Raw genomic sequence first — 267906 nt, forward strand, 5'->3', positions numbered from 1 at the left:
TCCTCTTGGCAAATTGGCTCCAGCCATTTGGTTTTTGCCTACCTTGTAGCAATCGTCAGAACTTTGCGAAGTTAGGCATTGGGTAAGCCTTTGTTTGGATGGAGGGGAGGTTGTAGCCTCCGCCTGCCGCTCCTCATTAAGGATATCCTGTTAAAGGGATCCGGGTGTGTGGCTTCTGTCTGATGCCTGGGTGTGGGCTAGGGCCATGCCACGACCCCAATGGGGACCCCTTGGGGTGCCCCTGTTTGATGTAAGTCTTAGGGCTCCCCCTATTGGTGGTTTACCCTTAGGTGGACTCCCTGCAAATGGGCGGGAATTGAGATATAGCTTGGCTTCACCCAATGCCTAAGCCAAACCGCTCACATCTGTAACCAATAAAGTTGTGGCCTATTTGAACCCATAAACCTAAATACTTGTGTCTGTGTGTTTATTATCCACTAGGGAATTGCGGGTCATGGGGTCTTGACACGCAAGAGTTGGCCTCCTTAGGTGATTGTCTTGGATCTAGAAGTCAGTGCAACTCTCACAGCTGATGATGGAATGACAGCTGAGTCCTGCAATGGTTTGTGTTCAAAAGTAAGTTCCACTTTATTCAATGGGGTTTACTCTAAGGTAAGTGTGTTTAGGACTGCAGGCTTAATCTAGTCACATTTTTCTCACTCTCTCACTAACTTTGCTTGTCAACATCCACTCTCCGATTCTGAGCAATTTCTATTTTTGCAATAGCGTATGACTTTAACAGAAAGATCCTTTCTCATTAGTATTCATATCAGCAGGCGTACATCTACATTATGGTTGCAGGGGTGGGGAAACCATACAAGCTGGATGAATCAATATTATGCTTCTGAACTTGCCGGATTCCGGTTACAGACACTTCAGGTTACAGACTCTGCTAACCCAGAAATAGCACCTCGGGTTAAGAACTTTGCTTCAGGATGAGAACAGAAATCGAGCGGCAGCGGCACGGTGGCAGCGGGAGGCCCATTAGCTAAAGTGGTGCTTCAGGTTAAGAACAGTTTCAGGTTAAGAATGGACCTCCAGAACGAATTAAGTTCTTAACCCGAGGTACCACTGTACTTGAATTCAATTTCATTTAGACCACTGGAAGTAAAGGATTTCTAGGCCCAGGACATGAAGGTATATTTGTGCTTGGGGGAGAGATGAATAGAACCCATTCCTCCTGTCCTCTTTGACCATGTGTACATAGATATTGAGAAGAGAAGACTCCCTGGAAAAGACCCTGATGTTGGGAAAGATTGAGGGCCCAAGGAGAAAGGGGACGACAGAGGACGAGATGGTTGGACAGTGTTCTCGAAGCTATGAACATGAGTTTGACCAAACTGCGGGAGGCAGTGGAAGACAGGAGTGCCTGGCATGCTCTGGTCCATGGGGTCATGAAGAGTCAGACACAACTAAATGACACAACAACAACAACAACAACAACAACAACAACAACAACAACATACCTCCCCTATACTGCATACTTTAATTATAGATGTTCATATTTTAATAGAGTTGTTTTATTGTGCATTGTCATTACAGACATATATTTAAATTTTTTTTGGGGGGGGGACACTGGATTTTCATCTACCTGCCCATTCCTTTCCTACGGATTGAGCCTAAAAATTAATCTTGATGGCTCCTTTTATGTATGTGTGGATCATGGCTTAAGTCATTTGTGGACTGCACTGCTATGTCGTTATTGTATCCTATCACAAGTCTCAAATGACCTTTACCTATTTTCATTCTTTGATTGTTGTGTTTTCCTGTTTCTGGCTATTTTAAGCACAACACTATGAATACAAAACAATACAAAACTTTCATCCCCCACCTGCATTGAACCAGAATGCTACATTCCTTGCAATGATTTTCTATATTAACACAATGAATGAAGAACAAAAGAGCTGACGAATGAAAGAAATTCATTGCACTCACTATTTTCTTTTTTAAGATAATGATATTTTGACGTTAAAAATCACCCCAACAATGACTCTGATTCTTGAGTAGTCTCTCTGAAGGAATATTTCGACTCTACAGACATTTCTTATCTTGAGGCTGATCATTTTAAAATGGCTGGATTTTGGATCAGAAATATTAGACTCTTAGATAACAAAGCATTTGATACAATGCTTTACACCAGTGGTTTACTGATACTGCCTTCTTTAAGTTTCACTTCTCCATTATGTTTCTTTGTTTTACAGTTACCTATATTGATAGTTCTTTCGTGACAACATTCTCCTTTTTAGATTTTTCACAATAAGAAGATTCTGTGATTTAGAGTTTGGATAAAATATAAGCTATCCATACATCAAAGATTAAGCTACATTATACAACTTTTTCCTTGTTATTGGAACTGCTTGTATAGAGGTCTTATTCTGCACTCCTTTTTCTCCTAAATTTTCATACTTCTAAGATTAAGAAAACGTTTGTCTCGTGTGTAAATGTAGTTTTCAGCTTTTTAGACTTTCAACATTCTGCCTAGACTTGGGAAGTTATTTCTTTACCCAAAATATACCCATGCTAGAGACTAAACATTGTTAGTCATTAAAGCATACAGCTTTGTAAAATTCCTTTGTGCTAACCCAAATTTCAGTATGAGATTTTTGAACACATAATTTCTTACATTCCCCCTTTTAGGGCACTCAAGCACAGCACTTGAGTATGATTTTACATTTCAAATCCAATGGCACGACAGGAAGAAAATTAACTAGACAGAAGCAGGAGCAGATCTGTGTCTCTTGTTTTCCATGTCAGCCATACAAAAATCTGTGTATCTACTTTGAAAAAAAGTGGTTTGTAGCTTGAAGCAACATGACCCACAAGCTATACAAAGCATGTTTGAGGGATAAAGGGGCTGCTGGCATAGACACTGCTCCTCAAAGCAATGCAGCAAAGCACAGAAAGCTCCAAAAATCTTATTACTGGAACAAACTACAGTAACTAGTACCCAACAACCATGACATCAGTGGCATTGCAGTCCCCTAAATGGGAAGGAGGCCAGAGGGGTACAGCTTCCTGTCAGAGGCCCAGCACCTCTTTCCCAAAGCCTGGGAAGCTTCTGCCTGGCTTAGGGAGAGAAGCGCCATGTTCACGCATGTAACATTAGGATGCCGCATTACGCACATGACGTCAGTCATGCCCCCCCCCCCCATTCTCAAAAGCTGGAGCCTCTGACCCAGTTTCCCTATGAAAAATATTCACCGCACGTCACAGCATTACATGCTAGCCTTATGACCATAAAACCCTTCAGAAGGCAAGGGAGTTATAAGTCAGGAGCCTAGAAATCGAAGCGCCTTTTCAAAAACATTAGAGCATACATTAGGACCATTGCCCTGAAAATGTTTGTGTGATGGTGAACCACATAGAACCAATCACATTTGTAAACAACTTGCCTCACCCTTGAGGTTGACTATGTGAAGCATCCCTGAGATGACGCTACACTTCTCCCAGTGGCCATGAAATGTGGTCACCTTCTACAGTCATACCTCTTGTTACGTTTGCTTCAGGTTAAATCTTTTCAGGTTGCGTCCTGCGGCGACCCGGAAGTACCGGAAAGGGTTACTTCCAGGTTTTGCTGCTTGCGCATGCGCATATGCTCAAAATGACATCACACGCATGCGCAGAAGCGGCGAATCACGAGCCACGCATGTGCAGACACGGGTTGCGTTCTGCTCATGTTGCGAACAGGGCTCTGGAACGGATCCTGTTCACAGTCAGAGGTACCACTGTATTATCAAATCTTGCTTACAACTTCCATTTGGAGCAATGTCACAAGTGAGCATTTTTCAGCAATGTAAGAGGCACAATGTTTTCACTAGCCCAAAGGAAGTCCCCAGTTGCCACGCTTTTAAAACGTGGAGATGCACATTAAAAGAACTTCAGTAGCCACATGCAAGATGGTGGTGGAGCAGCTGGTTTAAATTCTGTGCATTCAAATTTGGCACAAATAGTTGTCAGTGTGCGGACATTACATGTACTTTTATTTTAGCAAACCAAACTTTTTCTCAGGACTTACACCGACAGGTGCTATTGCTATACACTGTCAGCTTTTTTTTTTTTTAAGCAGCTATGTGGTTTGTAAGCATCCATCGGCACTTAAGATTTGGCAATTGTTCCTACTCTCTCAAGTTTCAAAGGCGTTAAAAGAAATGTTGTCATCAACACACCTTAGGAATACTACTTCCTCCTGAGCAAGCAATGGAAGATTTTACAATCATTTTCATTGAGTGGTTTCCGGAAGATGTTGAAAAGCGTGGGAGAGAAGCCGCAATTTCCTTCTTCTCCTTCTTCTATTTAAAACATTTCTATACTGCCCATCCTTGCACCAGATTTCGGAGATGTATACACAGGTGCAATGAACAATTAGGGATGGGAGGATTCAGATCAGTTTACAGGAAAAGGCAAACTCACCTATAGTACTTTGCACCTTCTGAAACAATATGCAAACCTAAACACAGCCATCCTTTGAAATTTACGTTCTCTGAATCTTGTAAGACAGTTCTACAGCTAAATAACGTGTGCAAAAATATCAGAGTGTATGCACGTATTAGTAAAATGCACATATCAGTGTAAATAACATTAAAATGCATTACATTAAGGGAAATTGCTTTGTAATAATATGCATGCTGGGCAAAATTATATACAAACATATACAGATTAGAAGAAATTCACTGATGAATTTTCATGAGGTTTTTTTTAAAAAAAAAGAATCACAAACTGATGTGGAGAACCGAACATAAGTTTGCAAACATGAGAAACTGAGAGAAATCAAAACTGACAGATTCATCAGTAATAATTAACAATACAATAAAGTGGTAACATATGATTATGTTGCACATCAAGTTAGGTCATCTACCTCAGTGCCCTAACAGAACTACAATTCCCAGAGTTCCCTGGGGAGAGGGATTGATTGTAAAACCACACAGGAAATTGTTAGCTCTGTGAGTCTCCTAACAACCCTCAGGGCACTTAACCAACTACAGTTCCCAGGATTCTTGGGAGGAATCCATGACTGTATAAAGTGATATGATGTTGCTTTAAATGTATAATACAGACAGGGCCTGAGATAGGTCCAATAATTTCAATAGGTCTACTCTGAGTGACACTTAGTAGAACACCATATTTTCAATGAAAGTGCAGTTTATAAATATTTAAATAATATAATATAATTTAAATAATATAATAATAAAGCAGAAGCATACTTGCCTAGTGTAAAGTAGGCATCAGGTGCATCTTCGCAGAAAGTGTTGTAGTGGCATCCCTCAGAAAGCCCTTTCCTTGGTGGTTTCTGTAAGGAAAACACTGGGGCCTAATTTGAACAGTATAATGTCTGGCATCTGGTGGGTGAGGCTTTTGCGTTAGTCTCTGGAATCAGCCCCTCCTTTTAGGTGTTCAGCTACCGTATTTTTCCCTCTATAACACGTAGATTTTTTCTCCTAAAAAGGAAGGGGAAATGTCTGTGCGTGTTATAGAGCGAATGTGTGGTCCCTGGAGCCGAAAAATCAGGCAAAAATCAAATCGCGGGGAAAACTGAAAAGAGGAAGCGGCTGCTTTCCTGCATTCTGCCTCAGGGTCTTACTGCCCACCTTTCTCTGTTTCGTTGGTGTGTTTGCTGAAACGGAACAAAGAGCAGGGAAAGCCCCTCCCCTCCAGGGAAGCAGAGGGGAATTCCTCCAGGCAAGCAGAGGGGAGAGAGAGGGGGGAAGGGAGAGAGAGGGGGGGAGGGAGAGAGGGAGGGAGAGAGAGAGAGAGAGAGAGAGAGAGATAGCTGGCTTGGGTGGGGGGAAACTTTTGCCTTTCTTTCCTCCCTCCCGTTAAATTCCTCTCCTGCATTCTTAGCCAGCTGCTTCTCTGCACACCCCTCTCATGTCCCTTATTTGTTTTTCCTTCGCTCCCCACTTAAAATGTGGTTACAAAGCATAGATCCACATGGATCCTCAGGATCTTTGCATTGGGTCACCCCAAATTCACCATCAGATCACATGGCATGTCCATGGCTACAGCCTGCCCCCCCAAAATCACGCACCCACTGTTGCCTGGGGCTGCAATGGTGCAAAAACGTGGTTAAAAAGCATGGATCCACATGGATCCTCAGGATTTTTGCATTGGGTCACCCCAAATTCAGCATCAGATCACATAGCATGTCCATGGCTACAGCCTGCACCAAAAAAAATAACGCACCCACTGTTGCCTGGGGCTGCAATGGTGCAAAAATGTGGTTACAAAGCATGGATCCACAGGGATTCTCAGGATCTTTGCATTGGGTCACCCCAAATTCACCATCAAATCACATAGCATGTCCATGGCTACAGCCTGCACCAAAAAAATCACGCACCCACTGTTGCCTGGGGCTGCAATGGTGCAAAAACGTGGTTACAAAGCATGGATCCACAGGGATTCTCAGGATCTTTGCATTGGGTCACCCCAAATTCACCATCAAATCACATAGCATGTCCATGGCTACAGCCTGCACCAAAAAAATCACGCACCCACTGTTGCCTGGGGCTGCAATGGTGCAAAAACATGGTTACAAAGCATGGATCCACAGGAATTCTCAGGATTTTTGCATTGGGTCACCCCAAATTCAGCATCAGATCACATGTCTGTGGCCACAGCATGAAGCCCAAAAATGATACATCCACTGTTTCATTCAGAATGTTTTTTCCCTTGTTTTCCTCCTCTAAAAACGATGTGCGTGTTATGGTCAGGTGCGTGTTATAGAGCGAAAAATACGGTAAGTTCCACTAGAGAGGCCAACTATCATTCTTGCCTTGTGATGTGGTTTTAGTTTCTCTCAGATAGTACATTATTGTGTTACAGTTGTCTTTATTATTATTATTAAAGCTTCGTTTGACAGTTACATGAGCCACTCACTTTGCTAAATGAAAAGAAACTATGCTGAAGAATGGTGGAATATGCTAAACTGGGTGAGGGGATATTCCCAGTCTGACAGGAGGAATGATTTTTTTTTTTAATCACCTTCATCCTCCACAACAGTTTCATAATCTACGTGCAATAAGGGAAACACTTGGAGCAAGGCCTCAGTTGAAGATCATAAAACAGTGGTAGGCTGGTAGGGTTTGTGGGATGTGCTGGTGAGCTGATGAGAGAGCTATAGGTGGGTGAGCTGCATTTTGTTGAAAGGAGACCAAAGGCTGGTTGAGGGCAGCTGGCAGCCATGGCTATAGGACTAGGACCAAGGAGGTCACAGAGATCCTCATGGGATGCATAGAGGAGAGACCAGTCCCAGTGGCTCCAAATGTTTTTAGTGGGGGAAATCAAATGTCACAATGCCAAAACACTTGTGCTTCATTACTTAAGCTTCATCATTGCTATGTTGTTGTCGTCGTCATTTCCTGCCTGAATTAATTACCACAACTGGTATTGGCAGTATTTCCAGAGACTCATCAGAAAGATGTGGGCTTTGATGTAACCAGAAGTGAAAGCACTGCAGCCAGTAACAAATGGTCACAGTGCTGGACCAAGAGATTATGGCAGTTTTGTATGAGAGGCTTTACATCTGTCCATTATAGGGTTGCCATAAACCCTCTTTTTCATGGGTATGTAAAATGAGAGTCGTTGTAGCGATCCATAGTTAAAAGTCGGCAAATGTGTCCTCCTTTTTACTCTTCAGAATATGGCAACCCTAATTTACAGCTTCATTACCAAATAAGAAACCTGACCCGGTGGCACTCAATGAATCAATTTCAGAATCAAAGCAAAGGAATGGCAAAAGAATTCTCAATAAAACTTAAATGTGTTTTCATGGCAGTCAGCCAACAATAACTCTTTGTTTGTTTTACCTGTTCTCTTTGTTCAGGGGCTGTTTATAGGTTTCTCTTCTTTGTAGAAAAATAATTATTACGTAGGTGGAAACGCTACTCTAAAAGAGCAGGCTTTTCGGCAAATGTCAAAGCAGAAGTTACCAAAGTGTGACTTACAAATTCTGTGTGAATGACAAAGTACAGGAGAGAGTAGCTAATTAAGAAGTGAGGATAACACAAATCAATTTTCTCCCATTTATTTGGTGGCCTTATAGCCCTTTGTCATATTTCCTGGCGCTGCATTGATACGATTTTGCTTTAAACAAAAAAATAATCAGCTGCTTGAGTCTATTTCCCTACGCTCATTAACTATATAATATATACTCACTGGATCATGGACAGGAAGCCTGTGCCCCACCCCCAACGTTATTCCCCATCAGTCCCAGCCAGCATGGCCCAATGGTCAGGGATGAAGGAAGTTGAAATCTAGCAACTTCTAGAGGGTCACAAGTTCCTCTCCCTGCACTAGATTTAATAATATGCATGATGATCCATATGTGTGTACAGTGGTACCTCAGTCATCAGCTTGTGAGGGCAATTGGGTGAGGGTCTGACGTCGCACACGTGAGCATCCCACCTACCACCCTAAGCTGGGCAGAAGCTTCCTGGGCTTTGGGAAGGAGGTGCCAGGCCTCTGCCAGAATGCTGGAGCCCTGCCGCCTCCTTCCCAAAGCCAGGCGGGCATTGGAAAGGTGGCAGGAGGGCTCTTGGACCCTTTAGGGAACTAGCCTACTCCTTCTAGTCCACTGAGGGCAGGAAATCACAAAGGCAAAAGGGCTACTTAGAGATGCCATTCAGGCCTATATCAACTCCTCCACACGTTCATTAAATGTTAGAAGGTAAGAGTGGGGCGATGCCTGCCGGCCCGTCTCAGTATTAATATGCTCGTTGGCTCCACCCCTCTGACCTGTGTGTGTTAACTAGGACTTCCGTAATGGGAATCTGGAATCATGTTGAATTTGCAATCGCATGGAGGAGACTATATGCATACAGCTGTATGGAGGCTTCTAATGTCTACAAATCAAACTGCTTAAAATAATAGGGCAAACTTTTATTATAAAAGCAGATAAAGGTCCTGGCTGTATTAAAAAAAAATTACTTCACAGATTGCTTCCAGATTAAATTAGTTTCACTCAGACTCCCACCAAAATCAATGGAACAAGTTCATCACAACTCAAGCGCCATTGATTTGGGTTAGTCAGTGAAGACTGTGCAATCGGCTATTAGGAGACCTTCCGGTTAATACTGAAATAAGTCCACCTGGATATGTTTCAAGCAGTTCTCTATTCAGAAATGTGCAATCTATCATCTTCCCCATCTGCACACCTGGGAATCTTTTCCCAGCTGCTACCTTACCTGATTTTGTTTTGTGTCTTTCATAGCTGGTCTTGGAGACCTGATCTCAGTGTTATCTCAAGACGTTCCAAGCATGCTGCCTGGGTGACTTTTGGACCTCCCATCTATGCATCACATCATCTCCTCCTTTCATACAGATCACAAGGAAGGTTAGGTATTCAATATCAACATCTCACTCATCAACCATTTCCTCTAATTTCTTCTTTCTCTCTCTCAGTTTAGTTTACCAGCTTCCCCTAATTTCCAAATATGGTGAAGTATCTCTGTGCAGTTTTTCTTGGCTGAAGGTTGTCCCCTCTGTCTATCTGTCTCTCTCTCCCCCCCCCCCCTTTTCTCTCCACTGCTAATGGAAAGTCCTATCCCTGAGAAACTGTTGGGAGAAATTCTCATTCCTCTAGAGAAAGTTGGTGAACTGCTCTTCCCAATTTCTCTGCAACCCAATAGGGTGGAAGATTTTAAGACACCGTTGCCACACAGCTCTAAAACCAACTGAGGCTTACACATAAAAGATGCATATACAGTGGTACCTCGGGTTAAGTACTTAATTCGTTCTGGAGGTCCATTCTTAACCTGAAATTTTTCTTAACCTGAAGCACCAATTTAGCTAATGGGGCTTCCTGCTGCCGCTGCACCGCCGGAGCACGATTTCTGTTCTCACCCTGAAGCAAAGTTCTTAACCTGAGGTACTATTTCTGGGTTAGCGGAGTCTGTAACCTGAAGCGTCTGTAACCTGAAGCTTATGTAACCCGAGGTACCACTGTACTTGTGCTTTAGCAAATTTTCAAGCACTTTGCCAGCTAGTCTCACCTAAAGCCAATGGAACTTCTGCTCTGAGTTTGTGTAAAAAGTGCTGCTCTAGCCAACTTTAATATTTTGGAGATGTGAGCCAAGTTATTGGGGTTATAACATCATCAGTCATATCATCTGTTGCTTCAGTTCTGTTTATTAAAGAAACTGCACAATGCCAACTGAAGGGTAGCAAAGGAAAGCGGCAAAATAGTACACCAAAAGTCACTGACAGTCTATGTGGGGTGGAGAAGGAGCTGCATTTTAGCATACTTTGTTTCTGGCAAAGGTTAACACTTCTCTCAGTTTTACAAAGTGCTGAGCTGCTGAATAGATCCAGCCATTGTCTCAAAGAATACTGAACTGAATATTAAATGCAAGATCTAAGACTGAGCATCAAAAGACAGAAGCGTAACCAAACATTTCAAACTAGGACACGGGAGTCTCTAGAGTTCAATGCGACTGTTTGATTTCACAACAACATGAACCTGAGCCTTTGAACATTTGCTACAGAAAAAATATATATTAATGGGTCCCTTTGAAAGTGTGACTATAATTTGCTCCTAATTGTCTTTTTAATTGAATTACTATAGGTCAGCCAAATAGAATTGTATTTTAATACCATATCAACAGAATTGCTATTTGGAAACAGGCACTGATTGGAAGCAGTTGGCAAGGTCCAGAGGTTAATCCTGGTGGCCTCCAAATTTTTGTGTGGTTGAACTGACAACCAGACTGCCCTATGCTATATATGCATATATGCCTATTTATTTAGGGGGAGACTGTATGCTGTGTTCCTTTGCTCAAGTCCATTTTGAGAGTTATACATTATGTGAAGACACTAGAGAGGACTTTGCCCCCTTGTTATGGAATACCCTCCCATCAGAGGTTCAGCAGGTGAAAAACTGGATGCTTACGATGGCGTTTGGGTCACATTTAATCTGTCCAGTAATTGTGTAGAACCTGTCTAGTAATTGATTACGGTTACAGTGGTACCTTGGGTTAAGTACTTAATTCGTTCCGGAGGTCCATACTTAACCTGAAACTGTACTTAACCTGAAGCACCACTTTAGCTAATGGGGCCTCCTGCTGCTGCCGCACCGCCAGAGCACGATTTCTGTTCTCATCCTGAAGCAAAGTTCTTAACTTGAAGCACTATTTCTGGGTTAGCGGAGTCTGTAACCCGAAGCGTATGTAACCTGAAGCGTATGTAACCCGAGGTACCACTGTATATGTTTTGTTGTACTGTATTCACTCACTGGCCCTGATATCACTTGATATAGAAATGGAAATATTTCATTAAGTAAATTAATGCACCTTGAAAGAGCAAGAGAGCAGGCGCCATTCAGCCCAAGTGAAGCACTTTCAAGCACCAGTGAATTCAATGGGAAAGAATTATGTGTGTAACATTGCTATTTAAATGCATGGGACTTAAAAAGTGTTACATTTTCTCTGAATTGTACCTGAGGCCTTCTTTCTTATACTTACTCCACAATGCAGATTCATAAGGCTCCTTGTCAAGAGATGGATCAGAGTCGTCCCCTCTCCTCCCAGTTGTTGGATTCGATTCTAAAAGGATTTGGGAGGGAGGGAGGGAAGTCAGACCCCTGTATCTGCTTTCTCCTCTCACTTAGCATGCAGACTGTGTTGCACATTGTTATGAAGCGTTAAGTAGAGGGTGCTATACTTTCTATGTGCAAAGAAGCAACATTGCATCGTACATCTGCCGGTTTGTAGCTACCGAGGACTTTTAATGATTGATGAGAACTTTGCCCTAGTTTCTGTTTGGAGAGGCTATCTTTGAACCAGGGGGAGAAGCACAAAGAGAAGAGACTTGCATAGTAGGCCAGTCTCCCCTAATCCCCTTCCCCAAGACTCCTCAAGGAAGCAAAACAAGGAGTCGCTTGTAAACCTTCCAATGACAAGCCTGTTGTTTAATGTATTCAGTTACTTATTAGTAGACCAATATAAATCTAGCCGAACTGTGTGCAAAGTCAGCAGGGGGCCTTGAATCCTGATGTTATTTTTTCCCCTACGACTGAATAAATGATTCCTACCACAAGCTTCAGAAACTCATCCTCATTAGTATGTATGAAATGAGCGGAATAAGAACCAGGAGATTGATATTGTTCTATATTCAATTTAATTAATAAGGAGACGGTGCTGATTTCTGGGGGTGAAAGAGCCAGTGTCCATGGATTCCTTTACACCTTTCATTGTAATTAGTGATATAAATCTAACACAGCATGGAGACTTTAAAAGGTGCCCTTATCATTCACATTGTCCCAATATTCATTAGCTGGGCATTTTCAACCACCTCCTTCTTATTATGTGACACCATCACTCGGTGAAGTAGAGTTTTCATTACGAACCCCTTGCTTCTAGGAGTTTAAAACTCTCCGCAGGAACATTTTAGGACACAAGCAGACTACCAAGAAGTATTTTTTAATGGGATACATTCTTTGAAGAATCATTGCCTCGCCTTTTCTAAATTCCAGAGAAATAACAAGGAAAAGGGCAAAAGAAGAAAGAGAAAGAAGCCATTCCTATGAGTGGCTTTACAGTTGTTCTGTTTTATAATTCATAGATGAAGAAATCAACTGGTCTGAGCGCTGCTGGTGCTTTTCACATTACTCAGAGCCACCAGCTTAAACACACGGTGGTTCATAGCTGGGCTCATGGTGTTTATTTGCTCTTTGTTAAGCTCAAAACAGCTACATCATTGACCCTGAGCAGTTGCCCCACATCCTTCACAAGACACAATCCAAAGTCAACGGGATGTTTTATCTCTGTTTATCAAGGTGCACAGTTATACTCCAGCACTGCAAAACCTGCCCAGAAAAGCTCCCTATTTAGCAAGGGTGTAATGGACTGGGGTTCAATCTGTTATGGGAGGGTAGGAGAAAGAGGAAAGAAGGAGATAGCACTGATATAGGGTGGGGTCCACAACAAAGCACTTTGCTGGGGAGCCCCCAAGCCTGAAGTGACAGTGCCCTTCAAAGTGAGCCATGACTAAGGTGGTTTTGCATCCTACTTTACAGAGGGAAGTCTTTTATTTGAAGTCAGTCTCTTAAGGGGCTGACCCGTCTAAATTTAAAGATAAAAACCGTAACAAGGGGAAATCAGAGGCCTTGAAGCTGCCAATCAACAATGAGCCCCTGAACAGCAGACCTGAACAGGCACCCAGCTCATTGCCTGCTCGCAGTTTCCCCCACTGTGGTTTCTATTTCATTTCTATTTAAAACACAGTATTCTTTTTTCACAGTTATGTATATATGCATAGTAGTGCCCTCTTTTGTACTATTTTAATAGGTTTTATAAAATTGTAACAAACAATATGAGGGGGGAAATATATAGCGAAAAGAAACAAACTGAGTAGCAGGGCAGGAAGCAGACCATTAACTTAATAAGAAATAGCTGATACATAGGAAGATAGCCAAATTTCACAAGAAGGCCTGGGCAGTTTTGCATATCTGAGTTCAAGGTGTATAAAATGAAGTCCCACAAGATGGTGTAGAAATGTTCTGGGTTCTCCATATCCCTAGCAACAGACAGTTTATATGTTGTTTTTTTCAGAGATAGCCACATATTTTTATACCACAGGGAAAGCTGTAGATCTTGTAGTGTTTTCTGTGCTATAGAGATCCCAGCTGTGGCCAACATCCAGGTTTAAAGTTCCTTAGATCAAACAGTTTTCATTTGGTCATCCCAATGGCTCAACAGAGAGAATAGTAGACAGGCTTGGATAGGATGTTTCAACATACTTTGTAGGTAAAAGACCCCTGGACAGTTAAGTCCAGTCAATGGCGACTATGGGGTTGCGGCCCTCATCTTGCTTTCAGGCTGAGGGGGCTGGTATTTGTCTACAGACAGCTTTCTGGGTCATGTGGCCAGCATGACTAAACCACTTCTGCTGCAACGGAACACCATGAAGGAAACCAGAGCGCATGGAAACACTGTTTACCATCCTGCCACAGTGGTACCTATTTATTTACTTCCACTGGCGTGCTTTCAAACTGCTAGGTTGTCAGAAGCCAGGACAGAGCAACGGGAGCTCACCCCGTCATGGGGATTCGAACTGCCAACCTTCCAACCGGCAAGCCCAAGAGGCTCAGTGGTTTAGACGACAGCGCCACCCACGTCCCTAACATACTATATATTTCCTGATAAAACCACAGTCTCTTTAGCCCTTTCTTATGGAGATGTGCAAGTGGTCACCCTAGCCAGGAGACAGAGTACTGGTCATGCCACATCTTCTATGTGTTATATGAGCAACGAATTAAGCATGCAGAAAACATTCGTCCATTTTACAGGTGGGGAATGGTAAAGGTAAAGGTAAAGGGACCCCTGACCATTAGGTCCAGTCATGACCAACTCTGGGGTTGCGGTGCTCATCTCGCTTTACTGGCCGAGGGAGCCGGCGTACAGCTTCTGGGTCATGTGGCCAGCATGACTAAGCCGCTTCTGGTGACCCAGAGCAGCGCACGAAAACGCCGTTCACCTTCCCACTGGTGTGGTACCTATTTATCTACTTGCACTTTGACGTGCTTTCGAACTGCTAGGTTGGCAGGAGCAGGGACCGAGCAACGGGAGCTCACCCCGTCGTGGGGATTCGAACCGCTGACCTTCTGATCAACCAAGGCTCTGTGGTTTAACCCACAGTGCCACCCGCATCCCTAGTGGGGAATGGAGCATGACATAAAAGCCTTAGAGAGGATCACTGCAGCCTTCTCTGTTTCTCTCCAACACCAAAACAGACTTATACAACCACACAAGACACACAGCTATTTTCTTTCATTCTCTGAATACTAGATGCTGAGGCCAATCAAAAGGGAAGGGCTTGCCCTGGGCCCACTTGAAATCTTTCCATGGGTGTTTGGCTGGACTGTATCGCAAGCAGAGTGCTGCACCAGAGGAGTCAAGTAACTTGTCCATGGCCACAAATTCGGTCCAAAGTCAGACGCCTGAATTCCAGAACACCAAACACTTCCTTGACTCCTGCAGCACAGCACAGCATCTCCTTCATGGAATGGACACAAATGAAGCTGAGACATGAGATCAGTAGCATGTCCAGGAAGCTGAGTGTACAAGGCAGAGCTGTGATCAAAACCCTGGGCCAATCTTTTGATTCCCACCCCTTCTAAAGGAACTTTGGGGATACTTTAGGGCTTTGAGGTTTTAATAGCTTTCTGCCGCAAATAATAATTTTTATTAATAATGATGATAATAATTTTATTATTTATACCCCGCCCATCTGGCTGGGTTGCCCCAGCTACTCTGGGAGGCTTCCAACACATACAGAAACATAATAAAGTGCCAAACATTAAAAACTTTCTGATACTGGCCTGCCTTCAGATGTCTTCTAAAAGTTGTCTAGTTCTTTGACATCTGATGGGAGGGCATTCCACAGAGACAGCGCTACTGCCGAGAAACCCCTCTGCTTTGTTCCCTGTAACTTCACTTCTTGCAGTGATGGAACAGCCTGAAGGCCCTCAAAGCTGGACCACAATAGGGATGGAGACATTCCTTCATGTATACAGGGCCGAGGCCATTTAAACCTTTAAAGGTTGCCACCAACACTCACTGGGAGCCAGTGTAGATCCTTAGGGACCAGTGTTATATGGCCCCAGCAGCCACTCCCAGTCACCAGTCTAGCTGCCGCTGGTCAGTTTCCTCCTGTTCCACATTTCCACAAGCCGTATGCAAGAACAGAACAACATCCAAGGAAGGTCACAGAAGGAGGAGAAAGCCACTCTTTCCATATATAATTCATATGTCTAAAGGCCAATCACCAATCATATAAGTGATGCCGTTCCAAACAATGCATTTTCAGAATTAATAAAACATGTCACTCACTCTGCAGTACAGCTATGGATAAGAAGCAATCAAAAATACATCTCCAATACCACAGCGAAAGACGGTTCTATATTCAGTGAAGAGTGCATAGAGAGCATCTAAGAGCCCAATAGTTAGTTCTGTTGCTAGATCACAGCAGTAGCCAGAAGGCAGCACCAGTCACTGAACTTCAAGGTGGTATACAAAAAGATAAAATGCAAAAGACTACAGACTCAGTAAACTAAAAGCAAGGAGGAATCCATTTCTAAAATTGTTTTAGGAATGTGTGTTCAGATCTGCTTTTGCATCACCAATATGCACAGAAACCTCTTTTGCCACACAGGAGCAAAAGAGCATAAGCCATTTGAGGCTTCAACTAACTATGAGTAAGACTCAACTGGAACTGTGGCATTCACTCATTGGATTTTGGGCAATCTCAAGTCACTATCATTGCTTTAAGAAGTAGCATCGGTAGAACAGGGCTGCAGGTACGTAGCTTTAGCCCCACGAGCAAGGTCCTACAAATGTTATGGGCCCCTCACATGGTCAAAGTTAGCATCCATGGATAAACAAGGCTTCCCACTGCAGAGGTTATCTGCAACTGTGAATGCAGGAAGATCAGGTTTCTCAATTATGGGAGGAGCTTCCATGGAAACATAAGCTTTGCTTTAATCATGGCAGGAGTTGGGAGGAGTCACATGGCCCCATATGCAGCACTAAACATAACCCCCATACACATACACACACCCTGCTCTACCAATGTTGTCTTTTAAGGGTGATAACACCAAACGAAGGCTTGAGATTTATGATGACCTCATTAATTTGATTATCATTTCATGTTTTAAAATGTGCTGCTTATCAACTCACATTCTACTGAAGGTTGTGGAAGGTTAACCCAAGTCACGATTATTGCTCAGTGAAAACATTTAGTGTAGTCTTCAGAAATGTGGTACGCTCCCTGACAGTACATGAAGGTCCTCTGTAAAGCAATCTGCCTAGGAAAAGAAATGCATAAGATGCTACTGTACTTATTTAAATGTTGCTGAGAAACAGGAGTGTTGTGACTGTGAAATACTTATATTCATATTATGTGCAGCATATGTGCTTTCTCCATATGCCGTTTGAGTCTTTGGTTTTATGCTTAACACCGAAAGTGATTCGTTAACTGGAAACTTGTTGCATTCTCTCCAAACTCTTTTGTCATATCTTCCAACACGTACCCAGTTACGCCTTTATTTCGCAGCAGGTCATAAAGTGTGCTTGACATTTAATTTCTTCTGCAAAAGCATTCAGGGTGGATTGCACTTCATGGAAAAACTCCATCACTTTCCCCGTTTTTATACCATTAAGATCTACTGAGAGATCTCCACTCAAATGGATGGCAGAGCACTGGGCCTCTCAAAAACCAAATGACATTTGTAAGGAATATACAGGGGTCATTGTTGTTTTTATTTGATACTTCTGCAAAGTGTTTCAATGCTGTATTTTCTTCCTTTGTTAGTTTCCTTTGTGCCTCTGCTATCTCTGTTCCATGCGAGTTGAGTGTTGCTGTGCTTTCTTGCTATTTCCTGAGTTCTAATCTCAGCCGCCTCCCCTCAATTGAAGAGACTCTTTCTTGAATTATCTCTCTTATTCCTCTTTCCTTCTTATTCTCCCCTGCCCCAATTTCTTTCTCTTATTTCCATCAAGAAGGTGATGAAAAATAACATCACAGCGTGAGTTTCAGGGTCATGAACTAAAGGTACTGAAGATGGAAGGAAACCTTATCCACTTTCTTTCAACTACCGTACTGAATTATTATTACTATTATTATCATCATCATCACCAACACCACCACTACTACACCCCACATTTCTCTTCTCTTATATTGTTTATGAAGCCACATAAACAATGTGTGCACCACTTTCCCAAGCTGTGAAAAATTCAAGGGGCATATTTGAGTCATCTAGGTTTGGAAGGTGGTATCACCAGAGACTTAAGATATTTTGTCATATTTGAATTTATTTACAAATATACAGATTGAGCATAGGCAGAGGCGGAACTTAAACACTGCAATAGACAGCCCAATTTACTACCCCACACCAGCCCTCCAGAGAGATCTTACAGAGTCCCAGCTTGACTTCTCTGCATCCCTCTCAAAAACTATTGCCTGTGTCCTTCATCCCCTTTCAGAGAAACATACCTGTCAGGTGCTGTTGCAGTTGCTCGAGAGTAACCAGGCAGGACTCCGACCTGTCTTTTACAGGCTTTATTTTGGTGCAAACTATTTACAGTGAAGAGCGTCATAAGTTCATGTCTGGCTCAATTGCTAGCAGAATCCGGGAGTGGTCTGTTTTTGTACCTCCTCCAACATAAAAGTTTCATCATCCCCAGGCTTTTCCACCCCTCCCTGCACCCCAAACTACTGCGCATGGTGGGCGATGGCAGGGGTGTGCTTCCCTCCTCTCCGGCTTGCTCAGGCGCGGTATTAAGGCTCTAACTAGCATCCTCTGGTCCTTGCACCTCTTCTCCACTGGAGGTGGGGCTTTCCTCCTCGCCAGAAGAGGAACTGCTTTGCAAGATTTTTGGAGGTTCCCTGTAACACAACTGCCCTTCTATCTCTCGCCTCTGAGCCGATGGCAGTTCCCTGACAATACCCACAGCCTTAGATTGCATCATCCTAAATCAGATTGGTGGCAGAAAGGCACGCTCTCATTCAGGATCTTCTAAGTAATTCCTAGCCATTCAAAAAGCTCCCACAGGCCATTTATCCAGCAATATCTCTCAGAATAACCTAGACAGCATCTTAAAAAGCAGAGACATCACCTTGCCAACAAAGGTCCGTATAGTTAAAGCCATGGCTTTCCCAGTAGTGATGTACAGAAGTGAGAGCTGGACCATAATGAAAGCTGATCGCTGAAGAATTGATGCTTTTGAATTATGGTGCTGGAGGAGACTCTTGAGAGTCCCATGGACTGCAAGAAGATCAAACCTATCCATTCCTGAATGCTCACTGGAAGGACAAATCCTGAAGCTGAGACTCCAATACTTTGGCCACCTCATGAGAAGAGAAGACTTCCTAGAAAAGACCCTGATGTTGGGAAAAATGGAGGGCACAAGGAGAAGGGGACAACAGAGGACGAGATGGTTGGATAGTGTTCTCGAAGCTACCAGCATGAGTTTGACCAAACTGCGGGAGGCAGTGAAAGACAGAAGTGCCTGGCGTGCTCTATTCCATGGGGTCACAAAGAGTTGGACACGACTAAACGACTAAACAACAACAACAAATCTCTCAGAATAGACGTGCCTGGCAACTGAAGATTGCCACTGATGAACATTTGCAGTGATTCTGGTCTTCTTAATCCTCTTCTGCCCACCCCCCCACCCCATGCTGATTTCTTTGCAAGATTTACCGTATATCCCTCCCCTTTGTCATTTCATTTCACTTTTCATTTCCACTTTTCATTTGTATACTGCTTGTCTACATTACTATACACGAGGCTGTTTACAGCAACAAAATATATAACAAAGAACACACACCTTATAATAATCTGATCCAATGCAAAAAGACATAATAAAATAAAACATAACTTAGTATTCAATATTTGATTGGAATATAATAGAACACAATAAAATCCATTCTCAAAACATCAGCAAATAATAATTCAACAGAAATTCACTCTCAACAATTACAATAAATAATGACTAAACTATGATCAATAAAAATAACTGCAAGTCATAAGGCATAAAATACCACAATACATACAAAACCATGTAAAAGGGTCAAATTGAGAAACAAAGGGAAACTAACAATGGAGAATTGTAGCTTCCCATACTTGAAAGCTCCTGAGATGGCCACAGGACAGGTAACAATGAACCAAAAACATAAAACAACTTATAGGGTTCAATCTAAAACTTATATTAAACAATACAACAACAACAACCAGGCAAATGTTTCATAACTCAAGAGGCCTAGAGGAAAAGGAAGTTTTCAGCTGACACCGAAAGATGGGAAAGCCAACCTTGGGTTGAGGATCATGAATTGGTCTCAGTGGCAAACAACAAATCAGGGCAGGTCTTTAAGGGCTGGTGTTATATGGTCCTTTACAGATAGCCCGATTACTTCTAGAAAGAGCAATTAAATATGCATATAAATCAACCATATTTCACAATAAAAGTACACTCAGCAATGTGTAACAATTCTAAACATTAGAAACTGCTTAGAACTCTCTCTCTTTTCAGTTTCTCAAACAGTAAGAGCAGTTTTTACTTAATCTGGCTAAATTTGGTTCCATGGTTTTAAATAGGACCTGCTCTCATTTTGATTCTGTAATGGCATTTACAGCCATCTTATTATCATGCAGACCTCTTGCAATCCTCTCTATTCAATTATAATAATTCCACATACTCTTGGCTCCCCACAGCTGGATTTAAAATGCTGGTTGCTATTTTGAGATGCGAAATCAGTAATGGTCTCCTTGGATCATGTTAGAGATGCTATTATCATAAACACATTTCTCTGCCACCTTCTTTCCTCGGATGAAATCTTTATTGATTCCTTGATTTGACAAAGTCCCACACAGACAGCTTTGTTCGAAGGCACAACCAAGGAACCTACACAGCTCACGGTATAGGCACATTCTTACAAAGCGTTTCCTTCCTAAAACTCTGCTCATATTTGGTCCACGTTATGGTAAGCTGTGGTTTTCAGCGCCAGCCCATCCGTGAGGCAAGGTGAAGTGACCACCTCACAGAGGCACAAAGTTGAAGAAAATATTGAAGAAACAATGTCAGAGGTTTTTGCCAAACGCTAGCTTCCTTGCTGTCTAGAAATGCTTTTCCAAGTTCCTTTACAGGGCCTGTTGGGAAGTGAAGTCCAAACATGGAAAAGAAAGAAAGGCAGCAATGCCCATCAACTTGGGGAGGGCTCAAATATTTTATTGGGGAGCAAAGGGACCTGTGCCCCTAGGAGTTGGTGCCTAAGCCACCTCAAACGGCCACCTCAAGCAGGCTCCACACGGACAGCAGATCCTGATGTTGATCTTTATTCCCCCTTTGTTCTTAATGTAGATCTGCACTCACTCCTTCTTCCTTCCCTGGTGGGGAGGGAGGTGCCATTTTGTAGTTCATCTTGGGTGTCAAATTGTCTTGGGCCAGCCCAGGTGATTTTGTATATAAAAAAACACCCCTAACAATTTACACAACATACCGTATTGGCCCAAATATAAGCCACACCCAAATATAAGCTGCACCTTTAAAATTGGAGGGGGGGGGAGAAAAAAAGAAAAAATACCTGAATATAAGCAGCTCCCTTCCTCGCTGCTCCTGGCTGCATACTGGGGGGGGGTAGGGAGCCACGTTGCGTTGCCAGCAGCCTTTCCCCTTCCTCGCTCTCTCCCTTCCCAACCTTGGTGGAGAGGATGGGGAACTACACATGGGGCAGGTGCCATTTTGCTGCACTCCTGGTGCTGTTTGCCCTACGCTCCTGGCTGCATACCATAAGGTTGCGAATATAAGCCGCACTTTAACTTTTCACAGTCGGAATTTGGGGGGAAGTGAGGCTTATATTCAGGCCAATATGGTAATTTAGTTTTCTCATTCTAAAAGGCTGTAGAATTGAACATAAAAATGCTGAATGAAGAGAGTACAAATATAATGACAATAACATACCACTTACTCAAGTACATCCCATGAGAGATGGGGAAGCCAGTTACATTGGTACAGTGGTACCTCAGGTTACAGGCACTTCAGGTTACAGACTCCGCTAACCCAGAAATAGTACTTTGGGTTAAGAACTTTCCTTCAGGATGAGAACAGAAATTGTGCTCCGGCGGCCCGGTGGCAGCAGGAGGCACCATTAGCTAAAGTGGTGCTTCAGGTTAAGAACAATTTCAGGTTAAGTACAGACCTCCGGAACGAATTAAGTACTTAACCCGAGGTACCACTGTATTATTTTTCAAAACTCCCACTAATTTCTTACTCCAGATTCTAATTTGCTCCAATAGCAATTTTCCGACAACATTTTAGATGGGCAGGCCGGAATGCCTCATTAGAAGTGCCTGATGGGATCTTATGAACATACACAAGGGAATTTATAGCCTACATTCCAGTATTTCCAATTCCAAGACCTAGAATTCATATACCGTATTTTTCCGTGTATTAGACGAGGTTTTTTGACTCAAAAATCATGTCAAAAAACTGGGGTTGTCCTATACATGGATAGTGGGGGGGGGGGGAGCTGTGTGCCACCAGCCAGCTGGTTGGCAGCCCACGCTCTAGGGAGCTCCCCACCCTCAGTGGCATGGGGGGAGCAGCTGCCCACTTTGCCAACCCCCAGCAAAGGCCCTGCTGGGGTGATGGCGCGTGTGCAATTCCCCCTTTAAAAAGCTGGACAACTTTGGGCCCTCTCCCCTCATTTTTTTTAAATTTAGTCCCCCAAAATAGGGGGCGTCTTATACATGGGGGCGTCTTATACACAGAAAAATACGGTACCTCAGGAAGTTAAATGTCATTTTTAAAAATCCAATTTAACTGTGAAAAAGAGTATCTTACAAGTATACTTTCAGATCTATTGTAAAAGTGAGTTCATTCACCTTGGTGAACTGTTGTCACAAGAGCTGATAAGATTTGAAGAACATTTCTAGCCTAAAATGGAAAAATGAATGTGGCTAGTCGTCCTCAAATGCAGAACTCATCTCCCTCTCTTTTTCCTACATGAATGCATAATGCTGCAAAATGCCTTGGCACAAATACTTGAATGTGTATTTACACAAGTCTAGGAGTGGGAAAAGTTTGTTGCATTTCCAGGGCAAGCGTTGGAGCTCATCTATTCCATGCTAGAAGCTGCTTATTTCCAGATCTGGGGAAGATCCTGTGGTATAACTGGTTCTGATGTAAGTAAATTCCTGCTCCATGCAATTCCAGGAACACAGCCTTGTAGAGGAAGTAGTGTCTGATTTTGCTCATCCCCAGATACGTTGCCAGTTCCCAGCAACAAATTTGTGTGAACACAGCAACACATTTTCCAGCCAATTTACGCAAATCGCTCCACCAGGGAGTGGCAGCTGTATCTGGTTATGCTCCAGGTCAGATGTTACTTCCTTTCCATGGCTGCAGCTCCAGGAATGAAAGGGCCAATCCATGTGGAAGAAATTCACTCTCACATCTGAAATGGCCATAAACCAACTTTGGTGGAACTCCTACAGATTATGTACTTCTTTGAATTGCACCCTGCCCTTCCTCTGAGCAGCCTCACAGCAACCCTGAGAAGCAGATGAGGCTGAGAGGCAGTGACTCTGAGAGCCCCAGTGAGATTTGCAGCGGACTGGGGCTTTTAACTTGGGTTTGCTACATTCCAGCCCTGCACTCTATCCAAAACACCATATTAGCTCTAAGTGGTTTGGGAATTATGCCCTGAGATACTGATAATATTTCTTTTCAGTTGGACGGAATGCAACATTAATATTATTGATGGTAACATTCTTCCCATACGTACTGGGATTTTCAGAATTGCTTTGCATTTTCTCCCTAGTGGTAATAATCTTAATTTTCTTCAGGTGTTAATGCCTGAACAGCCAATTCCACAAACAGGAGGTATTTAGGCGCACAGCCCTGCCCGCAATGTTCTCTGGCGCTCTTCAAAGCACACTCGAGTGAATGTGCTGAGAATCCTCCACACCGCAGGACCAGGATAGCATGTGAATATTCATAGACTGTATGTCTAACAAACCATGCTTTGAGTAAGTAGAGGACAGTATACTGGCTGCAACAAAATCATAGCTGAAACCAGTTAGAATCAACAAGACAAGCAGAAGTGAATCTTGGCATATTAAGGAGTAAATATGCTTGGGTCAGACACCAGACCATTAGTGAAAGAATGGATGAAGATCGGGTTTTAGCATCAAATATGCTTAGGTCAGGCCATTAGATAAAGAGTCGCTCACAAATGTCAAGATTAATACAAAATCTAGAGATGGCACAATGTGTTGTGTTGTGGAAAATGTAGCAACAGCAGGACAAGAAGCAAGTCCTGTGACCCCAAAATTTTGGAACTCCGCCAAACGGATGCCAACGTTTTGTGCTCGTTTTATGCCATTTTTGCCGCAAACCCCACATTTTGTGCCACCCCCCAAACTGAGTAATTAACACTCAAACCAGGGTCACAAGTTAATGCTGAAAAACTCAACCTTGTCCGATTGACTCTGAAGCTGTCAAAAAGTTATCATCAAGGGAGGTTGAAGGAAACAGTCAGAAAAGAGACTTCCAAAAGTGAATGAGGAAAGCCAATTTGGATGAAATAATAATAATAATATTAATAATTTATTATTTATACCCCTCCCATCTGGCTGGGTTTCTGGATGAAAGGCTGTTGTCTAATGGACCTAAGAGAGGGATGAAAGAGGAGGAACCAGACAAACACCACCTGGAAAAGGACACTTGACGTACGTGTGGGTTTTTGTGTCAGCGTCGTTTGTGCAGGTTCTCTGGGCCCCCCCACCTCTTCTCCCCTTTTGTCTTCCTAATGTAACCCTAATGTCTCAACAAATGAAACTGACCTATGGGAAATGTAACTTGAAAAAAGAGACATTGAGCATACCTTTGTAAACCAAGAAAACTTTAATAAAATATTATTGAAAAAGAAAAAGAAAAGGACACTTGAGGGAGTCAGATGCCACCCCTACTTGCAAGCTAAGATATCATTACACATAAGAACAAATATCTTCATATATGGCCCTTATTATTTTTTGCATTGTAGATGTACATTAATAAAGCTTTAAAATGGTTTGAATTTGCGCTTATCTGTCTCTAACTGATTCAGCTGGTTGGTGGACACCTGTGGATTCAGAAATGCATGCCTTCAAACAGGGTGATAAGATCCCTATGAAAAGGGGCTGGGGTCAAATTTTAAATGATTTCACTGCAAAATCCTGCAACGTGAACAGGAAACGTACACTGTTAGTTCCCCCCAACACAGTCACACTTAGAAACCCCCTTCAGACCTCCTGGTTCAGTGCAGGATGGTTGAAGTTGGGGTTTGCATGTGCAGTCCTGCTTCTCCCATCACGAGTTCAGGCAATGATGCCTGAGTAGGACTTCAATGTAAGGGAGAAAAATCACTAACTTTTTTCCCTCCCGCTCAGAAATTAAAATTTAAAGTGCTAAATATCTCTTAGGCGAACCTTCAAGCCAAAAGAATTTAGGCATGAGAATTCAGTTTTATTAATAAGATAGATATTTTCTGAAGTGTTTTTTTAAAAAAACCCCACTCTCCTTTATAATTGTATTGGTGGAAGAGTCTCTTAGATAGGTCAAAATGTCTTGAAGAAAACATGCCATTGGGAAATAGCTAGCTGCTGTAAATTGATGTTATCTACACTTATATCAACAGAGCTCTGTGATTTGTTCCAGATGAGGATCTGAGCCCGGATATATGTAGGATTACTTCTAACAATTTCTCATCTACATGAAACTACTAGGTGAGTTCATCTGGGGATTTGAATGATACTTGGCCCCATTTCTCCTTTGTTTCTCATCCCGCTGAGGCAGTGGATACCTTGAAAAAGGTGCCTGCGGTCAGTAGAGAGATAAACTGAAACTTGGTCCAGATAAGACTTCTGTCAGTTGGACGCTTGCAACCCATTCCTAGAAAACTGTGAACATTCCTTTTTTGAGAGAAAAGTGTCCCCTGTCCTGTTCGGACTTCAAACGGGGGCGTCTTTTTTATTTTATTTTTTAAAAGTATTTGAGCTCATCCTCATCCTCCTCAAAACTGCATGGGTAGATGGTGGGTCCAGTAGGAGGAGAGCCAAGAGTGAGAGTGAGAATTATCACAGGGTAAAGCCAGAGATTGAGGTGGAGTTGGAAGGAGGAATTTGAGAGAGTTTTGTGCCGGTGGATTGCAGAAAGCGAGAGAAGGGGGTTGGAGTGTACAGGCCTGCTACACTGGTCTCAGGTTTTGCGCAGGCAGGGGGTGGCAGGGGGGTTGGAGAGTGAGGTGGGTTGCACGACCATGGTGGAGAGTAGGAAGAAAGGGAGTTTTTGAGCAGGCAGAGGTGGATGGGTCAGAGATGGAGACTCATAATCAGAGAGCAAGAGAGGGGGGGGTCTGTTCTTAACCTGAAACTGTTCTTAACCTGAGGTACCACTTTAGCTAATGGGGCCTGCTGCTGCTGCCGCGTCGCCGCCACTTGATTTCTGTTCTCATCCTGAAGCAAAGTTCTTAACCCGAGGTACTATTTCTGGGTTAGGAGAGTCTGTAACCTGAAGCATCTGTAACCTGAAGCGTCTGTAACCTGAAGCGTTATGTAACCCGAGGTACCACTGTAAACCCAATGTGCCATTGTAATGGATTGCTTTGAAGTTATTTCTGCACCAGGTAAAGTAATTTTTAGCCCCACAATACCAATCCCATATTTCAGCCAATCTGTCCTTTATTTTGCTTGACCAAAGGTGTCAATCCTAGCTGGTTGGTGGCACAGCTGGGGCCTTAGTGATAGGACATGGCCTCAGCCTTTCCCACTGTGCTAAAGCCCTAATCATGTCTCCAAGCTGCTATTACCATGGAGGGCAAAACATACAGACATAATACACAGGGCTGTACGCTTTCCCCTTCTTCAGTTAATAGCGTCTTTTGTTGGGCGGGGGTGTGGCATCAGGAGTGTGTCACAGACCCTTCTCTGCCTGCAACACAAGCCCAGTCCAAATCTCCCCCTCAAACAAACACACCTCCTTTGAGAAGCTATAAATAATGTTGGCCAATCTAATCATAGATCTCCCATGTAGCTCTTAGTATATGCTGGCTTCGGTATCTGTTGCTTTAGTATTTATTGCATTTTGCATGAATTATTATTGATTGTTTTATTACTATTTACAGTGGTACCTCGGGTTAAGAACTTAATTCGTTCTTGAGGTCCGTTCTTAACCTGAAACTGTTCTCAACCTGAGGTACCACTTTAGCTAATTAGGCCTCCCGCCACCACTGTGCAATTTCTGTTCTCATCCTGAAGCAAAGTTCTTAACCCAATGTACTATTTCTGGGTTAGCGGAGTCTGTAACCTGAAGCGTCTGTAACCTGAAGCATCTGTAACCCGAGGTACCACTGTAATTCTTACTTTGTAATCCCCCTTGGGGACCTTGTACACAATGACAGGGCAGAAATTAGACAGACAGATACAGTGTTACCTCGGGTTACATATGCTTCAGGTTACATAAGCTTCAGGTTACAGACTCTGCTAACCCAGAAATAGTGCTTCAGGTTAAGAACTTTGCTTCAGGATGAGAACAGAAATTTTGCTCCGGCGGTGCGGCAGCAGCAGGAGGCTCCATTAGCTAAAGTGGTGCTTCAGGTTAAGAACAGTTTCAGGTTAAGTACGGACCTCCGGAACGAATAAAGTACTTAACCTGAGGTACCACTGTAACAAGGATCGTAGTGATGATCATGTAACACAAATGTCCTTAAATCACAGTCTCTCTCTCTCTCTCTCTCTCTCTCTCTCTCTCTCTCTCACCTGTTGCTTAACTAGGACTTAGAACTTCCACAAGATGTCAGATGATGGGATCATAGCAGTATGTGATGGTCATTAAAACAATGTTTTGACCTCTAGAGACACCTATTAGCTTCAACTCTTTGTGCTTGAAATGTTTCCATGTGGATCTGCTCCATTTAATTGCACTTCAAAAATTAGATGTTGATTTCTATCATGTGCTCCAGGCCTTCTTATAAGCGTATCTGACAAGCTTGTGTGCTAGTAAACACTCGTGAACATCTGTTAATTTAAATCTGGCAAACATGCCCCTTGGTAGGCAGCGATGCACTCTGCATGAAGTGTTCTCCTTTGGCCCTTCTCCCTTTCCATTACTTCTTTCAGCCAAAGTAAACAGAGCTGGCACAGCAAAGCCATGCTGGGGAAGCAGTCTGCACTGGCATGAATTCTGAATGTTGTCCTACCTTTTCTGTATAGCCCTTCCGAACCCTCATCCACAAACCAGCCTGCCCCGTCTAAAACAAAGGGAACAAACGACGATCACGAAATGGTCTTAATATAAATATTTGTTCCCTGGTTTGAAGTTTATAATAAGTAAAGCTCATCAAATAGAAAATACAATTTTCCCTCAAGAAAGTCATTTTTGAAGGTCTGGAAAATAATTACTCTCTTACAAAGATAAGAAGCTTCTGGAGGAAATTTTTTTCCCTTCTTTTAGAATGCATTAGGAGACAGCAGCTCACTATTCGATCAGCTGATAATGAATCCTGATAATTACCATTTCTAGCAGAAATAACTGGGCAAACATTTAACATCGCGAGTCAATACCAAAATCGTTGCTTGACTAAGGAGGCTGTGAGAGCTGTGACAGAATAAAAATGTCTACGGAAATATCATTCTTTTGGAAAGATTTGCTTCTAGGAAGATTGTCCCGTGCTTGGATTTTTACAGGCCCTGAACTGTTTCTATCTGACCTACAAACATGGCCCCACTGCTGATCTTCCACATGGCAAAATCAGATTTTCTAACATCCCAAAGCAGCCCTGTTTAGGGAAGTTTTTAATGTTTGATGTTTTATTGTGTTTTTAATATTCTGTTAGGAGCCGCCCAGGAATCAGGACCATAGTGAGAGGCAAAAGGTTTAAGCGCACCCCGCTCCCATGCTTGGGTCCCATTCCAGATCGGGGCAGGATCTATACTCTTAAGGGCACAGATATAGAGCTAACACATTGTCTGGTTTGGTCCTTCGGTCCAAATGCTGACTTTAATGATGATGGAAAGATATTGGGCAAGATAATGACAGTGTCGGTTCTTGTCCTCTAATAGTTATAGTAACACTAAAGGGTTGCTGTGAGGCTCCATGAGATAAAGAACTCCAGCTACAAGAGCATTATTATACTTTCCCAAAATGTGTACTTTATACAAGACAAATACATACTTCCTGGTGGTTGCTCTGCTGGTGCACCAGAAACAGCATGCGCCAACAGAGCAACCACCTGGAAGTGTATATTTGTCTTGTATAAAGTATACAGTATATGTTTGCTGATCCATTTTTTTTTTTTATCTGACGGCTGGTAGAACTATCAGAATTGGGGGGGGGGGAATGGTGATCAGCGTTAAGGCTCAATATGTCTAGGATGCAGTGGTAATAAGTGTAGTTGTGACTTAGGAAATGTACATTGCCTTAGATTTATAACAATTGTGGAAATGCTTTATATGTGCTTTTATTGCTAAATTGCTGTAAGGTGTTTCATAGGCTGTGATTCATGAATGGAATGTAAATAAATAAATAAATAAATAAATAAATAAATAAATAAATGCCTCTGCCTAGTTGGACACTGGCTTCTGCTAATCACAAAAAAAGATGAGTTCACAATATTCAGTGGTTGGCATTCAACTGACTTAGTTGAATACCAACCCATACCCTCCAAGTGTCCCGGAATTATAGTCGCGGAATAACGAAAGCCATCCTAGATTCTGATTTGGTCCCAGAATGCCCTCATTTCTCCAGCGCCAGCACCACTGATCTCAGGAAGGAGGACGAGCCGTCACATGTTCTGGGAAGCAGCGGCTGTGAGGGAACACCCCATGGCCTCACCATGGCCGCTGCTGCCAGCCTCCTCCCTTGGGCAGCTTGTAGTGGCTGCTGGAGAGCGGATCATGAGGAGAAGAGCGCCACCACCGAGGCACATGATGCGCTGGCTCTGAGGGGCAGGCAGAGGGCAGGGCTGCCCTGGGCAGGAATAAAGGGGGAGTGGATTGGAGTGCAATGAGTCTTGAGATATATATATATATATATATATATATATATATATATATATAAGCTTTGTGAGTCTGCATCTAATTCTGCCTCTTTCTAAAAGTGGGTAGTGGTGGCAATGCTTGACCTTCCTCTGATAGGAAATGCTCTGTGTGGGGTGGGGGGATGCTGACAAAAAGTGGGGGACCGAGGAGGGTCAGTTGGGGAGGGAGTGAAAAAACGTCTCTATTTTCATCTGCGGAATATTGGGGGATATGCTCAACATCACCCTAAGTCAGTGGTGTCCAAACTTTTTTCAAAGAGGGTCAGATTTGAAGGGCCGTGAGGGCCAACCAAAAGGCTGCCAAAGTTGCTAACCTTTTTTTTAGGACTGAAGTTGTTGAGGGTTTTTTTGGGGGGGGTTCCCCAGAAAATAAACTGCGACAGGGGCCAGATTACACCGACCAGCGGGCCGGATTAGGCCCCCGAATCGGACTTTGGACATGCCTGCCCTAATTGCTATCCATGCTGAAGCTCAAGGTCTGCCAAAAGGACATTTCTGGACCACCTCTGTTTTGGGGTGGAATTGATTAAATAACAGGTTCAATCCCTGTATGGGGCAGCTACATATTCCCTCATTGCAACGGGTTGAACTAGATGATCCTCAGGGTCCCTCTCAACTCTATAATTCTATGATGATTCTATGAAATTCAGGTTGCTCCACAGAGGCGCTTCTCCAAAAGCATGGGCGTCTTGCGATAAGCAAAGCACCCTGGAAAGTGTGGGATAATACATGCTTTGACACAACCTCCTCCAACCTCCCAACAAACAAAAAAGAATAAATGCTCATTCAACATCCAGTGTTTTCTTTTTTCCCCCTTCAATTTTTTTTATTAAGTTTCACAAAATTAAACACAAACAAAACACACAAACAAACAAACAAACAAAAATTATATCCTTATTAAAATTACTTTTGTTGACATTATTAAGTGACTTCCTTGCTTCCCCTTGGTTGAATTTCCATGCATATCCTTATAACAGCTTTCCAAATCATAATTCTTATAAACTTAACTTAGTCCATTAACATCCTTATATCTTTTCAATTCGAAATTGTACATGTTAAACATCACTTAACTTATATAAATTCCTAAGCCAATCTGTTGCCTGCCAGCTATTTCCAATTAGTTTAACTTTACAAATTTAGCTACGTAATCGTTAAATTTTGTCCATTCTTCCTGATACTCCTCCTCCTTCTGCTCGCAGACTCTTCCGGTTAGGTCAGCTAGCTTCTGAGAGCAAGTATCTCTAGGTGGGGACCCTCAGGCAGGTGGTAACAATTAGGGCCCCAAATGTGCTGGGGCTGGCTGGTTGCAAACATCCTCCAGCCCCTATAAATCTTCAAGTTAATGTTCAAGTTTATTAGACTTATTGTTTGACGTCCTGTAACTTATGCCAAGGAAGAAGCCAATAATGCTCAATGCCTGTGTGTAATTGGTTAGTAGCCTGAAGGGAGGGATCGGGGTGACAACCCTCTCCATGACAAGCCCCACCCTGCATAATCAATCACAAGATACAGCACATACACCCCATTTGAATGGCAATGCCCATCAACTGTCAGGGAACGGCAGCCCCCTCAAATATTTTATTGGGGGGCAAAAGGGACATTGGCCCCTAGGAGTTGGCTCCTCTGCTTCCCCGTCAGCAAGCACAGGATTGCAGCCTCAGAAAGACAACAAGAGAGCTGAAATGTAAGAGAAAAGATACAAAAAAAAATAAGGTCGCGTATTGGTTCTCAGACGCTGAAAATGTGATGGCATTGTGATTGGTGAACAAAAAAAGGTGAGTAAAGTTTAGTCTCAATTGTGGGTTGGAGCAGAATGGAACATTTTAATGGGAAAGTTGGAGAGGAAAAATGACTCAGTACAAGTTTGGAGAGCCAGAGATAAAAGAAAGGGATAGAAAATGGATGAGGAGCGGATTATAAAAGTGCCTTAACAATATAACCTCTCCAGGAATAATATTTTTCGGGAAATAAGGAAATGGTTCTTTCAGTTGGGGTTTCTTTTTCGGTGTGGGGTTTTTTTGGTGCTTTCTTCTGAAATACTCCTAAAAGCTGGTCTATATTGAAGAGGACTGTCTGTTAAAAAAAAATCCTACCGAACCTGATTTTACCAGGGCAAAGAGAGCAAAGGGCAAGTCAACCTTCCAACATTTCAAAAACATGTTTGTAAAAGGTATGCAAAGGGTCAATATTTAAATACCTGTGCACTGGTGCCCTGTGTTCATTTTGGTGCCTTGGAAGAATTTAAAGTTCATGGTAAGACAAACAACACCATATTCATCAGTTTCCTCCAGTTTCTCACCCAGCCATCGCCTCTAGTTTCATTCTCTTAGAAATGGCTTTAAGCATCGGAGAAATAACTACCCAAGATAAAGAACCGACCACCAAACTCTGGGTTTCCCTTCCTTCTGTGAAATTAATGAGGGCTACGTGAGTGTCATAAAGTGGCCATTGGAGGTTCCCCAACTCTGCTCTGTTTGAATAGCAGCAATGCATGTGGCAAGTAAACGTTATGGTTGGAATATTTATTTGTTTAAGTAATGTTTACAGTACTCCACTTTTGGTAGGGGTCATTGGGGGGCAGTTTTTGGAATTCATGGAAAAGGTGTCAAGAGCAGAGTATTTAAAGGAGTATTGATAGGTCTGACAGAGGCACAAAAGCATCAACACTGGCCAAAAGGCAAGAGCTGGGAACTGTAGATAAACTGGGTCCTCCCTTAAAGAGGGCATGTATTGCAGTGAGACCTGGAAACCGACATCCTGTGTTGTGGGTGGGTATGATTGGTCAGCCACAACACCCGATTGGTAGGTCCCTCGAAGCTGGGTGCAATCTGGCCAATGGGACGCAGTCCAAATGGTTTGAGGGACCAGCAACCTGGCATCAAGAGTTAAAAAAGCAGAAATCTGCCCGAAAACTTGTTCTGACCATAATCCAGTAAAGATGGAAATGAGATTGACAACAGCTGGAACCTTTAGATGGAGGATGAATGACACCCTATTTGGAGATGAAGAAGTTTACAAAAAGGCCCAAAAAACACTTAAAGATTACTTCGAGGTAAATCTAAGATCAGACGTAGAAAAAAGAGTAATTTGGGACGCAAGTAAAGCCGTGATGCGTGGTTTCCTGATACAACAGAACTCTATAAAGAAGAAAAAGCAGAATGAGAAAAAAGAAAAAATTTGGAACTTAATAAAAGAAGGGGAAAAGAAACTTAGATCCAAACCTAAGTCCCACGAGATATTAAGAGAAATAAAGTTTTACCAAACACAATATATGGAATTGGTGAACCAAGAAATAGAATGGAAAATAAAACAGATGAAGCAAAAGACTTTTGAATCAGCAGATAAATGTGGGAAGCTACTCGCATGGCAACTGAAAAAAAGACAAAAGTTGAATACAGTGATATCGCTCGAAGTTGATGGGAAGATTATAAACAAACCAAATGAGATAAGTAATTGTTTCCAAGGTTTTTTCAAGAAACTGTATAAACAAGGGCCAAAAAATGAACAAGAGATAGAAGAATTTATTGGAAAATATGGCCTACCAAAAATATCGGAAGAAAATAAAAGGATCCTGAATGAGAAAATTACGAATCAAGAAATAGAGGGTGCCATCCAGAACATGCAACTAGGAAAATCACCAGGGCCAGACGGCTTGACTGCGAAGTACTATAAAGCATTGAAGGAATGGTTAATACAACCATTGAAAGAAGTCTGCAACCAAATTTTGGAGGGGAAAAGGGCTCCAGAATCGTGGAAAGAGGCATTTATCTCACTTATACCGAAGTCAGAACTTGAAAAACAACAAGTTAGAAACTACCGCCCTATATCACTTTTGAATGTGGATTACAAAATTTTTGCAGACATTTTAGCAAAAAGATTCAAAAAAGTGTTGCTGGAGAAGATTCATAAAGACCAAACAGGCTTTCTCCCAGGGAGACATATGTCAGATAATGTGAGGAACATTATAGATATCTTAGAACTATTGGAAACTGACATAAATAGAAAAGCTGTGTTGATATTTGTCGACGCAGAGAAAGCCTTTGACAACATCTGTTGGAGTTTTATGAAGAAGAATCTTCAAGGGATGGGGGTAGGCCAAAATTTTGAAAACGGTATAGGTGCAATATACTCTGAACAAAAAGCCAAGTTAATTGTGAATGGTGTAGTTATGGACGAAATTCCTATTGAGAAAGGGACACGACAGGGATGCCCAATTTCCCCTCTATTATTTATATCAGTACTGGAGGTTTTGTTGAATATGATTAGAGGGGACCAGCTGGTTAAAGGACTACAGGTCGGATCTAAACATTATAAGCTAAGAGCTTTTGCGGATGACCTAGTTTTGACATTGCAACAACCAGAAGCCAGTGTAAAAAGAGTTTTAGAATTAATTGAAATATTTGGTCAGGTGGCAGGTTTTAAACTGAATAAACATAAGACAAAGGTGTTGGGAAAAAACTTAACGATAGAGGAAAAAAATAGCTTCCAAAGGGAAACTGGTTTAGAAATTGTAAGTAAGGTGAAATATCTGGGGGTAAATTTAACATCTAAAAACATTAATTTATTCAAAGATAACTATGAGAAATGCTGGCTTGAAGTGAAGAAAGATTTCGATATGTGGTCTAGACTGAGACTTTCCCTGTTAGGCCGAATTGCTGTTATCAAGATGAATGTGTTGCCTAGATTGTTGTTTTTATTCCAGACATTGCAAATTTTAGACAAGATGGATTGTTTCAAGAAGTGGCAAAAAGATATATCTAGGTTTGTCTGGCAGGGCAAAAAGCCCAGAATTAAGTTTAAGATTTTGACTGATGCAAAAGACAGAGGGGGTTTTGCCCTGCCGGACTTAAGACTTTACTATGAAGCAGCAGCTTTCTGCTGGTTGAAACAATGGCTACTTCTGAAAGATACAGATATTTTAGATCTGGAAGGGTACGATAATAGTTTTGGATGGCATGCATATTTATGGTATGACAAGGTAAAAGTTCATAGAAATTTTAAAAATCATATTGTCAGGAAAGCATTGTACAATGTATGGATTAGATATAAAGATTTGTTGGAAAGTAAAACCCCCAGGTGGTTGTCACCAATGGAAGCCAAGGCGGTTAAAAAGCTTAATATGGAGTCAGATTGGCCAAAATATTGTGAAATTATAGAGTATGATGGTGAAAAGTTGAAACTACAGAGTTTTGAGAAACTAAAGCCTAAAGTCCGTGACTGGTTACATTATTACCAGATCAATGAAACTTTCAAGCAGGACAAGAAACTAGGTTTCCAGAAGGAGAGGTCAAAATTAGAAACAGAATTGCTAGAGCCCAATACTAAGAACTTGTCTAGAATGTATAATTTGCTGCTAAAATGGAATACACAGGATGAAACGGTTAAATCAGCAATGATTAAGTGGGCACAGGACATTGGACATGATATTATGTTTGCTGATTGGGAGCAGTTATGGACCACAGGCATTAAGTTTACGGCATGTACGGCCCTAAAAGAGAATATAATGAAAATGATCTATAGGTGGTACATGACCCCAGTCAAGCTTGCAAAGATATATCATTTGCCCAATAACAAGTGTTGGAAATGTAATGAATGTGAAGGAACTTTTTATCATCTTTGGTGGACCTGCCCTAAGATTAAGGCTTACTGGGAAATGATCTATAATGAAATTAAGAAAATCCTTAAATGGACTTTTGTAAAGAAACCGGAGGCCTTTCTCTTGGGCATGGTTGGCCAAACAATTCCAAAGAAAGATAGAACCTTTTTTATGTATGCAACTACAGCAGCAAGAATCCTCCTGGCAAAGTATTGGAAGACGCAAGAACTACCTACTCTGGAAGAATGGCAGACCAAGGTGACTGAATTTATGGGGTTGGCGGAGATGACCGGCAGAATTCGAGACCAGAGGAGAAAGTCGGTGGAAGAGGACTGGGAAAAATTTAAAATTTATCTTAAGGACGTTTGTAATATTATGGAATGCTAAGATGTCAAGGGATTAGACACAAGGAATTACAGTTGTAAAATTTGAATTTGATAAACTTTAATAAGAAAGAAATTTAAGAATTGGATGAAAGAATGCTAAAAAAATTGATAAAATAAGGATGCAGCGAAGGGGAGGTTTGGGGAAGTCAGTTTATATGTTTTTGTTTGTACTTTTGTTTGTCGAAAATTAATAAAAATTATTTTAAAAAAAAAAAACAAATGGTTTGAGGGACCTATTTATACCCATGCACATGACCCAGAGCTTCCTCTTTCATCGCATGCATTCAGAACACCTGCCCACCTCTCCCTGCTTTTAGGGCTTTGCACTTGACCTTGCTATGCCGTCGTGTGTCGCCTATCATTGGGACAGGGGCACAGCAGGAATTTTCCCCACATGGCTGATTGGCTGTTGCCATTTGGGTTTCGCCTGCTGCGTAGCAAATCGTCACAACTTGTAAGGTTGCGGATAGGCTCTGGTTCAGGTGATAGGGATGGGAGAACGCTCTCGCCATCCCTATGTGAAGGGTATTCCATTAAAGGAATCCAGGGACTCAATGGTTTGGTCAACCCCTGAGAGGGGGTTGTGCCCATGACTGAGTCCAGGGGGACATTTGGGTGGTGGAGATAGCCTGTTCCCGGCTTTCTGCTTATCCAGGTGTTCACCCTTGGCTGACCTATGCTGGTGCCCTGAGTCAGTGCTACCTGCATGGCAGGGAGTTGGTCAAACCAGAGCCTATGCAACCAGTCACTTTCTGTAATCAATAAAGTTGTGGCCGAAATTCTGCCAAAAACCGAAACCAAAATTTGAGTCAAGTGTGAATTTATTTAGGGGGGAGGTTTCTGGGTCTGAACACGCAAATGACAAGGAATTAGAGGACAAAACAAGGGTCAGAAGGAATATCCCCAAGCTAACTACAGATCCATACAAGATTTTATAGGCTGAGCACATTCTAGCTGTAGGGATGAATAATAGAATCATAGACTCACAGAATTGTGGAGTTGGAAGGGACCCAAGGGTGATCTAGTCGAACCCCCTGCAAAGCAAGAATCTCAGCTCAAGCATCCATGACAGATGGCCATCCAACCTCTGCTTAAAAACCTTCAAGGAAGGAGAGTTCACAACTTCTTGTGGGAGTCTGTTCCACTGTCGAACAGCTCTTGCTGTCAGAAAGTTTTTCCTGGTGTTTAGTTGAAATCTCTTTTCTTGTAACTTGAAGCTATTGGTTTGAGTCCTGCCCTCCAGAGCAGAATAAAACAAGCTTGCTGCATCTTCCAAGTGCCAGCCCTTGAGATATTTGAATTTGAATAGTAGACCCATCACTGTTTAAGTAGCTAAAGAGGAAAAATATATGATGAAATTAGCGCATGCTAAATTTTTGCACCGGAGCCCCCCCCAGAAAAGGGGAATGTGAAAAGCTTTTCAAACTAAAATTGTCTCTGTGCATTCCAACCCACTCACCACATCTAAGTGCTCTTGCTAACAAAATGCATCCGTCCTCAACAACAATTATCCTTTTTTTTGTAACTTCTGTTTAAAATTTCCAATCAAAAGTAATATAAACAGTATATGCGTTCTCAGCTCCTTTGGTTGGCAAATTACATTGCGTACATATTGAGTTTAAAGTGTCTCGAGGAGAAAACATTTGCTTGATCCAAGAAGAAAGCTTTTCCTTGTAATCTAACATACTAGGAAGTGAATGAATTTGTGTGTAGTTTAGATTGGGAAATCAAAGCAACTCCAAATTCCAGCAGCCCTTTCATTATCTAAAAGTAAAAGGCAGACAAACAGCACCATGTAATTATTTTAATGTTAATGCCATGCTTCGTGTAGCCACACAGTAAATCTCCCGAATGTACTCAATCTTTTCACTTATCTGGATCCGAAAATATAAATCATCTGAAGGCAATTGTACTTGTGAATGTATCCACTGGAAAATAGGTACCTTCCAAGCTGAAATGAATTGGTGGCTTGGAACACAGGTCAGCCAAGAATGGCAAGATGAGAAATGCTACTCAAAACACGGGGAGAGCCTTTGCCCATATTACACATCTGAAGGCACCAGGAAAATGAGGAAAGTCACAAAACTAAAGGGCTTTTCCTTCCTTCCTTCTTTCTTTCTTTCTTTCTTTCTTTCTTTCTTTCTTTCTTTCTTTCCTAAAAAAAGGTACTCTGATTTATATCATCTCCTTCCATCCCAGTATCATTTTCAATTTTCCCCAATGAAAATTTCATATCAAAAGTGAATAGTGCCAAAAGGAATAAGGCGAAGGATTTAACGAAGTACAGTAGAATGATTGTTGAATACAAAGGACAACAGAGCGCTGAGGAGCTATTCATGGGACAGTGATACAGTGAGCCCCCTGTTTGGAAACACTTGCACATTAGTGCAAGCAAAACAGGAGGGAGATGGTCCTCTTTTGTCCCATATGAATTCAGGTTATAGTTGAGCTCCTTCCCAGGACTTTAGAGGTTATGTTTTCTATCCCAATTTAAAATCATTGAGAAGTCTCCATGTGTTGCTCTGAATTGAGTTTCTTTCACTGTCGTTTGAATTGCTCCATCCTTGTCAGTGATGCTTTGTCAGCTAACAAATGGGTTCCAACGCAGTCCTGCTCTAGAGTTTCTGCTCCCCATAATCTCTACAGTTTAACTAGCTAAGAGGCATGGGTCCCAAGCACATGCATGTTTACTGAGAGGTAACTCCCACTTTGTTCAGTGGGCTTACTAGTACCAAGTAAGTGTGTGTAAGTTTTGGGTCCAAGGATTAATCAAAAATTAAAGAAGGAATGGGAATGCGTAGGTGAATACATGGTAAAACGATGTCCCAAAAGTAATTCATTGATATGTTTAGACTGAAATCCACAAGGTTAAGAGCAGACAAATGGGTACAAGACTTGATGGTTAACACTAAAAATTATACTGCTCAAACACGATTTAAAGGATACCGTATTAAAGTGAATGATGCCAATCATGGGTGGAGGGAAGTCACAGGGAACTAAGGGGGGGGGGGAGGAATGAATAATGATATTTGGATAGATGTATATAGAATGTAATGTTACGGTTTTCTTTTGACTGTATCACTATAGCTATGTAAGAATGAAATGAAATAAATAAAATAAAAAATAAAAAACATTTGGGTCTAAGGACTGTAGTACAAAACACATGGAAGTGGCAATTCTACAAATTATCATCATCATCATCATCATCATCATAGATTTGTTAATCGCCTTCTAAACCACCAACTCAGGGTGATTTACGCATAAAATCATTAAAAAGTTAAAAACACAGCAGGAACAATAAATGCATTTAAAATAAACCAAAACCCTGACAAGTAGACACTCATGGTAAATAACCATTTATCCATCTCAGAATGCTTGTCGAAACAAAAGTGTGCTTGTATACATCTCGAAACAATGGATAAAACAAACACCATTAGATGTACTGCTGGATAAGTGTTTTATGGTTATTGCATTTGTTTTTTTAAAAAAAACATTTAAAATTTTGTTACGAAAACCAAAAGTGTACTCAATTGTTTCTGAAAAATGCAGATAGTGTGCCCTCTCATATCTCCACAGGAATGCTGTTCCACACTGCTAGTCCTGGTCTAAGTTACATACCCAGCGATAACTCTATTAAACTCAGCAGAGCCGACTTCCAAGTAAATATGTATTGCGTTGTTACTAGGCAGAAAGTCACACAGAGCTTAGCAAGGCTTACTTGTGAGCGAACATGCTTAGCATTGCACTGCACAGCTGCAATCCTATCACACTTTTTTGACCCACTGTGCAGAGTGAGAATTACTTCCAAGTAAACATGCATCAAGGTTGGCGGCTACCGTAGTAACTACTGAAAACCGGGATACCTAAATGGTTGGCCCATATCCCTTCCGTTGCTTCACTGTGTTCTGAAGAAGAGGCTGTTCTATCAGGAAGTCCATCTGAGGGACTTGACATCTTTCCGCAGGGCCTGCAAGACGGAGCTGTTCCGCCTGGCCTTAGGTTTGGACTCAGTCTGACCCTTATGTTTCCCTCCCCTTATGGTTTTGATCTATGGGCTACTATTAAAATGAGGCTGTATTTTAAATTGTATTTTAACCCGTATTTTAAATTGGTTTCCCCACCACCACCCCATTATGTTTTTATTGTAATTTTACTGGTGGTAGCCACCCTGAGCCCGGCTTTGGCCAGGGAGGGCGGGGTATAAATAAACATATTATTACTACTATTATTATTATTATTATTATTATTATTATTATTATCTTACACAAATGTTGAAATGGAGACTTTAATGAGGTGGCACCTACCCTTTGTACCTCTCCTCCCATTATATATTAGACAGGTGCCATCTCTAGTTCCTTTTCTGGCACTTGCTAAAGAAGTTCCTCTTTCAAGACCTTTATCCCAGTTGGTATCTGGATTTGAACTGATTTTATGCATGTGCTGCTGTTGTTTATATTTTATTTTTTTAAACTGTGTGTGTGTGGCTGTTTTATATTCATTATTATACTGTATTGTGAATTGTCTCAGGGTGCCTTATGGCAAGTAGTTCACAAATGAAATAAATAATATACATTTGGATAAAGTTCACACACACATATATATACGGGTTGCCATATTTCGAAAAGTGAAAATCCAGACACAAAAGTTGTTGAGCTTATTATTAAGGAAATTTGCCAAAATCTACACTTCCGACATAGGTCTGGATTTTCCCGGACATTACAGCAATCTCCGCCCGGACCTTGTTTCCTTGTTTCCTGGCTATGTCCAGAAAGGTCCAGACGTATGATGACCCTAATATATTATCACATAATTGCAAAGTTAGAAGGGAACACACAGAAATGGATGACCTGTGTGGTCCCTTCCAACTTTGCAATTATATGATTCTATATATATACTTGTATATTAGCCGAATGTATATATGGATACAATATAATAAAGCAGAATGGGAAAATATATCAAACTCCCTACTACAAATACAGCATTTGGTATAATTTCCCACGACATGAAAACATAATCTGCAATGTTGCTTTTGCAGTGTTTTGTGCCACAAAATCATGTTGTGATGTTTGTCTTTTTTTCTGCATTGTATTTGTGTCACCAGCACTACATCTCATGCTAACAGTAATGCTGGTGTTGTTGAAGCAAATTGTATGAGTGCGCTATAATACATGTAGATTCACCGAGGTTTGAAAAGGGCAAGTTAAACCCGTGCTTTGAATCAGCGGATAGATTTATTCGCCTCGGAAATCAGAGAAGCAGATCCAAATCAGAAAAAGAGGTGAAATATAACTCTTCATTCATTACTTTGGCAGCTACCACAATTGCCCAGTAAAGAGCCCTTAGATCCAAGACAGTTGGTTTCCTCATAGCCTGTAATGCAATTTCATGTAATTACAGAGACCCCAAACCAAATGGTTTTAAAAGATACCTGAATGTGTAGTGCAGCTGCATTTGGGAAAGCCTAAGCAAGCTACCTAACAAGAATGGGTACATAAGAGGGGAGGAGGGACTTGTGTTTTGAAATAATATGCATGTATGTGGCTCCCAGTACATTTCCAAGCACAATTCAAAGTGTTGGTGCTGACCTTTAAAGCCCTAAAAGGCCTCGGTCCAGTATACCTGAAGGAGCGTCTCCACCTCCATCGTTCTGCCCGGACACTGAGGTCCAGCGCCGAGGGCCTTCTGGCGGTTCCCTTGCAACGAGAAGCCAAGTTACAGGGAACCAGGCAGAGGGCCTTCTCGGTAGTGGCACCCACCCTGTGGAACACCCTCCCATCAGATGTCAAAGAGAAAAATAACTACCAAACTTTTAGAAGACATCTGAAGGCAGCCCTGTTTAGAGAAGCTTTTAATGTTTAACAGGTTATTGTATTTTAGTGTTCTGTTGGAAGCCGCCCAGAGTGGCTGGGGAAACCCAGCCAGATGGGCAGGGTATAAATAATAAATTATTATTATTATATTATTATTATATACCAACACAAAATGTTGCAGTATCGAGTGTTCTTTTTTAGAATGCCAGCCAGCCATTCCTTTTCCCAGGATATGCGATTCCATCCCACATCCCCCCTAGTTTTCCATTGCTCCACACCCAACAGTTTATCAGCATTCTGTGCCCACTGAGCATGCTAACAGTGTTTCCATCGTGACAGGATTTGGAGAGGGCAGAAGTTTAGGGTCCCACTGTGCAGGAAGCATAGGTGCCAACTCTCTGGGTACCTGAGCATCCATAAAATTCCCCATGAAGGGGCTGGGCACCCACAAATTTTGGTGCCAGGGCCATGCACGCTCCATGGCACCCATGGCCCAGGGCACCCATGGTTGCGGGGCCTAGTTGGCACTCCTAGCAGGAAGGTACCAAATACAGCAGGACTGACTGACCACTGAAGAAATTGAAATGATGTCTATTACTATCTAGAGAGAGAGTGATACTACTATTAAGCCCATAATCTAAAATTTCCAAATTCCATCACTGCATGCTCACTTCTCATTGGGTAATTTTTTGGGGGGGAGGATCCCCTCACCCTCAACATTTTGTATTTCTGCAAACCTTGGGATTTCTCAGACCTGCTGCTATCTCCCTCTTGTGCATGGCTAGCGCTGTTTCAGTGACACGATCCACCCTCAAATGAGTTTGCCAATACAGTGGTACCTTGGGTTAAGTACTTAATTCGTTCCGGAGGTCCATTCTTAACGTGAAACTGTTCTTAACCTGAAGCACCACTTCAGCTAACGGGGCCTCCTGCTGCCGTTGTGCCGCTGCTGCACAATTTCTGTTCTCATCCTAAAGCAAAGTTCTTAACCCGAGGTACTATTTCTGGGTTAGCGGAGTCTGTAACCTAAAGCGTATGTAACCCAAGGTACCACTGTAATTGAGTCTCTTAAAAACAGAACACAATCGCCAGCTCCTCCCTCTTTCCCGTTATAGAGCTCAGTGTGTGATGGAGTCCAGTCACTGACTGATTAATCTAATGCTCATTTCTCAGTTCACGTTTATTACATGGCCCAGCTGCCGAGGGGGCGGGCTGACGAATTGTACTTTTACAGAAGACCTTTTGGGGTGTTCTTAATGCCACGGGGAGCCATGGGGATGAGCATGTTAGCTCCACCCCTATAGCTGAGCCAGTCACTCTGCCATCTGTGAAGGGTCTGAAGCTGTACTTGTAGAGAGAAGAATAGAAGCTCCCTGCTTCAGCCAGTTGACCTCCAAAAGTTTGAAGGCAGGTGGAGTAGCCACGGGAGTGTGAGAATAATGCACTCATCCCTGTTGGCCCATGACCATATGTTTACTGCACATTTAAGAAGAGGGCGATCGCCTTGTACTTCGTTGAGAACCAAAATAGCATCCCCACAACTCTTTTTTGTTTCGCTTTCAGTGGCACGCACAAATTGAGGCTGGAGAGGCAGGGAAACAGCATGCCTCTGGGAATCTGACGCTCATTAAAGCAACCGCTTCATGCCGAAGCTTGCAAATGTGGGTTGACTTGCAGTCCAGGTTTACGAGCAATCATATGAAGATGTTAGCAAGAAGCCAATGTAATTTTGGGCTGGGCTAGTCTCTCCCTCCCTCCCACTTGAAGCTGAGGCTCCAATACTCTGGCCACCTCATGAGAAGAGAAGACTCCCTGGAAAAGACCCTGATGTTGGGAAAGATGGAAGGCACAAGGAAAAGGGGACGACAGAGGACGAGATGGTTGGACAGTGTTCTCGAAGCTACCAGCATGAGTCTGACCAAACTGCGGGAGGCAGCGGAAGACAGGAGTGCCTGGCGTGCTCTGGTCCATGGGGTCAGGAAGAGTCGGACATGACTAAACGACTAAACAACAACAGTCTCTCCCTCCCACTTGAATAAAATAGGGGGGGCATTTGCCTCACAAAATGTGGTGCTGACACACCATTTGAATGATAATGCCCATAAACTTGGGGGGGGGCTCAAAAAAAATTGGGGTAGTGAAAGGACCTCAGCCCCTAGGAGTTGGCTGCTATGCTAACAGCAACAACCATTTTAGTATTTATACCCCACCTCTCTGGTTGGGTTTCCCCAGCCACTCTGGGCGGCTTATAGAGTTGTCATGAGGGTAAGGGTGGTCGAATCCTGCATGTCACCTTGAGTTCCTTGAAGTGAAGGGGGAATACATATGTAGAAAATAATTTGCTGATCCAGTCCCACTGTGGCTGCATGAATGGATCCTTATTCATAGAAGGGACAGTGAAGGTCATATGGTCCAACTTGCTTCTCACAGTGCATCTGTAATGCAGGATGCAACCAAACCCTAACAGATGGCCTTAACAGAAGATGCTTAGAGACCTTCAGATGACTTCCTAGCCAGAATATCAAGGCTTGGCCAATAAAATCTATATACCACCAGTGCACGAACGTTTCATTGTTTTTCTTTCTTTCTTTCTTCAATTTAAAAAGTGTTTGCAAATGCTTGCCCTCTCTCTTCAACTCCACGGTTCTGGGAAACAGTGAGAGGGAAAGTTTTGTTCATACTAAAAGAAGAATAAGGGAAGAGCGGGGGGGGGGGGGGGGACGACACCTCCCCTAACTTTCCTAAAAGTCAGTGTGTCTAACATTCAAATATAGCCACCGAGCAAACAAGACAGCTTAATTGTTTGCTTCTCTAAGGGAAGGAGCTAAACCCGGAATTAATTTGGCTCAGCTTGTGAAGCAATCCGTTTGCTCTGCTTAATTCTGGCAATTAAAGAAGTTTTCTCAGACACAATTAACATGTAAATCAGCCGCGGAGTGAGGGGTGAGCGGGGGGGATGCGGGGGGCAGGCTGGGGGAAACAAGGAGTATGCAAAGGCGATTGGCCGCGGGGGGGGGGGGTCGAGACTCCTTCCTCTCGCACTGCGCCGCCTTGGCCGCTGGGGGCGCTGATGGCTCTCTCCTAGTTATCTAAGTAGCAGCATTAGGATTAGCGGCAGCCAGTCGCTTTCCCAGGCGGGAGGGGCCTGGGAAGCAGGAGGATTAATTTATTAGCGCTGCTACTGCTCTTCCCTGGGCTGATTGGCTCCGAGACAGGGACGGATTAACCCAGCCAGTAGCTCTCGGGCTGGGATTTGGGGGAAAGGGAGGGCGGGAGAGGAAGAAAGGCGAGCGGATGGGAAGGACCGCCAGCCGGTGCCAAAGATCTCCCCCGAGGAGCATCGCAACGCGCTGCCCAGCCCGGGAGATGTCCGATTAGCATTCTCCGCGCACGCAGCTCCAGCAATTTATGTGTTTTCGCCCGGAGCCCTGGAAACTCGAGCAGAGCGGGCCGGGCGCGCAGGTTGCATGCGAGAGCATGCGCGCATCCAGACGAGGACCGGGCTCGTCTCCGCACCCGCTGCAAGGCGCCTAGCTTGCGGGAGCGGTTGGTCAGAGTTGTAGCCGGCGCCCTGTTACCTTAACGGGCCCGATCCTGTTACCAAAAAAACAAGGAGACATAAGAGCTTGCAACGCCTTGGAGTGGGATCGCGGTGGGCGACCAAACTTTTCGCAAGTTTAATCAGCCCTTGCTCCGCTGTGACTTTCTTCTTTAGAAAAGGGGGGAAAGGGAAAAACTTTACTGGTGAAGCGTCCCCTTCTGGCCAAAGAGACGAACAGCAAGAAGCGAATCCCCAGCTGTTACACGACTCCTCTCCCTTGGCTATAGACCCCTCGCCTTTACGCAAAAGGAACATGCTGTAAAACTCAGAGCCATTCGGGAGGCGTGCAGGCTTAAGGATCGCCGGCCCCGACTGGCATTTCGGCTGCTGCGGTGCCGTCTCCCGGTAACGCTCCCTTGTCTTTCGTACACAGCCACACATGGGCGCGCTTTATTAATTCCTTCCTCACTTTTTCTTTTCTCCAGCGCTACAAAAAGAATCCATATTATGCAGCCCTTCTTCGTTCCATGCCCCCCCGCGACCAGCAAACTATGTTGGTCTCCTCTTTCGCCGTCATTACGGGCAGAATCCGTGGAAGTTTGATCCGAATCATAAAAACTAAATAAACTCCAGATCGATTAGACATGGGCAGTTTGACTGTCAAGTCAACCTAAATGGCTTGGTCTCACAAGGTATCACAAGACGCTTGCTAATTTTGCTGCTAGATAAAGGACACTAAGGTTGGGGAAGAAAGAGAAACGAGGTGTTTTTTTTTCTAACTTTGGGCATGGTTCCCATATCTATCCACCTATATATTTTAACACAGGCAATGTTTTTTTTTCTTTGCCAAGATAAAGTTCGAGGAAGAAGGAATATGGGTACAACGTTGAGGTAGATCCCCAAGTGTTTGTTTTTAAACACACGCATACGCTTTCCATATTGGAAAATCTAAAACCTCCTTATTGTGGTTAAGTCCAAAATGGTCAGATAAAAATACAGACAAGAGGTTGCTTTGGTCTGAAGTCCTGCCCCCATTATTGATTAGAGTGCAGCTGTTGTCAATGAGGACATTAGCGCGTTTGTGTGGGTGAAAGATTCTGGAAGTAGGTTGAAATCCTCTTTTTTAAAAAAAAAAAAAAAAAAAAAACTTATTCTAGGCTCGTTCCAAAAGATTATTCTTAAATTGTGAGCAGAGTTCCTTTTGCGCACGCCTTCCGCTGGCAACGCTTTGTTGCAGTGGGAAAATCATCCCCGGTATCGCCGTTTGAATAAGGAGGACTTAACACATCCCTTTAAAGTTTAAACTTTTCAATTTTAAAAAAATCGATGAACAAATCCTTTCTCGCAGCTCGTCTCTGGTAGTGTTTCTTCGCAGGCTTTCTTCCTCTTCTTCCTTTTCAAACAAATCTCTTTTTTTATTTAATTAGGCAGAAGAAACTTTCTCCATGTTCCCGGGTTTCCCATCAGAATCCCCATCAGTTACATCGAATGTATGCACAGAAGAGAGCGCGGAATAAAGGGAGGGCTCCCGATTTCTCTTTTTCTGTGGGTGTGTTGGCACTTTGCCCGCACCCACCCACCTACCCACCCTTCCCCCATGTCCTCCTCACCCCCCCAATCCCCCCCCCCATTCATGGGCTGGCTGTTTGAGAAGTGGGCGAAGGTGGATGTCATGCTCGGGGCAGTCCGTTTCCGCGGAATCCAGCCCGGGATTTGACTCCACCTCCAGCCAAGCTGCTTCCCAGTGACAGAAGAGTTGGGACGGAGACTCGCAGTGGGAAGAGAGGCAGGGCGCGGGGAGATCGGGAGAGAAAGAGAGCGCGAGAGAGGCTGCTGCGAAGTCCTCCCCAAACACACACTTCAATGACCAGGCGAGCTGGGGCGAAGCGCGCTCTCCTGCCGGGGCACAAGCAGCTCTGCCTGCCGACGAGGAGTTCCCCCCAAGGCGCCTCGCCCGCCGGGAGCACTTTTTCGGAGGGGCAGCGCAAGACCCTGAAAGGACTTCTCCTCTCCCACGACCCGTCGGAAGGGGACTTACTGGAGTGGCAGCGCGAGTGGCCTCGGGAAGAGGAGTAACCGGAGCTCTTTGATTTCCCCCTCCCCACACCCAACCCTTTCCCCCTTTCCCCCCACCCTCCGTGGAGATGGACACATCGCAGCCCCCAAAGTCGAAATACTGAATCTTTCCCCCCCACCACCACCCAAAACCTCCACACGCCGCCGCCCCACGCGCGCACACATACACACACGCCCCGCTCCCCCTAGGACGCACGCCGGTAATAATGACAAAGGATTGCAAAGGCGAGAGTGGATCGAGTTTCGCGGAGCGATCCCCTTAAATGGATTACTAAATGGGACACTCCATCAGCTAGTCCTGTCCTCGTAAGCCTCCCAGATACATGCACCGACGAGGTACGTGAACTCCTTTTTCCTCTCTCTTCTCTCCCCCCCCCCCCCATCGCCATGCACTGCGCTGCTGCTTCTCTGCGCTCCGGGATATGCACGAGGGCATTGTTCCGGGTTGCGTTTGCAAGCGCGGCGAGCTTGCAGCGCCAGGTCCTGCAGGACAGCAGAAGGATGGTGAAGCGGCGGCGGCGGCGGCTGCAGAGCCAGGAGGAGGCGAGGACTGCTCGGGCACGCTCCATGCCGGAGCCACTTTCTCGCCCCTGACCCGGGTCCGTGTTAGTGTGTGTGTGCACGCGCGCCGTGCAGTTTCCCGGGGAGGGGAGAACGCCTGGTTTCTCTTGCCCTGCTCTTAATCTTGCACGGACTGGGCGCGTTTGTTTTGTTGCAAAAGCGCGCCGCCGGCGCCCTCCCTCCGCCCCGCGCCCTCGCTTTCGCGGCTCGGGGACACTTTGCCCGGGAGCTGCCCGCTTGCTTGGCCGCCGCGGGGAGGGGCGGCTGCCAGGCTGTGAAGCCGCGCCACACACACACACACACACACACACCCGCACCCGCACGCACCCCGCCTCGGTGGCAGGCAGGGCAGCCGCGCCGCTCCGAGCCCGGCTTTCCCCCGTCGCTCCGCACGAGGCTTCCTTGGGGGGCGAGCAGGATGGGCGTGGAGTCTTTGTTTCGGAGACAATGTGACGGCGGAGGAGAAGCGGCGGGGGGCAGGTGGGCTGGCGAAGCCGTCGGGAAACTTGGGGCTGAGGGAGAGGCGGACCCCCTGTCGTCCCCCGCCACCCCCGAGCTCGCCTTCCCCTGCCGGGGCCAACGCCTCTCCTCCTCCGCCCTCGGCGCAGTGACCGGTGCCCACCCTGGTCCCTTGGGGGGGGGGAGCAGCGTGTGTGACGGCGCCGCCCGTCTCCGGCTTTGTTTGCGAGATTGGGGCCGGGGCTTGGCGCGGGCGGGCGGGCGGGCGGAGGGCTGCTGCTGCTGCTCCTCTCTCTTCCCCCTGTTGCACCCCGCGCTTGAGGGGAGGGGCAGCTGTCGAGTCGGTTTCTCTCTGGAGAACTGACGGGAGAAAGCGAAGTCGGAGAGGCGTTTGGTGTCTATGGGGAGAGCGGAGCCTCTTCGGAGCCGCGCAGGGCAAGGTTCCTGTCGCCGCTGCTCCCTTTTTTCTGAGGGGGGAAAAGAGGAGCAGGGGTGGCGCGCTCGCGGGTCACTCTCTCTCCCCTCAAGTCCCTCCTGCAGCCTCCGAGGAAGGGAGGAGTTGATAATGGGGCTCCTTCCCTTTCTCTTGCCGCTTGGGTGTGTGCAGGCAACTCCTGGGGGGCCGAGGTACCTTTGCTCCCTCCCCCAAATAAAATATCTGAGGTGGCCGCCGCCTCCCCAAGTTGATGGGCATCGCCATGCAAACATGTCTTGTGATCAATTATGCGGGGGCGAGGCTAAACTGCTACCCCCCCCCCATATTTTATTTAAGTTGGCACCCGTGTGGTTTTCTGTGTGCGCACCTCCTTCACCCCCTTATGGGTGTCCCTTGACCACCGAAAGCATGGGAGATGTCTCTGGACCTAGAAGTGGAGAGGACAATGGGGTTTACACGACACCTTCGACGAGAACTTAGGAAGGTTTAGCTGAAGGTTGCTGGCCCTTTGCTCCGGGCAAAAGAGGGGAGAGGACGCTCCCGTGTGATCCTGCACAGGTAATAATGCACATCGCCTGAGGGGGAATGCTAGGGAAAGAGAAAGGGAAGCGCTAGAGAAAGGGCCAGGCAACGTGGCCCCTTGGGAAACAGAACTCCTTGTGCTGTTAAGTCCTTTGTATATTATCATATTGGGAGACCGACCTGTCCCTGAGGCACTGGGGTGACATGTTAAAAAGTTGTTGTGATACATATTGTGAAGCCATGGGCATTTGTGTGCATACCCCCCTCTGCCTCGCCAGCAGCGATTCATTTGAGCCAGGGCTCACCAGGAATTAGCCGACGAACCCTTTTTCAATGCATTACTTTCTGTAATAGTGAAGGGGTGTGCCTTTGAGCATGTGCAGAGTGCCTTTCCCTCGCCACTTTAATAACCACAGCCAGCTCTCCTATTTGGGGTTAAGGGAATAGGACTTTGGGGGCAGACAGTAGTACAGTTTCTATGCAGCCCCCCCCCCCCGACCAAGTACCTCTTATTTTATAAACTATCGCTGCCCCCCAAACCTCACATTTCAGTTGTTCTCCCCTAACTTCCCTTTGACACTAGGGAATGGTGTGAACGTGGAAAGTCCTTTGGCAGAAATTTTTGTTCCCTCAAAACTGCTGACTGGATGAAGATAGTGTCCAAAGACTGGAAAAGGAAGGAGTTAATGGGAGTTCTCACTCACTGGGGAAGGAGGTGCAGCTCATGGGAAGCTGCTAGGCCCCCTCCCAGCACTGCCCAGACTCCTTTGGAATAAAAATAATAAAGAGGTCAGTGGGAGATTCTCTCTGCCTTACCACCAACCACCTTAAGCCAGCCCAGCAGCTGAAGGGAGAGCAGAGGCTGTTGGCTGGTGCTGGTGGTGTGTTAGCTGTTAAGGTGTGCTGGCTACATGAGCCTGGAAAGCTCTGGGCTGAGAGTAATGTGTATTAAGTGCTCTGGCTGTGAATTTGCATGAGTGAAAGTGGGAAGCCTACAAATCCCCATGTGTTGTTTTCCCTGCCTGCTGGTCTGTTGGAGAAGTGGAGCAGAACTGAGGCAGCTCAGGGGAGTTGCGGGGGGGGGGGGGGGGGGGAGAGGCGGCTGGGAACTGCTGGCTGCTGGCTTGGTTTCCCTGGAGCATCATTCGGCAGAACAGCTCACAGCAATCTAGGCAAAGGGTTCTGGATCCAGACCTGGGGAAATCCAGTTTGGGTATTGTCAGGTTCCAGGAACTGTTGCTGGAACAAGTTTCAAGGTTTTCTTAGAGAAGGGGGGCGGGGACTTGTAGAGATGATGGCTGGTTCACACAGTGTTTTGTTTTGCAGAAGTTTCATGGAAAGAGAAGTGAAAATCCACTTGGTTGTGGTGACTGAAAAGCCGAGTTCAAGGCTGAATGTAAAAATAAATAAATCACAATCTCTCTTGAGTTTTCATTCAGTTTTAGCAAAGTGAAAAATGGAGTGCTGTGGTTTATGGATATAGTTATCTGGGACCAGTGAATTTCTGTAACGGGCTTCATTGTGCAATGATTATTGTATCTTAGCATTTGTGTTCCTAAACCCTGTATGCATATTTTTGTATATCTGCTCCCATTTTTGTGAAGGAAACTATTCTTTCCCCAGCAGTGGGTTCTTATAAATATAATTGAAAACCTGTAGATTTAAGATTGTTCAAATAGGAAACAATCAGTTTGGTTTGTTTGTGATGGGAATATTTTGTCATCCACAACACAATGGAAGTTAAATCATCATGAATGCATCAAGCAATTTCTATTAAACCAAAGTTACCAACACACATCATAATTCAGAACCAAGGTTAATTATTAACCTAACATTAAATAAAAGTGGCAGAATTCTGTCTCCAACTATTGTTCTTTTATATTCTACTATTTTTGTGAAAGACAATGTTGTTTTTGTATTGTGACTTTTGTTTTAAAAAGCAGACAAACCAGTTGGGACTCTTGGAATGTCACTTTTTTGGTCTTGATTCTGCCATCCTTGTTTCCTGGACTTACTGCTTTTCTAGGAATATATTTCCGTAGGGTAGAGGGAGGTGCTTTAAGAAAGCTTGCAGGATGGCTCTGTTGATACCTAGAAATATTACTTTCCAAAACCCCAGAGAGTTTGTAGTTTTTTCTGCTTTAATTAACTGCTCCACAGAGCATATCCTATCCTATCCATGTGTACTCTGAAGAAAGATCTACTGAGTTCAGTGGGACTCCCAGACTGCAATTCTAAAAACACTTACCATGGAAGCAAGTCCCATGGAAATCAATAAGGTTTACTTATGAGTAGATATGCATAGGATTGCATTGTGTCTCTTCACATTGTTTAGTGAAAAAGTGGAGACAAGGGAAGAACTAGGCTCTTTAGACCTTTATTTTTAAGTACCAACTGCATATATTGTTCAGTGCATGAGATGACTGGGACTTTTCTTTAAGTGAAAGTACACTGCCAATATATTTCTCTACGTGATATAATTTCTCATGGTATTGGCACGATCCCATTTAAACACTGATAGTTTATAAAACTTAATCTGGATCTTCCGGACAACTATATATAGGCCTTCGTCCTTTCTTACTTGGGAAAATCTACTGACTTTAATAAGAGCTTAACATAAGGAGGAACTGAAAACTGGTACATGCTGTCTGCAAATGCTGAAACACTGTATAGAGGGGAGAGGAGTGGCTGCAGGGAATAGAATAGATAGGAGATAGTTGGTTTGTTCATTTGCTTTGTACAAAAAGTCAAAGATGATCTGAACCATGAGTAAAAAGAATCCAATTTTCACATATGTTCCCCATACTTTCCATTAGTTAACATCATAGTGCTTATTTTTCTGATAATTAAAGAGACCTACTTCATGTGCTAAACCAAGCTTCCTTAAAGGGAAAGTAACTGGGCACTCAAATGGATAAAGGACACTTCTACTTAACATCCCCAGCTATTTCATGGTAACAAAAGTAGATGCTAGAGCCATAGCCCTTTTCCACAGGTTGTAATTTGAGGAGTGAAGCTAGTGCAGCTGGAGTCTGGAAAAAAGGGCAGCAGGGGTTAAGGGCAAGGAACTGCTTTCATTGATAAAAAAGAGAGCAAATTAATGATCTGTGATAAATCCAAAATAGAACTGTGCTCGTTAAAAGGAAGTCGGCAGTTGTAAACTTGTTTGTGTGCTTGTTTGGTAAAGGAAAAGGAGAGATTTGTCACCTCCACAAGAGCAAGAAGAACTAAACATAAATGCATATGAAAGGCGCTCACATGGCTTAAGGCAATAAAGGCATAAAAGGATTAAATTGACCTCACCTAACAAATGCGTTGCATCTTTGCCTATTTGCAGGAATACATTGCTGTGCTATCTAGAGGAATGTCCGGTGTGTTCTGTAGAAATCTATCACTCATTAACCTGACAGGTTACAGACCAAGAGCAGTTAGACACTGGGATTTCAAGTGCACTCGCCAACATTTTAAATTCTTGAGGCGGATTATATGCTGTTAGAGGGAGGAGAACATGGCATAGGAACAAAAGTGGTGCCTTTATTACCTCTTTTTCTATATGACATAATTCAATATCTCAAAGACCAAAACAGATGGGATTATTCAACAAAGTTAATTTGGTTGAAATAACACAAAATCTGCACAATTTAGGGCTTCAATAAATGCATTCATATACAGTCTTACCTTGGATCTCAAACGCCTTGACTCCCAAACAATCGAGACCCGGAAATGAGTATTCTGTTTTTTTAACGTTCTTTTGGAAGCCAAACGTCTGACGGGGTTTCTGTGGCTTCTGATTGGCTACAGGAGCGTCCTGCGGCCAATAATAAGCTGTGCTTTGGTTTTCAAACGTTTTGGAAGTCGAATTAAATTCCAGAACAGATTCCATTCTACTTCCAAGGTAGAAACAATGGGGAACCTGTTGCCTTTCAGATAACTTGCATCATCCTTGACTGTAGGCAGGTCCAGCAACACCAGGAGGACCATAGGTTCCTCATCCCTGACATATGTTGAGTCAGAGAATGCTGATATTTAATGGATCATATCATGGAGGAAAAACTGACAACTCGTTGTACATTCTGAGTATTCCAACCCCAATGCAATCCTGGTAAAAGTAACCACATAGTTAATTAAAACCAACCAGGCATGAGTAAAACATGTTAAGTAACCTATTGGATATGATCTCAGCCAAAGAAGGACTTCTAATATAAATGCCCTTCTCTGTGGAGTGGACGACTTCACAATTATTTGCAGCTCGGGACATAGTTTCCGCCTCATCACCTGGCTAGGGAAACGTAACTTTTGCTGTTCGTGGCACTAATGTAATTCAGGAAATTGGTAGCCTTTTCAGAACATAGAACGTAACTTTTTCTGTAGCTGAAAAACACCTTAAGAAGAGGGAATGACAAAGGCTCAATTTGTGGGTGTCTACATACTCATGTAATTATTTAGTCAAGTCTACACTGACAAGACTTGTCATTGTCATTGGTGAGATTGATGCTCAACCCAGAGCATTGATTACAGAAGATCTCGCCCAACTCTTAATTTGACTCTTTTCTCCAGACTTTACATCTGCATCTTCTTCCAAGTGGTTTCCAGTGTTTCCTCCATCCCAGAGAAGCAAGCCAGAAGCTAGTATTTCTTCTGTAATGTCTTAATTGGTGGTCGTGAAGTGCCTCTGGTAATTAACTAAGTACATTTCAAAGCATCACAGTTAGATGGGTAAGAGATATACAGCGATCAGGTCACCTGACAGAGAGGATGCTGCTGTCTGTGGGTTGGCAGCTGCTGTTTTCACTCCACGGTCGCAATAGGACAGTAGCAACAGGAATCCGGTTTGTAAGCCTAGAACTTGTAGCTGCCTGGATTCTGTCTTTAATATGTTTTTATTCCAATGTGTTTTCAACGCCTTGCTTTCAACACTTTTACCAGTTCTCAGCTGGTACCATTTTCCATATCCATCCTGAAACCTCAACTTGGCAGGTTCTAAAATAGTGACCCATGTGCCTTGCCTTTTTGTGTGTGCAGTTAAATGCCACAAAGCAAATGTGGTGTTGATTGTGTCAATGAGCCCTTTCCCAAAGCAATTTGCAACTAAACTTGCAATCCCAAGCACAATTATGAGAGAGCAAGTTTTAATTACCTTATCTCCTGTGAAGTTGTGCTTGTGCAGAACATCCCTGCTATCTTCTCTCCCCATATGCCCCCCAACTGCTGCTGGGATTCACCCAAGCCTCTGCAGCAAATTCTGGGGGGTGGTAGGAGAATAATCCATTCTTGGAGAATAATCCATTCTTAAGGAAATCAGCCCTGAGTGCTCACTGGAAGGACAGATCCTGAAGCTGAGGATCCAGTACTTTGGCCACCTCATGAGAAGACTCGACTCCCTGGAAAAGACCCTGATGTTGGGAAAGATGGAGGGCACAAGGAGAAGGGGACGACAGAGGATGAGATGGTTGGACAGTGTTCTCGAAGCTGCTAACAACATGAGTTTGACCAAACTCTGGGAGGCGTGCTCTGGTCCATTAGGTCACGAAGAGTCAGACACGACTAAACAACAACAGCAACAAAGGAGAAGAAGAGTAGGATAGTGCCATTGTGTGAACTTAAGTTATTCTGAGAGCACAATGACTTTGTTGGATGCAAACCCATGAGACTTCTGAGCAATTGTACTTAAGATAGCACTTGACTGGTCACTGCCCATAATCATAAACATTTGGTTTGAATATTGCACCTAAATATGCTATTAGCCTGTCTCCCCTAGCCTCAGACTAAGGTTTTGAACTGAGGAGTTGCATGGCCAGTGGCTTACATCATGACTACTGCAGACTCGCCCATTTGGTACTGACTAAGCTCAGCAGTGTGTGGCATTTGTGGATTTCTAATGGCTTCCATTGCCTGGTAAGCAATGGACTATTGCATCTTTGTGGACAAGCATGGGATAAAAAAAAACAACGGCATTGTCGGTAGCTAAGAAAGTTCATGTGTTGTGAACTCACCTTGGGGCACTAGAGAAGATTCTAATCACATTGGTAGTGCTCAGAGTTGGCTTTATGCAAACTTTTCACAGGCTGGCTATTTGATGTCAATTCGGTTAGCATAACTAAATTTGCTCAGCTGATAGGTCAACTTAATGCTTCATAAAATAAGCTAAAATAACTGGCTTTAAGAAGAGTTAGTACAGTCAATTTCAGAGGGACTAACTTGGCTTAAATCCAAGAACTTTGGCAGCTTGTGCTGAAAGATAGGTCATGAGTACTTAATTACTTGATCAGGAATTTGTCCTGAACCATGAATTAACACCTCTACTTTTATTATGGTTAGGCCAGTCTTGAGGTGAGAAAATGAGACAAATTTATGGAATCTTGAATTAGAATTTCCAGTAGTTTTGTTTTGGTTTTTAATCTATTTGCATAGAGTTACATGTAGTTATCCAGTGGAATCCTGCCCAACTTTTGTGAGTTACTAAATTTAACTCCTTAACTACAATGATACCCTCTTCTGAATTACCTATAGTGCACAGTGGTACCTTGGTTTACAACCATAATCTGTTCCAGAGGTCTGGTTGTAAACCAAAACAGGTTGTAACCCAAGACGTGCTTTCGCCAATGGGGCCTCAAAAAAAAAAAAGGGTTGTAATCCAAAAAAAGGGACATGCACTTCCAGGTTTGACGTGGTTGTAATCCAGAACGGTTGCAAACCAAGGTACCACTGTACTAGATGAATCCTAGTATGCTGCTATTTTATTTATATCCCCCCTTGAAGCCAAAGTTGACACCCAAAGCAAACATTTGTTACAGTCACAGAGCTATAGTATGAACCCGATAGATTGGCGCCTGCACTGCATGGGACATAGCCTCATGATTTGAGTACTTACCAATTTTTTGAATGCCAATGAGAATAGTAACATAGCAGTCAAGGAAAAGCATTTTCCCTTCCATCTAGTTTTCTGCAGGGTTTTTGTTTTGTAGGAAGAAGCAAGCATTCAGGAACTCCCACCATTGAAGTAGTAACAGACCAGAGTTAGATTTTCCACCTCAATTAAACCAAGCTATTAAACAGTGGTTCTAAGGTTCCGAAACCTGCTGTGGGAAACTAAAAATTACATTGGTGGAATTAAACATTTTAAATATTTAGGCTGCCAGAGAATAGCTTATTTTAAATAAATATATATAGAAACTGTTTACTATTCATGACAGTTAAGAAGCATAAGGGACGCAGGTGGCGCTGTGGGTAAAAGCCTCAATGCCTAGGGCTTGCCGATCGAAAGGTCGGCGGTTCGAATCCCTGCGGCGGAGTGCGCTCCCCTCGTTCGGTCCCAGCGCCTGCCAACCTAGCAGTTCGAAAGCACCCCCGGGTGCAAGTAGATAAATAGGGACCGCTTACTAGCGGGAAGGTAAACGGCGTTTCCGTGTGCGGCTCTGGCTCGCCAGAGCAGCGATGTCACGCTGGCCACGTGACCCGGAAGTGTCTCCGGACAGCGCTGGCCCCCGGCCTCTTGAGTGAGATGGGTGCACCAACCCCAGTCGGTGGACAAATGCCGGCTCCCTCGGCCTATAGAGCGAGATGAGCGTGCAACCCCAGAGTCGGTCATGACTGGACCTAATGGTCAGGATTCCCTTTACCCTTAAAGTTTAATCAACTCTTATGTTAAGCATATTGGGATGCTGCCATATGGAATCATGGTATGTTATTTTGTTTCTAAATGTTACCAACTCCACATAAGTATTTGTTCAGTGTATAAAAAGACTGCAAGTTCCTTTTTGTCTGAATGGGCTTTTCGAAATAAAATCCCAAAGTGTATCTGTAGAGACTGAAGCATGGATGGAAAATGATAAGCCAGCTATTAACAGAACTGTCAGTTGCTGCATCTCAAGAGGGAAGACATATGGTAACTCACTACGTTCAGTACTGACCTTTCCCTTTAAAAGTATTTTTTTTAATAATAGCAATTACTATATACAGTGTTTTAGTGCAGATACTTGGAATTCACTGTGAATATATTGGTCCTCACAATTCTATTCTGTAGCTACCAAGCAAAACATGTCCAGAAAGGAATCAGGCATACTGTGTTGAAATCTGTGGTATTTTTATTTTTGCCTACATGCTAGACTGCAGGATGAAACTGTTGGCAAAAGTTGTTGGGGGGGGGGCGGGGAAATACTCCATTACGCCTATGGATTCTATATCCAGCTGCCTTCAATGGAAACCAAATACTCATGGCAGCAGTCGCAAATGGATGATTTTATGACATGGAATTCAGCCATAGTCTGGGCGCAGCGTATAAAAGCTAGACATTTTCCTGGAGTGGGATTGTGATTGCCATATTGATTATGCACTTTCCCCTCCCAGTATTTATACCATGTGCTTTTCGTCAATATTGCTTAGCCACAAAAACCTCACAAGAATCTTTCAGTAATTAAAAGGAGAGCATCCTTATGCAGCTAGTGAAAGTGAAGGTCTTGTTTCTGACTCTAGCAAAATCTACATCTTAACTCCAGGAAACTTGACTACATGGTGTTTCTGGACTCAAAAGTTTCTGGTAAAATAGCAGATAATCTCTTTTAAGTAGCCAACTGTGTTTCATTATAGAGGATTTCTCTCTCTCTCTCTCTCTCTCTTTCTCTCTCTCTCCACTTGCATGGGATACATATTTTCAGGAAAACAGGAAGCAGATAATTTGCTGCATTTTATGAGTTTTTTAATAAAACGAAAACCATTGATACCTGTCAACATCTTCTGTTTAGTGCCAGTGTGACATGGTTCTGTGCTAATTCCTTTCCCATTCTTGAGTTATGGCCTAGCTTGACACTGTCCTTGGCCTCTTCATCTATTAATCATGGAAGCTGCTTTCTTATTCGGTTGCCATAGTTTCAGTGCCTCAGATAGTGTTGGGGTGCCTTGGGAAAGGCTTGAGATATACTAGGACTTGCAAGCCTTGCAGTTATTCTGGCACTTGCATAGCTCTGAAAGAACAGAAAACAGCTCCAACATAATTTCAACATAAGAGGAAACTTCTGGGTGTGTCTCTCTGGACCTTGTTATGTGCACACCCAGCTGATATTTTCTCCAGGATTTTCTTCTTCCCGGGGAAAAAAAAACACCCAAGAACTTGCAGTTCAGAGACTAATGGCTGCTTTTATCTACTGCAAGGAAAGGAAAGGGTTTTCTGTTGATAAATGGTTGAGAAAATTAGGGCATTTGGCAATACAGGTAATTTTTTTGGTTCTTAGCTGCACATGGCATGATGTTATGTTTTTGATAAAGCCATTTTTTGTACTTGCCATTCTCAAGCTGGTATTAACTTTTATTTAATTGTGATTGCAAGCTGATGAACTTTTGTGTCTGAAAACTAGCTATTTCATGTGTTGAGCTTGAAATAAAGGAAAACTGAAGTTTGGTTATCCAAAGAACCATAGCCATTTCATGTTGATTAGAAACATTGCCTCTTCATCCATCCATCCACCCTTTTCAGTGTTTTTGCTCTCAAGTTTTACACTTATATGTTTCTAAATGCAGAGTTATGTCTTCCTTGGATAATATATACATGCGAGAACAACGACTAGCTTCTCAGAAAAATGCTAATCAACATGAGGGACTAAAACACAAGGCAGTCATCCCTGAACTTAGAGCAAGAAGCAGATTTTCTTGACACAAATTTCAGTAGAAGTCAAATCACACTGGACAGTAGCAATTCCATGAGTTTCTACACATAGCCGACCCAGTCATGTAGAAAGCAAGGTGGCGAGATCCAATTCTGGCAGCAAAAGGGATGCTGTCCCTCTTCTCCTTCCATACATAGCTTGCCTCTCTGCAGAGCCTCCCTTTGAACACATTGCTCCTCAGCAAGGTCCCAGTATCAGAAGTGAACTTGGCAGGATTAAAAGTGCTGGTGGAGTGAGGAGTTGTGTGGAGGTAAGTAGCAGGTCCAGGGAGGGTATATTGTCATGCTCATTTTATTGTTAAAATTGGACCCCCACACAACTCCATAGGCTTGTCTTACTTCACCTTGATTACACCATAATCATAGAATTGTAGAGTTGGAAGGGACCCCAAGGGTCATTGAGTGCAGCCCCCTGCAATACAGGACTCTTTTGCCCAACATGGGGCTTCAACTCACAACCCTGAGATTTAGAGTCTCTTCCTCTACTGCAGACATAGGCAAACTATGGCCCTCCAGATGTTTGGGACTACAATTCCCTCCATCCCTAGCTAACAGGACCAGTGGTCAGGGATGATGGGAATTGTAGTCCCAAACATCTGGAGGGCCATAGTTTGCCTATGCCTGCTCTACCGACTAAGCTAATAAAACATTCACAGTGCAGTCCTATGAGCGCCTTCTCTGAAGGAAGCTCCATTGAGTTCAATGAAACTTGCTTCCAAGCAAGCGTCCATAAGATTGTGGGTTAAATTTTAATATCGTGAAGGGTGGTGCTTGTACTGCATCCTTTTACATATGATTTTTCAAAAATATTGTAGAGCTGGAGAAGTTGTGGTGGACCTGCTCTTCTCTTTGGAGTGTTAGCATAAGCAGGTTCCGGTTTAGGGTAGTCACCCAGATGCAAAAGAGGACAGGGCACCTGTAGAGAGACAGTGGTTTAGTGGTTAGAGTGTCAGATTGGGCCGTGAAGCTCTCTGGGTGACCTTGAGCCAGTCATTACCTCCCAGCCTAGCCTACCTCACATGGTTGTTGTGCGGATTAAATGAGAAGCGGGAGAAGCATGTGCACTTACCTTGAGCTCCTTGGGAAAAAAGATGGGATATCAATGCAATGCAATGTAATAAAAAGAGTTGAATAGAAGAGGCGATTTCGACATGTATAGCTTCAGCAGGCTACATCTGAAATTTTCACACAACGGTGTAGAAAGTGGAAGAGTCCTGTCTTCTTTTTCACCTGCCCCTCCAGTTCACTGTGGCATTGTAATTGACTTCCCCCCAGAGACAAATCCATTCATTTATTTTTAAAAACCATTTGTTGGCCACCTTTCCCAGCATTCAGAGTGCCATACTATAACAAAACAAATTCAACAAATGAGCAAGCAAACCGAAATCAGCAGTACAGTGGTACCTCAGGTTACATACGCTTCAGGTTACAGACTCCACTAACCCAGAAATAATGCCTCAGGTTAGGAACTTTGCTTCAGGATGAGAACAGAAATTGTGCTCCGGCAGTGCGGCAGCAGCGGGAGGCCCCATTAGCTAAAGTGGTGCTTCAGGTTAAGAACAGTTTCAGGTTAAGAAGGGACCTCCAGAACAAATTAAATACTTAACCCGAGGTACCACTGTATTAATAAAGACAAGCCAACTGAATCAGAGGTCAAATGGAATAAATGCTTTTTTTGCACCACCACCAAGACCAATAGAGAAGGGGGATTTGGGCTCTTGGGGCAGGGGGTCCAGAGGTGCTTGATGTATGAGCTGCTTCTCATCAGGACCGTTCTCACATTCCATGGAGTTGAGCTTTGAAGCACCGTCTGAGAGGATGTTCTAAGCTAGTACAGGAGGAATATAAGGAAAGATTCCCTCTCTGAAACATGTGGGACCCAGCTATGAACTTTTCCAGCAGCTTCAATAAGATTAATTTGATAAATTTTAAGAAGCATTTAATGTTCAAGAAAATAACATCGAAAAAAACAGTTAAGCAAACCATTTTAGTTAAAGCTATGCCAGAGGATCATGTGCTGCTTGTAAGTTTGTCAGATGTGGAACCTGTCTGAAGACATAGTGACATTTGAAATTATAAATAAGCTACTTTTCATTCAGGGATGAATATCAGAACTTCAAGCATGTCATTTCAGCAGCAGCCTGAATAACACGCTTTTGCAGACGTATCAGCTATTGCCTCCTCTGAAGTAGTTTCTGATTGAGGTTTCATAACATGAAATAGATAAGTGTTTATATGATGCTAGATGCGTCAAGTTTCTGGGGATCAGGAGCTCTAGTTGTAAACCTTTGCTCTTGTGATGGCACAGGGGTTTGGAAATGAAATATAGTGTTGCACGCCACCCAATCTCCAAGCGGTTCCAGGCACTTTTCTGGGGTTTGTGTGTCTTTAGGATATGTGCTTTATTTATGCAGGTATACAACCTGAGCCCATGATGGAGGGGTTCACAGCATTAACACCTAAAAAGGGCCTTGTTTCTCCCATAGCCACAGCCTTGGATTCATACAGAAGTCAAATATTGCTCTCAGACGTTGCTCTGACTCCAGCTTGCTACTTTCCTTCTAACTCACATCGCTGCAACTCTAAGGCTTTGACCTTCTAACCATATCTCAGTTGAGGGAGGGGTTACACCCATTTATTGTTTCAAACCCTTTTCTTTGTTCTATTCATGGCCCATCACCCAGGCAATCACCTCAACACCAAACGCTAACCTGGCTTATATTTTAACACCTGTTAGATCCAGGGATTAGAAAAATCTTGCATGCAGCCTACTTCCCCCTGCTCCAACTCATAACAACCACATATTTTTTCCTAAGCGCATCACAATGAGATTCTGGAATCATTTCTCACTAAGTAAAGAGCATGTCAGTTAATCTATATAATCTTGCGATGGCTCAGTTGTTTGACAGTGACAGTAGATGTCCTGAGCACAGTACAATACTCATTTGGGTGGAAGCTGGTTTGTTTCAAAGGAAAAGTGATACTAGGGAAGGCATATCATAGATCCAAGGGATGCAGGTGGCGCTGTGGGTTAAACCACAGAGCCTAGGACTTGCCGATCAGAAGGTCGGTGGTTCGAATCCCCACGACGGGGTGAGCTCCTGTTGCTCGGTCCCTGCTCCTGCCGACCTAGCAGTTCGAAAGCATGTCAAAGTGCAAGTAGATAAATAGGTATCACTCCGGCGGGAAGGTAAACGGCGTTTCCGTGCGCTGCTCTGGTTTGCCAGAAGCAGCTTAGTCATGCTGGCCACATGACCCGGAAGCTGTACACCGGCTCCCTCGGCCAATAAAGCGAGATGAGCGCCGCAACCCCAGAGTTGGTCACAACTGGACCTAATGGTCAGGGGTCCCATTACCTTTTATCATAGATCCAAGGCTGAAAAGTTATCTTAAACAAATTCATTTGTGTTCACAGAAGTTGTTCTGGATTAGTCAAGTTAGATAGGGACACAACCAAGCTCTTTTAAGAAAGTTCACATCTCTTGTATAAAAGGTAGTGCATGATGTTGGGTATTAACATTTATGTTTCACCTGGTGTTTCCCAGTTATGATTTATCTGCAAAAGACTGCTCCAAGTAGATGAAGGACTTGATTATATTACTACCAAAAAATGGAGATCCAAGACTATTTTATTTTTTAAAAAATTCAGTTTAAAATCTTTTAAAAATGACGCTTTTAGGCACATCCATTGGGCATTCTGTGGTATGGTTGCTCTAGAGTGTAGCGCAAAGTAAGCACAGGCGGCAACCATTTTGCATGGGGGTTCTGTTCCTGGCCCCCATGTGCATTGTTGGAGTGTGCATAAGCCTGCTCCATTCTGCCCTCTTCTGGCTCCCAAACGACCCGTGTATCAATTGGATGCATGGCAAATGGTCTCTGTCTGTATTGCATAGCAATCGTATGTATGATATTAGCAAATCATGTATTTTTTGTTAGTATTATTTGGTGACTTTGGCTCATACTACAACATGTAATCTAGATTTTGGGCTGGGGGGTGGAACTGTGATGCCTTGGACACATAGCTGTCAACTTACAGATTTGAAAATAAGGGATCAGCAGCCAAAATAAGGGATTTTCCGGGCACAGGTATGTTTGACTTCTGAGCCCCTCCGAGCCAAAGGCAGAAAGCCCAGCCAGCAGCCAAACGAAGCCTCAAGCGGTGGTTCCCACAGCACAACAAAGGGGATGCAGCAAGGAAAACCACCCTCACCTCTCCACTGGGAAGCACTAAGCAAAGGCGAGTCCCCAGGCAATGCAGCCGGGCACAAGGCATGCAAGCTCCACCCCCCCGTTGTTCTTAGACTCCTTATTGGGTGAGCAGCCAAGCAACAAAGTTGGAGCCTCCCTCCTCTCTGGCCAGCAGGGAGGGAGGGAGAGGAGCTGCTTCCTTTGAAACCCGAGAAATTTAAGGGACATCATCAATAAGGGACAGCAGCAGGACACGGCGCTGGGATAAGGGAGTTTCCTGCCAAATAAGGGACGGTTGACAGCTATGCTTGGACAGCATAAAGTTTCTGAACCCTTTCTAGTTCTTTAAGATGCTGTTGAACTTAGGCCTCCAGGTCTGCAAGGCAAGCAAGGTCTGTCAAGTCCTTGGCTCAACCTCACAATCTTCTTTCTGGCCACAACATATTTGCATATGTAAATTTATTTAAATATTTACACACTGTTAGATTTTCCACCATCTAGCATTTAGGCTGGCCTGAGATTAAACTGTTGTGTAAGCTCGATCCCGGTTGAATCATTGTAAAATCAGTCATTTGGGACATATAGCATATGTTGTACGTTGTACATTATGATGGGATGAGATTATGGCCAGGATCAACAAGACAAAGCCAGAAGAAAGTGTCACAGTTAATTGTTTCATGTGCAGACGTAGTTGGAACCTGTCAAAAGAAGATTCTACTTTGGCTAACTTCCAGTATAGAACTATTCTACAGGTTGAATTAAAGACTTCAGACATGTCCACATGCATCCCTATGGTACACAGAGTTAAGGATTTTAAGTGTATTCCTTTTCAGGAATGAATTTGTTTTTTATTTGCCTATTTTGAGTATATATAGATACGATCTCAGGTGAGGACTGTACCATTTCACCTATGTTTAAATTGGCCCTGTACCTCTCTTGTAAGTGTGCACAAAATTTAATGAACTTTTCAGAGGTATTTTATTTTGCAGAGCAACCTTATCATGTATATTTATTCAGAAATATACTTCCTGGAAAATAATATTGCAGTTTGGGGATGTTATTATCTAACTGTCTCAGTATTTGATTCACTCCGCTTTCCATTTGTTCTTCAAAACATTACTTACTTGAAATGCATTTCATATCACTTGAAGAACAGATTTCTTAATAAATGTGCAATGTATCATATTAAAACCATTTTTACATTAGGATTTTTAAAGATGATGATCATGTATCTTAAATAAAGCTCTGGTTGTATTCAGCTCACTGGTGGTGTAGTAGAATAATTTGTACTTATTAATTATAAATGGTGAGCTTTTGCAGTTCAGACTTATTGATCTTTAACCATCTTAATGAGAAATTACCTAAATTAAATTGATTTAATATTCGCGGTAATGTGTTCTAGGAAAGTGATAATGTAACATAACTCCAGAACTGTATCCCATCGAGCAAAAATGGCCTTTCATGCAAATAAATTCTTACTGTATTTTTTCAGGCAGGGATTCGAATAAAGCGAGAAAATAAATCTAGTTCTTAGAACAGCAATAAAAAGATACAATATTTTTGGTGTATCTCTTTGGGTCTAGGTCTGAGCTAGAGAAATGGGAAATCTACAAATTACTGTGGGTTGGATCTATTCTAGACTAACAGAGCAATCCAAACCACCCCATTTTCTACCTGACCCAAGAGTATGTTTGGATTAGATGGATCATAGAATCATAGAATCATAGAGTTGGAAGAGACCACAAGGGCCATCGAGTCCAACCCCCTGCCAAGCAGGAAACACCATCAGAGCACTCCTGACATATGGTTGTCAAGCCTCTGCTTAAAGACCTCCAAAGAAGGAGACTCCACCATACTCCTTGGCAGCAAATTCCACTGTCGAACAGCTCTTACTGTCAGGAAGTTCTTCCTAATGTTTAGGTGGAATCTTCTTTCTTGTAGTTTGGAACCATTGCTCCGTGTCCGCTTCTCTGGAGCAGCAGAAAACAACCTTTCTCCCTCCTCTATGTGACATCCTTTTATATATTTGAACATGGCTATCATATCACCCCTTAACCTCCTCTTCTCCAGGCTAAACATGCCCAGCTCCCTTAGCCGTTCCTCATAAGGCATCGTTTCCAGGCCTTTGACCATTTTGGTTGCCCTCCTCTGGAAAGAGGATGCGCTCCTCTTTCCAGCTCATCCACTTTCCCACCAGCCATGACTGAGCTCCCTCTTCCATGCACACCAAATGTGTGGGCAGGAACCATTGGAAAGCCCCAAAAATGATGTGTTCTGAGGGTGGGGAGCAAGTAGGGCTGAGATGGTCCAACTCCTTTCACATAATGACACCAGGCACAATTTTGGGCCTGTTGCTATGCCTTTGGAGCGAACTGTCCTGCCCACTTTCTGCAGCAGACGACATGAGCACAGTAGGGCTATGGATGTGGCGGTGGCTTTGCCGCTCTGCCAAACCATGCTAGCAGGAGGGGGTAGTTTGGGTTGTTGAAGTGAGAATGGCAAAAACACACCTAAGAAGCTTAGATCATATACAGTGGTGCCCCGCAAGACGGAAAACCCGCTAGACAAAAGGGTTTTCCGTTTTGGAGGTGCTTCGCAAAACAAATTTCCTATGGGCTTGCTTCGCAAGACGAAAATGTCTTGCGAGTTCCTGCGGGGGTTTTTTCCCTTCCCCCCCCTTTTGCTAAGCCGCTTATCTGCTTATCCGATAAGCCGCTAATTGCGCTAATAACGCTAATCCGCTAAGCCGTCAATGGGCTTGCTTCGCAAGACGAAAAAACCGCTAGACGAAGAGACTCGCGGAACGGATTCTTTTCGTCTTGCGAGGCACCACTGTATATAACAAACACCCTTCTTTGGAAATTAAACCTATGTCCAGACTTTTAACATTCAAAAACTTTACTTGCAGAAACATAATATTTATAGTCACACACTTCTCCAAGCATGGTAGTACAATCTCTTCTAGCTTCCAAACAACTGTATTTTCTTTTCTTTCCAGAGCTCAGCACTCCGTAATCTCTATCTCAGTTAGGCCATGCCTTTCAGCTCCTGTAACATATTTCCACTTTTGCCTTCTCCTGAAGCTTTGTTCTTTCTTTCAGAATGCAGTAGAAGCATTCAACTTAGCAGTGTTCACTGTGGATTCTAAAACACAGTCATCTTGCACCACATAAAATGCAGTCCCTCCTTAACTAGATACCTCACACGAGACCAACGTTAGCCGATCGCCTGAGAACTACTAGAGAACTCTCTAGAATTCAGTTACCAACCAATCCAATTTAAATACATAGTAATGCATACAAGCATTTACAAGTTCAGTGAATAAAATTACCATACTTAACGGTTGTGGCTTTCCTTAGTTAATCATAAGTCTAATCGGTTTCAGTGGGAACTAAGTTCAACTAACTTAGCCTGGATTCACCCCTGTGTTCCCAAACTGTTTGCCAAGGTAAGATGAGTGTGGGGTGTGGAGGGGATAGTTATAGGCAATAATTGGTGGGCAAGAGAAGGAATTCTTTATATTTTTGGCACCTGCTGATTTGCACCCTTAAACTGTCTCCATGGGCTAATTTTGAGCCCAGATGGGGGGAAATATTAAAAATTGTAAGGGTGAAATAGCATGCTGGGGAAAAGGCTATGCATCTCTTCCTGATTTCAGTCTCCTCTGCAGATATCTCTCTCCTGTCACTATATTTGTGTTACCAGGTAAGTTCATGATTTGACGCTACATGTTTGTCTCAGAATATGCAGTTCTGTCCAAGACTAGCATTAAAATTCCATCAGGTTTTTTCTTCCCCAAAGCAAGGACTGTTGCACAAGTTGTTTTAAAAGCTGTTCTGGCAGTGGGAAAAGCTGTTGCATAAGCCATTGCAGTCATTTTATTATCTTCAAGGTGTTTCCTTTTTGTTTTGATGAAGGGGAAGTTGAGCATGTTTGGCTGCGTAACTTTTACATCCTTAGAGGAAACATGTGATACAAGGTGTTGTCTTCTTCACCTTTCACCTTGCTCTCAACATAAAGCCCAGACATATTGCCAGAACATTTCCTTTCCCATGATCACGTTGTTCTTTGGTAAAAAGGGGAGTTCCAAAATCCATCATTAAACAACCTGAAGGTTTTCTGAAGATCGAATGGGATAATTCGCAGATAACTTGGATAACTCTCTTGGATCTGGCAACTTTGTGAAGGGAACAGGAAGTTCAAATCCTTTCAGCTTCCTCTTTCTCCCATGCAGAACTTTACTCCCACGTGAAACCTTCTACTTCTCAGATAGAACTTTAACAGCTCCCCTGCCTGGGAAACACAAAATACTTTCAATGTCACAGCAACCCGAACAAGTTTGGAAAATACAGAAAGGCAGATGACCAGGAAGCCACATAATCACATCTAAGACTTAGGCTGTACACAAACATAGTTTTATTTTAGAATCGAGAGAGACTGAGTACTTGCTCTTTCTACCTAATCCACACACAATCTAGACCTACTGCGTATTTTTTTGCCCCTGAAAAATACATATTGAGATACTGCATTACCGCACAGTGTGTCCATTTGAAAACAGATGGAAGTTATCCCAGCAGTTGTGGGGGTGTACTCACACCTGCTCACTGATGTTGTGGGTGGGCATATTCCAAGATCACAATCTCCATTTCCCCCTTCATTACATGTGGAGGGCAGAAAAGCCACAGATAACCGAATCAGGGGGAGGGTTTTCAAACAGCAGGATCTAGAACCTATCTAGACTGAAAGCAAAACTTTCATTTTTTTGCCCTGCAAATGAATTAGTGTGTGCACAGCCTTTGTTGTTGCACTTGTTCTTCTGATCTTGCACCTATGTTTTTGACAGACAAAAAGTCAGAGTTTGTTCATCACTTTTATCTTCTTGCCAGGAAAAGCTTCATTTCTACTTTCCTATGTGCCCAGCAGCTGTTTAGGGAAGTTTTTAATGTTTGATGTTTTACTGTGCATTACATTTGAATGTGTTGGAAGCAGCCCAGAGTGGCTGGGGCAACCCAGTCAGATGGGCAACATATAAATTTATTATTATTATTATTATTATTATTATTATTATTATTATTATTGAAGAAGAGAGTCCTGTTGAAGTTGCAAGTCCATGATATGTTTAGTCTAGAAAAGCAAATGGATTTGTTTAGTTTAAAGCTTCAACCATATAGCTGAGACAAGTTTTGCGCATAAAAGGTATTTAGCCCTTTAATAATAAGACTGCATTCTCAGACTCGGAGAGTATTACTTCATCTTTAGCAAGCGCTTCAAATTTGTTACTGCCATATATTTTTGCAATAGATATTTTTATCCATTCTCGTATGAGTGAAGTGCTGAAGGTGACATCACTTGCGAAAATATAAATAGCACCTCGCCCAAGTGTTGTTTGTGCTAGAGAAATTGCAATACTTCAAGCTGGCTCCTTATTGTGTGTGACATGGCACTGAAAATTGATGCGGGTTTTATACTGAGACAGTGATGGACAGTGTGGCATTTATAAGGAGCCTTGATATCAGCTACACAGATAAAATGCATGCTGTAATGTAATTGCTATGGCAGCTATTTGCTGGAGCTCCTCCTGCCCTATCAGCCTGCCCAGACACTACAGTCAGCAGCATAGAGTGGGGGTGCCATTGTGCCACCAGCAAACATAGCTCATGTGGTGACATGGGGCAGGGCCTTTTTTGTTGTGGCGCCTTAGCTGTGGAACTTCACTAGCCACCCAGACGTGTGGATAATGAAATCTTTATTGGCCAAGTAGAAACCTATCTGTACATCTGGCCCTTTTAAATGTGTTGTGGGAGGGGGGTTATTGGTTTGTTGTTGTTCTTATTTTTACTATGTATTTTGCAGGTTTTATATTGTAACTTTTTTTGTGAACTGCCCTGAGATCTGTGGATGAAGGGTGGTACGCACATTGAAGAAATAAAAATAATAGTGAAAAAATAAATTCGGGGGAAATTACCAGAGAGAGGATCTTAGCCTTTCCTTATTTTACGCTTCTCTGTTTTACTATGGTTGTGTTTAAATTGTTGTCCGTGCTGTGAGATGCATTTATATTATGTTGGAAACCGTTCAGTGATAGGCTGCATGATGAAGGGAAGCGAATAGAATTTCTAAAAAGATAAATATTATTAAGGGGCCTGTGACACGCAGAACGGCGAGATGCTGTGAGTTGCTGTGCTGGTTTAGCAGGACTTGAGACTGGTCACAAGGGTCGTGGTCTTGCTGGAAGTTGTAGCTCTGTGAAGGCTAAACTGCAGTTACCAGAATTCGGGGTGTGTGCTTTAAATGTATAGAAGTTGTGCCCCCATGTGTAATTTCAAGTGCTAGCAAAAGTGACTCATTTTGGTATGTGTGAACTTGAGTAGATACTTCTGTAAAGGTAAAGATAAAGAGACCCCTGACCATTAGGTCCAGTTGTGGCCGACTCTGGGGTTGCGGCGCTCATCTCGCTTTATTGGCCGAGGGAGCCGGCGTACAGCTTCCAGGTCATGTGGCCAGCATGACTAAGCCGCTTCTGGTGAACCAGAGCAGCACACGGAAACGCCATTTACCTTCCCGCTGGAGCGGTACCTATTTATCTACTTGCACTTTGATGTGATTTTGAACTGCTAGGTTGGCAGGAGCTGGGACCGAGCAACGGGAGCTCACCCCGCTGCAGGAATTCAAACTGCCGACCTTCTGATCGGCAAGTTCTAGGCTCTGTGGTTTAACACACAGTGCCACTGTAGCTTTAATAATTACATGGGGAGAGGGATGAGTTCTCTGCTCTTATTAGTATCCCCCCCCCAAGTTGGTTGAGGCAATCACAATCTACAATACAAATTGTACAATTCAATACAATATTGTATTGTATTGTACAATACAATAAGATACAAAGATTTCTGCTTTACATTGCAATCCTGTATCCACTTAGCTGGGAGTAAGCCCCATTTAATTCAGTGGGTTTTGCTTCTGAGTAAACATGTATAGAATGGCATGCTTGAGATTTAAAAATATATTTTTATAGTGGGCTTCTGGAATTTTGTTCAGGGAGCATTGTTCCATAAAAGGACATGCAAATAAGCATCTTAATGTATCTGCATAAATGCCTCAGATTCTATAGCATCATGTCCAGTTTTTTCATAAAACTTCCTTTATATCTTACGTTCCCCCCCCCCCCATTTTTCCTTTCTTTCTCTAGTCTGCCCTCTCGTGATAATTGGTCTCATTGCAACTACTCTTACCAGCCAGCTGTTTAGTGAAGCAGCTGAAATAAGGAAACTGCTAAAAAGTGGGGCTTTTGCAATATGTAATTATGATGTTTATAATATTGAAAACACTTTACAGTTTTTTGAGCAAAATGTTAGGCTATGCATGTGTTCACATGCACAAAATAGAAGCTTTTATTACCTATTATAACTTTCACGGGATTCTCTCACAATAACACTACTGTAATAGTAATACTGCACAGAATATTTTAAAATACTATTTCTTCTGTAATTCTAACGAAAGACAGAAGATTAAATTCAGTCAAATTCAAAATAGTTTCCCATCAAAGAATGATAGCAAGAGAAAGCTTGCACAGCCTTCAAATAACAATGCTTTTGCTGGATTTAATGGTGAAAGTATCTTCTCTAGCATCCTGAACAGTTTATGGGGGGCAGAGGGAACCCAATTTTCCCTCTTACTCAAATGTGCTGTAGCTTTCAAGGCCGGAAGAAATAAAAAAATCACTTGTAACCAGCATTCAAAATTTGCCAGGCACATTTTGCACCTGGCTATCAACAACTTGCAACCAAGTGAAGATGCCAGGATAGCACTTGATGTCTCCATCACCTAGAAATGCATGCCTGGGGATCTTTGGATCCTGAATGTTTTCACACACTAGAAACACTTCCTGTAGAATTCTATCCATTATATTTAATCTGCGCAATCAGAATGAATTTCAGGAACCAATACGACTTTCAAGCCGTCTGGCCCCAAAATGGCAGCTAGGTATTCCATTCTGGCGACTGTAACTCTGGTTTAAGGAGCTGTTTGGTGCCTAGCTTAAATACCCAAGTTTCTAACATTACATGTAACTGTTATCAGGTGAAAATGGAGCACCATGCATGTGTGAAATTGCTGACTTCCTTGTAGTCTCCAGTGCAATCCCAAGATCGTTATTTATTTCATGAAATTTATACGCCACTTGATTGTAACACCCACCCCCCAAAAAAGGGGGGGCAGCAAAGCAGTTTCTGTCAGTTGACGACTGCTGGCCAATCAACAACCACATTAATTTGCATTAAAATTTCTTGGACTTCATCCAGTTTACTGCTGCATTAAGGCAGTGGTCCAAGGTTTGCACAGCCCCTCCTGATTCAGATGCTGAGGAGGAAGAGAGCTGCGTGTCATCAGCGTACAGAAGGAACTGTGCTCCAAAACGCCTAATGACTGCTTTCAGTGGCTTCATGTTAAATAGCGTTGGGAGCAGAATACTGCCCTGTGCAACTCCATAGCACAGGTGCTGGGAGGACAAAGAGCATTCCACCCACATGTTCTTAGGTCTCAGCTGCACAGCTAGGACCAGAACGTTTGTAGTATAGTGCCTCCAATACCACACAGTCAGTTCAGGAAGATATCATGGTTAATGGTGTCAAACGCCACTGAGAGATCAGGTAAGAGTAACAGGATTGTGTTCTCATCCCTCTTTCAGCAAAGGCCCTCCATCCATCATGTTGGCCAAGGTTGATTCAGTTCCAAAACCACCCAGTGGATTAAAGAGATAATCTGTGTCATCCAGGAACACTTGTTCCTGGAATTGTTTTTGATTGTATGCTATATGGAACTGTTTTTACACTTTTCTCATTTTATGGTTGTAGTTGCTAAATTTGTTTTCTAATAGCATATTTTATTGTTTCAACCCACTCTGGGACCTTATGGTAAAGGTCAGATAAGAAATGTAATAAAGAAATAAATAATGCTGGTGGATAATTGAAATCATCATTTGACAACTGCTAATTAGGAAAAGCTACTCTTGTGCAGGTCAGTGGAAAGAACTGTATTTGGAACTCAACAAGAGAGAGACAAGTTAAAATCTCTGTTTGGCTCAGTGACCGTGGACTGATCTTCTTTTCAACCTAGCCAGCCTCATAGGGTTAGTTATGAAAACAAACAAGAGGAAAATTATAAAACATTTTGTGAAAATTACCTATGGAAAATAATCTTGAAGCATTTTCTGGTTATGCTTACTGGGGGTTTTTTGTGAGAAACTCTACTGATATTGGAAGATTATTTGCAGATGTTTCTTTAAACTGTTGTGTGCTTGGGGCAGCTTTGCAATAAAGGATGGTATCACAGTTATGCCAACCCTACGAGCGCTTTTATTGTGCCCCAGAGCAAATACATATATTTGGATCTGTTTCTGAAAATCGGGCTAGTTTCTTCACTCTGTCCTTCTACCTGCCTGGAAACCAGACTTTCCAGTCAAGCAGTTCATTTGTTTACATCTGAAAGATGTGTTAATTAATAATCTCGGCACATAAGAAAGCTTAAGAACAGTAATTATACAGTCTGCAACATGTCCCAGTGCCAACAAAAGCCTTTCTAACCCTCTACTCTGTAGCCCTAGGCAACCCTAGTGTGTCCTGTTGAACCACTTGGTAACATCACTAGCCTAGGAAGTGAGAGGCATCAGATAAAGATGTAAGTTGACGACAGACTGGGTACAAGAAATACATGAAGTCCAAATATCACCAATATCAGCCACTATCTCCCTTATCATACACCAAGCCTGTCTTTCAGACCTTGCAATTGCTCAGAGCTGCTGTAACAAATAGGGAAGAATCATAGATCAGTTAAAGAACCTACACGGAAGGTCTCAAGTTCAACTGATGGCCTCTCCAATGAAAAGAATCAGCAGGTGATGGGAAAGATGTGGGATTGGAGAGCTGCCACCAATCAAAATAGACTGAGCTATATGAGCAAATAGTCTTGGCACCTTCCTATGTTCCAGAATGGCTATATAGATTATATATTTTATTTAAATACAATTAAGAGCCTGGGGCCTTCAGATCTTCAAAGGCACCTTGGCATCAAGCAGTGTTCATCTTCTTTGGCCATCACTCGTAGCTGAATAAGATTGTCTTCCATGAACACGGTCTTAACTGAGTCCGTAAGTGATTGTGGAGGCCAATTCTGGATCCATAAGTCCTTCCACAGTGGGGACGTAGGTTTCCAGGTGGGAGTTGATCATGGTGAGGGTTTGCCAAACGTGCCTTCCTCTTGGTACGTTTTCCCCTTTCGCCCTGAGTTCAAGCGTCTTCAAAGTCCATGACACCTTTGGTAAAGGCTGTTTCCAATTGCAGCCCTTGCAGGCCAGTGTTTCCGATGTGTCCGTGATAAGACTACATTTTTAAAGACTCTTGAGAGTCTTTAAACCTCTTTTATCGACCAGCAACATTACACTTTCTATTTTTAAGTTTGAAATAGAGTAGTTGCTTTGGAAGACGATAATCAGGCATCTGAACATGACCAGTCCAACGAAGTTGATGTTGAAGAATCATTGCTTCGACACTGGTGATCTTTGCTTCTTCCACTACACTGGCATTAGTTCACCTGTCTTCCCAAGTGATGTATTAAAAATTTCAGAGACACCGTTGATGGAATCTTTCAAGGAGATGGCATTGATAAGTGCTCCATGTTTCACAAGCATACAGTAAGGTTGGTAGTACAATAGCTTTGTAAACAAGCATTTTGGTTTCCCTGCGAATGTCCCGGTCCTCAAACACTCTGCAGTTCAATTGGGAGAAGGCTGCACTTGCAGAGCTTAGGCGATGCTGGATTTCGGCATCAGTGTCTGCCCTTGTGGAAATAAAACTTCCCAGGTAGGAAAAGTGATTGACACTTTCCAACATTACACCATTGAGTTGGATTTGTGGCGCTGCAGTGGGGTTGTTTTGTGCTCGTTGGTGCAGCATTTTGGTTTCTTCCCAGGGACACCAATGAAGATCATCAAAGGCACCTTGACACCAAGCAGTGTAGAAGCGCTAGTGTGTTCAGGAGCTGAACTGAGAGCCAGTATGTGGTGTATTGGCTTCTGTATCAGACCAGGATTCAAATTTTCACTTAGCCATGGGGAGATCCATGTTCAAATCCCCATTTAACCATGAAGCTGACTGGGTGACTGTGGACCATCTCTCTGTCTAACCAGTAACTAATGGAGTAGAGTCTTAAACCACTGATAGCACACACTTTCCAAAGGATGTTTAGAATTCTACGGTGCAGTCTAGATGTTAATCATTGGCCTGCATGTCTATGGTTCTAGTGAGAGGCAGGAGGTGACACAGCAAGGTTGTATTTAGAGTTTCCTTCAACCTTCTCCATTTCAGTGGCTGCAGCTTGGAGAAGACAGGTCCAGGAATTAGTACAATTGACGCATCTTATCACACATAAGCATTTAACAGTTGTTCTTGGGAAGATGCCGGTGGGATACTTGGGTTGAAGATGTTAGTTGGCAGATGACTTGCATGCCCATGTCATCTAGTTTGAATTTAGGATTTGAACTTAAAGTTCAAAGAATCCTAACCATTATTTTAGCCATCTTCTTTTGGCTTTGCCCTCTTATTAATCACCTAATGGCTTTATATGCTGAGAGTTACTGGAGGCTGATGGAAAGATGTATTTCCACAGAAGAGTTATATTTTTAATAATAGAAATTCGGTACTGTACTAAAGAGTCAAACTGGATTGAATCCAAGTCTTTAACTGGTCTGTAGGAAGCAGATGTACATTTCATAATAATTTCTTTCCAGGAATAGTAAAAGCAAGAAATAGATTTTGATTTATTTATTTTTTTACTCTCTTGTTCACTGCAGTGAATATATTGCTGTTGCCCGTCTAGACAAGTTAGCATTTTTATGCTGACTTGGTTGTTTCTGTTCTCAGATGTACAGAGAACTATAAATCTGGCATTTTTCTTAATTTTTTTTTTTAGCCTACTGTTGTAACAACATTGTAACCACAGTTTCCAAAGCAAAACTACAATTGAATTATGACCATAAATATTTAGCTTCTTGTACTGAACATAGAAGTATAAATCCAGCATTTTGGGGATAGATTGTTATTTTTTGCAAAGTAACTGTTGCCTTTACTGTAGCAACACTGTGACCACGGTTTCCACTGCAAAACTACAATGGAATTATGACCTTACATATTTAGGTTCTGTATTGACTTCTCCAGAAAAAAAAGATTAAACTCTGCTTTGATATTAAGAACAAAATGTTAATGTTACTCTTATGACTGTAATTTGTTGATAACAAGTTGCAGATTCCCCACCCACCTTTTTCTAAAAATGAGGGGCAGTTTTTCAGCATCCTGAACTAATACAAACTGGGCTTTAAAATGCTGAATGTCTTGGACTGTGTCCCAAGATGGAACTTGCTTCTCCTTTGATAGGCTTCAGTTAACTGCCTTTTGCATCAAACAAACTCTCTTTTCATTTCCTGGGGTTCTTTGTAAATGTTTTTTAGGATCGGTCAGCTATGTCTGTCGAGAGCAAGTGCTAAAACCTGGCTTGGTTTATGATGTGTGTACCGTGTGCCAGATTCTGATCCGATTGCAGGCTGTTTGTGCCTGCAAATCACAAAGCCATATATAATCTATATGCTTGCGCAAGAGTCCATACATATTTTATAAAGGGGGTGTGGGGTGTTTGTGACCCATGCCTGAATTGGTGTATTCATGCAGCAGTGCTCTGTGGAACGTGACAGCATTCAGAATGTAAGGACCTTGTCTTTCCCCAGTCTGGGCCAGTCTCCCCATCTCTCCCCCTATCCTGTGGAAAGCTGCCCCGATTAAAAGAGCCAGAACATTCTCAATTGCTAGCATTGTATGCTATTAAACCCATTGTTTTGTCCTTCCACTAAGAAGCCAGATCTAGTTTTATAGGACAATGTGTGGCTGAATTTTCACTTCATTAGAACAGGAGATTTCCCTGCTGCCCTGTTTATTGCTGCTGCTGTGCAATTTGCATCTTTTAAGACTTTGATCTTAATATTTAGCAGAGGCTAGAGACATCGTGTTTATGTGCTAGTGCGTTGTCGTAACAAAAAAGTGCGGTCCCACAACCAACCCTGCATGTTTCAAGTTTTACTGAAATGGACTGTGTTTAAACAGAAGCTGGAATGCAACTGATGCTTGGAACACCTTTCTTTCCCATTCTGATTGTGACTTTTTGGTCTTGTGTGGAGTACCAGGGTGGTCTAGGTGGAAGGCTGCTGACGAGTATTTGTTGCATGTGTGTGGCATCAGGGAGGGGACTGACTACTAATTTGTTAGCACCACAATTGGCTTCATTGTAAGCCCCATTATAAATGCAGCAGCTCATTAAGACCTCTGCTGAGATCCAGCCCAAACAATATTTTTGGGATGAAATCGTATGCGGTCAGCAGCTTGCTGTAATTTTTTAACTACACCACAAACCTTGTAAAGATGTCTGTGTGATAAATAGGGGTTATTAGGCACCTGTGCCCAACTCACCTGCACTTTGCCCACTAATCCATCTCCCTGGGATTTCTTATAATGTTCTAACCCTCTCAGAGATGCAAATGTCACCCGTTAAAACAAAAACAAAAAGAAATTGCACGACCTGAGAAATGATTCCTCCTTCGTCATGAAGATGCAGGGATATTTTCCCTCAAATTCGCTGGACCCAAATTTCATGATGAAATTTTAATCCTGTTACACCAAGCTTAACATCTGCCATTTTGGGACTTGAAAGACAGTGCCTGGTTTAAAACAATTTTCTCTCCATTTCCTTAAATAGTTACACACAGACGTGGTTGATGGAAGTCCTAGGCTTATAGCCAAAATGTTGTATAAGATGAGAAGAGATGTTATGTTTTGTTTGGAAAATATATATTAAAAAACACTAATAAAAATATATTTTTAAAAAAAATAGTTACACACACACACACACACACACACACACACACACCCTGGTCAGTATTAAATTTTGCTGGTGCTCTACTTAATGGAGTGGGGGTAATGTCACCATGCTAGCCGACAAATCAAGCTATCATCACCTCTTCCTTTTCTGCTGCCTACAACAAAGAGAACAAGGGCTTCTTGGCCATATGAGTCACTGTCTCCCTGGACTATTGCAAGGATGAAGCCAAATACACAAACGGCTAGCTGAGAATGCTCCTACCTTTCCTTTCTTCCATCTCCTTTCCTTTCATCAGGCCCAGACAAGGGCAAAGAGCTATTGCAGGATGCAGTGTAGAGGCACATGGAGAGGCTTGGCAACTGGAATCTGTGTGCAGGTCAGGCAGCGAGCCAGGCATGGCCTGGGGAACGTCAGTTTGAAGCTTTCACCGACAGGTAACTACTAGTATGGTGCAAGTACAGATCTTGCTCTTTCCACAGGCAATAACGGAAATGGCACACTTTCCCGTGGAAGTAAAAGGGTCAGTTTGAACATTGCAGCAACTGTATGTGTTTGCAGCAACTAAGTGACCTCCCTGGAGTGCAAACCTGGGCAGTGTGTATGGAGGTCCTGAGCTGCCCAGACAACAAGACCCCCCTCTTGGCCTCGCTGATGTGGTCCAAAGGAAACGAACGCAATACATTTGGCACCAGCTTGGCTACAGGACTTTCTGGAAGGAGGCATACAAGAGGCCATCCAAACCACCTTAGTGACTCCACTCTGGATTTGTGTATGGTTTACTCTTTAGGTTTTTCTTCTCCCAGAGATGTCTCACAAGGCAACGGGGGTATGGATTGTTCCTCAGGGTTTACCCCCGAAGCCTTTCTCACGCATGTGTATATCCTCAAGGCAGGGGACAGAGTTTAGCTTCTAGGTGGGTTACCTTCCGAGGTTGACGAGATCCATCTGCCCATAGCGTAGCCCCCTATGGAGGTCACCAAAAGCAATTCATGGTGTAGGCATACAGTGTAATGGATGTTGCTTTACAACATTGTTGGCCCAAGTGCACACCATATGGATGCAGTGTTCCATATGCTGCATACCAGTGTTCCATGTGGTGTCTGCGCTAGTATACATCCTGCACATGTATGGGCCAGAGAATGAGCTAGGAGTCTTTTAAATATTATATACACAGTGTGAAACAACAATACAGTACTGGTAAGTGACGTAAAGTGGTTTTCATGCCTTTCAGGAACTGCCACACTTATTTAGATCGTAAGACTTCACGGAGTTAAAACAGAAAACCATGGTTTGGCAATACAAGCACAAGAAATCTCAGGCTTGCTGCTTCTTCATTTGTCTCCTTCGTCTGTGCATGAGGGGAAGATTCTTGTTTGCTGCTTTATCAGAACCTGGGAATTTGTCTGCAGTAAATCTTAGTTTGCTGCTGAATAGGAACCTGGGAAAATGTAGCTTGTCCACAAACTGTCACCAAAAGCATTTCATGGTGTAAATAATAATAATAATAATAATAATACTGAATCATAGCTTGTCTGCAAACAGGGATCTCAAACTGGGTTTTGATCCCGGTTCTGTGTAAATGATGGTTTGTTCAAATCATAGTTCTCCAAGTTTGGATAAAACAGAAGCTGTTCTTTGTTGCAAACTGCTATCAGAAGCTTCCATCTCCTACCTTTGTGAGTGAAGTCATGAGAAAGGAGACACAAGTCTAAGGCTTGTGTCTGATCGTGCTTCTAATGGGAAACCATGGCCTGCCACTCTTAGTCTCATTGATTGTAATGGAACTTCGGACTATGTATTCATATAATCACAGCTTTACCAGTGTAATCTTGCTATTTCAAAGTGAATGTGATGATTTCCATTGAAAACAGTGGTAGTTGGAATGTATTCTTGTTTTCATTAGATAGGTCCACTCATGATGTCCTGTTCTAATTCTATAGCAAAACAGATGCATTTTTTAAAAATGAAAAATAAACACCTGGCAAACTGATTGAATGGAAAAACACAGTAATGCTACCTTAGGTTCTTTTTAGGTTGGCAGATCTGACAGGGAGAAGATTGAGAGAACTCAGGAGCCACATTGGTAACAAAATCCTGCCAGTCTTGCTTTCCTCTGTGCAGCAAAATATTATTAGCGAAGGCAATTTTTGACCTGGTGCTTATTTTAGATCCCAGTACTGGAACAATAAAGCTCTAATAGTATCAAGTAACATTTCAAATGAAAATTATTTCTGTGACCTTTTTGCAATCCATCTGAAGATTGCTGACATTGTAAAAATTTATAGCCAACCTTCCTATCTCATTGTAGTTCATTGCTGTTTCACTTGCCGTGTGATGGTGGTGACAACAATATATGGAATTGGCATTAGGAATCTACCGCTAGAAGCGGATATGAAAATACATCCAGAAAAGGTGTTAAAACGAAAGATGGATGTGTGTTATCCTGTAGCATCTGATTACTTTCCAGCATCTCATTAACATTCAGTGTGTGTCAAAACTGATACAGACCTTGTAAAGCAAAATGGAAATGTGGGTAGATAATCTCTCTTTGTATGGATTAGATAGAAGTATGTGGCTTAATTATATGTAAGCAATTTATATGCAGCATGTCATGCAGGAAAGAGATGGACTTGTAAAAACCTAGTGGAGTTATATCATTTGCATGAAATCCCACCTCTAGAATGCGGTTGTGTATCCTTCTGAGGTCTCCCACTGCTTGGTGTCTTCTCAGCAGCCTATTTGATCAGAGAAGCAACTTACCACAGGTAGGCTTATACCTTTTTTAAGAAGGCTAAGGCTGAACCTTATACATGTGTACTCATAAGTAAGCCCTATTGGACTTCAAGGAGTATACTCTCTGTTAAGTGTGTATAGGGTTGCAAGTAGTTGTTTAAAATGTTGTAAGCTTTCTGACTGCCTGTTCATTACTGGCCACATGGATATTCGCTGTTCAAAGCGATACCAAAAAAAAAAGAAACAAAACACCCCAGTAGCAGTCTTCAAAGTAAAATTGAATAGAATATTGAAAGAGACCATCAAATCCAATTAAAGCAGTGGCTTTTAATGGCGAACCTCTGAATGGGCGTGCCATCTATACTTTCAGATACTACTGTGAAACAGATTTAGAAAATGAAATGTGCAGAACTGAGGCCACGAATTGAAATGTCATGATTTGAAATATACGGTAGGTGAAGGCATAGCTACATACCTTTACAGAAAACAAAATGCCTTGGAATGCAATGAATATTTATTGATACTTGAAACCATTTCCCCTTTGGAATGCCTGAGTAGGCCTTTTCAGAATATTTCCATGCATACAGCAACGAGGATGATAGCCACCTTCAAATATCTAAAGGGCTGTCACATGGAGGTTGGAGTAAGCTTGTTTTCTCCTACTCCGGAGGCTAGGATCCAAACCAATGAATTCAAGTTACAAGAAAGGAGATTCCGACTAAATATGTTTGACAGTGGAACAAACTCCCACAAGAGGTGGTGGACTCTCCTTCCTTGGAGGTTTCTAAGCAGAGACTGGATGGCCATCTGCCAAGTATGATTTAGTTGAGATTCCTGCGTTGCAGGGGGTTGGACTAGATGACCCCCGGGGTTCCTTCCAACTCTACAATTGTATGATTCACATTCAGGGATTCCTCTTTCATTCTCTTCTTTCTATGTATAGCACCTCCATTCTGGAAACCGTCTCCCAGAAGATACATTTGTACAAGTACTAATTAGTTATTAAGTCCTTCCACTGAACCTACCTAGTGTTGATCTTATTCAGATTCTCATTTTTTAACCTAATAGTAACAACATAATATACTATGATGATTAATGTATTCCTTTGTTCTCCCTCCGGTTCCTTTATCTGTTTATTATACTGAAAACCCTTTGGATCAGGAAGAATCCCAGCTATTGCATTCATATATGCCGTTCCAACACCTCAGTACAAAAGACAACAATATCCCTGTTCCAAAGAGATGATCATGAGTTGCAATACCAGTAGAACCTCAGATCATATCACAGCTTCACTTGACTCCACTTAAATCCATGCTCATGTGTCAGCAGTATTCAAATGCTACTTAACTGTGTCAGTAGAGCAACTTCGGTTAGGGTGTCAGGTAAAAAAATAAAAACCAGGGAAGTGTTGAAATTATGTCAAAACTAAGTTGCATGCCTGTAGGTTCTTGCATTTTCTGGCCATGACTCCCTTTTGCAAAGGTCCTCTGAAACTTATCTAGAAAAAATATTTATTTAGTTCACCTGCCAATAAGCATCTCTTGAGCAATAAATGTTTGCCAGGAGATTACACCTTTGTTTCATCACTCATTGATTGTCGGATACCAGACTGTTGCGGAGATCTGAGGCTCTAGTGAGCCAAACCCTTTGTGAAACTTAAGTGTTTTAACACAGGCATAGTTTGATAACATAGACCATATCTTCCACCCCCCTTCAAATTATTGTTTGTGAGTCAGCCGCTGGAAGTGCAGTAGAGAAAATGTTCTGTTTGCCTTTTAGAAAGCCATTTCATTAAACAGGTGCAAACCCAACATACCAAGCAAAAATAAAATAAGTGGAATAAATAGCTTTCATTTCACTTTCCATTGGGAATTACATTATGATGGGTTGGATCTGGCGTAATAGTACAATACATCATATACTCAAAAGTCAGTGTGGTTTACTTCAGTGAAATATTGAATCAGTGCAGCTGGCTTCTGAATAAACTTCTATAGGATTTAATTCAGAAAGTCCAAGTGGACAGTGCTGAGCTCTATCAGGATTCCTAATCATGGAACCTGCCTCATGCTGTCATGTTCAGTGGTCCATGAATGGCTTGCTTTGATATACTAATGGAAGGACTTGTGTCCATGCACCATCACTCTCCCCAGCTGAAACCTAAATAGAGGTATTTCTGCATTTAGTTAAAATTGAAATCACATTCATTTCATTGGCACTACAGCCATCTTACTCTGGATCTAACCTAGTCACTACTGCTGCAGTTACCGCCATAACTAGCTCTACATTTCTATATAGTATGCTACACATTGTACATAAAATATTGGCGGATTTTATTTCTAGAGGGCTCGTGCATATTTACTAGGGGATAATATACATGCTTACTTAGGAATAAGTTCTACTAAATCCATTGGGGTTTAATCTCAATCCCCATCCCCAATACAGGGACAGGGAACCTATGGCTCTCTAGATGTTTTTGGACATTCTGAGTATTGGCCATGTTGGTTGGACCTGATAGGAGTTGGTTATTAACAGTTTGGAGGGCTACAAGTTAGCCATTCCTTCTGTAATCCCTAAAAATGCTTTTTCATTGAAGACTTACTTCTGAGGACACACACACAGGATTGTTCTCTTAAGTGTGTTCAAAGGCTGCCCACTTGGTAAGTTAAGAGGTCACCCACAGAGGGTGACAGTAAGGTTGGCAACTTGCTTTCTATAACAGCTCAACAATGGGCAGGACTGAAGCTGTTGGCATGGAAGCTGCAGTATTTTCAAAGGTTTTGCCTGCTGAAGTGATGGCATTATGCAGGTGGTATTGGCGCAGGAACAAAAAAAAATTTGGCAATTGCATGCAAGGTCAGGGTTGATGTAGCAAGAAAGGAGTAATGGCTAGTCGGAATTTTCAGATAAGCTATGACTGTATAGCTCATGAGAAGCACTTCAGAAGAAGCGGGGTTTGTGTTGTGGTTTGAAGGAAAGGATTCTGGCTGCAGTCCTGTGTACACTTTGAATATGGTGAAAACTATTTCCACATAATCGTAAAAAGGATCAGATAGCATGGTGGCATAATGTTTTATTTTAGATTGGAACCCACTCTGCGACCTTAGGGTAAAGGGCAGATAATTTCTTCTCTTTTCTCTTTTCTCTTTTCTCTTTTCTCTTTTCTCTTTTCTTTTCTTTTCTTTTCTTTCTATTAAATAGAAAGATGAGGCTCTTCCAAAAATGTGGAGGAACATATAGTATAAAATGTAAAACTGGGATTTTAAACAAAGCTTAGTAAACCGCCGTATGGATCTCTTTGTGTACCTATGTTACCAAACTTATTTTTTGAGTCAGGTGGGATTGGATTCTTGGTAGACCCCACACAATTGTCTCTCATGAGCCAGGGTGCAAAATGCAGCTACTTCACAAGCAGGTAACATAGGAAAGTGTGGGATCGTGCCGTCAGTGCGTATACCCAATCCTGGCTCTGTCATCATGAGATATATCAGCAGTTCTGTGTGACCCGACTGGTGACTGCATGAGACCCACAAGTTTATTGGACTGTAAATTTACTGGGGACTGTGCTTCACTGAACTTAGTGACACTTATTTTTGAGTAAATACCTATTTGAGTGGGCTGTACTTGATACGTGTGTTTTTTCCCGTATGCATGGTGCTCCTCTGCTACTCACATGATACACAAAGAATATGTATCTGCTGATACTTGGTATGCCAACTAAAAAGAAGCTTTCGTGTAACATGCTGTCACATCTACTTTTAAGCATGTTAAGCCAAAATCACAGTCGCCAGAGTTAACTCAGTTCACTATATGTATGAAGACATTGCAGTTGCAGCCATATTAAATTTATATGCATAACTGCCTCTAGTTACTATTGTAGTTTATCCTACTGCTTTACAGGCTACAAAATGCAGTTTTCATACATGACAAAAATAGGAGACCCTAGTTTAGTAAGGTAATACTTTTTATTGGACCAGTCTGACTTGGTAAAAGAATATAAGATTTGGTGTTACTGTGTGTATCCTATTCCACCGCAGTGAGAAACGTAGAGATCTAATGCAAGTGATCCCTTGGAGAATAGTCAACAGATTATATTATGTGAACGATATTGTGCCCGGTAGTATTGCACTTTATTTCACAAGCACCAAATGGAATGTTTGACCTTGTACAGTTAGTAAAGCTTTCACTGCCATAGTCAATGAAAGCAGTTGGAGTCACCCTCCAGGTTTTCAGAATCCAAGTCTGATGGAGCATCTTTTGTTATTACTACCATTTTAATGAAGTAATAATAAATATAAAAATGTGCACCCCACCATCAAGACCATTCCATTGTAATTATCCAATCTCCCAAAATTTCAACACCTCTTTCCATTTTAACAGTACAAATTCTACAAATGCCTTCCATATCTCCTCAAAATCGTTTCTCCTGCATATTCCCTGTCTTACCTTAATAGCACATGTTAATTTATCATTAATAGCTGTATCCCACACCTCTTTATACCATTCTTCCATTTCATACACACCTTGTCCCTTCTACTTCCTAGCTATCATAACTTGTGCAGCTGTCAATAAATTTGCGAGCAAGTCCTTCTTAGCCTGTGAACCCTATGGAGCCTCTTTTATGGCACTCGGCTTATTAGAACACGTTTTTAAAAATGAAATTGAGGTAGGATTCAAGACGTTATTGGGCACCAGCATGTATGAGATCATAACCAGGGATAAAGAAGCCTTGAGAACAGTGGTGGACCAGGCTGAAGCTTAGTACAGGGAGAAGAAAAGATGCCATCAATGGTAGCAGGCAGATGGTTTGATTGATTTGGCAGTTGATTTTTCTCCTGCTCTCGATGAGGTTCCACTTCTCCTGAAATCGCCAGAGTATCGCTTGGGGGTTGTTAGGAAGGCTTAGAGGATGCATAAATTAGTGAACTACACAATAACTTGATCATTTCTCTTAAAGAACAAAACAGACACAGGAGATTCCTGACTCTAGCCTGATAAAAACAACAGGGAATTTTGGGAGTTCAACTTTGTTGCAACGTTTAGGAAAATTAATTTTCAATATGCATTTATTTATTTCATCAACAGGTGTGGGGTTTTTTTGTGTGTGTGTGTGACTGCAGTATTGGCAACAGTGCACAGTTTTATGATCTTTTGTTGTTTAAGATTATGCCTGCTTGTGTGTTTTTTTGGATGATTTATTTTAATTTGTTTTATTGATTGCCATTTTTATTATGCTGTAAGCCACTCTGAAGGCATACAGCAGGGTAAAAATCCTAAAACAAATAAGCTGGAAACAGTTTCCATATATTTGGAAATATATATGTATTGGGGGGGGGGGAGAAGAGCAAAAAATACTATCATTTGTACTAATACTCACCTATGGCTGCTCCAGAGTAGAAACCTAGTGGTGATTTATATTGGCGGTTGAAGCTTCCAGAGCTACACATGGTTCTTGCACTGTTTCCCACTTGGAAAGAAATAATTCCCTTAATAATTCACTTAAAATACGCTTTTCTTCTTCCTACACACAAGCCAGTCAACTGATTTATGGGAATATTTAGAAGGAAAGCCCCCAAAGGCATGATGATAGTTGAATGGAATTTTTGCAGCATCTCAAAAGAATGATCACTGATTCAAGAAAAAGAATGTAAAGAGATGAGGGTGACTCAGTAGCTATACCATACTTCGGCAGCAGGGTGAGGGAGGGAGAGTAACGGTTTTAAAATTATCTGACACCTGCTCTTTTCTGAAAAGGCAGCAGAAGATGGAGCAAAGATGCAAGGATAAAAAAATGTTTCCGTGTTTAGTTTACTTAGTAAGCAAGTTCAAAAAAAGCTGAAACTTCACAGTCAGAAGTTTATGAAGAAGGCACAGCAGGATGGTAACAGAATCTAGTCCCCATACCCCTTTCCAAGCAGCTCATCTGTGACATTTCGTATTTGCTTTAGTTGTTGCTGTATATTTAGTGACCCCACCCCCCACCCCCCGCTGCATGGAGCTGGAGACACATTTAGCAAATATTCACATTAAAACAGTTATTAAGGATAGTTGCCCTGAGCCGACTTCCACTCGAAATATCACCAGTAACTTGAGAGGGGCAAAAACGCCAAGCAAATTAACACTAATATGCACAGACTGTCTTAAACTCCTAAATTACCTAAATAACTTACCTAGTAGCACCCAGGGGAGCTCTCATTCAACCAAGCTAAGGCAGAGTGAATAGTCCTCCCAGCCATGTTTCTGCTTTAACCAATTCTGGATGCTTGCATGACAAAGCAAGCAAATGCAGAACGCTCTGAAACCAAACATTTAAAGTACCAGACATGGCTTGGATTCGAAGGTTTGTTCGGCAAGCCAATTCCCCCTGTCCATTGTAGTCCCTGCATCCTGTCTCATCTTGTTCAGAGGGTCCCCAAACCTCAGATTTGAGGCTGTGAACACACCATACATTTAAAGTTCACACACACACCTCAAATTCTGGAGATGGTAGTGTAAATCTCACAGAGTTATGACTCCCAGCACACCCTGACAAACGACAGTTCCCAGCATTTGGCAGATGGGTGTGTGTGCACGCATTAAATGTTTGGTGCAGATACAACTCTAGATTGGCTTCAGATTGAAACCTGGTGAAAGACACAAGCTTCTTAATTCTCCTGAACGTCTTAGTGGCTTTTGATACCATCAACCATGGTATCTTACTGGACCAATTCTGTGGGACAGGAGCTGGGGGAATATTTTAATAAAATGCGACCCCAACTACTTGCTCTATGGCAGGGGTGGCCAAACTTTTTACAAAGAGGGCCGGATTTGATGAAGTGAACATGCGTGAGGGCCGACCAAAGTTGTTGAAATTTTTTTAGGATTGAAGAGTTTATGATCTTTTTATGTGATTTTTTGGATTAATCAGCACAAAATTGCTCACCTTTTCTTGGGAAAAGTAAATAAAAGTCACAGAATACTTTTGAACTGCCTTTTGGGTCAGATCACAGGCAGCAGGTAGCCAGTGTGGTGTAGTGGTTAAGAGCAGTGGACTCGTAATCTGGGGAATGGGGTTCGATTCCCTGCTCCTCCACATGCAGCTGCTGGGTGACCTTGGGCCAGTCACACTTCTCTGAAGTCTCTCAGCCCCACTCACCTCACAGAGTGTTTGTTGTGGGGGAAGAAGGGAAAGGAGAATGTTAGCCGCTTTGAGACTCCTTCGGGTAGTGATAAAGCGGGATATCAAATCCAAACTCATCTTCTTAAGGAAAAAAAAAAAGATTACAGGCAGCACAGAGCAAGATGAGCAGCTGGCAGGAGTCACAGATGACTGACAGGAGGCAGCGCAAGCCAAATGGCGGGTTAAAAGCCGGCTGCCAGTGCGATACAGCCGACAGCCGGGATACAAAGGATGCATGCAAGAGCCAACGGGAGGGCAGGACCTAGAGCCACACGTAGGGCTTCTGCGCGAGCCAGTCAGCTGCCAGGATAAAGAGGCAGGCGCATGCGTGAGATGGCAGGTGGACGGGTCCAGGAGCCACATGGCGAGCGGCTGCAGCGCCTGTGGGGCCAGATTAAAGCAACCAGTAGGCCGGATTTGGCCTACGGGCCGGACTTTGGACATGCCTGCTCTATGGCAATTAGGATGCGGTGTTCTCAGGCTCCTGTTCTGTTGAACATCTATAGGGTTGCCATGTTTCAAACAGTGATATGAAGCTGCTGTGAGAAGTCATCCGTATGCTGACTCCTCCCAGCTCTATCTCCCTGTTCAAGCGTTGGGCCGATGCCTGGGTGCTGTAATGGGATGGATGAGGGTCTGTAAACCAAAAGTGAATCTTGATAAAGATGGAGGCTCTGGGGGTTGTTGGTTCCCAGGTTAAGGGTTTAGGTAGGCATCCTGCCCTAGACATGGGTTGTGTACTGCCTTTAGGACCAAGTGCACAGTCCTGGGGTTCTCCTAGATTCAGACTGGCCGCTAAAGACTCCACTGCGATGGCATGGAGTGGTTCTGGTCGCTAACCTGCTGTTACTTGTCCTGGACAGAGTTGGCCACAATAGTCCATGTTGGTAACAATGCTGGCCAGACTACTGAAGGGTGCTCTATGTGGAACTTCCCTTAAGATTTTGTGTATATTATGTTGCCTACAGCTTCTACAACATCTTAAGGGAAGTTCCATGTTGGGAACATAATATAGGAATCATATAACATGGTCCTAAAAGAACTGCACTGGCTGTCGGTACATTTTCATTCCAGTGCCAATGTGTTAATGATGACATTTAAATCTCTGAATGATTTTGGACGTCACTCCTTGAAAATACCGTATGCCCTTGCTCAGGTGTTAAGATTTGCTCTCCTTTGTTGTCCCTCCTGTGGGAGCCATGTGTTATGTGGAAGCACAGCAGAGGGCTAGGGCTTTCTCTGCTATTGTGCTCCCCTTTGGAGGCCCGCTTGATGTCAGTGACGTTCTCTTTCCAGTACCAAGTTAAGGCACGGTCATTTACTTGGTGCATGTCATTGCTGCTTCATCTCTGATCTGCCTGTGTTTGTTTTGCTGCTGATTGTCTTGGTTTTATGCTGGTTATTATCATTGTTACATGCAGAATTGTAGTTTTATCAATTGACCCTTGGGTGGGCATGTCACACTCAGGTGTCGTCAAGTCAGTGGTTTTATGGGAAACATGAAACTTTCTCCCTGGGATCATTTGCAATTTTGCAGGATGCTTTTAAAACTGTTTGTTGTGTTATGCTGCTTTTTACCAACTCTATTTTTATTCTTTAATTTGTTTTTAAATGTTCCAATTTTTTGCTGGTTTTTGTAAGGACACATCTGGGACAGACATGGAAGAAAGATGGTTTAAAAATAGAACGCTTAAAAATAAATGAAATATGAAGAAAAATGGAATATGTAGTCCAAACTACACCAGTCTTCTTTTATCAACTATCTTTTCACTAGAAAACCCATTGGTGTTTAACTCATTAGTTGGCGTGCTTCGGATATTTACTGCTATCACCAATTGGCTAGGAACATGACTGAGTTAAAATTCAAACTTGACATGCCTTGGAAAACATTGCCAGCACAATAGGGAGCAGAATGTATAGATGATATGACTGGAGCCATAGTCCTATGAAGATAAACAGAGATTGTAGACTCTGCTGACTGCATGCGATAGGAGAAAATACCCTAGATTAAGCAGCTGTTTGGATTAATTTTTCCTTATCACAGGGTACGACAGCAGGTACTCTGGAAAAGGATCTTGACTTTGTTTATCAGCAAGTGCTTTTGTGCCATGTCGAAAACACGCTCAGAATGAAAGGAACAAGGGGAACAAAACAGCTTTCAGGTGTCTGCGTGTCATTTTGTTGGCTGATAGTAAAATAAAATAAAAAAGTGCTTTAAATCACCACAAGTGGGAGGAAAGGTGAACAGGAAAGCCAGGTACAAGAGGCTAGTTACTTACCTGCTGTCTAAGCCAACTTATCATGCAGAGTGGTTTTTGCAAGGGAGATTGTTCTCTTTGATGGAACGCATCTAGCTTTTGTCAGTATTTTTCTACACTGTTGTCTTCTGAAAAAGCAGTCAATTAAATAAGCATTTGCCAGCAATGATTTAGGAAGTTGGTGTGCATGTTTCCTCTCCTGAGCTGTCAGTGGCGTGACAGGGGGAAAGGGGGAGATTCTCAACGGCAGCCTCTTAATAGGAATGCATTTATATAGTGATTTCAAGTGTTCAAAGCGCTCCATGTGCATTATCTAGTCACCGTCTTTACAGGAAAGGAAAACTAGTGGGTTGGATTAAGACAAGGAAGTTTTTGAATCATAGAATTGTAGAGTCGGAAGGGATCCTGAGGATCATCTAGTCCAACCCCCTGCTGGGCATGAATATGCAGCTGTCCCATACGGGGATCAAACCAGCAACCTTGGCGTTATCAGTACCACGCTCTAACCAATGTTGAGGTTTTACTGTGTTTTTAATATTTTGTTGAGAGCTGCCCAAAGTGGTTCGGGCAACCCAGTCAGATGGGTGGTATAGAAATAATAAAAATATTATTATTATTATGAGCAGAATTTGGGTGTCACAAAAGGCCTCTGCTGGCTTCTTGGTGGGGCCTCTGGAACAGTGTAGGGTGGGTCAAAGGGGCCCACAGCAAGATGGGTAAATGTTAACAATTTGGCAGGCCTTCCTCGCACAAGTAGAATTGCTTTTCTGCTTGCACAAGGCATCTTTGGATCCAAGCTAATGTTATCACCCCTTTTGCAGATGGGGAAACGGAGACTGAGAGTGAGCACCTTGTGAGTTTATGCCACAGGTGAGATTTGAACTGAGGAATTCCTGATTCGTATCCCAGTCTCTTAGCCACTTTGCTACATTCCAGCTCTTATGCTGTTAAGATTCTTGTCTGCTGTCTGTCTCTAGCAGTTTGAGGATGATATCGACAGTGAAAGGTGTCCAGAGTAGGGCAACAAAGATGGGGAGGCCTGTGGAGACTAAAAGCTGTTAGGAAAGTCAGAAATAGGGAATATTTGAACTGAAGAAGAGACAATTTAAGAGGCAGTACGATTTGAAGTGTTGTTCCATAGATGGTGCAGCAACTATGTTCTCTCTTGCACCAGTGAGTAGGACTAAAACCAGTGGGTTAAAATCATCATAATAATTTTATTATTTGTACTTCACCCATCTGACTGGGTTGTAAAGCTACAAGAAAAGGGATGTGCTCTCAACTTCCTGTTTGTCAGTGGAACAGGTGGCCTAGAAGGCAATGAGATCTTCTTTCTTAGAGTTTAAAACAGAGGTTGGGTGACCACCAGAGATGCTGGCAAGAGTTGTACTAGATGACCTTTGTGGTCCCTTCTGACTCTGATTCTTTCTAGTGCAAATTTCAAATGCCAGTTGATTGTGTCCTGCTAAGCTCTGCCCATTCTGTGTGGATGGCCTGTACCAGTGATACTGTGAACTTTCTCTGGGTTGAGATTGTTGCTCTCTCCCTGGCATTGAAGACCGCACTGGAAACTGATTGCAAGAGGCCTGCCATAGAACACAGCTAAGCAAAGATCAAACCTATCCATTCTTAAGGAAATCAGCCCTGAGTGCTCACTGGAAGGACAGATCCTGAAGCTGAGGCTCCAATACTTTGGCCACCTCATGAGAAGAGAAGACTCTCTGGAAAAGACCCTGATGTTGGAAAAGATTGAAGGCAAAAGGAGAAGGGGACGACAGAGGACGAGATGGGTGGACAGTGTTCTTGAAGCTACAAACATGAGTCTGACCAAACTGTGGGAAGACAGGAGTGCCTGGCGTGCTCTGGTGCATGGGGTCACAAAGAGTCGGACACAGATCACAGATTTCCTACCTAACTTGTTTGGTCTCCCTGTGTTTGGATCTTTACTTAAAAGAAACCGCTAAGAACCCTTCCAAACTGAATCAAAGCAGAAGTTCTGGGGATAGGGTGAGGCTGACCCCATGCCATGCCTTTGTTCTAAGATTGCAGACTTATCTGAGAGTAAGCCTCATTGAACATAATGGGGCCTACTTCTAAGTAAACATGTAAGGGAATACACTGTAAAGCTGCTATTGACTTCTTGGGGAAGGAGCAGAGACAGGTGTTGTTGTTTTTTAGTCTAATTGCAATTAGCAAGCTGGCATGGGGAAAAGAGATACCTTCCTCTCCTAGTATGATGCTCTGATCCAATTTGAAGCTCTCCCCTAGTATCTTTTTCTAAAGAAAAATCAAAACAGCAGGACATCTGGCCACAGACTTTCCACCTAGCCTATAGCTGAGATAAGGCATGTGTGGTGATTCATAGTATGCATACAGATGCCTTGGGAGTGAGAATATTGCAAGCCAGTTAGAGGAAAATTCGAGATTATTTGGTGGCTAAGATACTAAGACTTTGTAGATTAGATTTCCTTTCTAGCAGCGACCACCTGTGTAAACTAGGGTGGATCACCTTGGCTTCAGTCCAGCAGAGGCTTATGCAGTTGTTAGCAGAGTACTTTATTTTACTCCCCTCTATTCTTCTATTACAGCAGTAAAGTTAAATACGTTTTTGTTAATACGTAAACATCAGGTTGTTAAGTCCATTGTTCAAGTTGTAAAAAAGAGATATGCACTACTTAGAAGCTGGCGGGTGAATGTATGATTGCAAAAGTAATTAAGTGTCCTTAATGAACAATAGCCATATAAGAAGAACACAGAGGTGCATATATAAAGTAGCGCACAAGTTTTTACATTTATGTGATGGTGCAGTATATATAATTGCAGGTGGGTGGTCTGGAAGCATCTTATGTTGATCAGTCTTTATGGGGGAAAGACGAGAGAGCAATGGGAGTACCTTAGAAACTACTGTCTGCTTTCTGAAGAAGGATACAAGTATTGATCAGATTCCATTCTTGCAGTGGTATTGGGTAGAGCAGTTCTTTTATAATAGTAATTTGCCCTGCATAAGTGGAAAACAAAACTGCAACTATTTCACTCACGATCCACATGCAGCATGCTACATGATTGGGATTAAATGCAAGGCTGTTATCAAAATTCATGTATTCAGAACCTTAACAGAGCAAATATTAACCATGGTTCTCTGCAGCAAGGGAGGATGCTTTTTATATAGTAAATATAGTCTTAGATATGAACTTGCCCAGGTTCTGACACCAAATTAACATTTTAGTTCACTCTTCTCTACTTACCTCCACATCCCAGCCATATTCTCCCCAGAGGCATTTCTTTTTCCCATGGTTAGCTATCTTCCTCATGCCTTCCTTACCCATACTGAATGCCATTAGAATTAATGTTCTTCATAGAATTGTAGAGAATCCTGCCCACAGATGTCCCTGAGTGGGCTTGAACCACCAACCTTCTGTTTAACAGCTAGATGCACTGACCCATTGTGCCACCACCAATCTCCTTCCTTCTTTCCTATTCCTGGGCTCCCCGTTGGCCTTCCAAGCTGGCAGGACTACCGACCCCTTATTTGCACTCCAAATCTTAGAGAAAGAGGGAGATCAAACAGTATTAATAGATGAGCGAAGAAATTCCTCGGCTTGTATTTCTAACACGATCTTGCTGAATTTATGGAAGCTATTGTCTGAAAATGCTGTTGTCTGCTGTTCTCAAGGAATTAGGGACTCTGGCCATTGGAAGTGACTATAATGGAAGACTGTTCTTACACAAAATGACAGGACTTCTCACAGCATTTCCAAATACCACCAAACACAGAAGCCCCATCTCCTCCCCAAAAGAAAAATCATGATTGTACCTTTGGTCACCGGCACTGCAGATAATCTTATTTATTTACAGTGGTGCCTCGCAAGACGAAATTAATTCGTTCCGCAAGTTTTTTCTTCTTGCGAGTTTTTCGTCTTGCGAAGCACGGTTTCCCATAGGAATGCATTGAAAATCAATTAATGCGTTCCTATGGAGACCGCTTGCCAGGCTGGCGGTGCGGAGAAGGGCTTTTCTCCCGACCGCAAGCCTTCAGGACAGGTACGGGAACAGAGGGGAAGGCGCGCAGCGCTTCTCCTCTGTTCCCGGGGCTTGCGGTGGGAGGAGGGTTTTTCCTCCCCACGCCAACATTCAGAACAGCATTCTGAAAGTTGGCGGTGGGAAGGAAAACCCTCCTCCCACCGCAAGTCTTCAGGACAGCCATCCGAAGGCTGGCGGCGGGAGGAGGTCTCTCTGCCCCACCGCCAGCCTTCGGAGCAGCCATCCGAAGGCTGGCAGCGGGAGGAGGGCTCTCCGCCCCACCGCCAGCCTTCGGAGGAGGTCCGAGGACAGTGGGGAAGACGCGTTGCGCTTCCCCGCTGTCCCGGAGATTTCCCTATGGGCTGTCGTCTTGCGAAGGAAGCCCATAGGGAAATTCGTTTTGCGAAGCGCCTCCAAAACGGAAAACCCTTTCGTCTAGTGGGTTTTCCGTCTTGCGAGGCGTTCATCTTGCGGGGCACCACTGTACTTATTTCATGGAATTTATGCACTGTTTGATTGTAAACAAAAAACAAAAAACAACTCAAAGCAGTTTACAAAATCGAGAAAAATCCACAACCCCACTTTAAAAAAATTAAATACTGTACTAAAACAGATTAAAATTACCTCAACTTTCTGAGCATCTGGCTAGTCTTGTCTAATCTTGCACTATCAGTTAATAGATCTATCTGTTGTTAATTTTAATTTGCTTTTCCACCCCATTTTTCGATTATCTAAATCCTGCCTGATACATAGCAGTTTTAGCTTTGCCTGATCTCTTAAGAAGGCGAAGAAAAATCCATGGCACCTCTGACTGAGATGGTACTATGAAATATTGTTTTTATCTGCTCTGCCTCTCTCTGTTTTGCTCATCCTATTCCTGCCAACATAGTAGCAATAAATCATGTCATATAATCGGACAGTTGAAACTTTCTGACCCGAGAGGAATTATTACTCTGACATGACTAAAGTGTTTGGCAAAACTCCCGTTGCCGTGAATGGAGCCATCTTTTCTCTTCCAAACAAGGCTTTTTAAAAAAAGAGATTTATTTAAAACTATTGCTTTATCAAGAGGATCGTCTTCTGGATAGCATGAGTTGCTACACAACTTCCAGTCTTTTATCTAAGCATTGACGTAAGAAAGAACACAGCTGGAAGTGGCATATTGATTTTCGTTGAAACCAAAGATAGCATCAGAATGAAATGCTAGATGTAATTTCATGATTGAAAATAATCCTATAAAAATGAGGAGAGAGGACTATGCAGCAACGCTTCTTTCCCCTTCTTTTGCTGAACAAATTTCATGGGAGTTTCATTAAACATGGCTAAAGGAAGGAAAGCCTTTCAGTATGTTAACAAGGTATGCACCTACAAAACAGCTCTGAAGGAGAAAAGAGGTTTTACTCCATAAAGGTGCTCCAGTTACAGCAGACACTTAGTCAAACCTGTCATCACTTCCATTGCCTTTGAAAGGGAACAATTTATAGCCCATTTGCTAAAAGATGGAGATGTATGCCTCTCTTTTGTTTTGTCTATGGAACTTTTCTTGAAATGCTGTCTACCTGAAACTTATCTCCTTTCACTATCTTAATATACGAGAGCTCACTTTTACTAGCTTGCTCTAACATGCCTGTCATTAATTACAAGCTGAGAGAAGAAGCATGTAAACAGAAATGAGCCGAAGTTATAATATTTGTGGTTTCCATAAACCTTTAATCTTGGAAGGTTAAAAGATTAAAAACACAGGACTAAGCTGAATACTTCTTCAGGGTGGGTTTTTTTCGGGGGGGGGGGAGGAGAGAATATGTCCACATTTTGACTGTGCAGCTCTGAGCGAAACTATTTAAACTGTGTGGGTGATAACCAATTAGAGTTCTTGGTGCTTTAGCACTAGGCATCCACACACAGAAGATGAAAGAGTCGGGGTTTTTGTTGATTCTCCCTCTTGTAGCACCCTCCAAATCTGTTCTTTCCCCCAACCCTCCAGAACACTTCTTTTTTTTTAAAGGAACGTTGGGGCTGCCAGGGAAGGGAGAATTGTTAAAAATGGTCTTCCCTCTTCTATGATCAGATGCCTCCCATTGCATCAAAAGACCCTCCAAGGACAACAGTTGGTTATTACTGGTGGCACGGGTGGCACTGTGGTTTAAACCACTGAGCCTGTTGGGCTTGCCGATCGGAAGGTCGGCGGTTAGAATCCCTGCGACGGAGTGAGCTCCCGTTGCTCTGTCCCAGCTCCTGCCAACCTAGCAGTTCAAAAGCACGCCAGTGCAAGTAGATAAGTAGGTACCGCTATGGCAGGAAGGTAAAACTGCATTTCCGTGCACTCTGGTTTCCATCACGGTGTCCTGTTGTGCCAGAAGCGATTTAGTCATACTGGCCACATGACCCGGAAAGCTGTCTGTGGACAAATGCCGGCTCCCTCGGCCTGAAAGCAAGATGAGCCCATAGTCACCTTTGACTGGACTTAACTGTCCAGGGGTCCTTTACCTTTACCTTACCTTTCATCATTGTTTGTAGGATTTTGTTTTTGTTCATTTTTGTTCCTCAGAAAAAAGAAGACAGTTGAGGCAAGAAGCAGGAATGTTAAGATAGGGGAAATGAATGTGGATTATTTTTAGGAGAAATAAAAATAATGCAAGCAGGAACTAATTAGGTGTTGCTGCAGTTCTGTTCTTTCCTTCTTAGTAGGAATGTCAGATTAACGTTTTGAAAACAGTGGCATGACAGGGTTGGGGTGTTAGTTTGGCAGTGCCTTCCTGGGGATGAAGAATCCACTTGGATTCTGTGAAGCATTAATGATCTTGCATAAGTGTTAGTTCTTAACATAGGGGAATTTAAAAAATAAGGTGCACATAACAATCTATACTAAAGTAAGTGGAGTAACTACAGAAAGACACTGAGTGGGGAATTCAGGACCAAACCACGGATGTCATTCAACTATGGGATTACTTAGAGTAGACCCATTGAAATTAATGAACATTACTAAGTTACGTCTTTAATTTCAGTGGGTCTACTTGGAGGAAAATTGAGTTGAATACCTGCCATGTGTTTTATTGGGACCCTGTGAGGAAAACTTTTACACTTTCTAAAGACTCAACTTGTGGTGGTGTAAAATTCTGACCCTAAATGTTTTTAGCTCCTCTTTGCCTATTTTCACCAGTTACGAAATGATTTGTGAGGAGAACTAGACCGGTGGTTTATTCTGTTTGCTCCTTCTCGTCTTTCCTTACGGATTCACATATTGTGGAGAAAGGGGAGAGCAATGGGTGCCAGTGGTGAGGTGAGGAAGGTAACCAAAATGCCTGAGGATTTAGGCTAGACTATATCTGAAGGGTTTTTATGGGTTAATGTTTTGGAAGCAGAACCCAAATCATATATTTTTCCACATCAGTGTACAAAATGAAAACAGGATAAGCATTTGTAGAACAGAAGTTTGCTTTCATTGTTTCTGAAGTTTGCTAAACATTCCTTGGGCATTTACTTTGAACCTCAACGTTTGGAGTAACTCATCTTAATAGACATTTTAATAGACTGCACCAGCATTTCTCAACTGTTTTCCCAACCGTGGGCCCCTTCCGACCCTGTTTCCTTCCTGTGCCCTCCCCATCCTACCAGTAGAAAGGTAGCTATTTAAATGTTTTGTTTGTAAATAGAACATGTTTTATTTATAATTTTTATATTCTGTACAAAAAACAATTACATAAAAATTTATACTTTTAAGTATTTCTTGATCAGTGTGACCTTTGTGCTTGATGACCAGAAACAAGCATTTTATATACAGTTCTTTTGCTTTGAGAGGGACGCAGGTGGCGCTGTGGGTTAAACCACAGAGCCTAGGACTTGCTGATCAGAAGGTCGGTGGTTCGAATCCCCACGACGGGGTGAGCTCCTGTTGCTCGGTCCCTGCTCCTGCCGACCTAGCAGTTCGAAAGCATGTCAAAGTGCAAGTAGATAAATAGGTATCACTCCGGCGGGAAGGTAAACGGCGTTTCCGTGCGCTGCTCTGGTTTGCCAGAAGCAGCTTAGTCATGCTGGCCACATGACCCGGAAGCTGTACGCCGGCTCCCTCAGCCAATAAAGCGAGATGAGCGCCGCAACCCCAGAGTTGGCCACGACTGGACCTAATGGTCAGGGGTCCCTTTACCTTTACCCTTTTTTGCTTTGAGGGATAACCAAAGATCACCTCTGCCCATTATGTTAAGGCGATTCCACGTTAGGCTGAGTAACCATTGCATGCAGCAACACATGTCCTTTTGCAGTAATTCTTGCACAAAGAAACAGCACCCCACACACTAACACTGCTGCAGCCACACACCTTGCCTGTGACAAACGACATGCAGACAGCTTGGCCACAGAGTGCCATGTGGTGCTCCATCCACTGAGAATCACGGGAACTTCTCTGTTAACTCTAATTCTCTGTTTTCTATTTTCTTCCCTTTTCTGTTTTCTTTTCTCGGTCACTTCTCTGTTTTCTTCACTTCTCACTTCCCTCTGTGACCCCCTAATCTCATGCTGTCCCCTGTCCCCCTCTTTATGTGATTTTCACCTGTGGCTCCCTTGGAATATCCTGGTTGGGAAACACTGGGACTATATTGTCGTGATTTAGAGAAAAAATATTAGACTGATTTTGAGAAGAAAATTGATCAGATCAGTACATCAATTTACAGTGGTACCTCAGGTTAAGTACTTAATTCGTTCCGGAGGTCCATTCTTAACCTGAAACTGTTCTTAACCTGAAGCACCACTTTAGCTAATGGGGCCTCCCGCTGTTGCATGATTTCTGTTCTTATCCTGAAGCAAAGTTCTTAACCTGAAGCACTATTTCTGGGTTAGCGGAGTCTGTAACCTGAAGCGTATGTAACCTGAAGCGTATGTAATCCGAGGAACCACTGTACTGTGAACCGTGCAAGTGACGCAACTGTTGCTTGTTCTGAAATTATGATTGCAGCATCCTACGTGTAGCAAATCATGCAAGACCACCCTGCTTTTGTGCCTGCCCGATATATATGGCTTAAATTTATTTCCTCAGAATAATATGTGCAAACACAATGGAGTGCAAACACATTTTTCTAGTTGTAGAACTGGTATGTCATACTCAGCAAGGTATTAATTCCTCCAGTAAGGCTAGTCGGTAAGGCTCGGATGTAGTTCAAGGGTTTGTGAGGTTTCCTGTTTTGAATCAACATTCTTAAGGGTATTCATATGGACCAAGCCCCTTCTTTAGTTGACCAAATTGGAAAGTTCCTTCTTATAGCTAGTTATCTAATCTAAGATTCATTAGAGGATAGATAAGGTAGTGTACTTACAAGTTACTGTCAGAGTGAAATGTTTAATCTCTCATAGCTATAGTAAACATTCTGATATTGACTCCACTTTAGTATTGGAAATTGTGTTTGCAAAGGGCTTCTGCCCTGGATTTAGAGACAAAATGGGTAAATAGTAGCCTTCGGCCTGCAAGAGACTGAACATACACAAAAAATTAGGATACTGCTTTATTATTACTATTATTTCTTAAATTGCACTTTTCTTAAGTGACTTATAAAAAGGCTGCAATTGTGGCATCTTTTTAAGTGAGTGGGATGTGTTGAACCTGCCTTTTATATGTGTATATGTGTTTTTAGGATACAGATTGATAGATACTGCTTTTAATCTTTGTATTATTTGTAAGTCATTTTGAATTTTTGAAATAAAAAAGCAAGTAATAAGTGCAATAAACAACAACAACATGCTACATTTTCATATGTTTAAACACCGAGGGAACCCTACAGTGACCAGGAAAATAAAAATGGGAAGTTGATAGCTGACCTGGAAGACAGGGTCTGTTTTGACACTATCTCTTTCTAGAAGACAGTCAACTGACGCAAGTTGAGCAAACTCCAATGTCATCTTTCTCCTAGACCAGGCATGGCCAAACTTGGCCCTCCAGCTGTTTTCAGACTACAACTCCCATCATCCCTAGCTAACAGGACCAGTGGTCAGGGATGATGGGAACTGTAGTCCCAGAACAGATGATGGGCCAAGTTTGGCCATGCCTGTCTAGACCTTACATACATGGTTCAGAAGCAGAGACAGCAGTGTAAAGTGGGATCATTAAAACCCAAAGAAGAATCATAGAATTGTAGAGTTGGAAGGTACCCTGAGGATCATCTAGTCCAGGCCCTTGCAATGAAGGAATTCCAGGTAAACCACCCATGGCAGATGGCCATCCAACCTCTGCTTAAAAACTGAGGGAGTCCATTCCAATGGCAAACAGCTCTTACCGTCAGAAAGTTCTTTCTGATGTCTAGTCTGAATCTCCTTTCTTCTAATTTGAATCCATTGGTTCAGGTCCTACTGTCCAGAGCAGGAGAAAACAATCTTGCTCCATCTTCCATGTCACAGCCCTTTGTTGTTGTTTAGTTGTTTAGTCATGGCCGACTCTTCGTGACCCCATGGACCAGAGTACGCCAGGCACTCCTGTCTTCCACTGCCTCCCACAGTTTGGTCAGACTCATGTTTGTAGCTTCGAGAACACCGCCCAACCATCTCGTCCTCTGTCGTCCCCTTCTCCTTGTGCCCTCAATCTTTCCCAACATCAGGGTCTTTTCCAGGGAGTTTTCTCTTCTCATGAGGTGGCCAAAGTATTGGAGCCTCAGCTTCACGATCTGTCCTTCCAGTGAGCACTCAGGGCTGATTTCCTTCAGAATGGACACGTTTGATCTTCTTGCAGTCCATGGGACTCTCAAGAGTCTCCTCCAGCACCATAATTCAAAAGCATCAATTCTTTGGTGATCAGCCTTCTTTATGGTCCAGCTTTCACTTCCATACATCACTACTGGGAAAACCATAGCTTTAACTATATGGACCTTTGTTGGCAAGGTGAGGTCTCTGCTTTTTAAGATGCTGTCTAGGTTTGCCATTGCCTTTCTCCCAGGAAGCAGGCGTCTTTTAATTTCGTGACTGCTGTCACCATCTGCAATTTAGATATTTGAATATCTATCACAGCCCTTTAGGTATTTGAATATGGCTATCGTATCTTCTCTCTGTCTCCTCTTATCCAGGCTAAACATACCCAACTCCCTCAGCCATTCCTCTTAAAGCTTTATTTCTAGACCCTTGATCACCCTTTTCTGCACACATTCCAGCTTGTCAATATCCTTCTTAAATTGTGGCATCAAGAACTGGACACAGTACTTCATGTGTGGTCTGACCAAGGCAGAATAGAATGATATTATTACTTCCCTTGTTCTGAACACCCTACTTCGGTTGATGCAGAATTAGCCTTTTTTACTGCTGCACCTCACACTGTTAAGCTTGTGGTCTACTAAGACCCCCTAGATCCTTTTCACATGTACTTCCTGCAAGGCATGCATACCCCGTCTTATATTTGTGCAGCTGATTATTTGTGTCTAAGTGCAGAACCTTACATTTCACCCTATTGATATTGATTCTGTTAGTTTGGGCCCAGTTCTCAAATTGGTTTAGGTCATCCCGAATCCTTTTTTTTTTTTTTCCCAAATAATATTTATTCAAATTTTAAAGGTTACAAAAGGAAACAAAAGAGAAAACAAACCAGTACATAAAAGCGAGTCGCATCCAAAAAATAATAATGAAAAAGTAAAAACAGATAAAAAAGAGAAAAAAAAATAAGAAAATCAAAAATACATACAATCAAAAAGAAAAAAAGAACAAGTCAAACCTTTACATATTTTTCTTTCTTTAACTTATTTCCTTGTCCTCCTCACACCTCCCCTCTTTGTATTCTATTTCAGATAGGTGTTTCAGCAAATCCTTCATCTTTGTTTTTATCCTAATAATTTATCTTAATATACTGTAATTTTACTTTCTCTCTTTCACCAATTATCAATTATCCATCCATTTTTACTTTATTTAATCTTATTTCTCATTAAAACTGATATATTTGAACTTATTTTCTTAAGACGTTTCCCCTAGGGTCATAAAAATTTCATTCCACGATTTTTCCATCTCTCCTTAAAAATTTCTTAAACTTTTAAAGTCTCAATATATACACTTTAAATTCCCAATTTTCTTCCACCATCTCCCCTCCCCGGTCTCAGCCCAAGGTCATCCCGAATCCTAATTCTGTCTTATGCACCATTACATTACTGGCAGAGTTTTAGTTCCAGCATATATCAGCAAAGTCTCCCATGAGCTTAGAAAAACAACAGAAGGATTGTGGACATGAGCAAAGAATGGAAGCGAAGAGGTACAAAATAATAGTTGTCTTCCACTGACGCATCATCATCAATATACCATGCAGGGGGTCTATAGTGGGTAGTTAAATATATAGGTAAATATCTGCTATTTCCATACTGGAGCCAGTCATATGGTTATGTGGCACGAACCTAGCATCACTACCAGCTTGGCACAAAAAGCTGAGGCTGACTCATATGCTTGCTTCTGATGTGGTAATGCCCACACCAACTGATTTAGTAATTAATTCTCATGTGTGGGAGCCATTTATATGAAACGGAATATAGATGTTTGAAATATTTTGCTGCTATTACTTAAGTACTACGGCTAATTATTGTTGTTGTTGTTCCAATTAATAATTATGCTGCTGCTAAGCAGCCCCCATGTGGAAAACAGAAAAGCTAATGTGACAGGGTGTGCTGGTTCATGCAAATGGTTCCCTGGTGAAAATAATCATGCCTCAGCTTTTACCATTTTGGAAATAAATTACCCATTACCCCATCCTGTTTATTGAGATCAGTTGGTATCTAAAGCAGGGGAGTGAGCACTGGAGGTAACCAGTTGCAAAATGAGTGTCATCTGTAAAAATGGGGGCATTGCTTTCCTTGGCTAGTCAAGGCCTTCCTTGGGCAATGTGGGGTGCAGCTGATTCTTTTTTCAGCTGCTGCACCCAAAAAAAACCCCACAACCCTGATGTTTGATATGGCTGCTCCAGTAAGGCACCAAATTGTTTGAAAGTACAGTGGTACCTCAGGTTAAGTACTTAATTCGTTCTGGAGGTCTGTTCTTGACCTGAAACTGTTCTTAACCTGAGGTACCACTTTAGCTAATGGGGCCTCCCGCTGCCACCACACAATTTCTGTTCTCATCCTGAAGCAAAGTTCTTAACCCGAGGTACTATTTCTGGGTTAGCAGAGTCTGTAACCTAAAGCGTCTGTAACCTGAAGCGTCTGTAATCCAAGGTACCACTGTACATTTTTGATTGCCGTACAGGCTGTTGAACAGATCCAGGCACATGTGGACAGTGCTGGTTTTCTGTGTTCCTGATATGCTGGTTCTGGCATCATGCCTGCCTCGTAGCTTTGGCAGAAGATCCCAGCCTGAAGAGTCATGGTGTACATTATACCTTGCTTATCCTGCTGGTCCTTTCGGCTGCCTTTGATAGTGCTGATTGCGAAGTGTTGGCTTTGTAACTGTATGATTTGACAGACATTCCCAGGAGCACTCTCAAGTGGTTTTACTTGTTCTCAGCTGCAGGAGTAAGAATTATAGGAAACTGCACATCATTTCCTAAAGAGGTACTCTGTGCAATTCTGATGGCTTCCATTGAATCCTCTCCTGTGCAGTGCAATCCTATTCATGTTTACTCAGAAGTCCAACTGTTCTTCTACCCAGTGCTATTTTTCTAGAAAAAGACCTGCCAGAATTCACCTTGAACACCCCCCTTGTTCTATTATAATGGCAATGGTGCCCACCTGAGAGGTGCTGGAACTGAGTTCCAGCTGAAAAAAAGAGCTCTGCTTCTTCTACCTAGTACACAGGATTGCAGCTTTAGGATTCAGCAGTGGCTAGCCTTTTTTAGTGTCAGAATTTAGCCCACGCACATTGGAAATGAATAGCCTCTCTACAGAGTAAATAACTACTTCCATGTTAGAAATTAGGAGAAAGTTCTTCCTGTCTACAAGGAACAACTTCTAAGTGGCGTAGACCAGTGAAATCTCCTGGTTTTAGAAAGTAAGCAGTGAAGCCAATTCCCATATCTAAGCTCAGTCCGGAGAAGTCTGAAGTAATAATGGTCAGTAGACTCTGAAACTTTTGACTGGCAATGAACGTCTGCCACTGCTAGAGATTAGACTCCACTGTTTCATCACACTGACAACTCTGGTGTGCTCTTTTTAGACCCATCAAACTTCAATGAACAATAGTGACAGAGCTTTTATCACTTTCACCTGGAGAGAAATTTGGACCTGGTCTGTGACCCTAATTCATGCCTTCATAATCAGGAGGCTGGGCTAGGTTTGATTTGTTCTTGTTAATTGCAGTGAGTCTTGAATTAAGTGGCTCACTTCCTAATTACAGCAGTGTTTCACAGATGGAAATTACTTGTACAGTAGATGCTTTCTGGACACTTCAAGGAATGTGAGTTTTTTCCTCTCTGGCTGTAAAGTACATTTCAGCCTTTGACATTTACCAGGAACACACTCTTGATGGTTCCATCTGTGTTCCTCAGTTGAATAAAGAGTATAAATAGAAGACTTTTGGCTGTGTCACAGCTATAGAACTTCATTTCCCACGAAGGTCCACCATAGCCCAACCTGAGAATGTTTTGGAAACAGTGCAAGAAGTTTAAACAGGTAACGGAATTAGATTGACACATTCCCTGTGTCACTTGTTTGGGGCTGTAAGAATCTTAACGCACAATCAGGAACCTGCACATTTTGCTAAGCCATGGTTTTCGTCACTTTTCAAATTGCCACAATAAGCAATGGCCAGGCCACGATCCCACCCCCCACTCTGCCTAGCTTTTCTGTCAGGGCAAAAATTATTCCAACCTCCCGCTAATTTTGTGCTGTACGGTTGTAATATGACTTTTCCAGTGCCCCACCATGACTATTATATATTATTTGAGGGAGAGTGATGGAGGGGGGAAAGTTTCGCATTTACCTCCGGGGTTGCGCGAAGGCAAGAAGAAGAAGAAGAAAGCCTTTGCTTTTTACCTCTTCTGGAAAATACTTCCCCTTTCCTTCAGCATGTTTGGCGCGGAGAGGTATTGTTACATACTGTCAATCTCTATTTGCTGAAATACCTCCATTACAATTGACATAAAAGCTGCTCCTGGCGTTGAGCCAAGGATGTAGCATGGCTCCAAACCCACATTTGGCTTCCAGAACATCACATATTCCTTTCTTGTCATGTATGCTAATGGGCTGCTCTTCTTCTTCCCTCTAATAATAGCCCCTGGGATTTGAACTTGGAGTCAGCAAAGAACAGGCTTTGTGAGGCACAAAAGAACACCAGGTTTTTCTCACACCATGCCCGTATGTATGTATATAGAAAGCTCTCCAGCCATTCAGAAGCTGCCTGCATTGTGCAGTTACTGTTTCACTGCCGGGAGCATCTTGCTGTTGACAATGTAATACCTTGAAGGATACAGAGCCACACAGAGCTTTTTAAGAGGAGATGTCTTTGGGACCTTGCCAGAGGTGGTCTCTCTGTGTGTGTGTTTCTTCTATCTCTCTTTTCTTTTTTTTTAAAAAAAACACATTTTAAATAACCAGCAAATGCTTTAGTTCGCCTGTCAACATTTGTTCCTGGCATTGTTTAAAATAAATGTCCTCACAACGTATTTGGCAGTCAGGGGTATGTGTGAAATAAACGGGGTGTGTGTGTTTCAAGGCGACCTTATTGTAACTTGGAGTGAGTGCACATTCATCGTCTTGCATATTTCAATAAATGGAGCTGACTTGCATGAAAGGTGGAATCTTAGGACAAATGTTCCCTTTTCCTTCACTAGTCAAATCACACATGCCCCTCTTTCTGCTGACAGTCAATAGGTTCTGATTTAGAAACTGCAGCACAGGAAACACAGAGGTCCTGGGGAAGAACTCTGTTTCCCCAGGGATTAACAAGGGATCCAGCTATTAAATTATAAATAAGATTTTTTTTGGGGGGGGGATTGCAGGATTTGATCCACAAGTCACTCAGTATTAAATTTTGTTATTGTCGGTAAAATTGCATTTTCTGTGGCAGGCTGAGCTTTTCATGCACATATAGCCACATTTTGAATAGCAGCATCAAGTTTTTAACATTCAATGTTTTATTATGTTTTTATATCTGTTGGAAGCTGCCCAGAGTGGCTGGGACAATCCAGTCAGATGGGCGGGGCATGGATAATAAAATTATTATTATTACTACTACTCTGAAACTTGATGTTTTTGTTGCAAGACCGAAGGAGTGGTTTTTAAATGTTCTGTGACTTTACCATATAATGAGCACAGAGTTATTGTGTAAGATACTTCACATGGGATACCCTCTCAGAAGCATCTTTGCTAATATTGTGTTGTGGTGAATTCTTCAGAATACGTTTTTATGAAGCAGGCTGAATTTTTAGCACTGTACACTTCAGTTCCTACTGGAATGCAACCCGTAACATGCAAACACAGCATGTTAATACTTGTAAAGGTAAAAGCCACCCCAGTGATGCAAAATGGTGTTCTATTGAAACTTGGTTAAAAATTAATTGATGTCGGGAGGTGAACAATAATGTGAGAAATAATAAAATCCTGTGGGCAATAAGTAATCACTTTCAAAAGCTATGTATCAATTTCACTTTTTTTCCTGTCAGAAAACCCCCAAAGCATTTCGCATGTGGTGCTGATTACAACTCTCATCCAAAAAGCAAGGATAAGTTTTAAAATTCCTGTAATAAAAGTCGGGCTAGATTTGAAACAAGGCACAATATGTTTCATTTCTGAAATATAAATTATTATTTCTAAGGGCAGAAAACTGTTTACAAAAGGACTTAAAACTTTGCAGTGCAGTTGGCCCTGGGTTATTTATTTTAAAAAATCAAAATCAAAACCTTAACAGATTTTGTTAATTTTTTGGAAGAGAGTTGCGTTTGCAGGCTGCCAAAGTTTTTCAGTCCAGTGCACTTTGGAACAGCTGAGATACGATGTTAAAACTTCCTGAAAACCATTGGTTTATGATGGAAGCATGGAGAACATTAATCTCTGCAGCTGTGTAAAAAATGAAAGTACATTGAGGTTTGATGATTCTTTTCTTTAAAGTTCCCACAGCACATGGAACGTGTCTGCTTTTATACTTTTGTGTGTTTTGCTTCTGTTGCCATTGTAACGTTCAAGAGCAAAACATCTCCCTAATGCATACACTTTCTATTTAAGAATGTTTTCAAATAAAATGATCCACAGCATCCTCTTCAGACTGTTGCATTGATTGAAAAGGACTGTTCCTCTAGAGTTGCTGTGTCACAGGCAGTGCTGTAGAAAGATAGAATTGATCATTTTGGTATGCATTGTGAGGAACAGTGTCTTTCAAAAATGAGGCCACAATTTGTGGCTACAAAATGCAGGTGCTTGCTCTGAAATTTCATCTGAAGCAGGTTGTCAAGGGAGTAAACTCCACAGACTCAGTTTGTGTGGTTGGACTTTGGAGCCTTAAATCTTGACTGCAATCTTATCATTAACCTTTCCCAAGTCAGAATGGATGTGCACTGTGCATATAGTGAAACTGAAAGTGAGTTGTTAAAAAGTGTTTAAAAAGAAAGAAAGAAGCCACTACTGAGAACTTCTGTTCTATGCAATATTCTTCTTCTGAAATAAACAGCTCCTCCTTTAAATAAGGGGCATCTGCAACCCACATCTGATTCACAGCCCAGTCCTCAGTTGAAGCAAATGGAGTTGGAAAGCTCTGATACTCGGGATGGAACAGACCGCTTCTACAACTCTTCTTCAAATTTAACTCTCAGTAAAGTCAATAGGGATTACATATGGCCAACAGCTGCCATACTGAGTTATTTTAGGTGGTATAATCTTCCTTAGAGCTGGGTCTCTATTGCTTTCTTCCAATACGTATACAATGTCAAGCACACAGCTGACACACCATAAATAATAAAGACACCAAATTTATAACCAATAGTAACTTGTACGTCACAGTAGGGCTAGATATCCTTTAGTGTAATCCTTTGGTGCAGAGTTTCCCCAGCTTGGGTCTCTAGCTGTTTTTGGACTACAACTCCCATCATTCTTAGCTAGCAAGATCAGTGGTCAGGGATGATGCAAATTCAAAACCCAGCTTTAATGCATGTGGCGTTATGTTTTCTGAAATAATTTTCAAATAAATGGCTCAGCCATATATGTAAGGAACACTTACTTTAGTGTAAGCTACTATGTGATGAAGCTGTCCAGGCACCAGCATTAGGCAGAGACTGAACCATCAATTCTTAGGGTAGATATGATCACAGGATCATAGAGAAGGCTCTCATAATGCATTGGTGTTATCATCTGAAAAACTGAGGACACAAAGGCAAGTCTCCATTGTGTGTCAAGGCCTCGGCTGCAAACTAGCCACAGGCTCCCTTTTAAAAAACGTAACGTCAATTTTGTTTTAGACTGTTAACAGTTGCTGTATCGACTTGGTTGCTTGCCTATCTTTTGATTATGGCTAGAGGATTAGAAGGTATGGGGCCAATAAAGTGAAAGCACGGCAGTGCAAGTAGATAAAAAGGTACCACTGTGGTGGGAAGGTAAACAGCGTTTCCGTGCGTTCTGGTTTCCGTCATAGTGTCCTGTTGTGCCAGAAGCAGTTTAGTCATGCTCACCTGTCTGTGGACAAACACCAACTCCATTGGCCTAGAAGCAAGATGAGCACCGCAACCCCAAAGTCGCCTTTGACTTGGACATTCAGGGTTCTTTACCTTTACCTTTAGTTTAACCAGTTAGGAGTTGGACATAATGCTAATCTTAACTTCATTTATATCAGCCATCCCTGACCATTATCCATGCTGACGGGCTGGTGGCAGTTGTAGTCGGACAATGAGGGCACCTCATTGGTTACTATTTTACCTATAACAGGAGTGACCAATGGATTTCTTTAACACACTGTCTCACAAGCTCTCGTGGGACTTTCAAGTAGCCAAAATTAGAATTGCATAGCATGTTGATTCACTAACCACGTGGCAAACAGGTGGTCAAGATGAATGAGAAAGGACCGTTACCCCATAATCCAGGATGATCATATGGACACATACCCCTGTTCACCAATCAAATGTCATTTTGTCATATGCTTAACAGGTGGCTAAGAAACATCCAGGGCACAAAATCATAGTAAGCTATTCGGGCCAATTTTGGAAATGCAATTCTTCTACAAAGCATATTACTTGGAGATATATACCAGTGGTGTTTGACTAAGACATGCTTCAGTATATGCATATAATCACGAACCCTCATCCTTCTCAATTGCTGAAGATTTTAAAGAAAAATGACTGACATGGCCATGGCATACTTTTAACGCTTTCTCTGGTGTTCCAAGACAATGTGTGTTTTTTAGCAAAAGGATTAGAATAGTTTGCTAAAGTAAATGTTCTGGTGTCAAGGGGTTTTTCAGAGACAGCAGCAAAGTTTTGTATATATACTCACACAACAATATGATCCTAGGAGATTTACTGCTGGAATAAACACACACACACACACACACACACACCATACCAGAAAAGATTTTACTCTTACTGTAACAAAGAACAAGTTTTTCCACTTTCCTCTACTGGCAAAAAGCAAAATAATGAAAACATCAATTACGTTAATTATGTACCCATACCGCTGTGTGCTAGCTCCTGGTGTCTCCTGAATATGTAGCAACATTTTTGATTATTTTCTTTTCTGACAACTTTTTTCCCTGTTTACCTGGCAGAAGACTATGCTGGAAACTGAATTTCACAACTGTGCCAGCATGTACCAGTTTCTAATAATCTTTTGAAGGCGAGATACTGTTTCTCTGCCTGACTGTTCACGTCCAAATAAGCACATCTGATTTTCTAACCTTAAAGAAACAAATATTTTGGCACTGATATTTCACAAATACTTGGGGCATGCAGACCATGAAGCAGATCCCACAGATACTGCTTACTAACCTATTTTGTTCACCTCTGCTAGTATGGAACTCCTCATTTACCTACTGTAAAAATGATTGCCCCAACTTTTGTCCATCAAATGTTGTTGTCTGGAAGCGGAATAGTTGTGGGGGAGGAGGGAAATTCTTTACAACAATTTATATCTAGCCTCTTATTGGTTGGGCTTAGGAAAATCCGCTTCTCATTTAGATTCTAATTTTTGATTCTTCACTTCTAAAAACCTTAACTCAGAAGTTCCATTCATTTTAATGCCAGTTACATCCAAGCAAAGTCACATTAAGCTCCCCAAATACGTAACCAGTAAATCTGACTGGTGGGCAGACCGCAGCATTCATCTCAAACTTTTGGGTCAGGGGACACTTCTAGGTCAAATCCCGGCGAAAGGTGCACTGCAACAGCAAATTACAAATACATGTTTTTAAATTAAGAAGTGGGTCCCCAAATGCATGTTTCGGCTGAAGGTGGAGCCCAGATTTGCAAAGTTTGAAGACTACTGCAAACTGTATGCACCATCAAATGGGAATAGACTGTTCTCCTTCCAGTGTCAGTTGTGCATATGTTCAAACATACATCTGTTCTGTGCAATCTTTGGTATTTTTTTTAATGCACAACACTAATCACATTTAAATTTTCTCTCTGAAATATGTGTATTGCTTGTTCTCCTAAAATATGCATTTATTTGTACATATGTAGCTTGCTGTCCAAAAGGAAAATGCATTCTCATTTGCATGTTAAGTCTGTGAAGTGCAAATTAGGTCAGTAAGCTTGGAAATACAGACCATGTGAAATTCTCTGGCATCCAGACTATCAAGGCAGCTTATCTGAATAAAGTACCTGAGCCAATTATCTGTAGTCCTTGCATGTTGCTGAAGTAACTGCCAAGAAGATCCTAGGCATCAACCGTTCGGGTGAAGTGATGCATCTGCTGGCATATTTAGGGTACCCAATTAAAGGGGCCTTGGTGGAAGTCTCTGTCCAGAAGCCAAATGTCCAGACGTGCCATAGAACTTCCCACGGTGGCCTGAGGATGACCACCTCAATGATCAATGTCTTGGAGAGGCCATAATCTTTGGCATGACCCTTAAAAAGTTTCAGCCCTCCATCAGGAGACTGGAAGAGATATACTCAGTGCCTGAACCAAAGTCCACCTACACCTGAATCAATAATGCTGTGGCCATTAACCCAGATTGCTGTCTGCTTGAGTTGGTTCATTACACCTTAACTATAGTGCCTGTAAAGGGAGGGTGGGGCTCTGTGACTGGGCCCACAAAATTATTACTCATTCTTACTTTCAGTATTAATCATAAATGTAAAATAACTTGCTTGAACAGACTTCATAAAGGTATTTTTGGCACCAGGTTAAGATGGTCTTATTTGCTCAGGCATCTGAGGTAAAAATTTTAGTCAGAATTTATTCTATTCCTTAGTTTTAAGTTTTTCAGCTTGACTTCTTATCACTCTTGTTTTAAATATTTGCTTTTGTGTTTCTTAAGTATCATAATGAAGCAGTGTGAATTATTTTCACATTTTTGTACACGGTCTAAGTCTTCTGAAGAAGGGCAGTTAAGAAATATTTTACACAAATAAATAAAAGTTCAGCTTAATTTCTAAAAGGTGCATGTAAATAGCATTCTTTTATTATTATTATTATTATTATTTTCTTCATACATGGTCACTGGGTCTGGTTTCTGACATTTTCATGGAATTACTTACCCAGTTATGATTCTGATGACAACTGTTCAGAATAATAAGCCGATAGCATTCTTCTTGGTATTTATGTAGACCTTGTCAACAGACCTAATTTGTATAGTACTTTATGACTAGTAAAAGGTAATGGGACCCCTGACCGTTACGTCCAGTTGCGGACGACTCTGGGGTTGCGGTGCTCGCTTTACTGGCCGAGGGAGCCGGCGTACAGCTTCCAGGTCATGTGGCTAGCATGACTAAGCTGCTTCTGGCAAACCAGAGCAGCGCACGGAAACACCTTTTACCTTCCCGCCAGAGCGGTACCTATTTATCTACTTGCATTTTTGATGTGCTTTCGAACTGCTAGGTTGGCAGGAGCAGGGACCGAGCAACGGGAGCTCACCCCATCGTGGGGATTCGAACTGCTGACCTTCTGATCGGCAAGCCCTAGGCTCTATGGTATAACCCACAGCACTACCCGCGTTAGCAATCTGAAAAATATGGTAAGGACTTGGCATTTTTCAGATAAATGAATCATGGTGTTTGTGTTTATATAGTGAATATCTTACTATGAAACCTGTTTCATGATGGAATACAGACACACAAACCTTACTAGTAACGAGTGCCAGTTCAATGGGTTGAACTCCGGATTGAGGTATATTCATATTTTATTTTCAAATGATACTATTCATTCTTGGCAGTAGAATTGTGTTACAGACTTTAAGGAAGCAGCAGGCACAAAGGAATGTCTTCATTGTAAGCCTAACCAAAATGAATATGAGTTTTGCTAAGCCATCTTATAGCTAAGATCAAGTGCAGTTTATAGTGCAGTAACGGACCCAAAATCTTTGAGACGGTCTAGCTCAAATTCCAACTAAATTTCCACAGCTCTAGATGGATAGGAAGCTATATTAGGGATTGAAATCTCAACACACTTCTGAAAACACTTTTAGTTTAAAAATGAATGATTCAAAGGAGCAGATGGCTTTGGAAATAGAACTGTGCGCCTTTTCTAAGTTCATGGTTATATGACGCGGCCTCATTAGATGGTGACGCTGTTCTCATCAAATTGTACTCATGTCTTTAAAAACATTCACAAGCGTGAAGATTATGTAAGGGGGTGTTTTATTTAAAACAAAGTATTTTGAAAGATAGTTCTTTAGTTTCATTTATCTTTTCTAGTTATACATCCAGCAATAGGTAAAAAAAAAACCAAGCACTGATGCACTTGAGATCCTTTATTTAAAGGCTAGAAACATGGAAGACACTTTTTTAAAAAAATAAAATAGCCACATGCAAATGGAATGAACAGATGTTGCTTCATTGCACTCCTAACAGTAATGTCTTTTAGTGGTGAACTATAATGTCTGGCGTGATGAGAAGGTCACTCTTTACAGTTCTTTAGCAGTGCCCAGCCAAATTTAAGAAAACAGTTGGACAGAGAGTCTACAATCCTATTCAGTGTATAGGAGCAAATGGCAAGGATTCTTTTTCCAACTGCAAACTGTAGGCAAAGCTCCCCTATCAAGATCAAGGCAAATGGGAATCTTTTGAGGGCCACATTTAGCCTGTGGACCAGAGCTTCCCCATCTCTGCTATGGGAATAAGCTTTTGGGCGGGCTGTAGTGAGACTTACTTCTGAGTAAACAGGCATAGGACTGTGCAGTGAATAAATGAATGCCTCTAAATTGGGATCGTGTCACTAGTTATGTGTGACAGCCATATACGGAGTGCATAAAACACGTATCATCAGTGCAAGGATTTTCACTTGCACAACAGAACACCCTTTGCACTCACACAGTCTGTTCTGGGTTTTCACCCAATCCTCCATAATAGATTTTGGAAAAGCAGTAACCCTTGCAATGATGAAGCAAGTTAGTTGGATACCACCCCCTGGGTTGTATACAACTATGTTCTATTTGGGGTAGACCCACTGAAATTAATGAGCCTGAGTTAGTCATGTCCATTAATTTCAGTGGATCTACTCTGAATATGATTAACATTAGCGACAACCTCCTGTTTTTGCTCCCTAAAAGCATGTCATGGGGCACAAGAGAGAGCTGCTGGGCTGGGCTGGGCTTTGTGGCTAACAAACTGAACACAACTCCAACAAAAGCAATTGTTGTTTCTATTGTCTGCTTACTTGAATTTACCTTGAGAAAGGCTGTGTTAAAACTCATATTTCAATACTTGTTGTTAAGCTCATAATGGAAACCTACAAAATAATAAGAGATTGGAACGAGGTCTGCCTTTGTCTTTTAAAAAAGTGCAGCGGGCGTCTTTCACAATAGTCCACTTTCTCAATATGATTTTCTATACTTCCCCAAACATGCATTGCAATCAAGAAAGGGCTGTGACTTGGGGAAAGTGAAGTGGCAGATGTTACAAATGAGTTTTTTGTCACTGCATTCATTTCCAGTCAGGCAGAAAACTGTGGCACCACACCTTCTCCCTGTGAGATGAGGGCTGCATATTCAGCTCCTGCCGTGAAGAGCTGTGTTCAGAGAAAGGGAATGAAGAAAGGGAGGCGTGGAGATTGAAAAAATGAGGAAAGAGGAGGGAGGCAGCTACATTCAGTGCTTTGTGGAGAATGAGGCCTGAACTCAACTGCCCTAGTTTGCATCATTTGTTCCCCTTGGGTCCCTGGGAAATATGCACATCAGACAAGCAAGGATACCTTTTCTGCCACTGATGGTTGCAGGAACATAGGAAACTTCCTTGAACAGAGTCAGACCACTGAGCTACAGCTCCTTCCCTAAAGTGATTCCCCCCAGCAAACTGAAGCAAAAGGGAGACTCTTCACACTGTGAAAAGAATGGGAACCCTGGTTTGGTGGAACTACAAATGATATCACACCAAAGAGGGACATTCTGCACAGCATAGCAGGGCTGTGTATGTTATGTGACAACAACAACAACAACAACAACAACAACAACAACAATAATTTATTTATACCCCGCCCATCTGGCTGAGTCTCCCCAGCCACTCTGAGCGGCTCCCAATCAAATGTTAAAAACAGTACAGCATTAAATATTAAAAATTTACCTAAACAGGGCTGCCTTCAGATGTCTTTTAAAGATGGGATAACTGCTTATTTCCTTCACATCTGAAAGGAGGGTGTTCCACAGGGTGGGCACCACTACTGAGAAGGCCCTCTGTCTGGTTCCCTGTAACCTCACTTCTCGCAGTGAGACAACCGCCAGAAGGCCCTCAGCGCTGGATCTCAGTGTCCGGGCTGAACGATGGGGGTGGAGACGCTCCTTCAGGTATACAGGACCGAGGCTGTATTTAGGGCTTTAAAGGTCAGCACCAACACTTTGAATTGTGCTCGGAAACGTACTGGGAGCCAATGCAGATCTCTCAGAACCGGTGTTATGTGGTCCCGGTGGCCACTCCCAGTCACCAGTCTAGCTGCCGCATTCTGGATTAATTGCAGTTTCCGGGTGTATCATATAGAGGAGACATGTCTGTTTTAAGGGATTCCCAGGTTAAAGATGAAGAACCGTAAGGTTGCCCCTCAACAGTTGGCAACTGAGCAGCATAAGTGGGCATAAAGGTCACCTGCTCACAGTCTTCTTCACCTTGTTAGGCGTAATGTATTTCTATTTCATTTATAGTAATTACTTCAAAATGTGCATCCATACATATAAATCAGCATGTACTATTTTCATACAAATTGGTGTTCTGCGCTCTTTTTTGTGTCATCTTATTTTGGGACCCAGGCTTGCAGAAGAAGCAAAACCCAAAATAAGTGTGATACAAGTGGATGAACTGTATTCAACACACAACCTGTAAGCTGCTTCCCACTTCCCAGTCCTCTTCAGAAGACATTGACTTAAGGGAGGAGAAAGCGTTGTTATCGTTATAGACATGCTGCCAAAATGATTTACCTTATGGATGCGTACTAGGCATATTAGATATAACCGTAGGAAACCTGCAGCTGACGACGGGGCTGTGGTTCCGAGGTGATGGAGAAGTTATTTCATAAATCCTTTCCCTTCCATTCTAAATTGCCAAATGTTGACCTTCAGTGTGACTTTTATGATAGCACAATCTGAATATGTATCGTCTGGAGCAAATCTCATGAGGCTTCTTAAAAATTCATATGAATATTTCATGCAGACATGCTTGAACAAAATGAATTTTCTATGTAGAACAGGGGAGGAGAGATGGCAGCTCTTGTTTCTCATTCTGTGCTGTACAGGGGATTACAGAGTAGAATATTATTGTGGGCTAGCAAGATTTCCCCCTCCACCCATGTGTTTATTTCTGATCTTATACTCGTGGCAAAGACCTCTGCCATGAGCTGTGGAATGCCTTATTAAACCTACCCAGTTCAATCAGCTAATCAAATAGGTTTCTAATTTGGCTGCCACCTAGGTGCATGACGTGCGATGTTAAGCTCACCAAAAGCAAATCTATCTGCCTACTGTCTGCAGAGTGTCGAAGCAAACAAATGGGTAGGGGAGCTAACACTTTATAGAAGTTCCAAATTGCCTAGCTATCATATGATAATTGGATTCACCACGTGAAGAAGAAAAAAAAAGATTGCCGATGGCTTCCAGCTAGGTGACTGTTGCATTTTATGTGGCATCAACGCACAGCACTTGTTAAAAGGGTGCTGTGTATTTATGTTGGCAGGCACCCGGAATACGGATGTAATTCCTGAGATTTTCATTCTGGCAGGAGGCTGTCACACCCACAGTATGAAACATCCTTGCTGACAACTTTCTGGTGTCAACTCAAAAGCTCAGCTTTTCCTTCAGGCTAGGGACCCACACAATCCCAGGGTGGGAAACAACATTAGGAACTTTCCAGGCAAGGTCTATCAAACATGGGCAGTTGAGCAGACACAGCACCTCAGCTCTGCTTCCCTTGGGTACTTTGCATGCTGATTGCAGCATCTGGGCTTGATGAGGCAACTGACCCTCACCTGTTCCAAGCCTACTGCAACTGAGGATCACAGACCTCCTCCCAGAGCTAGCAAGCCCCACCTGGCCAGCTAGGGAGCTGGGCTGTGGGCCCTTGCCTGCTGCTCCCTACACCTCAGAGCCTGGCAGGGGCCCCTCTGGCTCTGGTGATGGGTCCTGCTGCTCTGGTTCCTGTGCAGTGACCCCCATCCCCTCATCATCCTGTGAGTACTTCTTTCTCCATTTCCAGCTTGCCCTGGTGTGTCCCTGTCCCAGCTAGACCCCTTCGTGGCATCCTCTTGCTCCTCCCTGTTGTCCTGCCAGTTCATGACACCCAGCCAGGTGGGTGGCATATAAATAAGTTTGTTGTTGTTGTTGTTGTTGTTGTTGTTGTTGTTAAATGCTCAGGTGAGAAGTTGTGTTTTTTCCTGGCTGGTGGTGGTGCTCCTGCTGTTGGATTTCCATTTCCAGCCAACGTGTCCAAAGGTCACAAATGATGGGTGTTGTAGCTCAACACTATCCAGAAGGGCACAGGTTCCCTATCCCTGCTTCAGGACTTTAGGATATTGTGGACAACTGCAAGTCCGGTGTTACTATTAATAACAATAGTAATTTTATTGTTATACCCTGCCCACCTGCCTCCCCTAGCCACTCTGGGCAGCTTCCAACACATATAAAAACATATTGTAACATCAAACCTTCTAAACCTCCTGCCTTCAGATGTCTTCTAAAAGTTGTACAATTATTTATCTCCTTGACATCTGATAGGAGGACATTCTATAGCGAGGGTGCCACTGCTGAGTAGGCCCTCTGCCTGCTGCCGTCTGCTGTACTATTTGGAATGCTATTGTTGTGTTAAGGTTCTGGAGTTTTAATTACATTTTATTGTATGCTGTTTTTATATGAGTATTCTGTCCACCTTCTTGGGACCCTTATAGATGAATAGTGGCTTAGAAATGTAATAAATAGTAATAATAAGTAGCTTGGCAGATTCCCCCCCCCCCTACAAATAAATACCACATACAAAAGACTGGCTCCTTAATATGACACTGCTTTAAAGCAGTGTTAACTGTTCCACTCTGTTTTAAATTTTAATAGAGAATCCCAGTTGCAAAGTGCTGGGCTTCCTCAAATTTCAGAGCAGCGAAAATCAAATCTCCATATCTCCCACAAGCTTCAGCTGAAGTGAATATTAAGGGGCAGCTGTGGCTCTTGAGAGCAGGCATGGTCCTCAGTGTCAGAAGCCAAATGAAGGCCATGTACTAAACATGGAACTTGGAGGAAATGAAAGCCTGGTTCAGATATACTGGAAAATCTGCCATGTGAATAGCTATGGCAAGCCTTAGACATGAACTGCCCCCACCTTTTTCACAACAGAGGAGGAATGAAAATCCAACCATGGTTACTTGGAGTGGTCTCTGTGGAGTGCAGTAGTCTCTGATTATGGGTTTATTCACTAGCTAGTTTCAACAAGCTACGGTTTCTAATGTGTGGATATCATGTGAAGGCTGGAGGGGAGGCTGGTGCAGACTTGTTCAGACCAGGAAACTATTATTTGGGGTTTACCGTATTTTTTGCTCTATAAGACTCACTTTTTACCTCCTAAAAAGTAAGGGGAAATGTGTGTGCATCTTATGGAGCGAATGCAAGCTGTGCAGCTATCACAGAAGCCACAACAGCAAGAGGGATTGCTGCTTTCACTGCGCAGCGATCCCTCTTGCTGTTCTGGCTTCTGAGATTCAGAATATTTTTTTTCTTGTTTTCCTCTTCCAAAAACTAGGTGCGTCTTGTCTGGTGCGTCTTATAGAGCGAAAAATACAGTATATCTGAGTTAAGCCAAAGGAGTCTCAGTCCAAGATAAGTCTAGGAGCAAACCTATAGACACGAAAGGGGGGGGGTAGATATGAATCCCAAATGGGTACAGCCAAACAGCTGGTATTCTCACCATGGGGAATTTTTCCCATTCCTGTTGCCAACAAGTGTTGGGGGGTAAAGATAACACAGGGATGAGCCAGCATTTCATGCTTCAAATTTACACAGTGGACACAGCCAAACAGCTGGAAATCTGGTGTTGGAAAACCATGGGAAAGCAAGGTTACAAAGCTGGACCGCTGAGGGAGGAAGCAGAGCTGGAATCATGAAATCAGCTAGGTGGTAATTTTTATATGCATCCTCTTGAGCAGGTAAAATGTAGCAAACAGTCAGGTTTCAGTAGAATATTTCTGTAGAGTAAGTTTGCTGATACCTTTTCTTATTATTTTGGAACGATAGCAGAGTCAAGGATCTGCACACTTCCCTTTTCTATCCTCCAGATTATATTATTTTCTTGTTGGGAAAGTGTTTGTAGCCTCTTTGTTCTGGAAGCACCGTGGGTGTTTATATCAACAATTTACGCCTACCCCTCATTCTTTCAAATATGTCTTTTTTCCTCTAATCAAGGAGGATTAGCTAGGTGTCAATAGAGTACTTAGATTAGTCAACAAAGTGACTACACCAAAATAACATGTTGAAAACTAATTGCTAAGCTGAGTTTCAGCAATGATTTCCACCCTACACCTAGTGTAGGTGTAATCTCTTATAGTAGGTGTAATCAAGACTGGCGTAATCAGCTAACAAGTATAATTTCAGCGTTCAGTCAATAGACCAATTAATTAATTTGGAAACATATACTACAGAAAAACAAACAGCATGAAACAAAATTAAGACCAGAGCCTCATTGCAGTCCAAGGGAGTTGCTGCTAAAAATGTCTTTGCATGGCAACTAATTCTTACTTAGCTTGTAATACTTAGAAATGCTAGCATCATGAAACTCAACTATTGTTATGAAGCTCCCTGCCCCCTTTGGAAATTGCCCATGTGGAGCTGTGATGTGCAGAGAACAAAATAGAGGGAGATAAATTCCATGCTTTAAAGGCTTGTAAATTTGGGGGCCATGTGTAGAGAATTGGCATATGGAAACCAGTTTCAACAGCTTGCTCTGGCCTTTAAATTCCAATGTGTCGTTCTTATTAGTTTCACTTCTGTGAAGGACCTGCATGTAGACTCCATTCCAGTAGACCAGGAAGAACCCTGATACAGTATATCAGTCTCTGAGCCAAGTACCCTTTAACAACAGATTTATTCCAATATTACATTCAGAGTTCAGAGTAGAGTATACTAGAACAGGCAAACAATGGGTGTGCTAAAACACCCATCTAAGGATCACACATTACTGAAGACTTCCCTTACTATATCCACACCTTCTTAAATCCTCCTGTCTTTAAGCCAGAGTTGAGCAACTTATTTGTTGAAAAGCACCATTTCCTCATCGTTTGATCGCCTATGTCCACCTTAGATACTGCAAAGCAGCCTTGCTACTTAATCCTGCCTCCCGGTCCATCCTTTAATCTTGACTCGCTTGTCAGATCTGACTACTAGTGGTTCCTTATTTCCAGCTCCTGGCTCTCCTCAGGCACCTGCCCACGGCTGCCCGGCTCTGACGGCTACGACAGTTGCTTGAGCTGCATGCGTGCTGCAATCTGTTTGTTGCTTTGCTTTGCCAAAAAAAAAAAGGTTGACCTCGAATTGTTACATTTAAATAAAGGTAGCATAAGCAACTTTCCCTTTCCTTCTTTAGAAGGTGCATGTCCTCTGTTCCAGTCTCTAAGGAGTCCTCACAAGGTGTGTCTAGCGTGCGAGCTTATAATAGCGTTAGAGTTCCCAGAAAAAAAGCAAAATTTAAATAGCTGAGTTTGTCCTTCTGTATGTTACCTAGGAACATTCCGCCAACTCACTGGGGTGACATTCACTGATGTTCTTTGTGAGACTCCTTGCCTGTTGTTGAAAGGGCAAGGGAATATTTTCTGCAGGGGAAAATAATGTCATTGACTTGTTCTTCCAATTATTCCATGTATTTGAAGCTTTTCCTTACTAAAAAGGTAAGCTCATCCATCACTGCCAATTCGTGTATTCAGATGCTGCTCACTGCAGCAGACTTAGGCTCTTAACCAGACCTTTCCAAAGTGGAGATTGCAGTTAATAATACACCTAGACATATCTTTATTCCTAGCTTCCCTTAAGGCACATTCGCTCCCGCTATCATTTGGGGTCAAATTGCATGGGGCAATAAGCAGTTGAATAATTCCAGGTCTCTCTGTCTGTGAGGTTGCATCCTAGATCACCATGTGTGTGAAAGGTTTGAAGCCATTCATGTGTGGCGACGCAGAGAGGGAGCAACTCTCCCCTTTTGCCAGCACTGCCACTTGCCAGGATGGTGGAGAACGACACAAATTTGTTTTCTGTCGCTCCAAGAGGGTAGGACGGTCCTGTGCCATTGGGATCGAATTACAATAAATTTGATGTAGGCTAAGCACTAGGGAGGGACACAGGTGGCGCTGTGGGATAAACCACAGAGCCTAGGACTTGCTGATCAGAAGGTCGCGGTTTGAATCCCCGCGACGGGGTGAGCTCCTGTTGCTCGGTCCCTGCTCCTGCCAACCTAACAGTTCGAAAGCACGACGTGCAAGTAGATAAATAGGTACCGCTCCAGAGGGAAGGTAAACAGCGTTTCCGTGCGCTGCTCTGGTTCGCCAGAAGTGGCTTATTCATGCTGGGGACATGACCCGGAAGCTGTATGCTGGCTCCCTCGGCCAGTAAAGCGAGATGAGCGCCGCAACCCCAGAGTCGGCCATGACTGGACCTAATGGTCAGGGGTCCCTTTACCTTTAAGCACTAGGGATAACTTTCTTGACTCTAAGATCTGTGTGACAGTGGAGTAGACTGCCTTAGAAAGTGGCAGGCTGTCCTTCATGAGATGTTTTTAAGCAGAGGCTGGATGGTCATGTGTCAGAGATGCTGCAGTACAGTGGTACCTTGGTTTTCAAGCGTCTCGGAAGTTGAACGTTTCGGTTGTTGAACACCAAAAACCCAGAAGTAATTGCTTCCATTTTCTAACGCGCCTCGGAAGTTGAACAGCTTCCGCTGCATGTTTTTCAATTTTCTCCATTGAAATTGAAACTCTCCCTTTGTGCTGCGGTTTTTGAATGTTTTGGAAGCCGAACGGTCTTCCGGAACAAATCGAAAACCGAGGCACCACTGTAGTGGATTTCCTGCATTTGTATAGGGTTGGACCACATGACCTTTGAGATCCTTTTACGTTCATTACTCACAACTTACACACATGTACAGCTTGCCTTACAGCTTCCTTTCATTCAAGTGAAAATGCCACTTTTTCATTATTTTCTGTTATTGCTAATCCTCGGAATAGATACTACGCACTAAACGAATTTCACAACTTTGGAAGGGAACATTTTTTGTTAAAAACAATTCTTCAAGAACAGTTTGCTCGGCCGACCAGGAGTTACATAAATTACCCTGATAAATTGTCTTGTTTTCCACAGGAATGTCATATATATCTATTTTCATGTAGGTGTCCTGACAAACATTTTATGAAATCTGGCTGGCTTGCCTTTGCACCTAGCTCTGCTGAGCAACTTTCAATAGCATGTGAGCCTGAAGTTTCCTTTTGTCATTGGCAAGATTGCCTCTACTTGAGTAGATTTTGGGTCTGCCCTCTCAAAATGTTGCCATCATTCCTATGGGGAAAAAATGCAAGGCCAGGATGTGTATTGGGCGAGTGATTGGCTTAATCAAGCTGTGATTTACATTTCAAAATTGGATTGTTAGCATAGCTTTGATCAGCTTTTTTCTTCTTTTTTCTTTGGACTGTGGTGGTAATGCATGGAAAGTTTCAATCACTTGTAAGCTAACACTGATTATTTTTGAAATGCGTGCTACAGAAAGTTATTTCTTTCAAGCTAAATCAAGCAAGCTGATGAGCTAGTTTTCTGAATAAACTGCACTAACATAAGCCAACATTAGGTATCCGTAATTGCAACAAGATGGGCTGTGTGCTGTAATTACTCAACAATTGACTTAAATGTGAAGATTTGCATTTCTCTGTTTGTTCATTACATTATATTCATTTTTAATGGAATTCCAAAGTACTCTTCTAAAAACAAAACAAAATCAAGAGCTATCGCATTTCTGGAATTTAACTTTGAGAAATTGAATATAGCTTTAAAAATGGCCAAAACATGTAAAATGTTTTTTGGCTATGTTCCCAAAGTGTGCATGTGCCAGACCCATGTGCAAACTCTTTGTTTTTCACAAATGGTGTTTCCAGAAAAGTTTCCCCATAGAACCTCCAAATTGTTTATGGTACAGAAATTCAGTAATTTCTTAATTTGCTGGAGAGGTGCCATTATTATAAAATGAGAGGTACTGAGACAGGCAAGTATGGAACTAGCAGCTTCCAGCCTGCAAGCAATTTTTCCTAACCCCAAATATATCGAGGACTGGTTGTGCTACACAAATGATAAAAGAAACTCTGAACATGCTCAGAAGCATTAGCTTGATGGTTGAATCCTGCCACCTAAAAGAGTCCTAAAATAAAACTCAGGCTCTGGAGATTATAGCTAGATATGCAGAACTACTAACATGAAGGCTTGTGCTCACCAGCTGGGAGGACATTGGCCTGAAGTGTTTAATACACTAAAGAGATTATAATGAGAACAGAGCCTGAAAGATATAGCAAGTTTCTGTGTCCCTGCTTTGCTCTTATTTAAAACAAATGAGGTATGATAGCCATAGTTATGTTTTATGTATATCTTTGAAGCAGGCACACAGGCAACATTGTTTTTTTCATGTTCTAAAGGAGAACATAGAAGGTCATTTGACTAGCACAGATATTTTCCAGGCAAATTTAGCACTGGGAAGACTTAATGTTGTTGTAGTGTGTCTGTTTTATGTAAAGAAGCCTGAGATGAAACAGCCAAGCATGTATTTAAGATGGTGTTATTTCCCTTGTCAAAAGGCTGTGATTGCTGCCGCCATTGTTCCTTCATTCCATTCAGAATCTTGACAGAGGTTTATTGAAGCCCGCAAATAATCAATAGACCTATTTTTATCTCTTAAACCAGCGAGGCTCCCCACCCCTAAGGTAATGAAGACATCATTGCAAGGGCTAAATAAGCTGTTCTAAAGTTGTGCCTTATTGTGTTATGCTCTTTTCTTGTTAAGCAAGGGGAATTATTTTCAATGTGCCTCTGGTTCTAATATTAGATATTTTAGTAACCTCTCCAACGGTATTGGAAATTACAACTGTTTTCTGGCACTCCTTTAAGCACAGAGAGCTTGTTACCTGGTGCTTTGGGGTGAAGGAGACATTTGCAATTAGTGACCATGATGAGCACTGTACCCACCACCAATGGACTTCACATTTGTTTGCAGGATCTGTTTGCAAATAGTAGTTAAAATACAATGGCAATTACATCTGGTGAAATCTCCCTTCCCAGCGATAATGGTCCCTGTTAGATTATATTATTGATTCGTGTCGCTTGCAATTCAGCCGTGCTTCTTCAAGCAAATGTAACAAGCTAATACGCTTCCTCTAACTTTTATACCCCTTGATTATAAAAGGCTGGTAGATTACCCCTCCCAGCGGCACCTCCAATTAAGGTCCAGTCAATAGAAATGAGCCCTGTTATTCAAATGCTTTCCATGGGGCAGTTCTACAGATGTGGAATTTCGATCCTCTTCTTACTTTCATTCTGTTCCAGACACAAAATATGCAAGGAGCAAAATATACAAAATGTTTACTTTGGAAGGAACATCGTTACTGGGCAGCCGCCTGAGGCTAACATGTCTGACACCTTTTAGTGCTTTATGTATAATGATGCAAGGTGTAAATGCATCAGAGCATCCTTTTGTCTTGAGAGGTCATTGTGGTATCTTAGTAACCTGATGCCTACCTCTGGATCTTACCACCACTGAAAGTGATACCCAGCCTTTCCATACCTCACTGAAAGTGTGTGTGTGTGTGTGTGTGTGTGTGTGTGTGTAGGATGAGCTCATGTATCAATGCCAGTACTCACATGGTTCTCCACCCCACCCCTCAAGGCAGCCAGGATACTACAGTGGTTCCTCAAGCTACAGACGCTTCAGGTTACAGACGCTTCAGGTTACAGACTCCGCTAACTCAGAAATAGTACCTCAGGTTAAGAACTTTGCTTCAGGATGAGAACAGAAATCGCGCGGCGGTGGCGCAGCGGCAGAGGGAAGCCCCATTAGCTAAAGTGGTACCTCAGGTTAAGAACAGTTTCAGGCTAAGAACGGACCTCTGGAACAAATTAAGTTCTTAACCCAAGGCACCACTGTACAAAGAAAATACAGTAATCATAGAATCTTACGAGCTGGAGGAACCCATTGGTCATCTAGTCCAACTGCCTCCAATGCAGGAATCTCAGCTAAATCATCCATGACAAATGGTCATCCAACCTCTGCTTAAAAACCTCCGAGGAAGGAGAGCCCACAACCTCCCGAGGGAGACAGGTGGTGAGTTACTGTAAGTTCAGGGTAACTACTTTAAAATATATCAGTGCATATTTTCATGGTGGAAAAGAAAGTACAATTATTTGTGTGACAGCCGATTGAGAAACCTACCAAGTGGAGGTGAAGTGGCAGGCATGCAATGCTGGCAGAAAGCCCAGGAGTACAAAAAATTAGCAATGGTGCTTAAATTGCTAGACTGTAAGAATGGCATTCATAAAGCCAGAGTCTGAGGGCAGAACAAATGTGTATATGCATATTAATTTCTCTTTTGGCTCATGCCTTTGTAAATTTTGTCCCCCTTAGAAACACAGTTTATTGTTGGCCTTGAGGCACATGGCTGCTGAACCTCTTTCTAAGCCTTTTCTTTCCCATATATATATATATATTCATATTCCTGCTTCGGGTATCTTTTTACCCTGGAATTCAACAACTGCACTGGCCTCTTGTTCAGGTTTAGCATAAAGTGAACAAGCTTCTAACCGTAGTTTATCATTATGTCGGAATCCAGACAAACTATAGTTAGATATAAATGTAGTTTAAAGAAGCTATTCAACATCAAACAGTGGTTTGCAATCCTGGCTTCTTTCATTAAACCATAGTTAGGATCAACAACAGGTTTACGTATAATAATAAACCACGGCCAGTGCTTTTTCAATAAAAATAGGTGCTAGAACTCACCATGAAGTTGTTACAGTAAGTCGGCGGGCGACTTGGGGCAGATGCCAGTTTGACCACAGCCACATTCAGCGCCTGCAGAGGTGCTAAAAACTACGGCAAGCTGTTATGTAGTGAAGTTTCACCCTGGGCCAGCAGGGGGATACTGTATATAGTTTTCACTCAGGTCTGTAGATAGTTTTCACTCAGGTCCACGTCCGTTATTTTAGGCGGGAACTCTGGGCTGTTGTTGCTACAATGTTGACAGCCGGCTGCCTATAAAAGCAGGCCGGCTGAGCTGTTTGCAGTCAGTTCTATTCCAGCTTACGAAATAAAGAGCTACTTGGAGAAATCGCTGTGTCGTCGGCTATGTCAACCCACAACTTAACACAAGCTGTCTCCCTATGTGGTTTGGGGGTTGTTCCTGGGTTTGGTGCAGGTCAAATAAACGTGCCTCGCCTCCCTCGTTCTCTTCAATTCAGGCAGATGGTTAGGGCAGCTCCGAAGGGCCCTCACACTAACACGCATATGTACAACTGTAGAGGCCTCGCTGGAAAGCTTAAAATCCACCACTGCTACACAGGAGATGGATTGAAGTAAAGGAAATACAAATTGGCCCTGCCCCCGCCCCCTTGCTAGGAGCTAGGCGGAGTCATAGATCTAAAAAATAACATTGACTCGCACACACTGGCCAGCTTACATTTTGACTTGAAATGTTTGTTTTGGGCTTCTCAGAAGTATGTAAAGACAAGAAGCGGGTGGAGGGATTGCCGGCTTGCGATGGTGCCTACCTGAGAGGTGCCAGAACTGCTTTCCGACACGCTCTGGTTGCATAAAAGTATTGTTGTTGTTTAGTCATTTAGTCGTGTCCGACTCTTCGTGACCCCATGGACCAGAGCACGCCAGGCACTCCTGTCTTCTACTGCCTCCCGCAGTTTGGGCAGACTCATGCTGGTAGCTTCGAGAACACTGTCCCACCATCTCGTCCTCTGTCGTCCCCTTCTCCTTGGGCCCTCCATCTTTCCCAAGGGTCTTTTCCAGGGAGTCTTCTCTTCTCATGAGGTGGCCAAAGTATTGGAGCCTCAGCTTCACAACCTGTCCTTCCAGTGAGCACTCAGGGCTGATTTCCTTCAGAATGGAGAGGTTTGATCTTCTTGCAGTCCATGGGACTCTCAAGAGTCTCCTCCAGCACCATAATTCAAAAGCATAAAAGTATGGACCATGGTTATTTGAAAATGGAAATTCAAGCTTCCAATCTTGTGGCTATACTAGAGCGGAAGGGACGCAACAAGCACGATGCACATGCACGTAACACTAAATCATTGTTTAGCATTCTATCCAAACCAGGTCACTATGTCATATGTTGGAATTATGCGGAGAAGTCTGAAAGATCTAAATTAATTCACCCCGTTGACTTTTCCTGGCACTTGAAATATTTGACTCATTGAGTTAATTCTAGTCTCTGCTTCCGCAGCGCCTAGTTGATCTCCAGCAGCAGATTTCATGCGGTTCCTCGGCATAAGGAAGTTGAAACATCTAAGAAATCTGGATTCAAAGCTGTATCGTGATGACAATAGAAAGAAACAAGTCTTGGAACTTTATGAGTGGCAGAATAAAGTGTGTGCTGCAGATGATGTGAGTTAGAAATCAAAAGCTTTCAAGTTGCATCTTCCCCTTAAGGTAGAAACTTCAGTCACTGTTTGAAAAGTGAAGCACAGACATTAAAACAAATGCGGTCCACAAATCTGCGAAGATGGCAGCGCTTAGAAATAACAGGCATATGGCCACTGTATTTTATTCAGCACAACTGGTTCTATATATTGTAAAAAGAAGGCTCAGAACAGCAGGATAAAGAAATTCAAACATTTGCTTGTTTCCAGTCTTTCATTGCCTGATAATTTGCAAAGAGGTCCCCCCCACCCCGTCTTGTAGTTAATGTTAACTTCTGCCTGTGAGAGGAGATATGTCATTTGGACGCATTATGATTATAACTTTTTAGTTAAAATCTGATTCATTTAACACTTTAATAACTGCAATTTATTATTGTGAAGCAGACTCTTTGGGTTTGTGAATTCATTATGGCAATGCAACCGTTCAAACAGATTACATCCAGTAATCTGTTCTGTTTATCTTCAGCAAGAGAGGAGATACAGTTAAGGATTTTACATCCATTGTAACCATTTGCCAATGTTTTGCAAAATTGCTAGGAGAGGGGGTCAGAGTTCAATAATAAGACATGTGTGTCTGTTCTCTTATGCTCTTTCTCTTTCTCCAAAGATCACTTTGGGTCAATTGGGCGTTATCTAGGATAGTGTAGACGTTCTCACACCACTCTGGGATCATACAAACTGCCTCTCCCTGCGGGTCAGTAGTTCTGCATTATTACTGCAAAGCTCAGTGAGTGGTGGAGTACATTCCTTGCATTACATCCCAGACTCAGTTCCTACTATTTACAGAATCTCAGATGGTCTGAGATGTTAGGCAACCACAAGCAGTCTCAGTGGAGACCACTGGCCTGCATGGATCTTTAATCTAACTTGGTATAGGACAACTTTATATGTTCATAAACATTGCATGATGGCAGTGCCCACAGGGTGCATAGAATCCTAGAGTTGTAAGGGACCACAACTAGCCCAACCCCCTGCAATGCAGGAATCTCAACACGCAGCCTCCCATTCAATTGGAAACCGGACCGGACCCTGCTCAGCTTAGCTTTGCAAATGGCATGTCAGATTCCAGAGAGCTGCTTTCAAAACGTGCTGTCTATTAGAGGAGACAGTATTGAGCCAGAGGGGACACTGCCTTGACTTTGTGTAAGGCAACTCTTTATAGCTTCACTGCTTTTATGCATCTACAGTTCCAGGTAGAAATGTGACACAACTGGCCTAGAACATTGAATTGAAAGTGTCCTGGCATGGGACATTCATCTGTTCTGAGCACAGACCAGGCTGGGGAGGAATACCATCAACACTGCAGGTGCCACAGCATTGGGTCTTCTGAGGCAACATGTGTCAATAAAATGGTTATATCTGCTTTTATCTGTTTGCTGCCGGAACACTTAGGCAGCAGTTCTCCACCTGTGGGTCCTCAGATGTTGTTGGACTACAATTCCCATCATTCCTGAGCTCTGGCCTTGCTAGCTGGGTGATGGGAGTTGTAGTTCAACAACATCTGGGGACCCACAGATTGAGAAAGGCTGACTTAGAGTGATCCCCTTGCTGTTCAAACACTGTTGTGTGGGCACCACACTCAACTTGACCGTTAACATCCATTACAGTGGTACCTCGGGTTACATATGCTTCAGGTTACATACGCTTCAGGTTACAGACTCCGCTAGCCCAGAAATATTACCTCGGGTTAAGAAATTTGCTTCAGGATGAGAACAGAAATCGCATGGTGGCAGCGGGGGCAGCAGGAGGCCCCATTAGCTAAAGAGGTGCTTCAGCTTAAGAACAGTTTCAGGTTAAGAACAGACCTCCAGAATGAATTACCGTATTTTTCGCACCTTAGGGCGCACCGGACCATAGAGCGCACCTAGTTTTTAGACGGGGAAATCAATAAAAAAAAAAAAATCCCAAAGAGCAGCGTACAGGCTTTGCACAACCTCTCCCTGCCGGATGGATCGCGCTGGCTGTTTTGGCCATAGCCCCTTGCAGCTTCTCCCTGCCGGAGGGGTTGCACACGGCTATGGAACAAGCCAAGGCAGCCAGCAGGATGGATCCCGCTGGCTGCTTTGGCTTCCTCTTTAGCCCCACGCAATCTCTCCCTGCCGGGAGAGGCTGCGTGGAGCTAAAGAAAACATAGCCCCATGCAGCCTCTCCCTGCCGGAGGGGTTGCGCGCGGCTATGGCACAATCCTGCATTCGCTCCATAGGACGCACACACATTTCCCCTCAGTTTTTGGAGGGGAAAAACTGCATCCAATGGAGCGAAAAATACGGTTAGTTCTTAACCCGAGGTACCACTGTACTTCGGAACTTGCTTTCATTGCCACGGTGCTTGATTTGGGCCATCAACAAAAATATCAGAAGATGCTGCAGTCGCTGGGGTTGTTGTCTGGGACCTGGTCCCAGCCCATCTCAACTCAGCTCACCAAACTACTTTTTCAGTTGGATAGCACTGGGCCCTATGATTGTGCATCTAACCGGAAACACCAGTCATGAGATCACATCCAAATAAATTATTGTTGAGTCTGACCAGTAATGAGATAAAGCTACTAAGAACTGCTTGGTTGGCAGACTAGAGCATCTGATAAATCTGGAACTATGTGGAATTACGAGAGTGCTCTAGTGACCAGGTCCCTGTAGAGCCAGCCGTTCATGTTTTTTTTCTGAGTCTACCATTCCAACCTTCTTTGTCCCTTTTAATAGGTACGTCCAAAGTCCAGTTGCAATATACATATGCAAACAAACAGGGCCTGCTCCACACAAAATGAGGGGTTTTGGTTGATCTAGGTTAAGAATCTTTTACCATAATTTTTAATTGGATTCAGCATTGTTTACTTGTTTCACCGTTGCCATGCATTGCTCACTAAAGATACCAGCTGTTCCTGAGAGACATGCTATGCTAGGATATATTTTGCTTTATTTAGAAAATGTGTCAGATAAGAATGGAAATGACTTAAGGGACAAATTAAAGATTCTGCTTCCCAGCAAAAAATAACAGTGCACATTTCCCACAAAAAAATTGAGTCTAAAGATGACTAGGGATTTACTGGTACTATGACACATTTATAGTATGAACTTTCAACTTCCCATATTTGCATTGTTGACACAGGAACTAAATCTAATATAAAGTAGTACCTGCTTTGGGTTGGGTTACATGCATGACTGATGCACAAAAACAGATTCCCAGCCTCACGTGTCCTGCTGAGGAATGAAGATAACATGTGTTTTGTCAGCAAGCAAAATTTAGCAAGGAAATAGTATTTCATAGAAATCAACACTCTCGATAATGTCAATAGGAGGACACTGAAAAACATGAAGAATAGTTGAAGGCAGTGTTTGCACTGGCCTATGTGACACTGTCTTAGTATCTGAAACATGGCAGAAGATAGAACTCAGGGAGCTAAGAACTCTGGACTATTGATTCTGACTGCAACCTTTATTGTAAATGGGATGCAAGAACCTTCTTGACTTCAACTGTATTGTATAGAAATATAGGGGCATTGCAGGAAGACTATTTTTGCACAGTATCCGAAACTTCAGATCATCCATTTCTTAAGATATTGAAGGGAGAAATATGTGCTGCAATATTTTTTTGCTTTGAGTTACATCTTGACATCAGTTGTCAAAAGCTGCAGGGCATGAATCTCTGTCAGCCTTTACATTTCCTGCTTGAAACTATATTTGTTCAAAGAAACCATTAAGCATACCACATATCTTGCATATTTGATTCCTGGAACAAGGAATAAAATAAGAAGAGGATCAGCACGAACCGTACTATCTACTAACCCTCCTAAAATATCTAAGACTATATAACAGAACCTCTCTTCTCCTTTGTGTATGGCTACATATGCAGACGAGGATTAATCAATGTTTTGTGTGATTTAAGAGGTATAAATATTAGAGGAACTGTTATAGGTCTTTGAGCTCAATTAGACAAGATGATGGGAAATCCATGATTGGATTTCCCATGTGTATGTTAAATTATAAGAAACTAAGAGGGCACCCTGAACCACCTTGGAGCCACAGTGCTGTGGAAGGAAGGGTTTAACCCTCCCCTCTTCGTCACTTCTTGAGTCACAATCCTCCCAGGTGTGAATTACCGTATATGAACCCATGTGTTTTTCCCTCACGGGCAAATAGTTTTTGCTGGTGGGATCATATTTATAGAGGAAATGGCATGAGGAGAAATAGCTAAATCTCCTATCCAAGTACGATAGTCCTCACATGATTTGCACCCACTATCAGGAGCTGCTCTGATTTTTTTTTTTTTAAAAAAAAGAAAGCTCAGACCATAAATTCCCTACGGTCCCATCTGATTTTTAACTAGGGTATTCACTTGAAGTTAAATATTCAGCCCAAGATACTTGAGACAAGAAAACCATCCAGTAGGAGTCACGGCTGAGGTGATTTGCTTTCTGGAAGTTTCTATACACCGTATTTGGCATGCTGTAACTACTATTTGCAACTGATTCAGTAAACTAGCTTCCAAGCACCATGGGTTCCTTCTGTGCCCATGGACATTCACTGCAACATCTCCTTCATCCCTAAACCCCAGGTAATAGGAGGCAGAAAACTGGAGCTGCTAATGCATTTCTGTTTTGTTGAGATAGGTATGGTTTTTAGAAGTCTGATATCAGGGATTGGCAGGGCTGTAACGAGAGTGCAGTGGAGGCAGGGGGTGGCAGAAGTTGACCAAGGAGAGGGGGTCAGTGATTTATGGGGTTTTGTGCCACCCAAGGGGCAGCAGCCCACGAGGGAGGAAGGGGAAGGGTTGGAGCAGTCAAGAGACGCAGGAGTGGGGGGCAAGATGTGTCAGAAGCAGGGGGAGAGGCTGTTAAGGCAGCTGAATCCCCACTTTCTCCTAGTACCAGGAGGGTCTTGAAGAGGCAAGCACAGTTGCAACTTCCAGTGTAGAAGAAGCCTCTGGTTGTGTGCGCACACTTCGTCAGGTGAGGGGTGTGTGGTCCCACTGTTGCTTCAACTGCTTTGCCAGGCACGAACCTTTAGAAGTTACTGCCAGCTACCTAGATGCTACGTGGGTGGAGCTGTGGGTTAAACTACAGAGCCTAAGACTTGCCAATCAGAAGGTCGGCGGTTCGAATCCCCACAACGGGGTGAGCTCCCGTTGTTCGGTCCTAGCTCCTGCCAAACTAGCAGTTCGAAAGCACGCAGTGCAAGTAGATAAATAGGTACCACTCTGGTGGGAAGGTAAACGGCTTTCCGTGCACTGCTCTTGTTTGCCAGAAGCGGCTTAGTCATGCTGGCCACATGACCCGGAAGCTGTACGCCGGCTCCCTCAGCCAATTAAGCGAGATGAGTGCCACAATCCCAGAGTCGGTCACGACTGGACCTAATGGTCAGGGGTCCCTTTACCTTTACCTTTACCTAGATGCTAGAAGCTCGTATGTGTGTCTTCTGTGTGCCTTAGAAGCTGCTGTAAGTGTGTGCTTTTGTCCGTTACAACTATTGGCTGTGCACTTTTATCAGAGACATACCTTAGATATTCTTCAAATAACTTGGCTATTGCTAGAATTACTGTTTTTGGAGTTATTTAGACTCACTGGAAAGGAGTAGAGGCCCATTGTTAGAAGCTCAGAATAAACATAATGCCCTTACAGCCTCAGGCTGTCGGTGAATGGCTGTTTGGACATTACGATAAACCTTGGTTTACCATGACAAGAATGAGCCAAAGTGAGTTTTATATATTAACCCCACTTTAACCTATTAACCTCACTTTAGATTCAGGTAGGTAGCTGTGTTGGTCTGACGCAGTCAAAATAAAAAAAATGAAAGATTGTCCAGTAGCACCTTAGAGACAACTAAGTTGGTTCTGGGTGTAAGCTTTTGTGTGTATCTGAAGAAGTGCGCATGCACACGAAAGCTTATACCCAGAACAAACTTAATTGGTCTCTTAAGGTGCTACTGGACAATTTTTTAATTTTTTAATTTATTTTAACCTCACTTTAACTTTCTTCTACAAACTCGAATCTATCATTAGGCCATCGTTTCTCATGATGTCCCAATTCAGCCATTGTTTAAAGAAACACTTGATTTAAAGGAGGTGTTTGATTTTTGTATTCAACAAAAGTACTACCTCGCTAACTGTATCCAATATTTACTCTAAAGCTGTATTACTTCCCGTCAGGAACAGGGGGTGTAGGACTGGGGGGGGGGTCCATTGGCTGCATTCAGTGGGAAGTGTTTGGACAGATCTAGGGAATCGGTTCCCAAGTGTGCTTACCTAGAAAGCCCTTACATTTTGTGATGGTTCTCATGCTTCTGGAGCCTTGTGTACAACATTCCATGGCACCATGCATGGGAGTGTTCTGGCAGAGATAAGTATGCAGCTGTCCTTGCACCTGTCTAAGTCTTCCCTTTTGCAAAGAGGAGCACTGAATCACCATTTGATCCAGATGGATGTGTTGGCCCACGGTCCATCTTCGACAGCTGGATAAGATTTTTTTACAGTCTCCCCGCCGAAAACCATTTCTCCCTGGTGGAAAAATGTATTTATGGAGGAAAAGCCTCCTATTTATTTTTAAGAGAAGTGTTATAAAATTATGATTGGGCTAGGGCAATCCGTAGAAACTATTATCTTGCAAAACACCAGAGGCTATCCAATGAAACTGATTTACAGTAGGCTCCAAACGAAAGGGCGTATTCTTCGTTTAATGCACAATTAACGTGCACAGTTTGTTGCTATACGATGTGGTGGTGGTGGTCAATAACTTAGAAAGCTCTTTTTTAAAAAAAATGGTTAGACCATCATGTGGACGGTATCCTTGTCAGTAACTTTTGACCGTAGTGGGTGAAATGGAATAGCTATATTCAGGACAGTTTCTAAAAACCAGTTATAGGAGATAGCACCAGTCCTGCTTTGCTTTGCTGCTGCTGTTGTCATTAAGCTGTTCACAGCTAGAGTGAATTCTAGACTAGATGCAGCCAACTCAGTCTTCTTACTTAAATTCCCTCCACATCACAAGGAACACTCAGTATAAATGTACACAATGTTTTATTTATAACCATTCTAGACTGTCAAGAAAACAGACAATTTCTTTATAAACTCTAATAATTTTTAAATACATGAAAGGAAGAGCATAGAAATACCAGAAAGCTGTCTAACCCAGTTCTGAAACCTACTAAAGACTGCAATCCTAAACCCTCTGAAAACACAATCCTCTACATACCTTGGATTGAACATATTGGAACTTGGTTGTATGCATAGGGTTGTGTTGCACAATCCTGTGCTCACTTAAGCCGCACAAAAGTCAACGGGACTTACTTTTTGAGTAGACACGTACAGTGGTGCCTTTGGTTACGTACTTAATTCGTTCCGGAGGTCCATTCTCAACCTGAAACTGTTCTTAACCGGAAGCACCACTTTAGCTAATGCGGTGTCCCGCTGCCGCCGCGCCACCGCACAATTTCTGTTCTCATCCTGAAGCAAAGTTCTTAACCCGAGGTACTATTTCTGGGTTAGCGGAGTCTGTAATCTGAAGCATATGTAACCTGTAACATATGTAACCCAAGGTACCACTGTATAGGATTGCAGTATAAACATTCTCTCAACTGCCTAAAACCGCTTGCAGGTTGTTTTTCTTTTTTTAAAAAAAAATCCAAATTATTTTTCCCCCTCAATTCCTAAAGAAAAATATGCAAAAGTTTTTTGTTTGTTTGTTTTTAACAGAGTAGCTGCCTTGTACCAACTGATAGATTCACGTTTTCCAAAGGAATGATAACAACCTTGAATAATACCTTTGATCTTTACCAGAGTTTACTTCTGTTGGCTGGGCGTTACCATCTGGCTAGTTATGCTCCAACAGGTGTGCATGCATTTCATTAGGAACCAGCTTTATTACGCTTGTAAGTCCTGACCATTTACAGTGCAAACATCTGCAAAGAGTGAGCTCCCATGCAAAGACCCATTCCCAACATGTGTTCATGGTGTATCCATGGGGACCAGGAGAGAGGCTAATTGGCACATGTGATGTTGGAAGTGTGTACAGTCATACCTCGTGTTGCGTTAGGTTGTGTTAGGTTCATGTTGCATCTTTTCCGGCTTGGAAACCCGGCAAACCCAGAAGTGTATACTTCCGGGTTTCGCCGCATGTGCAGAAGCGTTCTATGTGCTTCCCACATGCGCAGAAGCACTGTATCATGCTCCACGCTTGCATAGAAGCGCCGCTCTAGTTGCGGACTTTTCGGGGTGCAAACGGCACCCCAGAACGGATTGTGTTTGCAACTAGAGGTACCACTGTAGTTGCTTACACACTATGAATTCATGAGTAAAATGTTTGAATAGGGCTGACGGGTGACTTCAAATCTAGATTAAAAGCATTAAAATTTACTGTATTTACAGAATGCATTATGTTTCAACTATGCATGCAAAAACCCAAGGATTTGCCCAAATGCCCTTCTTCTCCCCTCTTTTTTTTCTTGAAAAGCATCTGTACTTCACATCGAAATATCACTTCCAGGATTCAAGCCAAAGGGTGGTATTCAATTGTGTTTTACTCAGAGTAGACACATTAGAATTGGTGGATAAGTCTTAAGTCCGGTCCATACTTTTCAGTTGATCCTGTTTTAAGATAAAGTCAGTAGGAAGCTGCTGCAATCTGATGAGGAGGGTAAACTAGCAGAAATGGATTTCTTTTGTACAGAACTCCATTAGCAAGTCACTTTACACTTTCCTGAGACTATCACCAAGATGGTTCTGTAACAGTGGAATGGGCCTAGGTCACCTGCGACTTTCAGAGAATACTTTGATAATAGTAAAATAGTGCCTTATAGAGAATAGTAGAGGGTTAGAAGGGAATCTAAAGGAAATCTGTGGCCTTTTAGATGTTACTAGACTAGAACTCCCATCATTGTTTACCATTGGCCATGGTCTTAACACCTGGAAGGCCACAGGTTCTTCTACCTTTGAGATTTTTTCATCTAAACACCTTTACAGGAATGCCACCCAAGCCCAGTAGGCCCAGGTGTAGCTGAAATTACGCTAAGCTGAAGGCAGCTGGCAAACTGTGAAGAGTTTGATCTGTTTTCCTTTTTTCACACTTACATAAAGAAGGACTCCTGCTGGAGCTCCTTCGCACTTTACAGTTTTAAATGCACACTTAAAACATCCTAGGTGCACAGCTAGAAACATTAATGGAAGAAGCATGTTTGCAGACACAAATGTTGTACTCCCCAGGGAGCTTTGATTGGCTGTGGCTCCTGGAAAAGTGTCTGTTGTTGTTGTTGTTTAGTCGTTTAGTTGTGTCTGACTCTTCGTGACCCCATGGACCAGAGCATGCCAGGCACTCCTGTCTTCCACTGCCTCCCGCAGTTTAGTCAAACTCTTGCTGGTAGCTTCGAGAACACTGTCCAACCATCTCGTCCTCTCTCGTCCCCTTCTCCTTGTGCCCTCCATCTTTCCCAACATCAGGGTCTTTTCCAGGGAGTCTTCTCTTCTCATGAGGTGGCCAAAGTATTGGAGTCTCAGCTTCAGGATCTGTCCTTCCAGTGAGCACTCAGGACTGATTTCCTTCAGAATGGATAGGTTTGATCTTCTTGCAGTCCATGGGACTCTCAAGAGTCTCCTCCAGCACCATAATTCAAAAGCATCAATTCTTCGGCGACCGGGCTTCTTTATGGTCCAGCTCTCACTTCCATACATCACTACTGGGAAAACCATGGCTTTAACTATACGGACCTTTGTTGGCAAGGTGATATCTCTGCTTTTTAAGATGCTGTCTAGGTTTGTCATTGCTTTTCTCCCAAGAAGCAGGCGTCCTTTAATTTCGTGGCTGCTGTCACCATCTGCAGTGATCATGGAGCCCAAGAAAGTAAAATCTCTCACTGCCTCCATTTCTTCCCCTTCTATTTGCCAGGAGGTGATGGGAACCAGTGGCCATGATCTTCGTTTTTTTTATGTTGAGCTTCAAACCATATTTTTGTGTCTGTAGTTGGTGGCAAATATGCAAATACACCTGAAACTACATAAAGTGTGAAATAGTTCTTAGTTAAATGATACTAAGAGAAAGGGCAAACTAAGCACACTATGTAATGCAAGTAATTAATTTAGTTGGGAGTTCATTTTCAACATGTTTGCACAAAACTGCAGAAAGTTGAGCAAGAAGAACGATGCAGGATATATCGCACACACCTGGTTTTTCTTTATAAATCCCTAAAGTGGAGAGGCCAAGATTTATCAGCTCTGTTTCAAAGCTTCTCCTCGTAGAACGTGCACAGTTAGGTAGTTGATGGTGTGGTGACAGGGAGCAGCATAAAGCATCTATTTTTCTGCTATGGAGACTTGCCATGAGCCATGCTCAGTTTGAATGATCAGCCTAGTCCTATGGGTGAAAAAGCTCAACAGCTTGATGCATTTCTCCTAGATAAGCTGGTGTCCTTCTGTATTTCTAGAATAGCTGCAGGTTTGTCCAAAGTGCTTAGGGATTATGGGGAAATGGTTGGTACTTAATTGAATTAATTGAAATGGACTCACAGAGGTTGAAGAAAAAGGTTGACACCGAATATGAAACTTAAATCTAAAAATTCCGTCTTCAAAGGGCCCTGTGTGAGGGGCAGAGTAGAGAGGGTGGTGGGAGGCTGGGGAAAACTTCAGGTGAGAGCTGGTAAGATTCACACTTCTGTGTGTGGAATAAGGGTTAAGATTTAATTTGGATGGAGGGCTCCGTAATTTCCTTTCCTTCTATTCTCTTCTTCTTTCCTTCTTTCATTCCTTTCCTTCTTTTTGCTTTTTTCTAATTTTCTTTTCTAGATTAGTGTGATCCCCCCCCAATTTTTTAAAATTAATTTTCACAAAATTATAAATGAACAAAACAAACATAAATCATAATCTTATTAAAAATTATACTTATTAACATTGTTAAGTGACTTCCTCGCTTCCCCTTGGTTGAATTTCCATGCATATCCATTTTAGATTAGTGTGATTTTTATCGTGTTTTATGTTGAAAACATAATATGTTGAAAGCATTTCAAAAATGCCATCTTCGGCTCCTCTTAAGTTTTAATGAACCATTATTATTTAAATGCATTTCAGCTCTTCCTTTTTATTTTGTACCTGTGCAGTTACATTTTAACTTTGATGAAACACTAGAGGACCCTACTGTGCATTTACAGACACTTCAAAGTCCAATTTTAACATGTGTGGCTAAGTTACATAAGCACATAAGGGGAGCCTTTTGGATCAGGCCAATGGCCCATCTAGTCCAGCATCCTATGCTCACAGAGGTCAACCAAGATACCTGTGGGAAGCCTGCAAGCAGGACCTGAGTGCAACAACACTCTGCCCACCAGTGGTTCCCCATAACTGGTATTCAGAGGCTGGGACGCGGGTGGTACTGTGGTCTAAACCACTGAGACTCTTGGACTTGCCAATCGGAAGGTCGGCAGTTCGAATCCCCACGACAGGATGAGCTCCAGTTGCTCTGTCCCAGCTCCTGCCAACCTAGCAGTTCGAAAGCATACCGACACAAATAAATAAATAGGGTACCACTGCGGTGGGAAGGTAAAGGTGTTTCTGTGCACTCTGGCACTCATCACGGTGTCCCGTTGCACCAGAAGCGGTTAAGTCATTCTGGCCACATGACCCGGAAAGCTGTCTGTGGACAAACGTTGCCTCCCTCGGCCTGAAAGCGAGATGAGCGCCGCAACCCCATAGTCACCTTTGACTGGACTTAACCATCCAGGGGTCCTTTACCTTTTATTCAGAGTCAGACTGCTTCTAACAGTGAAGGGATATAGCTCTCTCTTGATAGCTGCGGCCTCTGCGGATATTTATAATCCTCTTTTAAAACCATCCAAGTCGGTGGCCGTCACTGCCTCGTGTGGGAGCAAGTGCCATACTTTTAACTATGTGCTTCATGAATAACGTCCTTTTATCCATCCTAAATCTCCCAGCATTCAGCTTCATTGGAGGTCTAGTGTTATTATCTGGGTTCGACCAGATGATCTCACAATTCTAGATTGTATTAGAGAATCTAATAGATTACTACACCCACCATGCATGTGTGCATGAAGTGTATAGAGTCCACCACAGAAGTCTGCATGCTAGGTATCTATCCCTCCCTAGCCAAATCAGCAACAGAAGCTAAATATCCCCAAGTACAGTGGTACCTCCGGTTAAGTACTTAATTCGTTCCAGAGGTGCGTTCTTAACCTGAAATGTTCTTAACCTGAAGCACCACTTTAGCTAATGGGGCCTCCTGCTGCCGCTGCACTGCCACTGCACGATTTCTGTTCTCATCCTGAAGCAAAGTTCTTAACCTGAGGTAATATTTCTGGGTTAGCGGAGTCTGTAACCTGAAGCGTCTGTAACCCAAAGTACCACTGTATTGTGTGGCCTGTTCTCATTTTGTATGCTGCTTAAGGTAGATATTTGGCAGAAAGTGGGGTTAGAAGTTTTATAAACAAGTGTGTTTCTTGTGTAGAATATGATAACCCAGCAGTTTTTCTTCTGTATTTTCCTCTCTCTCTCTCTCTCTCTCTGTGTGTGTGTGTGTGTGTGTGTGTGGTTTTCAGATTAAAGTTTTACAATCACATAGCCAACATGCAACATAAAAACAGATTCCAAAGAACCTCTTTTATATCTCGGTTATGTCCAAAATTCACCACTAAGTGTAATTCCAATAACACAAGTGTTATTCCAATCCTACAATGATTTTTAAGATACATTATAAATTTTCCCCATTCCTTATTACAATTTTGGTCTTCCTGATTTCTGATTCTTCTGGTCTTTTTTGCCATTTCAGCATAATCCATCAACTTAATCTGCCATTCTTTTCTGGTAGGGACTTTATCTTCTTTCCATCTCTGGGCCAATAACATCTGTGCAGCCGTGGTTGCATACATAAATAGTCTTTTCTGCTCCCTTGGGATTTCGGTGCCTAGGATTCCTAAAATAAAGGCTTTGGGTGTGTGTTTTTTAATAAAAAGTTATTTTAAACATTTTTTCAACTCATGTATCATTTTTCTTCTGTATGTTCATACCTGGTGCTACTAGCTGGTGTGAGTGTCATTGATTCTAGTATAGCTTACACCAAAGTTTATGGGATTGTAGTTAAATAAGGTTTACTCAGAGTAGATCCATTGAAAGTAATAGACCTAAGTTAGTTGCGTCTATTTATTTCAAAGTGTCTACTCTGAGCAGGACTAGCATTGGACACAGCCCATTGGCTCAGAGATTGATGCTCAATTTCAGAGATAACATATAAAATCAGACTTTTAAAAAGCTGTATGTTCAAATAAAAATAAGCACGTAGCGAGCACAGTAATTTATCTTGCCTTTCTGAGGTTCCCAGTGGCATACTACGGAACAGCTGTCCCACCTCCTTGATTGTAATAGAATGTAGTGTTTTGTTTTAAAAGTATATATCTGGATCTCAAAATTAATTACTTCAGTGTTTCCAACTGGATAAATGATTAAGAACCAATTGTGAAATTACACTCTGGGCTTGTTAATGCTTTTCTTGGCATGAGGAAAGGACATATAGGTCTCTAATATTAAATGGTGTTTCAAAAGGGCGAGTTAGCACTTTGTTTGCCAAATGGACTTTCAAAAGCCGTCTTTGGTTACAAAGCTTGACTGTCTTTGTGTAAATCATGGAGCGGCTACAGTAAAATAGCTTTGTTCGAAAAGATAATCTCTGGCAGGCAGCATCAAAGGTTTGAAATTCTGGAAAGGGTGAAAAGAAATCCCTGCTTTTACACTGATTTATCCTGTAGGTCAGCAGCACCCCTGTGAAATTTGCCTGGGAATTATGGGATATTTGCTGTGTTGGGAGGACCCCCACCCTTTCACTGAATCAAAAGTTTTCTGCTTTTTAAAATTATTTTTATTTAACAATGAAAAAGAAGAAGAAGACATGCCTAGAATACAGCAGGTGGGAGATGAGAGTGAAGTTACTGCTTTTAGGGAGTTTTACTGCAATTTGGAGCATTGGTTTTTATAGTATCTAAATTTATGAGTTCATATTTTTATGGTATAGTCTCATGACACATTCAGTGTGCTCCATCATGCCCTGTTCCCCGTGTTGCTGTTCTTGATTTACAACTCGTGTGACTATGAATCATTCTCCTGGAAGGTCCCTTAATCCCTTGATAAACCTAAATAATGTGTAGTGTTTTTAATTTATGAGCTGAGCCATCTTATACCTAGAAGAAGGAGCATTTGCCTAAAACTTTGGTCAGCGATCAGTGGATTTAGATGTGTCTCATCTAAGTGCTATATAACACTTCGCACTCACAGGATTGTATATGTGACCTGCACATGGAAGGAACAAAGCGTAGTCTCTTTCTAAAATGCATTTATTACATACTACATTTATTTCCAACCTTCCTTCCATGTTGGACCACAGGACATCATACATAAGAGTTCCCTGTCCGTTTCCTACCCAGACCCAGTTTAAACTTTAGCAGCATTGCTGCAGTATGTGCCTTCAGGAGATAATCTAAGCTCCTGCCATCTAGTTTTCTGTGTAGACGGCTTTTTGGTTTGTATGGGGAAACATTTATTTTTGTTTGTTTGACCCATTTTATACGCTGCTGAACACCGCAGTCTCTAAGCTGTGCATTCAGTGAGGTTTCAAAACAGATACAGAAGATGAAATAAGTTTTAATTCACCATAAAATTGTGTGAACCCTACTCCTGCCAACCTAGCAGTTTGAAAGCACATCAAAGTGCAAGTAGATAAATAGGTACCACTCCGGCGGGAAGGTAAACAGCGTTTCCGTGCGCTGCTCTGGTTCGCCAGAAGCGGCTTAGTCACGCTGGTCACATGACCCGGAAGCTGTACGCTGGCTCCCTCAGCCAGTAAAGCGAGATGAGCACCACAACCCCAGAGTTGGTCACGACTGGACTTAATGGTCAGGGGTCCTTTACCTTTACCTTTACCTTTACCTTTACCTTTACCTTTACCTTTACCTTTACCTAGCAGAGTGAAATGGCACAGCGGTTTAAGTCAAATGTTGCCGCGCCTCTCAAGAGCCAGGGCTGTGTAGTGGTTAAAGTGTTGGAGGAGCATGGTTCGAATTCCAACTCAGCCATGAAGCTCACAGGGTGTCCCTTGGGCCAGCTACTCACTCTTGGTCCTTCCTACCTCACAGGATTGTTGTAAGGGTAAAATGGGGATGACGAGGAAAGGTGGGGCGTCAATATCATAACTATTCAATCAAAGCCAATGTATTCATGATTTATGTACTTAAGTCATCAAAACCAATATAATTAAAACCCAGTTCTTAGGGAGAACTAGGTGTCAGAGGACAAAAGGTGTTGTTTTTTGAGCAGAGTAAAAACCAGCAGTGAGGAGAGGAAGCGAAAGTACTCACTGATAGCTTGCAGCATCTTCAAGTCTTTTTTTTTTTTTTTTTAAGATGTTGGTGCCACTATATGTTAGAGCCCAAAGAGGCCTCCTGTCAGGGTGGTTTTCTTCTTCTGAAATGAACATATTTATTATTTTATAGTGGATGCCTTGAAGGGCAGGAGAGCCCCCTTTGTTCCTTGTAGGCTGTCCAAGGCCTATTTTTGTTTGTAGTGGCTAAATGCGAGTTGATGGAAAGCTCTTATGCCCTCGTTTGTCTTTCACAGGGTGAATTGAAGATATAGTCTCCCAGCTGAACTACTATGAGGTCAGAAGCCTTGCTGCTATATTTCACACTGCTACACTTTGCTGGGGCTGATTTCCCAGAAGATCCTGAACCAATCAGTATTTCGCATGGCAACTGTGAGTATGAAAGGCAGGGAAACTGCGCTTAGATTTCTTGTCCCCCAAGTTTCAAGTCATGGCTTATTGGTCAGTGAGATTTAAATCTGTGAGTACTACGCTCTTGTTTCCTGCTGCATCTCCATAGACCTATCTTTCCTTTATCCCAGACCCTCCAAGTGTCCCTATTTTCCAGCAACATTCCCAGATTTACAGAAGCCATCCAGGCTTTTTTTATTTGCTCCCAAAATGACCCGCTCTTCCTTAGGACATCCCTGTTTTCATCAGAGTAATGTTGGCGGGTATGGAGTTATCCAACCCCCGAGCCATCTGAAGGCAGCCCTGTATAGGGAAGCTTTTTAATGTTTACTGTTTTATTTTGTGTTTATATATTTTGGAAGCCGCCCAGAGCGGCTGGGGCAACCCAGTCAAATGGTGGGGTATAAATAGTAACGTTATTATTATCACAGTCATACCTTGGATCTCAAACACCTTGGCTCCCAAACAAATCAGCTCCCGAGAGATCCAAACCTAGAAGTGAGTGTTCTGGTTTTCGGACAATTTCCGGAAGCCAAACATCCGGCACGGCTTCCGATTGACTGCAGGAGTTTCCTGCAGCCAATTGGAAGCCGCATGTTGGTTTCCAAATGTTTTAGAAGTCGAACGGACTTCTGGAACGGATTCTGTTCAACTTCCAAGGTACGACTGTTGTTGTTGTTAAATAGTGCGTCCCTATTTTCATTGGAGAAAATGTTGGAGGGTATGCTCTTCCGCTTGCTAACACTATCCTTTTGCTACAAACCAGTAAACAAAAACTTGCTTTGTTGTAGTCTTTGAATGCAAGAGAGCGAGTTCCCACACCTGCTTTTGGTCGTATCTCAACCCACTGTCCTCTTCAACCTGGTACCTCTCTCCCTCAACAAAAAAATGCCACATTTCATGAAATGGCTCAACCGACAATCTGTGAAGTACTATTTCTATGAACGTCCTTTCAGTAGTGCTCAAACCAGAATTAGCCACGTCTTAGTATGAGTAATTAGATGTACCACAGACAAATCCTTAACAAGATAACCAAATCCTGGGGGAAACACACCATTTAGTACAGAAATGATGATGCATATGCTAAATTGCTGTGTGTGCGCGCATGTGTACTCCATTTTTACAGTTGTAATGTAAAACAGAATTTAGAAAGAAATAGTTTCCATTCTAGACCAGCTCTTAGTGGCAGCCTGCCTGGAAGCAGATTAGCATAATATTCTCTTGCCCATCAGGATTTAGATGTGTAAATGAGGAAACCTTTCACAGTATCTGGCTGTACAATGCCAGTCAAAAGTGGTTCTTGTAAAAAAATCCGTTGTAGTTTCTACAGTGTACTGAAGTGCTTTGAGCCATATCACCAAATCTATAACTTGTAGTATTTGAGCAATATTTGCTCCATCCAAGTGGGATAACGAATGGGGAGCCAAAAGTCTTCATTGCTTTGATAAACCTAAACTAATGGAAGAAAAGGTACAAGGAGAATCCTGGGAACATGGAAGCCTATATTTGTTTCTTCTTGGCTACATACAAACTGTACACTCAACCAGTTCTGAAAAAACAGTTGCAGTCTAAAGCCAAGGAGGTCCAAAATTAGGCTATTTTTTTGCCAAAATGCAAGAACTGCATAATTTGCACATGGAGTTAAGTTTCCACTCTAGAGTTATACTTGTTGATCATCAGTTTCACATCTCTATACTACAGTATATATTTATGTAGCTGTTTTTAAATCTCCTGTTGGGTTACCTGGAACAATCAAACCCACCAATCAGACTTAGCCTTTGGTACCATCTGGGTGTGTCTCAAACTGCCAGATAATATAAATTTCTCTCAGTGCTACCCCTGTAACTGAACAATGGATTCGGCATTCAAGACAATTAGGATGTAGTGAGTTTCTACCTTCACTGTTTGTCAAAATTATAGGTAAGTGGATTAGAGGTATAATCTAGCTATGGCAATAGGCCAAAATGCTGACACCTTCGTCCTAGAGTCCATTAAAATCACTATGGCTTATTTCCTGGAAGATATATTTAGGTTTACAATATAATTTCATTTTCATGGTGTAATTGACAGTGTCCGCTTCCCAAATTAGAATCGGAAATAACAATTCTTTTGTTATATTGTCTGGTCATCCTGAAATATTTCATAGCAGAGGAATGGGCACGCATACATCCATACATCCACTCAGTTATAACATGTCAGGCAGACAATCCACATGGAGGTAGACTCCACAAAAGAAAAGAAAAAAAGATTTTGCAAACTAGGTTCCATGTGAAGTGCCTGCACTGCATATATTTTTTTTGTGACAGAGGACACAGGGAACTCTTCAGTCATGTAAAGAGGTCACCAGCCCAGTAAGGGACTTTATAACACAATTTGAGAATCACTAGTTTTGATGGTGTTAGGGTTCATCCAGTGGTCCACACATCTTTTTGCCAATTAATTTTTGCCAATTAATTTTTATTCATTTTTTGTATTTATAACCCATCAACGCCAAATTAAAACTAATTTGATACTTCTTCTTTTTTCAAAAACTGGCTTTCCGCCCTCTTTCTCAGATATTTCCATTTCTTCCCCTTTTGCATGCTGCTTATTTTTACAGATTTGACATCCTTTTTTTTTTAGCAAATTCCTCATTCCTCAGCTGTCCCTTTACCAACCCCTGCATATAGCCAAAACAAAATTATATCAAATAACAACAAGGTTATATACTTATTTAAAGGTTATAGTTATTTAAATCTTTCATTCTCCTTTCTAACTTGCATGCAATTACATTTTCAGTCTCCGGTAGTTCCCATTCTCTGCCTGCTTGCGCAATCATCGTTAGTGGTCCACACATTTTGACTGCCTTAGTAGCCATCTAGAATGTGTGATCACTGCCGATACTGCACTGCTTTGTGGGATGGGAGGGATTTTGCTTGACATTATGTTGAGCTGCATGGGCGTTCGGAAGCAGGGGACGTTTATTTGCTTCCAAAGCAAAGTGCAACTCAAGGGAAGAGACCCTGCCTTTCTAACAAGTTCTGGGACACAGGAGAAGGGGGTCCAAGTGAGGTCCCAAACAACATTAAATTAAGTCAAATCTCTAGCCCATTTCTCTATGCCTTGGAAAGGTACTCACCAGAGCAAAAGGCACTGTGACCAGTGGCAACCTAGAGGATGTATTTGTGAAGCTCTGGATGCTTTCTGTACTGTACTGCAGAATTTATATTTCAAGGGCAAGAAACTAAACTGACTAAACAAAGAGCTACCAGATTGCTAGAGGGTTTGCTCAATCTCCTGAACCGCATCACTCACACCGACCTCATTTATCTCTGCATTTGCTATTATGGATTAGTGGCAGTCATCACAGCAGCGCAGTGTGGCTTGTGCATCTCCTTCACCCCCCAGAAGATTGTATTTTTTCTATAGTATAATCACCGAAAGATGTGTGAAATTAGCAGTTGATTAGAGTATTATGGTTTTCAAGTCGGCTCCTTCCCATAAAAGTCTCGCTAGTCCCTTCTGAAGCCGCCATCTCTGAAGCTTCAGAATAAAATTAGGTAAAATAAGAGAATGCAATCTACTTTCCATAAACAACCTCATAAGACTGTCTGCGAAGAAAATAAAAAGCAGATGCTTTTGTAGATGCAAAGCTCAATTAATGGCTCCCCTCTGTTCCTAAAAATAAGCACAATTAGAATGTTACCCTCATCATGTGGGCAGCCCCTAGATCTGCCAGTTTGGTATCTTTCAGTACTTTGTTATAATCACTAGACAGCATGGCTACTGCTGTAATTGCTGGCCTTCTATAAAACACTGTTATGCTGTCAGATCGTCTTTGGCAGGCAGAATCCAGCTATTTAAAACTGCAAAGAGTGAATATAAACCCAGGTGTAAATGTTGGATTGCCTATTAACTTCTAGTAATTAAATGCTCTTCTTGGGGAGGGGAGGATAACAATTTTTAAAATTGTGAAGAGTATAACATCCCTTTTGTGACAACGAAGAAGTCGATCCTGTTGAGCAAGGCTATTTGTTGCATGGATGATTAACCCTATATGCCGAGAGAAAGAAATCAGGGCAGAAATTCTGGATCCTGCATTTGAGGATAGATCATCTGAACGACTGTTTACATGCCTTCACTGAATGTCTCTCGACTTTTCTTCTTTCAACTCTTCTCTGTTTCTTACAGATACAAAACAGTATCCGGTGTTTGTGGGTCACAAGCCAGGACATAACGCCCCACAGAGGCACAAACTGGACGTCCAGTTGCTCATGATAATGGACAGAACCCTCTACATTGCTGCTAGGTCAGTCCTTCTTCTTTTCTCTTCCAAACTCCTCTCAACAATGCAGAACTCTTCTTTTTGGTTTATTTCATAGCTCAAAGTGAGAGTGACATGAGAAGGGAATTGTGTGAATTGTCCATTGCAAATGAATCATCCCATACATCAGTTTCAAACCTTGTTTTTTGCAAGCTTACCTCCAACTCAGGAATCGTCGTAGCTGTTTCTCCCTGCTGACGTTTCACCCCAGACTGTAATACAGTCATGGGGAAAAGAAATCTGTGGTTTTACATATCAGGACATAATAACAATCATCTGTTCCTTATCAGGACTTAAAGTTAGGTAAATACAACCTCAGATGAACCATAACAAATGACATATTGCATTGTGTCAAATGATTACTATTCTGTCCTGATATGTAAAACCACAGAATTCAAAGAGGGTGCACTTTCTTTTCCCCATGACTGTATGTACCACAGCCTCACGCATAGATACAGGAAGAATTTCCCATCGGCACCAGATATTCATGTGGGCAAACCCTAGAGGTTTGCAACATTCGTATCATTGGGAGTCACCATGTGAGAAGCTCTTCTGTATGGTGCAGTGGGGAAATGATAGATCTCCACAGGGAAGTGTCTACCTCGGGGGTCATGTAAGTTAGAGACAAAAGACTGAAGAAGGGCCACAGATCTAGATATCTATGAATGCCAGCTACTGGGGACCACAAATGGGAAAGGGCTATTGTGTTCGTGTCTTGCTTGTGGGCTCCTGATAGGGACCTGGTTGGCCTCTGTGGGAACAGCAATGGTCTTTGGTCTGAACCAGCAGGGATCTCCATACATTCTGAAAGATAAGCCATTCATATTGATGGAGCCCATGCACTAGGCCCAGCCTTGAGCAATAGACCCAATATTATTGGTGCATGGTCTAATGGGTAGGGGGGAAGCAAAAGAAAAGGGTATATCTATATTTAAATTGAACTTTGTAGCACTTAGAAACATGGAAGTCATCAATAGATGAACCATAGTCTTCATAGGGAAAGAAGGTTCCTTCAACAACAACGAAAAAGGCAGTTATGTGGGAGGCAACAAATGACTTGGCTGGCCTCCATCCCTCCTCAACGTTTCCCTTTGGCTTTTTTAAAAAAATGCAGCCTCAAGGGCTTGGTACCCCAGTTGGAATTTATTTGTATTCCAAGAGTTGTGTTATATGTCCAGTTAGGGCTTAATGCTGTAAAGTCCTGCTGGCTGATGCCTTCAGCATTTTTTACCAGAGCAATTCATAATATACAGTAGCTGCTCCGCACTTGGGAATATTGGAATCATTATGTTTTTAAAAGAGTTTTTGATTTAAAGTACACAATTAATTGCCTGTTTTGGAGAATAAACAAGAATAATCCATGTTGCATGAGTACATATTTGAAGCAGAATAAAAATTTAATGTCATTGGGATACTAAGCATATTTTATAGTAAAGCAAAGAGACCAGGAGAGAGAATGGAGGGGGAAAGATGTGTTTACACTTCATTTCTTTCAAAGGATTTGGCAAGTTTAATGTTAATTATTATTATGGGACCTAGCTGCTGAGCCAGCTTCCTTCTTTGTGGTCTTTTTGGAAGCAGTAGTGAGCAAAGTTTTAAAGCTCTTAGTAGAAAAGTCACAATTAAGGGCAAGGTCTTATTTAGCAGCACAAAGTCCAACGGGGGCTTGTGGTGCAGGTTGGGCGTCTTGCTTTAGTAGGAGCCAATTTTTGAAAGTATCAGCTTATTAGCACTCTTGCTCTGTGTACCAGTTGAGTTGTGTGAGTTGGCCCGAAGTGTTCTCTCAAATTCTTGAGTGCCTGCATAAGGTCTAGTTTACGTGACCATCTGGACAAGTGGCAAGCACTTCAAATAGCTGTGTTCATTGGCTTTCTGCCCAAGGAGAGCTGCTTGGGCATAGGCTTCTCAGCATATGTCTTGCATTTCATGGCTAATCCGCACTGGGGTTGCATGGAAACACCCTATGTATATTTCCCTCCTGTGACCAGTTTACCATGGACAAGGGAGGCAAATGATTTCAATAGGGTTTATAGCAGCCAATACATACCTCAAAGTCATGTGAACTGGCATTGGTGGATAGCAATGAAGGTTGCTACCTCTTTGAGAATGCTAAACATTTGCCCGTTGGGATATGTTAATGCATACTTGATTACACAAAAATTCAAAAGGGCTTTCTAATTAGAAACTAGTTGGGCCAACTTACAATTAGTCAGGTGGCAGCTTCAGATACAATTAGCAAATTAGTTACTCCAGAGCAGTCCTGTTAGAAACTATAGGCGTAGCCCACAACTTCAGTAAGTGAACAGTGAAATACTTCAAGGATGTTGTCATGGTCAAGTCCTGCAAATTTGTGTGTGTTTATTTGCGCATTCTTATCCCATTTTCCTCCAAGGAGCTTGGGCTGGCATACACAGCTGTTCCCCTCTCCATTTTATCTTCACAACATGCTGTTACGCCATAGTTTATCAGGAGAAGTCTTGAAAATGGATAGTGGTGATAATGGCAAGGAGGCTGTGGGCCTACTCAGGGAGGGAACCCCACAGGCCTTCCAAAATCTGGAGCCTTCATTGCATTGCAATGTTATCTTTCTCTGCTCCAAAGATATGCAAAAACTGTTTTATTCCAAATGTCACTTAAAAGTTTCTTGCTGAGCTAGGAATCTGTGTGACAAGTAAAAATTCAGAGCCTACATCACTTTTATATTTAGGTGAAAACCTGGAAAGTGAATAATTTACTCATAATGCAGAGTCACTACCAGGAAATAGTTCAAGGAAATTGTTCCTTGGCTCTTGGCTTTTGAGCTGTGGGGCTCCACAAGGCCCCATAAGCGTCTCCTATGCTATATATCTATATTGGGAACTGTCATCTGGGCATTTGGTACACAGTAAGTTAATACCCAGCTCTATCTTCCCATTCCATTGACATCAGGAGAGGCCATGAAGATGCTGCATAGGTGTCTGGGGCCAGTGATGAACTGGATGGGGACCAATTAGCTGAGTCTGAACCCCAATAAAATGGAAGCGCTGCGAATGGGTAGTTCCCGTGCCAAGGAATTAGGTATAGAACTGTTCTGAGAGGGATTGTACTCCTCCTGAAGGAACAGGTCATAGTGTGGTAATACTCTGGGATTCCAGGCTTCTCACTGGCTTCTGTGGCTAGCAGTACTTTTGCGCAGCTTAGGCTGGTTTGCCAGCTAAGGCCATATCTAGACTGGGATAGCCTGGCCTCAGTAGTTCTATGATCTAGTTATCTCCCACTTTGACTTCTGTAACGTGTTCTACATGGAGCTGTCCAGAGACTGCAGCTAGTACAGCTGCTAAGTTGGTAAGTAGGGCAGCCTGATAGGACCACGTGTTACTGGTCCCAAAAGCACTGGTGGTTGCCAGGTGTTAGCACTGCCATAAAAAGCCCTAAATGGCTTGGAACCCAAGATCCTAAAAGAGATGTCTTCCCCAGCACCAACTATCTCAGACCCTATGATCTGGCGCTAAGGTCAGGGCTTAGGTCAGGGGCTTCCCAGTTGGTGTTGACCCATGACCACCTTTTAAGTGGTCTTTGTGGAATGCCCTCTCTAGTGAGGTGTCTATTGCCATCATTATTTGCTTTGAGGAGGAAGTTGAAAACATTTATGTTTGTTGTGGTACTTGATGGCTGATGAATACTGTTTCTGGCAACTCTGAGCTCACTAGGAGCCACAGGTGAGAGCTGAGTGCAGGGTGGGGACCAAAGGTCTGACAAACCTTTGGAGCACGATGTGTACCACTCCCTAAAATAATAATTAGTGTGAATGAAAATTTGTACCTACAACTCTGCATCTCCTTTGGCAGTTGTGGTATAACTCCAAGCACAGTGGCAAATATGAATCCAGTCAGAGGTGTTTATCAAGCAGCTTTGTGAATGCATTAATTGAGTTTCTTCTTGGCATAGATCCCTGAGCTACAATATCAGATGTTCCTTTCCACAGTGTTGTTTTCCCCCCAGTTGTCTAAATATAGTGATGTTAAGTATACATTTGTACCCAATTACCTAAAAAAAACCAAAAACAAATGACTAACATTTGTTGTGGCATCTCAGAAGTACTCCGTGTTTACTTGGGAGCTAATTCTTAGATTTCAGATAAAAGCATTAGTGGTTGGTTGGTTGGTTGGTTGGTTGGTTGGTTGGTTGGTTGTTGTTATTGTCGTTTAAATCACAAGTATGCCATGTTCATTGTTGCCAAAAGAAGAAGGGGATGCTGGGATAGGAACACAGGAACCTGCCTTACATCAAGTCAGACCATTAGTTCACCCAAGTTTGCATTGTCCACACAGACTGTCAGTTGTTCTTCAGGATTTCAGATGGAGTCTCTTCCAGGTCTATCTGAAGATGCTGGGGATTGAGCTTTGAACCTCTTCTGTATGTGACACAGATGCTCATTGTCATTGAACCACAGCCCATACAAATGGAGGTTTTACTTGGGCGGTTATGAACTCCATTTGATTATAGGAAGGACACTGAACAAAGTAGGGGCCGAGGCACAATCCACACCACTGTAACCAGTGGGAATTAATCAATAAATCAGTGGGGAGTGCATTGCATTCCAGATCTTTACATAGAGCAAAATGGCATATTTGTACGTGCATCACTTAACAGCCACTTAGAGCTGTTTCCAGGTTTGTGTGGGCTCCCAGCATGCACCACGCCACTGGGACCTTGCTCCCCACCCATTGCAATAGGCAACTGGTGGCCTCAGCTCCTCTCCCTTGTCCTCCATCCTCAAAGTCAGCTTTGGACAGGCAGGCAGGTAAAAAAAACTAGGGACTCTGCATGGAAAGCAAATAACTCTCCTACTAAATGATGATAACACTTAAAAACATGTCAAGCGGTAGCTGAGGCTCCAGTTTCCTCCAAATCCATGCCTTGCTGTTTCATGCAAAATAAAGGTTTTATACCTTCACAGCAAAGCTACCTCCCCATACGTGGAAGGGACATTGTGCTGCTGTTGCAGGACTGCGACTAGCACATTAAAGAGCTAAGAATAAAATCTGGAGAGGCTCTTACACCCACTACTAGCTCATAGAAATTTCAGTTAGTGTGTCTTTCTCTGAGCTGGTAACAAGTACTAATAGTTCCCACATGGGCTTTTTAAAGAGCCAGTGATTCCTTGGAGCACTTGACGTCATCAAATTGTCAGCTGCAAAAGGCCTTGGATGGTTAGCCTTATATACAGCTATTAAGAGCTGAACTCTCGAGGGCTAAGCAGCAGTCTCTATATATTCTGTATGCTTTGTATCTCTTAATTCACCAAGCAGGGATGTTTGACTGGCATGGTGATGTGAGGCAGCCGTTGAAGAGAGCAGGATGAGGAGGGACAAGCAAAGTCTGAATCATTTGACAACATTTATTTTCATATCTATACAAAAGGAGTGGTTTCTTTACTGCTCCCTCTCCTCCTATGACTTGGGGTGTGTGTGTTAAATCAAAGGGTTGTATCCATCTTTGCAAGTGTAGAGGTCCGCTCAGACAGTGTGGCTTCCCCTTCCTCTCATCTACCTCCTCAAACAGGACTGGCCTAACCATGAGGCAATGTGAGGCAACTGTCTCAGGTGGCAAGATCTGTCTTCCAAGGAACACTTCAGGCGCTTCTGCTGCCACGGTGCTCCTCAGCAGCCCTCCTCCAATGCTATCTTCATAGCAGCCCCCTTGAGAATAGGAGACACTGCTGGTCTTCTCCCACCCTTATGGAGGAAATGATGGAGGCTGACCTCTGGGGTCTCCTCAGGCTTTGCATCCACCTGGTGTGATTCAGCTCACACCCACCCACCCCACAATGGCCTTTGATTTCCAGTTCAACCGTCTGGGAAGGTTGATTTGATAACTACCCCCACCACCCCCTTCCTGCCGTTCCTGGTTTAACTCTTTATTCGCTCCTTCTTCCCTGGGAGGCGCCATTTTGTGGTTCGCCTCAGATGCCAAAATGTCTTGGGCCAGCCCTGCCCCTGAATCTCCAAACCCTCTAGGAAGATTGGTTCAGGAAAGAGGGGGGTGAAGTTACATTAAATCAACAAAAGTCTTGTTTCACAAGTGGAATAACAGCGTTGGATGCAACCCAAATATTTGGATCCTGCCCTCTTTCTACTTGCATACCAAGCAAGGCTAAAAGTCGCCCCAGCCACCCTGGACGGCTTCCAACACACGTTAAAAACATAATAAAGCATCAAGCACAAAAATACAGTATGCTTGAAAAACACATTATAATAAAAAGAGAGGTAGAGAAGCGGGGGATAAAAACAAAGGTGTTAGATTAAATACATGATCGCATATGGCACTTGACCCTCTCCCGTTACACTTTTGGGTCATCCCTCACAGATATTTGAGGACTTTTTAAATTTTTTTAAAAAAATTTGCACACCTGAATGAACCTTTTGCAATTATGCCACACATAAAGGCTGCAGTTGGTGGCCGAGGGTCAGTTGGCACCAGTGATATTTAACTTTCTTCCCCTTACCCAGTTGTGCCATGGTAACCATCTGCAGTGCTGCTGCCTGGAGGTGGGGGGAAACGGAAGTGCTAGGATTGTCTATTTGTGTAAAGAATAACTTAATTAGCAAGAGCTATACAAATCCTCCAAGTAGGAGTTTGGGGGAGGGGGGAGGCGCTGGGCGGCAGCAGGGAAAATAGAACAGCAAAGTCACTTATTGTTAGCGGTTTAGCAAAGCCTAACTAGTACTTGACAGTTCTTTCAATATTTGCCATTGTGTGAGCAGCTGTGGTTTAAATAACACATATGGAAATGGTTTCGAGTTATCTGGAAATCTGCTTTTGTACATTCAGATTGCTCCAGGAGTTGGCCTCTGCTTTCTCCAAGGGTTGATTGGCAAACCAGTCACTAAGTCATTAGAAGGAGCCAGAGTTAGAATAGAGCTTAGCAACCCAAGCCTGTTTTGAAATCTTTCTGCTTTCATTTTTGCTGGCAATTAACATATACAGAGCTGTGCTAAAAGAGGGCAAGTGGAACATTTCTGAAACCTTGCCAGTGCATAATAATCGCTTGTTCATTTACAATTCAGATTTATTTATTTTTAATTTATTTTCGGTCTGCTTTTGCATAGCAGCACAATTGTGAAAAATCTATTGGGCGAGGAGGGGAAAGCCACGCTGCTGTGTCACCCATGAAGCTGAAATCAAACAAATAGGCAATTTTGCTCTGGTATTGACCTCCAATTGCAGCTCCCCCAATGAAGTCAAGCAAATAACAAGCCGGTGCATTAAAGCTACCTTATAAATAAATGGCATGTTCTACTGAAGATGGAATGTCTGAAAAGAAACACATACACAAACTCCTTCCACGGTTTGGCATCTTGCAAAGCAAACTGCCTCTGGTGCAGTGGCAGGCAGCAAAATCATGAAAGCCTGGTTCTGTTAACAATACTGCCCCTATTCTCCCACGTGGGAAGAATTTTGCTTATTATTCTTTGCAGCAACGAGGGTTCTGTGTCTGCTTTAGTTAGAGAGTAACCTTGTTTCCCTCCCAGTCTGTTAAAACTAAGCAAATCTTGACAGCAGAGATTTCAAAAATGGAAGTTCTGTGTGCGTATACTACTCTCAGCAGGTTTCCACGGGTCCTTTAAAAGCAGAAGATCATTTAATTTCAACAGCAATTCTTCCTGTAGTGGAGAAGGGGGTTGGGAAATATAGAGAAGGTTATGTTAAAGGGGTAGAAGGAGAAATGAAATTATGGCTATTTTTTTAAAAAAATGTCTCCAACTGCCCTATTCTTTGCTCCCAATTCAGAGCAGATGCTTCAAGGTTTGATTAGACTGAGTGTTTTGCTTTCCTATCTCCAAGTTGAAAATGCCCTTGTAGTCCATTGAGCACAGAAGGGGAATGTGTAGAAATATCTCACTTGCACTTCTTGGCCCTATTCAGTGTTTCCAAGGAGAAACTGGCAGAATTTTTTTTTTTAAAGAACCTAGTTCTCAGCAAAACAAGAATGAACACAAGCAACTTAGGTAAAGCAATGTTGTCCTCTCTCTGCCAGAGGGTAAATGCTGAAACTCAATTTGGTCATCAAGTGCAGCGAAATTAACAGGGCTTTTGGGAACTGTGTGGTTATTGTCAAACCGTTTCCCTTCATACTTTCTGTCAAAACATCTTCGCTGTGGTTGGGAAAATAGCCTTGAAACAATGAAGAAAGCCTAGCCTTCTTAAAATATTAAATGGTATCCCTTAAGTTGATATGGTATCCCGAGAACCTGACAAAAGATTGGCCGAGGGAGCCGGCGTACAGCTTCTGGGTCGTGTGACCAGCATGACTAAGCCGCTTCTGGCGAACCAGAGCAGCGCACGGAAACGCCATTTACCTTCCCGCCAGAGCGATACCTATTTATCTACTTGCACTTTGACGTGCTTTCAAACTGCTAGGTTGGCAGGAGCTGGGACCGAGCAACGGGAGCTCACCTCGTCGTGGGGATTCAAGCTGCTGACCTTCTGGTCGGCAAGCCCTAGGTTCTGTGGTTTAACCCATAGCGCCATCCGTGTCCCTTCAAGCCCTTCATACACAAGGGTTATTTTTCACAAAATTGTAAGATCCTCATGGACTGTGTATCTATTAGAATAATCATAGCCATCACTTGTGAATCTGAGGCCCACAAGCTTACAGGCTCCTGTTATGCTCAGCACAGGGATATGGGAATCTCAGGTCTTTGTTTAGTTTGTTTTTCACTAGAACCCCCGAAGGTCCACCAGCTGGAGAAGCATGCCAAAATGGGCTTGCGAGGCTAGCCAGGAGGAACAGACCTATACTTAGAATTACAGAATAAGATTCATCTGAACACCCTGTTTCCAGTATGAGAAGTAAACGCCCAGTCATTTCACATGATAACCAGCTCCTTGTTTTCATATAAATGTCCCTTTTTTTCAGCAGCATCCTTCTTGTGATTATGGGAGTCGGAAGCCCTCGCCATTCTAATTCGCAAAATATATAAGTGAAACAGCTGTTCATGTTGAGTTGATGACCTTTAAGTTTCCTCTCCTTTCCTTCATAGAGCATATGAATCAGAAGGTGTATCTCCTAGCTTTCTTTGGAGTTGTCCCCAGGGTCCTGTCCCCCCACTCCCAAATATGGGCAATGATTTATCTGATTGCAAAGGACTCTTTTTGTAACAATGTCGGAGTTTATTTTGGCATTCATTCTTTCCCCTTTGTTTACAGGGACCATATTTATACTGTTGATATGGATGCATCACATACAGAAGAAATTTATTTTAGCAAAGTAAGTAGCATTCTGTCATTCTCCCACCAAGGACACAAGGAAGAAACGGGGGGATAAATTAGAAAAGGAACTTAGCTCCACTTCTTTCCAACATTGCTCTTAAAATTGCACTGATCAAGGTGGATGGTGCATATTAATCACATAGAGGAAAGCTGGAAGATCTGCCATGTCCCCTGTGAACTTCTGATAAGTGGCTTAGCTGAGATGATAAGTAATCTGCATTGTGATGTCCATCAAATGTCTTACTTGGATCCTGAAGCTTTGTTGAACAGCTAATACCATAGTAATTGGCTATAAGACCCTTTTAATAAGCAAACTCTGCTTACCTATTTAATGAATTTACCATATTTAATGAATATGGTTTTATGTCCAATCACATACCCTCCAACATTTATCCAGTGAAAATAGGGACATCCTGTTTGATGATTACTTTATTATTTTATACTCTGCCCATCTGACTGGGTTGTCCCAGTCACTCTGGGAAGCTTCCAACATATATAAAAACATAATAAAATATTAAACTTAAAAAAAAAAAAATCTTCCCTATACTGGGCTGCCTTCAGAGGTCTTCTAAAGGTTGTATAGTTACTTATCTCCTTGGCTTGGTGGGTCACATAATTCCATAACCCTCCAGCATTTCTCTGATGAAAATAGGGATGTCCTACCATACCTTTCAACATTTCCCCAATAAAAATAAGGACGTTCTAAGGAAGGTTATAACATTCTGGGATCAAATCAGAAACCAGGATGACATCTGTAAATCCGGGACTGTCCCTGTAAAACAGGCACTTGGAGGATCTGCAATCAAGCAGATTTTTTGTTTATTTATTTATTATTACTACTTCATTTTATAATGTATATAATCAAGCAGATATATACTAAGCAAAACATAGGTTGTTGTTTTTTCTAATTGGCTTATAAGGACATCTACATTGTACCCAAGGTAAATTAAGATGGAAATTGAAGTGTTTTTCCTGTTCCTCGTTAAGTAGGCCATAAGTGACGTGTGATAAGAAAGAGCTGTACGTAGGTATCAGAGTTGGGAGAAAAAGGCTTGTCTCACTTCTTTGTGTGCATCTGGCACCCTGGGAATGATGACTAACATCATGTTCAAGAGTGGAGCTAAAATTACAGGCTAAACTAACAGACCTGAGAAGCAGTTGGGAAAATTGGTGCTGCATCATCAGTGAAAAAAACACGTTTTACTTGATAAAGATACTTCACAACTGAGTAACAGAGCTATATGTTAGGTGGAAATATTGTCCGCAATATTTGCATAACTGTTGATGTTTTAAGACATGCATTATGCGATTTATGGTACCCAGACAGTATATCTTTCAGTGGCTCCAGTTATCAACATTTCCCTCCCCTTTGAGTGCAAGTAATTTAAAACGGGTCTGCTTATTAGCCAAAATCTAGTTTATAGAGCAACAAATAAGCGAGTTTGACATTTGTTTTCAGTTAGAGTTCAAAGAGAATGGTTTTTGCAAGTAAAAGCTTCTGAAGACAGGAACATAGGAAGCTATCTTATACCAATGCACACCATTGATCAATCCAGCTGAGTATTGTTTGTACTCACTATTTAGCAGCTATTTAGAGTTTTAAAACAGAATTCTGTCCCAGCCCTATGTGGCAATGTGGGATCTTCCACCCACAAAGCATGGACTCTTCCACTGAGAGAGAGAACCCTTCCAGTTTGTGAGCCAGTTTTGAGTAAGACAGGTTGCTTGAATCAGATCTCATTGTTTCTCTGTCGTGGGTTCAGGTAGCATGCCAGAGTCCATCTTTGGTTTAAAATGTGGTAGTCATAGCTTAGGCATTTGTAGAAGATGGACTGAGATAAGCGAAGGTTGCCCCTCCTGTTTATTGCTGCTGGTTTGATTTTAAGTTCATCTGCTGTTTTATATAGCAATATCTTTTATGTAACCCACCCAGCAATCATTGGTGAAAGTCTGGATATATTTTTTTTAGGACTGCCATATGTTTAGAATTCCCTGGGATTTGCCTTTTGGAAATGGCGTTCGGGCAGAATTATCTAAAATCGGTTAAAATGTCCGGATTTACACTTTTTAAAACATGGCAACCCTAATTTATGTAAACCTTGCAAATGTTACTGTGACTAAAAAGTTCAAAATTAGAAGACAAGGCAACTGCCAAATGTGTAACTAATTTTATTTTATTGCAGATAAAACAGATTTTTTTATAGATGTACACACATTTATTGCAAATAAAACACAGATTTTCACACATACAAATACTTATATATGTAAATAGTCTATATTAACAAGGAAAACATGAATATGCAACCATTTGTTAATGTTTTCCTCTCACCAAATTGGCTTGTTTTCAGTGAGGTGTTTTCAGTTTCCAGGTACCATTCAAAGCTTTGCAAGTGTTCTGCATCTGTGGTGTTCCATTGTTATGGTAAATTAACCATAGTCAAAGTGCAGAAAGCTTTCAATAAGCTTAGATTGAGAAGTAGTTTTCCTTAGGGAACTCTTACTTTTGAAATCAAACACAACAACCTCTGGGCTCTTAATTGATTTCTTCCTTGATCCTTGCAGAAATTGACGTGGAAATCCAGGCAGCTCGATGTAGACACATGCAGAATGAAGGGAAAACATAAGGTAGGTAATTTTCATTTCTCTGGCAGCTGCCAGTTTTGTTTAGCTTCTTGACTGTTATCTCAGACCACTCTCTGTGATGTGGATCATGCCATTCAGCTAGTAATTGCTTCCACACACACACACACACACACAGCCCGCCCATCAGCTTATTGAAGACTTTAATTTGCAAAAATAGTTTGCTTCTAATGTGATGAAACATTATGACAGCAGACACAGCAACATCGTAAAATGCTTAGGAGCACTGGGATTGGGATTCAGCAAGGTGTACTGACATCATTCAATGCTATATTGAGGAGCTAAGCACAACTATCCAATTTCCCTTGGTTGCTGGCATAATAGTGTGTCTAATATATGTGGCCTTTTTCTGGGCATAGGGAGGCAGAAATGATCCTAGACAAATGTTATAGTAATGCAAGATATGATTAACTGTGGATAAACCTAAATGAAATATAGTCGGCTCCATTTTTTTCCATTACATCCTGAGCTCTCTTTACTAAGCTGGTACTTACTAGCAGTGTCATTTACCATAGTGTAGGAAAGTGAAGTACTGAGGTCCTATTCTTGATTCAAAGACTAGCATTAAGATTCACTCCATCTAATGAACATCAGCAAAGGGGAGCAATATGATGGCCTCAGGTCCTAACAGCCAATTTGTTTGGTTAAGCCAGTTTGTACTGGTCAAACAGATATTTTTATTTAACTGTTGTAGCCATTTTGCAAGGAAACCTGAAAGTGTTAAGAAGAATATTTGCAATGTGTTTGCTGAAATAATATTTGTGCTCTTCTTATTTTTTGCAGGATGAATGTCATAATTTTATTAAGGTTCTTCTAAAAAGAGATGATGATACATTATTTATTTGTGGGACAAATGCCTTCAGTCCCTCCTGCAGAAATTATAAGGTATGCATTGCATTTTTAAAGAATGCATTAATGACTGGAAAGATTTTACCATAAATTATTATAATGGCTTGATATCTATTGGTATCAGCAGAACTACATTTGACTAAAATGCATTCAGCAATTTTTGTGTGGCAAGGCATCCCTCCTAGTCTTTGGTCTTCCCCAATACCAAGAATAAAAGACATGACAACCAATATTTGGGTTAAATCAGGCCACAACTTTATTGACAACAGATGTAAGAAGTTTGGCATAGGCACTGGGTAGATCTCACCCCGGCCGGCCAGCCTGCCAAAAGAACTTGAGTTTTGGGGTCAACCAAAAATGAAGGAATCCTTGACCTACATCAAGGGGTAATGTCCCCACCACCACCACCACCACTAGATTGTACCTGTGCTGTGGCCCTGCGCCCCCACCTGGGCGACTAGACAGAAGCATCTCCCCTGGATCCCTTTAACAGGATACCCCACTTCAGAGGGGCCAGGCAGAGGCTGTAACCTCTTCTCCAACCAAGGCTACGCCTGTCCGATTCCTGAACCACCAAAGTTGTGACAATTGCTATGAGGATGGCGAAAAGCAGAGCACTGGAGTCAATTTGCCAACTGGGGAAATTCCAGCCTGGCCCCAAATACGGCGATTGACTATGGCATAGCAAGATTGGAGAGAACAACACGCAACAGCAATACAGTGGTACCTCGGGTTAAGAACTTAATTTGTTCCAGAGGTCCGTTCTTAACCTGAAACTGTTCTTAACCTGAGGTACCACTTTAGCTAATGGGGCCTCCTGCTGCCGCCGGAGCACGATTTCTGTTCTCATCCTGAAGCAAAGTTCTTAACCCGATGTACTATTTCTGGGTTAGCAGTCTGTAACCTGAAGCATCTGTAACCGGAGGTACCGCTGTGGTGAAGATCCAACAAATGGTGGCTATAGAGCAAGTCATGTGCCTATGTAATATAAGCCCGCCTCCTGGTGGCCCATGCCCATTCGCGATTCGCTGATTAGACAGGTGGGCGGGACCAAATACCCAAGCAGCCCAGAGGCTTCCTATTCTGCCTGGGAAACAGCCACTGGTGCTTCCCATATTGGATCCCGGCACATGGAGAAATGCCAGCCTGCAATGGCGCCCACCAGGGAGGGTGAGATGCAGGCTAGGTAAAGCAACAGAAGACTGCCTTGTGAGATGATTCCGTTTATCTGCTCTAGTTTGACCTCCCTCATCCTGAAGTTGGGTTTCCACTTGCTACTGTGCTGAGAGCTTTTAGACAGACACAGATCCATTGCTCACACAGCTGCTTCCCTGAGATTGAATGGGAAAGCCTTCGCTCACGTGGAGCTCCATGTCTGTATTGGAACCCTACAGAGTTTTGGATTGCAGAATGTAGGTTTAATCCCTGTCTGAAATTAAGGTGCGCCTGAAGCAATTTAGCTATCTTTCGCAATCCTCTTGAATCAGTATGTATTGCTGCGTAAGCCCGATAATACTTTGTACTCACTTGGAAGACTATCTTACCGCTTGGTACAGTCAAGCTATTCCCTCGGTGGTTGTTAATTAAAATGTTCAACTCTGACAGACCTGAAAGGAGATGCCTGAAGCTAAGGATTTGTAGCCATCTCAAGCATATGGAAGTAGGAGCCTGGCTGTGGTGTTATACCCAGCCCCACCGTTGCGAATATAGGCAGCGAAGAGGTTGGTACAGCAGGAAACTGGCTCACCGAAGAGTGAAGTGGTCAGCACTGATCAGCTGCTGCTGTTCAGCTACTCAGATCTTCTCAGAAGAAAGCAAGTTTTGGCACCAAAGTTCATTTCCTGAGCACTGCAGTGACTCTTGGTGTGCAGAAATTCAATTCATATCTTTTGCATTCACTCATCATTTTGGTCCTAGGTGTTCAAGGACCCAATGTGGTGTAGTCGTTAAGAGCAGTAGTCTCTTAATCTGGGGAACCGGGTTCGCGTCTCCTCTCCTCCACATGCATCTGCTGGGTGACCTTGGGCCAGTCACACTTCTCTGAAGTCTCTTAGTCCCACTCACCTCACAGAGTGTTTGTTGTGGGGGAGGAAGGGAAAGGAGAATGTTAGCCGCTTTGAGACTCCTTAAAGGGAGTGAAAGGCGGGATATCAAATCCAAATCCAATCCTGGAAGGAACCCTCTTTGCAGTCATTGCAAATGTTGTTGTTTTTTTGTTTGTTTTTTTGCTGCATTAAATCTGGCTGTTAGAAACTGAGGCACAGTGAAAAGCACATTGTGCTTATAATTTCTCTTATTTGCAAGGCCCCTCTCCAGCTCCTCTCCTGAGAGCGGAGAAGGTTTACTCATATATACTAATAGCCAACTCGGCTGGTGAGTGCCAGCATGATTATAGGGCTCCTGAGAAAGAAGAATGAAGGCACATTCTGCAAAAACCCAAGATCTGCAGATATAGAAGAAGATTGTAGAGAAAAAACTGAAGGCAACAAAAAACCCTAGAACAACTCAGTGAGGACTGGGCTTCTCAGATATCACAGAATGTTGAATGACCAGAGGATAGGACAAAAAACTGGAGGGGTGAGGAGGATGGAACAGATTATTTTGAAAGAAAGAATGGCTGGCTGGCGCTTTGAGCAGGAGCTCTTGACACTCTTGCTGCTATAGCTAGGTTGTTATAAATGGAAGAGAAGAACAACTATAGTAGCAACCAGAGCTCTAGGATTTATAGTAGGATCTTGGATGTCATCTGCTTGCTTCAGACATGTTAACTTAGCAACGGTGAAAGCTTTCACCAGCTTTGTGTGCTGACAAATCTAAGCTGTGCCTCATAAAATCCTCAATTACTGCTATAGTTCAAAATCCGCATGCATGGGGTTTATGGAGGAGCGAATGAAAATACTACATTGTGTGGGGGTGGGTATCTAGCGAGCAAAAGTGAGGCTACAGCCCAGTTAAATAACTTCAGTCAATTAAAAACATTTTTAATCAGTTAATCTGTTCATTAAAATTGTATATTCACAATACTTTGGAAATGATTTTAAAAGTGCAACATTGACGCAGTCGATACTGCATCCATCTCCCCACTAGAGGAACTCTAGATGTGATCTGTCTTAAATAATTTAATCATAGAATTGTAGAGGTGGAAGGGATCCCTGGGGTCATCTAGTCCAACCCCCTGCAATGCAGGAATCTCAACTAAAGCATCCATGACAGATGACCATCCAGCCTTGCTAAAAAAACTTCCAAAGAAGTAGAGCTCACCCCCTTCCAAGGGAGTCCATCCCACTGTCCCAACAGCTCTGACTATCGGAAAGTTATTCCTGATGTTTAGTTGGAATCTCTGTTCTTGTAATTTGAAGCCATTGGTTTGGGTCCTAGCCTCCAGAGCAGGAGAAAACAAGCTTGCTCCATCTTCCATGTGGTCGTTGAAGATGCCTATCATATGTCCTCTCAGTTTCCTATTTACCAACTCCCTCAACCCTTCCTCATCAGGCTTGGTTGCCAAACCCTTTGTCGTCATGGTTGTCTTCCTCTACACACATCCCAGCTTGTCATTATCCTCCTTAAACTGTGGTGCCCAGCACTGGACACAATATCCCAGGTGTGGTATGACCAAGGCAGTATAGTGCAGTGCTATGAGTTTCCTTGATCAGGACACACTTCTTCTGTTGATGCAGCCTAGAATAGCATTAGCTTTTTCACTGCTGCATCACACTGTTGACTCATGTTAAGCTTATGAGCTATTAAGACCCCTAGATCCTTTTCACACGTACTACTGGCAAGACGGGTGTCCCCCATCTTACATTTGTGCAGCTGCTTATTCCTGCCAAAACACAGAACCTTACATTTGTCCCTGATGAAATCCATTAGGTTGGTTTTGGCCCAGTTCTTCAATCTGTTAAAAGAGAAATGGTTGTACCCTTATCAAGCCGCAGTAAGATAGAACTCTTAAGTAGGTATGATTCTTTGCATTCTAAGAGGCTGTGATTCTTATGGGCATATGGAGTTCAAATTACCTAGTCCTTGTCTTCTGCAATATGCATACCTTGTAAGAGATGGTTGAAAATGGTCTTGTTGGGAAGATGTTTTTTTCATCTGGATAAATGGCATACAGCAGTTCATACTGACTACTCTGCCACAACATACATCTCGCCGTGCATCATCTTTGCTGACTCCATATTTACCATACCCAACATATAGCTAATATTCTTTGGTTTGAAGTACCACATCAAGTTGATGTTAATTCAGTCCTCGGGTTCTCTCAGTGTGAATCAAAGGGAGGTGTAGAGAATTCAGAGGAGACACTCAAGCTTCTCCCTTGTATCCTCTTATAAATGTATCTTGGGGTAGGAATTATAATTCCAATTTCCAAAACCAATACACATCTTGCCATATTGCTGATTGTCTGTAGTTTATCATTGTGGCAACTCTACATTCCCCCAAGACCCTGATTGCTCTGACACTCTCAAGCACTTCATGGTTCCATAGATGCTCATTCCCTTCCTTCCAGCAAACCAAAGAACAGAGTAGAAGGCTAGAAGTTTAATTCTCTGTCTTACATGTAGAAAGGCAGTAATTTTTCTTGAATTCGATGCAGCGATATAGTTTGGGAAACTGTGCTTTAGTCCTCACTGTAATAAATGTGACAGACAAACCTCAAGGAGTCTTCCAGCTGGGAAGCCATATTTCTTGCGCAAATACAGATATAGATATTGTGGAATCATGTGGGGAATATAAATGGCCTTCTTTTATTGTTTCTACAGATGTTTCATTCCCAATGATATATGGGCCCAGTTTGGTTTCCACACCTGTTGCAGTGCTGTCAGAAAGCCTGCACTCAATAACATCTCAGGGGCCTTCAGAAGGTCATTGGAGCACCTGGGCTCAGCAGTGTTAGAGCACTTGACGTGCGCTGGCCTGATGCTACTGTCGTCCCTTGGGCATTGGAAGCGAAAGTGCAGATGGGCCCAGAACGTTGTCCTCCAAGCAGAACTCCTTTCCTTTTTACAATTATTTTAAACGCTTTTCCATCCTAGGATAAACACAACCGATTCCCTTCAGAAGGTCTAGAGAGGAAGAGATACAAGACAGGAAACAAATGATGACAAATCACCCATTGCTTTGAAATAGGCCTCTCAATACATGGGACTGGAAGTTGATTGGATGCGACTGGTGGTGCTTAGATGGCTGATTATCCACACTAGCGTTTCAAACTCTGTATCTTATGCTTGAAGTAAATTGAATTTGCTAGGTAGATCCAAGAACCCACATAAAACAAAAGTCACTGCTGAGTAATCCTGAGATACATGAATCTTAGGCCCATAGGCTCTGTACTTTTCCCTGTAGCTTCTGCTATAAACCTGCTGAACTTCTGCTTTGTGTTGAGCTGGTTATTTGTATAATTATGGCTACCCTATGGAGAATTAGTTTCCCAAGGGTTACACTTAAGGCTGAGATTTACAAGTACTTCGCAGATTAATTCTTGACAGGCAGAAAGAGGATTTATGCATGACACCGACTCCAACCAAAATATCAAATGTCTTTCCGAAAGGGAAATTGCAAAAAAAGAAAAGAAAAGCATGATTCTGGTTATAAATAGTATGAGGAAAAGAGGCTCTTTTGCAGTAAAAAAATAAATAAATGGCAAGCCGTGCTCCACATGATTGCAAACTGTGAAAAAGTAGGTTAATACCATAATTTAGCTGTGTTCTTAAAACACAGTAAAAACGTCTGCAGATAAATGAAGAAAAGGAACTCAGAAAGGAACTCCACAAGTGTTCATTTAGTCTGGTTTATTTGCTTCTAAAGGGATTCTGCTATTTTGTTTTTCAGATGGATACTTTGGAGTTTCTGGGAGATGAGTTCAGTGGAATGGCCAGGTGTCCTTATGATGCAAAGCATGCCAACGTTGCGTTGTTTGCAGGTAATAAAGCAACAGAAAAAAATAACGCACTATATTACAGTGTTGTGCTTACTTTAGTACAGTTATGATGCACATCCACAAGGTGTAGTTACAGGTAGGTAGCCATGTTGGTCTGCCATAGTTGAAACAAAATAAAAAAATTCCAGTAGCACCTTAGAGACCAACTAAGTTATTGGTATGAGCTTTCGTGTGCATGCACACTTCTTCAGATACCAAGGTGGTGAGTTTATGAACAATAACCTATAGTAGAGGTCAGGAGGAAATAATTAGCTTCCGACGTATCACGTAGCTTGGGACTAATGAATGGATGGTGACCTATTCAGACCTCTTTGTTTTGCAAGGCAATATCTGCACTTGTATGTATAAAAGGAAATGGACTTTTTTTATTATGTAAATGAATTTTTATTGATTTTACGATTTCAGCTTCAACGTTTTGCATCAAAAAGAAAAAATGAGAAATTGATACAATTAAAAAAGAATTTTTAAAAAGTAAAAGTAATCCTATAACATTCACTTTTTTGGGGGAGGTTCTCTTTAACCTCCTGACTTCCCTCCATTTACTTTGCTGGTTCATAAATATATACATTTTCTGCATAATTATACTTAAGCCTCTTATCCTCATATCGTAACTACATGCCATCAAACTTTAGTATTTCAATTCAGGTTTCCTTTCATAGATATTATCTCATTTTAAACTACTTGCAAGTGTTTAATCAAAGCCTGCCAACATTTCTACTTGTTTACAGTATTTTTGTACATATACAATAAATGTTTGCCCTTTTTTAAATTTCTCATTATCATAGTCTCTGAGCTTTTCTGTGAGTTTAGCTATTTCAGCGTAGTCCATCAGTTTCAGTTGCCATTCCTCTATTGTTGGTATCGTGTCTTCCTTCCATCTTGGGGCTAGTAGAATCCGGGTTGCTGATGTTGCATACATGAACAATTTCTTATTTTCTTCAATATTTGAAAAAAAGGAAATAGTATTCTGATAGAACACAAAGTCAGGGTGAGGCAGAACATCTTTTCACATCCTGCCTTCTGAAAGCCCATGAAAAAACAAAAGATTTCACATGAACTGTAGTAATAACCGTTCATTATGTATGGTTCCACACTTTGTGGGCTAAAATAGAAAGGAGAAAAAAAGGACAAACCTGGTGTGATTCAGCTTCCTGATGTTTTGTTACCAGCTGTGGCAGGGGAGGGGACTGAACCGGAGTCTGTGGGTTTAATCATGATTTATTATGCATGCAATGAAATGCAATTAACTCTTCTTTTTGCAGTAGTTTAAAAATTGAGTGCTTATTAGAGGGGTTAATTTGGGCCATTGATTATGGAATGGCATTTTGGAAATTTGTGCCTTATAGATTTTAGATTAAATTGTCTCATTACCGAAATTGTGTTAGCATGAACCCCAATGATCCCATTTCAAATTTAGCTGTAAAATACGCAGTAGTATTGTGGAAACCACCTGGGAAAACCTTTGGGATGTTTTTCCCCCCCAGCAGGTGCCTAGCTCCAGAAGTAGCAGGGTGTCTACCTACTACCTCCCCCACCCCTATTAAAAATGTACTTGATTGCATAATAGACTAAAGGTAAAGGGACCCCTGACCATTAGGTCCAGTCGTGGCCGACTCTGGGGTTGCAGCGCTCATCTCGCTTTATTGGCCGAGGGAGCTGATGTACAGCTCCCGGGGGCATGTGGCCAGCATGACTAAGCTGCTTCTGGCGAACCAGAGCAGTGCATGGAAACGCCGTTTACCTTCCTGCCGGAGTGGTACCTATTTATCTACTTGCACTTTGACGTGCTTTCGAACTGCTAGGTTGGGCAGGAGCAGGGACCGAGCAATGGGACCTCACCCCGTCGCGGGGATTCGAACCGCTGACCTTCCGATCGGCAAACCCTACGCTCAGTGGTTTACACCACAGTGCCACCCGCATCCCTGCATAATAGACTGACCTGTGTTAATTCACAAAACACAAAATCCTGAATATTTGAAATCATCCAACTTTTACTCCAATCTGGATTCTTGATTACTTACCTGCATACAGCATTGGTGTTGCTGGTAGACAGTAATTTTTTTAGTCGCATTGTTGTAGAACATATATTGATACTTCCTCCTGCAGAGGCTGTGTCCAAAACAGTACGATTGTCACATGTTCATGCAGTCCTGTTCAATGTAATCATATGCGCATTTACTTTGGAGCACGTTCCACTGCATCCAATGGGCCTTACACGCTAGGATTTCAGCCTTCATTTCATTTCTAAACTTTTTTTTAACCATAGCAAATATGTAAATGTTTCTGCACCCTCTTTTCAGAACTGTGGCAGTGCATGATTTATTTCTCCTGATAAAGTCTGAATATGTTTCAAACCTATTAGTTTGAAAGGATGCCAGTGCAAGTAGATAAATAGGTACCACAGTGGCGGGAAGGTAAACAGCATTTCCGTGCACTCTGGTTTCCGTCATTGTGCTCCGTTTTGCCAGAAGCAGTTTAGTCATACTGGCCACATGACCCAGAAAGCTGTCTGTGGACAAATGCCAATTCCCTCGGCCTAAAAGCGAGATGAGCGCCGCAACACCATAGTCACCTTTGACTGGATTTAACCGTCCAGGAGTCCTTTACCTTTTTTATGTTTGATTGCATATCTGTTTGAACACACACACACACACACACACACACACACACACACTCATGTCAGGGGATGTATATCAAAGTCAAAGTGTATTCTTCTGAAAATTATTTCAAAATGCCATATTGGTTGCACAAAAGGTCCAGTCAGATACCACATTCTTTTATGCAGTGACTCAGTCAGTAGAGCATGAGATTCTTAATCTCAGGGTTGTGGGTTTGAGCCCCATGTTGGGCAAAATATTCCTGCATTGCAGGGAGTTGAAGTAGATGACCCTTGTGGTCCTTTGTGGATTGTTTTCGATAGCCTGTTTCAATGATTCCCGAGGAAAGATAAATGAACTCTTCTTTCACTCTATTTCTCTGTGTTGTTTTCTGTCTCTGCCCCTCTCTCTCTCCTTCTTCTTTCATTTCCGCCTCTGAAGAGGGAAAACTGTATTCTGCCACTGTGACAGACTTCCTTGCAATAGATGCGGTCATTTACCGGAGCCTTGGAGACAGCCCAACTCTGCGGACAGTCAAACATGATTCAAAATGGTTAAAAGGTACGTAAACAGAAGCAGGGAGAGGAAGGGCAGCCCTGTTGATTACAGTCTTAGGTTCCTGACAGACCTTGCTGTGTTGTTTTGCTTTATATTTTACTGTGCTGTTTTGCAGTCCAGTCCTTTAGTGATTGTTACAAATAAAAGATGTCCAAAGCACATGTCGGTTGTACTTCATTTCAGCAAGGGCTTCTGTCAGGTAGAGGGCACTAAATTGCCTTCCTTACTGGTACATTTATTTCACTCTCCCCACCCCACCCCACCCCACCCCCCACCCCACCCCGAGTTGCTAGATATTGATAGAGCCACCAAGAATAGGTTGCATCCAATTTACTTTTTTAAAGCCTGGCTATTTCACCGTGCTATGGAAAAGATAGAGATTCGGAGCAGGTAAGGAGCGTTTTGAAGCCATGGTGGCGCCATCAGCCCTTCCCTCCAATTGGGCTAAGTAACTATCAACGCTTTATGAGGTGTAAAGAATTTGTTCTGTGGTCTTAAGATCCATCAATAAAAATAAAATAACAGAACTTCCATTTCATTGTCATGAAGTGCTGAATGGGTGCTGCTGAATTAGGCAATTTGTATGTTCTAAATAGCCTCATTGTTAAGAATGTTGCCATTCATTCTTTTCCAATGGCCTTATGAATGGGTGACACATTCTGAGATAGTGAAAAGGGGGCTTTTGCTTGTAGACAGAAATGCAAGAGGAGGGGGAGGGAGGGAGGGAGAGAGAGATCAGTGTGGAAATGATTCTGTTATATCCAATCTTTCTTTGAAAATTATTGTATTTTTTATAATTAGCAAGCATTTTACTACTTCTCTATGTGACTATAGGCAATGCTGTTAATTCTCCGTAGAAGAAATACCACTGCTTCTGCAAATAAAAAGACCCCAAATTTTGTATTCAGAGTAAATTAACGCAAATGGAAGACTTGTATCCCCAGTTTATTGCTATGCATGATTTTTCCTGCCTTCAGGGTTCTTTTCCTCAAGGCAGAGGACAAGGCAGTGGAACAATGGGACCCAGGGATAGGAGAAAATGAGCTGTGAAAATGCTTGGGGACCAACATAGGGCCCTGAACCCCCAGGTATCAGCCAAGGGCGCCATTGTTTCAGAACCTTCAGTAGTTCTCCATGTATATAAGAACTGGAGAAGAAGGTACAGTGGTGCCCCGCAAGACGAACGCCTCGCAAGAAGGAAAACCCGCTAGACGAAAGGGTTTTCCGTTTTGGAGGCGCTTCGCAAAACGAATTTCCCTATGGGCTTCCTTCGCAAGACGAAAGCCCATAGGGAAATCTCCGGGACAGCGGGGAAGTGCAGCGCGCCTTCCCCACTGTCCTCGGACCTCCTCCGAATGCTGGCAGTGGGGCGGAGAGACCTCCTCCCGCCACCAGCCTTCGGAAGGCTGCTCCGAAGGCTGGCGGCGGGAGGAGGTCTCTCCGCCCCACTGGCAGCCTTTGGAAGGCTGCTCCAAAGGCTGGCGGCGGGAGGAGGTCTCTCCGCCCCACCGGCACCCTTCGGAAGGCTGCTCCGAAGGCTGGCGGCGGGAGGAGGTCTCTCCGCCCCACCGGCAGCCTTCGGAAGGCTGCTCCGAAGGCTGGCGGCGGGAGGAGGTCTCTCCGCCCCACCGGCAGCCTTCGGAAGGCTGCTCCTAAGGCTGGCGGTGGGGCGGAGAGACCAGCTCCCCGCGCCAGCCTTCGGATGGCTGTCCTGAAGACTTGCGGTGGGAGGAGGGTTTTCCTTCCCACCGCCAACTTTCAGAATGCTGTTCTGAATGTTGGCGGTGGGGAGGAAAAACTCTCCTCCCACCGCAAGCCCTGGGAACAGAGGAGAAGCGCTGCGCGCCTTCCCCTCTGTTCCCGTACCTGTCCTGAAGTCTTGCGGTGGGGAGAAAAGCCCTTCTCCGCACCGCCAGCCTGGCAAGCGGTCTCCATAGGAACGCATTAATTGATTTTCAATGCATTCCTATGGGAAACGGTGCTTCGCAAGACGAAAAACTCGCAAGAAGAAAAAACTTGCGGAACGAATTAATTTCGTCTTGCGAGGCACCACTGTATCTTATAAACATGTGAGTTTGGTTATCAAAGGGACGTGGGTGGTGCTGTGGGTTAAACCACAGAGCCTAGGACTTGCCGATCAGAAGGTTGGCAGTTTGAATCCCCGCGATGGGGTGAGCTCCCATTGCTCGGTCCCTGCTCCTGCCCACGTAGCAGTTCGAAAGCATGTCAAAGTGCAAGTAGATAATTAGGTACCACTCCGGCGGGAAGGTAAACGGCGTTTCTGTGCACTGCTCTGGTTCGCCAGAAGCGGCTTAGTCATGCTGGCCACATGACCCGGAAGCTGTACGCCGGCTCCCTCGGCCAATAAAGCGAGATGAGTGCCCCAACCCCAGAGTCGGTCTCGACTGGACCTAATGGTCAGGGACCCCTTTACCATTACCTTTAAATATAGCAGCAACCCAACTCCCTCACTTTCATTGCATGTAAGTGGGAAAGGCCTTTAACTCTGGATTGCTCGTTTCAGCCCAGTTCTCACACAAAACTAAGCCAAACTGTGGCTCAGCACAAATAAGGAAATTTGTCCCTTTGTGGGTAGCATATACGGATCCCGACTCCATATGCTGGTGTTTTTTCAACCATTCTATGCTATAGGGCAGGCATGACCAACCGGTCAATCACGATCTGCTGGTCAATCGGAGAGTGTTCCTGGTCGATTGCAGGATCCTTAGTGATCGGCAGCCAAGAAAAAAGCTCAACAATTCTGGGCAATGACAATGGGGTAGATCACTGCCAGTTTTATTATACTGGGAGTAGATCACAGTCTCCAGAGAGTTGGACGTGCCTGCTGTAGGGGAACAGTCTTCCTGCTTAAACAGGGAGTTAAAAACCCACACCAAATTGATGTGTTTTGCTCATAGTTCCTTGTTTATTTGTACCCTTCGTCTTTCTTGCAGAGCCTTACTTTGTCCATGCAGTGGATTATGGCAACTATATCTACTTCTTCTTTCGAGAAATAGCCGTGGAGTATCACAGCATGGGGAAGGTAAGGGGCAAAAATATATTGTAGGCCAGTGTGAGTTAGGAATGACCTTGAAATGAGAGCTATAAATCATAATGGCAAGGTCATTGTTTTGAGAGGATGCTGCTGCTGCTGCTGCTGCCAAAGGTTGGTTGGAATACAGCATTGCACTCTGCCTTGGATATAAAACACTCTGGCTTCTGATGGCAACAAGAGGCACAGGGCTTTTCTTCTTCTCCTCCCCATTAAGCAGGAAAGCATATGGCAAATTGATTTAATTCAGAGCTCCAAATAATCATTACAAGCCTGACTTTAAAGCAAGGAAGCAGCTGCATTTGGAGAACAGCAGAAGTAAATGGGAAGGAAATTTCAGCCTTGCTGTATCATAAAAGCACAATGGAAGCCTTATTGACAAGATATATATATTTTATATAAATAAAAAAGCACAATAAATGTATTAAAAAGCTTGCAAGGTTAAAAAGGAGACAGACATAAATAAAGTCCTGATGACGCTTGCATACTTTAAAGAAATGCTTGGGATAGAGGAGGCTAGTGGTTTAGGCTGCGTGGATCGCAGATGTAGAATGTGCTTTTGTTTGTCGAAAGAGAAAGCTGAGTGGCCTGCATAGAAATGAGTTTTATACAAGCTGAGAACAGTTCTCCTGAAGGATTTATGGCTGTGTATGAAATGTCACCGGCTTATCTTTCATAGTACAGAGTTTCCAAAGCCGAATTTTCTTCTGTTTGCTATTTGTCACAGATTATGGAAAACATGGGATCAAACCAAGCACCAAGTGTTGCCATTTCTGTCTTTTTATATGTATTAAAAAAAAATAGGGAGGTGGGTAGAAACAGAACTTCAGCAAAGTCTTTTTGATGAATAAATAGTTCAGTTTCTTTATTCCCCCTCCCCGCACCTTCCCCAACTCTAGGTAGTTTTCCCCAGAGTAGCTCGTGTGTGCAAGAATGACATGGGTGGATCCCAACGAGTGCTAGAAAAACAATGGACTTCCTTCCTGAAGGCACGGCTGAACTGCTCTGTTCCTGGCGATTCACACTTCTATTTCAACATACTGCAGGCAGTTACAGATGTTATCCATATCAACGGTCGCAATATTGTCTTGGCCACCTTCTCCACCCCCTACAACAGGTAATTTAGCTAGTATCATTCTTGCTTGCAAGTTTTTGAATTGAATTGCTCCTGAATCCCACAAGCTTTTTGAGTCTTCTGCCAGAACTATGGAAGCTAGGAAGGGTGGTTGTGAATGCAAAGTAGAGGAAGTTGTAAAAAGTCTTGTATTCTATAGTTTTCCAGTGTATTTGCCTATTTAATTATTTAAGCTGTTTATATACCACTTAACTATCAAAATTTCATCACTGGGAAAAGTCTGCAGCCTGGTTCAGACACAATGGCAAAGTATTTTCCTGCTAGATGAACAAGTTCTATATGTTTTAATCCTCCTGCTTCCACCCTTCCCCTCTTTTACATGTTACAGGAGGAAACCGATAGCATCTCTTTTTCATTTTTAACTAACTGCAGTTTCCAGTAATGTCTAAACACTGGGAATTGTGATTTATTAAAGTATGAATGATGACAGCAAGCTAGATTCAGAGATTCTGGATTGATTCTGGTTGTTCAACTGACAGGAGTTTAACCAAGCCATAGTTTGTTGAGCTCTGATGTTGTGGGGAATGTGGTTTGCTGAAAACCCAAATCAAGGGCATTCAGTGTCCTCCTCCTGGACTATAAAAGAAGACCAGTGGGGAGCATGTGAGCCTGAAAATTGTGGAGACTCATTCACATAATGGAAACCATATTTTTTAAAAAAATAAATACATGTGAACCAGGTCTTTGAGAATTCTATCTCATCTTTTTGCATTTTTGTGACGGCTTCATAAAATTGGCATAATTTTCTCAGTTGTTTTTGGGGAATCCAAAGGATATCATTCCCATTATTTGAGAGTCAGTGTGGTGTAGTGGTTAAGAGCGGTAGTCTCGTAATCTGGTGAACCAGGTTCGCGTCTCCGCTCCTCCACATGCAGCTGCTGGGTGACCTTGGGCCAGTCACACTTCTCTGAAGTCTCTCAGCCTCACTCACCTCACAGAGTGTTTGTTGTGGGGGAGGAAGGGAAAGGAGAATGTTAGCCGCTTTGAGACTCCTTCGGGTAGTGATAAAGCGGGATATCAAATCCAAACTCTTCTTCTCTTCTTCTTACACTCCCATGTTTTCCCATTGTCTTGTCAATTCTCCAAGTGCTCATTTTTAACATGGGGTGGAATCGCAGTACAATTTTTGGAGGTGTAGACCAGCTTAGCCCTTCTGCAGACTAGATGAACCTCGGGGTCCCTTCCAACTCGATGATACTATGAGTGTTCAGCGACACACACAGTGATCTGACTGGTCCTTTCGCCACTCTTTTCTGCTTGCATTTTGTATTACATGACTGGGCCTTCACCATTACCTTTTCTGCAACATGAGCCCCTCATCAATTTTAAAAGCTATAGGGCAACATCCAGCATTGCACATACAGACTTCCCCTTTCTCTCCCTCCACCAAAGCCAATGTGCCCCCCCCCCAATGTTTTCAGTAGGGTCCCTCAACCATCCCAAGTAGATAAGGGGGAAGAGAGAGGCATCCAGCTGGAGGTTAAATCTGGCCTGTCCACTGTGTACATTCCACAGACAGACAGACGGATGCTGATGGATTTTACCAATACAGTGGAACCTCTACTCACAACCACAATCTGTTCCGGAGGCCCGTCCTTATGGCGAAACGGTCGCTGGGAGAGGCGCCGTTGTGCACAGGTGTGGGCGGTGATTGCCCGCTCCTGAGCAGGTGCGAACGGCGGCAAACCCGCCGGTTACTTCCGGGTTTGCCATGGTCGCAACTTGGAACGTCCGTGAGTGGAGGCAGTTGTAAGTAGAGGTTCTACTGTATCTCTTTTTTCAAGGAAGCTTAATAGTGTGCGCACTCACACATTTCTTTAGAAAAGCATTGCACTGCAGTCACTCATAAGCCACTTTCAGGGTGGGAAATGTTGCACTTGGGTACATGCAGTTGCGTGATCCGCTTTAAAAGAAGCCATGAGGAAGAGCAATGAGCATCAGTGCAAGTGTCATCAGAGGCAGATTGAGGGGAGCGGGGCGGGTTTGGTTGCACTGGACGCAGAGCTTTGGGGGCATAGTAAGGGATACCAGAACTATAATTTAGAATGGAGTGCAAGAAGCAGGGAGGGCACACAGGGCACTACTGAAATGTGATACCCCAAGCTGCGCCACTGAATGTCATATACCAGGGGTCAGCAAACGTTTTCAGCAGGGGGCCAGTGCACTGTCCCTCAGACCTTGTGGGGGGGCCGGACTATATTTTTTTTGGAGGGGGGGGGGTAATGAACAAATCCCTATGTAAAACACAGTTATTCTGCCTGACCTTTGGCTTGGAATCAGCTTGATTCCCTCCCCCTCTTTCCTTTTTCCTTTCTCCTTCTGTGATGGAACTCCTATTTGGGGACCTCCCTGGCTTTCTTCTGGCCCATGTAGGACCAGTCTGGATAGTTAGCCTTGGTGAAGACTTGACGTTTTCATCCCCAAGAAAGTTTTTGATTTGAGTTTCTACTGAAATGAGGCTGCATTTTAATGTTGTATTTTAATCTTGTTTTTAAGTTGTATTTCAATAAATTGTTTTATATCTGGTGTTAGCCACCCTGAGCCCGGTCTTGACTGGGGAGGGCGGGGTATAAATAAAATTTATTATTATTATTATATGCCCCACAAATAACCCAGAGATGCATTTGAAAAAAAAGCACACATTCTACTCATGTAAAAACACACAGATTCCTGAACCGCCAGTGGGCCAGATTTAGAATGCCGACTTGGCCTGGCCAGGTCAGGCATTATGGGGTGCTCATGGGCGAATTATTATTATTATTATTATTATTATTATTATTATTATTATTCCCTGCCTTTTCCCCTGATGGAACTCAAAGCAGCTTACATATAAAAATGAAAACTGCTAAGAACATGGGGGGGGGGATCATTAAAAAGCCATTAAAACTATATAAAACTGAATGGCTTGGGCCGTTGACATGATCACCCCTGAATGCCCTCTCCCACTTTGTGGCGCCTGCTTGGCTCTCTGGTATACTCCAGAGCTTAGGGCAAGGAAACAAGCTAGGAGACGGATCAAACACAGGGAGAGGAAATATCTGGTTGAATGCAAGTCTACCTAGTGGCAGTAAAGGCAGCCAAGAAGACATACTTTGCTGCCTGCATTGCATCCTCACTAAACCGTCCGCCAGAGCTTTTCCTGGGTAGTGTGGGGCCTCTTACAGTCTGGTCCAAATGATGTGGTAGAACTGACAGTAGCTCTCTAGGACTTGTTTGCAAAGCCTTTTGAAGACAAAATTGCTTGCATCCCACAGCAGATGACCCTCAAAGGGCTTTCCGACAACTAGTCCTGTTGTGTTGGATGAGTTTCAGTTAGTAAGGCTCATTCAGCCCAGTGGGAAACAACAGCTAAAGGGCTCTAGTGAGCAAGCACCCATTGTTCACTGAGCCACTTTGGCATGGCGTTTCCACTCATGGCAGCATCTCTTGATCAGCAGGATCAATAGAGGTGGCAAGAGTGGAAGTGAAGCATATGTGACTCCCGTATCCCCTTTCCCTGTTGCCTGACGTGTGGAAAGGCGCCCTCCTCAATATGTGCTCGTGCACATTGTACGAGCTGCATCGGGAGTCCACACATTTCGCACCAGGAGGCATGTTCCAGTTTTGCCCTTGGTGAGATTAAGCGGAGGATTCCTAATTCACTTGCTTCTGCCTGTGACTGGGTGAAACAGTCCTCAGAAATGCATTGGGGAATGCCTTCTACTCAAGCCCTGTTTCGAAATGAATAGGGCTCATGAAACAGAACAGAACAGCACTGCTGAGTAACTCCAAAGCGTTTCAACAGGACAGATTTCTAACAGATTGTACTCCCTGTGATTCAGAGGGAAATAAAGAGTGCCTGCATGCCAAGTAGGAATAATTCTCTCTCATGATAGATTTGAGTTTCCTTTCTGTGAATGGATGCCTCTTCCTTTTCCCTTGCAAGGCACCCAGCTCAGCAGATGGCCTGAGCATGGCAAAGTCCTTTCCTTTCTGCTGCAATACGAGTCATAAATAAAAGTAACAGGGCCCATTATTCCGACACCCATAGTTTTTTAGGTCAGCTAATAAAAGACTTTTACAGCATTCACCTCATCTGTTAAGAATTTGTAAGTGCTGGTATATTACCACACACTTTCAGTAATTTATGGGAACATGCTAAGATCTCCAGTTGCTCAGGTCTCCAGGAAACTTTGGCAAATATGCTAATTAAAGTAAAATTGCTCCTGTGACAACTGGGGCCTGTTTCCTTTCCCATGCTTTCTATTAGAAGGGACATTTGATGGAAGAGGGAGAGCCTGAGTTCATGCATTCAAGCTCTGCGTTGGCTACCTGGAGTCAAAGGGTAAGCTCAGCACTGTCAAAGGCAGGCCTCCTGCTGCTCGAAAAACAAGGAGAAGGGGCAAGGCAGCGAGGCATAATAGCTACTATTGACAACCAAATTAGAACAGCTGCTTTGGGAATGATTCAGCCATGAACTGAAAATACAGCCAACACGAGAAGTAAACACGTTTTATTTGCAAGAAAATCAGTGTTGAGAATAACATGTGTGTAGCCAAAGGGGGATGAGGGTGGGGGGAGGAAGCATTAAAAAAACCAAAAAACCCTCAATTGGTTGAAGTCTAACTTTCTCCTGCATTTTCCTAACTGTGTCCTTGGCAACATTAAAAGGCTCACAGTGTAAAATTTCATTAGCTCTGTTATTCCTTCAGGGCACCCCACCAGCCCATTTTCCTTTCCCTTCAGCTATTATTGGGGCGCTTCCAGCCTGCCGCTGTTTTTGAGTGGGGTTCTAGAACATAACCAGAAAATTTAGGTTGTCCTGTTATAGTTGATTGGGAGGGAAGTCTTGTTCAACAAACCTCACTTTCGAAGGAAAGAGTAAACAGGTGGGTCTTAAGTAGCTGACAAAAGATGTAAAGTGTTAGTGCCAGGCACACCTCTTTAGAAAGAGAGTTTCACAGTTTTAGGGCCAACACAGAGAAGACCCTGTCATAAGCCACTGCTCCCCGAGTCCCTGAGGGAGTAGCACTACCAATGAGGCTTCATCCACTGATCATAATACCCGCACATACGGTAGGACTAGCACATATGGTAGGAAGTGTTCCTTCAGATATCTGGGGCCCAAATGACTTTATACATTAAAGAAGGCACCACAAATTGGGCTCGGAAATGGATAGTGCAAATATTTCAGGACGGGTATCACAAGAGTCCCTGCGGCCATTCTGAATCCCATTCTAGTTGCCACATTCTGCACCATCCAGACCATTTTGAAGGGCAGCCCCACACGGAACACATTGCAGCAGTCCAGTGTGGAGGTTCCCAGAGCATGGAGTACCATGGCCAAGTTGTCTCGATCCAGGAGGTTTTGTGGTTTGCATACTAGATGTACCTGGAAGTAGGTACTCCTAGCCACCAAGGCCACATTGTCATTGAATCCAGGAGAGACTGCACACCTGCTGCTTCAAGGAGAGTCCAACCCTGTCCAGAGGAGGCCATACTATGTTCTCTGGCTGCAACATTTGCTTAGGTTGCCTCAGTTAAAGCAGCTTCATCTAACTGGCAATCAGGAACAGACCACATCAATTTTGGTCCTTTAGCAGTACGGACACTTTTCCTGAAGTTGGACCAAGCTGCCTAATTATTAACAGCCGTTCTATAAACACAAGCCGGAAGCAGTTTCTGCGTGAACCTGCTTCTTAGTAATACGTGAAGCAGTCTTAGGCTGCTGGCATGCTGCATTGTGGATGTGGACCACATTGTAGTGAGTGACACTGTTTTTGCTCTCTGATCATAGAATTGCAGAGTTGGAAGGGACCCTGAGAATCATCTAGTCCAACTCACTACAATGCAGGAATATGCAGCTGTCCCATACAGGGATCAAAACTGCAACCTTGGCATTATCAGCACCACGCTCTCACCAACTGAGCTATCCGGCTATGCATATACCTGGCACGACGCAGGCACAGTTATAAGCACTGCAGTTTTGCCAGTTGTGGGTCTGTCACTAACTCTCTCACTGAGAGAAAGCCACTGTTCCGCTAATAAGTTTTATGTCTGAGTTTACGCAGCGCCCTATGACAGGGTAGGGTTGTAATTAAGTCTTTCTAATACAGCTCCACAAATGATGGAAAGCACCATCATGAGTTATTTCTTAGCCGATGAGTTTATACGGTAACCCAAAACTTGACTGAATGTATACAAGCAACCCTGAGATAAGAAAATGCCACCTTCATCTTTCACTAATTTTCATTCCACATACTTCCATTTTTGGATAATCAAACCATCTACTTAGCATTCCGTTTTAGCTTTCTCATGTAGCAGCGTCTTTTATATCGCTTCACATCCAAAAGCCAAATTCCGATGGTTGGATGTAGGATAATAACTCACCACCTTAAATTGGGATTATGACTCAGCCAGATGGTGCTTTGCTATCTGATCAGAAATCATATCGCTTAAGTCAGACACAAATGTACTACGGTAGATCATGTGTAAACAACAAAGGGAGACCAATGAATAAATCATACCTGAAAGTCATTGACTAAGGGAAACATCCAAGCCCTTCCAAAAGTGTTTGTGTAAGACTGTAATTATATTTAGTGATTGCTACTATTAGGTTACATGTAAATAGTCTGGAAATTCAAATTTAAACTTTAGTGGGTGTAAGGCAAAGCTGCATTTCCTTCTGCAAACTCTTTATAGTTGACTGAGTTAAGCAAATTCCTGCTCATAGGAACTCAGCCAGAAACATACAGGAAAATCGAATGATTTTTCAGAACCGCAACGGATGGGTAGGTATTTTTGCTGAACTTTTGGGTTGAGCGATGTGCATCAGTATGCAAAATGTATCCACTCTGGGCATCTGAATGGTTTCTAGGATGCAGCTAAAGATTTTTCAGGGCCTGGAAGATTTGACATCAAAAACGTGTTACAAATGTACACAGTTTGCATCCAGAAAATGTTCTGTGATTTTGATAACCCAGTAATTTCTTCATACCACAAGTTGTCAGAACTGTGTCATTTAATCTTTTAGGAAATTCGAAATTAATGTAATATGCTGTTTTATTAAAAAATCTTTTTGGAGGCAAGCCGTACTGACAGGAGCAGGCTGCCCAGTGGAGCATCTCAAATGTCTGTATGGGGGCAATTTTTTATTGTCAGTACCTGGAGGTTGGAAGGTTCAGAACGGAATGGCCTTTGACAGGAAGGCTTCTATGCAGCATGTTTCTGAGATGGAAAAAAAAGAATGCATAACTTCAGAATGAGTAACTATTTCTGGAAATGTCACATTGCAGCATCCCTGGCTCTGCTGTCTGCGCTTACGATATTCTTGACATTGCCAATGTATTTACTGGGAGATTCAAAGAACAGAAGTCTCCAGATTCAATATGGACACCAGTTCCTGATGAACGAGTGCCCAAGCCCAGGTACTTTTCTTTGCTAAGTATTCTGCAGTAAAGGGGCTGGGAATTTGATCATTGGTTTCGTATGCATGAACTGAGTGAGATACAGAGGCAAATGCAGAGAAGATGGAAGCATAACTGCATATAAACCAAACGGGTTTATATTCCCCCACTCTCTGTAATGAGTTTGGTCATGCAGGAATGGAAAAAATTATTTTAGGAGGCGGTCAACTATTCTGTTCCATTCTTTCCCAGAGAGCAAAGGAGAGTTAAACAGATTCCTCCAGGAAAAAAGGTCTGGTTAAGAATGTGACTCAGGGCCAAGTCCCGTCTTGTGCCACAAAAAAGATGGTGGCAAATGCTCCCATGTGACCTGGCATGCTCTGTCATTCTCAGAGAGAATGAGAAGAGAGCAGGCAGTGATAGGTTAACTCATCCACTGATAAGACATGAGGGCTACGAACTGAGCTGTCAAAGGGTCACGCCTCTGGCCAGAAGATGGCTGATTATCCTTCATACCATCATCTCCCCCAATGAACTCTCGGTGCCAGTGAGCTGGAGGGTACTGTAGGAGGCACATGGTTCATTGGGTCCGGGAGGGGGGTCCCATCTCTGATTCTGCGGGTCTTAATGCTGTGGGATTCCTCAGGTTCACGGTGTCCCTCATCACCAGCATTGGGCTCAGAGTCAGATACCTGATCCATCTCCTCAGTCACTGGATTGTTCCTTCTCTCTGGAAGGGACATAGGGGCCCTCACAAGGTGTGGTAAATCCATTGCTGCCTGCTTTCTTTCTGACTAAACAAAACTGAGCCCCCGCAGTAAATGAAATTTCCCATTTATATAGCAAGGTAACAGTGGCGTAGCGTGGGGGGTGCAGGGGGGGGCGGCCGCACCGGGCGCAACATCTGGGGTTAGGGCAAATCCACGGGTTAGGGGGCGCAAATCCACGGGTTAGGGGGCGCAAATTACTTGCCTTGCCCCGGGTGCTGACAACCCACGCTACGCCACTGCAAGGTAAGGGAAACAGGATGTGAAAGTAAAGGAAGATGTTGGTTTAAAAGAATTTATTTTTTAATCCCTGATCTCCTGAGAAAATGCTTTTTCCACACCCCCTTTTTACTTCTAACGGTATTCACATTTCATTTCAGTTTTGTCCCTAACCACCCCTGTACTAAACTTTGCACATTGCTCATGCATATACACTTCCTCCACCCAAAATTACAGGCATGGTTTCACACACACACACACACACACACACAGAGAGGGGGGGGTGGCTGTCGAATAATGCTCCATTGGCACAATTGCAGCAATGCAGTCATACAAGTTTGTAATTGGCTCATAGCAATGGCTAATGGAACCATCTTTGCAGTTGCTCAGTCTGTGTGTGTCTATCATTGTGCTGTGTGGACTTGCAGTGTCTCCTTTGGGAGTTCAAAGTCTGGACAAGCACAGCTACATTAGACAAGAAGGAATTGTGCAGAAGGGAACTGTTGGGGTAGGGCATACTCAGCAAAAGGAAGTAGATCTTTCTGTTGCCAATATATGACTGTTCTGGCCCAGTTTCCATGAGAGTACTGGGGAGATTCCAGGAATAAACTGAGCACATTTGTATTCCAGTTATCGAAGACAGATAACACTGTGTCTTATTAAAGGACTCTGCAGACTCATGCTGAAAAGGCTTGGGTTTTCATATTTGTCAAAAATAAAATGTTCTTGGGAGCCATAGCAAAGAGGATGTTTACTCTAATGCTGGCTGGATTCACCCTTCAAGCTGTGTTTTTAAGCAGCTTTTTTCACAGTTTCAGAAAAATGTAACATTTCCCTTGCAAATTAAATAAAGTGCTCTTAATTCCAAGAAAGAGAGTGTTGGAAAAGAAAATCTGGAGCACGCCTAAGGAGTGAGCAGAATCTTGCCAAGCTGTGTATGTGTTTATTAGGCTACATGTGGATGGATGAACTGTGAACTTGCATTTTACAAACTTCATAATCTGCTTAGGAAATTTATGTGCACTAATGGCCATAAATCAGGTTTTCCCACAATGCAGAACTGAGTGCTGAATTCTACTCTCGCACTGTGGAATGACTAGGCCCAGAGGAAATCTAAGAGTGCTTCAGTTGGTGCCATTATGCATTGTCCAGTTTCTACAAAGCCTCTGGCACACTCTCACTTAATAACAGGTGCTTAGGAAAACAGTTTATGTAGAATATTTGCACAAAAGCGATAAATAATCACATTCCCTCCCACCCTGTTTTTGATTTAGGCCAGGTTCTTGTGCTGGCTCAACATCACTTGAAAAGTACATGTCTTCCAATGAATTTCCAGATGACACTCTGAACTTCATCAAAACACATTCTCTCATGGATGAAGCTGTTCCATCCATTGTCAACAAGCCATGGTTTCTGCGGACGATGGTCAGGTAAATAAATATATTCCATTCCGTTTCCTTTCGTGTCTGCCTGTCCAGATTTGGTAATGAACTCTGATGTTGATCTTTTGAATGTCCCATACATTAAAGCCATGCATCTATGTAGGAGGTGCTTTGGAAACTAGTTAAAAACCGGAAATAGAGGACAATAAATAATTGGACAGTGTTGACAATGGAAAGAGCTTACAGGTGCATCCCCAAATATTTGTACTAAAAGCAATGCTTATTTTAAATCTTCTTTTAAAAATAATAATCATCTGGAGACAGAGAGAGCTGGAAATGAGGAAAAGACTATGCTTGTAGATAATCAGATTATTTAGGATGCTGACATCCCAGCCAGACTCAGAAAGGCTCCAGTAAGGCTAGCCATATTTGGAAACCGAATGCTAGACTGGATGGACCTTTGGTGTAATCCAATAAGGCAATTGTTACATTCTAATGGGTTAGGACAGAGACAAGAATGTTCCTGCAGAACTACTTCTTAATCTCCTTACATTTATGTCTAACCTTTCTTCTATAAAATCATAAAACTGTAGAGTTGGAAGGGACCCTGAGGATCATCTAGTCCAACCCCCTGCAATTCTGGTATATCTAACCATCCCATATAGGGATTCAACATGTGACCTTGGTGTTATCAGCACCACGCTCTGACCAACTGAGCCATTATTAAACCCAAGGGTAGCATACATCCATCTCCCAGAAGATCTCCAATCCAGGCTCTGACCAGACATGCTCAGTTTCAACCAGGTCATAAGTTCATGTCCCCCCAGCCGATATTCTGGGACCTTCTGGGTATCGTAGAACTTTAATGAATGGAAAGTTGTTACTAATTCCATCCAGGCTACCCTCAGTCTATGTTAGAGAGGAAGCACGAATTACACATTTACTTTTAAGAGTCAGCATTTTAAATACTTTTGATTTAGCTGCAAGGTACATTCACCGGATATGAAAGCTGTCTGCTAGGATGTTTTCAGGATATGCTGATGTCTGTCAGGATATGTTATGGAAAGTGTTAATGTTTACACAAGTGTTTAAAGAGAACTATTCATATCCAAATAATCCCACGGCTCAACTTAAGAAGAAACAGTGAGGGGTTATTTTTCTCCAGAAGGATACACAAGTCAGCTACCATCAGAAACACATTTCTAGGGACTGGAATATGCATCAGAAGATTTGTGAGCTTTGTGTCACAGGCATATTTGTACAATAATTTTATTCACAGACATGACGGTCATGTATGATGGTGTTTGTATGTTGTAAATATTTAGTTGTACATCTTTCAGGAATAAATGGATAGTTTTGTACATGGATGTAGGATCACATACAGAAATAGGATACAGAATTCAGTAACCATGCAAAAAGCTATCCATGAATTGTTTTATATTATGATAGCTTATGGCTTTAGGTAACAGATTTGAACTAAACTAAATGGAGAATCAGGCAGTGAAATGCTGTGACCTCTCCACTCCCAATGTATGGCTCTCCCTGTGTGCTTGCCTCAAAGTTGCTGAATAAATCTAGCTTTCAAAGTGGCCTTGTTGTTTTAGCCATATTGGCCCACCCTAGGCATGATTATGTCCTGTGTGGAAATAATTTGGATCTGTCTATTTTAAGTGGGAAATTGTGTTTACATATGAATAGATAAGCTCTGCTTATAAAAATACTAAATACTGACCTATAAAGTGAAAGAAAGGGGGGGGGGAGATAAACCAAATGACAGCCTATTGGGATAATTAAAACTGCAATGTTGTTCCAGATACCGCCTGACCAAAATTGCTGTGGATAATGCTGCTGGGCCAAATCGGAATCACACTGTGGTTTTCCTTGGATCAGAGAAGGGAATCATTTTGAAGTTCTTGGTCAGGACAGGAAACAGTGGTTTTTTAAATGACAGTCTTTTCCTGGAGGAGATGAGCATTTACAATTCTGAAAAGTATGTATCGTTGGTTCTCTTTCCTATATGTGTTAGTCTCACACATAGTGCAGCCCAATGGGGGTGGGGAGCCAAGGAAACTGGTTTTTTTTTTATTAGTATTGAATGTGGAATATATGTTGTTGTTTTCAGGAATTTTAATTTCCCCATTTAAAAAATGACTGTGGTCAACACATCACAGCAAATAATTACACACACACAAACAGAATAGTAAACACATTATTTTGGGTATTGCAACTATAGGCCTCTTCAGGCATTCAGGCAGCATGTTAAATTAACGTGTAAGGGAGTTGCGGGGATGACTGCAGTAGCCCTGTCAACACTGTTCCCATTGCCATTCTGATCACCTTCCAACCTTTTGATGCAGGGATTCTCCTGTACTCAATAGTAACTCTATGAATGCTCAAATACACTTAAATGTGTCTCTGTAAGTTGGCAAAAGGGACGCGGGTGGCGCTGCGGGTTAAACCACAGAACCTAGGACTTGCCGATCAGAAGGTCGGCGGTTCAAATCCCCACTATGGAGTGAGTGCCCGTTGCTCGGTCCCTGCTCCTGCCAACCTAGCAGTTTGAAAGCACGTCAAAATGCAAGTAGATAAATAGGTACTGCTCTGGTGGGAAGGTAAACGGCGTTTCCATGCGGCTTAGTCATGCTGGCCGCATGACCCAGAAGCTGTACGCGGGCTCCCTCGGCCAATAAAGCGAGATGAGCGCCGCAACCCCAGAGTCGGTCACGACTGAACCTAATGGTCAGGGGTCCTTTACCTTTCAGTTGGCAAACAACACCCCCTCCACACAAACACACACACGTAATGGATGAAATATGGGAAGATAGCGAGGAGTGGGGTTGGATTGTTTTCCCTATGCATTCCGCAGCCTTTTCATCCCTGGATGTGGCTCCCAAGAGGGAAAAGCAAAACTTCCTTGTCACTCTATGCTGAGTCACCCTACCTTCCAGTCTCTTAAGCAGGCTCCGCAAATCAGGATATTAGTTTACATGATAATATGATTTAGGGAGCAAACCAAACTCCTGGCAGGCAGCAGCAAGGTTTAATGGAGAGGCTGAGGGACTACTAAGTCCAGAGCACAGCTGGATTAGGAGGGAAGGCAGGCCATGGAAATCCTAGTGGTTTTTCCATTACACCAGTTCCACACTGGCACAGGAGAGAGGCCTAGATTGAGCATGTTGCTGGTAGCCAGACCAGCTTGTGGTCCAGTGGAAACTTGACCAGCCCAGCTCTCCTCCGGCCTTCTAGCCTGTTTCAGGAGCATCTGCTGGCTACTACCAGCAGGGATACTACTGGTGCTGGCTTCTGCTTGTGGTTTATACAGGTGAAGTTGGGAGCTACATGGCAGCAGAGCCAGACACCTCTCCCTCTGCACCATCCAACCCCCTCCAGGACAGCAGATTGGGAACCTAAATTGTTTATGTGACTGTTGTTGTTGTTTTTTGTAAGCTGGAAATTTCTACAGTGGTGCCCCGCAAGATGAACGCCTCGTATACGGAAAACCCGCTAGACGAAAGGGTTTTCCGTTTTGGAGGCGCTTCGCAAAATGAATTTCCCTATGGGCTTGCTTCGCAAGACGAAAATGTCTTGCGAGTTCCTGCGGGGGGTTTTTCCCTTTTTTCCCCCTTTTCCTAAGCCCTAAGCCACTTATCAGCTGATCCGCTGATAAGCCGCTTATCAGCGGATCCGCTAAAAGCCGCTAAACCGCTAATAGCGCTAATCCGCTAAGCTGTCAATGGGCTTGCTTCGCAAGACAGCTATACGAAGAGCCTCACGGAACGGATTAATTTCGTCTTGCGAGGTACCACTGTCCTTTCATGAGTTAATCCTGTCTGAGAAATGCTTCTGTTGTAAACAAATTGTCTTTCTGATTTCATTGAGCTGATCAAACGGCCTTTCTCTCCCCCTCCAAATCAGGTGCAGCTATGATGGGGTGGAAGACAAGAGAATTATAGGGATGCAGCTGGATAAGCAAAGCAGTGCCCTCTATGTAGCATTCTCTAACTGTTTAATCAGGGTTCCCCTCGGAAGGTGTGAGCGTCACGGCAAGTGCAAAAAGTAGGTACTTCTTCACGTGTGTCCTCTCAACTGCTAACTCCGTTCTCAAACACACAAAAGTATTGATTCGTTGATACTGACATTGAGCTACTGATCGCAAAGAATTCCATATCTGTCTCCTCTATTAAGGGCCTGCATAGCATCTAGGGACCCGTATTGTGGCTGGATGAAGGAAAGTGGGGCATGCATGCAGCTGTTACCCGGAACAACGTAAGTTATAATTTGCATTGAGAGGTACTTTAACCTGCAGTAACAGTATTGCTCAAATAGGCTTTTGAATAGAGTTCTGATGAAAACCAACAGGCAGCCAATAAACATTTGTTTTCTTTCTATTCTCTATGCTTCCATGGTACTATTGTAGGCAGATTTATTTCTGACGGAGAGACCACCAGAACACGGAGAGACCACCAGAAAACATTTTTGTGTTCTTTTCACCTCTTTGTCGCGTAACATTTAGGATAACTTGCCTCATGCTGAGATGCCATGTTGTTGTGGTTTCATGGCACAGCAGCGTTGCACAATTCAGAAAATCTGAGAATTATATACCGCCCTAAACCCACCCTGAGACCTGTGGGTATAGGGTGGTATAGAAAGTCAATTAATAGTAATAATTAATTAATTAATTAATCAATTAATTAATTAATTAAATGATACGGGCTTCCTTACAGCACAATACCATATAAAATTACCAAGCACATACCTCCTCACATTCTAAGTTAAGAAGTAAAAAAAAAAAAATGCCTCAGCTGCAGATTCCTTATCACATTTTTATGAAGCTAGTGATATACTAACTCAGAACAGGGGTGCCTAACCCACCTTTTTGTAATAGATTCATATATCCAAGGAGGACTTCCATGGGCAGATAGCAAACCTTTCCACATAAGCTTAACCCTGTGTTTGCCACTCTGAATGACCATTTCTTGCTTTGTGTTTTTAGATTCATACACTATGAAATGAGCCCCAGACATTCTCTAGGTTGTTGGGGGGGGGATTGGGGGGGAGGGGAACAGTGCATCTTTCATGCCAATATATATTCCTTAAGTTTCAGTTAAATGCCGTGGCATGATCACATCAGAAGTCTAGGCACAGAAACTATCTGTCCTGACATGTGCCCATGTTGCAGTACAGTAATGGTTCTATATTGGTTGTCACGTAAAGATAAGGGTGAGAGGGAATACTTGGGGGTCTCATTAGGAATCCTCTTCTGCTTGCATTGGGCAAGTATTAGAAGAATAAGTGGGTTTTGTCTGTTTCTTCCTTTCACTTCTAGGCTCCATGTGTTGAGGCCTGTGAGTGCAGTAATTCTCACCAGCCTGTTTCTTTCTTTTGTTTAGACTTGCATTTGAACAGGACATTGAGCATGGCAATACCGATGGCCTGGGAGACTGCCAAAGTAAGCACAACTGTTTCTGCTCTTTCATTTTATCCTGCATTAGAGAATCTCTATAGATGCTTGGATGCTGCCTGCTCAGTATCAGCAAAGTTAAAGATAGAAAATCATGACAATAGCGAAAACAGTGTTTTAACAACAGACCTTTTAAAAAAAGGCAAGAGAAGCATTCAAGGAAATTTGCTGTGCAACAACACCACCTATTTAAATGGCAATTGTGTTGGAATTAAAACCTAGCTCCGAAGAAAATGTAATTACAAATTCCACCTAGGTTGTGTAAGAGGAGTGTTTTTGAATGCTGAGTTGGTGCCTAGGGCAGTGTTTCCCAACCTTGTGCCTCCAGCTGTTTTTGAACTACAACTCCCATCATCCCTGATTAGCAAGACCAGTGGCAAGGGATGATGGGAATTGTAGTCCAAAAACAGCTGGAGGCACAAGGTTAGGAAACACTGGCCTAGGGTAACAATGAAATCAGCCACGGGGCACGTTTTTTTGAATATTTCCTCCTACACAAGACATTTGTGTCCCCTCCAGCAATTTTGGGGTTTTACAAGAGCAAAAGCGTTCACAGATTGGCAACATTCACCACAGACGCAGAGATGGGATATTTTAGCAGGTTATGCTCTAGAAAGATTAAGATCCTAGCAACAACAATCAGCTGCTGCTTCCATACTTTCTTTTTTTTAAAAAAAATAACCATTCTATCCTAGCAATAGTAACATAAACACAAAGCCAATTAGATTTGGCTACGAGCCCGGCACCACCATAAGGCATACTTGGATAGCTGCCAGGGCCCAAGTGCCGTGGGAGGGATCACTCCTGACACCTACTCTGGGCCACATTACCAAAACAAAAAAACCACTGTTTGTTTGTTTGTTTGTTTGTTTGTTTGTTTGTTTGTTTGTTGTTTGAGCTTTAGTGCCAAGTGGCTTCAAACCACCATCTTGGATTTACTCCCAATTCCCCAAAAGTTAAGCAATATTGAAACATGGGTGGAAATACAGGCACTGCATATTGACAACCCTCTTTTCGTCCCCAATGATCTAAAGTGACACACAAACATTCGGACATTTCTTGGGCAAATTCAAGACCTGGGAGCAGATGTTAGCGGGTGAGGCGGGGGCAGCATCGTAGTGTAACTTTTTGCAGAGTGATACCGTCAACTGCTGGAGCCCCCTGGCCCTCCGTCTGTCGGGTGAATGAAGTTTGTTTGCGACAAAATAACATAGAGGAAATCAGAAGATGAGGGACACAATCAAGCAGAGTCTGGGTACTTATTTCCTTTGATGGGGATACCTACTTCTGTTTGCATTTCTAATTAGAATCTAAGGTTGCAGTTCAGCTGGCTGAAGATCTTTTGTTACAACTCAATGTGTTTTACAAGTTGAACCTTTGCAGTTCGAAATAAGCAGCGCTGCAGTTCAGTTGAGCTTACTCCTAGGAAGCTATGCATGCAATTGCAGTCATTGGGTGTTATGCTATGTACTCTTCAGAGCGTGGGTGCATGCAGACACATGCATATATTAATTGTGGATCGGCTGCCTGCATTTTTTGAATCCCCTTGGGGCTGTGGCTATGGGGGCCGTCACTTCAAAATATAAGAGTACACTGGGGTGGTACTTTGCCACAGATGGTACTTTGCCACAGACCTCCTCAACTGTGGGGCTGGCCCTGTTTGGCTATAGACCAGCATCACTATTACTAGGACTAACAATATTTATAGGGTTGCCATATTCCCAGAAGTTGAAAATCCAGACAAAAGTTGTTTGGGGGCTTTTTTCCAAAAAAAAAAACTTCCCTGCTTGCCATACATCCTGGTTTTCATGGACATTTTGCCAGTTCAGCAAAAGCAGGAAAGAGAGTGAGGGAATAAACTTTGGGGATTCATTTCAGGCCCTCTACCAGACACTTTCTTCGTGTTAATGATGTTTGCATCTAAATATTTTGGCTCATCCCGATTTGGAAGCAATAAGCATATTCTCAGAGTCTGATTCCAACTATAGATTTTTAATGCAAATAAACATTTGCTTAAAGCGGCTTTAAACAAATGCATGTTTGCTTTACAAAAATGGAGCCAGATTTTGACTTGGACTACCTAACTACTCAGGAAAAAGACACAGCCTGCAGTGTAGGCAATCCAAACTGGATTCAGCTATGTTTAAGTGAACAGAACTAGATATAGATCTGCCAGTCAGTAGTTGAAAGGGGAAGAACAAGGAGCATCTTAACTTGATGGTTAACTATTGATTGTTAGTGGTCTGTATTCCTGAAGCTGTCATGATCTATGTGAGGTGCTTGATCAAACTTGCTACCGTCTATCACCTGATAGTGTCCAAAACTTTGAATCAATCTATACACAAAGATTTAGAATGTGAACAGAGCTGAGAGCATGTATGTTTGAATACCTGTTTTTCATTGTGCATGTCCCAAAGTGATTTGTTCTTGAGCAGATTTGAAAAGGCCTTCTTTAAATGAAATGGAACCAACTGCGCACTTTGAAAAGCACCAAATCAGTGCAAATGCAATTCATAAACCCTATGCTTAACACATAAACCCTACAAAGTTAGCTACACATAGCTGCACATACCCCAAAGAGAGAGAAGGAATGTGTGCCCTTCAGATGTCGCTCACAGCATCCTTGGCCAATGGGCCATACTGGCTGGGAACAACAGGGATTGGAGTCCAGCAATTTCTGGAGGCTACCATATCAACCAGTCCTACCATAGTATATTCAGCAGAGTGAAATTTGGACAATTGAAGAAGGTGTGTGTGTGTGTGTGTGTGTGTGTGTGTGTGTGTGTGTAGATCCCTTAACACTTTCCCTCCTTGACTCTTTCCTTCTCCAAATTCTCTTCCGCAGGCATTGAAATGCATGTTTTCCCTTGCATCTAACATATAATTCGTCTCTGATAGTCAGTGTTGTTGGACTCTTTAACTCCCATCAGCCCAGCCAGCATGACCAATGGGTGGGGATGATGGGAGTTGTAGTTCTGCAATAGTTGGAGGGCAGCACGGTTGAAAGCTCTTGAGACAGCTCTATGTTCTGATACCTTTAGCCAGCCTTGAGAGTTTCTTGTTCACAAAGAGCTACAGAAGGATCAGCAGCACTCTCGTTGAGTAAGAGGCATATCAAGATAATGTAAAGCTATCAGAACAGAATGTACCCCCTGAGATGAAAAACACACACATGGCCAATTATTTAATGTTCAAAACTCATGAACTACATCCAAGATGTAACCTTCTTCTCTAACTCTTAAAATCAGCCTATCTGTGCTAACCTCAGGAGGAGCATTTAGAAGCTCATATGCCAGAAGTCTTTTAAGTTACTGCCTCAGTGCCTTGGTTTTACACAAAACAGCCGTATCCTAATTCCTTCAGCAGTGCTTAAGGATAATTCAAGGTGCATCCTCAACTCACCTTAAATATCCTTATCCTCATAACTTTAATTGCTTTTAATTGGCTAAAAGAGAAAGAGGGGGAAATATGTATAATTTAACAGAGAAAGGAAAAGAACGTGGCGTGCATTTTAAATACTTCTAGCGCATCCTAAATATGCCTACTTGGAAGTAAATTCCAGGAAATTTACTCCAAGAGGGTAATGGTGGTGGTGGTTATTTATTATTTTACCCTACCCTTCCTCCAAGAAGAGCCCAGATACTGAATTCTTGGATCCTCAACATAGGTATCTCACAGTAAATTTCACCCAAAAAAAGGACTTCAGGGGGTGCAAAGTTGCAATCATAAAAACAGTGAAGCTTCCCCCTTTATGAGTAAATGTACTGAGGTAAATGTGTCTTGAATTTACAAGCCGTTAGGGCTGAGACCTACATTCTTGAATTGCTAAGAACAAAACATCATACTTCATAGTTAGCTTAACTTGGGAGTTATGTTCCAGTTCTCACACCTAAAATCAACATCGTGTAGAGTCGTACCTTGGTTCTCGAACAGAATGCATTCCGGGAGTCCATTCGACTCCCGGAACCGTTCAAAAACCAAGGTGCTGCTTCCGATTGGCTGCAGGAGTGTCTGCACCAGACGTTCGGCTTCTGAAAATCGTTCGAAAACTGGAACACTCACTTTCAGGTTTCATTCGTTTGGGAGCTGCTTTGTTGGGGAGCCAAGGCATTTGAGATCCAAGGCACAACTATATAGTCTAAACCCACTGAGTTCAGTGGCAGGTGGTGACGGTGAGCTTTGGTATTATGGCATCCTGTGCAAGGCCAAAATTTGCCCATCCCTCCGAAGTCCTTGCACTGCCTTTCCAAAGCTAAGTAAGGAAGTGCCCAGCTTTGGAGGAGACACAAGGGCTCTGGCAGGGTCCTAGAGCCCTCCCCCTCCTACCCAAAGCTGGGACAGTGCTAACTAGGGCTCAAAGACCCTATCAGAGCCCTCACACCTCTTTCCCAAACCCCTGCACCTCACTTAACCCAGTTTTTTAAGGTCACTTACCCAGCTTTGAGGTGATGCCCCCATGGCTCTGTGCAACGTCCATGTGCCCCACTTGCACATCACTAGATCCATCCCCGCGGGTGGGATTGCAAAGGCATTTCCCCTGGAAGCTAACTCCATTTTTAGTTGTTTGTTTTTATACCTCTCTTCACCCAAAGATCACAGGGCAGCTCACAACATAAAAATACATGATGAGAACACAAAATACATAATAAATTGAAAACAAAAACAAACCAATAACCTCCCCTCCCACAGAATTTAAAATCAACCACATTCACAGTTGTACCTTGGTTCTCGAACGCCTTGCAACTCGAACATTTTGGCTCCCAAAGGCTGTAAACCTGGAAGTGAGTGTTCCGGTTTGCAAAAGTTTCTTGGAAGCCGAACGTCTGATGTGGCTTCCACAACTTCTAATTGAGTGCAGGAAGCTCCTGCAGCCAACTGGAAGCCGTGCCTTGGTTTTCAAACGTTTTCGGAAGTCAAACGGACTTCCGGAATGGATTCTGTTCAAGAACCAAGGTACAACTGTATATTGAGTACTATATGGGTTAAAACCTAGTACAGTTAGATAAGTGCCAAACAGCCAGCATGTTTGTATGTATCTCTTCTCGTCAATGTCAGTTGATGAAATAAATATATATAGACCCATATAAACTACTGATTGGGTCCTATTGTACATGACAGAGTCATGCAGTCCTGCTGCATTTGCCACCTTGTTTATAACTTGCAATCCAGTTTGCTTTCCACGCATAAGCTTTTCTCTCTTCCACATCAACCTTTTCAAAGGCAAGGAATCTGGAGCCTTTCTGCCAGCTTGAGAAAGTTTTAGTCATACCCCCTGGACAGGCAGGCTTCCATGCACAGGAATGATCCCAGGCTACAACTGAATATGTAATAGGGCCATCTCTGTGTATGAATTTGATCGCACCCATCTCTCCTCCAACGTGAAGCTTATCCCATAGTTTACAACAAGAACATGATAATTTCCTGGTAATTCGCAATTGGGAATTGGGGACCATGGCATCTTTCATTGCATTCCTCACTCTCATTTGGCACATAAATCTGAACAGAGATTGCGCGCCAGATTTATTCTTTATGAATTCCACCAAAACTGAATGTAAGACTACTAAAGAGCATTTGAAATTCAACCATATAGATATACACCAACTAATTATTTTTAAGATGAATTTCTTACCACAGCATGACAGGTTCTGGTTTTGTCACACTGGCTCAAAGGAGCTAGGACATGATAGTTAATTGACAAAGTTTATTATAAAGGCACCAGTCTTGCACCCTGAGTGAGATCAACCCTTTTGCATACAGCTAGTTATATGCTCAAGCCTGGGTCCCATTTGTTTTGAAAGTCTAGGTGGCCCACCAAGATGCAGCACTCAAATTTATCTTTATTTTTGTTGTTCCCTTTATTCCGATCATGATTCGCTCATATGGTTTGGCACATTACTTGTTTCCTTTTTTTCTTAAACTAAGCTTTGGGGTTCATGCATACTTCCTTTTGTCCCTCTGCTTTTCCCCAGAGAAAACTGCTCTTTGGTGCTCAGTCAGAGCAAACAGCAATTCAGGACTGACGTTTCCTTCAGTTGAGCACTAAAGAGTGGAATTTCCTTGGGAAAGGAACAGGGCAAAGGGAAAATTGCTTGGACCCATGCTTTCTATTCATGGGACAAGAGGAAATGTGCCCTTGGATATGCAAAGAGAACTGCATGGCTACAGGAATTATTGTTACTAGTCAAGATCTCTTGATTATAAATAAACTCTGCAAAGCAATCTCTAATTGGTCACCCATATGCATTTGGTTGGGGTTTTTTATTTTCTGTTTTAAAAAATTTACCCCACTCTTGAGGTTGAAATCTCTCAGAGAAACCAGCAATTTTATAATCAAAACTACAGTCTACAATAGCTGTGCAGTACCAAAAAGAGTGTTTAAATATTGATCCAAGAAGATTATGCCACGGCTTGAATGCAGACCTGCCTTTGCACTCTCCAAAGGCACTTTCACTTGACCACAGGGAGGGTTGTTCCTAGTTTCCCCATGAGCCCCCCAAATCCCTTCCCAAAAGGTGGTTGAGATGTCATTCTTCTCACCCACCTCCCCGTGCACAAGTAGAACTCATATCTCCTTTTGGGATCCAAGAACCCCATGTTTCACTTTGCAAGAATAAATATCAAGTTTTTACTTAAGGCAAGATTCCACTATCAATATGATAAAACCATATGAGAGAATCAGTACAAACAGAGAGTGACACTATACACATGAATAGCAGTAAGGATGTATGTGAGGTTTTGTGGACAGACAACTTAGAACGATATTAGAAATAATTTTTTCCCCTTTCCCCTCCCTCTCCTTTCTCTTTTTTTTTTCCAGATTCGTTCGTAGCACTGAATGGTAAGGAAGTTCCCCTTCCACATTGTTTTAATACCTGTCTGTGCAGATCAATTTTGGAGGAATCATATATTTTACAATCTTGTCAAATATTTCCATGTTTTTATTGTTTTAATATTTTGCCCTTATTTACTTTTTTTCATAGACATTTCAACTACTTCATCAGATCATGAAATGTCTTACACTACAGTGTATGGTCAGTTTTGGAGTTTTGTTTTTTTAAAAAAATAATAATAATCTTCCTCAAATCCTTGTGGTAGTAGTTCGTAGTTTCCACTCCAAAGTAGATATAGTCCTTTTCATTTTGGGGCCTAGTTCACTAAACTGATACAAGATTCATTTATCTTACTCTAGCAGTTATTTCAGTCTTTCCTCGTCCACAGCGACCCTTGAAGTAAGCTTAATGCGAGCTAAAGCCAAATGTAAATTCACATGCTTAAACTATTCACATGCAGAACTTTGGAAAAGGAAATTATAGGAGAGAGGAAGAACTCCTCTAGGCAAAAGGGTATAGAACCTGAAGTATATTTTTGTGCATAAAGTGACCAAGCTCTGTAGTCAAGTTTATGCCATCTAGTATGAAGAGCATCATGGTTATGTACTCAATACAAATTGAGATATATAACATTTAGTCCAAAAGGTTGTAGGGTGGTATTCAGTTAAGCCCTGCTCAGAGGAGACCTGTTTAAATTAATGGACCTACGTTAATCACAATCATTAACTCCAGTGAGTCTATTCTGAGTAAGACTAATTTTGAATACCACCCATATTATACAAAATCAAAATGCGCAGACAGTTAAAGTATGGCTAAATTGGAGAAGGGCACATCAGGCCTCCATCCCAAAATGAAGCACTGGCAACAAATTTTGTATCTCCTACTCAAGGAAGGCTGAAGAATGGGAAGTCCTGACTTAAATACTCAGCTACCAGATGATGATGATGATGATGATGATGATGATGATGATAAAAATAAAAATAAATATGCTGCCCATCTGACTGGGTTGCCCCAGCTACTCTAGGCGGCTCCCAACAAAAAACAGTAAAAACACAATAAAACATCAGACACTAAGAACTTCCCTGAACGGGGCTGCCTTCAGATGTCTATTAAAAACCACACAGCTGTTTATCTGTTTGACATATTCCACAGAGCAGGAACAACTACCAAAAAGGCCCTCTGCCTGGTTCTGTGATTGGCCAAGAGAGCCAAAGAAATCCAGCTGAAGTTCTCCATTGTGTTGGGGCAAATTTGCCCTCAATTTATGGACAACAGTTGTCATTTTTCAGCCATGAAAAGCACAAGAAGTATGGTCCCAAGCCCATGTTTGCCAAGGGAGCAAAAATATATCAGTGGGCAACACTATCAGTAGAGGATCAATGGGCAGAATATGGGGTGCTTAATCTTCTCCTCAGTCACTGTTTCGTTCTCTCTCTCTCTCTCTCTCTCACACACACACACACACACAATATTCTGACCCTGGAAGTGCACCTGGCTGGGGGCAGGGAGATAACAAATGGGGGGAAATTCAGAGAGAAGAATTGGAATAGCAGATGAGGAATTCTTACGTTACGAAAGAAACATGATGTTTCTTTCTTAGATTCCACTTCTACCCTTACTGTGTAGCAGGTGAAGCAGAACTTGACTTTCAAAATGCATGTGTACCTAACAGAATCAAAAATCTTTCAAACATAAATAATTGTAAGAGTCAGCCCTTTTATTAGTAAAGCAAACCGATGTTATTTTTTCCTAAACTTGTTTTCCATCTGGGGTTATAATATTTGCAAACAACATTTGTGTCCTAGTATAATAATGAAAACACAGGAAGACCCATGGGGAGATATCTGACCTTTGTTTTGCATGGGGAGGCAGTATTTCATTATAATACGGAACTTCCACTCTGTAAATGAGGAGAGGAAAAAATTTTCATGTTATACATGCAAACACATAGCATCAACTGAAGCATTATCGGAAACGATGTTGGGTTTTGGAAAGGAGAAAGGCACATGATCTCCCCCTATCATAGCGTTGACAAGAATCAAAATTCTAATTTACCATAAGCACTACCCCATAGCTTTTAAAGTCTTTGCCTTCCATCAACCAAAGCAATAAGCATTGACACTTACGGCCTGGCAAATTTTCCTAGCTGATACTAAAACATGTTTTGATAGAGGCTGCTTTCTGCTGAAATATATTTCCTTGGGCGGAAATCCCTCACATTTAAATGAAATTCCATTAGAAGGACCAAAGTTTAAGCAGTACTTGGAAGAAACAGGCAACGTAATATTCTGTTGCGGATAATAGGCAAGCTTCCGGATTGTCAAAAAGGTGCTCTTCAGTTCCAGGGAAATCATTATTGTGACCAGACTGTAATATTTTATAACTGAGAGGATGCAACATTTCCTCCCATGTGGCATATTGGTTGCTATTGTGACTGCTGTGTGCAGTGTGGCAGAGTGAGTGTCAAGGCACTCACAGATTTTATTTAATTTTAATTGACAACGTAATTAACGGCAAAGGGGGACGCAGGTGGCGCTGTGGGTTAAACCACTGCACCGCTTGGGCTTGCCGATCGAAAGGTTGGCAGTTCGAATCCCCATGATGGGATGAGCTCCCATTGTTCTGTCCCAGCTCCTGCCCACCTAGCAGTTCAAAAGCATGCAGTGCAAGTAGATAAATAGGTACCACTCCGGCGGGAAGGTAAATGGCATTTCCGTGCACTGCTGTGGTTCGCCAGAAGCAGCTTAGTCATGCTGCCCACATGACCCGGAAAAACTGCGGAAGCAGACAAACGCCGACTCCCTCGGCCTGTAAAGCGAGATGAGTGCCACAACCCTAGAGTCGTCCGCGACTGGACTTAATTGTCAGGGGTCCCTTTACCTTTAATTAACAGCAAACAATAAAACACCCCATCCCACGGGCCTGCACCCCACAGCGGTATGTGATGATACATAATGCTGCTAGAAGCACCCCACCCGAATAAAGCTCTGGTGGAATAGATGTTCCACTGGCAAATGTCTTGCCAGTCAATCGGGGGGAAATGGAGCATGGATAGGCCTCATCCAGAGCTCCTTTGCTTCCTCAATACTCCCACGGAGTGCTGCATCCGCCATGGGGCTGACGTAGTTAATTTCTTCCCATTGTAGTCAACAGTAAGAAAACGTAGGAGCATTCTGCTCTGCCTACGGCAAAATGGCAAAGCGGTAGATGTGCTTGTTTCATCAGTGGATCTGCACACTGCCACTTCCAAAAATGCACACTAGGATATCTCTGTGGGTGACAGAGGAAGATGCCTAATATGCTCCCAATTGCCAAGGAAATGAATGGTTTTCTGCACTTCCTTGCTGCTTCTTATTTTTTCTTGCCAGTTCAGTCTCTGGGTTGTTGTTTTTTCCCCTCTCTTATCTGCCGTGACAGATAAACTCCTGCAATAATTTGAAAAGACTTAAGCATCTGACCTTTTCATGCACAATTGTTTCCCATATCCAAAATAATCATACCAACCATGTCAAGCACCTGTCCTGCCAAAAAGTCAAATACACATGGCACAGGGAAAGGGGAGAACAAAACAGGCTTTCTTCCTGTAAAATTTTACTCTCATATGCATCAGTCTTAGTGAATGAGGCCCTCATTTTGCTGCTGCCACATCCTGTCTCCCTTTGTGGTGTTGCTTTAACTTTCCCCATTCATTGTCTTACTAGGTTGTTCTCTAGTCGCATAACTGAAGAGTGTGTAGAGCATTTTAATATCTGCCGTCTCTTAGAACAAATGCTAGTATGCATTGATAACCCATCTTAACATTTTCAAGATCCTTTCCGTGAAGTCTTCTGGTTGCATCCAATTTCTTCTTTGTATACTGTTATCACAATGACAAAAGTTTAACAAATCGTGAATGTGGTATCTTGGCAAGATGCGTATTTTTAAAATCAGGCTCAATTTTAAAACCTGAAAGAATTAGAGTTTTAAAATTGAAGCTGAAAAAACTGGTTTGAAAAATAATGCTATGATGGTGGTATTCAAGCACACTGTTAGGAAACTTTCAAAATATAGTAAAAAAACACACTATTTTTGCAGAATATTTTTTTCCTTCTGAGAAATTAAACAGAAGGCATCTTCTATATTTGATTGTATATATCTGGTTTTCCTGTAGTCTAGATATTACGCAGGTGGGTGTTTTGTTTTTGTTTTTTAAAAAAAGAATACTAAGGACTCCCATGCTATCGTGACCATAACCTCAAGTATTCCCATTGACTTCAATTTACAGTTTTGCAGTGAGCCATTCTGCTATCTAAAAGAATGGCAACACATTCTAAAGGATAGGCAAGCACAGCTTAGTAAAGGTATATACTTTTCATATACGGGACTAAATAAGAATTCACGTAACTGTCATCAGAAATACAGTTGTCTGAGATCCTTGGGAAACCAAACTCTGCCTTGTCAGCAGTTATCTCAATGAATCATTGAACTGGCTTAGCAAAAGGCAGTTCTTCATATCCTGTATCAGAATGCAGATAGACAATGAATGTGGCACAACTTTGGGCTAGGCTAGAGCTCCAAGGGGGTAAGTATTGGCAAAAGAGGTTGTTTGGTGACCCAGCTAGCAAGTCCAAAGTGTAACCAGCTAGAAATTTCAAGACCTGGTGGGAAAGAATAGTATGCTCTGTTTTTTTTGGCATTTGTTCACTCATCTCTCAAACCGAGATGAAAGAGAATTTATCTTGATTACATGTAGCAAATCATTTCTCAATGTGCAGTAGACTAACATATTAGTAACGGAGTTAATAGGCTGATTTTTGACATTTCAGTGAAACACTTTCTTGCCCTACTACCATCTGGTACTCATTAATTATTATTTTTTACATAGTTACAGCTTTCCATTATCAATGAGTTCTCCACATAGTTGAAGCATATGGTTTGGGAACACTTATTGCAGAGAATGTGTCCCCTGGGCAAATATTTTCCCTAGATTACCGTATTAAGAAAAGGTTTTCCTTAACCATACGTACAGCTTAACCATAAAATGGCCCCTCTGAACGCATCTAAACTGAAAAGTATCTGTACTGGGATGTGGGTGGAAAATGCATATTAAATCAAAGCATGAAATGCAACTGCTGTTTGGCAATGGTTCCTTCTAGTCCTAATACCTTTAGATACAACTAATTGCTTTATTGTGCTGAGAACTGCATTCCTGGTCAAGTTGAACAAGTTTTTGTGATGTACAAAAGTAAACAGAAGGTTGGGCTGCCCAGGGGAGGAGATATATCAGTAGTCCTCTAATTGCAGGGAATGAGCATGAAAAACTCGAGATATAAATTTCCATGGCTATTCACTGCCTCAGTGTTGGGGGGGGGCGGTTACTGCTTATGGATGACCATGTTGCTAGGGAGTACCTCTTTTATTTTATTTTTTGCAGCAGTCCCAATTACAGAAGCCAAATATGTTTCCACCGATTTTATCTACATTCAAAGCAAGCAGTGTATGAAAAATGCTGATATCAAGATCTCCAGAGATTTTCCTTCTCTGTAGACACGTTTAGGCACCCTGCTATATTCCCAAATGCCAAGAAAACAAATGGGTGGGGGATCTTTTTTCCCTCCTCCACCCCGCTCCAATTAAAGGAATTATTATTTTCAAAGAATATAAATTTTAAAGAATTATTTTGGAAATCCTTAAGGCAACTCCTAAGTTTTCATTATTAATGGGCACTGGTGGAACTGCACTCCCTGTCATGATAGATAAAGAATAATGCAGTGCCCATGTCAGTGCAATTCTCCAGCCTGGGGTACATTCCTATAAATTAATCATGTTAATGATTAGCTGTTGCAACTGATAGCTCCAGCCACAGTAAAACACTGTGAATCTGACCTGCTTTCCTGCAAACTAGTTACAAGTACGAGAGCATAATATATAAGGGGTGGCATGAGTTCCTAAGCTACCTTGCAGCCTTCATGTGGCTGAGAAGAACAACTCCCACCTCTCTCATTCTGCTGCATTGAGTAGTCCCTACTCAAGACAAACACATCCTCCAAGTCCCCTCCTTCCCCTGCTGACTCTCCTTGCTCCTTGTCTTCTCCCCACATAGTATATAGCCTTCCCCACCAGATTGTTTGAGCCTGTGATGGTCCTGGCTATGCTACCACTTCCTGATCATCCCTGAGCATAGGTGTGAGGAACTGGATCTGGTCAGTGGGCTTGGTCCTTATTTATGCACACACATAGCTGTGGACCAAGTTTGACGGCTGCATGTCAACAGCAATGATGAACGTGGCTTGGCTGAAACAGCCTTGCGGACCAAAAATTTCCCATGAGCTGGAAATTCCCCATGCCTGCCTCAGAGGCAGGTTCTGTTGGCCCAAGTGACTTGTGGATGGGAATTCCGCCTGTCCTGTACAAAGGCTTATGATCCCCAAACAAGCACTTTCTCGCCAGACTGTGGTCCAGGACCCATGTGCACTTTTGGAATTCCATGTAGCTTTGATGGCTAGGATAATCTTTTTTTCCAATTACATGACCTTTTGAGTTCCCTGTTCCAGCCTCCTGGAAAATTAGGAACCTGCTGTTTTGTACATGCCAGTGTAAGGTCTCAGATTGGCTGCTGCCGTGTACTCTAAATGGAAGGGTGCCTTTGAAAGCCTGCAGGAAGATTTAATGGGTCCAAATGCATCTGTTTACTTTCTAGTATGAGTGGCCAAGAGAGGAGACTTAATCCGAAAATTCCAGAAGGAGTATTATCTACCGTAGTTATTGCTTGGTGACAACCAGGCCAAATCACTGGAATCTCCTATATCCCATCACAGATTTTCCAAGATCTTTTGGCGCAATCTTCCTCCACATTTCATTCGTTTTTGAAGTGAGACTGTTTGGCAACAGAGAGCACAAAAAATACCTCCCAGTCTCTTTCTGAGTCCTTGGAGAGTTGCTGTTAGAGTGAAGCACACTGGGCTAAGTGAGCAAAATACTATGGCCTGATATAAGGAAACCTCCTTTTCAACACTAGAATTCATATCCTAGAAAGGCTTATGACAACACTTCATTTTTGCTTTCAATAAGAGACTGGTAAAATCATTTTTTTAATGGTTTTTGTTGCTGAATGGGTTATCTCTGCCCAAATCAGTGGAGGAAGACATTAAGAGACAGATTATCTTCATCTTTTTCTGCTTTTGCATTTGATTATTTTTCTCATCTCTCTCTCTTTCTTCATATTATCCAACCACCATGGCTGGTGTTTTGCTTTTCATAAATGAAGTTCCATCATGGAAACACACAAATCACAAAGATCTCTTAACTTTGGCAGCAAATTTCAGCTAATCCTCCTCAATGATTAGCTTTTGCCATCCTGCTGTCCTCCACATATTTTGGACTACGTTTCCCATCAGCGCCAGCTGGAGGAAACCAGGTTGGCAAAGGCTGCTGTAGATAATCCTGTCACTCTTCTCAGGTGTTGGATCACACCTTGCTGAAAATACATGTGCAACTCTTTGGCTTTTAATTGTGTATGTCAGTGGTTTTCAACCAGTGTGCCGGGGCACCTTGGGGTGCCTTGAATGATGGTCAGGGGTGCTGCAGGCAACACCAGCCTCTGTCCCTCTTTCCTTCCCTCCCTCTCCTGATGCCCTCTCACGTCTCTGCATCCCAAAGGCTTGCACAACTGTTTGTTGCAGCAGCCCTGGCTACAAACTCCCCAGGCAAATGGTGCCTCTGGAGCTGGCCAGGGGGTGCTGGTTGCCAGGAGCTGAGGTGACTCAGAGACCAGGGGTTGCTGCGGCAGCTGCCCAGAGAACTCCCAAGGAGGAGGGGAGAGGAGAGGCAGCTGAGGGAACACTCCTCAAGGGAAGGTGTTTGAAAAAGGGTGAGAGGCTGCCAGCTCTGCAGGCAAGGGGTGACACAACTGGGCTCCTGAGCCCCACAGGGGTGCCGCAGAAAGAATGTAGTTAGTTAAGGGATCTGTGGACTCAGAAAGGTGTATGTTCTTTCATTGACCCTGAAGGTTCAAATAATGCACATCCTTCAAGGAAATGCCTTTGGAAATGTTGCTTGCTGTCAGGCTGCTTCTTCTCCCTTTCCCTAACTATATTTATGATGCAAACAGGACACTCCAGTTCCCTTGTTCCCAGTACTACCACTTCAGACTCTCCAGCCCAACAGGGCTATGACGCTAGGGGCCGCATGCTCGATTGGAAGGATCCGGTTGGCTCGTCTGAAAACACAAACCCCTATGTGGCCGTCTCATCCCATAATCACCAGGACAAGAAGGGTAAGGCCTTGGAAATCATTCTTCCTGTGGTGGCGAGGGAGGGGAGCGGCTGCAGTGTAACTGCTTCCAGCTGGAGCGCAGCAACTTGCAATAAAAACTCTGGCCCTATAATTAAAAGCTTATCACACACACAGGCAGAAAGCAAAATAATAAAATTTTAAAATTGGGTTTCGGCTGCCCAGTGACTCAAGAAAACCATACAGAACAAATGTGAGCATATAAACTTTGGGTGTGCTGGAGAACAAGACTGGGGAGTTTTAAGCTAGATGAGATGACGGTGATAGGAGATGACCTATGTGCTTTACATTATTCACCATTCCGCACTTCCAACAGAGTGTATGGAAGTACTTTTGATGTTTAATTCATTTAAGCTGCATGTTCAAGCCACTTTGTAGTGTTACGGAAAATCCCTTGAAATAAAGGACACATTCCACCTGGAAGTTCCCCTGTACAAGCCCAGTTGACATTAATAACAGCCTGCAGTGCTCCCATTCATGTCGATAAGGCTTCCTGATGGATTGTGCTTGAAGAAACAGGGCATCTTGAGCCACAAATAGCTGTGGCAAGAACGGTTGATGCCATTGTAATTGTCCCCGCCCTTTTCTTTTCTCTTATCATTAAAAAAGTACCCATATTGTCAACATTTTGCTGTTTGGTAGCTCAAATATTAGTTGTTTTTTTAAGTGCAACTTTACAACGGGACAAGTGCCAGGTTTCTGAGTTCTTCACTAGAAGTCCCACCTGCCATTGTGCACTCTCTCAGGCAGCTAATCATAAGGCTGCAGTCTTTATTTCATTTTCTAATTAAACTTTAGAGTGAGGGCGTGTGTCCACAATTCCAATTTATAGCCCCCCCATAATTGAAACGGCACATCTTTGAAACAGGGGCGAATGGGCACTTCCTATGATATCCATCTTTTGCCAGTTGCTGCAACCTTGGATTGGCTATTTTCACATGCAGTGTGATCGCAATCACAGATGCTCAAATCTTGAAAGTCGTCCGGTCCAGCTTTTCTAATGCTTCTCAACAGGGAGCTTCAGCTTCATCTGTTCTGTCTGTACTTTTGCTACACTCAGTACCTTTCATTTCAGTGAGAGTTCCCTACACTACTCTGGTTGAAGTGGCTTGAGCTCCCAGCTTAAATGAATTAAGCAACTAGGTTCTTTAATCTTCTCAGCTGGGGGGAAATGCTTTCTTTAAGGTAGACTTTAGGACAGAATCCACTACAACGCTGATGTCATGCAGCTTCCCTTAATTTCAATAGGAATCCCACGGGCAAAGAATAGGGTTGCACAGCTGTAGTGCTCAGATGACAGCTTTTCGGCGAGGAAAGAGCACTTTGGGTCAAATTTTCCTCTAGTTTAAATTAAGGCAATAAGTTTTTCTGCTGTTTGGGGTTCAGCTCTGTCCCACTTACCTGGAAGCCTAAGTTCCATTGCCCTAAATGAGGCTTGCTTCTGAGTAGACACGTCTGATAGCAGGCATTGACATCTGTGTAGACATTGCACGGTACATCCATTGATTATCAACGAACAGTGATGTCTAATCAGACATAAGCACCATGGAGATCAATGGGGCTTACTCCTAGGTAAGTGTGTAAGGTTGTTGCTAATTTTAAGCACAGAGGAAAAAGTTAATTGGTTAATGAAAGGCTCCATAGTTCATTCTTGAACCCTTTTAGTTAAGGTCAGTTACTCTAATGGGCACTTTGGTTTATCCAAGTGTAAGTTGTTAGGGAGGGACAAGGGTGGCGCTGTGGGTTAAACCACAGAGCCTTGGACTTGCTGATCAGAAGGTCGGCAGTTCAAATCCCCGTGACGGGGTGAGCTCCCGTTGCTCGGTCCCAGCTCCTGCCAACCTAGCAGTTTGAAAGCACATCAAAGTGCAAGTAGATAAATAGGTACGTCAAAGTGCAAGTAGATAAACAGGTAAACGGCGTTTCCGTGTGCTGCTCTGGTTCGCTAGAAGCAGCTTAGTCATGCTGGCCACATGACCCGGAAGCTGTACGCCGGCTCCCTCGGCCAATAAAGCGAGATGAGCGCCGCAACCCCAGAGTCGGCCACGACTGGACCTAATGGCCAGGGGTCCCTTTACCTTTTACCTAAGTTGTTAGGTAGTTCCTTCAGTATCTCAAGAACAGCATATAGCTGTTGTTTATTTGTTTGAAAGAGGTATACACCACTCTTCAGCAAATCTTCCAGGGAGGCATACAAAACAGAATTAAAAAAAACACACAGTAAAAGGACTAAAATAATAAAATTGTCTTTGCCTGATGCTGAATGTTAATGTCAGGCAAGCTTCCCTGAGGTCCCACTATGCAATGGGATGTCACCAGGCACATTATCTCAAATGTTGGTGGCACCTGAAAGGAGTGTCTTTGAAGATTACCTCAATACACAGGCATGTTTGTAATGAAAGAGATGTTCCTCTGTTCCCAAGCTATATGGAGTTTTATACAAGCACTTTGCATTGTGCTCATAAATAGACTAGAAGCAAATGAAATGCTTTTCAGAACTGGTGAGGTATGTTCCACCAACTACTCTCCGTCAAGCTCCTGGTGGCTCCTCTACCCCCTTTTTGGAACTTCAGTTTCTGAAAGTATTCAAAGACAGCCCTACAGACAACACATTAGTCAATCCTAGTTGTTCCTAGAGAATTGAAAACATGAGTGGAGCAGATTTTAGTTGTATGGATATTTATTTATTTATGGGCGTTCGGTTAAAAGGTGGGATGATAATACTAATCTATACATATTTTTCAAGCAGCTGATAAATCTCTAGTTTAAAAAAAGATCTTTCAGAGTTGGTAGAGTGCACTTGTTCTTTGTGGTTTTTGAGACTGCACAGCAGTTGACTGAATGGGCAAGCAGACCTACTTGTCATATTGCAATCTCCTTTCAAATTTCAAGGCCGCCCCCAGCGAAAAGCTGATGGGCTATGATTGTTTTCACTTGAATTCGCCTAATGATGAGGTTACCAGAGAGACTTTATTAGCACTTGAACGTGCGTATTTAAATATGGATTCTTAGGGGCCTAATTAGGAATATGATCAAAGCTGGAAGCAGTCTATACACGTTAAGAGGGTGAAAAAACAATGGTGGCAGAGGTGACTGCATGGTTGTTTACCATTATCACATATCTGTGTGCTGTCTCTCCTTCCCTTGCCCCCTTCAAGCCAAGCTGGCACATAAAAAAACAACTACTGATATTCCAATTATTATTATATGAGGGCAAAGGAAAGAGTTGTTATGCAATTTTTTTTGAAAGAGAGCATTATGCTTAATCTTTCCTATATTCACTTTGGTTGTGGATTTATTTTCCTTCACAAAAGTTTTCTTCCTGCCTTATATTTTTATTTTACAACATGCTTTCTCAGTTTGTTTGGGGTTTGTTTGTTTTTTGGTGGTTCTGTTGTACCTGTGGAAGGTGCTTTTGCGTGCTCTCTCTTTCCCTCCTACCCAAAAACCGGACTTGCCTTTTTAATTGTACTAATTCTTAAGCCACTTGCTGCTTTGTTTTCAATGCCACTGACGCCTCGATGATGTCACATCCATATGTCCCGCTTTTAATTCAGCGCAAACATCTTGAGGGAATCATCTTGAGAAGAGATGCAAGAAATGGGGAGGGGGGGATAATTAAATGGGTTGACTCATGGGAATGTGACATTTGTGTGCACCGCAGCTTTGGTAGCTAAATATACTCCGGAACTGCTGTTTGGAGAAACCTCACAATTCCTGCCAAGATCAAAATGTGGATTGCAGTGCCTAGCAAAGAGGCTGTGTGCATTGCCTTCCTTCTGGCCTTATGCATTTTGGCCATTGAAAAATATATTCCATTTGGGATGAGGGAAGGGAATTCGATAACAACCAACAGTTCTTCTCCACCTTTGCTTGGCAAAATTTTGCAGCCTTTTCTTTTTGCTCCCTCTTTTTTGCATCCCTGCACAAATACCTTTCCGGAGTATGTTTCTGTTTTCTTTCCTTTCTTGCTGTGTTTGCAGTGTTAATTTAATTCTGTGTGTTTCTCACCTTTTTACAAAAACCAGTATTTCTCACATTGCAATCTAACCTTCCCTTCTGCTGCCATTGTACATAGTCTCTCCCCTGCCCTCTCCCATGGTAGAAAATCCTCTCTGTGGAATGTTCCAAGGCTGTACCCTCTTTACTATAAAGTAGTATTACAGTGCTATGTTTAGAGATCTCCCACTAACCAAAAGAATATAAACAAAGAAAATGGAGTAATTTTCTCTAGCAATAACAGGGCCTTGCCTCCTTCATTGCCCCCCCACCCTTCTTTTCTTCTTTAGAAATTCCCAATAAATTTCTAGTCTCATATTCATTTTGTCAAAACAACTGTTCTGTTTTAACTCTGTCATTAGCTGTCTAGAACCTCTCAAGCTATCCCTTTTTAAGTTAAAGTGTTGAAAACTAAACACAGATGTGGCTTTCACTTCATTGTTTTCACTAAAGTTGTTGCAATGTTCATGTCATTCAAAAGTGGGGGCAGAATGGTTTGTTCCATTTAACTCGTGAGTTGCTTTTTTTTTAGCGGTATGTGCGTCACTTTTCTTTGCTCACAGTAATCAGTTAAGGAAAACCTCTCTCTGGTAAAGTGATCCTGAGCAGCCTTGTTTCTCTTGAAAACGCAGTGTTAATCAGTCCTCAACTTACAATTCCTTAGAAAACGAGAGAATAACAGTGCTTCAAAATAAATGATGCACTCCGAGTCTGTTCCCACGTTCAGCTCTGCCAACTCATTTCCACAAACTGCTATTTATGCGAGTTGTTTACCCTCTTGAGCAGTACGATGTTGGAGTCCCAGACTCACGCGATCCCATGATTCCAACTCCCATCAAGCGAAAAATGTTCACAGGAGTAAGTTAACGGCTGAGCAGTGATTTGTGAAAAGGAGCACGCGGCCAAATGGGGGAGATGGTTCTCTGTTTATGGCCACAATTACACTGTGAGCTGCCTTGAGGGCCCCAGAGAGCTGAGAAGTCAGTTATAAATATACAAACAACCAAAAATATTACAGAGTCTGCATCAAATTTAGAAAGCTACTGATTGAAAAAGATTAGTCAGAGACGTACAGTTTGTTTTAATAATATTGACAAAACTAACATCAAAGGCAACTAGAAACCACGTTTATTTCAGCATGCACTGCTCATTACAAAAAAACTGGCTTATTTGCATCTCAAAAAATAGAGGGGGTGTTGCAACTCACCATCTAACTGGATTTCAGTGAAGCTATATTGCTGGGGGGGGGGGAATCTGCAGTGAATGGTCAATTCAGATGTTATAGTCCTCACACAGAGGCCTTAAAAGTGCTCCTTTGAAGTGGCACACCAAATAGGAGGCCAAATCTTTGTGATCTATCTGTTAAGTAGATTGCCCTGAGCTTGTGGACCTTTCCCTTGCTGCCCATCGGTAGTGTAGGACACTGTGGTAGAATCCCACACACACCAGCGTTTTCTGAGACTTCTACCCTGCGTTGGTGTAGTGTCGAATCAGCCCTAAGTTCCATGGTGCCATCAGTAAGTAAACGTAAAGGAAATAGGCAGTATCACTTTCAGTGTTGACGGATTGCTAGATAGCACTCAGAAGACACCCAACAAGCCCATTTATTTAGTATTACTAAATAGATTCAAGGACATTGAAAGAAAAGGCTGTATATTACCTGTCGTTGTTGTTTTTTAAAAGTTGTTGTATTCTTCTGCTGGCAAAGAATCCTTCACTAGGTTTCCACCAAAATGGACTTGGAAGTGTCCTCCTCAGCTGAATACCCTATGGCCCACTGAGGCTCTGGGTGTAAATGATGAATGGGCAAATGATGTTGAAAAGCTGTGTCAGTTCAAGTAGCAGCTGCATAATCAGTTCCATCTTTTGGGGCCAGGAAGGAGCTTTGTGCCTAAGACACATATGGCTGGAGCCACTCTCATTTTAGTAAACCATTCTGACAACCGACATCAAAAGCAAACCCTTGAAAATGCGACATTAAAGAAAAAGGCAGATTCTCTCCTTTGTTGAGCTGGTTTTACGGCAGTGTATTTCTCACGCTTGGGGTGATGGAGTTTCCAAATAGCACAACATGGCAGAATTAGCCCTGTCTGTCTCCATTTCCGCTGTTTTCCTCACATCTGGCAGAGGCCTGCGACAAAAAGTAAGAAATTTTGTAATTGTAATCCGAGTAGTATTTCATACATGCAGGAATTTTATTTATTTATTTGCTTTCCGTGAGGAACCTCATTTTTTAATACATTACAAAAGTTCTGTATCCTCATTTAGATCCCAGTAAAAATACTTCCCACATTTGAAGTCTGACCTGTATAAAGCCCTATAGATTATGCCCCCTTAAGATACTCTTTGATGAATAACAATCAAATTATTGAAAACATCCTTGTTTATAAAATACATATTATTCATGCGTGTCATAAAAGGAATTTTTCAAAATTGCACTGGAGATTTAAAGATAGTTTTAAAATGAAAAGGTTTTATGAGTTGATAGGAAAGGGATTAAAGTGAAATAATGAGAAACCGATGAAAAATGAGATGGAAGCAGTGTCCTTCCAGAGTGTGCACAAAATAGCTGCATGAGAAGTTTTGTTAAGAGATAAAGAGGAACAGCACTAAGTATCAGAGCAAACTGAAGAGTGACAGTTATCAAAAGCCAAAAAGGACTATCGTGTTGCCACACTATGAGTCAAAGCTCATTCCTTCATAGGAACTGATCCAGATTCAAAGTGTGCAAAGCAGTAAACACGGCTCATAATGTTGAGTGTGTGTATGGTAGCAGAACATAAAATGTTGTTTTAGCAATTTTAACCACCACCGAATCACCATCTTGCCCCATGGTTAGTAGATTTTTCACAACACAAAACTGATTCCCAGAAACAGATTTATTCCATTAATCCAGGGCTGGCTTCATGATATGTAAATGCATGCGAAGACAGGGCTGTAACTTTATATATATATAAAACAAAGAAATATGCCTTTGTGATCTATCAAAGCAATATCTGCACCTAGGTGCACAGATTCATCTAGCTAAACCAGGCATGAATCTCAAATTTGCAGGTCAGTTTCATGTATCTTTTTTTCCTTTTTCACTCTGGCAATTTGTCAAAGGCGACCACAGAGCATCTAGAAAACAGCTCAAATACTTGCCTCAGTGACTGACACTTCAGGTGTTTGATTCAAGTCCCAGCAGCTGGGCAGTGTTTTCATAAAAAATGGACCTGCTTAATGCCCTTTGAGCTTTGAGCAAAATGGCAAGGAAATATGAGGCAGGCAAACAAGCACTGGAGCGATTGAGCCGTCTTTGGTGACTGAGCAAGGTTGTCTGCTGTTTGAAATAAAAGGAGCAGGGCCTTTACTAAGCAGCCATTTATCCTCTTCCTCCAGCCAGTCTCTCCCAAATTACTCTGGAGATAGGCTAAACTTGAAGGTATTCTAAAGTGTGTGCTTTGCCTTTAAATGTGCTTGCTTCCCATATGAGGTCCCCACCCCCAAAAAATTATTATCAGCTTGTACCTGCTTATTTATTTTTATTAATATACCATATTTTTTGCTCTATAAGACGCACCAGACCACCAGACGCATCTAATTTTTGGAGGAGGAAAACAAGAAAAAAAATATTCTGAATCTCAGAAGCCAGAAGAGCAAGAGGGATCTCTGCGCAGTGAAAGCAGCAATCCCTCTTGCTGTTCTGGCTCCATAAGACGCACACACATTTCCCTTTACTTTTTAGAAGGGAAAAAGTGAGTCTCATAGAGCAAAAAATACGGTATTTCTGTTCCACGCTTTACTAAAATGGTCAGAAGCTGGTCTACAAAAAAAGAAGGTAATATAAAACAAAACACATTGTAAGCAAAAACATTTTTTTAAAAAAACACCCACATAAATTACATCATAATATACTTTGCAGCATCATAAAATGACTTAACCCATTAGCATCTAAAAGCCTATCCAAAAAGGTGAGATATGAGTCAGACCAGCTGCTTTATAGATTGGGTTCTATGAGATGTGGTTAACCCTTTCCTTCCCAAAGCTGCCATCAGCTTGGAAGGCGGAAGAACAGTATCTATACAGGTCTCTCCCAACCAACTATCCATTGCGGTGTTAGCATATTCAGACTGGCAATTTACATTTAGGAAACGACACTGGAGGAAGCAGTTAAAGGCTTTCTCCCCAAGCAACATGTCCTCTGTATGTAGTAAAAGCATCTCATGTGGCTTCTGACTGGCAGAACAAATCGTTGATGTCATGTACCAAATCTAGTTTGACTCTTAGTCAGTGTGGCACCAAATGCGAGCCATGACATTCAGTGATTCGGTTCCATGTGTTTAAATTCCATTTATTTCAAGGACGGAAAGTTCCATAAGCACTTAATTCAAAGAGAGTTTCACCTTGAGTGACTTGTATCCATACTGAATTAATATGCATCCCATGGAGCCCAGCAACAAATAATTGTTTAGCCATCCCAGCTTATGCTACTGGCAACACCATGGCACATGTACAAATCTGGGAAGAGGAAATAATTTGCTTGTTCATATTTAAAACCCTTTAAAGGCTGTAACAACATGAAAAGAATCACTAAGCATATTTATGCTGTTAAAATTACTGCTGGTTTACACTTAAATGGAAATATTCTTATGGATATTTGAATAATTCATCTTTCTTATTAGCTTTTTATGGAACGTGTTTAGCCTCAATGATTGCATTACTTAATCAGTGCTTGTAATAATTTTATGACAACCTAAATTCTGGTGGCCCCCTAATTAAGACCCATCATTTTCTGTAAATTCTAAGCGCAGTGTCAGAATTTAGCATTGTTGTAGGACACCTGAAGTCTCAAGACATCACCTGATTAAGGTTCTCTAGAGGGCAAAATTGGATTTCTTCACCAGTTCTTAGATCCTTCCATACAGCCAAAATAAGCCAGTGAAATCTGTTTGCAAGTTATCAGTTTTTATTCTGTGTTTTTAGCAATGATGAGCAAGCGTGGAATTGCTTAACTGAGCAGGCAATTGCTTTGGAAATAAGAGTAACGGGCTCCGCCCCGTCTTGCCCTGTATGCTTTAGCCTGTGTTGCTTCTCACAAAATTAAAACGGGGATGGCACGTTTGCCCACTTGAGGACTACACTAGAATCCTAGCAAACAAACATCAAGACTGCATCTGCACTGTATCACATTATTAACCCGTTAATATGAGTGAATACAGACGACTGTGCAAGTAACCACTTAGTAAGCTGGGCACCTGCATCGCCCTGCCTAGTGGTAAGGAGAATGTTATCATAGATTTCTGATTCAGGTGCAGAAATAAAAGGTTTTCCTCACCCCTTAGCAGGAAAAAAGCATCAGCAAAATAAAGCAGGGGACCAGTTTACCACATGGCCATTTGCATGTTGTGGTAAGTCATCACTTGCCAAATAGCTGTGTAGTCTCTATAGTCACTTGATGTCTGTGATTCATGCTAAAGGTTTTCCTACCATCGTGGAGCAATCAATGACATCGTAATGATATTGCACTGGCATCGTTCCCGTTAGATTTAGGATTAGGAAAGAGACTCAGAAAACACCAATAGGACCCCATCATCTTGCAAAATGTAAGCCAATTTTTCATTCCAAAATGCATAGCAAGTTATTAAAGAATGGGGAGATTATTATTTTTTTATCCTCCCTACGTCAAGGCCGAGGCTGACCCCAATGCAACCAAAACGTGCTGTAGATTCTAATCCTTGTGCTCTCTCGTTCTTGGCATTCTCACTCATCAGGGCCAACAAACATTGTGTTGCGGACAAGTTATGCCCCTTCCCCCAAGGGGCAGGATCTTGTCCCCTGACCTAATACTGCATCTTTGAAACACAGGATGTGGTCAGGGACAAGCAGGTGCCTCTGCTCCTTACCTCCAACTTGGACCTGGTGTGGCTGGAAGCATACAGACTGTCTTTACCTCTTCATCTGTGAGTGTCAAATACTCCACAGGGAAGTGCCCCTCAGTGCCTGTCACCCTTCTGCAGATTGGCACCAAATAGGAACAGCGGAGATGCACCAATTTAATCTTTCTCTGGCAGGCATTTTGCAGCTTCCAGCTTCCTGACAGGTACAAAAACAAGGTGGATTTGTAGAGCTGGTTGACTGACCAAACCCAAAGACTGCTCAATAATGGTCCCTCGCCATCCTGGGGAAAAAGTGACAAGTGGTCACAGGCCCTGTTGTTGTTCAACGTCTTTATAAGCAACTTGGATGAAGAAACTGGGGGGGGGGGTGCTCATCAAATTTGTGGATGACACCAAACTAGGAGGAGTTGCTAATGCTGCAGAAGATAGAACCTGGATTCAAGATGACCAAAACATATTGGAGACTGGGCCAAAACTAACAAAATGAATTTCAGTAGGTACAAGTGTAAGGTTCTGTACTGAGGCAGGAATAACCAGCAGCATAAATATAAGGTGGGGACACCTGGCTTGATAGTAGTACATGTGAAAAGGATCAAAGGGTCTTAGTAGACCACAAGCTTAGCATGAGTCAACAGTGAAAAAAGCTAATGCTATTATGGGCTGCATTAACAGAAGTAGAGTGTCCCAATCAAGGAAAGTTACAGTACCACTCTACTTTGCCTTGGTCAGACCACATGTGGAGTACTGTGTCCAGTTCTGGGTGCCGCCCTGACAAACTGCAAAGTGTGCAGAGGAGGACAACTAAGATGCTGGTCTGGAAACCAAGCCTTATGGTGAATGATTGAGGGAATTGGATGTGTTTAGCCTGGTAAAGAGGAGACTGAGAGAAGATATGGGTAGCCAACTTCCAATATCTAAAGGGCTTGCAGATGGAGGAAGTTTGTTTTCTCCTGCTCCGGAGGCTAGGAGAAAGGGAATTCCAACTAAACATCAGGAAGTACTTTCTGACAGTAAGAGTTGTTCAACAGTGGAACAGACTCCCATGAGAAGTGGTGGCCTCTCCTTCCTTGGAGGTTTTTAAGCAGAGGTTGGATGGCCATCTGTAATGTCTGATCTGTTTGAGATTCCTGCATCACAGGGCTTGGACTAGATAACCCTCAGGGTCCCTTCCAACTCTACATCAGGGATGAGAAACCTGTAGCCTTCCAAATGCTGTTGAGCTACAGCTCCCATAATCCCTGACCTCTGGCCATGCTGAACGGAACAGAAGGCAGTTGTAGTCCAACGAGTAGCACAGGTTCCCCATTCCTCTATAGCTTGAAGCCAGATATATTCATTTGGCACTCAGCAAGTGTAGAACTAAAGCAGATTATAGGCTTGCATCCATGTTTGGGCTGGGGAAGCAGTGGGGAGCATCCTTTCCCCCCTGTAGCTGCAGTGTTGAGAGGAAGCCTTGGCTCATCTCACTCACCAAAGCATGGCTGACCATGGCAAGGGAGCTGAGCAAGATTGCTAAACCCTGCCACTCTTTAAACATAATGTTTCAGCCTCAGGAAATACAGTGGTACCTCGGGTTAAGAACTTAATTCGTTCTGGATGTCCATTCTTAACCTGAAACTGTTCTTTACTTGAAGCACCACTTTAGCTAATGGGTCCTCCCGCTGCTGCGGTGCAATTTCTGTTCTCATCCTGAAGCAAAGTTCTTAACCCGAGGTAATATTTGTGGGTTAGCGGAGTCTGTAACCTGAAGCGTGTGTAACCCGAGGTACCACTGTACATATAATTAAGGCCTGCAAACAGCACTCTTCTCATGGTGAATGCACATAGGGAGAAAGCAGGATCGTGGCGGCAGGCCTCAGCAACAACCTATACACCTTCACACAGTATTTTGTATGCTCCCTAGGATCATACACGCTATATGTGGATAGGGACCTTTACAGATGGCAAAAGGGTCAGAGGGTCAACAAGAGGGTCAACAGAGCATAGGCTCTGCTTCCAGCCTATGCGTATTCATTTCAACATATGAAAACAAACTCTGCATGCTTTCACTTAGGGGCAGATCCATACTATACGTTAAATGCACATCCAACACACATGCACGCAACTTCCCCCAAAGAATCTTGGGAACTGCAGTTTGTTTTGGGTACTATACATTGCGTTTCTGTGAGTAGGAAACTGCAGCTTCCAGGATTTTGTGGGGTAGACTAAGGTTAAGGAGGTCAGGACCACCAACGCAATTCTTCTATGCCTATTGATCCTGCCTCCTGTCCGTAGGTTGTAGTCAAGGGCTTACTACCACAGTATCACCCCCTCCTAGATGTTCAGTGTACACACATTCATACTGTGAACAGTGTCAAATGCTACTCTTTAGCTGAAGTACTCGAAAGTCTACTACACATATTAATCTCCTACTTAGATCTCTGTAGTCCAGGATACTTTAGTGCCAGGTTATAGAATGGGCTCCCAATATTTTATTGCCCATTTTTGTTCACTTTCTCTTCGGACCCATTCAAAGAGCTTCAGATGTGTGGGGGTGGGGATGCCTAAGATAAAATAGCTTATACATATCCATGTCATTAGCTAATCCAGTAGCACAATACCAACAAAAGCCTTGGCAAATTTTGTTCCTCTAGCCCCTTTCCAACTCATATATACCATCCAATCAGGCTTTGTTCCAGTGATGGCCATGGTTCAAAGTATTTGCCAAACACAAACATCTCATTAAGCAAGCCAACAGCAGTGTTATTGACGGACACTAGATGCAGGAAAGGCATTTGAGCAATCTGCTAGCAAAACGCTGGAAATTTAATTTCTGGCTTCATCTTCTAGCTGCTACTCTATTGTTGTTATAGGCCTATAGACTCTGTCAGCATGGCACAAAGCAATTGTATCCTTCGCCACTAACCTTTTAAAGGTCTCCCGAGATTTAAGGGTTCACAACACAGATTAAACGTACACAGAACAGCACACTCCTACCAAGACAACATCCAAGGTTTTTCTCCATAAAACATTCATGCCCTTTCAGAGCCATAGTGCAAAATTTGCAGAGGCATTTCCAAGGGCGTTTTCCTGTGTTTGCTTCAATATGGGGATTGGAAGAGATGCCTTAGGCACAATCTCAGCAAAACTCAAGATTGATTTTTCATGCTAGTAGTCCTCTTTGTGTTGTATACTCCTGGATACAGCTTTTACCCTGCTTAATTAAAAAAAAACACCTCCCGTGCTTTATCTTAAAACTACTGGAAATACTTTATATGGATGCTTTGAAACAATGGCCCCATCTTTTTTCCAACTTGTCATTGCATTAGTCCGTTATTAACTAGTGAAAATGACTTCATAGGATTTCCAGAATTAAAGAACCCTAGTCGACTTCCTTGCCCTAAGGCAACTTACCCTGTTGGTAGGGATGGGGGGGTGCCAACAAGCAGGGCCCCAGGTATCCCGCCTTTCATGTCAGCGCAATAGCGGTGGTTTAAGGGACTTGTTGGATCAAGACCCTAATGCGCCATATGTATAAGACAGACAATATGTAAATGCAGAGTTTGTTGCCAATTAAGAAGGCTCAAAATATATGCTGGATGAGACTGAGAGTTCATAGTTTCACAAAATGCTGTTTCTTCGTTGCTATTTAAAAACTGATTAGCCATATTCCCATTCTTAATTTTGGAGTGAATATGAGTGGGAATCAACCCACACACACACACACACACACACACACACAAGAGAGGTACATATGAGTCTCATTGTGTGAATCTAAGCATGCAGAAGTCCTGCTGTGTTCGCTGGGACTTACCTTTAGATCTGCATGCATCTGGTTGAAGTCAAAGGGTGCCGGTAGAAGCTTGGGGTGCATACTTCAGCAATAGTGTGGGGGGCTGCACCTGTTATTGAAAATTTTAATTCCTCAGGTTAACCTTACCATAGCTAATCATATACTTCATTATTTATTATTATTACCACATTGTACTTCCAACACATATAAAAATATTTATATGTAAATAGTTACATATTTACTCAGAAGCAAGTTCCACTGAGTTCAAGAGGGGCTTACTCCCAGGTAAATGGGTTCAGGATTTGCATCCAGTTTGACAACGAACTGAAGCGAAATAGGAGCAAATTAGTTAACCCACGGGGCTCTTTGATCCCATCAATCAGTTGTATGTGTACAAGGATAAATGCTTAGGCCAAGAAGATGTGCAACATAAGAGCAGGTAACACTGCTGATTCTGTAACGCACGTGCATTGTACTTCCAGATTAAATTTTTTGGGGGTTCACTGAAGTTATTCAAGGTCATGGAGTTGTTTTAAGAGAAGGGAAGCATAATGCCCTTACATTCCTGCCGCATCCACTACCCCCCACCCAGCAAAATCTGTTCCCTGGATTTACTTCAGGCTTCAGATTCTATCTCGGAGATAAATTCATCCAACAAGAGAGCATGTCTTTTATTATAATATTGCCTCAGAGAAGCAAGTTAACCTCTCGGCAACCCTGTTTGCTATCTTTCTCCAAATACACAATAAATACTCTCAGTGGCACGTTCTGCGTATTTGATTTTCCACCACTAGACTGCATCAATCTCTCATCATTAACTCCTATAAATCACACTTTTTGAAACGGAGGGGACTAATTCCAAGAGCCAAGGTCTGCCTTTCAGCGGGTTTTTTGACAGCTTATTAGCACTTTTCCAAGATTCTCAGAGGATATTCTGCATGGGGCAAATGCCTATTAATTAGCTACCTGAGATATTTAATCCAAGGGTTGGGTAATTAGTTCCACCTGTTCGCATTTTGCTTGGCTTAGTGTGATGTAGGAGGGACAATAAATATATTTTAAATATGTTTATTAATTGCACTCTCCCTGCCTTTACACAACCATGAGTGTCGTGTGGATTCCGAGTCCTCAGTGTCATCTCGTAAGCAGGGGACAGAGGTAGGCATGAACTGACACTGTCATGTTAAACCAGGGTGATTTGTATCAGCCTCTGAACTTTGGTTTCCTGTTCATGACAAAACACCGGACATTTGGTTCACACCTTCCTTCCATCCAATTTCATGCTGGGGCATGCACTACGGGGAACTGTACACATCTAAAAACACATCCAAAGCACATTCTTCTCCTTAAAGAATTCTGGGCCCTGTAGTTCACTCACCAAGTTACAATTCCCAGCTATCCTTCACAAACTACAGGGCCCAGAATTATTGTGAGGGAAAGAATGTGTTTTGAGTTTGCTTTTTATAGGTGCAGTGTGTGTACAGCCACTTACCCATTCACAGCAGTTCCCTATTCAATTTTTAAAAGGCTATTGGGATTAAATAAGTGTCAAGCACTCTAAGTTAAACCAAAAGAGAGAAACAGACAGACAGGAGAGGAGCAAAGCAGAACTAAAAAATTTCCAGGAACCCAGAATTCACAATAGCATTCCTTACATTTGCAACAGGGCCTTGGTGGCAACATCCCATTTGTTTTGTGCCATCAGAGAAATAATGTTCCTTGAAATGGGACCCATGAAGATGAGATATAGGCTGCAATTAGTCAGGAACCCTGTAGTAAGCTATATTCGCATAAGCATATAGAAATCTAATGTATCCCAGCTGCTTTGAGCTTTTCCCAAAGTAAACAGCTGGATGTGTTTTAGCTCATCCCAGGCGTAGCAGAAAGGTCCTAAAATGTATATAAAGATCTAAAAGAACCTACAGCATGGGATTAAGAGTTGAAAAGGCATTTGCATCTTAACCAACAAAGCATCCTCCGGTGTAATTCTGTAAAAGAACAAACTAGATGGTGTGTGTATCCCCAAATATGTTTTGAAGCGTGCACCATTTCTTTTCACTTAAGCATTTCTTGGTTTTAACTTCCATTTCACATAACAAAACTCAAATCTGTTTTAAATTCACACATTTAGGAAGTCCCAGCCTAGCAGGGGATGGCAGGGAGACTTGGAAGTGATATTCAAGTTTCCTGACATGAAATAATCTTAGGAACACATGGTGCTGAAGGCAACACTGAATGCTACATTCACTGAGTTACAGAAATGATATGATATCACTTAAAGCTCCACTATAGGGATGAATGGCGCCAGACAATAACATTTGGAGTGATACCCAACATTAGCCATACTCGATGAGTAGACCTGATGGAATGAAGTCCATTGACAATCAGTGGGGCTACTCATGAGTATGACTGGATATCACCCATAATTACAAAGGTGTTCCCCACAAAAATGGAGTAACTATGCTGAAACAGCAAAGGTAATCATTAATAATAATAATAATAATAATAATAATATTTATATCCTACCCTCCCCAGCCAGAACCAGGCTCAGGGTGGCTAACATCAAAATATATAATACATTAAGACATAAAATTCAGCAATCGACTGAAATACAGCTTAAAATCGGATTAAAATCAAAATAAGATCAGATGGCTACCTGCAAATAAAATAAGAGAACTTAATGATGACTGTTTTATGGAAGAATGGAAGCTTTCTTTAGACTATTTAAAGAAATATAATATGATGAATTTGCAAACAGGATTTGAACTATGAGCAACAGAAATAGAGAGTATCATATTAGGGTTATGGTATAAAATAAAGAAGATAGGGTACCGCAAATAGTTAGAATGAAAAAACACCATGGAAAATGGGACGGGCAGCTCATAAAAGAAAAAATAATTATGTATTGGAATTATATGTGAAATTTGTGGAAATTTAATTATATATATATATGTGTGTGTGTGTTTGTGTGTGTAGTGGAAATTAAATGTTGCCCATGTGCAAAAGAGGCTTAAATTTTGCAAATTCTGGAAACGGTGGAAGTGGATGTGGGTGACTTCCCACCCAACCACAGCGGGCACAATTTCAATAGGAGAATCTCAAAATAGCCGCCACGCTTGCTGCGTTTACAACTCATGGCTTGCCTCCTTACCGCAACACATTTAGTCATTGAAACTTTATATCCCAATTAGCAGTTTCCTCTTCATCCCTTCCAATGATCACATCATATTTCATTTACCGAGCCTTGCTCCCATTTCCATCTATGCCAACATTTGTGTGTGTGTGTGTGTCCTGGGGGGAGAGAGAGACGGCATTATTGCATTGCCATCTGGTCCACATTATATTAGAAAACAAGAAGACGATGACAGATTCCCGCTGAGGAAACCACACTGCGCTCTCAGTTTCCCATTCACTGTGGCCACTGTGTTGCTGCAGCTCTGAAGACTATTAAAAAGTTCGCTTTTTAAGTAAATGGTGTGGGTTTTTAACAACAGGCGCCTTTTGGCAAGACGTTCTGCTGGCAGGTTTTGCGCTTTGTGCTAAAGGTGATCAAAAACATCACATATCATAGCTTTGTGCTAAAGGTGATCAAAAACATATCTGGGGGAAACCAGGTTGGTAAAGCTTCCCTTAGATGAACCCTATTTCTGCCTCTGAAGAATCATCCTTCTTGCTTTGCCATTTTTGAAGACACAGATGACCTGCAACCCAAATGTTGCAGTGTTCTCACCTCCTAAGCAAGAGTGGGTCATCCCTGGGCAGGTCATCCCACAAATCTACACCATTTTACAGAAAGCCAGTCAGGAGAAGGGACGCAGGTGGTGCTGTGGGTTAAACCACAGAGCCTAGGACTTGCTGATCAGAAGGTCGGTGGTTCGAATCCCTGCGACGGGGCGAGCTCCCGTTGCTTGGTCCCTGCTCCTGCCAACCTAGCAGTTCAAAAGCACATCCAAGTGCAAGTAGATAAATAGGTACTGCTCTGGCGGGAAGGTAAGCGGCGTTTCCGTGCACTGCTCTGGTTTGCCAGAAGTGGCTTAGTCATGCTGGCCACATGACCCGGAAGCTGTACGCCGGCTCCCTCGGCCAATAAAGTAAGATGAGCACCGCAACCCCAGAGTCGGCCACGACTGGACCTAATGGTCAGGGGTCCCTTTACCTTTACCTTATAAGTCAGGAGTGGACAGAAGGAATGGGAGAATTTTTGGTAGATCTCTGGGTGATTTGCAGTAGATTGGCAACAGTTTCTAACTCCTGTTTAACAAGAGCAATGACAAAACGACCTAAGTTAGATCACTGCTTGAAGGCTCCAAAATGACCTCAGTCAGGTTACTGAAGAGAAGAAAGCTTGGAGCAATCAGGAGTGAACTTTGGTGTTCAGTTCTTGTTCTGAAAACAGATCACTGGATTCAGGATGTGTTCACAGGTACACTGTTCTTTCAGGCTAACTGTGACTCTGCTTGCAATGCACGCTAAGCCAAGCCTTGGCTTATAGTAAGAGCATCCAGTCTACAGGAGAAGAGCTCTCAGACTCTCTGGTTGCTCCCTCTGTCCTTTCTGCTGTTGTACCATGCTGAGCTAAATCAAGGTTTGGGTTAGCATGTCATCCAGCCTTGTTAAGCTTTCTCCTCTCTAACTATGAGCTGAAACAGAGAACAAACCTCGGTTACAGCTTTAGGTTACTGAAGAGAGAGCTTAACCATGAATCCAGTTGGGACGACACACTAAGCCAAACTTGAGCATGTCGCTGCAGCAAAAAGGACCGGGGAGGAGGTCTCAGGCTGTATTTTGCTCTGGGCTACAGGTGGTAGCGGGTGGCGCTGTGGGTTAAACCACAGAGCCTAGGGCTTGCCAATCAGAAGGTCGGCGGTTCGAATCCCCGCGACGGGGTGAGCTCCCGTTCCTCGGTCCCTGCTCCTGCCAACCTAGCAGTTCGAAAGCACATCAAAGTGCAAGTAGATAAATAGGTACCACTCTGGCGGGAAGGTAAACGCCGTTTCTGTGTGCTGCTCTGGTTTGCCAGAAGCGGCTTAGTCATGCTGGCCACATGACCCGGAAGCTGTATGCCGACTCCCTTGGCCAATAAAGCGAGATGAGCGCTGCAACTCCAGAGTCGGTCACGACTGGACCTAATGGTCAGGGGTCCCTTTACCTTTTTACAGGTGGTAGATCTTAGGGTTCTATTATAAAGCAGTGAAGATCTGACAAGCCTGAAGTCTCCCCACTGTAGGCTGTAAGAGGCTCAAGTAACACTTAGCATTCTGTGGCAACACAGCATGCTCAATTCTCATTGGGATGCTATATATAGAGCTTTTAGCTCTATACATCTCGCATTCTTGTTTTTTTTTAAGGTATGTTGTACTTCAGCAAACCTCAAGGTTTTCCCTAGAGTGCTAAGCCATACATGCATCGTTCTGTTTGCATGCTGCCTTTCCATAGTTCAAACCATGCTCAGGGCAGCTTACAACATGAAATGAATTACATAATTACAAGCATAACGAAAGTAGTCATAAGCAATAAATAAAACTTCAAGAAGTACACAGCCAAATGGAACAATTTCCACACAGATCATAAGAATATCTAAAATAAAGGTGCAAAAAATCACCGTATTTTTTGCTCTATAAGACTCACTTTTTCCCTCCTAAAAAGTAAGGGGAAATGTGTGTGCATCTTATGGAGCGAATGCAGGCTGCGCAGCTATCCCAGAAGCCAGAACAGCAAGAGGGATCGCTGCTTTCACTGCACAGCGATCCCTCTTGTTGTTCTGGCTTCTGAGATTCAGAATATTTTTTTTCTTGTTTTCCTCCTCCAAAAACTAGGTGCGTCTTGTGGTCTGGTGCGTCTTATAGAGCGAAAAATACGATAATAGCAATAATAGGAATCACAGCCCTCTAGTAAGAAACCCTAAACAACACCCTAGCTCAAGAGTTTGTTTAACAGCCTCAGCTTCTGTAGCTGGAGTCAGTCAGGGCCCTGTCAGACCTGGTGGGAAAAGGCCTGCAAGGCAGAGAGGAGGTCTTCCAGGACTCACAGCCAAGATGTTGGCCTCATTTTGGCTCCATTTCTTTCAGCACCCCTCATCTTAGTTTGCTGTTAAGAAGGAGTGGCATTGGAAATGCCTCTCCTAAACTTCTGAAAATGAGCACACATGTGGCCCAAAGCAGTGGTGGAAGGGGAGGTGTGTCTTCATATAGAAAACATCCGTGGGTGGTTTGTGAGTTGCTGCTATCCCATTACAGGTATGGCCAGATCCACTGTGAGATTTAACAACCCAATAAACATTCTTAACTTGTAAAAGAAGGGAAGTGTTATAATCGGTTTACAGCTGCACACACACCCTTGCTTCAATGTGCCTACATCACATAGGCTGTGGAGGAGGAAATGGATACAGCATATGGCAGGAATATGTAAAGTCTTCAGCATTATGTCATGGCCAGAAGGGGAGGCATCCCTGATGTGAGATGGTTATAAGACTACAAGAACGTCCCTATCTTCATCTGTGAAATGTTAAAGGGAGGCAGTAATGCCACAAAGACAGGCCTGTTTTTTTCTGTGCACCAACGAATGAACCGTAGCAAAGAATTTGACTCGGGGTCCAGACTTGTTTTCCCCATATAACCTACTCCAGAATCTATTTTTAGAGAGCACAGACACTAAGGCTTCCTTTGGTGTTTTGCCATCTCGAGCTGTGATTACAGACAAGACAAACTCAGGCTTGTAACATGTTGAGACTATTTTGGTCTCCCAGACTGCATGTGATAAAAAGGGGGGGGGGGGAGACAGCCTTTTTGTAAAGAACCACAATCATTGGAGCCTCTTTTTTACAGATGCATGCTAATGACTTTGCTGTGGGAACAGTCGCATGTTTTGCAGTGCATTTGATGGCATTTTACGAGCAAAAATAGCTAGAGAAATTACACTAAGTTTAGCCACGGACAGAGCTGTCTAGTTGGGTGTTGTCCTTTATTGTTTGGCACCAGTTTATTCCCATGGGATTGATAACACTCACTACTTTAGAACCAACCTGTGCAGGCTTTTAGGGTGGTCGATCGGCTACACTTACCACAAAAATCTACTCCAGAATTGTGCACAATTTGCAACAGAGCACAGTAAGTCCATAGGCAGAGGACGTTTCATCCCCTCCCCACAGGTGAGGGGGAAGGGGGCGGATCTGGGGGGCTTTGTCGTGGGGGCAGGGGTGCAATTGAGCAGCAAAATGTCTTGGGCCAGCCCTGGCACTGGGTCGCCACTTCATAGACTGCTTCAAAGGCTCCAAACACCCAGCTTGGGAACTTCAGAAACCAACTTCAGAAAACCGCCTTGTCAGGTGTAAGTGGCGTGTGTGTATAGCTTGAACATAATGGCCTGGGGTACAAATGGGGAAGGCCAGGAGGCCAAGATCAACCTGCAAATGTTCTCCACCCCTGGCATACACATTAAAGAGGAGAAAGAGGGATAGACTTTTTCTGTAGCCTTTTTTATATGCAGAGAAGTTTTGACATGAAAGCCCCATGAAACTAGCTCTCCCCCAGGTCTATTATGCAGTGGGAAATGGCCATGAGACAACTGAGGGCATTAACATTTGCTTTCCAAGGGAGAAATTCTCCTTGCTGCTCATTCCTTATATGAAATTATTAATTGCTCGTCACAATGCAATCATTTCCATGCAAAACTAATTTCACAACTGGATTTTATAATTTCAGAAAGCATTTGAGCTCCTGCTTTGAATGCAAATATACCATAAATGCATACACACTATTATTTAAAAAAGGACGGCAAATCTATCACAGCTGAGCAATAATTCTAGAGGGCTGCTTATCAATGCTTTCCATGAGGCTCAATTTCTGCTGCCGTATTCTTTGGAGATAGTTTGCATGCAAACGACGTTAAAATACGATTGCAATTTATTCTACAAATGATCTGTATCTTCCATAAAGCCTTGTCATGCAGTAAAACCAGTCCCATTCGATCTCTGCTGCAATAATGGTACTTTTACATTTAACTATAATAATTTGGTATTGGGTTCAGATGGTCTCCAAAATTTGATAGGGATTCACGACTTTTAAAAGCAAGATTTCAGTATTCGGCTGTGATCTAACTTTTAGACCATAGATGAATACAAGGGGAAGGGAAACAGGTCTGGTTCCTCATTACATAAACCTGGTTCATCTATACATCTTCAGAAAGCTCTGAAACAGTGTGACAGAGACCAAATGTGAGTCTCACCATCGCAGAGATAGCCTTCCATGTCAACTGAGTGCTCCATGTGAACACATCATCACTTAACAGCCCAGTTTGCACCCTATTTTTCAGCAGGAGAGAAATTGCAAGTACCACATCTCTATACATGTGCACTCAAAGGACCCAGACTGCAGGCTAGCTAAGGTTGAGAAAGAGGAACTTGTCTACTCCTTGGTCCCGCAATTTTGGCAGCATCCCCAGTTAAATGTATAAAGCAGGGAATAATGTTTTTGCATTGGAGGAGACCATACAGGAATAGTCCTTCACCTGTGTAGCATGGCCTTGGTCCAGAAAGAGTTTCAAGGTTCCCCCCCCCTACATTTTCCTTTGTTTCCCCCTTCATTTCCCCCTGCAAGCATTGTTGTGTATGTGTGAGCAGGTCTAAAGGCTTTGGTACACAGCAGGCTATACAACTGAAAAAAATACTTATTTATGCATTTTCTCCCTTAATATTCTGTATGGTAGTTGGTGGGTACATTCAAATCATTTTTTTATTTATTTTTTGTACGCTTAAAAGGATTAACTGTGCTAAAAAGGCCAGCTGCCTCAGGGAGATTTCCTAGGAGCTGCAATATACCATAAAATGGCAAGATTTCTGCAGAAGCAGGAAGGAAGATCTCTGGAAATAAAGATTGGCATGACCCTCTGCAAAGAGAGATACACATTGAGGATGTTTCATTTGCTTTTCAAATTTTGACTGAAAAACACCACTTGGAATGGGGATGAGGGCTGAGTTTTCTCGGTCTTCTTAAGAGACCAGACTAAAACTTACGTGAGTGCTCAACTAGATGTGATGCAGACAACCAACCCATAATAGGGGTTCCCCCCTCAAGAGCCAAAGAACAATATAACTCATTCGGGGCTTCTGCTCCAAACTCCATGTGCCATATGGCAAACCACTTTTGACCTATCTCAAAAATAGCCTCAGTTGGTCTTTGGGTTGTGACCAATTACTGCAGGAGCACTCAATATTGGGACCATCCCGAGTCACTCATCGCCACATCTTTAAGAGTTGTTTTTAAAATGCAGGAGTTGTGTCTACAGCAGGGTTTCTCAAACTTGGGTCTCCAGCTGTTTTTGGACTACATTTCCCATCATCCCTGACCACTGGCCGTGCTATCTAGGGATGATGGGAGTTGTAGTCCAACAACAGCTGGAGACCCAGGTTAGGGAAACCCTGATCTAGAGAATGTCTTTAAATGGATTAACACTGACCGTAACCATTTCTCCCCCTGTGCTTCTCTGCTTACCTCTTTATGATATTTGTTGCAGGAGTGATTCGGGAGAGTTATCTCAAGGGGCACGACCAACTGGTGCCGGTCACCCTCCTGGCCATTGCAGTCATTCTTGCCTTTGTCATGGGGGCTGTCTTCTCGGGGATCATAGTTTACTGCATCTGCGACCATCGGCGCAGAGACGTGACCATCGTGCAGAGGAAGGAGAAGGAGCTGACCCAATCTCGCAGGGGCTCCATGAGCAGCGTCACCAAGCTCAGTGGCCTCTTTGGGGACACTCAGTCCAAAGAGCCAAAGCCGGAAGCCATCCTCACCCCGCTGATGCACAACGGCAAGCTTGCTACGCCGGGCAGCACCGCCAAGATGCTCATCAAAGCAGACCAGCATCACTTGGACTTGGCCGCTCTGCCAACTCCAGAGTCGACCCCGACGCTGCAGCAGAAGAGGAAGCCCAGCCGCGGCAGCAGAGACTGGGAGAGGAACCAGAACCTCATCAACGCCTGCACAAAAGACATCCCCCCTATGGCATCCCCCGTGATCCCCACGGACCTCCCTCTCAGGGCTTCTCCCAGCCACATCCCCAGCGTCGTCGTCCTGCCCATTTCTCAGCAAGGCTACCAGCACGAGTACGTCGACCAGCCCAAAATGAGCGACATGGCGCAGATGGCTATGGAGGACCAAAATGCCACCCTCGAGTACAAAACCATCAAGGAGCATCTCAGCGGCAAAAGCCCCAACCACGGGGTGAACCTGGTGGAGAACCTGGATAGCATGCCCCCCAAAGTACCCCAGAGGGAAGCCTCCCTGGGGCCTCCCGGGGCCTCCCTCGCCCAGGGCGGCCTGGGCAAGCGACTGGAAATGCATTCTTCCGCTTATAACGTGGACTACAAGAGAAACTACGCCACGAACTCGCTTACGAGAAATCACCAGGCCTCCACTCTCAAAAGGAATAACACTAATTCTTCAAATTCTTCCCACCTCTCGAGAAATCAGAGCTTTGGCAGGGGGGACAACCCCCCTCCTGCCCCACAAAGGGTGGACTCTATACAGGTCCACGCCGCTCAGGGTCAGACCGTGACTGTATCTAGGCAGCCCAGCCTCACGACATACAACTCGCTGACAAGATCAGGGTTGAAACGCACACCGTCGTTAAAACCAGACGTACCCCCCAAGCCCTCCTTCTCCCCTCTTTCCACGTCCATGAAGCCTAACGATGCATGTACATAATCACCGTGGGGTGGGGGGGAACAGCAGGTGACCAGAGTACGCCATTACAAAGGCAGTGTTTAGCAACGGCAATGCTCTTTTTCAACTGACCAGGAAGCTGCCTGAGCCTGTGGATGCATTGCTCTCTGGGGAAAGTGGAATATTTTTAATTTTTTAAGGGAGGGGGGGGTAAACAAATCGGGTCATGCAATACATGGTTTGCAACTGTAGGACCCACCCCCACGATGCAACAGCTCTTTTACTCAAAAGACTAACCACAAAACATTGAGCCAAAAGCACACACGCGAATGATGACTGTGATAACTTCACTTGGAAACTGCACATGGCGCAATTCCGGATCTGGGAACTTGAATGCTTTGAAAGCAAAGACGGAAATGGGGGAAACGACAACCCCAAACAAAAGGAAAACGGAAAGGAAGGAAGGAATTCATTGATTAAGCTAACTCTTAACTGAACTGTGGCAGACATTTATTCTGTGCAGGTACTGTGAAATGCTCATCAGTGTTACAGCCATTTGGTTATTGCCGATTGCCATGTTGGGCAACCACTCTGTCCTAGGTTTCCACCCCTCTTCTCTTTTAATGAATAACATGTGACTGTTAACGCAAGTAACTCCTATTATTTATTGTTCATCCTTTTGTCTTTTTTTTATTATTCCTAAGGAAATTACTTCTGCATATCATCATATGAGCAGCTCTCTCCAGAAGGAAAAAAAAAGCAAAATACGTTGAAAATTATGCCTATTTAACGTGAAACCCATTAACTGGAGTAATTAAAACTCTTTTTATTTTTCCAATAAATTCACTGAGTTAAATAAGTTGAAGGTGGAATTCTGAACTTTTGTGTTTGGACTCTCTGATCTCTTTCTGGAAAACAAAAACAGGGGAGTATTTATTTAAATGTCAGATAAGCTTGCCTTCCAGCCTCCGTGCCGGGCAGTAGTCAAAGAGAATCCACCCCGTTCCACAACAAGCTTCCTATCTTCCTACAGTAACTTCCTGCCGCAGCGTTGAAAGCTGCCCTCCTTGCCCCACTGCTGTGAACATGGTTTTGTCAATAGCTCATCATTTCTGTGAAGGCACCAGCTTTGTTTTCTGCCATCCCATTTCACCCTTGCATGTGAAATGGCAAACAAAAACCCACAAACGCCGTGGACTCATCCATATGCTGGCTTTTGCTGTGCATAGCTCACGGTCTTAACCGCACAAGGGCAGGGAGGGGAGAGCGTTGTTTGTTGGTGGAAAAACACATCTGTGAATACCCTACTTTCTTCCACATGTAAATTTGTGCCTTACATCCTTCAGTTGTGTATCTTTGTGAGCTGTCGTGTGTGCCCCCTTTCCCTTTAGAATAAATCAGATATTTATTTATCTCCATCCTCAATTACTCCCCTGGAGAACGTGCACATTTCAAGCAAGGATATTGAGGTTACTGTAACAGCGACACTCCAGCTCATCAGAAGGCGAGGCAGTAACAATGCACATCGCTTCAGTGTGACTTTTCTAGTTTTGGTTCTCAGATCACCCCTTGGGCTATGCTGGCAGTATCATGGCCGTACTGCGGGCAGCCTTTTCCTTCTACCCGAATCTTTTCATATCCCTTCTGCATAGTGATGTAGTCTTACTCACAAACCAGCAAAGAAGTCATTAGAGGACTGTCATCAAAAGTCTGATGTGTCAACTGAAGGCAAGCACTAGGTGCTGTCTGGCAAAGCAAAACAAAAAAACAGGCACCCTCGCACAGCGTTTATGTACAGCACATAAAATGAAATGGAAGTTAATATAAAGCAGGCTGGCTCCTGCTGGTTCCCAATAACAGCTACAGTAGTGCAAACCCAAAAGGATGCTGCATAACCCCTTTTTTAATTAAAAAAAAAAGTGGAGGGGGTCCTACTTTGATTTAATTTGCTCCCATTTGTGGGGTTTGAAACGTGGGTGCATAGAGTGTGTGTGTGTGTGTGTGTGTGTGTGTGTGTGTATGGTCTCACAATTTCTGGGTGGTTCATGCACAAGCATGTATTTTGTGTTTAATAACTCTGTCAACATACTGTAGCAAAAAGTGGTGTGTGAGTGTGTGTGTTTTATATTGCCTGGATCGAATGTCTGAGAGGGAGGAGATAGTTATTTTTGGTTTGGTTTTTTTTCTTTTCCTTGCAGGGGAGGGGCTTTTGTGTTTTTTTAAAAAAAGAGAAGGGTTTTTATACTTCACTTGGATTTATTTTGCTGGATTTGGGAAGGAGGGGGCGTTTTGTTTTTGAATGATAAAGAAAGGGAAACTTCTCAAGTTGGTTAGCACACAGGCAGTCGTTTAGAGAGCCTGGATGATCAAAACCAAAGTGTGTATACCAATGGTGCTTGCATACCCCCTGCTTTCAACTCTGCCTCTCTAACTAAACTGGTTCGTCCGCCATTCGTGAACTATGCTTACTGAAGTCAAAGCTATGTTTCGTGTTGGGGTTTTCTGTTTGGCTTTGTTTCTTCATTTCTTCCTAAGCTGCAGGTGGCAGGGGACTCGTCAGCAAAGAAAAGAAGCAATGCAGTCTTTTCCTCCCCAAGCTCAACCCTCTGGAGTTGCGAAGGGCACGGTGGCCCCCTCCCTGCTTCTTAACAAAGCATTCTGTCATGATGTAGAAATGAATAATCACTGCAGCTTTGTACAGAGATCTCTGCCTTTGTAATATACACCCTGACAAAGACTGGGTTAACCTTGAGGTGCCCATTTTGTACTTGAGTGTGGTGTTTTTTTCCCCCTGTTCAGATCCTTCCCTTGCTCCCCCCACCTGACACCTCTCCCCACCCCCATTTTGCGTGAAGAGGTTCTTAGACCTAAGTGTGCCTTTGCTTTCCACTCTTGCTATACACTGGTTAGACGCAACCAATTCGGACTCTCATTTGTTGTAAAGTTGTAAAATATTGTGATGTCACCAAACTTCCTTTCATCTCCACATTCCCTTAACATCCGATTCACGATTAAATGTATGTTGTTTAAAAAAAAAAGGAAAGCAAAAAATAAAAATAAAAATTAAGATTTTAAAAATAGAAAAAGGAAAAAATGGCAAGGTAAGAGGGGGGGAGTCTCTTGATGACATAAAGTAATAAAACCAGACTGTTCTACCTTCTATTTTGTCTCCTGGTTCTTCTTTCTTGATTAGTGCTAAATAATATACAAAAATAGAAGAACAATCTGTTGTTGTTGTTGTTGTTGTTTTTAAGTGGATACTAACAGAATATAATTGGTGGCTCTGTGGGTTGCAGAAGAGCAGCTTGCAGCATAATCCTCAGGCTTGCTACACTAGACAAAAAGTGGCTAGGACTAGATGCCAAGGTCATGCCACACACCTGCAGCTCTACAAGTCACAACCTCACATTGGTGTTAGGCAGCTGCACAAAATGTGAAGGCTGCACTGCTTAGATGGGCAGCATGGCAAGACCACGGTGGGCCAGCCAGGGGTGGAGGAAGGGGGTGCAGTGGGGGTGGGTCGCCCCGAATGTCACCACTGGGGGGGGCGACAAAAAGCTGGGCGACACTCACTGCGGGGCCTGCAGCACGCCTGAGTCACACGTCTCTCCAGGGAGAGATGCAGTGGCTTGGGTGTGTGCAGGCTCTGTGCTGCCCAAACAATCTGCCTGCTGCCTCCCCCTCAGCTGTAGGGCGGCTGAGTCACAGGAGGCAGGCAGACTCCGGAGGCCCCGCTCTGCGTGCTGCCCCTAGGCGTGCAACCCCAGGCGCCCAAGCAGCTTCCTCTGCCACTGGGGCCAGCAGTGGCATTAAGCAAAGTCCTGCCTCTGTTGACATGAAATGGGATCACCCTTTCCACCCTTTAGACCCAATGCACAGGAAACGCACTGAGACAGACAGACTGGGCAACCACAGAACCATGGGATTTTAGAGTTAGAAGGGACCCCGAGGGTCATCTAATCCACACACACCCTTGCAATGCAGGAATCTCAGCTAAAGCATCCTTGACAGGCAGCCACTGATAGAATTCGGAAGCACACAGCTGCCACCCCTGGCCAACCAGGGACCACATGTTCATGGGTCGCACTAAAAAGTGGGCAGAGAAGAGGCAATGGGTGAGAAGCACCTAAACAAAGCATGCAGGCTGCCAAATTACTTGTACCGATGCAAATGCTGTAGTGCAGTGTGATACCTTCTGCAAACATCCATAGCGCCAGTTGCCATTGTGGTGCATTCATGTTCTGGGAGGCTCTTCCAAACCCACAGATGCACCAACCGGCCTTGAAAGACACAACTGGGAAAGTTTCGCAGGCTAGTAACTTTTGCGGACTTATTCGCAAGACTGATAAAAAAATAAATAAAAGCCATTGTGGTGGTGGTTAACGGAGGTGGTTTTACAAAATAAGGGACTCAACGTTTTCCATAGGAACAGTAACAATGCATCAAAACTTACCCAATTATGTGAACCACTTTTTAAATACCACATGAAGAACAGTGCTCTTATGATTTCATTTTGCTGGCCTGATCCAAAGACCCAGAGAAGTACTCATGTACACACACACACAGCGGGGGGGGGGGGGAGTGTATGGAAGAACCCAGATTTCTAGATAAATCTGTAGAAGGAATGAGAAACCTCTGGCCCTCCAGATGTTATTGGACTATAATTCCCATCCTTTCTGACCACGGGTCATGCTGGTTGGGTCTGATGGGAGATGCAGAGTCCAACAACATGTAACAGACCACAGGTTCCCTATCCTGGTAACTGCATCAACATTCTCTCCTGATAAAAAGTACACAACTATTTTCTGGACGTGCTGTCACTTTCCATTTTCAATGGCAGTTCTGCACAGAGCACAACTGTTCAACTCTCTCCCACCCCGCAAAGCGGCAAATGCAGCTTCCTTTACTGAAATTGCATTCCGCTTGAGCTCAATTGGCCAAAGGTTACATTTGGGGAAGGGGAGACCAAAAGTGGCATTCAGTTCTTAAAGACCTACTTGGTTCACGGTTTTATTCATTGCCCACCATCTTGCTCTATGTGTACTGAGCTCATTTGTCATCATCATTGATGAGGTAGTTCTGGGCTGGCTCAGTCCTTGATCAGATTTCTGACATGTGAAATAGCCCGTAAAGACTTTTGCCAATACAACTCCTAGATGACCTGGAATACACTTGACTAGTCGACATGCACTTGCCAGACTAGGCTACAGTTTCAAGTGCACCATACACCCCCAAAACTGCAGTTGGGAATGGTAAGTGTACTTAATTATTTTGCTTAGCACCCTCTTTCCTCAGTGCCTCATAACCACCATCAATTAATTTATGTTCACAGTATTCCAAATCTTCAACACAGTCCCATAAATTCAAAAGTGTGAGATGGAGGAAGAGAAAACTGCTGTGCCCATCTCAACAGGTGGAGTTAATGTTGCTTTAACTGGCACACAAGGCATTTCATCAAAGCACATATTTTCTCGTGTGTTATAATTGTTACATTTTAGGCTTCCAAACTTGTACAGCACTTCTCTGTCTGCTTTCGACACCCTTTCGTGCTATATCATCCATACCATCCCTTTAAGAGGAAGTTGTACTTCAGCTCTCTTCAGCTGCAACCTTTAGGTATTAAAACCAGTAGCCTTGAACACAGGTGCTCAGTTTGGGAAGTTTGGGACTTTAAATGCCAGTGCTCTCCTGCAGCATCATGGGAAGAAGCCAACTATGACTGCATAAGCAGAGAAAGCTGCATAGGCGTCCTTATGTGGCCCTTCTCAAGGTAAGCATCTCTGGCATAGATGTGCAGTCTTGCAAAAGGGACGTTGCTCCCGCCTTCTGTGCCAGTATTTAATGCCATCAACTATGCAACACTTTGATTTCGGAGTCTTATGAGATGCAAGCATATCTATCCAAGTGGTAAATTCCTTTTGGTTGTCCTGTCAGGGCCAAATTCACCCTTAATTCAATATCCATTATCACTTGGAAGTCTTGTAGTCGCTGCATCATCTGTTCATCTGGATTTCAGATTAATTTCTCCAGACACTTTGGAACAAGAATGACTTTCAGATGCTCTCCGTTTACCAAACATACTGTTCCCTTTGTAACAGGAGGAGGAGGAAGCCACGTTTTCGCTCTTACAGCATTTTTGAGCTGTTCTAGAAGTGGGATGATGACTTTTGCTTCAAGAAGAAAAGAGAAAGTCTTCCCCTGCCCCCCCCATCACAGCCCCCAAAAAGTGGTTAAACAGTTTGAGTTGTTGCTTAAAGTAGTAATTCAGAAATGATGGCAATGAAGCCAATGTTATTGAAAAGAGGAACTCAGTACTGCCACGAAGAGCAGCTTTGGATGGTACAAAATTACACATCAGGCAGACATTCATTATATTGTGAAGACATGCAATCGGCCTATAATATAGTACATACTGCAGTGAAATTATGAGTATGAGTTGTATCTGAAATGAAGTAGCTGTAGTTCATAACTGATGAGCCAACCAAAAACTTTCCTGCTGGTTTTAGTATATAAGGTGGATGCCAGGAGCCAAGGAAGGCCACACTGTTTTCTGACCTTCACAGTTCGAGGCAATATGCTTCTTGATTCTAGTTGATGAGAATCGCAAGTAGAAGAATCATAGAATCATAGAGTTGGAAGAGACCACAAGGGCCATCGAGTCCAACCCCCTGCCAAGCAGGAAACACCATCAGAGCACTCCTGACATATGGTTGTCAAGCCTCTGCTTAAAGACCTCCAAAGAAGGAGACTCCACCACACTCCTTGGCAGCAAATTCCACTGTCGAACAGCTCTTACTGTCAGGAAGTTCTTCCTAATGTTTAGGTGGAATCTTCTTTCTTGTAGCTTGGAACCATTGCTCCGTGTCCGCTTCTCTGGAGCAGCAGAAAACAACCTTTCTCCCTCCTCTATGTGACATCCTTTTATATATTTGAACATGGCTATCATATCACCCCTTAACCTCCTCTTCTCCAGGCTAAACATGCCCAGCTCCCTTAGCCGTTCCTCATAAGGCATCGTTTCCAGGCCTTTGACCATTTTGGTTGCCCTCCTCTGGACATGTTCCAGTTTGTCAGTGTCCTTCTTGAACTGTGGTGCCCAGAACTGGACACAGTACTCCAGGTGCGGTCTGACCAGAGCAGAATACAGTGGCACTATTACTTCCCTTGATCTAGATGCTATACTCCTATTGATGCAGCCCAGAATTGCATTGGCTTTTTTAGCTGCCGCGTCAAGAAGAAGACGACGAGTTTGGATTTGATATCCCGCCTTTCACTCCCCTTCAAGAGTCTCAAAGCAGCTAACGTTCTCCTTTCCCTTCCTCCCCCACAACAAACACTCTGTGAGGTGAGTGGGGCTGAGAGACTTCAAAGAAGTGTGACTGGCCCAAGGTCACCCAGCAGCTGCATGTGGAGGAACAGAGACGCGAACCCGGTTCCCCAGATTACAAGTCCACCGCTCTTAACCACTACACCACCCTGGTTCTCAGTAGGAAGAGAGTTGTTGTGCTCAGGTCCTGCTTGTGAGCTTCCCGTACACATCTGGTTGGCAGCCATGAGAACAGGATGCTGGACTCAATGGGACTTCGGCTTCTTATGTTCTTTACCTCTTAGAGTGGGTGAGGCTGTGGAAGTACCGGAACATAAAGGGACTGTTCATAAAACTGGTCAATGTGGAGAGAGAGGACTCCAGCCAAAGGTGACAGAGAAGTAACCTCTATTCTCTCACAGGGGCCATTCCCCATAGGCTTTGTGCAATGATAGATCAGTATAATTTACAGCATACAGATTACTATCGCAGCATCTAATTCCTTTACCACACAAAGGAACCCTAAACAGAATTACAAACAGATTTGCTTAGTTCCAGTTTCAAGGAAAACAGAACGGACAGGCCCTAGTATTCTAAGTCATCTGCTTATAAGCATTGAGCACTACCCAGGGCAGCTGAGAAACTGAATTTCAATTCCCACCCCACCCCCACCCCAAAAAAACACCTCTGTAGTGACTGCACCTGGCATTCTGGGAAATTAAAATGGCAACTTCCAGCCACCTTGGATCGGTGCTGTCACTGCCATGTAAGCATCAACCTCAAGAGAGGGTCTACCAAAGAGCATTTTGCCCCAGGGATCTCTGGGCCCTGGATCTCTTCCCGAAAAATGGAAATGAAGAGATCCAATAGGATGGTAATAAATTCATGTCTAAGCCGCAGCCCTGTGAAAAAATGCCAACTTCGTGGTAAAAGCCAGCATCCCTCTCCAACGATGATACCGAAAACATTGTCAGTAGAGGGCATTGCTATTGCCTTCAATTTAGCCTGCAAATGGTCTATAGGAAATGCCAGTAAGTGGAGGGATAAATGAGGAAGCAAAACAACATGCATGGTGAAATATGAAGCATCTCCCCTCTTGCTAAGCGCTGGGAGGATGTCAACACAAGGAATGAATTATTCAGCAATACTATGTCTAGTTAATTCTTCAGGTTTGGATAGGTAGGGAGAAGGGGCTTGCAGGAGGAAAGCAGTGGGGCTTTGCACTTTTTAATCAATGCAATGGCATTAAGATTCATTGTATTAATGGTCATCATGATATCCTCATTTAGAATGTCATCATGAAATATGGAACTGCATTGCAAACCAGCATACATTTGCATAATATAGCATGCTATTAACAGACCAAGACTGCTTTTTTTTTAATATAAAGAAATCCTAGCTCACTGAGTCTGTTTCTGGGACCCTTATCATTATGGGTATTTCTCCAATTACGAGTAATCATTAGGGATGGCAACATGATATGGCTTAGAGTAAATCAACAAAGTCATTTCTGGTCAGCTCAGCAGCAATTTGGGGATCCATCACAAGAAAACAGATAAGCAACAGAAATGGCAGCTTGGGTCACTTTATTCCCAAAGGGTAATTGTGTTAATCTATTGCAATAAACACAACTAAGGTGGTCCTGTGGCACCTTAAAGCCTTGCAGATTTCTTGTGGCATAACCTTCCATAGACCACTATGTCAGCATTATCCTCAGTTGGCAGATACATATAATGTTTACATAATGTGATTCAATTCATTTAAGTATTAATCATTAGAGAATCATAGGTTTCCAACCCACTACAAGGGGTTAGGTTGGCACAGCAAAACTAAGGAAATTATATTATTACAATTTACTGTTATTCTAAATTTTCCAACTCTGCATAGAAATGTCACAGACTTGCCAGGCCACTTACATTTATGGTCTTTAGGCCCTGCAGTTTGCAATTGTCACTGTATCTATATTTACCAACTGAAAGTTGGTAAAGTGGGATCTAACCCACAAAAGCTTATGATGCAATCAGTATTTAAAATATTTTTTTGGCTCATTTATACATAGAAACTGACACAGGAAACGAGCAGAAAGGTGTCTCCCAAGGATAGGCCAGAATTTAAGATAGAACAATACAACTGCATTTCCTCCTAATGCCGGAACATGCCATTAGAATGTGACTCTATATATACTTTTAGGCAAAGAAATTGATACAGAAGGTGCCAAAGTTGAACGCTCACAGTTTTAAGTCATTTCTCCTGCTTTCAAAGACAAAAGTAGCTATTTAGGGTCAGTGCCTGCAGTTTTCTGGTTATAATGGTGACAGGACAGTTTAGTGATCCCATTTTCTTAAAATGGCAGGTGTAGAACTGCTGGACATCAATTTAGTAATTTGTCCAGCTACTGGGGTAGAGAAAAGTCTTAGATTCTGTTTTAGCATCTGTCTCACTTTGTTGCCCATGACAGTCCTGTTTATTTTGGGAGACACTTAAATTTTTTCTGGTGGAAACAATGTCCTTACTTCCCAGCATAAGAAAGAGTCTGCTTTTGGGGTGGATAATACGGTACATATATATCTCTTAATACATCATAATTTAAGAACAGAGTGAGCTAGAAATCCCAATGTATTAATCACATGGAAAGCTACGTCAGTTGCTTAAGAATGGTCATAGAATCATAAAATTGTACAGTTGGAAGGTCGTAGCCAACTAAGCTGCATTGTTAATAATGAGGCTCTCGATCTTTCCAACTACAATTGGAAACCAACCAGAGTCAAAATCACAGTGGGTACAGGAATTCATCCAGCCCAATTTCCACTGACATATGCAAGAACATAAATGTTTTATTGTACACTTCCCAGCAACTGCAATGGACCAAGAGACGTTCCCAGTGCAGTGCCATATTTAGGGTGATGTGGGCGGTTCCCCCACACAGGGGAGCACAAAAGAAGAAGAACTTAAAAACCTATATGCATACAGGTACTTACTGAGAAGATCCATTAAAAAAGCAACTGTACCAATAGAAATTATTGCAAAAATAAGAAATATGAAGGGGCGGCACCACATTTTGTCCTCGATCAGGGCGCCATATTGCCAAAGTCTACCCCTGCCCAGTGGATTGTGCCCACTGTGTTTTGTGAAATGTTGCATGCATCATCCTGCTGAGCTGGTCCACTAAGATCATTAATCTGTTTCCTTGCTTTGTTGCTGTTGTTTTGAAATGAAGTTACCTCTACTTCCAGACAAATATTAAAGCTATGATCACATGCTTTGTACAGAAAAAGAATGCAAGTGTTAGACTTCTCTTTATGAATAGAAACAGGTGAATAGTCATCTGCCCTTCTGACTTTGTAATTTATACAGTGTAAGTCAGTAGGGAAGGACTATAATTGGAGCTGAAGTAAGCGAGGTGAAAATTGCTAGGTAGCATGGCCATCTGCATGTCTTTAATTAGGCAAGTTCATTGCCATTATTCAAATTTCAGGTTAGCCACATCTTTGTCATGATTTATCCCGCAGCCTAAGAAAATTGTCCTGCATGGAGGTAACAATTAGTAAGAGGGCTAAGGCACTCAGCAACCAGCCGAAAGTTAATACTGTCCAGAGAGTAGAGACATAGTATGATTTACTGTGATCATTGTCGCATCCACTTAGTGTTTCATGACAAACTCTATTAAGCAGAACAGACTCATGGTTAATTCAATTAGATGAGTAAGTTCTTTTGTGGGCCAAGATGCATTTGGGAGTCCCAGCATCAGCGTGGAAAACGTGGCTGGCAACCTTTAGACCAGAACAATTGAAAAATAAACATTAAAAGCGGGGAAATCAATAATACGCCTTAGCTAGAGGCCATCAGAAGTAGAGCTGAATCCTGAAATAGAACGAAAGTAAAATAAAGATGACTGTAATGTGGAATTGTAACAAGTATAAATAATCCACAGTATCTGCAGTACCGAAAGGCCATTTGCCACTGCATCAATATGCACAGTATGTTATATCAAACTCTTTCTACAGTATTCACTGTGAAATGAACTGATGGCGGTGGTGCAACCAGATTGCTGACTTCTAAGTAGAATTTCTGCATCCGCAATACATCTTTGAACAGCGAACTCCAGGTCTTCGATGACCCATCTCACATGGCATCATTTTGCTTTGTCTACATCCATGTAAAACTTACTTTCTTTTTTGTAATTCATCACTAGGCTGGCTCTTTCAGCAGGCAGATGGTAGGTGTGGTAAAAGTGAACTGATGTTAATTAAGATTACCTATATTTCGGTGGCTTCATTAGCACAGTGAAGCCATTTTGGAAGCCCTAGTGGAAATGTCTGTCCGACTGCTAAACCCTGCTAAGGCTTAGGAGGGGGAAATTGTAATAAAGTTTTCAAAACCCTGTTTGATAATATCCATACTCAAGCACAACACATTGTGTCTGATGAAATAATGCTCCCATGATCCTTTTGTATTTTTCTCATTGAATATTAAATAAAAGCCTGTCTTGGTTTTGCCTTAAAAATGTAGAAATATCCATTAAGTTGGACATATGTATTCTTGAGTTCTTGAAAGACACCACCTAATGGCTTTTTAAAAGCTTTTCAGGCTCAAATATTCAAGGTGGAAATCCAGAATTTAGACAAGTGTAGACCAGATGTCTTATGCTTTAAGATTATCCAAGCTGCTGTCACCCAGATATTTTAGATTAGAAATCAAAATATTCCTATCAAGTCATGCTGGCTGGGGCTGATGTGGGCTGAAGTCCAAAATACCTGGGGAATGGATGCCTTGAGAGCTCATTCTATGCCCCATGTTAGGGTAGGGCTGATATAATTCTCTATCACCAGTTGAGCAAATTCAGCCGCTTCATTGTTATGGTTTTTGAAACTGATCAATAAGTTCCAAAAGATATTCAGAGGTTTCATGTGCAGAACATCAACATTAGGAAATCCTGAGCAGAGAAACCACTAAATCCCATAACGTTTCGGGATCAGAGACTTTGCAGCTGCCCTTAGATACTCACCATTAATAATAGAATTCATTTCAGACCCAGTAGGTTCACTGGGCAGGTTTTACCCCCCAGGTGAAAGAGGAAGCAGGAAAAAGGTCATGCATAGCAACAATCAGGAGAGTGCAATCTTCTTTTCCACCTCCTGACTTTACTGTAGATGAGAAGTTACATCTATGACCTCCAAGCACATAAAACAAGGGGTAAAGTTCAATGGCTCCATTATTTCATTCATTCTTCTTCTTTTTATAAGAGCAGTAAGAAATAAATGTGTATTTCTTTCTCAGCCTAAACCTTGGTCCTGAAGTCCTGATGTATTTCTTCAGAGACAAATTTAAACTATTTCCCCCCAATGTTGCATTGGTTTGCGAACAGAAATAGTAGCTATGTTGTTGTTGTTTTTGAAAGAGGATGCAAGAGAGATAACAGGCTTTATTTAATATATGCACCAGAAATAGGGACATAATCTTATCATTTGTCACAAAATATAATCTAAAATGTTCAAGCTACTGATAAATGGAATCATCTTCATTGGTGCATCAAATTGGAGATTAAGCATCCTATCATCTCCCCCTCATGTTGCACAGAATCACCTGGGAAGCAACATTTTATGAGATTGGATGGTTCGAATAATTTTGCAAAGAGCAGGAGACAAAGAATTCATTTTACACTAAACTGGTTTCCTTGGAAACAGGAAGAAAATACAACATGATGTCTTTTAGAGGTAGTTCAAGGACCTCTCTGGCTGACTTGTTGTGATACAGCACATTTCTGTCTAACTCTCTGTAGATCAAACAAGGACAGAACAAGTTTTGAAATACAATGCCACATTATCTGCTGATAGCCTTCTCGTTGCACATTGTGCTTTTTTGTAAAAATAAAATAAAATGCACAAACACTAATTTAGAAGCAACTTTTTTCTTTTAGGAAACAATTTGTATTCTGAATCCAAGAGCTTGTCCGCACAGGGCTATTTACTGTGAGTTTGAGGCTGAGTCCAAAATTTATGGGCATTGTTCACATTGCCCTCAAGCAGAACCCATCCAAGATTTTTGTTGAGTGAATTTGGATTTCGAAAAGCTTGGGAAAATCTGAGAAGCAAAGCAAAAGGAAATCCGCTGCATTCTCCTAAGTTAAGGTGACATGTGAAAGATCTATGCGATCTGAGTATAGAAACCAACTTCTGGAGGCCAAGGTTCCTTCGGGGGGCCCAATAAAATATTTGAGGGGGCTGCCCCCCAAAGTTAATGAGCACTGCCATTCAACAGGTGTCTGTGCATGCCATCATGTGATCGGTTATGCAGGGTGTTATGTACTGAGTTGAATAGGCTCCATAAAGCAGCAGTCTGATTGGCCCTAGAACAATAGGATTCAGAATGCAGCAGTCTGATTGGTCCTAGAACAATAGGGTCCAGAATGCAGCAGTCTGATTGGTCCTAGAGCAATGCAGCAGTATGATTGGTCCACAGGAGCCACCCAATACAGCTCCAGGTGGAAGTGAATCCACAACCTGATTGGCCTACAGGAGAATCTTAGAATTAGCCAATCACGTGCGACCCATTGTGTAAATAATGTATATAAAGCAGATATTTTGGGGGCACTTTGATTCCTCACTACTATGAGCTGAATAAAGAGCATGAAATCCACACTCGACTCCGAGTATATTTCACAGGGCAAGGCTTACTTGCCCATATTTTATTCAAGTTGGATCTGAGGGAAAGAGGGAGCAGAATTCAGAGTTCGTTTCCTTGCAGTTCCGTGCTATTTTAGGCACAGGGACAACAGAAATCCACATGTCTGCAATTGCTGCATGAATCACAGAAACCTGGTTGCAGGAAGTCTGATGCACCATGCAAACAGAGCAAAGTGGGAATGAAGTGATAATTAAGAGTGGACCTACTACTCCCAACTGAATGTGGAAAAATCACATTTAAAAAAACAAAACACAGAAACGTGTCCTAAGTTGCCAAAACAAATAACAAGAAGCAAACTAGAACAGCAGGAAGTCATCTGGGACACAATCTAGAAGGAATTGGGTTTGTTTTCTTTTAATTCGGGGGACTGTTAGAAACAGCATCCCACCGGCAGTTTCAAGTTGTGCAGTCCATTGTACCACTTTAGTATTCCTATATCTCGTTCTGCTGAATGTGTATACAAAGCCTCAGTTACAGAATCTGAAAGCTTTTTCAGGCTGTTGTAAAACTGCTTGTTCCCTCACCTCTCATTTATGTTCATTTCTGGCCAAATCGGTTGCAGGAAAATCAGGAAGCAATATAGATTTAACCTTCATTACTAGTCCATCACTCAATTATCCTCTTGTCCTATAATTGGGATGATTCAGAATGTGATTATCCAGTAGCGTTCAAAAGACCCGAGTCCCCACTCTACAGCCTAGAGTGGGAAATGTGTTGGAACTAACAAACCCACTTTATGTTTGGCAAGGGGGGTGAATAAATAACTTTGTGGGGGGTTCAGGCATTTTCCTTACTTAATCCATTCCAATTAGGGAGGATCAAGGATCATTGCCATCCCAATTCTCTCATGGGTCAGCTGACCTTATTGAGAGGGGTGTGGTAGAAAAAGGAAAGTGTTTTACACCTGTTCTGCATTCCCATGCACCTTGAGCAAGTGTGCAGTAGGACTCCTGGGAAAAGGAAATCTTACTTCCACTTCAAGTAACTTTCCGGCTGAACTTCTGGGCCACACACAGAAATAGTCTGTGCACAGAGGCTCATGCTTGAAATCACTACAGAACAACACTGAGACAGACCACTAAAAGAAAATACCCTTGAACTTGGACTCTCCTTCTAGATAAAAACTGGCCTTTTTCCAGTTCTATAACTGAGAATATAAGGTGTCCTCATGACATCTATCAATTTGACGCCACACATTCAGAAAATCACTGACTCCAGCGTGTTAGAAACAGGAGCAACGTCAACCTTCCACACATACATGGCCAATTTTATTCTGTCCTTAAGACACTGCCCCTATTCTATGTGTTTATTCTATTCTTGGACTCCATTCCTATTATATCTGTCCAACCCTCTCATCTCCATCTCTACGGGTTGGTTCAGCACCATCTGTGAGACTTAAGGGACAGTTGGAAAGGTGAGAGGGGAAAACGCTCAGCAAGAGATCAGTTCTGATTTTGGAAGGAAGCCTGGAGGGAAAGGAAGGAAGGAAGGAGTCCTTGAACTTTGATACCATCTCTTCCTTGCTCTCTGCATAGCAAGAATATTATCTCGCCACCTCGACTGATATGGCAGCTGTTTCTGTGTTACTAGCTTCTGGTTTTGTAGATGCTAAGCATTAAAATTGCATGTAAGCTTGCCACCTGTTCCTTATTTGAAGGAACAGTATTAAAATATAAATAGGTAAGGAACTACTTCTTGAAAGAAGTTATAGAACCCCAGTCCCATCCTTCACCACCATCGTCATTATCATTTTATTATTATTTATACCCCACCCATCTGACTAGGTTCCTCCAGCCACTCTGGGCAGCTTCCAACATATATAAAAACATAATAAACATTAAACATTAGAAAACTTTCCAATACAGGGTTGCTTTCAGATATCTTCTGTATAGTTACGGAACTTCATAGCCTCCAACATTTCTCCAATGAAAATAGGGAATGTCCCAAGGAAAAGTGAGACATTCCAGGGTCAAATGAGAAACCAGGATGGCTTCTGTAAATTCGGGACTGTCCTTAGGAAATAGGGACATTTGGAGGGTCTAGAAGGAGGGCTATAATGTGATCTGGTGAAAGGCAGGTTTCGGGCCCTGAATTGTAGTAATCGTGCTTCACTAAAGTTTGCAAGGAAATATGATAGGCTTCCTGATTTGACAACATAGATATTGGTAGACATTGAATCAGCTACAGAAGACTAGTACAATTACAAGATCATTGTAAATGATCGCATAATTAGGTTTCAATCTGAATTTGGATTTTTAAAGGGACTTTTTAAACATTAGGATTTAATCAAGTTAAATTATTTTGTACATGAAGGGAACACACTTTGGTTCTCATCAGTAAGGAACAGAAAGGAGAATGAGCATAAAGGCAAATGAAACAAAGTGTTTCCTTTTTCTTATTTCCATTTCTGTCTATATTCCTTTTTGAGTCATCCTCAAAAGCAAGTCCTACCAGGATCTTCTTTAACATTCCCCTCTTGTGTGCAAAACACATGAAGCTGAGTGACAGAGCACTAAGTGGTCTTTTGGGGATTTCCTTTATAACAAACATGTCATTCTACATAACTAATATGACCTGGTAGGTTCTTCATTCATCTTTATTTTTTTGCCTTTCAATACAAATCAACAATAAAGCCTCATCCAAGGATTAAAGGACCAGCTGCTAAAATCGAGGGAGAGGCTTTCAGTATCTTAATGCTAATTAGATGTTTCTCATAAAAGTGAAGGGGGGGTAGTCTTTCAACAGAGCTTATTTAAAATTAGCACAAAGAGCTGATACAATTAGAAAATAAACAAGGTTCCTTTATCAAGACACTGGGCAGATATGTGTTGTTTTTTTTAATGTAAAAAATGAAGAATACATTTACAAGGTCCACCAGATAGCAGTTTTGAAAATATGTGATAATGATGCAGGCATAATGCTTTGCAAAAAGCCTGCTGTATTGTCATAGGCATAAAGACATTTGAGTCTCACCGAGTACTTCTAGATGAGACCTTGAATTTGGTACATGATTGTGCAATTAGAAAAACAGTTAATAAGTCTGTACTCTTCCCCTTTAAACTGGAGGATTTCCTGTGTATCCCAGGGTGACTAACAGCACCATCTTGTACATGACTTCTTGAATGGAAGTCCTATCAGATAGGGATTAGAAGCACTACATTTTACAAGCCATTTTTCAAAGTTTCACATAGCCTAGCATATCGTTACATTACTACACATCACCACTGAGAAATATGTTTCATAAGCAAACCAGGGTCCCATCTGCACTATACATTTAAAGTAGCATCATGCGACTTAAAACAGTCATGACTTCTGCCTTATTATTATTATTATTAAAATTTGTATACCACCTTATAATCTCAGGGTGGTATATTTGTATACCACTTTATAATCTCAGGGCAGTTCAGACATAAAATTACAATAAAAAACACAAAATACATAACAACAACAACAACCCAATAATCCCCCCTCTTCCACAACACATTTAAAGGGGCATTAGATGTCATCAGCCAAAGGCCTGGTTAAATCATCCTAGGAACAAAAGTTTATTAAGGGTGCTGAGAGTTGTTCAGAGAACCCTATTTCCCTCAAACAGCTACAATTTCTAGGGTTCCCTGAAGACAGGAAATGATGACCGAAGAAATTGTGAGGAGAACGGGAAACTCCCAACAAATCTCAGCACCCTTAACAAGCCACAGGATTCTTCCATTGTTTAAAATAGAATGATACTGCTTTAAATGTGTAATGTAGATGGGACCCAGGACAAAAGTATTGGACTGAAAAGGAGGAGAGCATGGTTAGAGAAGGAAGTTCGTTGAACTTGGTTTATTCACAACTATGCACATTAGCCAATATATTTTATTGAGGCCACCTTGGGAGGGAAATGGCTCCCAATTTTTCCTCAGTGAGAACTTGCTGCTGTTACTGGCTCTTCATCGACCATATGTTGTATTTATTCTGCCGATGCCTTCAAAAAGACCTACTTGGCCATAAAGCATCCCATAAACCCCAATATTTGCTGCTGCTTCTTTAAAGCAATCAGACCTATAGTCAAAATTGTTTCAGTACCGTCACTTGTGGCAATTCCAGATATCTGATAACTCAGTGTACTAAAAGGACACTCAGATTTTCTAAGGCCCAGATCTCAGCAACCTGGCAATGATATATACTTTCATATGTATATCGCATTCTGATAGAGGTAAATATAATACTATGTTAGCCAATATGTAGATTAGGGAATCAGATTTGCAAATGACAGTGGAGGTGGAAGATTAGGAGGGCTCCCAGATTTCATGCCAAATTCTTTCACTATGTTCCAATATAAAAGACCAGTCACACAAAATCTAGATCAAACATGACCGCCCCTCCTTGTCTGATTTCAAAACCTGGATTAAGAAGCTAGTTAATAATTGAGAATGTGTAAGCATAGGTTCTTCCACATGTAGTGGGAATGTGAAATTATCTGAAGATGTTAGATCCGGTTGGTTAGACCAGACATAGGCAACCTCGGCCCTCCAGATGTTTGGAGACTACAATTCCCATCATCCCTGACCAATGGTCCTGTTAGCTAGGGGTCATGGGAGTTGTAATCCCAAAACATCTGGAGGGCTGATGTTGCCTATGCTTGGGTTAGACCATAGGCAGCATGCCTCCTTTAGATCCAGCAGACATTTTGCTGCACTTTGAAACCAATGGAGTGATACACGAGTCAACATCCACTATAATTTCTTATTTACAGTTGGCAGCTAATCTAGAGCTTGCTAAAAACTGGACGTCCTCCCACTCAACCTCAGTTCTTCAGTGGATTGGCAAAGTGTGAGATGTTCTCATTACTGCAAAGATTACACAACAAATTAAAATTAGCGCAACAAGAACAGCACAAGGCAATCCACATAATTGTTTTAGGACTGGGGAAACATTTTTTGAAAGTATTTGCCTGATGCTGAAAGGACATTGAAGTAGGAACCAGGCAAATCATCTTGTGTACAGGGGACTATTTTTCTTCCATTCATAGTTCTTTGGACCCTGACCTCTGTATTTTCTCAGGGGGATTTTCCCACCCTTCTCCAACTGTTTTCCTCCTCATGGGTTTGAAACACTGCTCACACTGTACACATCAGTGCACTAAAGATTATCCACATTGCACAAGAACCAACTAAGGTCACACGCAAGTCAGCTTTAAAGTTGAAGGCAAGACCCAAGAGCACAGAGATTCAGTCACCGGAATTAAATAGGCTGGTATTATTTAGACCTTCAAAAACAGTGAACAGCAGGAAATCCTTATGTAGCCAAACAAAAAATATCAAAGTCTGAGTGTAAGGAAAGGGACACAAAAATGTATGAGAGGCATGTCAAATGGAATCCACGTCTGCGTCAAATATGACCTATACCTGTGTGTGTTGTTGATCCCTTCTTTCTTCCAAGTAAAGGCACACATTTAAAAACAATTACTACAAGTTAAATAGAAATAGAATATCTCTCACCATACTGGGGACGACAATGAGTAGGTGGGCCTGTGGGCCTGCTCACTCTCCTGTCGAAATGCTAAGTGTTGATGGGCAACTTCAAGATCTCTGTTTCCCCTTATTGTGGCTACCTCTAAAATGGACTTGGACTGGACAGCCCATCAAGCAAAGGACTTTTCTCTGACAACCCTTCAAATAGAGGACTGTTTTCCTTTAAAGTAGGAAACATGGCCACCTTATGAAATAGATAAGTTTTATCTTCCAAATGATTACAATAAAAAGGTGCACTCAGGCCTGGTTCATATATCACATTAGACCATGGTTAAAGTAAATTATGGTTTAATGTGAACAATTGGCGTAGTGATAAATGCTGCAGAAACTACTGGCACTTTGCTCTGCTGCAGCAATACTACTGGGAAAGAAGCCATGGTCTGGCTGGTTATGTAGTATAAACCCAGGTTCCTGGTTTGGTTTCTCTCCAAGCAAACCATGAAAAGAATCCAAGGGTTGTTCTTGGCTTACCACTCACGGTTTGTCGGGAGATAAATTGGATGGCTTTGTGACAATCAAAATATTTCTCTCAACTAAGCTTATCAAGGCCATTGTGTGGATAAAATGGGTTAAACCCATTTCCTTCTCCCCCCCCCCCAAGTGTGTCCTTATTTCCAGATGGGGACAGTTTGCCATTGGGAGTGCTTTCAAAAAAGCAATTCCCACCAAGGCGCATTCTAGTGATACTACAGTCTAAGGAATTGTCCTGTACTTACAGAGGCTTCCACGTGATGCAGAACCCTGGGGAAAAAGCATCGTGTGGGAAGCCTAAATGAGTAGAAGCAAGGTCCCGGCTTCAGGTACTCATCTTCCAACCTCTCCAACTCATAGAGGGATAAAGGACCCCTGACCATTAGGTCCAGTCGTGACCGACTCTGGGTTTGCGGCGCTCATCTCGCTTTATTGGCCGATTACAATATTTTGTGGCCACCATGACTAAGCTGCTTCTGGCAAACCAGAGCAGTGCACAGAAACGCCGTTTACCTTCCCGCCAGAGCTGTACCTATTTATCTACTTGCACTTTGACATGCTTTCGAACTGCTAGGTTGGCAGGAGCACGGACCAAGCAACGGGAGCTCACCCTGTCACGGGGATTCGAACTGCCGACCTTCTGATCAGCAAGTCCTAGGCTCTGTGGTTTAACCCAAAGTGCAGTAATGGGAGGGGCAGAACCAGCATGCTGGTTCCCCCATACATGTTCCCCACTTCCAGAACACCTGAAATGAGCCACACTTTTAGTAGTTAGCACACTTTTGACTTCTATACTATCCACACTAAGAACAGTTTTGGAACTATGGAAATTCTAGTTTTCTGATGGTTGCCCTCCAACTTGTGTAGGGTGGTGGGGATGGTTGGTGTACACAGCCCCTCCTCCAACCTTACATGCTGCTTTTCCCTGTTCATACCGAACTGGGGGGGACCCATATAAATTCTTTCTTTCTCTATTTCTCTCTTTCTGAATAATATCACAATTCCTCTTTGTTTACGGGGGGGTTGGGGGGGAGATAGAACCCACACATACATCTTGAAAGCTCTGCATGCATTTATTTGGAGGAGAAAATAAATTAGCAACACACACAGGTGTAGGTCACATTTGAATTGCCTCTCATGTATTTGCATATTCATTCCTGAACGCAAAACAAGACGCATGGTGGGAGCCGGTGCTTGAGAGAGGTGAGAAAAAGATAACCAAGAATAGGATATTCTGCGTAAAAAATCTATCCCCCCCCCACGCATTGTAACATAAACTAAGGCCAAACCAACAGAACAATTTACATCATCTGTGAGGTTTTCTGTCGTTGCAGTTGAGTTAATTAATGTTCTTTTTCTATATCAATACATTTCTAGCACTCAGACTCCACTTCACCTTGTGCCAAGGAGAGAAAAAGTGGCAGATTTAATTGAAGCTCGTTTCTCTCAACTTGTAGAGTTGGCAACTTGCAGGGTCAGCCAATATATAGGAGGCCAAGAAACAGCAGCTTTCACCCTCTTCACAGCCTCCAAATCTGTAGCTTGGCATAAGACATTTGGTGCTAAATTACAGTTGATCTCTCAGGCACTTAGGGCTCAAACCATCCACTGTGGCTGCTTGATCCATTTAATTTTGCTTCATTTTACATTATGTGTGTCAGTTATCATCAAAAGTGCAGAGGGATGGGGATAAGCTACATATAAAATCGAAGTCACTGCCTTTTTATTCCCACTTTCTTTCTTTGTCCTCAATCAGACAATTCAAAGGGAGTCCTGTCAGTGCGAGAACTGGCAAAACAAGACACACAGCAAACACAAAATTGTAGCAAGGTCACTTAACATGCCATTCCTTGTCCCTCATTGATCTTAAAACAGCAGAAAACAGGAAAGAATATTTATTTATAATGCTATTAGCAGCTTTGTACGGCTAAGAAACCATAAAAATCTGCGTAGTTTTGATGTCAGGGGTCAGAATCATGGCAGTTTTGAAAGGTTCAGTCCACCATCTTGAATCAAAATACTATTCATTTGTATCACAGCACAGACAAAAACCTGCTCCTTGGTTTTAGGAACCATCATGCAAAACTTGGTTTTGATATCTTATGAGGTATTCAAACACACAGCGAACAGACCACATTACAAAATCTATAGTTCATTTATCTATTTATAGACCACTTATTTGGGGCATAGCCACCTCACAGCAGCTTACACAAAATAAAAGCAGAATACTAAAAGACTTACAGGAGTAGAACCATGAACAACCATTTAAAAGCATAAGCTTTTTAAAAGAAGATTTTATGAAGGAGAAAGCAGCCCATAATTAAATGAGTTTAGAAAAGCCAATTAAAAGTTTGCAGTATGGGGGGGGGGGGGAATGCATCTCCATAGAGAGGGAATCCCACAACTTGGAGGAAATTTCCATGGCAGGAAATGGATTTACATAAGTAGCACATGTCAAAACCTCAGAGTTTAACCTTTTTTCCAGGTTTCCCCCTACATTTCATTAGCATGAATACAGAAAACCACTTACCAAGCTACAGTTTACTTTGGTGGAAATTCAGTCATATGGAGAGCCACTCAGCTGTAGCATCTGCCCAACTGGTAAGGAGAATTTTACAGTACATTGTCTGTCTCGGAAGACAATGGAAGAGGGTGCCTTCATGGGTAATGTCAAATTGTTGGAGAGTTACAGTGCCTGCTGTGGATGTAGAGACTGATAAGGGACAGACATGTTTTATTGCAGCTGGGGCAGAGGAAAGCGATGGGTTCTGCTGCTACAAGGTGCACCATGTTATTTCTTCTTTCTGCACTCCTCCCAAGGGTTTACAGAGGCTCAAATTCAAATCCCTGATCCTGCACATGACCTTGGAGAGCTGCTATAAGAAGACACCATAACGGGTTAAGTGATTCAGTTGTCTGACTTGCTAAGAGGCAGGTGCATACAGTCTAATTTTGTCTTTCTCCCTTTGAAAAACATTCGTCCACATCCCTTTCAACCATCATGAACAGTGCATCAGAGAAGAGAGGCTCCTTCTCCTTGCTTGCAACCTGAAGGTCATTAGGTCTTTGAATCCACATGCGCAGCAGAGGCAGTGCTGTGGTGTGCCATGATGAACGGCTGCCGCAGCTCACCATCTGTTAGGACGTTCCTATAGGATACAAAGCCAACAAATGAGAGAGCTTGACAGCTCTGCTCACCAGAGTTTCTTGCCAAGCACCAGCCTTCAGCCTTCCACCTCTGCATTGTGTTGTGCTTTATTGAAGCATAAATCCCTGGCTTTGTAGTCAGGGGAAAGGTCGGCAACCCAAACGTTCAAGTTTTCCCCTTCTTTAAACAAATTCTTCTTGACTACATATTTTAGAGCAGACAACAGACACAATGAGGTTTTTACGACAGATGCTTTCTCTGAAGGCAATCAAGGACATGTTTCCTGTGATCTTTACTACCTTCCCCTATTCTTTATTGTCTCAAGAAAGACAAAGAACAGTTCAAATAGCACTGGTTAGATACACATGGAATGAAACCTAGAGACAACCTCGTCTTTGCCTTAAAAAGAAACAAGGAAATAGACAACCACCTACAAAACAGCAGAGTATATACAGTAACATGTAACATGAAATAAATAAGCTACGGAACATGAACTAAATAAGCCAGAGAACTCTTGCTAACGAATATCTATATAAATGCAGAAAGTAAATACCGTATTTTTCGCTCTATAGGACGCACATTTTTCCCCTTCAAAAATGAAGGGGAAATGTGTGTGCGTCCTATGGAGCAAAGACGCCATAGCCCCGTGACCCTGTCCCGGCTGGAGAGGTGACGCGCGGCTATGGCAGGAGCCTCTTTAGCCACGCACCACCTCTCCAGCTGGGAGAGCGCGCACGGGGCTAAAGAAGCCCCCCACAACCCTCTCCCGGCTGGAGAGGTGACACGCGGCTATGGCAGGAGCCCCTTTAGCCACGTGCCACCTCTCCAGCTGGGAGAGCGCATGCGGGGCTAAAGAAGCCATAGAAGCTTTCCGCTGCTCCCCGACCTGCTCTTTGGGGCTGGTGGTGAACTTCCCCCCGCCAGCCCCAAAGAGCAGGTTGAAAGGAACCTGAAGCCTGGAGAGCGAGAGGGGTCGGTGCACACCTCTCACTCTCCAGGCTTCCAAGGTAGCCGCCTGAAGGCGACTGAACGCACCTTGTTTTAGAGGGGGAAAACAAGAGGGGGGAAATTCTCCCCCTCTCTGCGCAGTGCCTCCTGCCGCTTCACTGAAGGGGCGCTGGGCAGAGAGGGGGAGATTTTTTTTTTCTTTTTCTCCCCCCTCTAAAACAAGGTGCGTCCTATTGTCCGGTGCATCCTATGGTGCGAAAAGTACGGTACTAAAACTTCATAATTTCCATAAAGATAATAAATTGGTCCAATCATTTACAATGATTTTCTTCCAGAAAATCTAAAGCATATCAGGATTTTGTATCAGAAGACTAAATATCTGACTTCTCTACTTTGTTCTGACACAGAGCAATTATATTGTCTCAGTCAAACTTTGATTTATACTTATCTAAGCAGGAAAGCATGCATGACATGTATCCATGGAATAAACCTACTTCAAACCATTCATAAAACTGTTTGGCCTCTTTGAATGAAAGAGACTGAATGAATCCCAAGTAGCATTTTCAATATGAATTACAAATACAAGGCTTAAAAACTGGCTCCCAATCGCTGGCAGTTTTCTTCTTGCTCCTTTAACGTGTTGGAATGGCTGCAAACATTCTCTGTGCTAAGGGGTCAGGATCTATCACAGGATATTAAGAGCAAGTAGAACAGATTGCTTTCATTTTGTCTTTATCCTAACTGGTTATCCAAAACTATGAGATATGAAGGCATCACAGGGTTAAATCAAACAGGCCAAAAAACATATGGGCAAGAAAACGTATTGATAGACATGGGAGTATTTAAATGGAGAAAGGTTTGTCACACTGAACAACTGTGAACTGAAACGCCGATAGCTATGAAAACCCTGTAAACACGTTAGGAAGTATTTCAACCCTTAAACTGTTATGTGTAGGAGCTCCTTCATTATGTAAAAAGATATATATGAGCATTTGGAAGCAGCAGCTCAGATGGGTTTATTGTAATTTGCAAGGTGGAGGAAATAATCTCTATATTTATCCTTTATAATTATCTACCATAATTTGTAGGCATTTTTAACAGCCAATGGGTGGGAGGATGTCTTGATTTCTGCACTACAACAGCCATACCCAGGAAATCCATTTTTGTTGCCGGATAGAAGTGGTGAAGGGATGCGGGTGGCGCTGTGGGTTAAACCACAGAGCCTAGGATTTGCCGATCAGAAGGTCGGCGGTTCGAATCCCTGCGAGGGGGTGAGCTCCCGTTGCTCAGTCCTAGCTCCTGCCAACCTAGCAGTTTGAAAGCACGTCAAAGTGCAAGTAGATAAATAGGTACTGCTCCAGCAGGAAGGTAAACAGCGTTTCCGTGCACTGCTCTGGTTTGCCAGAAGCGGCTTAGTCACGCTGGCCACATGACCCGGAAGCTGTATGCCGGCTCCCTCGGCCAATAAAGCGAGATGAGCGCCACAACCCCAGAGTCGGCCATGACTGGACCTAATGATCAGAGGTCCCTTTACCTTTACCTAGAAGTGGTACATCTTTTAAGTGAAATCTTCAGCTAGTACTCGCAAAAGCATTTGGGGGCAGCAGGAAGATAAAAGCTCTTGGGGGCGGATGCACTTTGTGTGTCTCTCCCCTCCCCCATGTTTTTAAGGAAGAAGCTGAGCCCCCTCAATAACCAGTGGCAACGTCACAACATGGTGCGCAGGGTGTCATGATGTCACAGGACATCACAAGCACAACGTCAGGGTGTCACGAGCAGGACATTGAGTGTGTGGTATCACAGCATTACATGTGACATTGGCTCCCTCGATCATGGGCACAAGCTGCTGCCAATGATCCTTACTTCTCATGCCCATGTGTAATGGGCCCCTGTAAGACCCTATTTAAGTTACAGTCGACACCTTACATCTTCTAAACTGCTTATCATGGTGGCATTTAAGTTGCAAAATGAAAATCAGAGCATCTAAACTAAAAGACTAAGAGCGTATAAATTAATCACTGGCCACTGGGAGCAAAATTATTCATATTATCTGCCTCTTTTTTAATGCAACGTTAAAACCCAAGCACTATAGACATCAAGATACATGTGATTTAATATACTTCAGTGAAGTCCGAGTTTTCTATTTCACATAAACATGGGACAATAAATCGTGCTGCTAGGCAAACACACTCTTCTTCTACATCTGTCACTTACACCTCTATTCGCAGAACATTGTAATTACATGGTTCTGAAATGGGCAAAGTCTTACAGCCTCCGAGGCAGCGCCAAGATTTACTGGCATACCCCTGGCAGAACAACTACTTTAGATGATTAAAAGAAACCCACCAAGGGAATACCTTTCAAATTTAGCAAGAAAAGTTATATTGACCTTTTTGTTTGTTTGCTGCATGAGTAAGAAAATGAAGAACAAAAGGATAGCAGAAAAGGCAATTCATATAGATCTATAATGAGGATCTTTATTTTCAAAGACTCCTTTGAAAACAGATGTAGGCAGTCTGCATCTGCCCAATGGTGTTGCGGGTGAGCATATATCAAGATCGCAATCACCCTTTTCGCCTGTAGCATATGCAGGGAGGAAAAGGGACAGATGACATAATCTAATGTAAACCCGTATCAAGTAACCACACCTAGCCCTGTGGACAGCAGGATTTAGAATCAGTGTGGTGTAGTGGTTAAGAGCGATAGTTTCGTAATCTGGTGAAGTGGGTTCATGCCCCTGCTCCTCCACCTGCAGCTGCTGGGTGACCTTGGGCCAGTCACACTTCTCTGAAGTCTCTCAGCCTCACTCACCTCACAGAGTGTTTGTTGTGGGGAAGGAAGGGAAAGGAGATTGTTAGCCGCTTTGAGACTCCTTCGGGTAGTGATTAAAGCGGGATATCAAATCCACACTCCTATTCCTCCTCCTCCTCCTCCTCCTCCTCCTCTTCTTCTTCTAAATTGAGGACAAGCATGAACAATTACAGATTGGGGGGGGCTGCATTTTTGTGCACCAAACAAGTTCACTTGTATTTAGCTGAAACATTGCAACTGATTTTGATGGACAACCACTGGCCAAAGGGAAGACAACAAGTGTGGAATAATGGATCAAGCAGACAAAACATTCAAGCAAAATAGGGGTGAGTAATTCCCATTTCACTGTAGCATAACAAGCATGGGGGGGGGGGAGATCCTCATTAAGCACAGTGAGTTCCTCAGGAGCTCCAGAAATGATATCCCAAAAAAGCAGAAGACACTAGTTATCAGTATATTTAAAAAAAAAAAGCTTGTATGCATGAGGTGTACCAGTCCCACAACGAACACCTTTCTTGAAGACACCCTTCATTGATACTACTGCCAATATGGAGACAGGCGGAGACAGTTTCTGCATTCCTCAAAGGTCTCTGATTCAGTACATGTAAGCATGGCGTAGAAAATGCAGAGTAAAACTGACAATATGTTTGATTTATTCTTCGGAGACCTCTGGAACCTCAGCTCATCACAATTAACTCTAAGAGCAAGACAGTAGCTTAATATTGTTTGCAGAAGGGGGAAACTCTTTGGTTTCTTTGCCAAAGTAACTAGAATTTCTAACACAAGTATTTGGGCATATTTATTTCTTTATCAAAAATAGGCAGTGAAGTAATGGCTCTTTTAGATTTGTTTTTTGAATTGGCTTAACCCTCCAGTCCTTATCCACAATTAAATGAAGCTTTAAGTAGTGTGAGTACATAAGCTCATATTCATCTCCTTGTTATCCCTGATTCTCTCATTCTTTTCTTTGTTGTTAGTACCATTGCCAACTGGCCCAGAGGGGAACTGGGGTGGTATTCAGCTAAATTTTACTCAGAGGAGACCCACTGAAATGAATGGCCTTAAATTAGTCATGTTTTAATACATCTACTCTGGATAAAATTTGTTGACTATCACTCCTGGCCTGGGTTGCTCCTGTACCTTGTAAAAGCAACTTGATCAGCAGAAATCATAAGACAAAGTTTTCAGGGAGTGAGAGAATGAATACCATCAACAAATGTCTACAGGCGATACTGGTATTTAAAACAAATGGAACAGAGAACACTAAATAGCTGGAAACCATAATAGTTACTTTTTCCTCTTGTCTTCCCAAATCACAAAATTCACCCATCAGGACTAATATTTTGGATTATGAAAATTCATACAGCATCATCATACTTTGATGGTTAGGTGTAAACAAACAATGATAGCTGTTTTCGGGCCATAGAAAATGGAGAAAAGATCCTGATGTTCTTCTCCTTTTCCTATAGGAATGTGAAGAATGAGAACTAGGAGTTCAGAGCTTTTTGGTCTGTGACTATGACACTGTCCATCTAGAGGAATTAGATTCTGAGGTCAGTCATGCTGCACAAAACTAAATCTTTGATTTCCAGATAATTTAGAAGGGGAGAAAAGTACAACCTGCCTCTCTTCCTGAAACTCTTTGCTTTCAAACTTTACATATGTGAGAGCTACATCTTAGCTGTCTTGTCAAGGCATGTTAAAAACAAAGAACTATCCAAAGATAAGTTGACTTTATTTTAATTTCATAAATCATTTGCATTTTGAGGATGAAAAACAGGCTTGTAAAATAAAGCAGCTGAGAGCTTTAATTTGCCTGTCATTCGGGTAGCGTTGATGCCATCAACCTTGGTGATCCTGCAGGGGTCATTTATTTTTTACAGAGAAGAAATGACCTTGAACAGCTCCTTTGCTGTACTCTGTATAAACCTTTTCCACTGGAAGGCCAAAGATCAAACCAACTAAGGAGTCAGAACTTCATCTGCCACCAGATTCACCCAAGTGCTGCTTATAATTGGGTCCCAAGCAAGAATCATATAAGGCTCTTGTTACATTGACAGCATACCTTTGCCTTTAAATAAAGGGTGCAGGGTGTGTGTTTTAATACAACTTTCCAGCATAGCCACAGATTAGGACATTAGTACCTTAAAGAGGGAGACGTGGGTGGTGCTGTGGGTTAAACCACAGAGCCTAGGACTTGCTGATCAGAAGGTCAGCGATTCGAATCCCTGCAACGGGGTGAGCTCCCGTTGCTCGGTCCCTGCTCCTGCCAACCTAGCAGTTCAAAAGCACGTCAAAGTACAAGTAGATAAATAGGTACCGCTCCGGCGGGAAGGTAAACGCCGTTTCCGTGTGCTGCTCTGGTTTGCCAGAAGTGGCTTAGTCACGCTGGCCACATGACCTGGAAGCTGTATGCCGGCTCCCTCGGCCAATAAAGCGAGATGAGCGCCGCAACCCCAGAGTCGGTCACGACTGGACCTAATGGTCAGGGGTCCCTTTACCTTTACCTTAAAGAGGGCTTTAACACTTTCACAGCTGCTATAGTCCTGATCTAGATAGGAGGCCCTGTGCCTGCATTTTTCATACGAAGACATCCCTCCTAAAACACACTCAGTTCATTCAAACCCTCCACCTTTCCCCCCACAAAGGCTTTATATCCACTGCCCCTCGAGTTTTGCACTGCTTGGGAAATGAGTGGCACGAAGCAACCTGCCACAGTTATATGTTATTTTCCTCAAGAAGCTGTAAACCTGCCTTGCTACTTTAAAAAGCACTCAGGGTGATACATGCACCTATTTCCCCACACAGCAGATACAGCCCATATAAGAAATTTATCAGTTGTGAACTAGCCCTAAAAAAGTGGCATCTCGGCAGGTAGTCTTCCCCAACCATCATTTCATTATAGCTGCTTAGAAGTGGTACCAGTTTGCTTTAGTTCACCACTCAAAGTAGACACCCACAAAGCATGAATGAAGGCATGGAAGTTCTCTGCCTCTCCCACTCCCTACTTCTTTTTGTGGAAAGGTTGGGTAGCGACTAGATGAATTTCTGGTGGTTTCTTCATATAAAAAGCACACACAGAAAAAACAGCATTTTGCCACATTTCAGGGAAGCTGCTAATGGCACAGCATTGTGATTCAAAGGCACCAGCTTTTAAAAAATAAAGGAACCAAGTTCTGCATGACTAAATTGTACTGATGCATTTATAGCTCTGACCTGTTCAAGTTGTTCTTGAGCACTGCCCACAGGACAGGATTTGCTTTCAGCTTGATACCAGAAGGCTGTGAGCTGACCGTGGGGATTCGGCAACACCAACAGCAAGGGAAGAGGGAGAGATGACTAGTCAGAACACCCACAAGCAATGTGTCGAGGCAAGCAGCATTGGCCCACTTCTCCTAAATTCTTAGGCATCAAAACTTCCACTAAAAACAAAACCACGTCTTCTTGTATTCCCTTGTTTCAGTTGCCAAAAGATTCTCAATTCAGGGAAATATAAGAGCCAAGAAAAAGGCTCTTCAGTTTGGTACCGATTTTCAACTGGAAAAAAAACTGGCTAGATTGCACCATTGCCACTAAATTCATGCCTCCAAATTCAATCCTTCTCTGTCCCACTCACACACATCAAAATCTCCAAAAAGTCAATACCATTTGCCCATTTTAAATCCTTTTTTACTTTCTTGTGCCTCAGGCAGAGCCTTTTGTCCAGGGGTAGGCAACCTAAGGCCCGTGCGCCAAATGCGGCCCAATTGCCTTCTCAATCCGGCCCACAGACGGTCCGGGAATCAGCGTGTTTTCACATGAGTAGAATGTGTCCTTTTATTTAAAATGCATCTCTGGGTTATTTGTGGGGCCTGCCTGGTGTTTTTACATGAGTAGAAAGTGTGTTTTTATTTAAAATACATCTCTGGGTTATTTGTGGGGCATAGGAATTCGTTCGTTGTTGTTTTTTCAAAATATATTCCAGCCCACCACATGGTCTGAGGGATGATGGACCGACCCATGGCGGAAAAAGGTTGCTGACCCCTGTTTTTGTCCTACATATTCAGAGTGCATAATCATTTTGAGGGACAAGCTAGCCCTACACCCTGCAATCAACTGTATGCAACTAACCAAGCTCAGAAACCCCTAACCTCTCACAATAGCAATAAAAATAAATGAATAAACAAAGGACCTACCCACATGATGCTGACACAGCCTCCCTACACCAATAATAGGCAAGAGAATTAAAGAACAATACCCCCATCTCTCTCCTCCAACTGCAAGATGTCTATGACAAAAGTGTCTGTCACCAAACTTAAACTGTGAAAAAGACTATGAATTGAAAGTGGAGACAATAGATGTGCCTTTCCTTGCTTATCCGTTTGCTTTGTAACACGAAAAACCTTAATAAAAATTAATTAAATAATAATAATCATGCTGAGGGGAAACGACAGCTTACTATGAGGTACAATGTGTGGGCATGCGCAGGTATGAAACAACTCATCCTAAAGGGGAGTGTAGCCTTATAGAGGCCATGTTAAGAATAATTGTTCAATATCCTGAACTGGGGATGTTTACTCATGTTGGGTGACCCACCCCTCTGTCCTGAACCTCTGGCCTACCTGGTGGCAAGTCAGTATGTCAACTCTCCAGTCCAGGGTCAATCCACGTGTCCAAAGTCCAAGCAAAGGGGCAGTTGAGCAGACACAGCACCTCAGCTCTGCTTCCCTTTGGTACTGTGCATGCTGATTGCAGCACCTGGGCTTGATGAGGCTTGTGACCCTCACCTGTTCCAAGCCTACTGCGGCTGAGGAATCACACCCCTCCTCCCAGACCTATCAAACCTCACCTGGCCAGCTAGTAAGCAGCTGGGGCCCTTGCCTGCTGCTCCCTATACCTCAGAGCCTGCCAGAGTCAGGGCAGGGGCCCCTCTGGCTCTGGTGATGGGTCCTGCTGCTCTGGTTCCTGTGCACTAACTCCCATCACCTTGTCACCATCACTGTCATTTTTAAAGTATTATTATTATTATTATTATTATTATTATTATTATTATTATTATGTCACCCATCTGACTGGGTTGCCCCAGCCACTCTTGGCAAAAGAAAAATAGAGTTGTACCATTGAAGTCAAACGGAATCCGTTCCAGAAGTCTGTTCGACTTCCAAAACATTCGAAAACCAAAGCGCAGCTTCTGATTGGCTGCAGGAAGTTCCTGCAGCCAATCGGAAGCCACAGAAGCCTTATCAGATGTTCGAAAACCGGAACAGTCACTTCCGGGTTTCAATCATTTGGGAGTCAAAACGTTTGAGAACTAGGCTGTTCGAAAACCAAGGTACGACTGTACTAAAAGCACAATACGACATCACAATATGCAATACAACATCACTCTTCCTCCTCCCCATCGCCCTGCCAACTCATTACACACACACTCAATGTGTTCTGTGGCTCCTTTCAACTCTCCAGCATTTGGTGGGGTGCAGGAGCATGTAGGGAGAGGAAACCCCCATTACACATTACACTGAAGTCTTTGGGCTAATAGGGCAGCTTTGCTGGATGCAAAACTAGGTGCACAATGTACCCTTCAGCTGTGAAATTGTAGCCAGCATTCAAGGGTCAGCAAGGGGCAGATTTGGTGCCACATGAGGCTGAGGTAACCAAGTCAAGGTTGTCATGACAACCACTGCCCTGTGATGGGAACCAGGTGTGGATGACATAGATGTAAATGAGGACTAGCTAATTTAGAACACTTATCAGCACCTGCCTTTCTGTTTGCTTCTGGAAATCATTGCCACCGAAAGAAAATTGTTCTCAGCTTCCACTTAAGTCACCACTTAAATATAGAAGTTGGCATAACTATTTGGTGAGTTTGTTTGGAAAACTAATTGAATTCAGAGCCCCGAGACTTTAAAGCTACTGAGAAGAGAAACTGTTAAGTAGTCAGGGAGGCTAATTGCAGAATTTTTAAACTGAAATTGTTCCCAGCCCTTTCGCAGTGTGGCAAGAGAAGGCTTTCAAAGCAGGCCATGTGATGTGATGTTGGGAAGGAACAGACAGGGATAAAGTTGCAGCAAACCCTTTTGCTCAGTGGTGCCAGGTTGCCCCCAAGATCCTGCTGGCGCAAGTCGCGTGTGTGTGACATCATTCTGCTAGGCCACACACCCCCAACATCAGGAGATGCTCTGCAAGTCGGTGCAACCCCAAGTCAGGTGCGCTAGTCCCCCCAGCTAGTGCAGCCTTCCGTGATGTCATCAAGCCTTAATATCATCAATGATGTCATCAATATCAAGCCTTACCCCTTGATATTGGGAGGGCTGGACCCCTTTCAAACAAATATGGAGGGGGCAGAAGACAGATCCATCCCCTAGAGTTGGCGCAACTGCATTTCACTCATATTCCCTCAAAGATTTAGGCCACCTTACACAAAATGCTAGCTTGAACACACCTCTATACTGAGAGACTATGTGTTGACACCTATACAATTACACTTCATAAAATCGCTGCTTATATTTTCAGCCCCATATGCTTTGTTGGGGAGGCATCGCTGACACCAAGCCCCTTGCAGTTAGTCATAAAGTATACACATGGAGAAAATGGTGCGTGTTATTCTTCTGCATTAAGGGGTCCATGGTAGGTACAATTACATAACGCATAAAACAGTCCTTGGAGGAGATCAGGATAATATTACGAGAGCTGTGGCAAAACATGCAATTCGCTTTCATTATTGGCTGGAGTGCGCTGAGTAAACACCAGTTATAATAAAGTGATGCGGAAGTGGAAGGACAAAGGTATAGCAATTTGCAAATAACTGTAGTCATTTATTTGCAAAGGGTAAGCCTGGGAATCTTTTGGAAGCGCAATAAGGCTTACCAGCGTGAGCTAGGCTTTATTCGGAATTTACAAATCAGTAGCATGACAGTATAATCAGGACTGGAGGCAAATGCTGAAGGCACTTAAGTGTTAGCTGTCTCTACCAACACAGAACCTTGGTTCAGCAAAGCCTTACCGTATTTTACTATAGTAAAATAACCATTGATTTAATCGGCTAGGTGAATGGACTTTCTAGGGCACAAGTAGAAGAGTGTGTTAAGTGTGATCATTGGAAGCTGCCTAATACTGATATAATCTTCTTCCCTGATCTAAGACCCCATTGGTAGAATGTGTTCCTTGCATTCAGAAAGTCCCAGTTACAGCCTTCTTTTTGCTACCTTACCCTGCAGTCCTGTGGTCTCTGCGAGGGCATCTAGAGTCTGTAAGGAAGCATTGAATCTCCCCTTCCCAAGAGTGGTGGAGAGAGAAAGAGGTTGCTCAGACAACAACAAGAGCACCTTGTGTGGCACTTTACAGGCTGTCAAGTTTATTATTGCACAAGACTTCATTGATTCCCTGTATGGTGGGATTGTCCCCAAATCTAACCATTTTGGATTGCTATATTTAAAGAGATGACAAATTTTGTACAGATACAGATTAAGATGAAACCACAACAAGCCCTTACTTCCGTTTTTGATGGAAACAATACAAATATTGTACAGTGGTACCTCAGATTAAGTACTTAATTTGTTCCGGAGGTCCGTTCTTAACCTGAAACTATTCTTAACCTGAAGCGCCACTTTAGCTAATGGGGCCTCCTGCTGCTGCTGCGCCGCCAGAGCATGATTTCTGTTCTCATCCTGAAGCAAAGTTCTTAACCCAAGGTATTATTTCTGCGTTAGCAGAGTCTGTAACCTGAAGCGTATGTAACCTGAAGCATATGTAATCAGAGGTACCACTGTATGTATAGAACTTGTAATATTTTTATTTGCTGCACATTTATTTATTGTACAAAAATGGAAAACGTTAAGAGGATTTAGGCGTGATATTCTGGTATAATATATGCTTTGCTATCTCTGAGAAGAATGCTGGTACCATTTTGAGGCCCCACAAGGATTTGCTAAACTTGCCACATTTCAAGATGTATGGCGGCATTTTATTATGTATGTAGCCATGCATCATTTACATCAACAGCTCCCAACAGCATATGTCAAACTTTGGAATCCTGAATTGATCCATTGTATTTAGCTGATGATGTAATATGTTGCCATCTGTCTTCCCTGCTATTTAGATTTTTTAAAAAGAAATTAACAAAATAAACAAAAACAAAGATGCTATATTTGGGAGTAGGGGCACCAACTCATATTTTATAAATAGCAAACAGTTTATTGCCGTTTTTTGCCTGAGCAAGGTTAAAGTCACAGACACACACAAAGAGAGAGTTTGTGGTTCACTATTGATCTCGTGAACAATTCCAGTCCTATAGGAGCACAGCCGTCGAAGCTGCATAATACTTCAGTAATTGGAGCACTCTGGCAAGCTGTCTTTTGTAACATGATTGCTCAGTGACTTGAAGACGCCTAAGTATCGTTCTAAAGAATATTATGACAACATGTCTTCGACTGACTGCAAGCCTGCCTTCTCCTTGAATGCAGGTACTTTTACCTGTCCTATCCTTTTACAACATGTCACTAATAATCTGCAGACCTTTAAATTATTTGTGAGATTTTTATTTTTTTATTATTTATTATTTCTTTTCTAGACTGCCCTGCGTTCGAAAGGATCTGAGATGCACACAAGCCATAGAATAACATATAAAACTGGAGTTCAATGGAACCATTCAAACAGTTCAGGAGCAGTTTAAAGCAAACACTCCAGCTACAGTCTTCACACTAAGAAGGTTCTAATACAGCTCAGCTGGTAAGAGTGTGAGACTCTTAATCTCAGAGTCATGGCTCCGAGCCTTACGTTGGGCAAGAGATTCCTGCATTGCACGATTACCCTTCAGAGTCCCCTCCAACTTTCCAGAAATGGGGGGACTTAAAAAAATAAATAAATGTAACTTTTTATATCAATTTATACCATGTTCCCCCTTCATGGATCACTGCCTTGCGGTGGCGAAGGGGCTTGAATAGCTTGGAGAAGCTATGAACTATGCCGAGCAGAGCACCCAAGATGGACAGGTCATAGTGGAGAGTTTTGACCAAACGTGATCCACCTGGAGGAGGAACTGGCAAGCCACTCCAGTATCCCTGCCAAGAAAACTTCATGGACAAAGACAACAGGCATAGAAAAGTTATGACGCTGGAAGATGAGCCCCTCAGGTCGGAAGGCGTCCAACATGCTACTGGGGAAGAGCGGAGGACAAGTACAAGTAGATTCAGAGCTGATGAAAAGACCCTGATGTTGGGAAAGATGGAGGGCACAAGGAGAAGGGGACGACAGAGGACGACATGGTTGGGCAGTGTTCTTGAAGCTACCAGCATGAGTTTGACAAAACTGCGGGAGGCAGTGGAAGACAGGAGAGCCTGGCGTGCTCTGGTCCATGGGGTCATGAAGAGTCGGACATGACTAAACAACTAAACAACAACAACAACAACATACCATGTTCCCATTTATTTATTTTGTCCCACTTTTTTTTGTCCCCTCCAGATGGGAATAATGGGGTAGTATCACAGAATAAGTGAATTGATGTGCAGCCGGTCCAGTAGAAACCCACCACTAACATACTTTTATTGTGTAAATGACATTGTGCAAAAAGTAAAACGAAACACCCATCTTGAGGGGCCTTAGAACGCCCCTTCTGCTCAATGCAGCAAGGTTGAGGGTGAAGCAGACAGAGATAGGGATGCTGGGGCAAGGCTGGTGTGTGTACCCCTGTGAACCCCGCTGCATAACATGTTTAAACACTGTTCATTCTAACGCCTGTTTTGGCCTCACAGCCATCTATACGGTGTGCAGTTCTTTAGAACTCCCTGTGTACAACAAGGAAACAGAAAAATTGATGCAAGAGCTTAGTGAAATGGCACCTGGGGCTGCAAGGATTGTTACTGCCTGGAGTCAGACATAGAACATCACACAGTAGAGCTATCTTTGACAGAACTGAGATTTAAAAAAAAAATATATATATCAACTAGCCCCAGGAATATAATGTAAGAGTCTCTGCTACATATTCAGAATTGCACACACATAACCAAGGAACAGTATGGTACAAACTCCACAGACAGACTTGGTGTATATATTACAAAGCATATCTGGGGGGAAACAGGTGAGAGTCCCCACCCCCCACTTAGATTAAAAAGCAGTTTGAAATTGGAACTGCCACTTGTACATTCACCCCACTTCTGCCTCTGGTAATCAGGTTTTCATGTTAGCCCCCCCCCCCCGCAGTTATTTTAGCTCCAGTGTTTCAGGCTCCTCTCCCAACATCTGCAGAAAAAATCTCTGTAGAGAAGGGTGGTGGTGGTTTGTGCATATAACAATATTCTTCTTATATATATATATATTTATGTATACCCCACCTTTTTCCCTAACAGAGACTGAAGTTGACTTACAGATAAAATAAGAACAGCTTTTAAAAATGTGAGATATGGGGGGGGGGGGAGAGATAGAATTATTTTTTTAAAAAAATGCACATTGATAGAGTTAAAACTCTCTCTATATACATTTTAAAAATCTACTAAAAACCATACAAATGATTGCAATTAAAACAGCGCAGCAGCAGCAGCCCTTTCTCTAAAAGCAGTCAGTTCCAATAAGCCTGTTGAGACAATAAAGTCTTCACCTGCCAGTGGAAAGACAACAAGGAGAAAGCTTCTCTAAGGAGGAAATTCCAAAATCTGGGAGCAGCCACCAAGAAGGCCCTTAGAATGATGTGCTTGCACGGGATTTGGAAACCAGATCCTGTGGCGAACACTGTGTATATAACTATGCAAGCAAAGACCCCTCCAAGGCCAGACCAGCATGTTTTGCCCCTGAGGCCAAGTGGAAAATGCCTCCTTTCCCCTGTTTACCTGCCTGCTGATACCGACTCCTCCCCTGCCCCCTCAAGAACAAATCCCCTACTCTCCCCCCTCTGCTGCCGAAGAGAAAAAGAGGCAAAAAGGAGGCCAGTGGCTGGGAAGCGTGGTGAGATGAGGTGGCAGTGGCAAGGAGAAGGAGAAGGAGGAGGTATCAGTGTTGGCATTGGTGAAGGAGGAGTCAACAGGTGCCAAGCATAGCTGTCAACTTTTCCCTTTTCTTGCGAGGAATCCTATTTGGAATAAGGGAATTTCCCTTTAAAAAAGGGAAACGTTGACAGCTATGGTGCCAAGAGGAGGTGGTACAGACGGTGGCAGCAGGCAACACACTCCTCATGGGCCCAGATCTGGCACCAGGTCCCATGGCCACCACCCTGAGGCAATTGCTTCACCTTGCCTCATGGGCAGGCCAACCCTGGCCCTTTCCCCACAGATGTTCATGCTGGAGAGTGCACAGAAACATCCTGCTTTTTGTAAACCTTATTCTGAATGCGGTAATTCTAATGGTAATATGACCTGTCTTTTGAAAGCATTAGCTCGGAGTTGCATTACTAAAAGCTCTCCACCCCCTCTCCCTTATCATCAATTGCCACAGATACATGTCCCTATATCAGAGTCATTTTCATCTTGCTTTTTCTCTTTAGGGCATTGCCTGAGCTAGGCTGCGGAAAGGCCTTGCCTGTTTTGAAAAACGATTACTCTTTAGTTTCTTTTAGTCCCCTTTGTTTAACTTCCTTATATTTACGACTACCTGATGTGTATTTACAGGCAGATATGGTAGCATGGTGATTGTGTGCTTTTGTGCATATTCATGCATACTTGAGTGCTTTCAGTTGAACTCTATCACAATGTTTTCTATCCCCGCTAGTTGACAGTGCTTGATGGGACGTATTGGTACTGTATGTTCTTTTCCCTTCCCCAAGTTCTAGAAACCTTAGGTCCATTATGGGTATTTGTGCAAGTATTTCTGTGTGTAGACCATTTTATTTATTTATTGCTGAGGTACCAATATTCCAATATACCAGACTTGCACAAAACAGCAGATGATATAGAGAAGATAGATAGATAGATAGATAGATAGATAGATAGATAGATAGATATGTAGATAGATATGTAGATAGATAGATGTAGATGATAGATGATAGATAGATAGATAGATAGATGATAGATAGATAGATAGATAGATAGATAGATAGATAGATAGATAGATGATATAGATTAGATAGATGATAGATAGATAGATGATAGATAGATAGATAGATAGAGAGATAGAGAGATAGATAGATGATAGATAGATAGATGATTGATAGATAGATAGATGATAGATAGATAGATAGATAGATAGATAGATAGATAGATGATAGATAGATAGATAGATAGATTAGATAGATGATAGATAGATTAGATAGATGATAGATAGAGATGACAGCTAGATAGCTAGATAGATAGCTAGATAGCTAGATAGATAATTGATAGATGATAGATAGATAGATAGATAGATAGATAGATAGATAGATAGATAGATGATAGATAGATAGATAGATGATAGATAGATAGATAGATAGATAGATAGATAGATAGATAGATAGATAGATAGATGATAGATAGATAGATCCTCCTGGCCCCATCAGTAGCCCTTTGTCCCTGAGTTCTGGAAAACAGAAATCCATTGAGGCATGTAAGCAGGTATTTGTTTGCTGTGCTTTGGAAAAGTTGAGCCCTCTCCTGTGCTGTTATATGAAGTGGGTGTTCTGCAAGAACCCAAATTCAGAGATGTGAAATCCCCATCTCCTAGGCCAGCACTTCCCAGAAAGAAAAAGTCAATAGGCATAATCGTCCAGACAAGGCTTTGCAACATAATTTTGTAAAGAATCTTGTGCAAATCACACTGATTTGATAAATGGTTACCAGTCTCATTCTCTGAAGCAGGAAAGTGATTGTGAAGAAGACATACCTTGTGGGAATTTGTGAAGGATGCTGACCAGCAAAAGAAAAAAAGAGGAAGTTGTAATTGTCATAAAAGCTCTGTATTTGTGTTCCTAGTTCAGTTTCATGCATTGGTCTAATATCATCTAAGGCTAAACAAACCCTGGTTGTTCAGTCGCACTGACAGATTTTTGGAGAAGCAGGAAATACTCTTAGGTACCTTTTGCTATAGCTGAATGAACGAACAAGTGATCAAATTAGCATGATGGAATTAGGGCAGTGCTTAACATATCAAAACTCTACCTGACAAGAGGCTTTCTGGTCTGCTAGTCATCCTTAGTTGAGGATAATGTCTTCTGCTAAAGAAAATCCCTCTGGAAGAGGGCAACATCTGGAGGATGGTGCAAGTGATGTCAGTGTTCATCACACATGCATACGTGTGCATGGACACACACACAGAGAGAGAAAGAGAGTTAACTGAGAAAGGACTGTATATTCACCAAATCTTTCACTTCCTTCCCCCACCCCCTCATTTGCCAATTAGCAGGCTCCTGTTAAAACCTTCTGCATCCTCTGAGGGTTCCCTCTTTGAGGCTGAGAGCAATGAGGGGGAAATAAGGAGGAGAGCGAATGGAGCTGAGCGATGCTCTTGCTCTCACTTCCCAGTTCAATTAAATTACCTCGGCGCACGGCACAAAAGCTAATGCAATGTCAGAAGCTAACTGTGATCAAGAATGACACATATTGCAGTTGTGTCACCAAGCCATAAATATGTGCGCAGCAAAGGTGAATTAACAGAATCAAGCGCTATCTTCCTCTCTCAATCCAAGCATCGCTTAGGAAACAGCAGATGCTAAAACTGCAGCTGCTGGTATCTCACCTCACCAAAAGCAGGTCTTTTGAGGCTGTACAGCACAGACTCCTGATACACAACCCCTTTCTCTTTTAGAGGCAAAAGCTTCTGGACTCCCAGACCTCCAGGAGAGAGAGAGAGAGAGAGAGAGAGAGAGAGAGAGAGAGAGAGAGAGAGAGAGAGATGAAGATGGGGAGGAGGATAATGAGGGGAACTACCATACTCTCAGACCCATAACAGATCATTAACTAGAGTTGCTCTTCAGTTTTCCTTTAGTTTGCTGGGAATAATTAACCACCAGGCTTCCAGTTGTTTCTGCTCAAGAGTGAAATATTAGATGCTGCAAGTTTGTTTCTCAATTCTTTGTATTCTCCATTCTTGTCGAACTAGAAACAAGATGTGCAAAGTGGGATGCATGCAGGTTTTTACTCAGTTTGAACCAGCACTTCTAAGATGCAGAAGGGCACAGGAAAGGAAGTGTGTGCTTCAGGTTCTTATCTCAACCTCATGTTTCATAGTCATCACATTGCTCAACTAAGACAAGTCTAAAATGCTATTTGCTGGTTATCTTGGGAAATTGGTGCTGTTGTGTTTCCCAGAGGTGGTGCCTTGCATCTTAATGTACCAGGGTCCTCGCCTTCCCACAGCTGGGGGCCTAAGTCCATGTTCCGCTGTGGTTTTCTTATGTGAAGGTGACAGGATCCTATCCAACGGAAGGTTACCAGACGTCCCC

At 42.7% G+C, this 267906-nt stretch overlaps 1 protein-coding gene across 6 annotated transcripts; it reads left to right on the forward strand.

Moving 5' to 3' along the window:
• The first annotated feature begins 46565 nt into the window (after nucleotides 1–46565).
• On the forward strand, nucleotides 46566–229865 carry SEMA6A (semaphorin 6A). 6 transcript variants are annotated; one of them, XM_081880351.1, is made up of 20 exons: nucleotides 46566–47310; nucleotides 141599–141734; nucleotides 145923–146040; nucleotides 155248–155308; nucleotides 157873–157935; nucleotides 158734–158835; nucleotides 164632–164722; nucleotides 167779–167898; nucleotides 170850–170938; nucleotides 171847–172064; nucleotides 179357–179488; nucleotides 181728–181883; nucleotides 183649–183825; nucleotides 185751–185891; nucleotides 186021–186101; nucleotides 187226–187284; nucleotides 194114–194134; nucleotides 194277–194327; nucleotides 202216–202380; nucleotides 225558–229865. In XM_081880351.1, the coding sequence occupies exons 2-20, from the start codon at nucleotides 141635–141637 to the stop codon at nucleotides 226745–226747; spliced, it is 3135 nt and encodes a 1044-aa protein (XP_081736477.1). In that variant the 5' UTR covers nucleotides 46566–47310; nucleotides 141599–141634; the 3' UTR covers nucleotides 226748–229865. The 6 variants fall into 6 exon arrangements, with proteins under 6 accessions (XP_081736477.1, XP_081736480.1, XP_081736481.1 ...); XM_081880354.1 differs by lacking the exon at nucleotides 202216–202380; XM_081880352.1 differs by lacking the exon at nucleotides 194277–194327 and having other exon boundaries at nucleotides 46567–47310.
• Nucleotides 229866–267906: the final 38041 nt, after the last annotated feature.

The sequence above is a fragment of the Podarcis erhardii genome (assembly GCF_964252035.2).
Source record: "Podarcis erhardii genome assembly, chromosome: 11".
In the NCBI taxonomy this organism is placed as follows: domain Eukaryota; kingdom Metazoa; phylum Chordata; class Lepidosauria; order Squamata; family Lacertidae; genus Podarcis; species Podarcis erhardii.

Excerpts from the sequence above, each read along its gene's own strand:
- SEMA6A (XM_081880351.1), top strand. The coding sequence starts at position 141,635 with ATGAGGTCAGAAGCCTTGCTGCTATATTTCACACTGCTACACTTTGCT. Across the intron at positions 186,102-187,225 it reads CAGCTGTTACCCGGAACAAC|ACTTGCATTTGAACAGGACA; the intron begins GTAAGTTATAAT and ends TCTTTTGTTTAG. Across the intron at positions 202,381-225,557 it reads TAATCACCAGGACAAGAAGG|GAGTGATTCGGGAGAGTTAT; the intron begins GTAAGGCCTTGG and ends TATTTGTTGCAG.